The 288,358-nt window shown below is 45.2% G+C and overlaps 2 protein-coding genes and 4 long non-coding RNA genes across 7 annotated transcripts; 3 read left to right on the forward strand and 3 right to left on the reverse strand.

The window, feature by feature from the left end:
- Positions 1-5,125: 5,125 nt before the first annotated feature.
- LOC308586613 (uncharacterized protein C1orf21) lies at positions 5,126-185,499 on the forward strand. Of its 2 annotated transcripts, none has more exons than XM_081193359.1 (6): positions 5,126-5,260; positions 61,489-61,709; positions 85,543-85,637; positions 132,662-132,738; positions 138,993-139,053; positions 185,314-185,499. In XM_081193359.1, the coding sequence occupies exons 2-6, from the start codon at positions 61,616-61,618 to the stop codon at positions 185,347-185,349; spliced, it is 363 nt and encodes a 120-aa protein (XP_081049485.1). In that variant the 5' UTR covers positions 5,126-5,260; positions 61,489-61,615; the 3' UTR covers positions 185,350-185,499. The 2 variants fall into 2 exon arrangements, with proteins under 2 accessions (XP_081049485.1, XP_081049484.1); XM_081193358.1 differs by lacking the exon at positions 185,314-185,499 and adding an exon at positions 150,842-151,595 and having other exon boundaries at positions 5,133-5,260.
- Positions 146,162-150,835, reverse strand: LOC308586632. The gene is made up of 2 exons (XR_014007983.1): positions 146,314-150,835; positions 146,162-146,235 (listed from the first exon to the last, which is right to left on the reverse strand). It is a non-coding gene; the product is annotated as an uncharacterized lncRNA (long non-coding RNA).
- Positions 185,500-200,120: 14,621 nt separating the features above from the next.
- Positions 200,121-202,488, forward strand: LOC308586633. Its single transcript, XR_014007984.1, has 2 exons — positions 200,121-200,264; positions 201,564-202,488. It is a non-coding gene; the product is annotated as an uncharacterized lncRNA (long non-coding RNA).
- Positions 202,177-207,859, reverse strand: LOC308586617. The gene is made up of 2 exons (XR_014007962.1): positions 203,894-207,859; positions 202,177-203,593 (listed from the first exon to the last, which is right to left on the reverse strand). It is a non-coding gene; the product is annotated as an uncharacterized lncRNA (long non-coding RNA).
- Positions 207,860-214,783: 6,924 nt separating this feature from the next.
- Positions 214,784-240,502, forward strand: UHMK1 (U2AF homology motif kinase 1; the record flags this gene model as incomplete). Its single annotated transcript, XM_081195534.1, has 8 exons — positions 214,784-215,015; positions 217,145-217,437; positions 218,969-219,160; positions 221,005-221,099; positions 223,568-223,644; positions 224,123-224,221; positions 236,304-236,392; positions 237,085-240,502. 8 exons carry the CDS (start codon positions 214,784-214,786, stop codon positions 237,229-237,231), a joined length of 1,224 nt encoding a protein of 407 aa, XP_081051660.1. The 3' UTR covers positions 237,232-240,502.
- A 5,682-nt stretch (positions 240,503-246,184) lies between these two features.
- LOC308587591 lies at positions 246,185-248,268 on the reverse strand. Its single transcript, XR_014008480.1, has 2 exons — positions 247,271-248,268; positions 246,185-247,179 (listed from the first exon to the last, which is right to left on the reverse strand). It is a non-coding gene; the product is annotated as an uncharacterized lncRNA (long non-coding RNA).
- Between the last annotated feature and the right edge of the window lie 40,090 nt (positions 248,269-288,358).

The raw sequence follows: 288,358 nt of genomic DNA on the forward strand, positions 1-288,358 counted from the left end.
GCACTGTGTGTATTTCCTAGGAGCATAATGTGTGGGTAATTGGCTTTTTTAAAAACGCTCAAGTTGGCGTTTTCATGCCGAACAATGGCAAGGAAACCCCATTATCGCAGAGCTGCATTCGGAAGCGCAGTGTTCCAGGCTGATTAGTTTCAATGAGAGTCCAGAAGAGAATGTTCCTTTTCCCTGTTTGGTGCTGAGCTGGTGAAAGGCCTTCTGTGGCAGCCAGATTCTTTGTAACAACTAATCAAGTGTTGTTGCTTTTTTAACAGGTAGCTTCTCTGCAATCTCCTTATTGCAGAGAAGCCAAATTACTTCTTTGCAGAGTCTTAACAGCAGACTTTGTAGGGCAGATCCCAGTACCTTAAAAAAGAGCAAATTCCACACTAGGGATCATTAGAAAAGGAATTGAAAATGAAACTGCTGATATCATAATGCTGTTCTACAGATCTATAGTGCGAGGGATACAATCTATTTCGGAGAAACAGACCAGACAAGAAAGGAGGAGGAGTGGCTATCTAAAGAACTTTTAACTGAGTTAAGATTAAAAAAGGATGTGTACAAAAAATGGAAAATGGGGGAAACCACCAAAGAGGAATTCAAACAAATAGCCAGCACGTGTAGACACAAAGTCAGAAAAGCTAAAGCACAGAATAAACTCAGGCTTGCTAGAGAGGTTAAAAGCAACAAAAAAGGCTTTTATGGGTATGTTCGTAGCAAAAGGCAGAACAAAGAAACAGTGGGGTCACTCAGAGGAGAAGATGGTGAAATGCAAACAGGGGACACAGAAAGGGCTGAACTCCTCAATGCCTTCTTTGCCTCAGTCTTCTCCGATAAAGAAAACAATGCCCGACCTGAAGAATTTGGAGCAAATGATTCAGCAAAGGAAACACAGCCCAGAATAACTAAGGAGATAGTACAAGAATACTTGGCTAGTTTAGATGTATTCAAGTCTCCAGGGCCAGATGAACTGCATCCAAGAGTATTAAAAGAACTGGCAGATGTGATCTCAGAACCACTGGCAGTCATCTTTGAGAATTCCTGGAGAACAGGCGAAGTTCCGGCAGACTGGAGGAGGGCAAATGTTGTCCCTATTTTCAAAAAGGGGAAAAGAGAGGACCCAAATAATTACCGCCCAGTCAGTCTGACATCAATACCAGGGAAGATTCTGGAGCAGATCATTAAGAAAACAGTCTGTGAGCACCTAGAAAGGAATGCTGTGATCACCAATAGTCAGCATGGATTTCTGAAAAATAAGTCATGTCAGACTAACCTGATCTCGTTTTTTGACAGAATTACAAGCCTGGTAGATGAAGGGAACTCAGTGGATATAGCCTACCTTGATTTCAGTAAGGCATTTGACAAGGTGCCCCATGATATTCTTGTAAAGAAGCTGGTAAAATGCGGTCTTGACTATGCTACCACTCAGTGGATTTGTAACTGGCTGACTGACCGAACCCAAAGGGTGCTCATCAATGGTTCCTCTTCATCCTGGAGAAGAGTGACTAGTGGGGTGCCACAGGGTTCTGTCTTGGGCCCGGTCTTATTCAACATCTTTATCAACGACTTGGATGATGGACTCAAGGGCATCCTGATCAAATTTGCAGATGACACTAAACTGGGAGGGGTGGCTAACACCCCAGAGGACAGGAACACACTTCAAAACGACCTTGACAGATTAGAAAACTGGGCCAAAACAAACAAGATGAATTTTAACAGGGAGAAATGTAAAGTATTGCACTTGGGCAAAAAAAATGAGAGGCACAAATACAAGATGGGTGACACCTGCCTTGAGAGCAGTACATGTGAAAAGGATCTAGGAGTCTTGGTTGACCACAAACTTGACATGAGCCAACAGTGTGACGCGGCAGCTAAAAAAGCCAATGCAATTCTGGGCCTCATCAATAGTATAGCATCTAGATCAAGGGAAGTAATAGTGCCACTGTATTCTGCTCTGGTCAGACCTCACCTGGAGTACTGTGTCCAGTTCTGGGCACCACAATTCAAGAAGGACACTGACAAACTGGAACGTGTCCAGAAGAGGGCAACCAAAATGGTCAAAGGCCTGGAAACGATGCCTTATGAGGAACGGCTAAGGGAGCTGGGCATGTTTAGCCTGGAGAAGAGGAGGTTAAGGGGTGATATGATAGCCATGTTCCAATATATAAAAGGATGTCACATAGAGGAGGGAGAAAGGTTGTTTTCTGCTGCTCCAGAGAAGCGGACACGGAGCAATGGATCCAAACTACAAGAAAGAAGATTCCACCTAAACATTAGGAAGAACTTCCTGACAGTAAGAGCTGTTTGACAGTGGAATTTGCTGCCAAGGAGTGTGGTGGAGTCTCCTCCTTTGGAGGTCTTTAAGCAGAGGCTTGACAACCATATGTCAGGAGTGCTCTGATGGTGTTTCCTGCTTGGCAGGGGGTTGGACTCGATGGCCCTTGTGGTCTCTTCCAACTCTATGATTCTATGATTCTATTCTATGATTCTATGAAAAATAAAAGACTGCATTTGGAATACTATGTATTGTTCTGATTGCCTCACCTCAAAAATGTTATAGAGTTGGAAAAGGTTCAGTGACTCCCCTCTGAGGACAGGTTGCAGCATTAGGGACTTTTTGGTTTAGGCAAGGAAGAAGAGGTGACATGATAGAAGTTTACATCAGATACGCACCAGATAGTCTCCTGGTCTTGTGAATGACCCAGGCCTCTCCCTTCCATGCCTGGAGTGTTGTGGGTATTCGGAAGGGCTTGGACCATCCTTTGCCTTCTTTTCCTTTCCCCTCCGCTCTCCATCTCAGAGATCAATTAAAAGAGGTAGAGAGATCAGACTTCCCCCTCCAGTCTCCAGTCCACTTTAAATTCTTTTTAAGAATTTGCAGCCAGCAAATTTTGAGGAAACTCTTGGCGTGTTTATTCCTTTATTGTAAGTTGAGCCTTACACTGCAAGCCTTTATATGTCTACTCAGAAACAAGTCCCACTGAATTCAATGACACTTACTCCCAGGTAACTAGGTAAAGACTGCAGTATTATGCTTTTTAAAGTAAAGGTAAAGGGGCCCCTGACCATTAGGTCTAGTCGTGGCCGACGCTGGGGTTGCGGCACTCATCTTGCTTTATTGGCCGAGGGAGCCGTCGTACAGCTTCCGGGTCATGTGGTCAGCATGACCAGGCCGCTTCTGGCAAACCAGAGTAGCGCACGGAAACGCCGTTTACCTTCCCACCAGAGCGGTACCTATTTATCTACTTGCACTTCAACGTGCTTTTGAACTGCCAGGTTGGCAGGAGAAGGGATCGAGCAACGGGAGCTCACCCCGTTGCGGGGATTTGAACCGCCGACCTTCTGATAGGCAAGTCCTAGGCTCTGTGGTTTAATCCACAGCGCCACCCTTATTATGCTTTTTACTCAGAAGTAAAGTCCTGGTCTGGAAGGGTCGGGCAAAGCAGGTGGAAAAGTCACTGCCAGGTGAAGAACAGAAAGTCTCTCTTTTCAAAAGGACTTCCTCCCTGGTATGTGCCTAATGATTTTCACAATCTCTATTATTATTATTATATTTATATCTTGGTGCTGAGGAGAGCCTTTCCTGTGGGAAGTGCATGACATGCAGAGCTCCTGGATGTGGGAAGAAGTGGGGGCTGCTTTCCTTTGCAATATGTGAGGGGGGGGGGGAGAAATGGTGCTACAGAAAAATGTGAAGAAAAAGTCACTTCAGAGGCTCAGAGGAACTTGGCATGTTGGCCTGCTCTTTACTCCTTTTCTTTGGGGCGGAGGTGGACTGAAAGAAAACACAAGGAATGAATAAAAATATTACATAAAACTTTGCATTCAGATAACACATGCCTGTGTATGCAAACATGTGGGGGGGGGTGTGCCAAGCTGAGTCTTTGACTGGGCAGAAAAAATGCCTTGTTTTGCCTTTGGTTAATGAACCAAATAGAGCCAGGACTTCACCCAGCAGTGGATGCCAGGCTTCCTGATGTCTTGGTCGGGAGCAGGGGTATGGCACCACTTGTGAAGGTTGTCTGCAGAGCTGGCTCAAAAGGCAGCAAGGCTTCGACCAACAGCTTTAGAGTACCGTGGGTGGTGTGTTGAAACACTAGGCTCCATCTCCATGAAAACTGCCTCACGTCATGATCTTGCCGTTTAGCCTCTCCCTATGGCGGAGAAGGGGCACATCTCTCTGACAAGTGGGCAAGTGATACTGAGGCCCATGTGCTCAGAGAGGCCTGTCTGATGCCTCTGCAAGAGCAAGCCTTCCTGGCGACACCGACATCCCAGATGCAAGCAGGAAGCAGCAAGAGACCTGTTTCTGTCGAGAGGTTTGTTGCCACATGCAGCTGTGAATCATCCACGAGGCTATTGCCCATTAAGCCTTGCCAGACTGGTGAATCTAGAGAAGGCCTCTGAAGCCCCAGATTTTTAAAATATATATATATTATCAGTCATTGTAGTTTTAAAAGATCTCTAGAAGTAAGGAAACCGACTCTTTCTTTTCGAGAGGCGGTTCTGTGCCATTCCTGGTGTTGCCGCCTGGATCAGGTGTCGCCATTAAGGGCCCTGCCCGCCTCCCCTCCCCTTCCCCTCAGTTACATGTTTGTTGCGTCTGCGTCGAGCCTCCTTTGAAGAAAAGGATTCTCGGGCCGCGTTTTTCTAGGATGCCTGGAGCTCCGCCGAGGCTCCGGTGACCAAGAGCCCAGCCTTTCCTGGGCGGGGACCCGGCCTGGCGCGGGGAGAGCGCGCACTTGGCCGCCGCGCCCCGCTTCCCCGAGGACGGAGAGAGTCCCGGAGCAGCTTCGCAGAAGCCTCTTGCCCGGGATGCGGGACGCCGAAGAGCCTTCATTTCGCATTTCGGGAAGGGCCCGTCCCGCCCGCCGGCCGCGGGATCCCCAGCGCCGCCGCGCCTCGGCCTAGAGGCGGCGGAGTCGCGGCCCGGCTCCCGGGAGCCCGACGCAGCATCGGGGCGCCGTCCGTCCCCGGAGGGAGGCGGCCTCGTCTCTCCCAGGCCCGCCCCTTCCTCGCCGCCGCCGCCGCCGCCCCGCCTCTCGCTCCCCGGAGAGGCCGCCCAGCGCGGGGCTCTCGCCGTCTGGCTGCCTGGCTGCCTGCGAGCTCGGCGGGCAGCGCCTCCGTCCGCGTCGCGGCTCTCGAGGGGCGCTCGCCCGGGAGGACACGCCGGAGCCCGGGAGCTTCTTCCTCCGCCCCCCGGAGCCGGAGCGCCGCTTGGAGCGCCGCGGAAGGAGAGCGCGCCGGGGGGGGGGACTTCAAGGTGAGCCCCGGCGGGGGAGGGCGGGAGGCGCGCAATGGAGGCCGGCGAGGGCGGCAGGGGGGGGGTCGGGCTCCGCTGCAGCTGATGCCGGAGGGGGGGGGGCAGCTGCCGCTTCTGCCGCGGACGCCTCTTGCAGCCCGACAGGGGCCTTGGCTTGGGAGCCCAGCAAAGCCCCCCGCTCTCCCCTGCCCAGTTTCCAGGGCGGAGGGGGGGGCTGGGGGATTTGGCCGCCTCTTTCTCCTCTCCCCTCCTCCCCCTTCCCGGCCTCGCCAAGGCCTCCCTCGGGGCCAGGTAAGCCCGGCTGCCCGGCTGGGCTGGCGAGGGAGCGCTTAGCGAAGCGCTTCTCTTCACAGGGAACAGAGAGGAAGAACATTTCTATTCTGTTTTTGTTTTTGTTTTCTACTTTGGAATCCACATAGGAGGAATCTTCTAATCATGGTGACTAAATTAACTGAAATATTCCAGTCATGTAGCTTCTGGCGGTGGTGTAAGGGTTGTGTGGGGGGGAGTAACCAAAGGCAGAGTTAGAAATTAACGCAGGGCTGTCTTCTGCTAAGACAACAGGAATAATGGTCTGGGGCGGATTCTCATTGGGAATCTGGCTGGAGATGAGAACTTCCGTGGTGATCTTAGAAAAAGCCCCCCCCCCCCATCACATTTAATAGAAAACGCATTTCAACATGCGGCAGCTGTAAGACTGCCAGCAATTACACCATCGCTCACTTAACTGTAGATGTCAGACTCTGCTTGCCCTCTTGGCTGTATTTACACTACCGGGATGAATTTTTACTCTTCCAAAGAGGCCAGATGAGGCTTTCCTGTTTGTTTACAGAATGCATTTACTCCCGTCTTCCCCTCCACCTCTCAGATTTAATGGGATACACATTCTGTTCCTTTAGGGACTGCCAGTATTTTTGGTGGGTTGCTGTAGGCTGCAAAGAGTGTAGGCTTTTGTTTTTGTCTATGGCACTGGATGGAGAATTGAAGTATGTGAGTGTGTATCTGAGGTTGCTTCTCCTCCCTGATCCCCCACCCCAGGCTTTCTTCAGAGACTCAGGCTGCTGTGCTGACCCTTCCTCTTCAGAGGCCAGGGTCAAACCACCACACACAACTCCTGTATGGAATTTGTAGGTCTGGTTTGCAGAAATGTTTTTGTTGTTCAGTGACATGAATGTAAATGCGTGATTATGGACTACGCAGTGCAGACAGAACCTTCATATTGCTTGACACTGACGTGACCTCATAGGAGCTTAGAGTTATAGGGTTAGAAGGGTCATCTAGTCTCAACCTGCTTAAAAACCACCACCTCTCATGGGAGTCCATTCTACTATTGAAGAGCTGTCAGAAAGTTCTTCCTGAGATTTCGTTGGAATCTCCTTTCTTGTAACTTAAATCCATTGATTTGGGTCCTAGCCACTGGAGTAGGCGAAAGCAAGCTTGCTCCAACTTCCATGTGACAGCCCTTTAGATATTGGTAGATGGCTGTCATCTCTCCTTTTGGTTTCCTCTTCTCCAGGCTAAACATCCAACTGTTCCTCATAAGGCTTGGTTTCCAGACTTTTGAACATCTTCGTTTCCCTCTACACACATTCCAGCTTGCTAATATCCTTCATAAATTGTGATGTCCATGACTGGATACAGTACATTTTTGGGTACAATTCAAAGTGTTGGTGTTGACCTTGAAAGCCCTAAATGGCCTCGGTCCAGTATACCTAAAGGAGCATCTCCACCCCCATCGTTCAACCCGGACACTGAGGTTCAGCTCCGAGGGCCTTCTGGTGGTTTTCTCACTGCGAGAAACGAAGTTACAGGGAACCAGGCAGAGGGCCTTCTCAGTAGTAGCACCCGCCCTTGGAACGCCCTCCTGTCAGATGTCAAGGGAATAAACAACTCTCTGACTTTTAGAAGACATCTGAAGGCAGCCCTGTTTAGGGAAGTTTTTAATGTTTGAAGTTTTATGCTGTTTTTAGTGTTCTGTTGTAAGCTGCCCAGAGTGGCTAGAGAAACCCAGCCAGATGGGTGGGGTATAAATAAATTATTATTATTATCATCATTATTATTATACAGTACTCCAGGTGTTTTCTGATCAAGGTAGAATAGAGTGGGACTGTTACTTCCCCTGATTGGGACACTAGACTTCAGTTGATTCATCAAGGTCCTGGGGGGTGAAGCAGTGCTTGAAACTCCCATTGTTCTAGGCACATTTAGCGACAGGGAATTTCATTAGCATGAGCTGTTTCTGAGCTCTGGGCGTAGTACTGCACCTAAGATTTCAGATTAAAACTGCAGAAAGGAAGGAAAAGAGGACTTTTTCTGCCTTCCTACTTCCAACCACTCTCTGAAGAATGGAGAAGAGACCCTCTTCAGAATATTTGGGTGGGTGGGCAGGGGAAGGACTCGACCATGTGAAAAATGAACACTGTATTTTTCTGTGTATAACACCCCCCATGTATAATACGACCCCTATTTTTTTGTGGGGGGGTCACCAACGCCAATCGCTCTACAGCCTGCCCCCAGTACATCGCCGCGGCCACCAGTAGTCTGCACGCTAGCTGCCAAAAGCAAACTTGCCCACTCGACGAAATCATGGCCGGTTGCACGCACACCTCACCACTGCCGTAAATTGTCAGCCTAGTTACATCTAAATAATAGCCAGCACATGTTTGTGCACTCCCCCCCCCCCCCCGAGATTTTACAACCTCTGTTAGGTAACTTGTCCCAGTGGACTAAAATGGTAAACAAATCACACACACAATTTTTGGAAAGTTATCCTGCCTGCTTGCCTTGGGAAGAATCTTACCCACCACAGACAATCAGACAAGTAGCTATTTACAAGCCTGCTTTTGGAAGCAATAGCAATTTTTTTTTGCAGCTCTTCAAAGGTATAATTAATAGTATTTCCATGTAAAGAACACAAAAACACAGGCTTTAATAACATACGGAGTAAGTGGCCAGATGATTCTTTCATTATAAAAAGAAAGGTCTAACCATTAATTGAAGGATATACGTGCTCCAGACTCACCTACGCAAGTCAGTGTGGTCATATGTAGTCCTTGCCTTACTCTTTTCTCTTATGGCAGAGCTTGCATGTGGTCTGGCTTTCATCTTTTAAAAAGATTTAATTGTGATATATATTTAGTAGTAATATAAATAAAGTTGACACATTGTTTCCCTTGCACTCTGCATTCTGAGGGTGTGTACCTTTGGAAGGTGTGTTAATTATTGTGATTAGTTTTGGCAAAGGTTAAAGACCTGGGCAAGTTGTCTGAAATTGTATTGTGAGGATGGCAGGAAGGAAGATTTAAGCACTGATATTTTTTAAAGTTGTAATTTACAGGTATATTACCAAGTGTCTGAATAGCAGGCTGCTGGATGACATGACACAAAGATTATGATTTCTGTTTTTCTCCATGCAATTATTTGTTTTGAAAACTCATGTAATGCTTTTGGTTTAATAGTCCATGTTATGGTGGCAGCAAAGCACAGCAGGGTTTATGTTTTATTGTGCAATAATATTCAGTGACGGAAAGCTATTCCTTTTCCCTTTGTGCATTGCAACAGACTCTGTGGTTTGGTGCTAGGTGGCATCTGTGCATAGCCATCTTGCAACATCAGCACTGAAGCCGATGCTCTCAAACTTTGCTTTTTTCTATCTATTGCCTAGCAGATCTCTCCCACTGTGACCACTGCACTATTTTTTTGTGGGTGGGGGAGGGTATGTGTGAGGGCAGGAAAGGGTAACTTATGCTCACCTGCTGGGGTCAGAGCCACAACGCTTTCTTCTCAGCAGGTGTGCATTGCCTCTTATGGGGAGCCAGAGGAGCAAGATGGCGGGGAGGTCAATGCAGGAGCACCAACAGGACCAAACTGCTTCAGAATGGAGTCTGCAGCACCAGGTCATAAAACGCCTGTGTTATGGTCACCTATGCTGGCATTTAGGGTTGTGGTACAGGAACTTGGGGAGCAAGTAAGGTATGCTGGAGTCTTTGCTTCTGTGTTTAGCAAATAATGCTTTTCTATATGGGAGTGACCCGGAAGTGTCTCCGGACAGCGCTGGCCTCCGGCCTTTTAAGTGAGATGGGCGCACAACCCTAGAGTCGGACACGACTGGCCCATACGGGCAGGGGTACCTTTACCTTTTTATATGGGAGTGGAGGCCTCTGGTAAAAATAGTGCCATGATGGGCCTGTGGGTTGCTATGCCAGTGTAACTTTGCGATATAGTTGGATCGTTCAGTGTCTCAGGTCTCAGGAGGTTGGTGTTGAAAATGGATGGGATCACATCAGCTTGCAAAAAACCTAACTTGTGGTCTTTGACATGGCTGTGGATAGGGTCAAAGCAAGGCTGCCATTTGTGTGTGTGTGTGGGGAGGAATGGCCAGTTGCTCCTCCTGTGATTTCATAGAATCATAGAATCATTGAGTTGGAATAGACCACAAGGGCCATCGAGTCCAACCCCCTGCCAAGCAGGAAACACCATCAGAGCACTCCTGACATATGGTTGTCAAGCCTCTGCTTAAAGACCTCCAAAGAAGGAGACTCCACCACACTCCTTGGCAGCAAATTCCACTGTCGAACAGCTCTTACTGTCAGGAAGTTCTTCCTAATGTTTAGGTGGAATCTTCTTTCTTGTAGAAGAGTTTTTCTTAAGTCTTCATCATCATCACTATCATCTTCACCTTCCTTGCTGGCATCACAAGGGGGTTGGGGAGGGGCAGAGGGGGGAAATTTGGTTATGTCTGAGGAATTTACATATCTGTGGCATTTACATCTGTTGGTATAAATGCACTGGGCCTAATAAAAAAGTTTGTGTTGCTAAAATATAAAAAATTAGTAATAAACTATATAGTTGATATGTGTTTTCTATATAGAAAATAGTAATAAACATTTTCAAAATGTAGTGCATTTTCACATTTTAAGCTTAAAACCTATCCACGAAAAGGCTTAAAATGTTGGTGAATATTGCTCTGCCTTATATTCCACATCTAGTAAGTGTTTTTGTGTATATGGCTCTCGCTTTTGTGTATTTTGGTGCTCTCGCTTCTTTATTGTCCGTTGTACAAAGAATGAAGGGGCTTATCCCTGTGCCCGCCCAAATCTCATTAGCAAATAATCTGGAATTTACAGAGGCTGAGTAAACCTGTTACCTTTTTGCCAGCATAGATGCTTTCATAATTTGCAGGACAGCATTGTTTGCTAAGGCCACTGAAAAACTGGGAGATAAGCAGCTGACAGATACTGCTATTTCTTGTGCTGCGGGACAGCCTATAATGGCAGATGTATTTTGGCTGCCCAGTGCATCCAGTTGGCTACCCTTTGCTGATGGAGTTTGTGCTGACTTTGGTTAACACAGGTAAAAACTGAGGTGAGCTTCTGATACAGCTTGCTCCTTTCCCCTGCGGAAACCTTAAATGGCAGACCTTTGGGCTGCAGGATTATGTCTTCTCTGAAACTCATTCTGATTTCTTTAAGTACCAGTACCTCCACTTCCCAAGCAGGAGCAAAGGTCTCAACTTTTTATGTGTTTGGACTTCTCTGCAAGCCAGAGATGGGGAAGAAACCCCATGTATAATGCAAGCAATTTCTCATAATCCCATAAGCATTTTGTTAGTTGCTTTTGCCATTATATGCTTCTTCTTTTTTGCACACCTTCCCCTAATACAGGCATTTGTGTACTACCCAGATTTGGATTAAAGAAGTGCGCTGCAACATCTGGAGAAGTGTGAATTTCAAAGGGTTGCTGTAGTTTGGTTCTGACATTGTTTAGAGAAGTTTATATTAGACAGGCTTGCATTCAGATGTGAACAAAGCCAAATTTCCCTGCATTCCTTAGATAGGAGCATTTCATATGAATATTTCTAATTAGAGCCATGCAGGTACAAGGCAGAATACAGCTGTTCTCTCTCTCCCTTTCCACCCACTAGTAACCAAAACTGTTCAGGATTTACATAAATTTCTGTCACTTACGCATTCATAACGGTCAGTTCTGCCAAAAAAGTAAAACAGCTCCCCTTTAGAATACCTAGTGCAACACCTGGGGATGGAAAGAGGATTTAGGCACTGCATTAAGAAGCTTCATATATTACGGTAAACACCAGGAAATCAGTTGCTGAGAGAGCTTCCTTATCACAGACAACTGTACAGTGGTGCCCCGCAAGACGAATGCCCCGCAAGACGAATGCCTCGCAAGACGAAAAACTCGCTAGACGAAAGGTTTTTTCGGTTTTGCGTTGCTTCGCTAGACGAATTTCCCTATGGGCTTGCTTCGCAAGACGAAAACGTCTTGCGCTTTTTTCTTAAAGCCGCTTGAAGAGGCGCAGTTGCGACGGACCATGCTTCGCAAGACGAAAAACATCGCAAGACGAAAAGACTCGCGGAACGAATTATTTTCGTCTTGCGAGGCACCACTGTACAGTTCTTTAAAAATTGTGCTTCTGATTCAGGTTCAAATTGTTCTGCTAGAACAATTGTGGGTTTCATCGCATTTCCATTTTTGTTAGCAAATGCTTCCTTGTAATTTGTTTCTTTGTCAGGGATTGCAGAGCAGGAAGTAATGCACACTGACCTCCAATGCCATACTACAGATTTTGCCTGTAATTCTACTTTTAAACTGTGTCCTGTAGCAGAATGAATTTCATTGTACAGTTGGATATTGGGATGCAGTATATCCAGACCGTTTAATTCTTGGGAGCCAATGACCCTTTAATTATCAGCGATCAAGACAGACCTGTTGAGAGCTGAATAACGACATGGAAAGTAAACACTATTTCTGTACAAGAAGAAAACAAATTGCTCAGGAAGAGTATTTGCTTTAATAGTTATCTTTTTTGGGGGGGGGGTAATTTTATTTGCCAGCTTATTTGCTGCTTTTCCTCAGAAAAAAAGCCTTGTTTCATTGTTTGAGGGTGTCTAGTTTAATCTTTGGTCATGCCATTGTACAGATGGGTTTTATTTTCCCATGGTACTGTTTCTTGGGATAATGTAGTTATTCAGTGTATTGTTGAAATGGGTTCCTCATGCAAACCCACTTTTTGAAGTACTCTGTAGATATCTTGGAAACACCACAAGTTTGGAAGTAAGAAAAGTTGTTGTAGTGGGTATTACTTTTGGTGTTGGAAATACATGATCTCTTTTCTGAATTAGGTCTGTGCTTAAGAAGTTTTGGCAGCAGACCTGGGCTTGGAACCTGGATTGCCAATGAACAGCTGCAAAGCCGTGGAGGGAGACTTGAGTTTTGCAGTAGGGAAGGGGTGGCATGGAAGGAGGAAGGAAAGGGCTTGGCTTTCTCCTGCCTGTTGGTTTCCTGCTCAAGTCATCCCATATGCTTTCCTGATGTGTTTTGGTCATGCTGTGAGTGGAAAGAAGATATATGTTGTGGGTGAGGAAGCAGCAGGTGAAATAAAGTTTAAGCATTCTGAGAGGGAAAAGAAACCTTCACTTAGGAAAGAAGTATGCATTACTCTACCAGGAAACCCTTTCCACTGTTCCAGTCGACCCTTCCCCATCAATTTGCTAGTTTATAGAGCCATATATAAGAGCACTGAAGTATTCCAAGGCTGTATTGACAGTATAGCCAACCAGTCCTTCAGAGTACCTTCTGTTCCTTGGCATCTTACGATCTGTAGCAGGATTTACTGAAGGATGAGATTTCCGCAATTATTTTTACTTAAGGCCACTGTGAATACAACAAGGATGATGATGTGATGTGGCATCTAGTACATAGCCCTGTAGCTGAGTCATCGTGGATCTTTGAATGCATAGAAACTGACCGACCGCCAGACGACCTGAATGATAAAAAAATCTCTGCTTGGGTTTGGAGGGTGATGCTTAGGCTCATCTGCTCCTGGCTTGTGTCTACCACCAACATTGGTTGTAGAACCTGAAGATTTGAATGCCTTTCAATCAGTGTTCAAAATCCCCCAGATATCAGGTGTGTTCTGCGACTGGTTCTGGCCAGTTGTGACCACGTGGAGATCTGTGGATGCCAGGTTGGCAACTGACAACTCCACCTGGCTGCCCTACCCACCAGCTTTCTTAAGCAGGTAATCAGAAGAACTTATTTATTGCCAGTTATAGGTAGGTAGCCGTGTTGGTCTGCTGTAGTCAAAACAAAATTTAAAAAATCCTTCCAGTAGCACCATAGAGACCAACTAAGTTTGTTATTGCTAGCACGAAAGCTCATACCAGTAACAAACTTAGTTGGTCTATAAGGTGCTACTGGAAGGAATTTTTTAAATTTTATTTATTGCCTTTATATCTCACCTTTTAGGGATGCGGGTGGCGCTGTGGGTTAAACCACAGAGCCTAGGACTTGCTGATCGGTCGGTGGTTTGAATCCCCGCAACGTGGTGAGCTCCCGTTGCTCGGTCCCTTCTCCTGCCAACCTAGCAGTTCGAAAGCACGCGGTGCAAGTAGATAAATAGGTACCGCTCCGGCGGGAAGGTAAACGGCGTTCCCGTGCGCTGCTCTGGTTCGCCAGAAGCAGCTTAGTCATGCTGGCCCCATGACCCGGAAGCTGTACGCCGGCTCCCTTGGCCAGTAAAGCGAGCTGAGCGCCACAACCCCAGAGTTGGTCACGACTGGACCTAATGGTCAGGGGTCCCTTTACCTTTACCTTTATCCCACCTTTTCCTCGGAGGAGTACATGGTTCACCCCTGCTCAGTTAATCCCTATAACAACCCTGTGGTGTACGTTAAGAGGCTGTGACTGACTCCAAGGTCACCCAGTGAGCTTCATGACTGAGGGGGGATTTGAACGCTGGTCTCCCCGATCCTAGTTTGACACTCTGACCACTACACCACACTGGCCTCCTGGTGCACATCTGCTATGAGTAGGTAAATAAATATGGTGTAAGCAAAATGTCACTTAGAGGAGGATCTGAAATATTTTCCTTGCAGCTTGCATTTGTCTTATTCCGGATTGTTTTATTTGATGTTTCAATGTACTGTAAACCACTTTGAGATTTTTCTAAAAAAATAGAGAGTGGTATAGATATGAAGTAATAGTAATTGTAATAATTTCATGGCAAAAAGGCATCTAGACATTCTGTTGTGGCAGCTGTAACCTAGGGTTAAGGTGCCATTTAGTGATTAGCTTATATATTTGCGTTTCTAACACTGCTTTCAATAATGCAACACTTGACCATCTATGACTTAAAAGAATTTGCAGAGTCGAGTCTCGGGTGTGCAGAATGATAAATATCCCCCCCCCCCTTTATAAAGAAAAAGGTGGGGTTATTTTGAAGCGAATTGAGGTGAGACTATAAAACTCACTTTGCCTGAAACAGAAAAGGCGGCAGATTATTCTGGTGGTGTTTCCTTGGGCCACATGAGCTTGTCAATAGTTTAACTTGCCAGGGCAGAGGCACTTCAATAGCCTTGGACATGTCCTTCACTGCACAGTGAACTATTTGGTCAGATAATGTCTGTTTTTACTTCTTGCAGACAAGTGTTTAGCAAGGGGGGGAGGGAGGAATCAGTGTGATATTAATGCTATCAGTTATGTAGCTATCAATTACAGGTTTCAGGAAAATAAATACGAGAATTTGCGCTTTGAGCAGACACAAATTCTGCATTGCTTAATTTGTTTTTTTATTTGCAAATACCATATTGCTAAATTGAAATAAGATTTGACTCTAATACAGTCATACCTTGGTTGTTGAATGCCCTGGAACTCAGACGTTTTGGCTCCTGAATGCTGCAAACTTGGAAGTGATTGTTCTGGTTTGCGAACATTCTTTTTGAACCCGAACGTCCAATGGGGCTTTCGTGGCTTCTGATTGGCTGCAAGAGATTCCATTCGACTTCCAAGGTACGACTGTATATTGGTCTGGTTCTCTCTGGGTCTCGCTAAACTAGAGTTTGACTTGCAGTAGGAGTTGCGGCCCTACACCATTGCTTCGTGTAAGCCCCATTGCACTGGCTTATATTACTAAATTGTAACTGCAACAGAGAGAGTTCTGCACACAAACGGAAAGCTAAGCAATTTGGGAGTAGAGAAGGGCTTACTGGAAAACACTCTGTAAGCCATTGAGTTAATTTCTGATCTAGAGATGCTTTGCAAAAGTATCAAGGCTTTTAACCTGCTGATGAATGTAGCTTGATTTATTAAATGTTCAGTTTGTAAAAAAAAAAAAGTTGATGGAAAGATCTGCGCTGGTGATTTGTGGAATCCTTAATTCACATAACATGAATGCACATGTGTGTGTTGTTGTGCCTCTTTGGCTGTTGCAAATGACTACCTTGTATAAAGGTCAGAAAACATTACATCTTAGTTGGTGTGGTTGCATTGTGTAAACAAACTAATCTGTTAAATCAAATAGTCCAGGTGATACTTAAATTGTTGGCATAGCCTCATGCGCTGCTGTTTAAGGTGTCTGTATAATCTCCATTTATTGCAAAGAATGTGGTTGCATTTAAAACACCTCCAAGACAAACAGAGAAACTGGATAATTAAAACTATATGGGTGTGGATCATCTTTTGAGAAAGGCCTACTGTTCTGGGCTTTTTGGTATAGAAAAGAAGAGGCTAACTGTAGGCCCAAGATTATTGTAACACCACAAGCTTTGTGAAGAGAACAAAGAATTATTCTCTGTCCAAATATGAAAGTTGGGCTGCAGTTCTCTGCAAATTTACTTGGGATCAAACCGCGCTGAAATTGGTGGGATGTATTCGTGATGGGGTTGAGCTGTTATCCATACACTGAGAGGCAGCAAATATGAAACAAAAAGGATTTAATCATTACAAATTATATAAAACTTTTCAAGTGTTTAGAGCGTTTCAGAAGAGTCTGTTTCAGTAATCCTTATAAGAACCCTGCAAGTATCACCACCTGCTTTGCAGACAGGGAGATGGAGCTGATACTGAAGAGAAGTGTATTGCCTAAAAAGGCTTGACACACTAAGGGGCTGCCTCTGAAGATGGTAGTTTGGAAACTTCAGCTGGTGCAAAATTCAGCGGCCAGGTTGCTCACTGGGGCAGGACGGTTTGAGCATATTTCACCGATCCTGGTCAACTGCACTGGCTGCCAATCAGTTTCTGGGCTGAATTCATAGAATCATAGAATCATAGAGTTGGAAGAGACCACAAGGGCCATCGAGTCCAACCCCCTGCCAAGCAGGAAACACCATCAGAGCACTCCTGACATATGGTTGTCAAGCCTCTGCTTAAAGACCTCCAAAGGAGGAGACTCCACCACACTCCTTGGCAGCAAATTCCACTGTCAAACAGCTCTTACTGTCAGGAAGTTCTTCCTAATGTTTTGGTGGAATCTTCTTTCTTGTAGTTTGGCTCCATTGCTCCGTGTCCGCTTCTCTGGAGCAGCAGAAAACAACCTTTCTCCCTCCTCTATATGACATCCTTTTATATATTTGAACATGGCTATCATATCACCCCTTAACCTCCTCTTCTCCAGGCTAAACATGCCCAGCTCCCTTAGCCGTTCCTCATAAGGCATCGTTTCCAGGCCTTTGACCATTTTGGTTGCCCTCCTCTGGACACGTTCCAGTTTGTCAGTGTCCTTCTTGAATTGTGGTGCCCAGAACTGGACACAGTACTCCAGGTGAGGTCTGACCAGAGCAGAATACAGTGGCACTATTACTTCCCTTGATCTAGATGCTATACTCCTATTGATGCAGCCCAGAATTGCATTGGCTTTTTTAGCTGCCGCGTCACACTGTTGGCTCATGTCAAGTTTGTGGTCAACCAAGACTCCTAGATCCTTTTCACATGTACTGCTCTCAAGCCAGGTGTCACCCATCTTGTATTTGTGCCTTCATTTTTTTTGCCCAAGTGCAATACTTTACATTTCTCCCTGTTAAAATTCATTTTGTTTGTTTTTGCCCAGTTCTCTAATCTGTCAAGGTCGTTTTGAAGTGTGATCCTGTCCTCTGGGGTGTTAGCCACCCCTCCCAGTTTAGTGTCATCTGCAAATTTGATCAGGATGCCCTTGAGTCCATCATCCAAGTTGTTGATAAAGATGTTGAATAAGACGGGGCCCAAGACAGAACCCTGTGGCACCCCACTAGTCACTCTTCTCCAGGATGAAGAGGAACCATTGATGAGCACCCTTTGGGTTCGGTCAGTCAGCCAGTTAGAAATCCACTGAGTGGTAGCATAGTCAAGACCGCATTTTACCAGCTTCTTCTTCTTTTTTTTTTAAATAATTTTTATTGGTTTTTCACCTTTTATGAATACATAACACACACAGAAAAGACAAAAGACAAAAACATGTATAATTTCAGAAAATCCTACTTTCTTAACCTTGTTCCTTGACTTCCCCCCACCCCCCTTCATGCATCCCAATTCCCATAATTATGTCAGCAAATTGGTATTTCTCCTCTTAACCATCTTAATATTACCTCTTTTATTAAAGAAAATTTTTTTTTTCTAAGTTGGACTCAAATTCCCTTCCATCTATTTCCCATTTTGTCTTAGGTAAAAGTCAAATTAACTAAACCCAAAAGTCCTGAGTGTTTTTAACGTTCTATTCTTCCCTCCCTCCCATCGCCGGTTTTCGTCCCTTCTCCAGTACATGTCCAAAATAACAGTTCTTAGCCTGGATTCCTCACGTCCGAGGCTTTCAGGTCTCTTTCAGTCCCTCTCCGCCGGTCTTGTTGGTAGTCCTTTATATTGGTCGTCGAATCTCGAAGGAGTTCTGTCCCCATCAAACCAGGTTCTCTTCTCACAAGGACATTTGAAAACAGCTGCTGCAAAAGTTCCGCAGGCCATGCATCTTCAGAGTCAGAGTGAAGGCCCCAATCATATTTCTTCTTTATTTTGAGTTCTTGTATTCCATATACTCCCGGGGCCTCCTCCTTCGTCTTTTGCATCTTTCGCAGATTTGTAGTCAATGTAATCCAAAAGTCTCCTTGCTTATATTCCACTGGTGTAAGCTTCTGGTTGGTACATTCCATCTTTGCTTTCTCTTTTCCTTGTTTAGTCTCCTCCACTTCTTGAGTTATCATTTCCGATTCAGCTGCAGATTCTTTCTCATTCAGGTCCTCAATACATTCAGCAGAGCTGCTTGTTCCAGAGGTCAAGGTCATGAGTTGTTTATTCATAGCCAGACTCTGCTCTTGTAAGATTCCCACCAAATGAAACATTCTTTCGATTTCCACTAGTAACTTTCCATCCACAGCCATTGTAATGTCACAGAGTTCCCCCTAGAGGGAATCTGGTTACTTAATAATCTTTCTCCAATAATCCTCTGACTTGTTGTTGTTACTTTGTTTCCAACAGTTTTAGTTCAATTATAACTAATTTTAATCCAGAGGGGTCTTAGATGACAATTTTTCAACTTTAAACTGTCCGTTTGACAGCTTTGACAGCTGTCAAACTCCGCATTCCTCTTCCACAAGCTCAAATACAGGACGCTCCCGGGCCCGGGAGGGGGGGTTGTATACAACAGAAAAAAGGCTTCTAAAATTCCACTCTTTCACTTCAGCTCAAAATTTCTTTTTGCCAAATCTTGGAAGTTAATGTCTTTTTTAACTCACCCCACAAAGGGTAGGCTCTCCAGCTTAGTTCTTCTATTGTTGCTTTAGATCGTCTGCAAGAGGGGGGGTGCGGACTTCCTTTTAGCACCCCCCCGGTCGTCTCGAATTCACAGGAAAATGTTCTTAAAGTCCAATTTCATCTTACTCACGGGTTATTCTTTTTCAGTCCGAATTTCAAGGAAGGAAGTCAGCGCTCTCCAGTCATGGCTCGCGGCTCCGCTCAACCGAGGTAGCGATCGACTCTCAGCGCCACGCCACCCTCCGTACCCTCTCCGCAGCCTTTAAAAAGGCTCTTCGTGGGTCGGGGGGCGCTTAAGGCGCCCACCGAGTCTTCCAGTCCACAGGCTTCAGCGCCTGCGGTTTCTAAGGGTCCCCGCGTCGCCGGCGCGGCAAGACCCGTCCTCGGTTGAGCCGATTCCCTCCGCAGCTCGGAGGGAATCCGCCATTTCCAGATCGCGCCAACCCGGAAGTCCATTTTACCAGCTTCTTTACAAGAATATCATGGGGCACCTTGTCAAATGCCTTGCTGAAATCAAGGTAGGCTACATCCACTGCGTTCCCTTCATCTACCAGGCTTGTAATTCTGTCAAAAAACGAGATCAGGTTAGTCTGACATGACTTATTTTTCAGAAATCCATGCTGACTATTGGTGATCACAGCATTCCTTTCTAGGTGCTCACAGACTGTTTGCTTAATGATCTGCTCCAGAATCTTCAAATTCAAAGTGTTGGTTTTGACTTATAAAGCCTTGAACAGCTCAGGACCACAATACTCTCTCAGTATAAACCTACGCGGACCCTGTGACCATCATCTGAGTACCTTCTTTGTGTGCCTCCCCCGTAAGAGGTCCAGAGGGTGGCAACATGAGAACGGGCCTTTTCTGCAGTGGCCCCCATTTGTGGAATGCTTTCTCTAGGGAGGCTTGCTTGGCACCCTTGTTGCATATCTTTAGGCACCAGGAAAAAGTGCCCCATTTCTCCCAAACCTTTGGCTAATTAAACAGTGTATGGCCTTTTAAACTGTGGGGGGGGGTTTGTCTTTTTGTTTGTTATTATGGTATGTATTTTTGTGCTTTTATATTGTAAACTACCCTGTGATCTTTGAATGAAGGGCAGGGTAGAAATTTAATTAACAACCATACTAATCATAAACAGTGTCTTAGCATGAACACAGCTTCATGCTCCAGCACCGGGGGCGGAGAGCAGGCGGGGGCGTGGCTGGTGTGCATCCTGGGGGGGCGTGGCGTGCCACCCGCAGGGGCATGGTGTGCATCCTGGGGGCATGGTGCACCGCCTGCGGGGGCATGAGATCCAGCGCGGGGGGGCAGGCACGATGGCACCCCACTGGGATCGTGGTGCCGGGGCGGTGCACTCCCCCCTGCCCCCTCTACCTCCGCCTGTGCATCCTCATTGCTTCTCTTCGCCTCTTCAGTTGCACTTCACTAAGCTATATAATGGCTTCCAAACCTTGGCTTGTACTGTAGTGTGGCGCTCTCCAGACTGATTGTGAGTGCTAACCAAGGTTTGTCCTGTGGTTTACAGTTCATTTTTTGTCTAGGAGAGCTAAAGCACAAGACTGGGTTTGGATGGCATGCAAAGTTGAGCTATGACTTGGCTCAGTCCAGCACAGCAGCAGAGTGGCAGGGGAGGAGCAATGTGACTGTGATCTCGTTTCCCAGATATTGTGCATTTGCACTAAACTATGGTTTGGCTTAGTGTGACATGTGAACCAGGCTGCATTAAGTTCATAGCAGAGCCAGAAGCTTCTTGGTCCACAGCTCTTAAACTGCAGTCCTCTGGATATTGACTAAGACAGAAGGCCCACGGACTTTAGGGGATTGACAGCCACAAAAGTGTGTGTAGGATTGTGGCTTTCACCATTTTGCAGCACTGGCTCTCGCAGCACATGTTGAATCAGTAGAGTTTATTGGCACAGGGTGTTATGGTGCCTGCTACCTTAAACATATTTTTTATTGATTTAAAAGATTAGAAAGTCTTGTGGTTCAGTCATATAGTGAGAAATCCTATCTTTATATTCAAATAGAATGTACTTTATTAGGGAGATCAGCAATGTATCAATATTCACACATCTAGTAGGCAATGATGGGGTCACTGAATGCAGAATGATCAGCAAGTGTCCTCATGACCAAGCATAGTAATGGTTGGGTTTCAATGACTTGCCTGAAAAAAATGAGCTGCCTTGCAGTTCACCTATAACTTTCTTCTCATTTCTGTCAAGCAGAGGATTTTCTTCTTTGCTTAACTGAATCAGTAATATAGTATAATGTCAGAGTGACCGAAAAATTCCCCGGTGGGAGAACAGCGTGGATAATGCAGAATGCACCCAGATTTGTAGAACATTGTGTTTCAATCTACTTTTAGCTTATTGTCAACTCTTAATTATATTTTGAATGTTTTAAATAGTTGTTTTTAACTGATGATCTTATTGTTTTAGACTTCTTGTAAGCCACTTTGAGATTTGTTAGTTTTTACAATCAAATCATAGAATCATAGAATCCTAGAGTTGGAAGAGACCACAAGGGCCATCGAGTCCAACCCCCTGCCAAGCAGGAAACACCATCAGAGCACTCCTGACATATGGTTGTCAAGCCTCTGCTTAAAGACCTCCAAAGAAGGAGACTCCACCACACTCCTTGGCAGCAAATTACACTGTCGAACAGCTCTTACTGTCAGGAAGTTCTTCCTAATGTTTAGGTGGAATCTTCTTTCTTGTAGTTTGGATCCATTGCTCCGTGTCCGCTTCTCTGGAGCAGCAGAAAACAACCTTTCTCCCTCCTCTATGTGACATCCTTTTATATATTGGAACACGGCTATCATATCACCCCTTAACCTCCTCTTCTCCAGGCTAAACATGCCCAGCTCCCTTAGCCGTTCCTCATAAGGCATCGTTTCCAGGCCTTTGACCACTTTGGTTGCCCTCCTCTGGACACGTTCCAGTTTGTCAGTGTCCTTCTTGAATTGTGGTGCCCAGAACTGGACACAGTACTCCAGGTGAGGTCTGACCAGAGCAGAATACAGTGGCACTATTACTTCCCTTGATCTAGATGCTATACTCCTATTGATACAGCCCAGAATTGCATTGGCTTTTTTAGCTGCCGCGTCACACTGTTGGCTCATGTCAAGTTTGTGGTCAACCAAGACTCCTAGATCCTTTTCACATGTACTGCTCTCAAGCCAGGTGTCCCCCATCTTGTATTTGTGCCTCTCATTTTTTTTTTGCCCAAGTGCAATACTTTACATTTCTCCCTGTTAAAATTCATCTTGTTTGTTTTTGCCCAGTTCTCTAATCTGTCAAGGTCGTTTTGAAGTGTGATCCTGTCCTCTGGGGTGTTAGCCACCCCTCCCAGTTTGGTGTCATCTGCAAATTTGATCAGGATGCCCTTGAGTCCATCATCCAAGTCGTTGATAAAGATGTTGAATAAGACCGGGCCCAAGACAGAACCCTGTGGCACCCCACTAGTCACTCTTCTCCAGGATGAAGAGGAACCATTGATGAGCACCCTTTGGGTTCGGTCAGTCAGCCAGTTAGAAATCCACTGAGTGGTAGCATAGTCAAGACCGCATTTTACCAGCTTCTTTACAAGAATATCATGGGGCACCTTGTCAAATGCCTTGCTGAAATCAAGGTAGGCTACATCCACTGCGTTCCCTTCATCTACCAGGCTTGTAATTCTGTCAAAAAACGAGATCAGGTTAGTCTGACATGACTTATTTTTCAGAAATCCATGCTGACTATTGGTGTATGCCATCAAATGCCAACAGTGTCCTTCAGCTCTCTATATTGGACAAACAGGCCAAACCTTACGCCAAAGAATAAACGGACATAAATCTGACATCAAGAATCACAAAACAGAGAAACCAGTAGGAGAACACTTCAATCTCCCAGGACATTCTATACAAGATCTCAAAGTAGCTGTTTTACTACAAAGGAATTTCAGAAATAGACTGGAAAGAGAAGCTGCTGAATTGCAACTCATTACCAAACTTAAAACCATGGAGAGACCTGGTCTGAACAAAGACATTGGATTCTTATCTCATTATACATGACTAAGCCATTTCTCACCTTCTCACCCCTTGCCTTTTCCTGTAAGACCTATTACAGTCGTTAAGAGTCGTCAACAGGCTCATCTCAGCTATCTGCCAATCTCCCATTCCCACCATCCTTCTGAGTAATACCCCTCCCCACCTTCTCACTATATAGAAGGATCTGGCAACTTCTGTTTCAGTGTATCTGAAGAAGTGTGCATGCACACGAAAGCTCATACCAAGAACTACCGTATTTTTCGCCCCATAAGACGCACCGGCCCATAAGACGCACCTAGATTTTAGGGGGGGAAATAAAGGAAAAAAAATTTATTTCCCCCCCAGGTGCGCTGCGCTAATCCAGAAGCTTGGGGCAAGCTGAGGTCAGCGCGCCCCAAGCTTCTGCGTGCCGGCAAGCAGTCCGCTGCCGCCCCAAGCCTCCCGCACCCGGCAGGAGGTCCCGCTGGGTGCGCAAGGCTTGGGGCGGCAGCGGACTGCTTGCCGGCATGCAGAAGCTTGGGGCGTGCTGAGCTCAGCACGCCCCAAGCTTCTAGGTGCGCGCAAGCAGTCCGCTGCCGCCCCAAGCCTCGTGCACCCGGTGGGACCTCCTGCCGGGTGCGCGAGGCTTGCAGACACTCGCCCGAAGCAGGGGGAGCCCTCCAGAGGGCTCCCCGTGCTTCGGGCGACAGGCTGCCGCCCCAAGCCTCGCGCACCCGGTCGGACCTCCTGCCGGGCGCGCGAGGCTTGCAGGCATTCGCCCCATAAGACGCACCCCGATTTCCCCTTCATTTTTGGAGGGGAAAAAGTGCGTCTTATGGGGCGAAAAATACGGTAACTTAGTTGGTCTTTAAGGTGCTACTGGAAGGAATTCCTTTAAATATTGAGACCCTTCCTTTTTTATATGGAGGAAAGCTACCGGTATTTAGGTGGAACTAATAACATAAACACCACTAGAAAATAAAAATAAAAAACTCTTCCCCCTCTTTTTTGTGAGGAAAGAAAGAAGAGCTTTCCAGTTCTTTGTTTACCTCTTTGTTTACTTTGCTGCTACCCCCTGTGTTAAACCTATTTCACAATGTCTCCTGCTGCTCCTCTGCAGTTGCTTCATTGCAAAAATATCATAGAATGTTTCTTGAGTTTCTCAGTTTGGCACAGAGTGTGTTGGGCAGGACCTTCTCTTAAATGTCACCAAAGTGCAGGACCTGTCGCTGGGGAATGGCAGGATACAGGATACACTAAATTTATTTCCTATGCCTTTAGCCATCTTATTTTTGCGCAGTCCACCAAGAGTGTGTGCATATGAAAACATACGGAAAGCTAAGACTCAGTTGTGAAGCTTCATACTCTTGGTTGCTTGTGCAGTTTACGTAAATGTGTGCATGTGAGACTTTAATTTCCTTTTAAATAAGGTAAATGTTTCAGGACATCAAATTTAGGAATATTCATAGATGAAGGGTTGGTTTGTTGGTTTCCCCAGCCACTCTGGGTGGCTCCCAACAGAATATTAAAAACATGATAAAACATCAAACATTAAAAACTTCCCTAAACAGGGCTGCCTTCAGGTGTCTTCTAAAAGTCAGATAGTTGTTTATTTCCTTGGCATCTGATGGGAGGGTGTTCCTCAGGGCGGGTGCCACTACAGTGGTACCTCTGGATGCGAACGGGATCTGTTCCGGAGCCCCATTCACATCCTGAAGCGAATGCAACCTGCGTCTGCGCGTTTGCACGTGTGCGGGTCACGATTTGCCGCTTCCGTGCATGCGTGTGACGTCATTTTGAGCGTCTGTGGATGTGCGAGCAACAAAACCCAGAAGTAACACACTTCCTTACTTCCGGGTCACCGTGCAGCGCAACCCGAAAATGTCATACCCGAGGTATGACTGTACTGAGAAGGCCCTCTGGCTGGTTCCCTGTAACCTCACTTCTTGCAGTGAGGGAACCGCCAGAAGACCCTCAGAGCTGGACCTCAGTGTCTGGGCTGAACAGTGGGGGTGGAGATGCTCCTTCAGGGATACTGGACTGTTTAGGGCTTTAAAGGTCAGCACTAGCACTTTGAATTGTGCTTGGAAATGTATCGGGAGCCAATGAAGATCCTTCAGGACCGGTGTTATATGGTCCCGGTGGCCTCTCCCAGTTACCAGTCTAGCTGCCGCATTCTGGATTAGTTGTAGTTTCCGGGTCACCTTCAAAGGTAGCCCCATGGAGAGCGCATTGCAGTAGTCCAAGCGAGAGACAACCAGAGCATGCACCACTCTGGCGAGACAGTCTACGGACTGGGAGAGTCTGAGCCTGCGTACCAGATGGAGCTGATAAACAGCTGTCCTGGGCACAGAATTGAACTGCGCCTCCAAGGAAAGCTGTGAGTCCAAAATGACTCCCAGGCTGCACACCTGGACCAGGGAGTCCCCCACATCCGCCCGCCCCCTTTCCCCCCCAAAAAACAGTACTTCTGTCTTGTCAGGATTCATCCTTAATCTGTTAGCTGCCATCCATCCTCCAACCGCCTCCAGGCACTCACACAGGACCTTCACCGCCTTCACTGGTTCTGATTTAAAACAGAGGTAGAGCTGGGTATCATCCACATACTGATGAACACCCAGCCCAAACCTCCTGATGATCTCTCCCAGTGGCTGCATGTAGATGTTGAAAAACATGGGGGAGAGGACTGAGCTCTGAGGCACCCCACAAGTGATAGCCCAGGGGTCTGGACACTCATCCCCCAACACCACTTTCTGGACACAGCCCAGGAGGAAGGAGCGGAACCACTGTAGGACAGTGCACTGGCGGAGGAAGATGAGTGTAGGGGCAGCGCACCACCCCTGGCAGCACGATCTCGGTGAGGTGCCATTGCGGCTGCACCCCCGCCTGTGCTGAGCGCCACGCCCCCTCCAGAGGCACACCACACCCCCAGGACATACGCCCCGCCCCCAGAACGCACGCCAGCCCTGCCCCCCGGTGCTGGAGCATGAAGCTCTGCCACTGTAACAGTGCCCCCAGCTCCCAGCCCCTCTAGACGGTCCAGACCAGCCATCCCCAACCTGCGGCCCTCCAGATGTTTTGGCCTACAACTCCCATGATCCCTAGCTAACAGGACCAGTGGTCAGGGATGATGGGAATTGTAGTCCAAAACATCTGGAGGGCCAGAGGTTGGGGGTGCCTGGTCCAGACGGTTGTCTTAAGGTAACCAGTCTTCTAAACAACTGTACAAAAGTTCTCTACCCTCCGGCCTTCACATGCCTGTTATTAATCTTTTGAGTACGTCAGAGACCCACAAGAAAGGATTCACTCTCTGCCTGTTTATGAACTTTTCTATGTGTGGTTGACTGGGAGCAGTTCTCACTTGCCACAGGAACTAGGAGCGTGGCCATTTTGCAAGTTGTATGATAATCTTCTGTAGTACGGTGCTTCATTTCCCCCCTGGGGGGTTTGCCCTAGTGGCATGAGAGCCTTTGCTGCATTTTCCCTCCATCAGAGAGATGAGACGGGTAAAGGAGGAGCTGTATCATGAATACAACAGAACCCTGGACTTCTGATTAGTGATGGGCAAATTCAGTTCGATTAGGAATTGAGTAAGCAGTGACTATAATGTGAGAAAATTAATCTATCCTGCACCACCTGCGGATTCCCTTTTGAGCTGTTGGAGAACACCTCAGGAAAACTATATTCAATACTGTACAAGCCTGGCAGATTTTGTTTTTATCCCAAACCAGGAAATTATTAATTTAGGCAACATTGTTTCCTTCTAAGACGTTTGAATTGTTACTGGGTGTTTGTTTGTGTGCAGTTTTTCATGTGTGCTAAACTCAGTCTACGTGGGTTTTTTAAATTGTTTAACCATATCAGTTAACAAACATGGATGCATATGCTACAATGTTATTGTTTTGTTTAAATAAATTGTTTAAGTTGTTTTTAAGGAAATGATTATTTTTCTCCTTCCAATAAAGTATAACAGAAAAGTTGTCCAAATATAAACAGTTAACTTATTAAACCTCACAATAATTTCATAATTGTCTGTGTCTATTTCTAATAATATAACCAAATCTGTAATTTTTGATATACCTGTAAAAACTACTCTGAAAATTCATTATTCCAAAAATGAAACCTTCATCTGGTTGTAAATATTAAGATTATACCAGCAAGAATGTGTCTTTCTGTAAAAAAGAAAGATTTAAATCAAATTGATTTAAATAAAATCCTCCCTGTTTTTTTTTTTTTTTGTGTGTGTGTGTGTGTGTGTGTGTGTGTGTGAGAGAGAGAGAGAGAGAGAGAGAGAAATGCAGCCATGGCTCCCAAGCCAGGGAGGCTTATCTGCCAACTCTAGGGGGTATTAATTTGTTTTAGCTCAAGTACCATATTTTCTGTGTATAAGACGAGGCTTTTTGCAAAAAATAAATAAATTGGGGGTTGTCTTGTACATGGAACATGGGCATCTGGGGGAATTTTTAAAATATTTAATCATATGTCTGGGATTTTGGCTTGGGCGGGCTGAGGCGGTCCCTCCTGCTGCTGCCCCCCCTTTCTCCCTTCCCCCCTCTGGGCTGCATGCTGGCGACTGGCTTGCCTGAAGCCCCCGCGGGCTCAACCACCGGATTGAGAGCAGCTGCCGCCACCACAGCTGAGAGCTGCCTCAGCTGCCTCTCCTTTCACTGCCTTTACTCCATTTCTTGCCTATAGTTTGTAGTATCTGTTAAACAAACTAATCTGTGTGAGATGTGTGACTGGGAGGAATCTAAAGGTAAAGGTACCCCTGTTCGTTAGGTCCAGTCACGGATGACTCTGGGGTTGCGTGCTCATCTTTCTCTATAGGCCAAGGGAGCCAGCGTTTGTCCGCAGACAGCTTCCGGGTCATGTGGCCAGCATGACTAAGCCGCTTCTGGCGAACCAGAGCAGCACATGGAAAAGCTCTTTACCTTCCCGCCACAGTGGCACCTATTCATTTACTTGCAGTGGTATGCTTTCGAACTGCTAGGTTGGCAGGAGGAAGATGGAATTTTGGGTGCAGGGGAAACTGGGTGGGATGAAATGGAATATCTTGGAGGAGGAGATGTCTTTCTGGGGCCTTAGACAGAAAAACTGATCCCACTTCCCTTCATAATTGGGAGTGCTTGACCACCCATTGCTGCAGAGCAAGCGTGATGGAGTGCTGATGCAGAGAGCTGCTTTTGCCTGTGTCATCTATCGTCTGTATTCTAAACACTCTTTAATGTGTGTTTAGCCAGTGTTCTTTCCAGAGACTCAAAGTGGCTTAAGGAATATGGGACACTACAACGTTAAATGTTTCTGCTATACTTTGAATATCAGCAGACTTTAGTGGATGTTCAGCACATCTTCCCATCCAGGGTTGTTCAGCACAGCCTTGCTGCTATCACCTTTGTTTGCTGCTGTTTTGGTACCTTCAAGAGAGGCTTGTGTGGGTATTCCACCCACATGGCACCTGTTGTTGACACAAGATGGAGGTGGTTCTGCTTGCATTGGGGGATGTGGGTGGGGGCAGCTGCTGTTGAAGCTCTGGCAGAGGGACAGGGCTGGCTTGGTCCACCAGGCCTTGGCAGTTTAGATGGGCAGTTGTTGATGCTCTGTCTTAGTGATGTCTAGGGAATGAGCAGCCAAGATATGATTAGGGGGTTAAGGCCATCTTCTTCTCCCAACATTGAACTTTCTTCCCTGACTAGTAGATGGAAGAATGGTGTTCCTATGACATCAAGCTAGAAGTCTTGAAAGTGCAGACTTTTCTTTCTGGTGCTACCAGGGCTGATACAGTTGTGACACTGAGTCCTTTTTAAAATCAGAAGCCAGGTTGCAGGATCACATGTAATTACCCCACAAATTTAACATGAGCTCTGACATCCCTTAACCGTGGTTGAGGCATGAGATTGTCTGTGATCCTGCAGCTGGCTGGCTATCTTTTTAATGGTGGTTAAACAGGACACAGCATTATATCTGGATTCACCCTATCCCCAGAGATCTGCACTTTGTCACATTGGCCAAAGTTTTAGACCAGGGGCCGGCAAACTAAGGTCTGCGGGCCGGATCCAGCCCAATTGCCCTCTAGCTCCGGCCCATGAACAGTTCTGCAATCGCCATTTGGGGGGGGGGCGCCATTTCCCCTGATTCCCCCCCCTCCCTCTCTCACTGTGGCGGCGTCTCCCTCCTCCCTCCCTCTTCCTGGCTTCTCCCTGCCCTGCGGAGGAAGGGGGCTGGGCTTTGATAGGAAGCCTTGCCACCCACCCACCAGCCTCTCCCCATGGCCACCCTGTGGGCTGGAGCTTGACGCGTCTGCTGGCCTGGCACCTGGGAAAGCTGGCCTGAAAAGGAGAGGTGCTGCAGAGTGGCGGAGGAGCAGGGGGAGGGGCTGGGGGGGGAGAGTGTATCTTATTAATTGGCTCTTACAATCTCTAATGAGATGGCAGTTTCTCTTCCTGAGGGCTGGGAGTGGGATTAGTTGGGTTTCAGGCCATTGTTGTACTAGCATTGCAAAATAATCTCATAAGATTGATTAGTTCACACATTATTTTTAAGTGGTGTGCCTCCCCACCCCCAATACCATCTCTATTTTCTGTGGCAGATAGATAATCTAGAAGCTAAAAAAGCCAATGCAATTCTGGGCTGCATCAGTAGGAGTATAGCATCTAGATCAAGGGAAGTAATAGTGCCATTGTATTCTGCCCTGGTCAGACCACACCTGGAGTACTGTGTCCAGTTCTGGGCACCACAGTTCAAGAAGGACACTGACAAACTGGAACGTGTCCAGAGGAGGGCAACCAAAATGGTCAAAGGCCTGGAAACGATGCCTTATGAGGAACGGCTAAGGGAGCTGGGCATGTTTAGCCTGGAGAAGAGGAGGTTAAGGGGTGATATGATAGCCATGTTCAAATATATAAAAGGATGTCACATAGAGGAGGGAGAAAGGTTGTTTTCTGCTGCTCCAGAGAAGCGGACACGGAGCAATGGATCCAAACTACAAGAAAGAAGATTCCACCTAAACATTAGGAAGAACTTCCTGACAGTAAGAGCTGTTCGACAGTGGAATTTGCTGCCAAGGAGTGTGGTGGAGTCTCCTCCTTTGGAGGTCTTTAAGCAGAGGCTTGACAAGCATATGTCAGGAGTGCTCTGATGGTGTTTCCTGCTTGGCAGGGGGTTGGACTCGATGGCCCTTGTGGTCTTTTCCAACTCTATGATTCTATGATTCTATGATTCTAAGTAAGCTAGCATTAAAAAGAATCCTGTTCACATTCTAAAAGCCTTCCTGTTTGGTTGCCAGCCAAAAGTCCTTTCCTATTTGGCATCGAACTGACTAGATCATAAGCCTGTGATCTCAATTATTGCATTTGTTTTAATTTGTGATCCTAATTTGAAATGCTGAGTTATTGATTTCCTCAAATGTTTTCTGATCTCAGTTACTCTGGTGTTTTATTAGAGAATCCTAGATGGCAAATGGTGTGGTCGTTAAGTATGTTGTGTGCTTCCACTTGAAGAGGTGTGCCTGCAGTCCTGTAACCTATCTGTAACACAGTACTAGTTACAGATAAGTAGCCGTGTTGGTCTGCTGTAGTCGAATCAGAATAAAATATAATAATAATAATAATAATAATAATAATAATAATAATAATAATAATAATAATAATAAATTTTTATTTATACACTGCCCTCCCCGGCCAGAGCCGGGCTCAGGGCAGCTAACAGATACACTGAAACAGAAGTCACAAGACCGTTATATATGACCCATTCCCACCACCCTTCTGAGTAATACCCCTCCCCATCCTCTCTCTCTAGATAAGGGTCTGGTGACTTCTGTTTCAGTGTATCTGAATAAGTGTGCATGCACACAAAAGCTCATACCAGTAACTAACTTAGTTGGTCTCTAAGGTGCTACTGGAAGGATTTTTTAAATTTTGTAACACAGTAGTATTTTTTTTTAATGCATTGCTGCCCTGAACTAATTCATTCACATTTTCTCCAATTAAGGAATGCTATGCCCATCACAGTGGCCCTGCTATGACTGGAATTTCTTAGCTACTCAAAATTCATTTTCCTTGCTCGTTTTCTAGGCAGATTTGTCTACTTTTTCAGTTTGCCTGCCTCTTTAAAATGGGGAAAATCTGTAGACTAAACAAGCTTAAGTAGTTAGTGTGCCTTATATCAATTCTGTAATTCTAGGCAACATAGACCCCACATTGCAATATTTTTTGTAAATATTCAGGCACTGTTGTTTAGTCTAATCTTCTAGGAACATTTTAGGATTCACAGAGACTGAAGGGGAAAAAGCATTTACTTGTATGGTGGGCATCTCTGTGCAATAGCTTGGCTTTTCAGTGTTGCCTTTTTTGTTTCATAAGCCTGCAAGCTACATACCAAAATCTTCAGAGAACCAGGAACCTGAATAATGCCATATCGCAGGTGGAGCAACATCAGTGGTGATCGACTGTGGCGCTGTCTCCTTTCAATGGGATGTTGAAATTGCAGTATTGACTTGCACAACTCTGCTCTTTACCTTTCCCGTTGATTTATTGAGCTGCTGTCTCTTGAAAAGTCAAATCATAATTGTTGTATTACATGGAAGGCTTGTGTAGGAGCTCAGTGCTTCATTCTCTTGGAAAAATTAAATCTAGCCCAGTACTTTTGATACAGCTTCTACCTAATTCTGCACAGCTCCCCCAACTTCTTGATGCCATGTCAGTGCATTCTGCTTTCTTCATTCTGCAAACCTCTGTAATCCAGAGAATGTGGTCCATGGAGAGAGTTTGGTTTGCACTGGATATTCTGTACTATAACCTCCTAAAAATACTCTCTCTGAAATAGTTCTTGTTATGACATTTCTAGCTCACATTGCCTCCAAGGAGCTCAGGCTGGCATAAATTGGGGTTATCCCATTTTATCCTTACAACAGACCTAGGAAATAGGTTAGCGTTAGACTGTGTGGCCAATGTAGTGTCCCCCAGATGTTTGAATTATGACTCCCACTATCCCTGACCGTTTGGGGCTGACAGGAGCTAGAGTTCAATGCCTGGAGGGTATTTCCCTGGCTTAAGACAGTGTGGCTGACCCAGAGCCACCTAGACTACAATCTTTTCCAGTAGGGACACCCATCATCTCTCATAATTTGCCAGTTCTGGCTGGGACTGATAGAAGCTGAAGTTCAACAACATCTGGAGGGCCAAAGATTCCCCACCTTGTCCAAGTGCAGTACTCTTATTCACTGTATATTATATATAAAAAAGTAGTACCCAGTTCTTTTGCCCTAAAAATGACTATATGCAAATCTAGTTTCTTCATTAATGATCCCCACCTTTCTTCCTTTGCCCAGAAAAGTTGTTGTAACTAACTGTGGTGGTTTGGAATTGTCTTAACTACCGTATTTTTCGGACTATTGGACGCACCGGTCCATAGGACGCACCTAGATTTGGGGGGGGGGAAATAAAGGCAAAAAAAATTTATCCCCCCCCCCGCCAGGCGCGGGGCTGGGGCGGGGAAGCCCGAGCTTCCCCCTCCCCCAGAACGGGACCCAGAGCCATGCCGAAGCTGCGCGCAGCTTTGGCATCGCTCTGGGAGCTTGCGGGGCTGGGGGAGGAGGAAGCCTTCCGCCAGCCTCCAAACCATGTCGGGAGACAGCGGGATGGCGCGCTGCGCCTCTCCCACTGTCCCCCGAGTTTGCGGGGCTGGGCCAGCCTTCTAACCAAGTCGGGGGACAGCGGGAAGGGCGCGCTGCGCCCCTGCCGCTGTCTCCCGAGTTTGCGGGGCTGGCGACGGGGAGGAGCAGGCTTCTCCCCCCCACCAGCCTTCTAACCAAGTCAGGGGACAGCGGGAATGGCGCGCTGCGCCTCTCCTGCTGTCTCCCGAGTTTGCGGGGCTGGCGACGGGGAGGAGCAGGCTCCCCCCCCCAGCCTTCTAACCAAGTCGGGGGACAGCGGGAAGGGCGCGCTGCGCCTCTCCCGCTGTCCCCCGAGCTTGTGGGGCTGGCGGTGGGGCTCTCCTGAAGCCTGGAGGTTGTGGGGCTGGTGGGGGGGAGAAGCAGGCTTGCTTCTCCCTCCCCCAGCCTCCAGATCAGGTCGGGGAATAGCGGGATGGCGGAGCGCTGCCATCCCGCTATTCCCCGACCTGATCTGGAGGTTGTGGGGATGGTGGGGGGGGGGAGAAGCAGGCTTGCTTCTCCCACCCCCAGCCTCCAGATCAGGTCGTGGAATAGCGGGATGGCGGAGCGCTGCCATCCCGCTATTCCCCGACCTGATCTGGAGGTTGTGGGGATGGTGGGGGGGAGAAGCAGGCTTGCTTCTCCCACCCCCAGCCTCCAGATCAGGTCGGGGAATAGCGGGATGGCGGAGCGCTGCCATCCCGCTATTCCCCGACCTGATCTGGAGGTTGTGGGGATGGTGGGGGGGGGGGAGAAGCAGGCTTGCTTCTCCCACCCCCAGCCTCCAGATCAGGTCGGGGAATAGCGGGATGGCGGCGCTTCGCCATCCCCCTATCCCCCGAGCTTGTGGGGCTGGGGGGGAGAAGCAGGCTTGCTTCTCCCCCCGCCAGCCTCCAGATCAGGTCGGGGAATAGCGGGGTGGCGGCTCTGCGCCTCCCCGCTGTCCCCAGCTTTTGGGTGCAGGCTGCTGCCCGCAAGCCTTGCGAGCCCGCGGGACATCCCGCCGGGCTTGCAAGACTTGGGATAGCTTCCTGAAGCCTGGAGAGCGAGAGGGGTCGGTGCGCACGGACCCCTCTCGCTCTCCAGGCTTCAGCAAAAGCCTTCATTCGCACCATAGGACGCACACACATTTCCCCTTCATTTTTGGAGGGGAAAAAGTGCGTCCTATAGTGCGAAAAATACGGTACCTCTGTCCCCTTTCTGAATAGTGGACTATTTGGTGTGTTTTTTTGTTTTGGGCAAAGAAACAACAGCAAGCAGATTTTTTATTATCAAAATAGCTCACTTAAATGTTTTGCGATGGGAATAGAATAATTAAGGTACTTTGTTGCTGTGAAAACAAGGTTTTGTTTTTCTGTGCTCCCAAAAACCCCCAGGGTGGATTCCCCCCCAAGATGGACAGGAAAGCGTGTGTGTGTGTGTGTGTGTGTGTGTGTATGTAATTAGAGTAAGAGGGAAAGGATGAGTATATTTATGATGGTATTCATGAAGGGAAATGAAGGTTATCCTTTGATCAGTTGAACTGAGGTATTGGAGCTGCTATTTATAGATCTCACTCCCCACCCCATTGGCTTTTCTGGTGCAGAGTGTTGCCAGAGAAACATTTTGAAGAGCTAATAAATGGGTTATATTTCAGGGTTTTTTAATCCGGCTTCCTCTGTTTTTCCCCATAACCTTTGGCATTTCGTGAGAAATTTATTTCATTTGTGGACAGTAATGAGACTGACATTTTGCTGTGGGCACTTGGAACGAAAGAGACAGCTCACCAAAAGTGCTGTAATGATAACCAAGCCCAGAAGAACTTATTTTTGTCTGCTTAACTTCCCTCATCTTTCCTTCAGTGTCAGGGATTCTGGCTGTAGAGCAAGCAGTTTGTCTTAGTGGTTGTGTGTTGTTGAAGATGCATGAATGGAAGAAAGGTGTGGGGCCTGCAGTATAGACTGCTGCCTTTGATCAGGCTAGTAAATAGCCAGTTCCCTGGGTGCCTCCAGGCAGTCAGGCAAAGAAACTCCTGTAAAACTAGAAAGGAGTTAGTTCTATTCGGTTGATTGTGTCTTGGAGGATGCCTAATGTGTAAGAAACCAGAATAGTAAAAATAGGAATTAGAGGGCTGGTAACTTTGTGAACTTTCTTGCTTAGATCTTATTTTGGGACCTAAATTTAAATGTAGATGTTCTCAAGCATTAATCTGCTGTCTCTGAAATCACTCCCATGTCTTCATATTTCTGGATCAGTGCACCAGAGGTGAAGAAGGAGCAGGAAATGTTGCATGAGATGCTTCCTCCTCCTGTGTCATGGGGTTATGGTGCTCCTCTCATACAATAATGCTTCCTTAAAGGTAAAGGGACCCCTGACCATTAGGCCCAGTCGTGACTGACTCTGGGGTTGCGGCGCTCATCTCGCTTTATTGGCCGAGGGAGCCGGCGTACAGCTTTCGGGTCATGTGGCCAGAATGACTAAGCCGCTTCTGGCGAACCAGAGCAGTGCATGGAAATGCCACTTACCTTCCCGCTGGAGCAGTACCTATTTATCTACTTGCACTTTGTGCTTTTGAACTCCTAGTTTGGCAGGAGCTGGGACCGAACAACGGGAGTTCACCCCGTCGGGGGGATTCGAACCACCGACCTTCTGATCGGCAAGCCCTAGGCTCTGTGGTTTAACCCAGAGCACCACCCGCATCCCTTAATGCTTCCCTAGGTGGTCCAAATCTTGCTTTAGCCTGTGAAGTTGTTTTGGCCCTTAAGACCTTTATAAAGGTAGAAAGCATAGTCCTTGTAATTCAGAATGAATGAGCTCTATGAATTGTATTCCCTTTTTGGACTCATCTGAGTCTCAAATTATGTCTTGGCTACGCCATAGCAGTATTTTGATCCTCTACCACATGCTGCATATGTGATATATTGCTCAGGCTTGGGACTGAGAAACCAGAGCATTGAATACTGCCTTGACCAAGGATTTCCTGTTCAGTGGGAAGGTGTTTTTTTTTTAAGTAAAAAATGCACCCACAGGAAAGGGAGTGAGAGAGCCACAACAATTTTTCACACCCTCACTGGTGTCCCTGGCCAGCATTTTTCACAGCAGGATATTAGTCAGTGGCACAAAACAGACCCCAGATGCTAAAAACAAAACAAAACAGCCATCAAAAGTTTGGGAATGGCAATGCCGCTTGTCAAAAAGGAAGATGCTGGTTTATAGAGTACAGTTGATAAGGCTAAGATGGCAACTTTGGGAGCCCTTCCATACTTCAAGCACTTGGAAATATTTCTGAGAATTAAGAAAAAAAAGAAAAGACCCCTGAAACGTTTGAACTGCTTTTCTCTATTTGCAGAATGCTGTTCTCATTTTACAACAGGCAGTCTTGCATCCAGATAACTCTTTCTTTTCCTGAGCATTAATGTTGTTTTGTCGTATCTGTCAGACCTCATTGGGGTCAAGTGCTGAAGTTTCCTTTCCCTCTGTTGCTATACGGTGGAAGAGGGAGCTTATTCTAGTTTAACTTGCTGACATTAGCGACCTCTAATAACAAGTTGAAGCAGCCCTTCTTGAGAGTCAATGTAGCTTGAATATAAAAGTTGTTAAGGTGGCACAAGAAGTGAAGTTCTTGTGCATGTTCCTCTGGAAGCAGAGCTTGAAATCCATGATGCTTGGCTACTTGTGACCTTGGTGAAGTTGGGGACAGACAAAATTAGCTACTACCATATGTAGGGATGACTGTGAATATAAGTGAATGAGGCATCCCCCTATGAATGCATCTATGGATGAGCCTTGGCCAGGATGCCTAAGTGCAATGTTCAAAATTAGCCAGGCACTAGGCGCATTTAGAATCATAGAAGCATAGAATCATAGAGTTGGAAGAGACCACAAGGGCCATCGAGTCCAACCCCCTGCCAAGCAGGAAACACCATCAGAGCACTCCTGACATATGGTTGTCAAGCCTCTGCTTAAAGACCTCCAAAGAAGGAGACTCCACCACACTCCTTGGCAGCAAATTCCACTGTTGAACAGCTCTTACTGTCAGGAAGTTCTTCCTAATGTTTAGGTGGAATCTTCTTTCTTGTAGTTTTGATCCATTGCTCCGTTTTGATCCATTGCTTCTCTGGAGCAGCAGAAAACAACCTTTCTCCCTCCGTTATGTGACATCCTTTTATATGTGATCACTAATAGTCAGCATGGATTTCTGAAAAATAAGTCATGTCAGACTAACCTGATCTCGTTTTTTGACAGAATTACAAGCCTGGTAGATGAAGGGAACGCAGTGGATGTAGCCTACCTTGATTTCAGCAAGGCATTTGACAAGGTGCCCCATGATATTCTTGTAAAGAAGCTGGTAAAATGCGGTCTTGACTATGCTACCACTCAGTGGATTTCTAACTGGCTGACTAACCGAACCCAAAGGGTGCTCATCAATGGTTCCTCTTCATCCTGGAGAAGAGTGACTAGTGGGGTGCCACAGGGTTCTGTCTTGGGCCCAGTCTTATTCAACATCTTTATCAACGACTTGGATGATGGACTCAAGGGCATCCTGATCAAATTTGCAGATGACACCAAACTGGGAGGGGTGGCTAACACCCCAGAGGACAGGATCACACTTCAAAACGGCCTTGACAGATTAGAGAACTGGGCAAAAACAAACAAGATGAATTTTAACAGGGAGAAATGTAAAGTATTGCACTTGGGCAAAAAAAATGAGAGGCAGAAATACAAGATGGGGGACACCTGGCTTGAGAGCAGTACATGTGAAAAGGATCTAGGAGTCTTGGTTGACCATAAACTTGACATGAGCCAACAGTGTGACGCGGCAGCTAAAAAAGCCAATGCAATTCTGGGCTGCATTAATAGGAGTACAGCATCTAGATCAAGGGAAGTAATAGTGCCATAGTGCCACTGTATTCTGCTCTGGTCAGACCTCACCTGGAGTACTGTGTCCAGTTCTGGGCACCACAGTTCAAGAAGGACACTGACAAACTGGAACGTGTCCAGAGGAGGGCAACCAAAATGGTCAAAGGCCTGGAAACGATGCCTTATGAGGAACGGCTAAGGGAGCTGGGCATGTTTAGCCTGGAGAAGAGGAGGTTAAGGGGTGATATGATAGCCATGTTCAAATATATAAAAGGATGTCACATAGAGGAGGGAGAAAGGTTGTTTTCTGCTGCTCCAGAGAAGCGGACATGGAGCAATGGATCCAAACTACAAGAAAGAAGATTCCACCTAAACATTAGGAAGAACTTCCTGACAGTAAGAGCTGTTCGACAGTGGAATTTGCTGCCAAGGAGTGTGGTGGAGTCTCCTCCTTTGGAGGTCTTTAAGCAGAGGCTTGACAACCATATGTCAGGAGTGCTCTGATGGTGTTTCCTGCTTGGCAGGGGGTTGGACTCGATGGCCCTTGTGGTCTCTTCCAACTCTATGATTCTATGATATATTTGAACATGGCTATCATATCACCCCTTAACCTCCTCTTCTCCAGGCTAAACATGCCCAGCTCCCTTAGCCGTTCCTCATAAGGCATTGTTTCCAGGCCTTTGACCATTTTGGTTGCCCTCCTCTGGACACGTTCCAGTTTGTCAGTGTCCTTCTTGAACTGTGGTGCCCAGAACTGGACACAGTACTCCACCTGGCTTCCCTGGGCACCAAGATAGTGCCTGACATGTCCACCATCTCGGGATCATTGGATCTGGACTGTTTTCACACACCAACACCACACCCTGTGGTACTCTATCAGTTATATTTTATCTGCACAATTGGAATGAATTTCTGGAGCCAAATTGCTTTTTCTGGGCAGCCTGAGCAGGAGCAGTCACCATTAAGAAAAAGAAGTTGGAATAGGCAAATATATACGTAGTCTGTCCCAGGATCAAGGGACTTTTCTTCTTCAAGTTCTCAAAGCTCTTAACCCGGCTCAAGGTGGCCATCTGAACTAGTCAGATGTTTAACTGAGAATCAATCACAGTCAGTCCATCATTTGGAAAATAAGACCGTAGAGCTGTTTTGCCCCAAAATGGCAACTAAACATTCCATTTTGGGGACCGCAACCTTTGTTTAAGGAGCCATTTGGTACCCAGCTTATATATAAGAGTTTCTTGCACTGCCTAAGTGGAACCTGTAAGTACAGAGGATCTACAAGTCATGTGATAGTTGAGGTTTAACAGTTTGCATCACATTTTGCGGAGTTGTTACTGTAAATGAGTGGATTTCCTGCCCCCTTCCCAAGCCACTCCTTTCAAATCCAGATGCTGCTGAGCTTAACTTTTTGATGCTTTGGGATTGGTAAAATAGAATTGATTTTCACTGAGTGCCTGTTGCACTTCAGTGATTTTAAAGCATTTCACAATAATCAGTTGGTTACTAATGGCTGCTTTGTTGGCCGACATATTCCACAGTTATTGACTTTCAATAGAATTGCAACAGGCAGAGATAGGAAGAACCAATTTAGATTTTGCTTGACTCCCAACAGTCTGATGCATTAGTCAGCCCTAATGTGCATGGCCCATCCCAAACTGGGCGCCAAAGCTAGCATCATCTTGTGCATGAACCTGAAGAAGGAAAAGTCAAAGAAAGTGGTGTGTCTAGCGGCTGATGGAGACAGTGCCATCTGCTTAGAAAAATAGCTGCATATTTGTTTGCAAAGCAAGCATGGGACCATAGATATGGATGACTGACGGATCAGATTAAAGCCCTGAATGTGTAGATTGAACAGGATACCATCAGGCAAATGATTAAAACCTGAGAGAAATGCAAGTTGCTGTTTATGCAAGCCCCTTAGCTATTGGGTAAGATTTAAAAGCTCATTGACTGAAATTAGCACATTTTAGCCACTGGCTGTACCACTGTTACAATTTTTTTAAGACTAATATTCCAAATGCTAAGAAGTTTGTAAAAACTCAGCATGTAGATCTTGAGGATAGCAGGAAGGGCTGCTAAGAATGAAGGGACAAGGTAGCTCTAAGACTGTTGACCAACTACCAGAAGGGTGTTCCTCATCTCTGTCTAGAATGCTGAGGCCAGAATTATCTCCCTCTCTCATACTTCTGTCCATGGCAATGCTTTCTCCTTAAATTCCTCCACTTGCTTCCTGTCCACTTCTGGATCCAGAACACACTCCTTATTTGTACCTCCTGAGTCCACCATGGCCTTGTCCCCTCTTAGAACCCATCAAACGCAGGGAGGACGCAGCAGTCAGGAAGCTAGACAAGAGCTTTTATTGTGTCCATAAGAGGAACAGAACAGCAACTGGAAACGTCTGGCTCCTCCCAGATACAAGCAAGCTCAGTGTTGCCTCCTGTCTAAAATATATGATGGCACTAGCCAATCCTCCCTCCCAAAAAACCCAGTCAGGTTATTTTACACTCCATCTTTCACTCAATCATTCAATAGGTTTCTGCACCCTCAAAGGACCCCATCGTTTCTGCCTTGCTGCTGCTTATATGTAGAACTACCTCTTGGCATACCTGCATGATGCTACCTCTCACTTCCTTCAGATCTCTCCTTCTGCAAAGCCGTTGCCAATCCTCCAGATGTTTTGGACTACAACACCCATCAGCCCCAGCCAGCGTGGTCTGTGGTCAGCGATGATGGGAGCTATGGTCAGAAACATCTGGAGGAGTGCAAGCTTAGCAAAGGCTATCGTATTCTAACTAAGACTAAGCTGGAATAAAATTAGTATTTGTTCCTGCCTCTGTGTGGCTCCATTATCTTAAATTTAAGATTGCATTTATATATTTTTATTTTATTTAACAAGATATATATGCTAATTGATTGTAGCAGAACATCTAAGTGGTTTATAATTATAGGCAAAAACAGTTTAAAAAATTAAAAAGCATAAAATAATTAAGCAGTTGAAAAGATTTAAACACATATTGTAAGATAGAAAGACGGTATACAAATTAAAAACGATGACGATGATGATCAACATCTATGTGTCTGTACAGGCTTGTCTAAACAAAAATGCTTTAAGCAGGCGTTGAAAAGAGTATGGGGAAGATACTTGCTTGATCTCAGTAGACAGGGACTTCTAAAATGCAGATGTTGCCACACTAAAATACTGATTTTTCACAAGTGTAAAATGAGTGTTTTGCAGCCTCTGTAACTGTACAAGTTCTGTCAAGAGACCATATACAGTGGTACCTCGGGTTACATATGCTTCAGGTTACATACTCTTCAGGTTACAGACTCTGCTAACCCAGAAATAGTACCTCGGGTTAAGAACTTTGCTTCAGGATGAGAACAGAAATTGTGCTCCGGTGAGACGGCAGCAGCGGGAGGCCCCATTAGCTAAAGTGGTGCTTCAGGTTAAGAACAGTTTCAGGTTAAGTATGGACCTCCGGAACAAATTAAGTACTTAATCAGAGGTACCACTGTATGTGGTAAGACGATTGCACAATTCAGCTGTTCCCAAGCCATTAAGAAGGGTTTTAGTAACTCTTTAGCTTGGCAACCAGTGCAGATTTCTGAACAGAGTTCCCAGGTGCTGCCGTGATCCCACTGCTGTCAGCAACTATGCTGCAGCATTCTGTGCCAAGTGTAGTTTCTGGGTCAAATGCAAGGGAAGCCTTGCATAGAGTACATTGCAGTAATCTAGTCTTAAAGTCACCAATCTCTGAACTACTGTGGTCAAGCTCTCTCAGTCCACGAATGTTTCAAGCTGTTATACCAAGTGCATTTGGCAAAGGCCCTTGGGACAGGGACCTGTCACCTTGTACTTCTAAGTCCTGCGCATTTTAAGAATCAGGGTATATGTGGGATTTTTAATGTAAATTAGAGTGTGAGTTTAGAGTAGACAAAGAGAAAAGCAGTGTTAGGTTAGGTTGTTGAAGTTTGGACTGAAGGGACCTGAGTTTATTTCCTTCCTCATTTGCGAAATGTGCTGGGTGACCTTGGGCCAGTCACTCTGTCTCAACCTAACTTCCTTCACAGGGTTGTTGTGAGAAAAAGGGAGGAACTGCATATGCCATTCTGAGCTCTGATATGCATAGAAAGGGGTGTTTATCATTTCCTCCTTCCTTTAAAATAAAGGTGTCCTGCCAAACTGCTGCCAGTTGCATATAGTTGCTAGGCAACATGTCCCCTGCCTCTCTCGTTGTTGCCATGGTACTTCTTCCCATCCTTCTGTGTTGGTACTGGTGCAACCTGCTTTTGCCATCCTAAAAACTGTGAGGAACCTCTCTGCTTTTTGTATAGCTGCATTACAGTTGGTCACTGCTAATCTTCAATTGTATGAAGTTTGCTGGAAAGCTTATTCAAATCAAAACATTTCTCTCTCACGGAGAGAAGTCATTTTTAAGCAAGGTTTCCTCTCCTGCCTCCAGATCAGCAGTTAAAAGCAAAGAAGTGATGAGAAGTACATTGCTTATTTAATTTGGACCTTTTGGATTGTTGTCTATTCCAGTTGGTCATTTTATTAAACCACAGTGCACTGCATTGACAAATACGTTAAGCCACAGCCTGGAGTCTTCCCCAAACAAATTCTTCTAAGGGTATCCCTTTTCTCAGTAGGAAGACCACTTATTATATTGCTCTGAGTTTGGGGCAGGGGTGGGCTGTATGTCTGAGATCCCTTCTAATTCCTGGATTCAGCATGGATTCAATTCCTGGAATAGCCAAGTCAGATTCCTGGTGAGGTGATGGCCCTCTAAATATGAAACATTAAGGTAACAAAGGAAGTGGTTCTATATCAGATGGTAAATGGGCCCCCTCCTTCCTCGGCACACTGTTAGGTAGAATGAGAAAGGCAAGAGTGGAGAGTTAAGTGCTGGAAGCTGGCAGGCTGCTGGCTAGACAGCTGAGAGAGAGAGAGAGAGAGAGAGAGAGAGAGAGAGAGAGAGAGAGACGCCTGACTTCAGTGAATCCAAGGCTGTGGCTATAGGGCAGCGGTTCTCAACCTGTGGGGCCCCAGATGTTGTTGGACTACAACTCCCATCATCCCTTAGCTCTGGCCTTGCTAGCTAGGGGTGATGGGAGTTGTAGTTCAACAACATCTGGGGACTCACAGGTTGAGAAAGGCTGCTATAGGGGAAGCAAGACCCTCTTGGGGTGTTAATGCTGTGAACCTTTCCATCAGTGTTAGAAACTGGGATAGAAAAGCTAGGAGCCAAATGACTCCTGTGACCTCGGTTGTGGGCGCCAAAACAGAATGTCTAGTCGCCATCTGGGGGGGCGGCAACAATTTTTATTTTTTATATTGATAAACATGAACGAACACACAATTCACATAAGAGACACATTGTTAATATCACATTTTTGCCAGAAATTGCTAATCCATGTTTAATTTGGTCTTTACACTAAAAATACTGATACCATACTTCAGTTTTTGAAACACACTACTCATTATTGTTAAACTCCTTAACATATTGTCTGTCTTGAACACATACTTTGAGGCTTCAAAGCACATACATTTCAGTAGTCCTCCTTGCATGTCAGCCAGGTGCAAAAAAGGCACCCAGACTTTTTGAGGTGCTCGCAATTGGGGAATTTTTAGGCTCAGAATGCACCTGGTGCCCTGCTATTTTCAAACCCTGCTTTCCATCATACGTTGTATATATGTGTGTAAACAAACGCTATATGTCTCATTTCCAAAAGGAAATGTGAACCCTGGGTAAGTGCATGGAACCCGTGGAATCTTGCACCACTTGGAGATTGGGTAGTGTGCAACAGCATTATAGAAATTTCTATATTTCCCTTCACTAGAAATTCTCAGGGTGGTCCATAATGCTTCAAGAGGGTTCAAAGTCTTCCATGAAAGATCCATGACCTTCACAACAAACACTATAAAGTAAGTGAGTCTTAAATTGAAGCTGGGGTGCAGAGAGAGCTTGCCTAAGGCCACTATTTACATTTATGTATTCAGTGAAATTTTAAGGAATGAGACGTGCAAGCAGGTCTTAACTTCACCATGGTGAACTCGTTTTCTGAATTAATACTTTTATTTTTAATCTCTTTTCTTTGGTGTGTGTGTGTTTGCCTGGAGCAGTGAATAGTAATAGAATCATAGAATTGTGGAGCTGGAAGGGACACCGAGGGTCATCTAGTCCAAGCCAGGCAATGCAGGGATCTCAACACGCCGTCCTCCATCCAGTTTGAACCATACTGGACACTGCTTAGCTTGGCAGACGTGCTTGCAAATTTTATTGCTGCACTGCTAGGATTGTTTTGTCCCTTCTCCTTCAACCCCACTGCAAGTTTCTCATTTCTGCAACAAGGCTTACCCTCACACAAGTATAGCACTGAGGCGGAAGTAAAGGTTTAATATTCTGGGTTAACCCTTAGCTGAAGAATTGTGGGTGGAACTTGTTCTTCAACCTGGTTTTCATTAGGTTTTGTTTACCAGCCTGTCTGAAGTTGCATCATTCAGATACTGTAAATGGTACCATTGCTGACATTGTTATTAGCTCTTGTGGTTCTTAGCAAACATCTGATATAAAATGGAATTGCAATGAGGGTGGTGTCAGTGGTGTTTTGATTATTATCTGTCTGTAGGCAATACATACGTTGACTCCCCTGGCACTGCCTTTCTGCTACCCGTTGATATTTTTCCAGGGGCAGCCATGATCTAGGTGTGGTGTAGAATAAGGTCTTTGTCCAGAAGATCAGGCAATTTGGTTCAGTTTCAAATGTTAGTAAAAGTATCTGGAAAAGAATATCCCAGAATGTTAATGGAAGTGCAAATCTGGTGTTTGGCTTCGGTAGGGATTTCTGGGGTGGGGTGTGGAAGCCTCTCTGTTACATCTTTGTGCACACACCCAGACTGAGAAGGGAGTGGGGAACAAACACACTGCAAACACCAGCCACACCTTTTGAGGCAACCCTTGTATTAATTCAGATCGCCCCTCACCACTGTGAGTTAGTTCCTACAAATGCAGAGAGCATTCTCATCTTTAAAAGTTTTAACTCTGAATGTGAAAATTAGGAGTTCTGTGTGTGTGGTTGCATTCGGAGTATGTGTATCATGGAGCTGTATTCATTTTTATCGTTCTTGTGCCACCATCTCTGTACTTAATAGAATAGCATAAGGGGGGAAAGACAGCTTCCAACAGTGAAGGAAGCAACAAGGGGGAGGAGGAATGGACCCGAGAGAAGCAAAATAAAGAATAATTGTGCACAATGTATGTACATATACTTAGACTTCATTTCAGTTGGGGATGGGGATAAGATCTTTAACCAAAAGCTTCATGGCAAAGGTGGGTATTCGGGAAGAGGGTTCAGGTACAAAGAGCAACAAGAGGTTGGGGAGAGCAGGAGTGGTTTGTGCAACTGAAAGTAATAGATTTTATGCTGCAATTGTACTTCTTTCCATTATATGCAGTAGGCTTATTTCCAAAGAAACATGTGAAAAGACTGTTATTAGAACAGGGTGGGCGAATCACCAGGTGCTTTGATCAGCAGACCCAGAGACAAAATAAAGCAAGGACATTTATCAGTGTGTTGTGAGGCTGGTTTGTGTGTGTGAGTGCATGTGAAAGAGCCCTTCCGACAAGGTGGCTCGCAATTGCTAGTCTCTGTATTCTTCCAGCGCCATTTTAGCCCTAGGAGATGCATCGGCAGTGGGAGTGCTGACGTAGGCAATCTGCCAGTTCCCTTTCGCATCTGAACCGGCCCACTTGTGTTTATGACATCCTTGCAGATTGCAGCATCGAAAGCTGGCATCTCCTGCCTCTGGTGTTTTCGTTTTTGAGGGAACTCCTGCTTGACGTGTTCAGTGGCCTGGCCCGACATTTATGATCTGCTGTTCCTGCAGCCCCGCCTTAGATAAATGCTTTGATAGGTATTTCCTAGTCATTCTCAAGGCTGCAGACATTCAAAATGCAGCTCATTATAAACATTGTGGAAATCTACTTGGGCACGGAAGCCTGTCATTTTTCAGTTGCAGTAGCAGCAGCATGGCTGTAATAATTTTCTACACTAAAGGTTGCAGAATTTATATCTGAATCTGTATCTGAGGCTTAAACTTCTTTCTTTTTCAGTGCGAGATCTGAATATCTGATACCTTTACAATGCTGCATAGACCCTGTTGTTTTTTTTATTTTAAGAATCTGCTTCATGTAATTTTCATTTTCCTTGTCTGGTACTTGGTAGACCTTGCCAACATGTTTTAAGCATTAAAGCATTAAAGAATAGAAAACTTAACATCTGTTGAATCCAGAGGGGGACCTGCAATTTCAATCTTGGCACTTGGTTCATTTCTGTCAATGGGCTGCATTTGGCAATGGCAGGCTGGCCTGCTTTTTGTTTTGTGTTGTTGATAATGTGAAAGCCTTTAGCAGCATATGTTTAAATTTCTGTAAGTAGGAAAGGCCTGGTCCTACCTTGCCTCCAGTATGCTTGCCCTGAAAATGCTTTGTACTGAACTGAGTTATCTCTAAGAGTAATAGTGATTTGTGCCAACCTTGAAATTCTTCATTGCACCCCCCCCCCCAAAAAAAAAACATGCCTGCATTTAGCAGTTAGAACAGAGATCGGAATAATTGAAGAGCACACATAGTATGAGGGAAACAGCATATGGGAGGAGTCGCTGTATTTAGCCAGCCTGCTTCACTGCCCAGCTGAGGGATTCATTAATCAGTGCTGCTCCTCCAAATGCCATGTCTCTTTGATTGATGAGCAGAATTTGCAATGTTCAGACCTTGTGGCTAGGAGACATTTTGTTTCTCTTTAAATCTGAGGCAATCGGTCAGCCGATATTTGGGAGCTAAGCTCCTCTGGCCACCATCCTCTTATTGATTTGTTTATAGACATGCCGCATCTATTAAGTTGACCTATTTCAATAGGTTGTGCAAGCCCACACGGCCTTGAACTACTTTTAGGGGTGTCTCTCTCTCTCTCTCTCTGTATCTAGGCACTCCACTCCTGAGATAAATAAAGCTACTGGGGGTAGAATCCTGCCTACGCAGCTAATTGCAAGTTACTTTGAACATGGTAACGCAGGACAAACTGGCTTGCTGGAACAGAACCAATTTCTTATCTAATCCATTGCTTCTGTCTGAAGCAGCCGCTAGCCAGATGCCTGGAGAGGCTATCTAGTGCAGTAATAAAGGGTACAGTTGTTCTCAGTTCTGTTTTTCTAAAAAGAGGTACCAGAACTCATCAGGAACACCTCCTTTGTTCTCTTAAAATGGCAGTGGTGCCGGAACTGAGTTCTGGCGAGTTCCAGCTGAAAAAAAGCCTTGGTGGTTCCTTATTGTGTGCCTCTAGATTGTGGTGACTGGAAGTGTACTTCTTTTGCAAAGAGATTCTGTTTAGTTGCCATGGCTAATAGTCCTACATCCACCAACCTCTGATGAAGAGAGGGGGCAAATCAGGATGGGACCAGATTACAGTGGTACCTCTGGTTGCAGACGGGATCTGTTCTGGAGCTCTGGTCAGATCCCGAGGTTTCCGCAACCGGAGGTGCTTGTTCTGTGCATGCACGTGGCGCGATAGAGCACTTCTGCGCATGCGCGAGTGGCGAAACCCGGAAAAATACTTCCAGGTTTGCTGCTTTCGTAACCCAAAGTTTACGTTACCCAAGGGTAATATAAGCTGAGGTTCCACTGTATTTGGGGCTCTCTTAAGACCAGTGTCTGGGGTTGTAATGTTTGGCATCTGGCATGGCCAGGAGATTGGCAATTGTGTTTACTTTCAGATGCCCTGCTTGGATTTCTTCAATCTTCTACTGGATTTTAGTATCATTTGCTGAAGACGTCCCCATTGCCTCTATATCTTTATATAGGAAGGCAGTAGGGTTGGGCGATTTCTGGTTTTCAGCATCGTGATATCGCCAGCTAAATGTTGTGATATACCGATATAGAACAATGTCTGAAATAAGGATGGAGCTGTGTAGAGGCTCTGGTTGGCTTTATGGTTTTTCCTGCCTTGTGGTTTTTGCTGGTTCTTACTCTTGTGATTTCCAGCCTCCTACATGAGGCAGCAGAGAGCTGAGCCGGCAGAGTTAACAGGAGCTGCAGGAATCAAGAGAATCATTGGCTGGCTTCACTGTTTCCCCCACATGGTGATTTTTGCATAGCGTATACACATCATGATTCGTGAAATATTGCCAAGTAAAAAATTATGAAACTGATATGACGATATGGACCTCAAACGGGTTTTGGACAATATATCAATATAATATGTTCAATATATAGAAACCAGCTGCCAACTGAATTCATGATTCAGCCAGGATCTGAAGCCCCTGTTGCTTCCCTTGGTGGTCACCACCTGCTTAGCTCTCTTGCCCACTTGCTCTCCTGGCTGCTGCTGTTACTTTTCTTCCTCGACTGCTGCCAGATGCTCACCTCATTTGCCTGCCCACTCCTCTGGGAGAGAGCAGGTAAGCAAGCTGCAGTTGTTTCGGGGGGGGGGGCAGCTCTTTTGACCTTCTTTATCCTGGCAATTGGGGGGGGGGGCAGAAAGGGCACATTTGACAGATGGCATCTTCCTCTTCCCTGCTCGCCAAAAAATCTCTAGAAGGCCAGTACAGAGTTGTATGAGGGTTGGGTAACAGAAAACCAAAAAATTTAACTGTACTTTGTTTTTGAATTTTTTGGTATGACAAGGTGGGTTTCCTTGGTTTTAGCTTGGGTTAAAAAAAATTTAAAGAAAGATGCTCATTCAGTGTAAAGTGCCCAGTGACTGTCATGTGTATTAATAAAAAAACCTCAAATGGGGCAGCAGCAGAAACTGATGGGGAAACGAAGTTGGCTGAATATAAGTGCGTATTCTGTACACTTGCTTACTACTTCCTCTGCCAATCCCAGGCATCAGAGGTGAGGGATGGCTCCCTCTGTGGGGGCTTTGTGCATCTACTCACTTGCGTGGGTGTAGCCATCCATTTTAAGTTTGTGCCTCTTTTTTAAAACTAACGCTTCTCAGGTTAGTTGATTTTTATTGGGGGGGGGGGCAAGAGATGTGTAGCTGCATCAATATATGAAAAAAAGTTCAAAGTCAGGGGCAATAAGCAAAAAACTTTCCTAAAGCTGGAGACAAAGGCAATTTCAAATGCTTGTTTACTGCTTCTGCTTGATCAAGCTTTTGCTCAAGGTATTTTATTTGTTTTTTGCTGGTGGGATTTCTGTTTTTTTGACAATTTTAATGAAAATTATCCAATACTTTATTACAAAGTTGTAGAGATAGTACATGAATGGAAATTATTTTGATATTTCCAGTATGTAGTTGAGAGATTCTATTTTTAAAAAATTCTTCACAGACTCTTAAGCAAAACTGCAAACTTTCTCACAGCTGTTGTTAATGGTATTTTCTAAAACCCAGACTAGAACAGTTGAAACATTTCCTCAGTTAAGCTCCATTTAAAGGGGGCAGGGGGGGGGAGTGGCAATGGGATGATATTGAAAATGGGATGGCTGACAATGTTGTGAATTTGATGTTGACAGATAGCTGCAGCTGGTTTTTAATACGTACCAAAACTTCTTGAAAGCTTAGCGCTTAATCAATAAATGGGGATGGGGAACCTGTGGTCCTCTTAATCTCTTGTTGGACTTGCAACTCCCATGATCCATCGCAGTTGGCCACGCTGGCTGGGGCGAGTGGGAGACAAGAATCTAACAACATCTGGAAGGCCAGCCATTTCCCCTTCCTGATACATAGTGATTTATGAATTGGGGCTTGATGTTGTTCTTTTGCTCCTGGAAATGAGTTGTTTTTCCCTTGTTGCCTGAGGTGAGATGATTGCCCTTTGGAAACCCACTTGTTGGGGGAAAGTTAGCAAATTAATATAATGGCTTAAATTGCCTGCTTAGGATTCCCACCTGCCTTTAAGTTGACATGTTGACTTTTCTCTGGGGTTTGCATTGTTCGGCTGTCATAAGCAGGGTAGGCAAGGCAAGGAGCACAAACCCCTTATGCTTCCAAAGGTCACTTGAAAGGAAGTAAGAGCAACAGATTTTATCTTAAGACGTTGGGCCTTTCCCCCTCAAAGGCTTGTCCACGTATTAGCAATTTCACCAAATACCAAGTGACTGATCTTGGAAAGAAAAAGGATAACTCTCACAAACATTTATATGTTCAATCCAATCCCTACCTTTCAGATTCCAATATAATCCTTGGCACTTGCACAGGGTTACAATGGTCCTGCCATATGATTTGCTATTGATCTGATACTGATAAGTTTTGCTTTGTTGAAGCGCCCACTTAGGGAAGTGCTGGGTGAGATCCCATGGACAGCAATACTAAAAGGAAAGGGAGTTCATGATGGCTGGGAGTTTGTTAAGAGGGAGATAGTAAAAGCACAACGTCAGGCAATACCAATGAGACGGAAACATGGAAGGTGCCTAAAGAAGCCAGGGTGGCTATCTAAAGAACTTTTAACTGAATTAAGATTAAAAAAGGATGTGTACAAAAAATGGAAAAGGGGGGAAACCACCAAAGAGGAATTCAAACAAATAGCCAGCACGTGTAGACACAAAGTCAGAAAAGCTAAAGCACAGAATGAACTCAGGCTTGCTAGAGAGGTTAAAAGCAACAAAAAAGGCTTTTATGGGTATGTTCGTAGCAAAAGGAAGAACAAAGAAACAGTGGGGTCACTCAGAGGAGAAGATGGTGAAATGCAAACAGGGGACACAGAAAGGGCTGAACTCCTCAATGCCTTCTTTGCCTCAGTCTTCTCCGATAAAGAAAACAATGCCCGACCTGAAGAATTTGGAGCAAATGATTCAGCAAAGGAAACACAGCCCAGAATAACTAAGGAGACAGTACAAGAATATTTGGCTAGTTTAGATGTATTCAAGTCTCCAGGGCCAGATGAACTGCATCCAAGAGTATTAAAAGAACTGGCAGATGTGATCTCAGAACCACTGGCAGTCATCTTCGAGAAATCCTGGAGAACAGGCGAAGTCCCGGCAGACTGGAGGAGGGCAAATGTTGTCCCTATTTTCAAAAAGGGGAAAAGAGAGGACCCAAATAATTACCGCCCAGTCAGTCTGACATCAATAGCAGGGAAGATTCTGGAGCAGATCATTAAGCAAACAGTCTGTGAGCACCTAGAAAGGAATGCTGTGATCACCAATAGTCAGCATGGATTTCTGAAAAATAAGTCATGTCAGACTAACCTGATCTCATTTTTTGACAGAATTACAAGCCTGGTAGATGAAGGGAACTCAGTGGATATAGCCTACTTGATTTCAGTAAGGCATTTGACAAGGTGCCCCATGATATTCTTGTAAAGAAGCTGGTAAAATGCGGTCTTGACTCTGCTACCACTCAGTGGATTTGTAACTGGCTGACTGACCGAACCCAAAGGGTGCTCATCAATGGTTCCTCTTCATCCTGGAGAAGAGTGACTAGTGGGGTGCCACAGGGTTCTGTCTTGGGCCCGGTCTTATTTAACATCTTTATCAACGACTTGGATGATGGACTCAAGGGCATCCTGATCAAATTTGCAGATGACACCAAACTGGGAGGGGTGGCTAACACCCCAGAGGACAGGATCACACTTCAAAACGACCTTGACAGATTAGAGAACTGGGCAAAAACAAACAAAATGAATTTTAACAGGGAGAAATGTAAAGTATTGCACTTGGGCAAAAAAAATGAGAGGCACAAATACAAGATGGGTGACACCTGGCTTGAGAGCAGTACATGTGAAAAGGATCTAGGAGTCTTGGTTGACCACAAACTTGACATGAGCCAACAGTGTGACGTGGCAGCTAAAAAAGCCAATGCAATTCTGGGCTGCATCAATAGGAGTATAGCATCTAGATCAAGGGAAGTAATAGTGCCACTGTATTCTGCTCTGGTCAGACCACACCTGGAGAACTGTGTCCAGTTCTGGGCACCACAATTCAAGAAGGACACTGACAAACTGGAACGTGTCCAGAGGAGGGCAACCAAAATGGTCAAAGGCCTGGAAACGATGCCTTATGAGGAACGGCTAAGGGAGCTGGGCATGTTTAGCCTGGAGAAGAGGAGGTTAAGGGGTGATATGATAGCCATGTTCAAATATATAAAAGGATGTCACATAGAGGAGGGAGAAAGGTTGTTTTCTGCTGCTCCAGAGAAGCGGACACGGAGCAATGGATCCAAACTACAAGAAAGAAGATTCCACCTAAACATTAGGAAGAACTTCCTGACAATAAGAGCTGTTCGACAGTGGAATTTGCTGCCAAGGAGTGTGGTGGAGTCTCCTACTTTGGAGGTCTTTAAGCAGAGGCTTGACAACCATATGTCAGGAGTGCTCTGATGGTGTTTCCTGCTTGGCAGGGGGTTGGACTCGATGGCCCTTGTGGTCTCTTCCAACTCTATGATTCTATGATTCTATTCTATGATTCTATAATGCCTGGCCAACAGCATCTCATGTCAGCAACTGCTAAATTTTAGTAAGCTTTCAGTTTCCTCAACTTGAAGTTGACTGTGCCAGAGGTGTGGCTAGCCACTTACCTCCTCTCCTGGAACACGTAGCAGCCAGGCAGGTGGCAGGTTAGGGAGTGTCATTGCATTTGCACATGTCACCTTGTCCGGACATTGAACAACCTTCATGGCTGTTGCGGAAGTGTGATCCTTGTTTTCATGGCTTGCAAAGATCGCTGAATATTTCCCTGACCTGGACAAAAGAACACTACTAATATCTGGAAGAAAGGTGATGCTGACTGAAGAGAGTATCCTGTTTCATCAAGGCAATCTCTATAAACCTGCAGAAATTAAGCTAGATTTGATGGGTACAGATTTAGTAGCAGCTTCCAAGTAATAGGTCCAGAATAAAAATTCCCGTTGGCAAAAGTGGGACCAGCCTCTGCAGATCTATGGGAACTCCCAGGGAAGTCCTGATCCCTTGTAATGTTTCAAAGGTGTTTAGTGGAAAGAGTAATATAGGGTATTTTGTGCAGTCAGTTCTTGGTTTTTAATGTTACTTCATTATTTTATTCATTCGATTAATTTATGGACTTTTTTCCCTTCTACATTTTGCACTATTTGTAAATAAGTTTTAGACACAGTGAAAGCTGCATTGTGTAGAAGATTTATGAAAACATGGGTCCAAAATCCAGGTGTGTATGACTGTATCTGCTAGCAGCATCTGATGACTGCCAGAGCATGCGTCCCCATCCCCCCCCCCTTTCTGGCACTCTGACTTGGTCATGCACCACGGTGGTGAGTGCCTTCCCTCTGGGTCCTTTCCTCATGTGTCCGCGCACTGTAAAATATAATTGCCATCAACAGGTGTTCTCATAAGTATTAAAACAATGTTTAGGCCAGAGCAATGGATTGCATAATTGTTCTGCGACTTCTTCAAAACTCATCAGGGTTTGTCAATATGGGAGATCTGTGATGGTGGACAAGCTCCCATGAAACCTTCTACTGGGCCCACCACGACTAGACTTCCTTGCAGTGGGCAGCCACATACCACCCTCCCTGTTCACCCTGCTGTCACCCTGTGACCTCTGCAATATGCCCAAGAAACTTGTGCAATTTGTATGGAGTTACATCATCATCATCATTTTATTATTTATAACCCACCCATCTAGCTGGGTTTCCCCAGCCACTCTGAGCGGCTCACAGCATATATCAGAACATACTAAAACAGGCGTTGGCAACCTGCGGCCCATGGGCTGGAAGCGGCCTCGGGGGCCGTTTAACCGGCCCATGAGCCGCCCCAGAACCGAGCCGCCCGCTTGGCGAGTCCCCACTTCCGCAGCGTTGGAAATCACGTCTGTGTGTGTGCAGACACGTGCAGACACGAGAAATCGCTCGTGCGCGCTCGCTATCTGGCCCACGGAGGGGGCTCCGTGGGACTGATCTGGCCCAGGCAAGGTAAACCTTGCCGACCCCCGTACTAAAACATCAAACATTAAAAACTTCCTGATACAAGACTGCTTTCCTAAAAGTCTCCTAAAAGTCAAGATAGTTGCTTATTTCCTTGACATCTAAAGAGAGGGCATTCCATAGGGAGGGTGCCACTACCAAGAAGGCCCTCTGCCTGGTTCCCTATAACTTTGCTTCTCACAGTGAGGGAACTGCCAGAAGGCCCTCGGCGCTGGACCTCAGTGTCCGGGATGAACAATGGGGGTGGAGATGCTCCTTGAGGTATACTTGACCAAGGCCATTTAGGGCTTGAAAGGTCAGCACCAACACTTTGAATTGTGCACCGAAACATACTGGGAGCCAATGTAGGTCTTTCAGGTGACTCCCAGTCACCAGTCTAGCTGCCGCATTCTGGATTAGTTGCAGTTTCCAGATCACCTTCAAAGGTAGTCTCAAGTAGACAAAGACACTTCCTCAAGACAAGTTAAAAATGTTTCTTGAAGGCAAAAACTTTGAAAAGCACCAGTACAAGGCATGCTTAATATGCTGTTTCATACATGGTCTGAGACTGAATGGTACTGCTGTCATCTTTGACTCATTTCCTGTGAAGGAGCTAAAAATAGAGAAGGTGAGGTTTGTGCACAGGCCATGACAATGTATAATTTTGTGTACAGGGTTTTGCTTCATCTCTCTGACTCAGCTGCGTGTTGGTCCGCTTTCCATTCTGAGCATCCAGATTCTTTCTCAGCCACTCAGACGTTTGTGTGGCGCACATTGCAGTGACAAATGTTAGATTTTGACACTGAACAATTTGTTTGTAGCACCCCCTCGTTTTCTCCTTTCTCCTAACCTTTCTGTTAGCTATGCCCTATTTTGAACATAATGTAACCCCATTAGAAGAAAAGAAAACCAACAACATATAGCCTTTAATATACAAAATATGGGGTGCAGTATTATGATTATGATTATTACTATTACAGTCATACCTCATGTTATGTCCGCCTCATGTTACGTTTTTTCAGGTTGTGTCCCGCGGCAACCCGGAAGTACCAGAAAGGGCTACTTCCAGGTTTTGCGCTTCGCGCATGCGCAGATATGACGCTTCAAGTTGTGGGCTTTTCACGTTGCAAATGGGACTCCAGAATGGATCCCGTTTGCAACCGGAGGTACCACGGTACAGTCAAACCTCAGTTCTCAAATGGCTCCATTTTCGAACTTTTCAGCTCCCAAACGCCAAAAACCCAGAAGTAAATGCTCCAGTTTTCGAAGGTTTTTCAGAACCTGGGTATCCGCTGCAGTTTCTGCTGGAGTGCAAGAAGCTCTTGCAATCAATTGGAAGCCATGCCTCGGTTGTCGAACGTTTTGGAAGTTGAACAGGCTTCCAGAATGGATTATGTTCAACAACCGATGTTTGACTGTATTATAGTGTAGTCAGGCAAGGCCAAAATTGTTAATTTTTTTAAATTTCAAACCCCCACAACTCACAAACAGGATGAGATAAATAATTAACATTTTAGATTTAAGTTTAGCTTTGATCATTCAACAATTGTACAGAATACTAAAATGGGATGACATGAGGTAAAAAAGTTGGATCACTTGATATGGAATGACCCTGCTGGATTGTTGATTCTGTGAAGCTGTTGTGCTTCTATTGTAGGATGTGTTGCTCTGCAGTGGAGGAGGTGGTCACGACAAGTCTTGGTGGGAGTGCAGTGCAAATGGGCCCACAGAATACACAGTCACTGTTAGAAGTGTCCTGGTTGTCGGTATTAAATTAAGTCAGTCATCCTCTGCTAACACAGACAAGGCATGAGTAACATCTTTTAATACATTGTTATTATTATTAACTTTATTATGTTCTTGGAGGATGTTGTCAAACGAACCTCTAAAAGAACTAACTTTAGGGACACAATGAGCATGTGTCAATCAATTCTCTACCCTCCCCAAGGTTGTATGTTTGCAATAAGCTAATTGACGTGGGTGGCGCTGTGGTCTAAACCACTGAGCCTCTTGGGCTTGCCGATCAAAAGCTCGGCGGTTCGAATCCCTGCGACGGGGTGAGCTCCCGTTGCTTGGTCCCTGCTCCTGCCAACCTAGCAATTCGAAAGCACATCAGAGTGCAAGTAGATAAATACTTTTCAGCGGAAAGGTAAACGGCGTTTCCATGCGCTGTTCTGGTTCAGAAGCAGCTTAGTCATGCTGGCCACATGACCCGGAAGCTGTACATGACTGGTCCGCCAATAAAGCGAGATGAGCGCCGCAACCCCAGAGTCGGCCACGACTGGACCTAATGGTCAGGGGTTCCTTTACCTTTTATTGAAGAATTAGCACCCCAAATTGCCTCACAACATTTGAAAGACTAACTTGTATTGTGGCTTAAGCTTTTATGCACTGGAGTCTACTTTGAAAGGTGGAAGAAATGATGAAATAAACACACAATATATGTGAGCGTGAGTGTGTGTTAGTATGTAGAGTGAAAAAATGTAAGCGGTCATAGATCACTCACCATGACATAGCATTTGCGCTGTGAGATTGTTTTTGCTACTGCAGACTAGCATGTTTATTTCCTGGGAAATCATTTCCTGAAATGTGAATTTTCCTGCTATCTTCTACTACTAGTTTACGTGTTTCTCTAGTGGCACTCCTCCTATCCTTTATGATGATGTTATTACTCTACTTGATTATCTGCCTGGATTCATCAAGACAAGCCATAAAAAATGCAATATGGTGATAGGCACAGGAAATCAAAACTCATAATAAGGGCACCAGCTTCATAGAAGAGAGACTCCTCATTTCAGGGATATTAACATATATGTGAACATAAATCTTGTACAAACAATAGATGGAAAATCGGTGCACAATGCATATATTGATGTTCTTCTGCATTCTTGTTCTCAATGAGCTGCTGTCATAGATTGTGCACACAGGACACTTGCATATTGCTTTGTATTTTTTGTTACTTAGCACAGCAGGGAGGGTCAGCATTTGTTGTGGACCTATATAGGGAACCAGAAAACATACCTGCCTTTGCATTTGTTGTGTTGCATTATGTGGATTCATTTCACCTTTGGTGTAGTGTCTACATGAACTTGTTGGGGAGAAACAGGCAGTGGGACCCCAGATATTTGTGTTTAAATACCATATGATCCATTATTTCATTATAGAAACATGTTTGCATGTCTCAGAATGATTGTTTAGTCTGGAGTTTAAATGAATATTTCTTTATACAAAGGTTGTTAAGAGTGCTACTTGAAAAGGAAGAATTTCTTGTAAAAAATAAATAGATGCAGTCATTTTTTAAAAGCTGGTTTTCGTAATCCCTCATTGGCATAAAAACCAAAGATAAAATTATTTTTTTTCATTAAATAGATGAAGATGGGATTTCTTAGACTTTCACATTAAAAATGATTTTATTTCTAAATTTACTGTGGTAATGGGTATCTCATACTACTTATGCCAATAATCTTCAAATCTTGTTCTGAGGAACCCAGGAGTTCCTTCTAGTTTTTTCAGGGAATCTTTGGCGTGAATACTGGTGACAGCAGATAAAATTTGCTGAGAAACAGATTTCCCTCTGCTCTTAGCCTCCTTCAACATTCCGCTGCAGAGGGAGTTTTGGGGGACATGCTTGGTTTGTGTGGGGTGACCCTGAGGCCCCAAAGACCTGACCGTGTGATCTGAGTGTGGACTCTAGAGCTCACCCCAGAATCCTTGGCAATTGACAGGAATCCATAGTAGACAACAAGGCTGATCTCAGTCAAGGTGGAAGTATTTGCTGCAGGTGAAAAAATGGAAAGCTGTTTGCTTAGGCTTTCAAATTGGTCAAAATTGGACTTTCCCTTCCTTTCCTTTCACTTTGTAAGGGGAAATTAATTGCTCAGGAGACCAAAATTAAAATATTGCACAGATAAATAGTTTTTGTTTACATGTAAGTCTCACTTTTGTTGTAGTACGTAGTAGTACAGTGGTACCGCGGGTTACATACGCTTCAGGTTACAGACTCCGCTAACCCAGAAATAGTACCTCGGGTTAAGAACTTTGCTTCAGGATGAGAACAGAAATCATGCTCCGGCGGCGCGGCAGCAGCGGGAGGCCCCATTAGCTAAAGTGGTGCTTCAGGTTAAGAACAGTTTCAGGTTAAGAACGGACCTCCAGAACAAATTAAGTACTTAACCTGAGGTACCACTGTACAATGTTGAGTTACATGGTAGGGACTTTTAACAAGCAGCTCAATTGATTTTTCCATTTGTTATTTCACTGCAGCTTCTTCTTCTTAATTTAAGGTATGAGTGAAAACCCAGCGGAGAACTCAAACTGCCGTGCTATCACACAAAATTAAAATAAACTCAGAAGGTATTCTTTGCTGACTTTTTTACTCCCTGGATTCTTGTTAGGACATCGTGTTCTTTAAGTACCAGGTGCTGAGAGCAGATCAGGTTGGCAATCTCATCCTAACTCATAAGCAGAAAGAAGAGTTCTTTGTATTCTTCAGAGGAAGTGGTCTAACTGGGTAGGACAGTTTGCTGCATTTCTTATGTCAATATCTCTAAGCCTACCGGATCCAACAACGTCTGAAGACACCCCCTGCCCCCAAGAGGAGAACACTGGAGAATTCATTCAGATTAGATAATATTCAGAAGATTTAATTCTCTGAAAACCCCAAAGTGGAATATCTAATCCCCGTCTCGTTTATCATTCACAAGCACCCTTTGAAGTTGCTTTAGGGTGAGTGACAGTGATTGGCCAAACAACAATCTATCCAGTAGACTATAAGCCCAAGAACCTGCCCACACCACACGGCACATTACCCTTCCCTCTCTCACATGGTTGCAATTAACCCACTAAAAAGAAAGGAAAGCATTAGCTTCTCTCTAACACAGAGACCGGTACAAGTCACTTGTGACCCACTGACAGAAGCAAAAAAATACCAGTTAGAAACATCTGTAGACATCTGAAGGCAGCCCCGTATTGGGAAGCTTTCCATGTGTGATGTTCAGTTGTGTTTTTGTATATTCTGTTGGCAACCCAGTCGGATGGGCAGGGAAAACAGCAGCAGCAGCAGCAGCAACACTTCCCAATTTACTATTTCCTGTCTTTCTACCTTAAGGCAATGCTGCCTCAAAACAGATGACATTTACACCCCTCCAGGGTGGATTTGATTTAAATCAAATCGATTGAAATTACGATTGAAATCACTAGTCAATAAGACTTGATTTAAATCACTAGTCAGTAAGACTTGATTAAAATCATTTTTTTACAGAAAGACTCATTCTTGTTGGTATAATCTTAATATTTACAAGCAGATGAAAGTTTCATTTTTGGAACAATAAATTTTCAGAGTAGTTTTTACAGTTATATCAAAAATTACTGATGTGGTTATACTGTTAGAAATATATAGGCAGATAATTATGAAATTATTGTGATGTTTAATAAGTTAACTGTTTATATTTGGATGAGTTTTCTGCTGTACAGTGGTACCTTGGGTTAAGAATTTAATTTGTCCCAGAGGTCTGTTCTTAACCTGAAACGGTTCTTAACCTGAAGCGTGCTTTCGCTAATGGGGTCTCCCACTGCCGCTGCACTGCTGGCGCGCAATTTCTGTTCTTACCCTGTGGCAAAGTTCTTAACCTGGAGCAACCACTTCCTGGTTAGCGGAGTTTGTAACCCGAAGCGTATGTAACCCGAGGTACCACTGTATTCAATTTGTACATGTTTTGTGGCTTTTTCTGACTCCTTCCTAAAGAGTCCCTTGCTTCAAATGTGCAAATCGAGTGTCTAAGTAAGAGTGCATGTGAGGCTTTTTGTGTGTTAGTCTATTTAGATGTCCCATGTGGCATCCAATCAGCCATTTTTACATCAGAATAGTGGTTAGATGTGAACTAGGAGTCTGGAAAGTGGAGCTGATTATTGAAACAATGGCCTATTTAGCATTGCTTCTGTTTATTGCTGCTGGACTGTTTTCACTGAAAAGCTGTGCTGTTATCTGCCAGAGTTTATGCTTGGAAATTGTAGGCTTTTGTTGAATACCTGGGATTCATTCAGTCATCCAAACGCCAGGCATTCTTTCCCCCAGCGCCTCCATGTGTACCAATATTCTGGGGTGATCCACTGCATCACCACATTTCTAATTTTGCAAATTGATAAAATTCTTTTCACATTTATATCCATGGGCATAGCCAGGGGGGCAGGGAGGGACAGCTGCCCCCCAAATCAATAAAAATACATAGCAAACGGAAGTTCTGCCTCCCCCCCCCCAAATCCTGGCTATGCCCATGTTTATATTTACTACTAAGGAACCCCTGCACAGTTACTGCAGAGGATTCTGGGAGCTGTGGTACAGTATACAGTTTCACATAAGTAGTAGATAGGTAGCCGTGTTGGTCTGCCATAGTCAAAATAAAAAAATTCCTTCCAGTAGCACCTTAAAGACCAACTAAGTTAGTTCTTGGTATGAGCTTTCGTGTGCATGCACACTTCTTCAGATACACTGAAACAGAAGTTGCCAGATCCTTCTATATAGTGAGAAGGTGGGGAGGGGTGTTACTCAGAAGGGTGGTGGGAATGGGAAGTAGGCAGATAGCTGAGAGAGCCTGTTGACGACTCTTAACGACTGTAATAGGTCTTAAGGAAAAGGCAAGGGGTGAGAAGGTGAGAAATGGTTTAGTCATGTATAGTGAGATAAGAATCCAATGTCTTTGTTCAGCCCAGGTCTTTCCATGGTTTTAAGTTTGGTAATGAGTTGTAATTCAGCAGCTTCTCTTTCCAGTCTATTTCTGAAATTCCTTTGTAGTAAAACAGCTACTTTGAGATCTTGTATAGAATGTCCTGGGAGATTGAAGTGTTCTCCTGCTGGTTCTGAGTAATACCCCTCCCCACCTTCTCACTATATAGAAGGATCTGGCAACTTCTGTTTCAGTGTATCTGAAGAAGTGTGCATGCACACGAAAGCTTATACCAAGAACTAACTTAGTTGGTCTTTAAGGTGCTACTGGAAGGAATTTTTTTAGTTTCACACAAGACATTGACAAGGTCTCTTGGCCTTCCCCATCTCTGTGTGAACAGACAGAGCATGCTAGAACACACCTAACACGCCCCTGTAGCTGTGTGTAAAAGGAGTCGATAGATGGTGGTGGACATCAGCGGCAGACCTTGTGGCCTCAAATTTCAGCAGAACCCTTTGTGATACAAAACATTTGCACCCTCTCTCTCTCTCTCCATTCTAAAGCATCGTTGCAGCGTCCCCCAAGGCTTTGCACCCAGTGCAACTGAACCAGTTGTGCTTTCCTAAATTCCCCTCTGTGTACATTTGTATGGGGGCCATATCTGCACTCAAAGTTTTGGAGTTCATAGTTCAAACTAGACTCCTGGTTCTAGTATTAGGAGAGAGGGGAAATATCTTCTCTTTTTCCACTTTCTCCACATCATGCGTCATCTTGCACACTTCAGTTGTATTTGCACCTTACTTTTTCTCCAGACTAAAAAGAACCCAAATGATGAAACTTCCTCATAGGGAAGTTAACATGGAATCCACCTTTTTCATACCTGGCAAACATACCAGGTAAAAGGTGCAGTATTTTCTTCCATGTCAGCACTATAGTTGGTTAGTGTTCAGTCTGTGACCTAGATCCCATTAAATATATTTTGGTACGTAATGACTGCATTCAAGCATAACAATAAAATATGGTTAGTGTTATGGGAGCAATCTGCAGCAAGACTTGGGCGTCCCCACCTCCGTGAATTCAGAAGTCATGTTGAAAGTAATAATGGTTTGCCTGCTTTGTAGATTCAGAAATTAATGGGAGTTGTTTGCTGGTGGTTTGTTTGTTTGTGGTAGCCATCTCCTCCCCCCACCCCCCACTATAGCCAAGTGTGTTGTGACTGCCCAAGGGTGAAAGTTTGTAATTTGTACATGATACTTGTTTTTTGTAGGACTCAAGCCAACTCTATGAGCTGCTAAGAGCTTTTTAGAAGGTGTTCAAAATGTGCTCCTAGAAAGTACCATAAGTACCATGTATGAAAGTCGAAAAAGTCGAATTGAATTTACTGCTGGCTTTGTGATGACAAATTTTATTGATTTTTTTTTTTAAAAAAAACCTTTTATCCAAATGAAACTATCACCTTCCCTCTCATAATTCATGGATGCTCATGAGTAACAAGTGCTGTAGATGTCTGTGGTTTCCCAGGCATGACTTTTGGAGAGGAGATATATTTTATTATATAAAATGGGTCTTGGCTTCTTGCTTGTCCTCCTCTTTAGGCATTCCAACATGGAGAGCATCGGCAGTAGCTATTGGACTCATACAACCGCTGACTTTTTGTCCTGTTTCTCTTGTATTATGTCAACAGGTTAAAAAAAAGTGTCCTGACAACAAAGCTGGAAGGTGGATTACTCCCCAAAATAATAAAGGCCATGTGTGCACATCTGTAGAAATGGTTTGCGGCTCAGTCAAGCTGGAGCTAACTAAATGAAACTATGGGCTGTGCGTCAGCCAAGCATGTTTCTGCTGTACAAAATGAAGAGGAAGCTCAGAAGGGGAAAAACTACCAGAACGGAGATGTGTTTGGGGGTGAGTGTCATCATTTGTGGCTCTTGACCATTTTGTTGATAGTCCTTGCTTTACTGAACCCTTATTTCCCTGTCCAAACTCTGCTCTTTTTGTCATTTCCAAACAGTTCTCCTGTTCTTTAAGATTTGCTCAAGAACTTATTCTTGGGATGCGATATTTTGGGACACAAGTGTTCGTTTAATAGATGTTCCTGATATTCAAGTCAATGTACTTTGTGAAAAACGGGGGGGGGGGGAGTCAATGTACTTTGATTCCCCATGAGCACAGAAAAGCAACAGAGTGTGTTGCAAAATAAAGCTTCTTGAAAATCTCTGTTACTGTTGAATGATGGAGGCTGTTGAATGATGTTTGTTCAAGTTTCTGCTGTGTCTTAAATTCTTACCGAGAATAAATTATCAAGGTAATAAGCTGTGTGTTAGAAACACTGATACATTAGAAAAAGATAAACTTTGCAAAGGAGATCTCCACCTTACTTACTGGAAATTAAGGAAAAGATGTTAAATGTTATAAATCACAAAATGTGTGCTATCTTTTGGCAGCCTTTGCAGCAGCATTCATGTGTGGCATATTTAATTTCTTTTGGAATTGGGCTCTTTTAGTGTTACTGAAGTCAGTGGATTTAGGTGAACCCAAGTTATATGCAGCAGGCGAGCTGTGGAATTATTGTGGTCCAGCAGATTAGCTAAGAGTGTCAGTTGTGAAAGGCCAAATCTCTTTATTTGCAATGCTGCATTAGGCTAGTCATGATTTTTCTTGAAAGTTTTTAAAGAGGAGACTGGAGAAATATATGTTAAAGGTGATTTAAATTTGGAAGAGAATATAACCTGTGTCTCTGGCTCCTGGGAGGATAAAGAGACAGCTCTCAGTCTCTAGTACAGGAAAGCCTGTGGTCTGCAACTATGCGGTCTGAATATTGCAAAATCGAAATGTACGGATTGTATGGCTGGAACTATGTACATGCTCTCCTATTCAAATGCCACAGTCCAGCACATGCATAGATGACACATGGAAAACAAAATCCCAACAGGCATACCTCTAACACCTGTATGATACCTTAATCTCATATCATTTGTGGGGCAGTTTTTGCAGGATATCACCTTCCCAAAGCCCTCCTTCTGTATTCCTGTTAGTTTCAGTTGGCTTCTCACTAATGCAAGGCTTTGGAAAGCCTTGACACATTTGGGAAAGGTAAGGTACAAGAATTTTAAGAACATTGATGCCTTGTTGAAAAAGAGCCTGGCTTTGTCTGTCTTTTGTCATTCATTCTTGTGTCCTCACATAGATAATCTGAATAATAAGCAGACAGATCTATCGTGGATATTGAAATGGTGCTTATATTTAGAATAACGATGCACATATTGTCCTCACTTATATCCAACATTAAAAACCATAGTTTAAAATAAAGGATGGTTTAAGATGCACAGGTGCTTTGTTCCCTCCCCTCCCCTCTCCTGACTGTTCAGAGGGAGAAAAAAATTCAGAGTCTGGCTAGTCATCAAATGTCTACCTACTTCAGGATTGTGGCTTGGTTTTCTCCAGGCAAAGCACTGGCGGCTTACCACTCATGGTTTGTTTGGATGAAGCAGATGTCAAGCCCAGATTCACACATCATGATGAGCCAGACTCTGACTAGTTTTCTCATGTGGCACAGAGGAACAAATCACTTGTGCCTGTTAATCAGCAGCTTATTTTAGGGTACAGTTTAACCTGGCCACTCTCATTCTCCTTTCTTTGCTCTAAAATTGCTTGAACCACATTATGGAGGTACATTGCATGATGTGAATAAGATCTGTAACATTACAAGGTTCTTAAAAGTTGCTATTGAACTCCCAGAATGTTTAATGCTGAACAAAATAGTGTATTACACATTTGTAGAAATAATCAGGAAAGGTATTAAGGAAAACAGGAAGCCCTCTGCCCTGTTGGTGGGCAATGCTAGCTGGCATTTGTAAACGTTTTGTTGCCTGAGGCATAGCAACAAATAGCACCCCCCCCCAATCTTCCTGTCTGGTACCTTAAGGCCTTAATTCAGGATCATAGAATCATAGAATCATAGAGTTGGAAGAGACCACAAGGGCCATCGAGTCCAACCCCCTGCCAAGCAGGAAACACCATCAGAGCACTCCTGACATATGGTTGTCAAGCCTCTGCTTAAAGACCTCCAAAGTAGGAGACTCCACCACACTCCTTGGCAGCAAATTCCACTGTCAAACAGCTCTTACTGTCAGGAAGTTCTTCCTAATGATTAGGTGGAATCTTCTTTCTTGTAGTTTGGATCCATTGCTCCGTGTCCGCTTCTCTGGAGCAGCAGAAAACAACCTTTCTCCCTCCTCTATATGACATCCTTTTATATATTTGAACATGGCTATCATATCACCCCTTAACCTCCTCTTCTCCAGGCTAAACATGCCCAGCTCCCTTAGCCGTTCCTCATAAGGCATCGTTTCCAGGCCTTTGACCATTTTGGTTGCCCTCCTCTGGACACGTTCCAGTTTGTCAGTGTCCTTCTTGAATTGTGGTGCCCAGAACTGGACACAGTACTCTAGGTGAGGTCTGACCAGAGCAGAATACAGTGGCACTATTACTTCCCTTGATCTAGATGCTATACTCCTATTGATGCAGCCCAGAATTGCATTGGCTTTTTTAGCTGCCGCGTCACACTGTTGGCTCATGTCAAGTTTGTGGTCAACCAAGACTCCTAGATCCTTTTCACATGTACTGCTCTCAAGCCAGGTGTGACCCATCTTGTATTTGTGCCTTCATTTTTTTTTTTGCCCAAGTGCAATACTTTACATTTCTCCCTGTTAAAGTTCATCTTGTTTGTTTTTGCCCAGTTCTCTAATCTGTCAAGGTCGTTTTGAAGTGTGATCCTGCCCTCTGGGGTGTTAGCCACCCCTCCCAGTTTGGTGTCATCTGCAAATTTGATGCCCTTGAGTCCATCATCCAAGTCATTGATAAAGATGTTGAATAAGACCGGGCCCAAGACAGAACCCTGTGGCACCCCACTAGTCACTCTTCTCCAGGATGAAGAGGAACCATTGATGAGCACCCTTTGTTAGTTAGATGTTAGTTGCAAACTATAAGCAAATAAGGCTTAAGTCAAATGTGAGAGTTGTTGTTGTTGTTGTTTGGTCGTTTAGTCAACTCTTTGTGACCCCCCTGGACCAGATCACGCCAGGCACTCCTGTCTTCCACTGCCTCCTGCAGTTTGGTCAAACTCATGTTGGTAGCTTAGAGAACACTGAGCTTCGAGAACACTGAAATGTGAGAGTACCAACAACAATTGAAGCATATGCTGATTGCAAATTGTTGGTCTGCGGGATATAGAGCTCTCCTTCATCTGTCTAGAGGCACACCATCCAACGTGACATAGGAACACGCACACCTTGAATTAAGTGCTTCTGGTACTGGGATTAGGGCAGCTACCCACAGAGCAATCTGCTGCCTTTTAAGCAATATTAATAGACTACATTTCCATAAAATTGCATTTTACCAAACCTCAGTGTGGTCACATTTTCAGATGTTGAAGTACAGGGAACTTAAAATGCTATGGTTTTTTGCTAGACAGAGAGGGCATCTTAAATCTCTATTGCTGTTGTTGTTTTGCATTCTCTGTTACACACCAACATCAAAATGTGTACCATTGTTCCCTAGCACCACTCATTAGAATTTGCCCTTCAAAATTAAAATAACTCCCCCATCATTTACCAATTAGGTTTTAATTGATCTACAAATAATCAAAACTCAAGGCTCTAATTTTGGGCCCTTCGCTTTCTTTGTAGAATATACAGTGCCTCCTTGAAGCTGTTTCTTTTGAATTTATTTATTTTAGTGCTGCAATGGAGCACTGTGGAACTGCTTGTGTACTGGAATTCCTTTGTGTGCACAGTTCATTGTATTCACACCTTTAGTGGCCTAACCAAGCTGTTCACTTTCGATGGCATTTCAGTGGAGATGTTGCTGTGTGCCAAGCCAAGCGATTATTATCTTTTGTTTAACTTGACTGCTTGTTACTGAGCACCAGCCGTCCGTTTCTAGAGTTAGCTGCAAATGCAGACTTGATGGCCAGAACATGGGTCTTCATTGAACCTTGATGGCAGGAGACACTCTGCTTACTCAGAAGGAGACTCGAGAAAGTTTGAGTTCTGGTGTGGCAAAGGAAATAGGCGTCAGTTATGGAGATGGCTGGAAAAGGGAGACTTTGGGGTCTCCAGAATAATGCTTTGGAGTAGTGCTGCTGCTCCTGCTGCTCCTGCTCCTATATTAATAGTCTTCTGCACCTACATTCACTGTGCCCAGAGTAGCACCACCCTGTGTGGAGCATAACAAGCGGCCAACTTTCCTCTTGACTTTAGAGTTGGAAAGTTGTGCTCACCACCATTACACAAAGGTAGAGAACACAAATGGACTGAGGAGGAAAGAGTGGAGCAGAGAAATGGAGCAGGGTGGCGGTGCATTCTTTTCAAAAGAAAGTCAGTACAAAATCTCCAAAACCACATAACGCAGCACTTACTAGCCCTGAATTATAGGGAAAGTTAGCAATCCATGATGTGTTGGTGACTTCGTCTGCTTCTTATCCTGGCTTTCTCACACAGGATAGAGGGCAGCCATCTGTCCTGCATGAGCCGTGGAACAAGGGAGCTGATGGAGCGGATTGTTCCACGTCCAGTAGCAGTTTGGGGAATGTCATTTTTAGCATGGTACCAGTGAGCACAATGGAGAAAGAGAGGCGGTGGCCTTGCAGGCTCTCCCTGCTATGCTGGCTTTCTGCTTGCAGCAGGACGTTATGTAGTTCTCCTGCAGTCTGAAGGGGTTGTTTCAATTAAATTCCCATCATTTTTGTTTCTAGTGAATAGGGAGATTCACTAGAATTTTCCTCCTGAACTCACAGGCAGTCCATCTTTACACATTTCACACATTTCATTACACATTTAATGATGACCATCAACTATTTTTTAAAAGTTGTCACACTTTGGGTGTGTGACAACCAGTAAATAAATCCACAAATAAACAACTTATTTCTCTGGCTGACTTTGATTAAAATTATTTCTTTAGATAAAATAATATATACAATGACACAGACATTTCTGCCCTTTTCTTTTCAAAACATTGCTGCTTTGAAATGATGGGCTTTGTAGAGCCAGCTTTAGTTCTCTTGGTTTTATCTTTCATAGAGCTAGAATGAGATTCTGATTTTTTATTTTTTTATTTTTAAATTCATGTATATTTAAAATATATTATCTATATACGTTATAAGCTATGACGAGTGCAAACCAGGTTGCTGTCCTGGCCCCACCAAGACTTTGGTGACAGAGGCTCTTACTTGAGAGTAAGGAAGATACATTTATTGACAAAATAAAAAAATTCCTTCCAGTAGCACCTTAAAGACCAACTAAGTTAGTTCTTGGTATGAGCTTTCGTGTGCATGCACACTTCTTCAAATACCTGAAGGTGCTACTGGAAGGAATTTTTTTATTTTGACTATGGCAGACCAACACGGCTACCTATCTGTAACTGATACATTTATTGAGGCAGAGAAGAAATAAAGGCTGAGCAACAGGTAGTCTATTCCGCATATTACTAAGGGTGCATCCAGATTTCCATTTGTACCTGCTTTCCAGGCACAGGCCTGGGCTTTAAATTTCTGTGTCCAAGTTTTTCCCCTTTGCTACATAAATGTCACTGTTGATTCTCCTCCCATCCATAAACTTGGTTTCCTAATTTACTGTAAATGCATTGGGTTACAGAATGTACATATATTGGATCAGGCCTGGTTCATTTAATGTCTGTTGCTAAAAATACAAGAAAATTATTATCTGCTGTGATCCATGATAGAGGATTTGAACTGAAGGTCTCACATGCTTGGTGGCATGGAATAAAAATGTCAATATTTTTGGATTGCAGAACAAATCAGAATTTTAGCTTCAGAGTGTGTGAAATATCGGATGAATAATTGTCAGCCAGAGAAATTGTTTGTTGCCTGTTGGTTTTTATGAGCATTTTTGTTAAATATTGTCAACATAGAGTTCTAAAATTAAACTGTGTAAAGATATTGCATAAAGATAAATTTTAAAAAATACTGCAAGGACTTTTGAAAGGTGAAACTGTTTTATTTGGTAGAATATTAAATCTTAATCCTCCTGGGTTTTCATTACTAAGCAAGACAGGGAGGAGGGAATTTGCTTCAGTTTTACCCTCTCAAATTTTGTATCCACAAATATTAAGTGATTCATTTGTCCTACAGTATGTTTAACAAAGTGAGGCATTATTGAAAACAAATTTCTGTAAAGTGGAGAGTGTCTCCATAAATTGACTAGAACTTGGGTCTCAGCAGAGGTTGCCTTTATCCCAAGGCACCAACTGACCATCTTGCCTGCCTGGGGGCCCTGTATGTAGTTCAGGTATTATTTAGCTGAAAAGGGAATGGCATTCTGGTTTCTCAAAACCAATCCCCCACCCATTTTTAAATATAGTAAATAATTTTTGTTTTAAACCAAAAGTAGCTACGTTTGTTCCAGAGAATCTGAGACCCCAAACTGGTAAGATCAAACAACTTAGTTCGTATGTGAGCTTTTCTCTCTCTGTTGTTGTTTGTTGACTAGGTTGACAGTTCTTCTTTGGCAGCTAGTTCATAACCTTTAGTCCACCTCTTGGGCATTGCATGTGACTGTACTGCCTTCCTTCAGGACAGAGCAGGCATGGGGAACCTGTAGCCCTTCAGATGTTGGGCTGAAGCTCCCTCCTAGCATCCCAGACCATGGACCGCGCTGGCTGGGGCTCATGGGAGTTGGAGTCCCTCCAGATCTGGGCGGCCACAGGTTGGGCATCCCTGGGGCAGAAGTTCACAACTCCAAGCTTAGTGGAGCCAGACGGTCAGAGATCTACTGGCAAACAATTTGCAAGCGTAACTGTATCATTCCTTGATTGTTCACCAAAAAGACATGCTCATTTGAGAGGGAAAATACAGTTTGAAATTTGCCAAATTGATTTCCTTCTCATTGGCTTTCTGCATTGCACTCTGCATTTCCTGTCAGAAAAGATGTATGGCTTTATGGACTGTAGCTTCTGTTCAGCAAAAGCCCATGGTCTGCTCCCAATACTACAGGGGAACACATATGCAAGAGGCCTGTATGAAGTGCCTGTTCCTGTTTTTGTGACAAATCATTAACTGGGAAAATTCCTCAAAAAACCACTTGGAAGCTGCCTTCTGTTTAACATCGAATGTTATTGAATCGTTGGGGCCCAGAACCTTTTCAGCTCTGCCACTCTTTGCTATTAATCCATTTCCACACATCCTAAGGCCGGGGGGGGGGGGCAAGCCTTGTGCATAGCAAGGAATACAGCCACTTGTTGTTGTTGTTTAGTTGTTTAGTCATGTCCGACTCTTTGTAGATGTCTTTCTGGAACTCTCTAGCTTTCTCCGTAATCCAGCGCATGTTTGCAACTTGGTCTCTGGTTCCTCTGCCCCTTCTAAATCCAGCTTGCACTTCTGGGAGTTCTCGGTCCACATATTGCTTGAGCCTTCCTTGTAGAATTTTAAGCATAACCTTGCTAGCATGTGAAATGAGCTCAACTGTGTGGTAGTTGGAGCATTCTTTGACACTGCCCTTCTTTGGGATTGGGATGTAGACTGATCTTCTCCAATCCTCTGGCCACTGCTGAGTTTTCCAAACTTGCTGGCATATTGAGTGTAGCACCTTGACAGCATCATCTTTTAAAATTTTAAATAGTTCAGCTGGAATACCATCACTTCCACTGGCCTTGTTATTTGCCGTGCTTTCTAAGGCCCATTTGACTTCACTCTCCAGGATGTCTGCCTCAAGGTCAGCAACCACACTACCTGGGGTGTACAAGACATCCATATCTTTCTGGTACAATTCCTCTGTGTATTCTTGCCACCTCTTCTTGATGTCTTCTGCTTCTGTTAGGTCCTTACCACTTTTGTCCTTTATTATGGTAATCTTTGTACGAAATGTTCCTTTCATATCTCAAATTTTCTTGAACAGTTCTCTGGTTTTTCCCATTCAATTGTTTTCCTCTATTTCTTTGCATTGCTCGTTTAAGAAGGCCCTCTTGTCTCTCCTTGCTATTTTTTGGAAATCTGCATTCAATTTCCTGTATCTTTCACTATCTCCCTCGCATTTTGCTTGCCTTCTCTCCCCCGCTATTTGTAAGGCCTTGTTGGACAGCCACTTTGCTTTCTTGTATTTCCTTTTCATTGGGATGGTTTTCATTGCTGCCTCCTGTATAATGTTATGAGCCTCCATCCATAGTTCTTCAGGCACTCTGTCCACCAAATCTAAATCCTTAAACCTGTTCCTCACTTCCACTGTGTATTCATAAGGGATTTGATTTAGATTGTATCTTACCGGCCCAGTGGTTTTTCCTACTTTCTTCAGTTTAAGCTTGAATTTTGCTATAAGAAGCTGATGATCTGAGCCACAGTCAGCTCCAGGTCTTGTTTTTGCTGACTGTATAGAGCTTCTCCATCTTTGGCTGCAGAGAATATAATCAGTCTGATTTCGATGATGCCCATCTGGTGATGTCCATGTGTAGAGTCGTCTCTTGTGTTGTTGGAAAAGAGTGTTTGTGATGACCAGCTTGTTCTCTTGGCAGAACTCTATTAGCCTTTGCCCTGCTTCGTTTTGAATTCCAAGGCCAAACTTGCCAGTTGTTCCTTTTATCTCTTGATTCCCTACTTTAGCATTCCAATCCACTATAATGAGAAGAACATCCTTCTTTGGTGTCATTTCTATAAGGTGTTGTAAGTCTTCATAGAATTGGTCAATTTTAGTTTCTTGAGCACCAGTGGTTGGTGCATAAACTTGGATTACTGTGATGTTAAAAGGTCTGCCTTGGAATCGTATCGAGATCATTCTACCTATCGGCTGCGGCTCCAATCTGGTGGAATGCTCTGTCACAAGAGACTAGGGCCCTGCGGGACCTGACATCTTTCCGCAGGGCCTGCAAGACAGAGTTGTTCCGCCAGGCCTTTGGTCAGGGCGCAGCCTGACTCCCTCCTCTGGCAACCTGCACAGAATTTTGCTTAATTGGTTGCCATCAATTTGAATCTACTTGTACTTGTCCTCCGCTCTTCCTCAGTAGCATGTTGGACGCCTTCTGACCTGAGGAAGCTTATATATGCCTGTTGTCTTTGTCCATGGAGTTTTCTTGGCAGGGATACTGGAGTGGCTTGCTGGTTCCTGCTCCAGGTGGATCACATTTTGTCAAAACTCTCCACTATGACCTGTCCATCTTGGGTGGCCCTGCACGGCATAGCTCATAGCTTCTCTGAGTTATTCAAGCCCCTTCGCCACAGCAAGGCAGTGATCCATGAAGGGGATACAGCCACTATCCTCCTTTAAATTGGCCAGGTGTGGTTCTCTTCTTGTGGGATTCTTTAAGGAGTTGGGCTCACATAATCCAGGGGAGAGACATTTCTTGTGAGTGCAGAACTGATTTTTTCTTTAAATGAAAGGATGGAAGTCCATAATGTTGTCATAGGACAACCGTATCCGAGTGTTTGTGATGTAGAGAAACAGCTTTTTGAAAAGAGAACTCTAACCCACTTTCACTTCGTGCAGCTGAAACAACCCTTTCTACTCTGAATTGTTTTACTTGGCACTCTTGTATTTGGTACCAAAAATAGCTCTCAAAATAAGTTGTGGAAAAGGTGAGATGAAGGCAGCTATATAAGGCCCTGACTGTTATTTAGCTGCGTTGCCTGAGTTCATAGAAGAACTTAGCATAACATTTGAGACTGCTTTACAAGCATGGCTACCCTATTATTATTATTATTATTATTATTTCGGTTTTTAATGATTTAACCTTGGGAAATAGCTGTTCAGTTACAGCAAAATGTAGAATGTTAGATGCATAAAACTCTCCAAGAGAAAGCAGAGCTATGTCAAGATGAAATGAGATATTTGTAGCTTGCACCATTCGAGGAGCTCATGCCCAACACTGTACAGTGGTACCTTTGGTTACAAATGCTTCAGATTACGATCTCCACTAACCTGGAAGTAGCTGCTCCTGGTTGTGAACTTTGCCCCAGGATGTGAAAGGAAATTGCGCACCAGAGACACACGCACCGTGAGAGGCTCCATTAGCGAAAGTGTGCCTCAGGATAAAAATGGTTTCAGCTTAAGAATGGACCTCCAGAACGAATTAAGTTCGTAACCAGAGGTACCACTGTATGTAAAAGAAGGTTGGGGAACAGAGCAACTAGAACCAGGAAGGATGCAGTAGCAAGGAGCAGGTCACATAAGGACTGGTTTGGGAGTTCAGAAGTAGGTACTACAGGATCTGAAAGAGCACCCAGGGTGGCAGGAGTTCACCTAATAAAGCCCAAAGCTCACCTAAGTCCTGTTCTGGAAGCAGAGCCAGGTGTGGCAGCGCTCCTCCCCTTCAGGTGAAGTTCCAGGCATTTCAAAGGGAAGACACCCTGGGTTGGAGCATGTGCTTTATTGCACGATTCCTGGATCTCTGGTTGTGCCACCTGTCTTCTCCAGCAGAGACATCTTGGGATATAAACATCCCTCAGTTCCTCTGAAAGGTTTGAGCAGCCAGTCCTAGATTTAAAAGGTAATAACACCACCTCTTTGCCTTCCAGTGTTGTAGAGTTCATTCCCTGGGCAGATTCAGAGCCTGCAACACTCATACCTCTCAGGGATCTCAACCTAGCTGTTAGTTTATTATTTCAATTTCTATACCACCCTTCATTGAGTCTACGATACCAAAGTGGATTACAGCAGCGGGCACATTGAACCATAAAAAATGCATTAACAATTTAAAATTAAAACACCAGATTAAAAAAAAATCCAAAACAAAAATACTGGAGTTGTAGATAGTATAAATAATGTCACTCCAAGCAAAAAAAAAGTCCAAACTAAGGGATTGCCATGGTTGGCACCCCCCCCATTACTTTGGTATTCTTTGGATCAGCCAGATGTGGCCTTCTTATACCTTCTTTTTCTTTAGGCAGAGATGGGCAGTCTGGATCACTTCAGATCTCCTCTTTGTTGTTGATTTTCTGCTGTTGGCAGTGACCCAGTGGTGGTCATGCCTTTATAGGACTAGCCACCTTTTACAGTTATTCCTTGACGCAAGTGTAACTGGACCCAGAAAGCTTATCGTGTACATGATCTGTAAGATTCATTTGCACCTCAGTTACACAGAATAGCATGTGGGGTTTGGAAGGTCAGTTGCTATGTTTCCTCTTGGATTGACCAGATGTCACAACAGAAGGACACCATTTAAGAATTGCTTGTACTTTACACACAAACTAGGGGGACAAATTAATTTGTCCCTGACAATTGAGAACATTTGTTTGTGGAGACTTGTTGTCATACTTTTAGATTTTTTTGATTGATTTAAAATAATATATTTTGCCTTTAGACCCATTTGGGTCCACAAGGCTGCTTATAGTACATTACCAAAAAGTTTAATGCAAACTGCAGAAGTATATACGTATTTCTCAGAAGTTAGTCACTGTTTTGGCTTTCTAACAGGCATGGGCTCCCCTCCCCCTCAATGAGTTGCTATGTTTGGATGCTAACAGAATCTTCCTAATACTTGCTACTTAGACATGCACACATGCACCCCCCCCCCCAATTCAGGATTTGAGGAAAGAGCAGATAGGTTATTGTAGAAACACTCTTAGTGCTTACTTTCAGTGTAAAGAAGGAGCGCTCTCTGCTAAGGAAGGGGAAGGACTTATAAGAAGGGTTGCTATATTATGGCTACTACCACACCATATATATAGAGAGAGAGAGTGAATCATAGCCACAGAAACAGTCACAATTATAATACTTTAAAAAAAGATATTTTGGAAAGTAGGGCTGATGGTCGTTTCTAACTTCTTGATATATATTTTTTAAAGCCCACAGAGCATCTGTTAAGTGTGTGTATATTTCTCTGGCTCCACCTATTTGTGGTTTCCAGCTTCATTCTTTTCTAGGACTCATCAGTGGCTCACCGCAGAAATCAGCAGAGGCAGGTGAAAGGCAAGGCAGTCGTTCCTACTGGTCCTCTGGTATGAAAGGTGATCCCACACTGGCTAAGAGAGTCTCCCTTCTCTGCTGTAAATTAAGGAGCAGCTGTTCTTGTGCTCCACCATAGAAAGAATAACAGTGCAAGTTGTCTGGCCTGTACTTTACTGAGCTGACATGTGCGTCAGCAGGAAGAAGAGGGAGCATGGAATGGTAAACACCATAAATGTAGGTTGCCAAAATCATTGAAAGCTGCTTGCCAAGGCTTATTACTCTGTAATATGGTTTCCTTGCTCCTGGTAAATTCTGCAGTGCATGACTAAATGGGGAGAAACCCTTATTGCCTGCCAATATCTTTTTAACTATTCTGTACATGTCTAGAATGGAAATGCATCAGGACTTCCGGGTTAGCTCCACCGGCAATGGCGGGCTTCCTCTGATCTGGAGGAACCCGCTCCGTGAAAATCAGGGTCTGGACCGCCACGGCAAGGCGGAGACCCATCAAAAACCACAGGCGGGAGAAGCCTGTGGACCTGGGATTCGGCTGGCACCTTTAGTGCCTCCCCTACTCGTGGGGAAACCCGACTCCGGCGATCCGGAGCGACATGGGGTGAGTGGCGCAGTGCTTCGAATCGATTGCTCTTTTCACGGAGTGAAGCTGCATTGCTGTTGTCGGAGAGCGCTGACATTTTTCCTGTGGACAATTGGACTCTAAACAAGTACCCGTGAGTAGAACGGAAAATTGAATTATTAAACTTCGTAATTTGGCACCGGCGCGGGAAGGTCTAAACAGGAAGTCCGCCTTCCGCTTTTGTAAACAGCTTGAAGCAAAGACATCGCAAGCTAAAGTCTGGAAAGTCATCTGTAAAGGACTAAATTTCCATAGGTTAAAACTACAAACCCCCCTTGGAAGCAGGAGAAGAGGGGTGAAATCTTAAATTGTTCAAGCCTGCAGGAGAGGGAGTAAAGAAAGATAAATTTCTATCATCTTGAACCTGGGAAAGGGCTGTCAAAGATAGATGTTTGGGGAAAGTTCATTGACTGTGAATAATAACGCATGTTGACAGATAGTTAAATAAGAGAAACATATTGATTCCAATGTTTCCTTTTGCACTAAAAAGGAATAAAGATTTGAAAAACGAAAGCAATTTTGTTGCTGGATCTGCTTGTAAAAGGATGGATACAAATAGAAATTGTTTCCTCTAGAGGGAGCTTTTGAATTGTTGTTGTTGGAGTGGACCTGGGGAACTCTACAGCTGTAGAGATTAGAGAGCGTGAGAAACAGGCTCTGACCTTGGATAAGAATGTTGACACAGGAAACTTTAGTGTCTGCTTTGTGCAGGACAAGTGCTTTGTTGGAGCAGCTTCATGCGAAGATGGATTTGATGACTACTGCAATTGATAATTTCGGTCAAACAGTGACCACTGATATAGAACCTGCTCAACAACTGACCCAGGAATCTGCCCTGACAGGGCAAGTTGTGGAGAAGACAAAGGAGGAGGTTGTTGTTGAACCTCAAGTAATACAAGTTGAGAGAGATACGGCCCTGCAGGAGCATAAGCTGTCGTTTCTGAGGACTGAATCTGGAGTGAGGCAGACTTGGAGAGACGGAGTCCTGTCGGGACTGGAGATGGCAAGTTGGTCAGAGCCTCCTTTGCAGGGGTGCTCTGACCTTTGGGATTTGGTTTTGGGCCAGGAGGAGATTGGAGTGGTCGAGGCACTCAACTTTGGAGGGGCATTGAAGTATGTTTTTGTCAGGGGTTCAGGAGCAGAGGCAAGGGCAAGGGAGGAAACAGAGAGCGAGGGGGAGGAGGCAGAAGAAAAGATGAGTGATGACGACGACCCGAGATCTCCGAGTCTTTCCAGTGAATCAGAAGATTCACAGAAAGGAGCACCAGTGGTCAGGGCAAGGGGGGAGCCTAGGGGGACACCCCAGGAAGATAGAGCCAGAGGGGACTCAGAGGAGAGCAGTTGGAAATCGGGACCAGCGTCACAGCCAGAGAGCAGGGAAGAGGAGGAGCGCCAGAGATCAAGTGCTGGCAGCTCGCAACAGGGGGGAGGGCACGAGTCAGGAGTGGCCACACCTCCATCGGGGAGCGAAGAAACGGTCAGACGGAAAGTGGAAGGTTGGGCGCGCGCGCCAAGTCCAAATGCACAGGAAAGTGACGCAGTAGGCAGCCAGGAAAGGGAGCCAGGTCCTAAAGCCCGGCGCAAGGAGACAGGGAGTTCCGGGGGGTCGGCGTCAGAAGAATCCCGGAAGGAAGAGACCCCGGGGGGCAGAGGGACCCAGAGGAGAACAGTCAGGCGGAAAAGGTGGAGCAGGGCTAGGATATTAAGTTGGTGCACAAGGGGCGGAGACTCAGACGGAGCTTCGCCGATCTAGCCATTAGACGTAGAGTTGCACGCAGCAGCTTGAGAATGGAAACTGTAACTCAATAAAGACTTTTACTTAATGACCGCTGGCTAGCGTGATCCTCTGTGAGCTAGGATCTTGAAGCAGCTCTGACAGTTTTGGAATATTTTTTGGATTTTAGTGCTAACCATGGAGAATGGGCTGACCGGCCGAGAAGGGATAAAGACACTTTTAGGTTGTTCCCCCGAGATCTACTCCTCAGAGACAAAGGAAGGAAATTAAGAACAAGACCAGCAGAAGACAAAGTAAAGTGCAGGTACAATTATGAAGAAAATCTGCAGAAGGGACATGGAAAAGAGTTAAGAGCCTCGGACATAAGATCACCAGGTTGATGGACTAGATGGAACAGATAGAAAGGACTGACAGAACCCGAGACCAGGAAGAAGAGACGGTGGATGAAGATTGGCAGAAAGTTTAAAAATCCATTTAGAGAAATATTGCAAAATTAACGACTGTTAGGAAAATCTTGGAATGAAACTATTAGGCTTTAGTAGAAATGTTATAAGGAGTTATGTATAAATAAGTTTTTAAGTTTTAGGGTTTTTTATGGTAAGATAAGGCTAAAATAAATTAAGACAACTAAAGGACAGAATACAGTGAAAGATGGAAAGGATTTGCTGAGATAATTAATAATTAGAATACAAAAAAGGGAGGTGTGAGGAGGTCGAGGAAATAAGTTAATGAAGATAAGGGTATGGGAATATTGGATTTGTTTTTAAATTTATTTTTTTGTTCTTGTTTTTGATTTTGGTGTATGGTATGTTTGGTACTTTTATTTTCTTTTTATTGATTTGTATTGTTTAATCTCTTTTTTCTTTGCTTTTCTTTCTTTTCTCTTTTCTGTAACTTTAAATTCCCAATAAATATCATTAAAAAAAATAGAATGGAAATGCATCTTAATGTGTGCAGCAGCTTGTGCTGCTCTTTATTGGTGTTTAATAAATAATGAAATAGCCCCCAAAGTTGCATTCATTCAGCATTAATAAAGAGTAACACAAGCTGCTACACGTTTCATAATGTGTTTCCCATTCTTGATGTGCACAGAAAGGCAGACGTGCCCTGTAGGCTACTTAGAATATTAGATTGGTACCATGATTGTTTATTTTATATTTTCTGAGTTTGAAGTGTACTTGACACCCTGGAGAATGGATGCAATTATTAGAATTTCTGTGTGCCTTAACAAATCCTGGATTTTCATTTTATGACTAAGTAGTGTTGGATTGATCCTATCAAATATTGCCTATTAGCAGGTTGCATATCGTCAAATTTCCATAAGCTTCGTATCTTTTTATTGGAACATGTGACCGTATGATAACAGAGAAAAGATAAGAGAACTGCTTGTTTCCCAGACTTGCAGGAGTTCAGGATACACAAGTACACACCCCTTATTTAGGGGCACACACTTGCAACCTGTCCTCAGTTACACTGGCAGCACTGAGATGAAATAGCAAACTATGGTTTATTGTTGTGTGAATGGGGTTCAGGCTAGTGTAGTTCCTCCTCCAGCACAGCCACAAGGAGGAGATTCAATGTAGTTTTTGACTGCAGTTTAGCATTATGCTCATTGCCAGACAAACTGTGTTTATTTTTTCTTATTGTTTACTGAAACAAGCCGAACTTGGGTTATGAGGCTGCTTTGTTTCAATAAACCATCATTCAGATTAATCACAGTTTAGGGCATGGTCCTAGTGTTCAATGGTGGTTAATTGAAAATGGGAGTGAATGTTTCAGATATCTGTGCAGCTGTTCCAGTCCTCATACACACAAAGAGAAACCCTAGTTTATTGTTACCTAACTTCTCATATTGGTTGTGCTGTACCTGCAAGTGCCTTAGAAATAGAGAAACAGACAAACATAGAAAGCCACCACTGTGACATATTCCAAATGGGAAGAGGAATCAATACTATCATGTAGCCTAAGAGGACCCTAAGAAAACAGCAAAACTTCTGAGAGGGCCCAGACTCTGAAGTTCTCTCTGAAGACTGCAGTATTTGTGATTAGTACTAGTTCTAATAAAAAGAAAGTAATTATTTTTTTAAATGACCTTTCAGTTGATGAAGTCTGTCTGTCTAAAAATCCTCTTACATTCCAGGCACTTTCGATACGGTTCTTGAGACACGTGGTGGTTTTCATTGTCTTCTTTCTAATGTATCACTGTTGAAATCCACATTGTGTTGTAACCATTCCTTTCATTGCTTCCTTTGCCATTTTCCCCCTTCCCTCGTAATTGTTTCAGTAGTACATGCTGATATGCTCATTTATCACTGAGACCATTATTAATGAATGTCGTGCTTCTTCATTATGTTGCCATGGTAGCTTGGTGTGGGGGAATTACCTGTTTCCAGGTGGCAATCTTTATTTGCCATACTGGTGGCTGAGCGTTTCTCTAGCACATGTGCATGCACACATAGGTATCTATACGTGATGTTGGTAATGCATCTCTTTCCTCTATACTCTACCTGCCTAATCACTGTTTAAGGTTAGCATAGCCAGCTGTTCTATGCCACAGATTCAGAGAGGTGCATTGTATACTGTCATAATCATTTCTACCTTTTCCCAGCATCTTTATTCTATTCTGTGCTTTTATCTATTTGTGTCACCTTGTAACTTGCTTTGTGGTGGTGACAAAGCACATTCTTTCTACATAACTCTCCCTCTGATTCCTGTATTAAACACTATTATGGTATTTCTTTGCATGCAAAATCTAGAGTTATGGGAAATACTGGATGCTTTGCTCATCAATCGATTTTAAGTAGAGCAGAAAATAGTTTCTTTAAAAATCGATTTTAAGTAGAGCAGAAAATAGTTGCTTGTTTTAAAACCAAGAACATTTGCACAAAGTGAAGAAATACTAAAAAAACATTTGTGTAGCACTTTTGAGTGTTCAAAGGACTCACAGATTAGCACTGTAAGTCTTACAGAAACTTCATCAAATAGATAGGCCATTATACGTATTCCCCTTATTTTGGCAGAAAGGAGCTAAGAGTATATAGAACGACCTAGTAGGTCTCAGCTGAAGAGAGATTGGAACCAGGGACTTCTAACTCCAACCCCCCTTTTTTGGCTCAGTTTCATTAGCTTACATGAAGATCTTGGGTTTTTATAATAAATACAGGAAGGGGGTTGGCACATATCAATGTTTTACAGCAAATCCTGTTCTTTATGCTGCACTGCCTGGCTCCCAGTTGCGGTATCTTCAGAATTAACAGTTTTACTTGTGTAGTGCACACAGATTTATACACTGAAGCTCCAATAACTGAGCTTCATGACACATTCTCCATTATCTTTACATTTGGCCTTTTAAAGGTAGGTCAGTATTACCAGCTTACATATTGCAAGTGGAGAATTGAAGGCCAGTTGCTTGTCCAAGGAGAGAACCAGATGATGTGGAGAGCACATGGCAAGAGCAGCAGGCTGTGTGTTCACCCCAGCCAGTGTGTTGCAAAAGAAGCCATCTGATGTGATGACATCAAAACAAGAGTTTTCCTGCCTCTGTTCCATTCAATAGCTGCCACTTAACAGGAGTGGAGAAATTATCAAGTGTTCTTTTCCTAGACAGAGCCTACTATGAGAGAGGAGAGGAGGAGATGAAAAGCTGCTGCTCTTGCTCTAAGAATACAGTGGTTCCTCGCAAGACGAAAAGAATCCGTTCTGTGATTCTCTTCGTCTAGCGGTTTTTTCGTCTTGCGAAGCAAACCCATTGAAGGATTAGCGCTTTTAGCGGCTTTTAGCGGCTTATCTGCTGATCTGATCAGTTGATAAGCGGCTTAGCGGCTTAGAAAAAGGGGGGGGGGAGGAAAAAAAAACCAGCAGGAACTCGCAAGACATTGTCGTCTTGCAAAGCAAGCCCATAGGAAATTCATTTTGCGAAGCACCTCCAAAACGGAAAACTCTTTCGTCTAGCGAGTTTTCCGTCTTGTGAGGCATTCGTCTTGTGGGGCACCACTGTATCAGAAAAGTCTGCTGGATCAGGCCAGTGACCCATCTAACCCAGCATCCTGTTCTCATGGTGGTCAGGCAGATGTGAAGCCCAAAGCAGCCCTGAGCATAACAGCACTCCTCCACTTCACAGCTTCCAGCAACTGGGATGCAGCAGCAACTCCAAGGAAAAATCTGTACTTGCTGCCTTGTGGGACACCTTCGGGAGAAGAAAAGGCTAAGGAGTGGAGTCCCTAAGGCAGTTGGATGGTGTCTTGTATATCTTCTTCCGCAAGTCTTGCTGCCAAGCTGGTGCCAAGCGTCTTGTTCTGCTTTCCTTTGGACCACATCAGCGATGACAAGAGGGGCATCTTGACGTCTGGGCAGCCCAGGACCTCCATACACGCTGCCCAGACTTGCGCCCTGGGAGATCACTTCAGCGCTGCAAACGCAGCAAAAACAATGCGGGAGACAGCAGTTAAAAGTTACCTGTGTCTGTAGCCACAGCAGGCACTGTGATTCTCCAGCGGTTTGCTTCAGCCTTGGAGGCACACTCCGTTGTCTCTCAAGATAGACGGATGCCAATAACAAACTTCTTTGAACATAACCATCAGGATTAGTAGTCACTGATAGCCTTATCCTCCATGAAATTGTCAGATCCTTGTTTAAAGCAGCCATCGCTACTTATTGTGTGAGTGAATCCCATAGTTTTGCTATGCGCTGTATGAAGAAAAATTTCTTTTATCTATCCTGAATCATCAAACGTTCAGCTTCTTTGGATGTCTGCAAGTTCTAGTGTTAGGAGAAAGTTTTCCTCCACCCACTTTCTCCATGCCAGGGATAGTTTTATACACTTTTATCATGTTGTCTCTTACTCGCTTTTTTGCTAAACTAAGGAGCAGTTCTGCCCCAAGGCTGCCCAGTGAGTTTGTGTCAGAACTGAGATTTTAACTGGGGATTGTTCAGCGTATAACTTCAAACATAACCACGCCATGTGCTCCCTGTGAGTTGCCTAAGGCTAGCCATTGTAGGGGGGAGTATAGGAACTAAAATGACATTTGGTCTGATCTAGCAAGGAACCCCTTACCCAACATCTCGTTTTCCCTTGATAATGCCACTTGGAAAACAGATGTAGCTGTTCCATGTTGCCTTGCAGACGCGGAGAATTTTGCATTTGAAATTGCCCCCAATACTCTACATTCTACAGCTGCTCTAAATCCCAATTATTATATGATATGATTATGAAGATGGATGGTGAACATTTGTTATGGTTTCAATATTTTCAAATTAGTTAATGTCGGAATACAAGTAGTAAGACTTTTTGCAGATTCAGCAAGATTTTTGACAACATTTGAATAATTGGTTATAAGATGAGCACTAAGTGTGATATATAGGGTACTCCTTGAATTAAATGACAATATTTTATTTCTAAATGGAAGAGATGGGGGAAATTTCATTCCAGAGATGTAATTTGTTTGACGCTAGGAGAAAACTTGTTTAAAAATGCAAATATCTCCTTAATAACAATTTTGTTAATAACAATTAATAACCGTAGTTAACTAACAATTGTTAACCACTAGTAATAACTTAATTTTTCTGCACTTAATTTCCTTCTGGCCACTGTTTACAATCCGCTCCCCCAAGTATATTATTTTATATATAACAGGATAAAACTTCATTCATCTGGTTAAAGTTGCCTCTAGTCCATGGAAACTTAGGTTATCATGAATTGGTTGGTCTTTTAAAGGTGCCACTAATTCTCTTTTGTACTCAATAACCATGTACAGTGGTACCTCGGGTTAAGTACTTAATTCGTTCCGGAGGTCTGTTCCTAACCTGAAACTGTTCTTAACCTGAGGCACCACTTTAGCTAATGGGGCCTCCTGCTGCCGCTGCGCCGCTGGAGCACGATTTCTGTTCTCAACCTGAAGCAAAGTTCTTAACCTGAAGCACTATTTCTGGGTTAGCGGAGTCTGCAAGCTGAAGCGTATGTAACCTGAGGCACCACTGTACCTTGTAAGAAGGCCTTGTACATCACATCTTGCTTGTAACATAGATATTGGGGCACTCTCAAGCTGGCGAGAGGGAGAAACCCACAAAGAGACCTGCCTGAGGTGGCATGAGAAGGTGTCAGTTTCCTAAGGGATGTGCCACGTCAGCTAATACCTTGGACTGGTGCTAAGGCTACATTGCTTGGTGAACACGGACCTTTCATTACTTGATGTTGAGCTCACTGACATTTAGTTGAATTACAAGAGCAGGCAGTGATGGTGAATGTCAACATTTAAGCTAAAACCATAGTTCTTGGGCTTCGAAAGGCCTAGCGCTTGCATCTAAAGGGTAGTGGGCCGATTCCAAGATGGATATTTTAGCCTTGCTATGATTCATCTTGCGCTGCTCTAGGGTCATAATTAGTCCAATATTTCTCTTAACACTGACAGTCAAATTACCTAGAAGACACTTCTCAGGAGGAAACTCAAATATTTTCAACCTACCTCTGGCAAGTGATTTTTCATCTTGACAACACATGTTTTCAACGTCTTCTTTTTCATAGAATGACAAACAGAAATCCTTTCAGTGTGACAGAACTCATGAGAGGATAGGTGCCATTAATGTTCAGCATTGCGGGGAGAAAAAGGGGAGTGTAATATAATGCTGGTTAAGGGACCAAGTTGTGGGAGTAGATGCTTTCCCTCCCTCCCTTTCTTGCACAAATTCCACCTGATCCTCTTGGAATCATGTCTGTCCTATCTTAGCCCTGCTAAACACAATTATCTGTAGGCATTTGAAACTTAGCATTTCTGAACAACGCGGTTAAGAACCAGAGGCCTGAAACTAACACAGGGGTTATGTTCCGGGGATTGCGCCTAAAGCCAAAATAGTGTATACTGTGTTACCTCTGGTTATGAACTTACCGTATATACTCGAGTATAAGCTGACTTTTCCAGCACATTTTTTATGCTGAAAAAGCCCCCCTCGGCTTATACTCGAGTGAGGCGGGCGACGGTGGCAGAGGGACAAGCGGCCCGAAAGGAGCCCTTTCTTGCCACTGGTTCCACCGCCCGCCCGCCTCTCGCAAGGGCAGGCACAGGAGCCATGGGGAGGCGCTGTGCTGCTTGCCTCTCCCAGCCGTGGCTCCCATGCCTGCTTTTGTGAGCGGCAGAGGCAGCAGTGGCGGGGCGAGCGGCCCGATAGGAGCCCTCTCAGGCTGCTTGTTCTTCCTCTGCTGCTACCGCCACCACCAGGTTTGTGGCGTGGTGATCCGGCTTATACTCGAGTCAATACATTTTCCCAGTTTTTTGTGCTAAAACTAGGTGCCTCAGCTTATATTCGGGTTGGCTTATACTCGAGTATATATGGTAATTCATTCCAGAGGTCCGTTCTTAACCTGAGGTACCACTTTAGCTAATGGGGCCTGCTGCCATGCTGCCGCCACCCGATTTCTGTTCTCATCCTGGGTCACAGCTCTTAACTTGAGGTACTACTTCTGGGTTAGTGGAGTCTGTGACCCAAAGTGTGTGTAACCCGAGGTACCACTGTAGTTAAAACACATGGGGTTCAATGATGGGTGGGATTGCCAAGGTCATTTGCCCTGGAATCCTCCTCCCTTTCTATTTTAAAAGAAATAGTTTTCCACATACATAAAGCTGAATGAGCACAAATTAAATGTGTATAAGTTGTATAAGCTTACTGTATTGCGTGGACAGCAAGGTGTAGAAAGTGTGATGCCTGTTTAGCCAACTATTAGGGAAGGACTCCTTTCCCTCTGGGTAAACTGTTGGAGCAGGGACATCCAAATCCCAAGAGACTGTGATCTACTCCGGGGGGGGGGGCGGGGGGACGACTGGCAGTGATCTACCCATTGGGGGGGGGCAGGCCAAAGTTATTCAGCTTTTTTAGGGGAGCAGGTCAAAGTTGTTGTCTTTTTTTTAGGGGGGCTTCCCAAAGCTGTTGACCTTTTTTAAACAGTAAATGTGCAGAATTAATTTAAATCACTCACCAAAAGTGCAGCCACTCACAGACGAACGCAGCGCTACAGCAGACGACAAAGGAACACACACTAAACGTGACGCAGGAAAGGACTGAGGGGTGGAGACATGATTCTAAACAATGCGAGCAATATGGATCCGGGGATCAACCTGTTGGTCGCGGTCAACCGGTTGGCCACCCCTGTGTTAGAGGATGGGTGCCCATTGTTGGCAGTGCCAGAGGGCGCCGTGGCTGGAGCCAAAAGTGGAGAAAACCTCTCCCATCTCCCTCCCTCTCTCTTCCCTGCTTCTCTCCCCTCCCTTCCTGCCAAAGGTCTAAACAAATTGTTTGCAGAGGGCTTTTGAAACTAGGCCCTGTGGATAGAACCAGATCATTCTGTGCCAGTGTAGGAATTATATTAAGTGGGAAAGCAGTGCTCACATCTTAAAAAAATAAGGAAATAATAAATAAAGATGGGGAAAGAGTGACCTTGCATCCAAATTCCAAAGCACATGAGTCGTTGTTGAGACTGAGGAACATCTGTGCTCCTCCTCTTCTCCCAAATTCCCTTTGGAGGCCACGGCTTCCTTCCTATCTCTTGTCCTTGCTGTGGTCCGCCAAGAGCATTCTCTTCACTGCACATCCTCTCAATTTCCTGAGGACTGTCTGGAGGAAGTCTAAGCCTGGAAGATATTTGAACTGTGCATCTGTTGTGGAATGTATATTCCTAGTACAAACATTGAAGGGCAGTATGGTTTTTTTAAATCCCACCAAGCAATGTGTAAAGGAGTATGCCTTGCATCTCTCTGTTTTCCCCGCTGCACCTATAATATGGGAATCTTCCTGTTCTACCTTACATGGTTGTTGTAAGGATTATTGAGCTATATATGTCAAAGCACATGGAAGATTAAAAATTTAAGTGCCAAGTATTTTTAATCAGCATTGCAGTAATACTGTAATCTCATGTTATGCTAGTAATATATCCCGACACTCTCACATTAATATTGTTCTAGTTTGCTTGATTTCCAATTCCACCTTCTCCCTCTAAGCAACAGTTGAGTTTGATAGCTATTTCAGTTCCCTAATTCATGCTGCAGGTTGCTTTCTTAACCACTCTGGTTGCTTTCCTAAGCTGATTGTTCATAATAATGTGGACAGATTCTGGTGAGAATGTCCACCAGAGTTGCTACACATATTGCCGCAGGAATAGATGTGCTGTACACCTGCATTGTCAGTTGCAGCTTGTACATGTTTGAAGCACACTGGTTTGGAGCCATAAGGTACCTGTTCCATTATAATCTGCAAAGCGGTCCTTAGAGGCATCTCGCAGTGCTCTTCACAGACTTGTTTTGGGTTATTTGCAGTAAGTCCATAAAGTAAGTCCATTAAGAAGACCCGAGAGGAGCCTTCTTCATTAGACAGCTATTTGGAGTTATGAAGTGTTCACAGGGTCATTGCTTGTGAAAACCATCTGCTGAGCTGCACAGGTTCTATAACTGTTCTTACATGTGTGTGTTTTCTCCTCTTCCTCTTGCTCCTCAGATGAGTATAGGATCAAACCTGTGGAAGAAGTCAAATACATGAAAAATGGAGGAGAAGATGACCAGAAAATAGCTGCCAGAAACCAGGAAAACTTGGTAAGGGTTGAACATTATTACTTATTAAAAGGGTTTGACACAGGCTCTAGCTCTGTAATGAAATATAGAGTATGTAGAACACTTAGTGTACTGAAGGGGAGAGCTTTCTTGAAAATGCCACAACTATTTATAGCTCAGAGGAAAGCTGCAAAATGCTACCTTCCTCTGCTTGTCTTTATGAAATATCTTGCCCTTTAATTCGGTGAAGTGCAGAATGGGCATTTGTATTCAGCCGCTTTGCAAGTGTTATACTGTTTGGCTCGTGATGAATGTGTTTGTGTGCAAAGGAGCTGTTACCAACACAGGAATTTACTGCCTTTTGAGAAGGAAACCACCTACTTTTAAGAAGATGTCTGTCATTATTTACTCTCTGCATTCCCACCCTGAATTTTAAAGAGTGCCAACTCAGACACTTAAAAGATATATAATGTGCTTACAGCCAGAGAACTTGCAAGGATCAGTGTTTAGTAATTTGCTGCAGATAAGAGTTAATTTCTTGTTTCCAGCTTTGCATTATGTGTTATCCACTTGTTTTATCCTCAGTGGCATACCTCTGGGGCTGGGGTGTATGCTACAGTTCTGTAGAAGTAGAGAAAGAGTGCATAATTCAGCTTCCTGAGCATCACTGCATTCACATTTATACGTTTGTTTATTTTAACATCACTAGTCCTTATAGCCACTAAGAGGTGTGTGTGTGTGACATTTTCTGAAATCTCAGAAGCCAGAGAGGTGGTTGAAACAGATTTCCCATAGTTGGGAGTGGAAATTCAAGTGCCCACTGTAGTTTCTTGCCCCTTACTCAGTGGCTCAGTGAAAAACAGAATAAATTATGCAGCATTAGGGAAGACATGCCAGTTTGCATGAGTCATACAAGCCACAGAGTTCATGTTTCATTGGTACAGAATTTGGGTTGCCTAGGCACAGAACCTTTTAAAAAAAGGCATGAAGTGCAAACACCTTTACATGTGTATTCAGCATGGTTTCCTTCTGTTTTTCCCAGGTGATGTTTCTTGGGACATAGCTTTGCTATAAATTTATACTGGTTTTATGCCAGTCTGTCCTTGCAACCCCCAAAGAACCCTGGGAATTATAGTTTAGTGAGTATGCTAGGAATTCTTGGTTAGAGGTCCCACAAAATAACTGCAGTTCTCCATGATCCTCTGGTTTAAACTGTTAAACCAGTTGAAAGCTGTAGACATCTTATACATTTGAAACACATTATCTTATATTGAAAAACACATCTTATACTTTTGAAACACTAAGGAAAAAATAAGGAAAAAATAAATAAAAAGGAGCTGAGTGTCTGGGAAGGAATTTAAGGAGAATATTTATATGTTGAGAAGGAGGAAGTAAAATAAAGATGAAATATAAGAAGTTGGAAGGAAAGAGGACAACTACAACAAACCCCCCCCCCCCGCTTTTGGGGGGGTGGATAGTGTGTTTTAAGTAATATATTGATGTACTTTTAAAATGGTAGTAATAGAAATTTTGAAGTCTTAGGAAAAGGGGGGGAGGGGTTGTTGATTTTTTTTAAAAAAAGAGTGTTAAAATATATGAAAGGGGAAATGTATGTATTATAAAATAGAAGATGGAGATGATAATAGTAATATAAAAATAATAATATTTTTTTAAAAACTTTTTAAAAAACAATAAAAAACAATAAAATTTTAAAAATCCTCTACTTTTTTAAAAATATCCATATATATAGAGCCCTCCTTTCCTTCGGTGGCGGCTTCTCCTTTCCCCCTCCAGGCTCCGGATGGTCGGGCATCTCTCTCTTCCGCAACAGCAGTGGCGGGGGCCGTGAGATCGGGGCTCTCCCCCCCCCCCCGAAGGTCCTTCTCTGCTTCTCCTCTCCCTCGGTGGCAGCGAGGTCGGGGCTCCTTCCTTCCTCCTTTGGATAACCAGCGTGCCGCAAGGCGGGTTGTCCCAGGCCTCCAGGCCTCGGAACTCCGCTTGGCCTTTGGCCGGATGCCCTTGGCTTCGGCCTGGGGGCATTGCGGGGGGGGGGGTATGGTGGCTCCCTGGTTGATACACTGGGCGGCGGCAGCAGTCCCGGAGGCTCAGAAGCTGGTCAGGCAGCACAAGCAACGCTGGCCGCCCTCAGGAGTCCCACGCGCCGTGCCGTGCGCCATGTTGCCTCGCTAGAAGTCTCATAGTGCCCCAAATCTGGAACAGCCCCCCTGTTTGGTGTGTGTGTGTGTGTGTGTGTGTGTGTGTGTGTGTGTGTGAAGCCTTGTCCCACTGCTGCTCACTTTTAGACAGAAAGAAATGATTTCATTTCATCTGCTTTTTTTAGGATACTGATTTTAAGAAAGCCTTTCCTACTGCTCCTAAATTATGGCTGTTGAGGGTTTGGGTTGTTGCTGCCTCATTGTTCTGATGCCATGTATAAGCCACTTTTATTTGATTTTAGTAAGGCAGGGCAAAACTTCCAGTGATAGATATATATATAAATATATATATATAAGACATATATATAATAGATATATATATAAAAGACAAACAAACATGCATGTATGAGATTGGTGTAAATAAAATAATACTCCAGTTATAAAGATCCATCAATCTTCACTTCTGAAATAACTCGTTGTTTTGGCTTGACATCCATGTATTTAGTTTACGAAAAGGCCACCATAACATCCTATTTAACATTCAAAATACTAGTGGCTTAATTGGAGCATTAATGGCACTTCTGTGTAAAGTGTTTTCTCTGAGAAAGGCAAGATGAGGTGGATGTATAGTCCTGTCATTTGGCATTTGCCTTTCCCACGGAAGCCATATTGGTGGGTGGTGTGCTGTTTGTATTACCATATGGATTCTAATACCTCAAAACTGTGTATATATTCCAGGCTTTTGTTTTTCCAGTAATTGTGCTTCGTTCAGGATAGGGGTTATGCATTTGATTTAGTGTCTCACGCGCAAACCAGCACAAACGGTTAGAGGAGGATGTGTCTCAACTCTGAACCAACAACTCCCATCATCTCTTGCATTGGTCATGCTGGTTTTGGCTGTTGGGATTTATGGAGGGTCACACGTTTCCACAATCCTACTCTAAACAGTTAGGATCACAAAAGTGTGCACTTGTTAGTGAGATGTCAGCTTGATTCAGGCATTTGGTTTCTAAGGTATTTGCTTTAAGTGGTTAATGTTGTTTCCTGCGATTTTTGGATTCTTCCAAGCATCTCAGGACTGCTGAGGGGAAAGAGCCCTCTCATGGGCAGGAATGTGTGCGGGATTGAACGTGGCACTTCAAGGTGGATTGATGGTATCAAGAAGGATGTTCTCCTGGCCCTCTCTTTGGTGTTGCTTTTGCTTGCCATAGGGAATGGTGCAATGGAGCAATAACCCAAAGAAGCTTCTGTTTTTAGCAATTTAATCCCCTTTTTCTGATAAGCTATCAGTGAATGGGAAACATATAGAAGAGAAATGTTCTAGTGAAGGGAAAGTAGGAGCAAAGAGGGCAAGGTAGTGAAGAGTGACTAGAGCTCCTAATTCTCCCCAATTTAAGCATCTTTGTTTAAAAGAATAAAATGTGTGATGGGCATCTGTTTATGAGTTGAGGCGTCTGTTGCTTTTGACATTCCCTGACGTCCATATGCCTATATTTCTCATAGTTTGGTTTTTTTTCTGTGATGTTTGATTGTCACAAACTGAGAGTGTTACTAATTATACTTTTCCGTTCAGTAGCAGAAGGAATCGCTCAGGGCTCAGTACTGGGCTTGGGGGTAAGAGAGAGGTTTCCTTTACACCAGCTGCTGTACCTCTTGCTAGACAACATCCTGGCACCCTTTCCGAGCTGCATGCATCCAGGACTGGGCAGAACGGCAGGTGGATCTTAAGGGCATTGCAGAATGTCCTGTGCAGCTGCCTAGCCTACAGCTAAGTGCTTGTGCATGGAACTCCGTCTCTCTTAAGGCTCGATGGGTTCAGAGCTAGCCAGTTCTTCACATGGCTGCACATGGGCAATGCTGCAATTTCTAGTGCTGGGCCAAGCCTTCACAAAGCATGTTCTTGACCATTCATTTGAGGGGATGTGGGGACAAAGTGAAGAATGCACTGAAAAGGGCAGGCACAGTTTATCAGGGAAAAGCTTTATTTTGAAGGATCTGATGGGGAAGGGCTACATTTACCTTGGACCAAGGTGTGGGTTGGTGTGGGGGAGTCCTTCTTCAACTTCAAAGCCTTTTGGAAAGCTCCACCATAGAGCGCTTTACAACTGGCCTGCAGCTGGGCAGCTCTTCTCCTTCCTGGGATGACCATGCAACCACACCATGTCGCTTTTCCTTTTGTGTACTGAGTGGGCTTGCGTGGTGATGGTGGCGGCTGAGGGCAGTTAGGCAATAGGAAGGTGAAGCCATTAACAGTGAAAAGGGCTGATCCGTGGTGCTCTGATGTCCAGTGTCTGTGGGCAATGGCTGCTGGCCTGAGGCACCAATTTTGTGGTGTTTTCAAGGGAGGGAAGGGTCATGAGCCATGCAGATGAGAGACAACTGCATGCCTTTCTGGAGAGACTCCCCTGACTTCTTTGGAGAAGTGAAAATGAGGGGGAGGGAAGACAAAAAGAATTGAGTTCAGGGACATGGCCTTGCATGTATGAAGGACGGGCCTCTGAGAGGCATGAAGGACTTGATATCTGGTTTGTAAGTTTCATTGCAATGTTGTTCCCTTTCAGTCCATTGGGATTTTCGACTTGATAATGTTGTGCTGCTTTGCAGCTGTACCACTTCCTATTTTCTTCACTTTGGATAAAACTTAGGGTTGTTTCCAGTTTGTGCTTGGCCCAACACATGGCCCTTCTGTTCTTGCTATAGTTCTTGTTTCTTTTTCTTTTGATGTATTTTGATTAAAGATTTTCTTAGTTTACAAAAGTATGTGCAATCTCTCTCTCTCTCTCTCTCTCTCTCTCTCTCTCTCTCTCTCTCTCTCTCTTTTTCTCCAAGTAACATTTTTTTCAGATCAGTTTCATTTGTTGAGACATTAGGAAGAAGAAGGGGAAAGGGTGGGGGAAGATGGGTGGGGGTGGGGTCGGGCGGCAATGTTTCTATTATACTTAATATATGTGGGGTTTTGTGTCAGCGTCGCTTGTGCAGGTTCTGTGTATAGTTCTTGTTTCTGAGAAGGTAAAATGTGACATTTCTTACCTGATCAGGTGAAGCCCCACTTACCTTTCTTGCTTGTGAAGCTGTAGAGTCTTGTGCTTTGGTCAGTCTTGATGGTCAGATCTGTGCATTCTCTCGATTGTGCTGTATTTGCCTCTCAGCGTCAAATATGCTTGATTCTCCCCTTGCCAGCTTAGCGTATTCTCCAAGTGGGATGGGGGCTTGCCTTGCCTGGGGGTTGGGCTACAACAGGGACTCCTTCTCAAGCACTCTTCCCCATGCCCTGTTTGTAAACCAGAGAAAATTTCTGCAGCATGTTGCAGTGATGCAGTGTTATTTTCCATCTGCAACCTCGGGAGTTGAACTTAGCTCCCACCAGCTGCAACTGCATCATAGAATCATAGAATCATAGAATCATAGAGTTGGAAGAGACCACAAGGGCCATCGAGTCCAACCCCCTGCCAAGCAGGAAACACCATCAGAGCACTCCTGACATATGGTTGTCAAGCCTCTGCTTAAAGACCTCCAAAGAAGGAGACTCCACCACACTCCTTGGCAGCATATTCCACTGTCGAACAGCTCTTACTGTCAGGAAGTTCTTCCTAATGTTTAGGTGGAATCTTCTTTCTTGTAGTTTGGATCCATTGCTCCGTGTCCGCTTCTCTGGAGCAGCAGAAAACAACCTTTCTCCCTCCTCTATGTGACATCCTTTTATATATTTGAACATGGCTATCATATCACCCCTTAACCTCCTCTTCTCCAGGCTAAACATGCCCAGCTCCCTTAGCCGTTCCTCATAAGGCATCGTTTCCAGGCCTTTGACCATTTTGGTTGCCCTCCTCTGGACACGTTCCAGTTTGTCATTGTCCTTCTTGTACTGTGGTGCCCAGAACTGGACACAGTACTCCAGGTGAGGTCTGACCAGAGCAGAATACAGTGGCACTATTACTTCCCTTGATCTAGATGCTATACTCCTATTGATGCAGCCCAGAATTGCATTGGCTTTTTTAGCTGCCGCGTCACACTGTTGGCTCATGTCAAGTTTGTGGTCAACCAAGACTCCTAGATCCTTTCCCCATGTACTGCTCTCAAGCCAGGTGTCACCCATCTTGTATTTGTGCCTCTCATTTTTTTTGCCCAAGTGCAATACTTTACATTTCTCCCTGTTAAAATTCATCTTGTTTGTTTTTGCCCAGTTCTCTAATCTGTCAAGGTCGTTTTGAAGTGTGATCCTGTCCTCTGGGGTGTTAGCCACCCCTCCCAGTTTGGTGTCATCTGCAAATTTGATCACGATGCCCTTGAGTCCATCATCCAAGTCGTTGATAAAGATGTTGAATAAGACCGGGCCCAAGACAGAACCCTGTGGCACCCCACTAGTCACTCTTCTCCAGGATGAAGAGGAACCATTGATGAGCACTCTTTGGGTTCGGTCAGTCAGCCAGTTACAAATCCACTGAGTGGTAGCATAGTCAAGACCACATTTTACCAGTTTCTTTACAAGAATATCATGGGGCACCTTGTCAAATGCCTTGCTGAAATCAAGGTAGGCTACATCCACTGCGTTCCCTTCATCTACCAGGCTTGTAATTCTGTCAAAAAATGAGATCAGGTTAGTCTGACATGACTTATTTTTCAGAAATCCATGCTGACTATTGGTGATCACAGCATTCCTTTCTAGGTGCGCACAGACTGTTTGCTTAATGATCTGCTCCAGAATCTTCCCTGGTATTGATGTCAGACTGACTGGGCGGTAATTATTTGGGTCCTCTCTTTTCCCCTTTTTGAAAATAGGGACAACATTTGCCCTCCTCCAGTCTGCCGGGACTTCGCCTGTTCTCCAGGAATTCTCAAAGATGACTGCCAGTGGTTCTGAGATCACATCTGCCAGTTCTTTTAATACTCTTGGATGCAGTTCATCTGGCCCTGGAGACTTGAATACATCTAAACTGGCCAAGTATTCTTGTACTATCTCCTTAGTTATTCTGGGCTGTGTTTCCTTTGCTGAATCATTTGCTCCAAATTCTTCAGGTCGGGCATTGTTTTCCTTATCGGAGAAGACTGAGGCAAAGAAGGCATTGAGGAGTTCAGCCCTTTCTGTGTCCCCTGTTTGCATTTCACCATCTTCTCCTCTGAGTGACCCCACTGTTTCTTTGCTCTTCCTTTTGCTACGAACATACCCATAGAAGCCTTTTTTGTTGCTTTTAACCTCTCTAGCAAGCCTGAGTTCATTCTGTGCTTTAGCTTTTCTGACTTTGTGTCTACACGTGCTGGCTATTTGTTTGAATTCCTCTTTGGTGGTTTCCCCCCTTTTCCATTTTTTGTACACATCCTTTTTTAATCTTAACTCAGTTAAAAGTTCTTTAGATAGCCACCCTGGCTTCTTTAGGCACCTTCCATGTTTCCCTCTCATTGGTATTGCCTGACGTTGTGCTTTTAGTATCTCCCTCTTAACAAACTCCCAGCCATCATGAACTCCCTTTCCTTTTAGTATTACTGTCCATGGGATCTCACCCAGCACTTCCCTAAGTTTTATGAAGTCGGCTTTCTTAAAGTCAAGAAATTGAGTCCTAGTATGCTTGGCTGCTCCTTTCCGCTGTATAGTAAACTTCAGAAGAGCATGATCACTCGCGCCTAATGATCCTTCCACTTCTACCCCACTAACCAGGTCATCAACATTGGTTAGGACCAGATCTAAAATGGCTGTTCCTCTTGTTGCTTCTCCCACTTTCTGGACAATGAAGTTGTCTGCAAGGCCAGTGAGGAATCTGTTTGACCTTATGCTCTTGGCTGAGTTTGACATCCAACAAATATCCGGGTAATTGAAGTCCCCCATTACTACTATCTCCCTTCCTTTTGCATGCTTGGCCATCTGTTCCAGGAAGGCATCATCTATGTCCTCCGTTTGGCTTGGGGATCTATAGTAAACTCCCACAATGAGGTCCCTGTTATTCTTCTCTCCCTTAATTTTGACCCAAATGCTCTCACTTTGGCTTTGATGTTCTAAATCTTGGATCTCTTCACAGGTATACACATCCCTGACATATAACGCCACTCCTCCTCCTTTCTTGTCTGGTCTGTTTCTCTGAAATAGATTGTATCCCCCCATTATTACATTCCAATCGTGGGACTTATCCCACCAGGTTTCAGTGATGCCTATTATGTCATATTTAGTTTGCTGTACCAAGAGCTCAAGCTCATCTTGTTTATTTCCCATGCTTTGCGCATTAGTGTACAGACATTGAAGTCCATTAATCATTCCCCCGTGTCTCTTATTTAAGGATTTTTTCCTCCCACCACTAGGTCTGCGTGCTGTTTGCTCCATTTGGTCTATGACATTTGGATGATCATCTTCATCAATTGATAGGCTCCTACCTTCAGGAGCACTGTCTCCCTCCCCCACATTAGTCAGTTCAAAGCCCTCCTGATGAGGTTTCTGAGATTTTTGGCAAAAACATTTCTCCCAACTGTTGTGAGGTGCAGCCCATCGCTTGCCAGAAGTCCATCTTCAAGAAACTGCAGTCCGTGATCTAAGAATCCAAACCGTTCCTGTTTACACCATCTGCGAAGCCAGCTGTTCACTTCCACTATTTTCCCCTCTCTCCCTGGGCCACGTCGTTCAACTGGGAGGAGAGATGAGATGACAATTTGTGCATTTAGTTGCTTCAATTTCCTGCCGAGAGCCTTGTAGTCTCTTTTGATCTTCTGGAGGCTATTGCTTGCAGTGTCATTGGTTCCCACATGAACCAAGAGGAAGGGGTATTTGTCAGTGGGTTTTATGATTCCTTGCAGTTGTTCAGTTACATCTTGGATCTTAGCCCCGGGGAGACAGCACACTTCCCGAGACATCTTGTCAGGCCCACAGATCACTGCTTCTGTTCCCCTCAGTAGGGAATCCCCTATCACCACTACACGCCTCCTCTTAGGTTTGGTCGGGGTTCTTCCATGAGCTGTCCGTTCCAAGGTCGCCTGCACATTCCCTGAGGACTGACTTTCGGACCAGCCGAAAAGGCCACGGACACAAAATGCTCAGCTGGTGGAATTTTGCTCAGCATTTGTGTGCTAGTCCCCTTTCCTAAGGAGGATGCAACCCAACTGTAGTACTTCTGTCCAATACTATTTTTAGTGCATCCGATGGCATAAGATGCCACAGGGTTCCTTTGGTCTGGCTCACACTGCATAATTTCTCAGTAAGATTGCTCAGGTGGGTACAGGACAGTGTGAAGTGGACTGTACTCAAAGTGAGCCAAGAGTTTCCTCCATGATTGCAGTTGTGCTCTCTCCTCCTCTTTCTGTGGTCCATCTGCTGAACTGTAAAGCACTGAACTATTGGAATACTCCAAAGTTCAACTGCCAGAGAGGAGATTGAGTTGGAAGAAGAGAACAGAAGAGGAGAAGGTTTGAAGGCATTTCTTCTCTGCCTTGTCAGAATGTGGCGTATTGGACTTGAGGGCTTACTCTTGTAACCTCTTTCTCTTACATCAGGTGTTCTGGCAGGTTTTTTAAAACCTCAAGTGAGGAAACCTCTTATTCTTCACTCTATAGTCCTTTGTCCCTCCCACCACAGAATTAGCCCCCAAACCATTAGCATTAGCCACTTCAGTTTGTTGATCACCTACTGCAAAGGTACATGTCTTACCTGGAACTTTTTCAAAGTTAGGAAAGATACTGAAGTGAAATCACGATGGCCTGTCCCCAGTGGTCCCATTCCCTGCTCTGTTCAGAAAGGACTTCAAGGCATCTTCAGGATGATGTGAGGGGTATTCATACTTCAGGTGGGATAGATGAACATGAACAAATGTTTTGTTACTCTCTAAATAACAAATCTATTTATTAACCCCTTTAATTTGATCCGAACAATGTACAGTATGTGGTTCCCTCACTGCAAGAAGCGAAGTTACAGGGAACCAGGCAGAGAGGCTTCTCGGTGGTGGCGCCTGCCCTCCCATCAGATATCAAGGAAATAAACAACTATCTGACTTTTAGAAGACGTCTGAAGGCAGCCCTGTTTAGGGAAGTTTTTAAAGTCTGGTGTTTTATTCTGTTTTTAATATTTTGTTGGAAGCTGCCCAGAGTGGCTGGGGAAACCCGGCCAGATGGGCGGGGTGTAAATTATTATTATTATTGTTATTATTATTATTATTATTAGGTCAAGTATCTTATCAGTTCTGATTAAAAACCTTATGTAATGTCAATTAATATTTAAATAGTTATTTCAAAACCCCATAGAAAATAGAGTGCTGCTATAGAGTTCCCCAAAAATTTGCAGCATTTCCATAATGGCCGGTCATTATTGTTTCACTCTTCCTAGGAAACAGCAGTGAGGTCATGGCTGTGATGTCACTGGACTGTGAGACTGTGGTCAGTGGACAGTAAGCGAAAGTGCCGCAGGAGGGATTGGGTGTGGTTTTTGCAGTCAGTGCTTTTCGCCTAAGGAACTCAAGGAGCATGGCCCTCCCCATTTTATCCTGGCAGCCCCTCGTGTGTTAAGGCTAGCCTGAGATATGGTGGCTGGCTCAAGGCCGCCCAGGAAGCCTCATGGCTCAGTGGGGATCTCCTCACTCTTAGTCCAACCCTCTGACTGTGTTGATGGCCACAATTGGGTCCAACAGATGGATCTCATAGTAGAAATTCCTCATGAGAATTTTTTTAGTAAAATGTTTGGTAATTGTATTAAAAAAAAACCCCAACACATTAGGGAATTTGCTATTTTTATTCTAGTCTTGCAAACACATCCACATAAGTTATTAGCTCACATTGGCACACATCTAGTCCACCTACCTACACAAACCGTTATAGGTCATTTACAGCTCATCGGCATCCTGAAAAATAAATTATCCATTTTACTAAACTGTCCCTACTTTGTTTATCTGGAAGCAGCTCTTACTTACCTAAGGGAGTGTAAAGTTACTAGCCTGCTTTATTCTGAATTGCATATTTCAGCGACAGAGACAATACTATGTGATCCTGGATGCATTGTATATAATTTTTGTGTATTTGATATTCACTATGGGGTCTAATGTGATTTTAAAAAAATACTGCTATGCAATAAAGATGGATTTTGCCTTGGGGATTGTTATCCCAGAATAATATTGTTGCATGCCACCCTAATCTACGAGTGCTGCAAGATTCTAAGTCTCCTTTTGGAAATGAGGCACAGTGGAGACTGTGGTGTCTTTAGGTTATACGGTTTATTAACACACATACACAACCTGAGCCTATGATGGAGGGGTTCAGCTCATTAACACCCCAAAAGGGTCTTGTTTCTTCCATAGCTGCAGCCTTGGATTTAAGCAGAAATCAAACATTGTGTTCTGCCTCTCTGGCTTTCTAGCCTCTAGGTCACATTACACACACTTTCAACATGAGGGAAGCGGCCCACCCATTTGCTGTCTCACACAGAGCACCCCCTCCTTTGCTTTCTAATGGCTCATCACCTTTTCTTTGTTCTCTTAATGGCTCATCACTCAGGCGATTGACTCAACATCGGCAGCTAGCCTGTCTTACATTTTAACATTATAGGATTATAGGTGCCTGGAACCCACAAACTCATAACCATGTACTGTAAACTGACACTGACCCCCCCCCCCTCTTTCTCAAGCAATGTATTTTGCTTCTTTCCCCCTCCCCACTTTGGTAGAAGTGTTTGCAGAAGCCAGGAATGGGGGAAGAGAGATTATATGGTGAATAAAATACTGTGTTTATAACTAGAGTTGATTTTTTCCCCAGGATGCTGACAGATACCTTTTGATATACTATGGATCAAAAAGTTCATTGAATTAGCAAATTTCTTTTTCTGTTACTTGTTGCTGAAGGGCACATATTTTCTATGCAAAGTGTAGCCTCTTGGACTCGACAGTATTTTTTGTCACAACTTGTTGAATTGAATTGGCCTCTTTTCCCCTTCTGAGTTGTAGAAGTTGTTTGCCTCAATGATTTACATGAATCAGGGGTTCCCCAAGTGAAATGTGAAGAAAGGGTCTTTAACGATCGGTCATGTCAAGAGCTGGCGTTATGTAAACAGAGTCCCCAGTCTTTGAATTTCATGCTGATATAAGCAAGCTATATTTCCAAGTGTTATAAACATATTTTACCACCTCCATATATCACAGCACCTTTCCCAAACAGGCCTAGTAATGGAAAAAGTCTCTCTGTGCTGCGAAATTGCGGGTGGCAATCCCTAACAGAGAACCATTTGTGCTGCAAAGCAATAGTAGGAATTCAGCAGGGTGAATTTTGTATAGATTCCTTATACAAGCAGGTTTATTTCAAGGTAAATATTTTAACATGTTCACCTTGTTTAAAGCAAAATCAATGAAGAGTAATTTCTATTCCTTTACACTTACAAAGCAAACATTAACCCTGTCCAGCTAGCTGATGAGATTTCTAATGTTTAATCAGGACTTGCAAATCAGATTGATAGTAGAGAAGATAATGGGCTTTTATTACCCTGACAGAACCAATTTCTGTGTGCCCTCTCTGGGTCCTCAAATTTAGTCACAGATGAGAATGTTCAGTGGTGATAAAAGACTTTTAACATCATCACTCCTTTTCGGATGTTCCCAAAATGGGAGAGAAGGGGATGAATAAGCCACTCTTTCTCTTTTTCTCTCTTCTTTCTCATTCTCTCTCTGTGTGTCTCTCTCTCTCTCTCTCTCTCTCTCTCTGTGTGTGTGTGTGTGTGTGTGTGAGAGAGAGAGAGAGAGAGAGAGAGAGAGAGAGAGAGAGAGAGAGAGAGATAGATGCTGCAAGGGCCATTGCTCAGTGGAAGAGCATCTGCCTTGCATGCAAAAGATCCCAGCTTCAATCCCTGGCATCTCCAGGTCGGACCCCGTCTGAAACCCTGCAGAGCTGCTGCTAGTCTAAGCTGGATGGACCTGTGTCTGACTCACTATAAAGCAGCTTCCTCTGCCCACATGCTGAGGAGTGATTAGTTCCTGGCTTCCTCATCCTCTGTATCAGTGTTAGAAATTAGCCAGGCGTGTTTTGCTACTGGTGCAGGTCCAGTTGTGACCACGTGGAGATCTGTGGATGCCAGGTTGGCCACCAACATCTCCATCTGGCTGCCCCACCCAACAGCTTTATTCTGCAGGTTATCAGAAGAACTTATTTATTGCATCTGTATCCCACTTTTTCCTCCGAGGAGTACGTGGTTCACCCCTGCTCAGTTAATCCCTATAACAACCCTGTCGTGTAAGTTAAGAGGCTGTGATTGGCCCAAGGTCACCCAGTGAGCTTCATGGTGGAGTGGGGATTTGAACGCTGGTCTCCCAGATCCTAGTTTGACACTCTGACCACTACACCAGACTGGCTTCCTAACTTACTTGAGGCAGCTACAGTCATACCTCAGGTTAAAGTCACTTCAGGTTGAGCGTTTTCAGGTTACGCTCCGTGGCCACTGTATATATACCACTGTATATATTGAGTAGGTAAATAAATATGTAAGGATAAAGCAAAATTTCACTTAGAGAAGGATCTGAAATATTTTTCCTTGTAGCCTGAATTTGTTGTATTCTGGATTGTTTTATTTGATGTTTTAATGTTTTGTAAACCACTTTGTGATTTCCCCCCTTAAAATATAAAGTGGTACAGAAGTGAAATGAATAATAATGATAATGATAAACCTCACTGGGGGGGGGGGGATGGTGCCTAGATATTCCATCATGGTGACCACGAGCATAGGTTTAAAGTGCAATTTGGGGATTAGCATATATATCTGAGTTTCTAACACTGCCTTGCATCATCTTACCATCAAAACATCAAAGTCTAGCTCAGAAAACCACTTTCAATGCAGACATGTCTTAAGCCATATTTTAAGAGGTCATGGCTGGACTGCTGGTTCCTGCATCTCCTTCCCCAACCCCTTGTTTCTCAGGAGAAAATTCCCTTCCTTAACCACAATAAAGCATGGAGTCAGAGCCAATATTTATTTTCTTTATTCATAGCATTTTGCTCTGCAGCTAAGCTGAAAAAGCTCCCAGAGGAGCTTGCATATGATTAGTAAAAACAAGGCCGCTTCTGCCCCATATGCTTACAGCCTAAAAGTTATAATCTGAAAGGGAAAAGGGATGGAAAGGAAGACCGTGACCTCACCAGCCTCTCAGTAGAGAATATCTTCAGTGTGGCCCCGTTGCACGCATACTGACCCCCTCCTTGGAAGCATCAGGGGAGCAGTGAAGACGATTTAGAGAATATGATACAGGAATCAGAATTAGGCTGAATGTATGCACCGGTATATGGGTGGTTGGCTGAATCCTGAGAATGAACCCTTGTTCATGCTACCTAGCCTTGTTAACAAGACTTGTGGTTGGGGTGCCTGGGAAACCTTTTGTATCTCTCATAGTTTTCATCAAGCTGTAAATATAAAGACTAGTGAAATTCCAGCTTGGGAGTTCAGGGCTATGATACTGAAGTGTAAACATTATGAAGAGGAGAATAATACACTGATCTTACATCTTTTCACAGAGAAAGATTTGCAAGTCTAGTGACTGTCCATATGGTTCTTTGTACTTCCTTGCAGCAGGAAAAAATATTTAATAATATCTGTTTATTTAATAATATCTGTTTAATATCTGCAAGGAGATCAAACCTCTCCATTCTGAAGGAAATCAGCCCTGAGCGCTCACTGGAAGGACAGATCGTGAAGCTGAGGCTCCAATACTTTGGCCACCTCATGAGAAGAGAAGACTCCCTGGAAAAGACCCTGATGTTGGGAAAGATGGAGGGCACAAGGAGAAGGGGACGACAGAGAATGAGATGGTTGGATGGTGTTCTTGAAGCTATAAACATGAGTTTGACCAAACTGCGGGAGGCAGTGGAAGACAGGAGGGCCTGGCGTTCTCTGGTCCAGGGGGTACCGAAGAGTCGGACACGACTAAACGACTAAACAACAAACAATATCTGTTTTCTATGGCATTAAAGAAAGCCAGCCGCAATTGAGAACTTCATAATGATGGTGATAAAAGTGTAGAAAAAATGTGTTAATTCATTATCAGAATCCTTAGGGTTAGGGTGACTTGCTGTCTTAGTTGCATACTACAGATTTTCTTCTTGTCCTGAAAAACTGGCATCTTAAATGGGGCTAATGCAGGCCTACGTTGCAGGGTGGTTATCAGTTCCTTGTACAGGGCAGGAAGACACATGCAGACAGGCAACTTTGTTAGGAAATGTTTGGAATAGTGCTAGAGATGAAGTAATAATTTGATATATGTAGGCAGAAGTATTCCTCCTGGCTTGATTGCCTTGATGTTTCCCAATACAGAATGCTTATTAGTAAACCACACACCTGCCTCCCCGGATGCCAAGATCTTCAGATTAAGCCTTGCTCTGGGTGCTGCCACAGTCAGGCAAGACAAGTGGGGACAAGGAGCAAGGATCTCTGGATTGTGGCACCCTTTGGGGGGGGGGGCGGGAATCCCTGCCTACAGAAGTTTTGTTCGGCAGACTTTCTTTTTAAAAAAATAGAATGGAATTCCTATTGTCTGGTGGCTGCTGATAATTTTGGAGTTTACCTATCACTGTTAGGCTTTTTATTGTCCATTGTTTTATACATGATTTATTGCACCTATGTTTTATTGTGCTAAGCCACCCTGAGAGTCTATGTTTGGGCCAGCTGATAAGTTTTGGTATGTAGGGCGTGGGGGCTGGAATATGGCAGAGGCTGAGACTGAGCTGCAAATTGGATGGTTTAGATTTCTGTCTGAGGTACCAACTTTAGGCAGAGCTCCCTCCTCAATCTCAGCCCCCACCCATCTGCAAAATGAGGATATGACTAACCTACCTTGCCATGATCACTGTCAGGATTGCAACAAGTTTAGGAGTGTATGTATTTGTATAGAGCAGAACACATAGAATCATAGAGGTGGAAGAGACCCTGGGTCATCTAGTCTAACCTCCTGCAATGCAGGAATTGGAACACACTGCCCCCCAACCCATTTGAAACCATACTGGGCCCTGCTTAACTTTCAGCTAGCAGTTTTATTGGGATTTTGTTGGAACTAATTTTTAGGTGAGTTTAGAACAAATATACTAACTTTGGCCTTGTTTAATCATGTCTTGCATAAGCCATCTACTTAATCCATATCTGGATAGGCATGGTGGAAGTCACTAGCGTTATTGACAGAATGTGCACATCAGCTTTGTGTCACTTTTCCCTTACTACCCACCTAAACAGTGCTATTTTTCTAGAAAAAGGTGCCGGAACTCACCATGAATCCCTCCCTTGTTTTCTTACAATGGGAATGGCGCCCACCTAAGAGGTGCCGGAGCTGAGTTCTGGTGAGTTCTGGCTGAAAAAAAGCCCTGCCCCTAAAATATAATTAATAAAAGGTGTCCATTCTAACATAATGATGTTGCATGTTGTCTTTCTTTAGCTGCGCATTAAAGGAGGAAAATGTGACGTGCACATTGCACGGTATTGCAGGTTTTGGTTTCAACCCTATCATGATTTCTCTTGATTATTTTCTTAAGTGGTCCGGTTAAAATTAGAACTCTTGTGTAGCTGTGAGTTCTTTTGTGAAGGCCAGGCAATTAAAAGGTGTGTGTGTGTGTGTGTGTGTGTGTGTGTGTGTGTGAACAGTGATGCCAATGTATGGATCTTCAGTTCTTTTAGTTTGCCATCTACACACACAAACACAGGGTGTATACTTTTTTTCTACGTTAGAGAAATGCTTAAAAATAAACAGCAAATATTGATTTGAGGCAAGTCGGCACTATCATACTATATGATGATGTTGCAGCCATAAACTTGCAGATAATCAATTGGGTGAATCCAAAATAAAGTTGATGAGCCGTGTGAAAGTAGAGTGCTATTGGGTGGCAAGCTGACAATGGGGTGGGGGAAATCATTGCACCATTTTTTTAATGTATATTTCAAATTCTCTGCCATTAAATGGAATGCAAAGCAGCCTGCAGAAAGTACCAGACAGCCCCAACAAACAAATCCATTAAGCATATCTCAGTAAAAACAATGGCAAATACACAATAAAACAGCTGTGAACCAGCCATTTGTTTATTAAAGCAAAGAAGCCTTTTAAAATTGAACAAAGCCTGCAGTAAAGGTTTTATGAAAACAGTTTTTTTAAATTAAAACAGTCAATGGAAGGGGCTGCTGTGACACCAATTTGTGTGGGTGCCAATCTGCCCCACATTTCTGCGGTCCTCACTTTTGTAAAATAGACCTTCATTTTCCCTGCTGATCTAAAGGTCTGGAGATAGAAGAGTCACATGACCATTGCATGCCCCCTATTAAATCTTGGCAAATATCAAATATTGAAATAAAATGTCACAGGGTGTCCAGTATCAGATATTGAATGAACAGCTGGCGATTGAATAGACATCACAATTCGTTATTTTTGGGACAGATTTCCGCCCCCTTCTATTGTTATGTCTTCCCTCCTATATAGTATATGTGGTTTTTTTATTATTTTCATTGCCTTATTTTTCTAGATTAGTAAACAGCTTCTTATTTTCTTGGAATCATAAGTCTTGAGGCATAACACTTTTCCTCTTCAACAAGACTTCTTTCTTTATTGAAATTTGATGGGCTTTTTGGCAAGCCTTTGTTTAGCTAAGGATTAGATGATAATCATTTGTTTTTGTAATAACAAAAAAAAGTTTGTTTATTTTTTAAAAATGCCAAATCCATCTTACCTGGAACTGTGAAATAAAGCTTGGTTTTTCTTTTCCTCTTTTGTTCTAAAGTTAAACTAGGAAATCAAAAGTCTGCCAACATTCCCTAAGCAGCTTAACATTCCTCACTTGAGATCAGCAGTGCAAGAGAAGGATTTTGGTAGCAATTCCTGCCCTGCCTCTGAGACTGGCAGATATTCCTGTGTTGGATGTAACATTTGCATAGAACTTTGTGCCTCTAGAACCAAAAAAATCAATGTATCACAAAATTCCTTTTCTCTCTCGTCCCCATCCCGGCCCCCCCAAAATGTGTAGGTCATCTCTGTATAGGAATTCGTAAAGACCTTGGAAATTTAGAACTTGTAAATGTCATTGTTGGTTCAGTGAAACTTATATGAGATAGGCAATTTTATCCCTTTTTTGAACACTTCTAGGGGAAACATATGTGTAACTTGAGGCTTGGTTCCACCATTAATTGGTCCTGTGGAGTTCTCTCTACTTTCTCCACATTGCATTGACATAGCTACTAATAATGCATTGTGTGGGTAAACATGGCAGCCAACATCCTGGCACCTGCCTTGATCAACATGAAGTTTAGAGCAATTCTCTTCCCCAAAAGGGCAGGAGTTGTGTGCCTTAAAAAAAATAAATCCAAGGCAGGGCACCACTGAGCAGGTGCAGATTTTTCTAACATCACAACAGTGCTCTCTTTTGGTTCTGCTCAAGGGTTGGAAACTCTTCCCCTTCTGCATAAAGTCATCCTAAGAAGTAATTTGTGCTGATCTTCATGAATGGGAAACACAGTGAAGATTGATAGTACCTCCAAGGATCAAACTTTCAAGTTCTGGTTAACAGAAGATTGCCTTAGCCAGTGAGAAGCCATATTCCCAGGTTTATAGTGAGAAACAAGAGATGTGTGGCTTGTTGTCCATGAAGGAAAGAGACTTCTCGCAGTGAGCCCCATGTGTGTGGTTTTCCTTGGGCCCAGTGTATCTGTAAGTAAGGGGGCACCTAGAATAAAGAAGAAAAATATTCTTTGAGAAGGAGAACGCCATGGGAGAGTTAAAAATAGATGTTACCTCAGATTGCTGTGTAGCTATAAACACAGTATGACAAATCTAGTCCTGCCAGTTCATCTAGGACAGGGATAGCCAACCCTTTTATACCTACCGCCCACTAAGGCATCTTTCTTGATGGTAAAATTTCCTTACTGCCCCCCAGTGCTTGATGGAAGGAGGATTCAGCTTTGCCATAGAACCCCACACCACCCACCTAGAATCCTGAAACGCCCACTAGTGGGCAGTAGGGACCAGGTGGACAACCCCTGATCAAGGAAATAGTGAGGAGAAGGTTATACTTGCTAAGAATGGCTATTCATGATCATCATTTAGATTGAATCATTCAGTCTTCCTGGGATGTATTTTAGCACCATGAGACTTGCTTGCTGTACTTCCCTGTTGAGTCTCTTTCCTGCAGTTGTTTTAGGCTGCCTACAGACAAGAGGTGTTTCTGTGGCTCTCTCCTATTGATACAATAGAAGCACCTTCTATTCACTTCACTCCTGCCCTAGTCTCTGATCAAGTCAGTTTCATTAGTTTCTGAAATGGTGGGAAAGCAGGAACTTGTATCCTGACATAGGCTGGTTAGGTGGATCCTGGCCTCAATTTTTAGTCTTCAAAGTTAGTCTCAATCCTAGCCTTATATAAGTTTCCAAATCAGTGTACGAGGAAAAACAAAACATGGTTAAAGCATCATATCAAAGTCATAACAGCTAAGAAGCAAAACAACATTTAAGAGCAAGAAGAGCAATAAAAAGTTGAATAAACAGTGAGTAGTAAACCCTGTATAGAAGTTCTCACCCAATTAAAATTAAAATCACATGTTCATAAAAAAGCTAAGGCAAACAGGTTTTGACCTAGCTCCTGAAAGTGAAGGGCTTCCTCCATTCTGGACTGAGCAGATTTTAGTTTATCAGTCTTGTTCCCTTCCCACATCAGACGATCAGAGGGAACTGTTCCTCGTAGGCAGAGGCTAAAGGGCAACACCAGAGAAGACACTTAGAAGCATAAAATTGTTGGAAGGGACCTGGTCCAACCCCCTGCAGTGCCCAGATCTCAGCTGACTGGGGGTGGTGACTTGAGCAGAAGTTGCTTGTGAGCCTGTTTAGTCAGTTTCCCCACTGACTTGCAATGAATTATGAGACTGCAATTAGCAAAAAAGAGCAAACGGGTTCTTTCCACCATCACAGCAAGTCTTAGCCCTCTCTCCTTCCAATTTCCAACACTTTTCAAGCTCCCAGTTCTAGTCTTCATTGGCGATAAAAGGAAAATATAATCTGTGGTGTTCCATAGAAAAATTGTCTATAAGCCCTCTAAAAAACAGCTTGTCCCAAGACCTCTACCTGTATTTAAATGCTTACAAGGCAGCACAAAGCAGCTGCTGTGTCACTATCCCATCACAAACCACGATACTATGCCAAAATCCATGTGTATGTATTAGGGCAGGTGTCTGCATAAATACAGTCATGCAGTCCTAAATAGTTGTGCTCCTTTTGTGTACCCTGGCATTATATGGCATGAGAGGATCTCATCCACCCCACCCTGCCTTTTGCCTTTCAAATATGTAAAAATATTTGGAATTACAGAAATGTTTTTTGTGCCTGGCCTTTAATTGCAACTAGAATGAGTGGCTGCAGTTTGCAACAACAGTAGCAAGAAATTGTGAAAGATTTTGGTTGGATTTCTTCCTTTCGCAGCCTTAATGTACCGTATTTTTCGCACCATAGGACGCACTTTTCCCGTCTTAAAAACTAAGGGGAAAAGTCTGTGCGTCCTATAGAGCGAATGCAGGGAGGAGGCAGGCAGGAAAAGCCCTCAAGAGCCCCACACAAGCTTCGCGCGGCTCTTGCGGGCTTTTCCCCAAGAGGGAGAAGGGACTGACGCCGCCAGTCAGTCCCTTCTCCCTCCTCTAGAAAAGCCTTGCACAACCTCTCCAGCCGGGGGGAGGCTTCGCAAGGCTAAAGAGGAAGCCAGGGCAGCGAGCGCGATGCATCCCGTTCGCTGCCCTGGCTTCCTCTTTAGACTTGCGCGCCTCTCCAGCGGGGGTGGTGGGGGTGGGAGGCTTCGCAAGGCTAAAGGGGAAGCCAGGGCAGCGAGCGCGATCCATCCCGTTCGCTGCCTGGCTTCCCCTTTAGACTTGCGCGCCTCTCCGGGGGTGGGGGGTGGGTGGGAGGAAGCCAGGCAGCGAACGGGATGGATCGCGCTCGCTGCCTGGCTTCCCCTTTAGACTTGCGCGCCTCTCCGGGGGTGGGGGGGGGTGGGAGGCTTCGCATGTCTAAAGGGGAAGCCAGGGCAGCGAGCGCGATCCATCCCGTTCGCTGCCTGGCTTCCCCTTTAGACTTGCGCGCCTCTCCGGGGGTGGGGGGTGGGTGGGAGGAAGCCAGGCAGCGAACGGGATGGATCGCGCTCGCTGCCTGGCTTCCCCTTTAGACTTGCGCGCCTCTCCGGGGGTGGGGGGGGTGGGAGGCTTCGCATGTCTAAAGGGGAAGCCAGGGCAGCGAGCGCGATCCATCCCGTTCGCTGCCTGGCTTCCCCTTTAGACTTGCGCGCCTCTCCGGGGGTGGGGGGGGTGGGAGGAAGCCAGGCAGCGAACGGGATGGATCGCGCTCGCTGCCTGGCTTCCCCTTTAGACTTGCGCGCCTCTCCGGGGGTGGGGGGGGGTGGGAGGCTTCGCATGTCTAAAGGGGAAGCCAGGGCAGCGAGCGCGATCCATCCCGTTCGCTGCCTGGCTTCCCCTTTGGACTTGCGCGCCTCTCCGGGGGTGGGGGGTGGTGGGAGGAAGCCAGGGCAGCGAGCGCGATCCATCCCGTTCACTGCCCTGGCTTCCTCTTTAGCCTTGCGTGCCTCTCCAGCCGCAAGAGATCTACCAGAGGTAGATCTTAACCCTTGCCTCACCTGGGAGCTTCTCTGGGCAGGAATTCCCTCAGCTTAAGTGAGGTGGGGGAAGTGTGGCAAGTAGGGGGGTACCTACCTAGACACTGAAGCCACATGTCTCTCAGATGAAAATTGGGAGTGGGCATTGTGTGAAGTGCTCTGATGGTGTTTCCTGCTTGGCAGGGGGTTGGACTCGATGGCCCTTGTGGTCTATTCCAATTCTATGATTCTATGATTCTAAGTGGCTGTGGATCTCCTGCTGCAGAACTGTAGGACTGTATAGAGTTGGGAGGGCCACCTGAGGGTCATCTAGCCCAGCCCCCTCACAATGTAGGAATCACAGCTAAAGAACGCCAGGCAGATGGTCCCCCAACCGCTGCTTAAAAGCCTCCAGTGGTGGAGACCCCAAACACCTTCCGAGGTCATAGAATTGCAAGGTTGGAAGGGAACCCCAGGAGTCATCTAGTCCAGCCCCGGTGGACAGCGGGCGCAATCCATCCCGTTGCACAAGACTAAAGATGCTGTGCAAGGCTAAAGAGGAAGCCAGGGCAGTGGGTGCCTGCCCTGGACTGCCTTGTCTTCTTCTTTAGCCGCGCTGGAGAGGTTTAGCTCCTGGCTGGAGAGGTTGCGCGGCTATGGATCCCGTGCGCTGTCTTGGCTTCTTTGCTCTTTGGGGCTGGTGGGGGAACCCGGGCTTCCCCCGCAGCCCCAAGAAGCTCTGGGAGAAGCAGACAGGCTGCGCACAGCCTGTCCGTTGCTCTTTGTGGCTGGGGGGAGGGATAATATTTTTTTCCTTGATTTCCCCCTCTAAAAACTAGGTGCGTCCTGTGGTCCGGTGCGTCCAATAGAGCGAAAAATACGGTACTGCTTTCCTCTGAATCATTAATTATGGTTTATTAGAAATATATAATACATCTTGCTCCTGAATTCTTGTCAGGATAGCTAAAATGCATCTAAGCAATTCACAGCTGTCATTTTTGCAGGTGGGAAGCTGAGGCAAAGTGAAAGTGGCATGTCCAAACTCACCCAGTGAGTTTCTGGATGAACTAACATTTGAACAAGAGAGTCACTTTGACTCTGATATGCACAGAAGTGCTCTTTGCTCTGATAGATAAAGGTAAAGGACCCCTGGACGGTAAAGTCCAGTCAAAGACCGCTATGGGGTTGTGGTGCTCATCTCACTTTCAGGCCGAGGGAGACAGCGTTTGTCCACAGACAGCTTTTCAGGTCATGTGACCAACCATTGCTCTGACTCTCTCCAGCTTGCTGCTTTACCTCAAGGTCACACCGCTGCCAGACTCTGCTCCTAACCAACCTGGAGCTGGGAGAGGGGCCCTGTCCATTTTACATCTCACGCAGAGCCCTTTCCTTTGTTGTCTTAATGGCCTATCACCCAGGCTATCACCTCATCAGGAAGCTAGCCAGGCTTATAGGTTAACACTTGCTGGAGCCAGAGGTTAGAAGGGTCTCATACACAGCCACCACCACCCCCCAAAAAAACCCCTCATAACACATGTGTCTAAACATTTTGTGTGGTTTTTCCCCCCATAGTTTTTTTCATACTTGTATATTTCTAAGCACTGACTTAACATGTTAATTAACCAGAAAATAAAATGAGAATACAATTTCTCCCCCTACCCCAATATGACTCTTCCATCCACCCAACATTTGGGGTGCCTGGAGGATGATTGCTACAGTCTCTAGATCAGACCTGATTTCTCCATCCTAGCCATACTTAGAAGACCCAGAGCGCCCTGCAGGCATATGTGCACCTTCTCACATGCAAATCCCCTGCTCCCTTTCATTTTCAAAGCGGACCACATCTGCACTGATGCTTTCAGTAACAATCATTGGCCCTAAACCACAGTTTGCAGCTGCCATTAGCAGCAGGCTTGCAAAGTGTGGTTTGGAGCTTACCTTGGTTAGCAGGGCCAGTGTGGACATAATGCTAAATATGGTTTACTCCATAAAGGAAAGGAAAGGAGGCTGTTGAATGTGATGGGGTGAAATGTCTTAACCTCTGAGTTATTCTTGATTTCCTTAACTTTCTTTTCTCTTGGAGAATGGTTTTGATTCGTTTTTCTTAAAGTGCATAGTCTTGGACATGGTTTCGGAAAATAAGAATGCATCCACGCACAGTACTATGTGAAATGTTTAAGTTTGGCTCATAGCTAAAGCCCGTGGCAGCTGCTGAGATCTGAACCCAGATTGCCCCAGTCCAGCATTCTCTCCACTCCTCCACATGTGCAATCTGGATACTTTCTTGATCCTGGTATTCCCACTCCAAACTGCTTTATGCCATAAAAAAGTTTCAATTCCGTATTTTTAGAGTTCTTCTTGCTTCAGCAATGTGGAAGGCATTCCCCCTTTCCCATAGCCTTGGCTGCTAACAGTGCTTCATGGTATGCAACCAGTACAGGCAGTCACTTTCCACAGAGGAAAAAGTTTCTCCCTGGAAGACAGGAACATGAACGGGCAAGAGCTGGATGGTCCAAACGGTGGGCCTTTGCTGGTCTTGAGTGTGCCTGATTTAATCTGGTTCTTCACATCTGACACAAATCCCATCCTTGTGCTCCTCTTGGAAGGGAAAACTGCGCAGGGAGGCGAGCGGGAGAATTGGATCCAGAAGAGACTTGGAGTTTCTGATATTTAGTTATAAGCCTCAGGGTAGCTTTAACTCTTCAGATAATCCCCTAATCTTTTTGGATTCATTCACATGTTGATCCATGTGTAAATTGGATTCCCCTCCAATAGAGACAGCCCTTTATTTTTTGTAAGGTACTTTCTGTTTTCTGCTTTAGTTCCATTTGTCATTCTGCAGCAAAATGTTTATTTTGTTGTGTGTGTGTTTGCATTTGGAGTCTGTCTTGCAAAAAAGCAGCATTATGCCATAGAAGATTAAAGGGGGGGGGGTGTTCCAATGAAGATTACTGAGACAGGTGTGCACCCACTCACCCCCCTATAAAACACTCCTTCCCTTTCAAGGTTCCTGGTGTCTGTCCCACTTTGAAAAATCTTGGCCTTGGTATGCCAAAAATAATAAAATAGCTTTCTTCAATATCACTAGGTCACCAGGCATGACCACAACAAGAACTTGGGCATGCTGGTGGGGATGGTTACTTTTGACCTTGGAATCTGTCAGATCTCCTGTGCACTAAGATAGAAAATAGTTTTTGCACATCCCAGATCTTGACCTTCAATCTAGTATAAAGAAATATAAGCACCATTTGGCAAATGCTGTTTTAGGCCAATAACATGTTTATACCCATAGTCATTGCCTCAGTTCTCTCCTCCCCACACCTTGCACTCTCATGAGTGGGACCAAGAGAAGAACAGGAGGTATCGGGGTGCCCAGTAGGGGCAGGACCAGCCTTCAGTGGCACAAGGCGTCCAAGTCCCTTCTGGGGTGCAGTCAGAGAGAGGACAGAAGCATTTCCTGGCTACTGAGCCAGATGTGGGTGCCAGGGGCCCTGCGCTATACTCTTGTGCCTATTGCCATGCCGGGAATTTAGCTAGCACAAACAACTTGTTGTCTGAGGAAAGGACTGTGTGACAGGAGCTGCTCTCCCCCTTGGCCTGGAGACTCATCAGTTGTGCTCCTGAATCTGATGCGGGGAGACTGCCATTTATCAAGGGCAAGGCAGCCAGAACTGCCGCTGATATTGGCTGCCACTTCAAGTAACTTTAAAAACTTGAGTTTGAGCTGGCTCTCCCCTCCTCCCTCCCATTCTTTGTTTCCTCGCATGTCATGTACGCCTCCGCCTGGCAAGTCCTGCTGCCAGGCGGGTGCCAGATGTGCGTTGCTCTACTTTCCTTTGGACCAAAGCTGGGGGGGGGTCGTTGTCTGGACTGCCCCAGACCTCCATACGCACTGCCCAGGCTTGCGCCCTGGGGAGGTCACTTCAGCGCTGCAAACGCAGCAAAAACAACGCGGGAGGCAGCACTTATGAGTTACTGGTTTCTGCAGCCACAGCAGGCGCTGTGATTCTCTAGCGCTTTGACTTCACTCCCAGAGATGCACTCCATTATCTTTCAAGATGGCAGCACATTTCTTTTTAAATTGTAGGCCTGGAGGCAGGGGTTTTCTTAGTAAGAAAGATTTGTAAAGGGTAGGCATAAACAGTGTGACTAAATAAATTAATGCAATAAAGGTGGGAAAGAAGCCAGATTATCTTTAAACCAAGTTATATTCTGTAACGCTCAGGGACGCGGGTGGCGCTGTGGGTAAAACCACAGTGCCTAGGACTTGCCGATCGTATGGTCGGCGGTTTGAATCCCCGCGGCGGGGTGCGCTCCCGTCGTTCGGTCCCAGCTCCTGCCCACCTAGCAGTTCGAAAGCACCCTTAAAGTGCAAGTAGATAAATAGGTACCGCTTTATAGTGGGAAGGTAAACGGCGTTTCCGTGTGCTGCACTGGTGCCGGCTCGCCAGATGCAGCTTGTCATGCTGGCCACGTGACCCGGAAGTGTCTTCGGACGGCCCCGGCTCCTGGCCTCTAGAGTGAGATGAGCGCACAGCCCCAGAGTCTGTCAAGACTGGCCCGTACGGGCAGGGGTACCTTTACCTTTACCTTATATTCTGTAACTGCAGTGGCAACTCCTTTGGATAATGGGTATACAGAATAGAATTTAGATAAATTGAGTTAAAAGCTTTAATCTAAAATAGAATTGTTCTTGAATGGCCGGTCTGGTGCTTGACAAAAAATTGATTGATTTTCTTGCATCCATTTAGCTGCTAGCAGAGAGATTTGAGAGATCAAAACCCTCATAAGGAAGCAACTATTAAAACCGTTGCATCCTCCATATTGAACAATCCCTATGAAGAAAACACTTTAGAACCGTGAGCACATTGTTCAGGCAGTTCCCAATAGCAAGAAAGCACATCCCATTATCTGCTTCAGATCTTCCCACAATCACTTTTGCCATTTTGTCGCTGTCATTGTTTTTACACATTTGATGTTTATGCCCTTGGGCAATTAAGGACCCAAGCTTCCCAGAGCATGATGGGATGCATGCTGATACATAAAATACTGCCAGCTTCTTCTGACTCCTCACCGCCCCTTTCGCGGCTGTTTATGATTTTCCTGAGCAAAAAATGTCTTGGCAGCTTTGCTTTGCTTTTATATTCTGCTTGGCTATTCAAAGAGATGTTTCCAAAATTGCGTGGTGCATTTTCTGATTCATGCAGTTTCTGCCTTCTTCCTGGGCACTGTCTGAGTTGAAAGTCATATTCAGCCAGGTTATATGAGGAGATTGATCAGGATCCAAAGAGCCAAAACAGGAGGGTTCATATTGCAAGATGGAGCCAGTAAACATGCTGGCAGTCTGAGTGATAATTTCTTGTGTACTGATCAAAGATGGGAAAGGATCTGCTATGCATTAAGTGCTACTATAAGTAGATTAGCCCATTTTTTAAAAAAAAGATTCTAACATCAGTGTCTGAAGACTGAATTTCCTTCAGGCGTGTGTGTTAGGGGAAGAAATAAGAGTTCTTTAAATTGGCCTTTAAAGGGGGAAGAGATCAGAGTTTTTAAAATTGAAATTCAACAACTTTCTGACTAATTTACTGTGGTGAATCAATATTTCTGAACATGCTGTTTGTCAAGGTTTAGTGTACCATCATTGAACTGTACATCTAGGGCAAGTTTTCCGATGTCTGCCCATGTCCATATGGGCAGCAGCAAGTAAGAGGCAGCACAAGGTCCTTATGGGCAAATTCCCAGAATCAAAACTCTGTAATACTGAGAGGTGAGCCAATAACAACGGCCATTTTTTAAAAGAGATGAACAACATTGCACCCATCCCCACTGCCCTTGGCAAGTCATTTTTGTCCTGTATGGGGCCAGAAGGGAAAGTATAAGATATTTTAAATTGATATTTGTGATGTTTGGTAATTTGTTGTAGGAGGGCAACATCCAAGTCTTCAGTCTGTCTTGGAGGTTTTGTTCAAACAGGTTACTAGATTTTTGTGTGAGGCTGATTTTTGTTTTACGAGGCATTCAAAAGTAATCTAAGTATTATATTTGCCAGTTTGGTCTGGAAGACGGGGTGTGGGGTGGAGAGAAGAGATCAAATCTAGCATGAAAGGCAAACACAGTAATTATTTTCAAATGTGCAAAGAATGAAAAGTCGAAGTGATTCATTAGAAATAAGATGTTAAGTTTTGAGTTCATCAGCTTCCTTCTAAGGGTTTTGCAGAAATAACATTTACTCCAAGAATCAGTCTAGCATTTATAGACCTGCGGGTGATGCAGTCTTCCATCTTTGCCCATCCAAATGTGTATATAATTTGCCAGATAAATCATTTGAGTGTGTTGACATTCATAGACCATATAGAGTCTGGTATATTGATGTGATAAATGTTTGCTCATATTTTCCTTTCTACTTTTTCTGGTTCTCAACTTAAAACATTTGCGCTAATGAATCCATCATGTTCCCATAGCACATACATAAAATAGAAACTGAATTCCTGGATCGGAGCAAGGTTCATCTAGTTTAGTCTTTTCTTTCTTTCCAATAGCAGCTAAGCAGATAGCTCTTAAAGGAAGCTCACAGTCAGGGCACCTTGGTAGCAGCAGCAGCTCCCCTGTTGACTTTCACTCTCCTCTAGTCACCAGAGATGCTCTGGTTCTGAACATGGGGCTTCCATTTAGCTATCATGCTTGACAGTTTAGGTTAAATCTATTCCCCATGAATTTGTAAAATCTTTTATTTTTTAAAGAAAAAAAGGAACTTCTTGTTGCATCTTATTGTGAATTCCGCTTACTGTTCACAGAGTGGTTAGATGCAAAGAAATGGTGGGAGGAATGAGCTGGGAAACAGCCACGGGAAGAAGGCTCAGAGCCCCGGAAGTAGTGATGGGATGACAATGACTGGTCACAGGGAGAAGAGGGAGAAGAATGGGAAGAGGAGGTGTTGGAAGCTGAAGGGGCAACAGCTTAGTGAGCTGGGAGAGTCTGTGGCAGAAAGAAGTCCAGAATCAGAAGCTGAAGCGGGAGAGGCGGGTGAGGGAGGCCAAGAGGTGGAGAGGAGTCCGGCTGGTGAAGAGTCATTGGGTGTCCCCCTTCTGCTCCCTGCCTGTCTCCCAGAGCCAGAGGAGGCATGAAAAGGGCAGAGGAGAGATTGGCTGTGCAGAGATGCAGTCTCTGATTGCTTGGGGGAGAGGAGGGGACTTAGGCAGCTGTGAAGAGGGGAGGACCTTCAGTCTCAGTAGCCGCCTCTACCAGGGATGTTAGGCCTGACACTCCAACACGTCTGTGCAGATCGTGTTTTTGCTAATAGAGAGTTAACTCCAATTTGCACGGGGAGGCGTGGCTTCAGCGGCTGGCTCCTCCTCCTCCTGTTGCAGAGGGGAAGGAGGGGGGAACAGTCCCCAGCCAATGGCAGCAGCAGAGGGAGGAAGAGGAGGCCGGTCGTGATGTGGCCAGTGGTTTCTGCTGCAGCATAAGGGAAAGGGAAGTAGCTGGAGGGAATGCCCAGGGCAGTGACTCCATATGCAGAGGGTGGGCCCTGTAGGTGGGAAGCTCTCAAATACAGTAAAAGAGAAATAGGTGCTGCCCATTTTAATTGGGCTTGGGGGGGGGGGTTGTTCAAAGAGCCGTGGGGAGTGGGGCTCAGATGTGAAGTGCTTCATTTTCTCCAAATTGCGTGAGAGCTGGGAAGAGGAGGGAGCTTTGTATACTTGGCCACCATCTGATCAGTGCAGCTGGTGCCTGGTAAAACCAAAGAAAACAAGATTTGGAATGGATAGCATGAAATGTGAATATGCATATGATTGTAGTTCAGATATTCATAGGTGTGCTATAACTCCTAATACTAGAGAGCTAAGGCTGTTGAGAGTTAGTAGCCCAACTGCTGCAGAAGTTCCAGTTCTCCCTGTTTTGCAAAGGCTCTCCCTGTCGCCACCCCAGGCCATTCTCTCTATTTTGCCTTTTACAGAGGCTGAGGGTGCAAATACATTATTGTATTTTAATATTTTGTTGGAAGCCGCCCAGAGTGGTTGGGGAAACCCAGCCAGATGGGCAGGGTATAAATAAATTATTATTATTATTATTATTATTATTATTATTATTATTATTATTAAAATGATCATAGGGCAGATGACTGGAACAGTTTGTGGGCAGAAAAGCCTTTAAGAAAGAGACCTGTGAAAGAGAAAATTCTTTTATTTATAGATTGCCTTTAACACCTTTACAATATAGTTACATAGACAAAACAATGTGCTGCAGAGGATGCAGGCGGCAGTTGGTACAATGTTCCACATGTGGTGGTCAAGAGAACTTGTGCAACCATTCTGGGAAAGAGCATTTATGGAAATAAGCAGTATTACATATCAGCATGTACAATGTAATCCAAATCTGGGTTTGTTAACAATATTTCATAGAATCATAGAATCATAGAGTTGGAAGAGACCACAAGGGCCATCGAGTCCAACCCCCTGCCAAGCAGGAAACACCATCAGAGCACTCCTGACATATGGTTGTCAAGCCTCTGCTTAAAGACCTCCAAAGTAGGAGACTCCACCACACTCCTTGGCAGCATATTCCACTGTCGAACAGCTCTTACTGTCAGGAAGTTCTTCCTAATGTTTAGGTGGAATCTTCTTTCTTGTAGTTTGGATCCATTGCTCCGTGTCCGCTTCTCTGGAGCAGCAGAAAACAACCTTTCTCCCTCCTCTATGTGACATCCTTTTATATATTTGAACATGGCTATCATATCACCCCTTAACCTCCTCTTCTCCAGGCTAAACATGCCCAGCTCCCTTAGCCGTTCCTCATAAGGCATCGTTTCCAGGCCTTTGACCATTTTGGTTGCCCTCCTCTGGACACGTTCCAGTTTGTCATTGTCCTTCTTGTACTGTGGTGCCCAGAACTGGACACAGTACTCCAGGTGAGGTCTGACCAGAGCAGAATACAGTGGCACTATTACTTCCCTTGATCTAGATGCTATACTCCTATTGATGCAGCCCAGAATTGCATTGGCTTTTTTAGCTGCCGCGTCACACTGTTGGCTCATGTCAAGTTTGTGGTCAACCAAGACTCCTAGATCCTTTCCCCATGTACTGCTCTCAAGCCAGGTGTCACCCATCTTGTATTTGTGCCTCTCATTTTTTTTGCCCAAGTGCAATACTTTACATTTCTCCCTGTTAAAATTCATCTTGTTTGTTTTTGCCCAGTTCTCTAATCTGTCAAGGTCGTTTTGAAGTGTGATCCTGTCCTCCGGGGTGTTAGCCACCCCTCCCAGTTTGGTGTCATCTGCAAATTTGATCAGGATGCCCTTGAGTCCATCATCCAAGTCGTTGATAAAGATGTTGAATAAGACCGGGCCCAAGACAGAACCCTGTGGCACCCCACTAGTCACTCTTCTCCAGGATGAAGAGGAACCATTGATGAGCACCCTTTGGGTTCGGTCAGTCAGCCAGTTAGAAATCCACTGAGTGGTAGCATAGTCAAGACCACATTTTACCAGCTTCTTTAAAGAAGATGTGCTCCAATACAGCAGAAGGAGCTTCCCACTTTTCTCCTGGTGCCCCCACAGAACTGAACACATCACACGTTGGCAACAGAAGGTATAGTGGGGGTTGCCATACGCCTGGAAATTGCTGAAATGTCCAGGGAAATCCAGACATATGTCGGAAGTGTAAATTTTAGCTCAAAAACTTTATTTATTTATTTTGTAAAATCTCAAGTAAGGTCCAGATTTTCACTTTTTGAAATATGGCAACCCTAATGTTTAGACAATTGCCTTATCTATATTTATTTATTTCATTTATTAAATTTGTATCCTGCCCTCTATCAATCTCAGGGGGGTTCACAGCATAAAAATGCAAAATAAAATCACAAAATGCATACTAAAAACAAGAACGAAACAACCCTTCAAAAGATGCCTGCTTTGATCTGTACAAGTGATACTCAAGATCCATTGTGATATTAAATATTCTTCTGTTGTTCTTTGTTTGTTTGTTTTAAGTACATTGTTTTGGAAAGTTTTTCAGTGCCCCAACTGCAGAAGCCTGTGCAGATCAGGCTGTTGCTCATTAAGTGAATGCAATACAGTGGTACCTCAGGTTAAGTACTTAATTCGTTCTGGAGGTCCGTTCTTAACCTGAAGCACCACTTTAGCTAATGGGGCCTCCTCCTGCTGCTGCGCCGCCAGAGCACAATTTCTGTTCTCATCCTGAAGCAAAGTTCTTAACCCGAGGTATTATTTTTGGGTTAGCGGAGTCTGTAACCTGAAGCGTCTGTAACCTGAGGTACCACTGTATGTGGCAGGCAGGAGAGCCTTCTGCACTGTAATGAACTTTGGTGTGACAATAAGTGTTACCAATTTATAGGTGCCTTTTTCATCTGTGAAATACTTAGAGGGGCGCTAAAGAAGCCGCAGAGCTGTCGGTGAAGCGCTTCCTTGAGATTTGCTGAGGTGGCAGCTTGCCATATGAAAGCTGTAAATAACAAACAAGGTATTAAATGTAAACTGCAATTCTGAAAGTGAAGGGAAGGCTTTATGGGACAACCTGTTAATTGGAAAATGCACCAGGTTAATTTGAGGGGCCTCGCCTGGTAGGCCAAGGGCAGGACTCTTGCCTCAGCATTTTACATATTGCCTGCTGCGAAGTCGAGGACAATTGGTTGAACCTGCCTTTTCCTGTGTGTATTTCTGGTGTGGCTAGAAGTTTAAAGCTGCAGTCTTAAGTATGTTCAAATGTCACTCTCAGGAAATCAACCTAGGACCTCCTGCCAGGAGCAAAACCACAATATGAACTCCTAACAGGGGTGTGTTGCAACTCTTCCTACAGCCCCCCCCCCATCTCCATTAGGTCATGCTTTGGGAGGGTTTGGGGCAGATGCATGAAGGTAGCATGTTCGCATCTAGAGGTACCATTGTACTTGTAGACTCGCAGCTTACATGGGGGTTACATTCTGGGGATCATGCCTAAAGCCAAAATTGTGTATTGTCAAAACACAATGGGTTCAATGGCGGGTGGCATAAAGCTGAGTTAAATGTGCGTAAGTTGTGGAGCCTGGTGTATATGTCCTCCTTAAGCTCATCCTTGCAATGGTTGTAGACAGTGTTGAAATAGGAAATGCATCTCCATCTCTGCTTTGTGACCCCAGAAATTGCCCCAGTTGCCAGATTGTGCTATTCCAGAAAGTTGGCCACCAACCTATTAACAGCTCTGGACTGCCGTCAGTGCCAGCCATAGCTGATGAACAATTATAACGTAAAACTTTCTGCAACTAAGAGGCTGGATTCATTACTGTTTTGGAATTCATTGGAGAGACCACTGGGAGAAAATGTGCTAATGAAGTGTAAAGTGTTGTGAAACACACATTGTGCACTCCCTGCTCTGGGAAATTCCCTGTGGGACCCCGCTATCTCTTGACTTCCCCCCACTGAAGATAAAATGATTCTTCAAGGACACAAATGATTTGGCCTCTCCTCATCATCTGTTATTCTCCCAAAGGATCTGATAAATATTAAGTAGCTTTAAAGATTAATTTGGAAGATGGGGTTTGAGTAATGCTTTGCAATCTGCAAATAACAACAGATATTCCCATTCTTCTTCTTAAAATAGGGATTTTCTGACTTCTTGACTCAGAAGTGCTTCTATTTTTGTTATGTTTTCCCTTTCAGGCATTTTGATATTTTAGGTTCATAAAAGACGCACAAGGCCTCAGTCTCACAAACATTACCAATCTGTTTCCTGTTTTTGAAATCTGAAAGCGGTTCTTTGTTTTGCTTGTAATGGAAACCCTGGTCTAGCAAAAGTGGAAAGGGGAGTTGTTTGTTTCTCCAGTATACAGAATGCAACCATAAACCATATTTTAAAGTGCTTTTTGTGTTTTGCAGGGCTGAGATGCTCCAGGCAATAGCTGAGCAACATCTAGTAAAATGAACGGGCGAGCCTCCATTATTGCCTGAAGTGCCTCAATTACGAGGTATTGTGTTTTTTTTTATAAAAAAAAGCACCTCACGCCAGTGGCAGATCATGAAATGTATTTTCTAGGAGCCCAGGGCAAAATGTGCATCAATAATGGAGCAGTGCCAGAATCTATTGACTCATGTCACGGTTGTGTTTGTACAGGCGTCTACATGACGCTGTCCAAACTGTAAAATAATCATTACTTATCACAATTGTGTTGAAAGGGTGCTTGGACTCCTTGTTGCTGTGCCATGCTTTTCCAGTGGCTTTGTCTGTGTTGATCGAAGGACATGTGAATATTTTAATTGTGGCCCTGGGTATGTGCGCATGTATCTATGCGCCTGCCAATTTGGGAGACTGTGCAGTTCCGGCATTAGATTGTAGTGAATAACATGATAACCTGAATTTATTCTCCCACCACCCAATGCCTCTAAATACCACTTTGTTGTAAGTTTACAGCATAATCGATGGTCTCCAGCTGTTTTGTGCTGCTGGTGATTGTAGGAAATGAAGGATGTGGCCCGCATAACATGAATATGTTTCTGGCAGGCTGACAACTTAATTACTAGAACAAAATAATTGCCTGCGTAAACACTAAGAGAAGGAAGTGTGAATGGAATCTAATAAGACCAGAAATCTATATTTAGATCATCCTGTTGTCACTAGTTTTTATGTAATGCGAAAGCTGCAAAGAAAATGACTTAGGGTCTGTTAGGAGTTTGTCTGATAACATTTTTTTTCGTTTGTGATTGAGGGGTCAGAGATTGGCCAAAGAGCAGGTGCTTTGTGTTTAGGCTCTTATCTCCGGCATTTCCAGTAAAAAGAATTTGGGGAAGCAGGTCTAGGAAAGATCTGTGCTTGAGAGTTAGGGAGAACTGCTGCCACTCAATGGAGAACAGCACTCTGCAAGATGAGCTAATGATCTGAGCTGCTATAAGACAAATTTATATGTTCTTTACATTGATCAGTGCTGGTTAATGTGAGGGGAGCTAATTTTCTACACGAAACAGTGGCTGTATTTTCAGAGTCAACAAAATTCCCTGGTGTAATGTGTGAAGGGTACCATCACAACAATACTGTTGTAGCTGTTGGAATATTTATAAGTTACACTTAAGGGGCAGGTGGGGCTTGTCAACCTGGAAAGGGAGCCCATCTAGGAGATGGAACACTCTGATCCTAAACCTCTCCTACTTTGGGGGATATCTCTGGGAGAAGAAAAGGCTAAGGAGTAAACCCTACACAAATCCAGAGTGGAGTCCCTAAGACAGTTGGATGGCACCTTGTACGCCTCCTTCCGGCAACTCCTGCAGCTCAGCTGGTGCCAGTGAGAGGGAAGCCCTTTCGACTGGGCAACCCATGACCTTCATACACACTGCCCAGGCTTGCAGCCCAGGGAGGTCACTTTGATGCTGCTAACACAGCGCTTTCACTTCACCCCCAGAAGCATGCTCCATTGCCTCTCAGGACAGACAGATGTCAACAACAACACTTGATAGACCATCACTCTTCTGGCAAGACAGTTGCAGTCACAATAGGTCTAATGCTATAGCTGCCATCCAAGATTGTCAGTATGGTTCCATCATCTCCATCCAGCATAGCCAGGGATCAGGAATTACGGGCATTGCAGAGTCACACAAAAGCTGGGACACGAGAAAGGGCTCTGTAGGAAATAGCTGTGCTTTCTTGGGAGCGAGAGCCTTGAATACCATACAGAGAATCCTAGGATTCCTTTGCAGGTCAAGGAATTCCTACAATTAACACAAAACCTCTCCATGCATAATACCAAATGTTAGAGTCTTGCTCTCAGGTCGCTCACTGCATGCATTTGGAAGACATAGCAATTGGCAGCTTTCCCAGATGCCTTCAAGCAGCAGATAAACCTCATGTAGGACCATTGAATGTGGTGATCTATAGTGAAGTTTCCTGCATAAAGACCTTTCTTGTGGGAAATCAGTGATGAGAGCAAGGTTTGGTTTATACTATAGCAAAGATACTTATGTCTGGGCTGGCCCATTATGTGTGAGCTGATAGCAAAGAAGGAACGGAAGACAGCATCTCATGGCCTGAAATCCTCCAAAGTAACTCTAGGGAGAGAATTATTTTAAATGGAGTTCCTAAGCTTCTTTGAAATTGGTTTGTAGTGAAAACAGTGACAGGCACTTCATTATTGTGAGGCTAGTGATTTCTACCCTACTAATGGCACCTAGTTGCGCAGTTGCTGCTGCCTGTTAATACCCTGAAATTCCTGTAGAGTAAAGCTTACCCTAGTGCAGTGAAAAGATAATTAACCCATGTAGCAAATATAATCACTTTGGCTTTGATGTCGGATTGAGCCTATACACTAATAATCTTCAAATAACTGAGGCGCATGTGTGGTAAAGTGATCAGAAATGATCGTAGGAACTATTTATTTCATCAAACAGGCAAATGGAATATCCAAATATTAAGCTCAGAATTCTATCTTCTCTGGAACAGCATGTATCAGAACTTAACTAAGTCTCTTTAAGCTGCACTGTAACATGTTTAAAGCGAAAAATCATCCGTGTGGGAGGTGGTGGTAGTTGCTATGAAGGATCTTGAGTCATTCACTGGAGCTGATTGGCAGTGCATTCAGGGCAAGTGAAAGAAAGTACTTCACGCAATGCATACTTAGCTATGGAATTCACTGCCAAGATAGGGTGGTGGTTTCAAAATCCACTGAAGAATTAAACAAATTCAAGATGTATCAGTTAGCCTGCGGTGGGATGAAGCAAAAAATATGCACTTCTCTTCATGAACATTTTCAGCAATGTCAAAAGGAACCGGCAGTTTTTCAAGAATTGTTTTGAAAGTGCTTTGCAGGAAGCATTGCCGTCACTCCCAAATGACTTCATTTACCCATCATGATGTATGAAAGACAACTAAATCCGATTGGATGCGTGGTGTTGTGTCGTCAGCTCGTTCACTATGTGATCACTGTGTTGGGATCACCATGGTGGCAGCTAGAAAGCACAGGTGGTGCTTTCGTTGATCTTTGTGCTTAACAATGTCACATGGAAAATCTAATTTGTACATGTAGCTCTATGATACCTTCTTTTTTACTCTATGATCCCCGATTTGTCTACAACTGCTGAAGTCAGAGGGGGAAAGGACTTAAATTCAAGGGGGTAGGTAATTAGCAAATTAAGATGGCGCAGAAGGAGCAGCAGAGAGGGAAAATGATGACAGACGGATTTTTATTTTTAAAAAGGAAAATGTGCTCATGAGGATTTTTAGGGAAATATATCTATCCAGAATCTTTACTTTCAACCTGAATACAGTGGTCCCTCAGGTTACATACGCTTCAGGTTACAGACTCCGCTAACCCAGAAATAGTGCTTCAGGATGAGAACAGAAATGATGCTCCGGTGGTGCTTCAGGTTAAGAACAGTTTCAGGTTAAGAACGGACCTCTGGAACGAATTAAGTACTTAACGTGAGGTACCACTGTATTGCAATATGAGAACATTTAGTGCAGTTCTAAGGAAAGGCTATTAGAGGTAATATATCTCTAATTGTCTGATGCTTGTCTAATTGTCTGATGCTGGAAAGAAGCAGGGACCCATAACTTTTATGTATTCATAGAATCATAGAATCATAGAGTTGGAAGAGACCACAAGGGCCATCGAGTCCAACCCCCTGCCAAGCAGGAAACACCATCAGAGCACTCCTGACATATGGTTGTCAAGCCTCTGCTTAAAGACCTCCAAAGAAGGAGACTCCACCACACTCCTTGGCAGCAAATTCCACTGTCAAACAGCTCTTACTGTCAGGAAGTTCTTCCTAATGTTTAGGTGGAATCTTCTTTCTTGTAGTTTGGATCCAGTGCTCCGTGTCCGCTTCTCTGGAGCAGCAGAAAACAACCTTTCTCCCTCCTCTATGTGACATCCTTTTATATATTTGAACATGGCTATCATATCACCCCTTAACCTCCTCTTCTCCAGGCTAAACATGCCCAGCTCCCTTAGCCGTTCCTCATAAGGCATCGTTTCCAGGCCTTTGACCCATTTTGGTTGCCCTCCTCTGGACACGTTCCAGTTTGTCAGTGTCCTTCTTGAACTGTGGTGCCCAGAACTGGACACAGTACTCTAGGTGAGGTCTGAACAGAGCAGAATACAGTGGCACTATTACTTGATCTAGATGCTGTACTCCTATTGATGAGGCCCAGAATTGCATTGGCTTTTTTAGCTGCCGCGTCACACTGTTGGCTCATGTCAAGTTTGTGGTCAACCAAGACTCCTAGATCCTTTTCCCATGTACTGTTCTCAAGCCAGGTGTCACCCATCTTGTATTTGTGCCTCTCATTTTTTTTGCCCAAGTGCAATACTTTACATTTCTCCCTGTTAAAATTCATCTTGTTTGTTTTGGCCCTGTTCTCTAATCTGTCAAGGTCGTTTTGAAGTGTGATCCTGTCCTCTGGGGCGTTAGCCACCCCTCCCAGTTTGGTGTCATCTGCAAATTTGATCAGGATGCCCTTGAGTCCATCATCCAAGTCGTTGATAAAGATGTTGAATAAGACCGGGCCCAAGACAGAACCCTGTGGCACCCCACTAGTCACTCTTCGCATTGTTTGTGATGTTTTAGTGGCATCTGACTGGTAACTGTTGGAAGCAGAATTCTGGACTAGATGAACATTGTTCCAAATCTACAAGGAAACACGTGTTCTTAAGAGGCCAGAATTCATCTCTAGGGAACTTTTCTAGAACTTTTCTCCTCCCTAAAAAGTCAGCAAAGCTGCTGCTGCTGTTTTCATTGTTCTGAGAATAAAAGTTACATTGAGAACATACTATCTTCCGTGTACTGTGTTACCTTTTATGGCTGTGCCTGCAACCCTTGCCATGTTCGCTAGGAATTTGGTGCCCTAGAATGCACTGCATCTTGTTTCTGAGTAAACCTGGTTAGGATTGGAATACTAATGGCTGCAATCACACATACCGTATTTTTTGCACCATAACACTCACTTTTTTCCTCCTAGAAAGTAAGGGGAAATGTCTGTGCGTGTTATGGAGGCAATGCCTATGGGTGGCATGCCTACGGATTTTCCTCCTCTAAAAACTACGTGTGTGTTATGGTCGGGTGCGTGTTATAGAGCGAAAAATACGGTAACACTAAAATATACCACTACGTGTTTGAATAGCAGTGAGTCTCAGACTCAGGCACTCCTCCCACTTCATCCACTGTGACCACAAGGAGGAGATCGGGTACTTTCTTTTCTAAACGGTGGTTAGTTATCCTAGTTTGTTTCCCTAAATCAGAGATTGATAAACTCAAGCCGGGGCGGGGGGCAAATATAGCCTCCAGACCTCTATAGCCAGCCCTTGGAATTTGATTCCAGTCCTTAACTCCCTCTGCTCTGCACCCCACTCAGGTGCCTTTGCCTGGCTGGAATGCGTCCTTCAGCAGTGATGATGCCTCTTGCTTTCCTGGGTGGATATGTCTCTTGATCTGCTTAGGAATTGGTGTGGCTGCAATCTAGCCTGATATAGTAAGGTCAAAGTTGCATCCTTTGTTCCACTCATTACCTGTCTCGTCCCCCCAGAACAGTGGCTCTCCAAGGGTCTGGTGTGCCAGGAAGATTCAAAGAAACAGTTGAAATTACAGTACAGTACGTGTTTGTGTGTGTGTGGATATGCAACCAGAAAAAGTATGCATGCCTCTCTTCAACAGCATTGGCTATCCTTCTACAGTTCCCCACAACATATTGTTGTGAACAGGGATTTTCAATATGGAAGATCAGAAAAGGGAAGGCTTCGTTGAGATTATGAGATTATCTGGCAAAAGCAAGTTCACACCTTTCACTGAGTTTGTATACATGCTTAAGGTGCATACGTAAGAGGCCCATTTATAATTATATTTTGGGAATCATTTACGTTCTTCTTGAACTGTGTTGTTTTGTGTTTTCTGGATGTGCTATGATCATATTATAAGGTAGTTGTGTTCTGTGCTATAAATCAAGCTCTGCTGTATCAAGAGTAGTTCCCAGGACTGATTTATGATGTGTAAAGCCAGCAAAATATGAAGCATGATGGTATCTAGAGTGCCTGTTTTAACCGCTGGTTATATTTTGATTTTATTTGTTTACTTTTTTTTGAATTCTAGCTTTGTATTGACCATTTTAATGTCTGTTGTATGTAAACCACGTAGAGGTTCTTTTACAATTAAGTGGCACACAAATTCTGTTAAATAAAGTGAGCTTGAGAGCAGAAATTCAAAAGGCATCATATCACAGTTAAACAGAAATGACTTTATTGTAGAGAAGGTCAGAGATCACACAGCATATACCAAAAGAAGTTGTAGCAAATCTCCCTAGAATACATAAAAATATAAAAATGCAACATTACGTGGGCAAATGCATTTCAGCGTTGCCTGGTAAGTGCAGGATTTTGGGCAGGTCCCCCAAACAATGAGATTGTTCAGAGAGTCTTTTGTTTTCTAGCCTTTTCAAAATAGAATCTGCTGGATTCCAGGCAACCCCCACCCATTTTTACCTGAGTATCAAGAATAGACCTCCAACTTGGTGGAATTTAATTTGCCTGGAGGCTTGAATCCCACCTTTCCTCCGAGGGGAACTGTCCCTCCTGGCCAAAGGTGCCCCCTCCCCTGACAGTGCAAGCCAGTGGGTAGCCAGCAAGTCCTCAGAAAGGCAACAACAACCATTTATTTCTTGAGCTGCTGCCCATCTGACCGGGTTACCCCAGCCACTCTGGGCAGCTTCCAATGAAAGGAAATGGTTGTGAAGACCTCGCTGCAGGAAAGGAGAACACAGGAATGATGTCATTTGCCAGAGTTCCAGTGGAATCTGTGTAGCAACCGGGGTTTTATTTTCAGCTGGAACTCAATTCTAGCACCTCTCAGGTGGGTGCCATTGCTGTTATAAGAGAACAAGGCACCTCTTTTTTATTATAGAAAAATAGCACTGGTAGCAACCATCAGTACATAGATGCTGACAAGAGCTCACAAGGATTTTTTTTTTTTTGTAAATAAATGCTATTGGTTTTACAATTTCAACTTCAACAAAGTATTTTCCATCAAGTAGAATTAAAGAGACAAAATATCCAACATAAAAAATAAAAAGTGAAATAAAAGTAAAGAGAAGCAAAGAAAAAGAAAGAAGAAAAAGAAAGGAAAAGAAAGAAAATATCTTTTCAGAAGTTCTCTTTAACCTCCAGACTTTCCTCCATTTCCTTTCCTGGTTCATTTAATATATACCTTTTCTGCATAATTTACTTAAACCTCTTTTTTCTTATCCTTATTGTTTTATCCCAATTGCATGCCATCACATTTTACTGTTTTAATTCAAATTTCCTTCCATAAAGTTTTTAGAGACCCATATCACGTCTGTTCTTGCACTACTTTCATATACCGTATTTTTCGCTCTATAGGGCGCACTTTTTCCCTTCTAAAAAGTAAGGGGAAATGTGTGTGCATCCTATGGAGTGAATGCAGGCTGCGCAGCTAAGCCCAAAGCCAGGAACAGGGAGAAGGAGCGCTGCGCAGCGCTCCGTCTCGCTGTTCTAGCTTGGGGTTAGCTGCGCAAAGCCTCCGCAGGGCAGCAGGGTGAAGGCACCCCGCTGCCCTGCGGAGGCTTCAAAGGATGTCCCCGAAGCCAGAACAGCGAGAGGCTATCCCACAAGCCAGATCCCTCTTGCTGTTCTGGCTTCTGGGGTTCAATTTTTTTTTTCTTGTTTCCTCCCCCCCCAAACTAGGTGCGTCTTATCATCCGGTGCATCCTATAGAGCGAAAAATACGGCATGTGAGAAAAATGTATATTCCCTATCCAAAATATGTTTTGATCTCCAAGCATCAATTAAATTTAATTTTCCACCAAATTGAAAAATGTTATTGGGAGTCTCCCTTTCTTTGTATCTGTTTTCCTAATTGTTCTGTCCATTCCTAAGGATACAACCCCATTCAAATCCCCCATTAATATCATTTTTTGGTCTGCATATTCTAAAAGGTCTGTCTCTTTTTATAAAATTCTGCTTTCTTTTCATTAGGGGCATAGATCCCAGTTATTAACACTTTTTCACTTTCCGAGATGATCTGTACTGCTCTCACTCTTCCTTGTTTGTCTTTAAATAATTGTTTGGGCTCAAGCTTTGAGTTAATATACAGCAAAACTCCTCTTTTCTTCTTTTTATCCACAGTTATAAATTCCATTCCAATCTTTTTATTAATCAGGACTCTCGTGTTTTTTTTGCCACGTGTGTCTCCTGCAAACAAATTATATCTGCTTTTTGTTTTAAAATTACATGTTCAATAAATTGCCAGCCCATGGGACAGATGTGGCCCTTGGGATTTCCCCACCTGGCCCCATGTCTCATTCCTCCCCCTTCCTTTGCATGGATATTAGTCTTGAAAATAGCCCCCCCCCCCGGGAGTCAAGGGAAGGCTGTTTTTCTAATCTAATTGTGGCTGGGGGAGCACTTTCAAGGGTGTCACAGCTGGGTAGGGAAGCATTAACTTTTTCCTCCCCAATTGCAAAATCTGTGAAGATCATCCCTGCATCTCCCTACCTCAGATAGGCTTCGTAAAAGGTAAACTGGGAAGTAAGTCAAAGTCTCTGAAGTTATGTTTATCAAACGTAAAAGTCAGGCCAGCAAAGGTCACAGTTGTCACTGAAGTCCAGCATCAGTGAAAAGAGTTGAATAAATTCAACAATTTGTCTTTTTATTTTTATTTTTGGAATGTAAGCATTATGCTCTCCCTCTCCCCACCCCCACCCCCCACCCCAATTTGTATGATAGAGCTATCAAGAGTGAGATTACATTGTCATGGTTTTTAATCTGTTTTGTTTTATCGCTAAGCATTTTAATTTTAACCATTGCAGAAATCTCTTATACCACAAGACTTGAAATCTTGAAAGTCAGCAGCCCTGGGAATAGCTCTTGGTTGCGTTTTCCAAATCACTAATAACATTTTAAGCAGAGTATAAATACCATTTTGGACCAGAAGCCAGATAGAACAAGGGTAGCCTTGTGGGTTTTGTGGACTCCAATTCCATCAGCCCTAACCACAATGGCCAGTGATGGGAGTTGTAGTCCTTATGTCTGGAGAGCACCACTGTGGCTACTGCTGAGAGAGCATTTGTAATTAATCTGCCCTTAATTTGTTGATACTTAAGAATAATACTTTCTGGGGGTGAGAAATCTGGGATTTCTGTGAATAGACATTTTAAATAAAGCGTGACCTGCCAAGTTAAAAATGAGTGGCCCAAGTCTGAATTGGGCTCAGTTTTATTTGTGCTGTTAAATTCCTTCTGCCTATTAATCTTGCTGAGCAACAGATGGCAAATAAATGAGAAGGTTGGCTGTTTCCCCACTAGACAACAAATTTAAGTTACTAGATAAATTTAGATGCTCTTAGCTACTAATGTGTTTTCTTTCAGTCTGCCCACGGCAAGCCTCTAGATAGGAACATCAGAAACATAGGAACTGCCTTGTACTGCCGTGATAGACACACTGGGCAGAACCATGGCTTAGCGGGAATGTGTGTGCCTCTTGGCTCCTCTTCGTTCATTCTGGCCGTTTGCAAGGGAGATCTGGATTAAAACATAGGGGGAAGCTTCGAGTAACTCATTGACCTCTTTCGGTTTAACCCCACAGGGTTGTTGTGAAGATAAAATGAGAGAGTGCCTTGTAAGCCATCTCAAATTCCTTGGTGCAGTGTTTCCATTATAGAATCATGAGAATCTCTTCTTGCATGTAAATCCCCCCTCCTTGCTGGGTCTAATCATGGTTAATTGGTCCATCTGCAGTGGTGTTAATTCTGTAACCCAGGATCTGAAACAAGGAGTAAACCATGGTTTCAAATCCTGTCTTAAACGGAAACCACAGTTGGCTCTTAACCGTGGCTCCAGTTACTTGCTGTTACAGCCAGCGAAGGAGATTCACAATCCAGAAAGTAGCATGCTGACTCTCAATTGTGTAACCATACAATCAAATGCAAATTTACATCAAATTTTCTATTACCATTATAGGGCTGGGTGATATATCAATATATTATCCAAAATTGGTTTGAAGTCCATATTGTGATAATCATTTTCATAATTTTTTACCTGGCAATATCTCACGAATCCTGGTGTGTGTGTGTGTGTGTGTGTGCGCGCGCGCGCGCACGCAAAAATCATATTGTGGGGAAAAACATGAAGCCAGCCAATGCCTCTGCATAGCTCCATCCTTATTTTAGATATTGTGATATATCAGTATATCACAATGTTTAGCTGGTGATATATCACAATGTTGAAAACCATTTATAGTCCAGCCTGTAGCAGGAACCCCCCACCCCAATCATTCAGTTTGTACAAACTTCACACACTCACACTCACACTCACACACTACATATGCCACACTTCTGTTATAAATTCATAGAAAAATCAACCATACATCGGATTTGCACTGTTCCATTTTTGTTTTACTCCATATGACAAGGACTATCAAAGGGGGGTGGCTTGGTTCTTGTCAGCCATAATCCCTTCACCATCCCAGCACATCCACAGGAGCCCTGCCCAGTTGCTATGCCAACCCTGATGGTCCTAGACAGAAGACCATCGAGATCACAAAGAACTTGCATATGGGAGTGGATTCAGCATGGACTGAAACAAAGGACAATGATCAGATCTTCCCTCTGGGGGCAGGAAACTGCCAACTCCCCTTTGTCTCCTGGAAGTGACTCAGGGGGAGGGGGAAAGGAGGAACCAGCCAGGTGACAAGATACTCAGGTTACCTCCACAACTCCTCCCTCAACTCCTCCTTTCTGTAATGTATGCATGATGTTTCTGGGGGTGGGCTTGACCTAGAGGATGGGAATTTCAAAAGTTTTTATAAGGTCTTGCACACCATCTTTCTGGGTCTTTCCTCTCTCTTGCAAGTGAGGGGAACACCCTGTTGCAACAGTTCAATAAAGGCCAAGCCTACAGGCTGCTGTTTTGCTCCAAGTTATCCTGGTTGGTGTCTTTGTTTTTGTCCAAGGGAGCCCTCGGATTTTTCCGGTAACAAGCCATAGAATCATAGAATCATAGAGTTGGAAGAGACCACAAGGGCCATCGAGTCCAACCCCCTGCCAAGCAGGAAACACCATGAGAGCACTCCTGACATATGGTTGTCAAGCCTCTGCTTAAAGACCTCCAAAGAAGGAGACTCCACCACACTCCTTGGCAGCAAATTCCACTGTCAAACAGCTCTTGCTGTCAGCCCTAACCATGTATTTTTTCTAGCATTTGTAAGCCAGCTTGAGAACGGTGGGAAGTTAATTTCAAATCATTGTTATAGTAAGTTTTTTAAAAAACACATGATCAGTCTGTGACAATAGTACCATATGCCTACATGTGTCTGGATGCTGACTTTGTTCCTCTGGCTTTCCCCATTCCCCATGTAGCTTCTTCCCCCTAGTTCTGATCTCAGTAGCACACTCTTCTCACCTCCCTTCTCCCTCCCTTCAGTCTGACAGCAGTCTCTGTTTTCCATGCATGCAGGCAAATAATATCTCTTGAAATAGCTATGACAAGGCAAGATTAAAAGTTATCCCATGGGATCGAGGGAACTCAGCAGATGGGCCGTGCTCTTTATTCTGAGGCTCTATATTGTACTACCAAAGAATGGGTGGAAAGGTCTGGCAAGACTGATAGCTTTGAGCAAAAGCCAGGCCATAGAACATTGCTTATCTGAATCTTAGTCTCTTATTTTCAGCCTGTAATTTTGCATCCCTAGAAGGTGTCAGGCACCAGCAAGAATCTTATAGTGATAGCTGTTGTTGCAAAATCATCCATTAGCTGCACGGAGCTTCTAAATTCACAAATTCAAAAGCTCTTCTTCTTTTTAAGTGAAAAGCACTAAGCTCTTAAGTGGTCTGAACAGATGAGAGGATGGCCTAGTTATCGTTGAGGTGGCAAATCTATGTCGGGACTTTAGCAAGCAGGCTGCAGATAAGGGCTGGCAAAAGCTGAATGTCCACCCATGCAAAAACAGTTCCTAGCACTTTAGAAAATAAAATATCAGAAAGAAGCTTTCCGGTTTCTCCCAGATGCTGCTGTTTTTCTGTGTTGGGGTACAGTGATACCTCGGGTTGCATATGCTTCAGGTTACAGACTCCGCTAACCCAGAAATATTACCTCAGGTTAATAACTTTGTTTCAGGATGAGAACAGAAATCGTGCTCCGGCGGCGCAGCGGCAGCAGGAGGCCCCATTAGCTAAAGTGGTGCTTCAGGTTAAGAACAGTTTCAGGTTAAGAACGGACCTCTGGAACGAATTAAGTACTTAACCTGAGGTACCACTGTATTCGTTTTCATGAAGAAGCATCCCATCATTCAAGCACCCACATTGCCAGCTGCAGAGTTAAAACTGAGAAACAGATCTGTTGCCTCAGTGAGAACTGGGCCGGCCTGAGGAGGGTCCCAGCTTCATTCTAGAGCAGGTGTGGGGGGGAGCCTTTGGCCCTCTGGATGTTGCTGAACCCCAACTCTCATCCCCCCTGGCCAATGGCTGGGCTTGCTTGGGACTAATGGGAGTTGTAGTTCAGAAACCTGTGGAGAGCCAGAGGTTCCCCACCCCTGTCATGGGGTTTGGCCTTTTTGCCACTGCTTCCATGGAAGGTCATTGAGATGCTCCTAAGGCTGGAGAAGACAGTGAGCGAGTCATAAACTGCACCGGGAATACACGGAGGTTCCTGTTTCCTAGAGAAAATCCTGAGGGTTTAATTACCTCATTTGGAGTGTTTTCACTGTGGTATTTGGCTTTTCAGGGTAACCCAAAATGAGTATATGACTGTATCCTAGTGAATCCTATCTTCTCTGTGTTCTAAGAAATGGCCTGTAACACTTACAGCCATGTTTTCTCACTACCCTAGCCACCTTGTTGCTTTTTCTCATCAGCTCCTTGGCTCATCCTCCAAATTCGCTCCATAGACTCTATAGGCTGATTTTATGCCTAAAGTTGCTTTTCCATTGCGACACCCCAAACTTTTCATAGCTCTGAGTCCCTCCCCCACCCATCTCTCTCTCTCTCTCTCTCTCTCTCTCTCTCTCTCTCTCTCTCTCTCTCTGCTTCCATTATCCACCCACCCGCCTTGTGAGTTCTAGAATATATTCCCTGTGTGTCCATATGTGATCATGTAAGAAAATGAGATTGGCATCTGCTGCAAGACCGGGGGATATAACACTTTTAGGCCCTGTGGAGGAGAGAGAACAAGCTTAACGTAACACGTAGAACAGGGTGTTCAAACAATATTTTCGAACAGGGTGTTGATCTGTGAGCTGGTTTCTCATAGCTCAGCATTGTAACATTTGGCCTCTCCGCCTGTATTTTTTGCACCGCTGTGTTTATTATATGTGGCCTCTTTTATCATTCAGTTGCAATCTGATGGCAAATAACTGTTGCTTATTTTTAACCCTAACAGGTTGGTCTGTCTCTCTTCTTTCTCTCTTTCAGGAAAAAAGTGCCACTTCACATGTAAGGCTTAAGCCTAACAAAGAGCTTCCAGGATTAGTACACCAACCTAGAGCAAAGTAAGTCTTACGTTGAGCGTTTCTTCCACTGATGAATTAAAGTGAAATTTCTATTAAACGTTTTACCCAAGGGAGATATTTCTGTCCCCACTTTCCTTTTCCCTCCCCAGAAGAGCCTCATGGCTTATCTGATTCCATCTGTCTATTTGACGTGCTGAAACATTGTCTTCCTATTTTATTTCATTCTGGATTGGCTGCTTAATATTTTAAATAGTTGGCTTGTTACTTTATATTATTTATTATTATTATTATTATTATTATTATTATTATTATTATTATTATTATTATTATTATTATATCTGGGAAAGCTAACATGGTGCCCTCCAGATAGATGTCCTTTGGACTTCAATTTCCATCAGCCTTGCTTACTGGGGTGGATGGGAATTGGAGCCCATCAACTTCTGGAGGGAACCACATTGACTACTCCAGCTTTGTACTGTGATCAAGGTGTTGCCATTTTAACTATTTTTTAAAAAATAAAAAGCAGGACACTGTATTTTGAGAGAGGGGAGAAAACAGCAAATCCAAGCTGGTAGCCTTTGTTTAAGCAGACTTGACGACCTTGGATTGTGCGAACTAGCTACTGCACTGGAGTGCTGAGCAGATGGGAAACAAAGCAGAGAATCAGCTCTCAGTTCTGGTTTGTCAATGGCTCAGGCTGTAGTTTGGATTTTGAACTGTGGTTAGTTCAAGCCACACAATATCTAAATCTGAGCTGTAGCATTGGGTCCTGAAATCTGGCTTAAAATATAGTTTCAGGCCCCAGAATCAGAATATCTTGTACAGAGGTTGAAAATCTGCGTTGGTACATCCATAGAACTAGAGGAAAGTTGGATGTCTCCCTAGGGGCTGCCACAGCCAGCCTCTGTACCTAGCAGTAGGTGGCATGGTATCTGCACAAAGACAAGGGAATGCCCATGAGAATTTGGGTAGTCTTGCTTTTCCGCTTTCAGATATAAACACTGCCAATTAAAAACAGCTTTGTTGCTGAACTCCTGTGACTTGTACCTGAAGCTCTTTGCAGTGGTTTCATACTTGAACACCGAGTTCTCTTCGGGTGCCGTGAGAAATCAAGTTGGGTTGCTGGAATAAGCAAACGGATCTTCTGGCTTTTGGTGAGCAGAACTAGGATGGGAAGCGTGACACACCTTGAGCATCTCATCCCAGCTGTGCTTCTTTGTCTATGTACTTTCTCACTTATGCTACCTACCTTTTGCTTTCTGCCAACTTGCATGGAGGAGAAGGTTCTTTCTTCTGAGCAGAGTAATGGCAGTGGGGAGAATGCCAAAAGAAATGGAGCCAAAGCAGAGCCAGCGAGAAACAAGAGGGAGATATTTGTATGCTTGAAGGAAACCTGAGGTTAGCAGAAGTAAATGAATACTTTAAAAACACCCTAATGAAACACCCCTTCCACCAACCCCAGTACCAAAAAGATCCCCAGCCAGATGAGGACTGAGCATGTTCTATAGCTATAGCATTTTGAGTGTCAGATAGAAAATAAAAACTGAAACCAGGGGAGGGCAGATGGAACAGAAGGGCAGGCCTGGCAGAAGGGCAGGCTGGCATGTCTAGGTGAGCCTTCCTCAACCTGGTGCCTGCCAGATGGCTTGAATTATGCTGCCTGGGGCTGATGGATATGGACGTCCAAAGCATTTGTGGGGTGCTAGGTTGGGAAATGCTAGCGCAGATACATGGCAACATTGCTGTTTTCACAGTCCACCTGTTCAGATTGTTGTAAAAATGAAATTTCTTACATAATGGGCTGCAGTAGCAGTGCTTGTGGGATATTTAGTGTTACAAGCAAATCATTTAACTTTTTCCAACATACATCCCTTGTTAGTAATTACAAGTGCCATCCCCGTAATCATTCTAAAAATAAAACCTTTGTTTTGTGAACAAACAAAACTTAACTGTGTTGGCACCTAGAGAGTTACAGAAGCAAGGCTTGGATTTCAAATGATCTACTATTGTTATTTTGGATGGCATTGTAGAGTAAACAGGCTGTGTCTGTCATGCTCTGCATGTCAAGCAGGTCATCAGCTGCCCTGACATTTCCTTGTCACCTTTTATAAATGACATAGCAGAACTATGTCTCTGCACATGACTTGATCCTGAGAGGGAGACGTTGGGGTATATGTGGCTTCATGGCTGGGGTTTGCTCACCCCGGCATTCTGCTCTTTGCTAAAAAGGGCTTACTTTTTAAAAGGGGTAAGCTGCATGAGGACTAGTTGAAAGTACTGCTGAATTTTTCTGCATCGGTCCGTCTTGGACAGAGGCTAACTACAGCAAATGATGAAAGTGTGGCTGTTACCACGGAGAGAGCTTTCTGGTTCAAGGCATGAATAATCTCATTCATTCATACTAACCATTCTCCCTTCTTGAGTAGGTAAGTGGTTGGATTTTGGAAGAGAGAGCCTAAGAATATACAACTTCAGTTACTCACATTCAACTGATGTTACTGTTTTGCCCCCCACCCTTTCCCTTACTGCCCCTTTTATCTCATTGAAGCAAGGGTCTGCCTTTGCTTTGTTACAACTTAAGCAGAGTATACACTGTCAAATGAGCTTGTTAACCTGATTCACTTCCAAGAGTGAATCCAAGATTTGCAGAAGCGCCAAAAGAAGTAATAAGGGGATAAAGCTCCCTCCTGAATAAAATAAACTTATAAAGTTGCGGCATATGCCAGCCCTGGTAACACAAATGTGTGCTTGTTTAATAAATGAAAAATTTAGAGGGATGGTGATGTTATGTCTAAATGATGGTTTGGAGGGGGGAGTGTGATCCCGTAAATTGATCCTGTGCCATTTAACGTTTTCCTACACCCTCAACCTAAATCTTTCTGTGAATTTCATAACTGGAACTGGGCCACCTCTTCTACTGAAGGTGCACAAAAGGCTCCCAGCTCATCCCCTGAGCAGCCCCTACCCCGTGTCCTCTGGCTTTGTGAGAGCATCTGACCTTACTCTGTGTGTTCATCTTTTATTCTCCCTTGGGGCAGGGTCTGTCGGCTTCTGTCCTGTACCACACAAATGCACTGGCAGCACTTTGCTGGCAACTAATAATAGTATTTTTCCAATCCTGCACACTGCTGTGAAACATGGTCCCGCTGACCTGGGCCTCATGGTTCTGCGAGGTTAATGGAAGTAAATTATCTGACCTTCTGCCTGGAGAGAAGTGATTTTGGGGGGTGGGGAGAGAGAGAGAACCTGGCCTGGGAAATGTCAATGTGTACTAGAGATTTTCAGTGAGTTTAGTGTTAAAGAGTGACTGTGCTACATCTGAATTTTACAGAAAGACCTTTCAGGGGAAAGCTATAAATCATGACTGATTGGTTCTATGGGCAGCCCTGCAAAACCCTCGCTTTCAACGTTGGTGCTTGTAATGCTCACATTATTTGGTGAGAGGGCTCAATGGAATCAACAAGCTCCCGCCCCCCAGCTCAACCAAAGTTTATCCACACCATGCCTTCAGTAGCCTTTGCAAAAATAAATAAGGAGGCCAGGCACCGTCTGTCTCCCCTGTGATTCAAGTCCTCAGTAGTGATCTGTCTTCTGAATTTGCTCCCTCTCATCCAAGGCAGTGATATACGCAGGGCTCTTTTACGTCGTACTCAGATCTGCCAGGCTGCAGCTCTCGGTGTGTGCTTTAATGACCCTTGTGCAACAGGGACAGTTGGCTAGAAGCCACGGGTAGCCTTATTGACATGACTGACCTTACTTCCACTGTCCGTCATTATGCCCCTGTAGGCCAGTTTGGGGGACTCAAAATCTGGGTCCTGCATGCAAGCTTCCCATAGGCGCCCCTGTGAGACTCAGATGCTAAACTAGATAGGCATTTGGTTGGATCCAGGATGCTGTTTTCCTGGTACCCATCTTTAGTGAATCACGTTTTCCCTGCCATTCCGCATGCTGCAGCTGGCACCGTTGAATTTGAAGAATTACAGGATTGCTGTTTTTCTAATGTACTTTTAACTGAAAGGACAGACACCATGTTTGCTTTCAAATCCGCACAGGACAGTTAACCTCAAGGTAGATAAATACAACGTACAGCCTGCCTTCAGCAATGTGTATGAATGGATGGGGACGTCACAGGCAGTAATGCGAGAATGCAGCTGCTTTAAAGAACACAGAAGTCCTTATTTCCATCTAGAATATGTTGGTGAGTGTGAGTGACAGGGGTGGCACAGTTCAGTATACAACAGGAGAGAGTGCCATTTTACAGTGTATATTTGCATCCTGCCTGTGCCTCAGGGTGGATTTGCCTTTAATCTTCTCAGCTGGAGTAAATCGGCAGTGGGCATCTGATGCTCTCATAGGCAAGTCCAAAGGCAGAAGTGGAAGCAGGAGAGTGGGATGAGGGAGGCCCAGAGGCAGAGATGAGCCAGGCTGGTGAAGAAGCAAGGGTGTCTCCCCTTCCTGCTGTGACAGGAGAGGCATGAAGCGGGAGGAGTAAAGGTAGGCATGCTGTCATAGTCTCAGATTGCTTGGGAGAGGAGAAGAGGAGACTTAGGCAGCTGTGGGAAGGAGGGGCAAGACCAGGGCCGGATTTAGGTTTGATGAGGCACTAAGCTTCTGAAGGTAATGGGGCCCTTTGTATGTGATAATTTAGGGAATAGCAGGCTAGCAGGCGGGGCCCATGACTTACATCATAGGAGTCTACACAACACAAAACACTATTGCTGTATGTAGGTTTTATTTTATTTGTTTTTTATCTTATATTTTGGAAATGTACATCCAGGTTTTTTCTTCTTTTAAATTTTTTGGGGACCCCCAAGAGAGTGGGGCCCTAAACTATAGCTTGTTTAGCTTATACATAAATCTGGCACTGGGCAAGACTTACCAAAGAAAAGTTGTGGTGCTCACTAGGCCAGAGTGAGCAAATCCAGTTTCTTCTAATAAAGAGTAAAATTCACTTATTCCATGTGATTTTATTGCTGGCTGACTTCTGACAGAGGCCCACACACAGTGTGCCCTGTGGACAGGAAGGGCCGAGGTGGTAACAGGTAAAAAATTGACACAACAATGTTCTGGAATTGAAAATGGCCACAACTTTATTGATTACAGATAAGAGTAGGCTTCGGCTTATGCCCCTGGGTGTGTATCCTGAATCAGCCTCCTGCCTGAAGGCTGACGTTTAGATAGGATCATGCCTGGGTTACAGGCCACCCCAAGATGCAGGTCAACTAAAATGGCCCCCAAGGCCACCATTGGAAGTTCTATGGTCCTTCCGCTCCCCTCTTGACTTCTGGACAGAATCTTACACCCAGACCCCTTTACGAGGGTCCCCTGAGATACTGCACCTGCTAGAGGAAGAGGGTAATGCACCAATTCATCCTCTACCAGGAAATAGACTAAGGATTCAACCTAATGCCTTATTTCTCACATTGGTCAGCCAGCGGAACGGAAATGGCAGTGGATTGGGGCCAGTGCTTTCCTCTCTAGTTTGAATGTGGCAGCCTTAAGAGTGACACAGTACTGTACACAGTGTCTGTGTACAGCAGATTGGGTCCATTTATTGATCTCACTGGGCCTCTCAAATATTTTATTTTGAAAATTGATATCCTCAGTGGTGTTTAACTACGGCAAGTAGAGTAATACCCACTGAAATGAATAGACTTAACATAGTTGTGTTCATTAATTTCAGTGGGTCTACTTCAAGGAAATCTATGTTCCAGCATACAAGACGACTTTTTATCGCTGGAAAATCACCCCAAAAGTCGGGGTCGTCTTATATGTTGGGTATACGCGTTGGGAAGGAGGAGCCTGTGAGCAGAGGTGCCCCTTCGGCCGTCACTCCTCCTCCCTCCCCACAGAAGGGGACGTGGAAAGTCCTTCTGAGCGTGGCGCCCGCCCGCCTGCCCGCCAAATGCCCGCTCTGCCCCTGGCGACGCTCAAACTCTATAACTCTAAAACTCTAAAATTGAACAGCAAAAGTTGGGGGTCACCTTATACGCCCAGTCACCTAATACGCTGGAATCTACGGTACTTGAATCCTACCCCCTGCTTTCCCCCTCCACCAAAGGAGTTGCTCAAGGTGACTCACAGACAGAAATGCAAACAGCAGTCATTCAACAATTAGAGCACAAGTTATCAGACCAAAGGCAGCAGCAAAAACTAAGCACAAAGAACAGCACTTGTGTTCAATTCCTTAAGCAGCAGGAGAATCAAAATTTTTATTTAAAAAGGAGTGCTCTCAATTGCTGACTGAATACAAACAAAAAGGGAAATGAATCTGTTCTTTTTGTGTGTTTCAGCATGCACATCTCTGAAAGCCAACAAGAATTCTTCAGAATGCTGGATGAGAAAATTGAAAAGGTAAGCATAACTTAGAATATGTTTCTGCATGGCAATTATGGAATTTGACCTAGACACAAGAATCTATTAGGGGACTTAATCTAGGGCGGTTTCTCATGTTGATGATGTTTCCATTCTAAATAATTGCAGTTACATCCATTCAGGTTGTCATGATGTCAGTCTTCAAATATTTATTGCAAAAGTGACAACAAACTTGTGAATACTAAACCAACCTTTTGTTGGATGGCCATTATTTTGAATGGGATGTGAAATCTCATGCATGTTACCACCTTGTACGTGGGAACAGACAAGGGCTAAGGTGAGTATTTAGCAGTGAAGCAGCTCAAGGGGGGAGGATTTACTGTGGAGGAAGGGAGCATTCTGTTCTAGTCAGAGCAGCCTTTGATGTCCCTGCATTGGATGCCTCCTGGTCTCAAATGCCAGGTCAGGACACTGGCCAGCTTATCACCAGTGAGATCAGTTATTCAAGTTCATGGGTAGGCAAACTAAGGCTCGGGGGCCGGATCCGGCCCAATCGCCTTCTAGATCTGGCCCATGGACAGTTCAGGAATTAACATGCTTTTACATGAGTAGAATGTGTCCTTTTATTTAAAATGCATCTTTGGGTTATTTGTGGGGCATAGGAATTCATTCATCCCCCCCCCCTCCAAAATATAGTCTGGCCCTCCACAAGGTCTGAGGGACAGTGGATCAGCCCCCTGCTGAAAAAGTTTGCTGACCCCTGTCCTAGTTGCTCAGGGCAGCAATCAGCTCTGACCTAGATAGTAGTTAAGGGAATATCATCTGACTTGACATGGCATATTTGTGTAAGGAGGCTTCTCAGTCACTCTTGATTCTCCTTGTCCATACAGTGGTGCCCCGCAAGACGAATGCCTCGCAAGACGGAAAACTCGCTAGACGAAAGAGTTTTCCATTTTGGAGGTGCTTCGCAAAACGAATCTCCTATGGGCTTGCTTCGCAAGACGACAATGTCTTGCGAGTTCCTGCGGGGTTTTTCCCCTCTCCCCCCCTTTTTCTAAGCCGCTTATCAGCTGATCCGATAAGCCGCTAATAGCGCTAATCCTCTAATCCATCAATGGGCTTGCTTCGCAAGACGAAAAAACCGCTAGACAAAGAGAATCACAGAACGGATTCTTTTCGTCTTGCGAGGCACCACTGTAGTTTTTAAAAAATCACATTGTGGTTTTAAAAAAATGTTCTGAGCACATCCCATGTTCATCCTAGGTGAGAAGTATTGTTATTATCCCAAATAACAAAATCACTTCTACCCTTTAGTGGAGCACAGTAATAATGTCAAATAAGTCATTCTGTGATATCAAAAAATGCAAGAGAGTGGTTGTCAGGGGGGCTAAATTAAGCATTATGAAAGAAAGAGTATTGTGTACGTACCCTTTCATCCAAGTGTTTCATCTCAGTGACTGTACCGATCTAGAGAATGAGCCCAGCCTACTAACCAGGGGCTCCTTCCAGGCCTGCCCACTCCCTTCTCCTCCCTTGGCATGGGATCAGAAGCTTCATCTTCCATTTTAGGTTAACTACAGTTTAGTGTGTCATCTCAACCCTGAATTGTGGTTGATCTTAATGATAGGTAGTGAAAACAAGCTACCGTGTTTTTTGCCCCATAGGATGCACCTCGTTTTTTTGGGGGGGAAATAAAGGGGGGAAATTATATTTTTTTTTCCAGGTGCGGGGCTGGGGTGGGGGAAGCCCGAGCTTCCCCCGACCCCAGCCCCCAGAACAGGCTGCTATCCGCTAGCCGTGGGAGAGCCGCGCGACTTCGCGCGGCTCTCCCACGGCTAGCGGAGCGCTGCGCGAAGCCCGAAGCTTGGGGCATTCTGAGCTCAGCGCACCCCAAGCTTCTGGGTGCCGGCAAGGTCTCCATTAGCCGTGGGAGAGCCGCGCAACGTTGCGCGGCTCTCCCATGGCTAGCGGAGCGCTGCGCGAAGCCCAAAGCTTGGGGCGTGCTGAGCTCAGCACGCCCAAAGCTTCTGGGTGCCAGCAAGGTCTCCGCTAGACGTGGGAGAGCTGCGTCTCCCACAGCTAGCGGATAGCTTCCTGAAGCCTGGAGAGCGAGATGGGTCAGTGCGCACCGACCCCCCTCACTCTCCAGGCTTCAGCGAAAGCCTGCATTCGCCCCATAGGACGCACACACATTTCCCCTTCATTTTTGGAGGGGGAAAAGTGTGTCCTATAGGGCGAAAAATACGGTAACATCATAAACCATGATTTGAAGTTGGCTTGTTCCCATTAACCTTAGTTAAGATTGACCACAGTTTGTCTGGGTTCAGATGACACAGAGAGCTGTAGCTCGTGTAAAAGAGACGCAGGAGCTTCCACACACCTCCTCATGACACACGGCAGGAAGAGCAGGACGGGTGCAAACCTGGGGGAAGATTAGGCTCATTCTCTTAATGCTTAACTACGGTTTGGTTAGAATTACATTTAAACCAACCCAGTGTCTGCCTGCCTTGGTTTGGAAAGCCTTTTAATGCAGTGCATTAAAACTGGCTGTTTTTCTGCTTTGGTTCTTGAATAACAACCAGCATTTGAGAAAAAATTCCTAATGGATAAGTACTTTTTGCACCGATAATTCATGAAGGACTCTACTTTTATGTTCACCTTTGATATCTAGTCACAGATTTCAGTGGGCGTTTCAGATCATTCAGACAGCTGATATTTCAGGTGCCTGTACTGAAAATAATCACAGTAGCTAAATAAAACATCTGAGCACACTTGTTTTTATTTCATAGAATCATAGAATCATAGAGTTGGAAGAGACCACAAGGGCCATCAAGTCCAACCCCCTGCCAAGCAGGAAACACCATCAGAGCACTCCTGACATATGGTTGTCAAGCCTCTGTTTAAAGACCTCCAAAGGAGGAGACTCCACCACACTCCTTGGCAGCAAATTCCACTGTCAAACAGCTCTTACTGTCAGGAAGTTCTTCCCAATGTTTAGGTGGAATCTTCTTTCTTGGAGTTTGGATCCATTGCTCCGTGTCCGCTTCTCTGGAGCAGCAGAAAACAACCTTTCTCCCTCCTCTATGTGACATCCTTTTATATATTGGAACATGGCTATCATATCACCCCTTAACCTCCTCTTCTCCAGGCTAAACATGCCCAGCTCCCTTAGCCGTTCCTCATAAGGCATCGTTTCCAGGCCTTTGACCATTTTGGTTGCCCTCCTCTGGACACGTTCCAGTTTGTCATTGTCCTTCTTGTACTGTGGTGCCCAGAACTGGACACAGTACTCCAGGTGAGGTCTGACCAGAGCAGAATACAGTGGCACTATTACTTCCCTTGATCTAGATGCTATACTCCTATTGATGAGGCCCAGAATTGCATTGGCTTTTTTAGCTGCCGCGTCACACTGTTGGCTCATGTCAAGTTTGTGGTCAACCAAGACTCCTAGATCCTTTTCACATGTACTGCTCTCAAGCCAGGTGTCCCCCATCTTGTATTTGTGCCTCTCATTTTTTTTTGCCCAAGTGCAATACTTTACATTTCTCCCTGTTAAAATTCATCTTGTTTGTTTTTGCCCAGTTTTCTAATCTGTCAAGGTCGTTTTGAAGTGTGATCCTGTCCTCTGGGGTGTTAGCCACCCCTCCCAGTTTGGTGTCATCTGCAAATTTGATCAGGATGCCCTTGAGTCCATCATCCAAGTCGTTGATAAAGATGTTGAATAAGACCGGGCCCAAGACAGAACCCTGTGGCACCCCACTAGTCACTCTTCTCCAGGATGAAGAGGAACCATTGATGAGCACCCTTTGGGTTCGGTCAGTCAGCCAGTTACAAATCCACTGAGTGGTAGCATAGTCAAGACCGCATTTTACCAGCTTCTTTACAAGAATATCATGGGGCACCTTGTCAAATGCCTTACTGAAATCAAGGTAGGCTATATCCACTGAGTTCCCTTCATCTACCAGGCTTGTAATTCTGTCAAAAAACGAGATCAGGTTAGTCTGACATGACTTATTTTTCAGAAATCCATGCTGACTATTGGTGATCACAGCATTCCTTTCTAGGTGCTCACAGACTGTTTTCTTAATGATCTGCTCCAGAATCTTCCCTGGTATTGATGTCAGACTGACTGGGCGGTAATTATTTGGGTCCTCTCTTTTCCCCTTTTTGAAAATAGGGACAACATTTGCCCTCCTCCAGTCTGCCGGGACTTCGCCTGTTCTCCAGGAATTCTCAAAGATGACTGCCAGTGGTTCTGAGATCACATCTGCCAGTTCTTTTAATACTCTTGGATGCAGTTCATCATTCATATCTCTGCAGTGGTGCAAAGTTGATTACAGTACATTTAAGTATTTTGTCATGGTAATAAAGCTCCAGGCAATGATTGGCTATTTTACTGTCACAGAAATGTGGAGTAAGCAGTAGTGTCTCCCGCTGCCATTGGCTGAGCTGCTCAGATACAAGGAGGACATACCTAATTCCTACCATTGGCCTTGCTGGCAGTGGCTGAATCAGGTCAGTCCACTGCAGAAAACAAACCAAAGCACACCATAACCACATGGGGGGAGAGGAAGTGTGCCCTTAGCTTTCAACCTTGCCAACTAAAATTTGCCCTTGCAAATTGAAGTTGCCCTCTACCAAACAAATAAGAAGGAAGTGTGCTTTGAAACTTTTATGTGATATGGTTATGTGGCAGAGATTTTTGCCCATAACTCTCCACAGTGTAAGTGTAAAGGTAAAGGGACCCCTGACCATTAAGTCCAGTCGTGACCAACTCTGGGGTTGCGGTGCTCATCTCGCTTTATTGGCCAAGGGAGCCAGCGTACAGCTCATGTGGCGAACAAGAGCAGCACACGGAAACGCCTTTTACCTTCCCGCCAGAGCGGTACCTATTTATCTACCGTATTTTTCGCCCCATAGGGCGCACATAGTTTTTTTTGGGGGGGGAATAAAGAAAAAAAAATATTTCCCACCCAGGCGTGGGGCTGGGGTGGGGGAGCTTCCCCCGACCCCAGCCCCCAGAACAGGCTGCTCAGCGCGCCCCGGGCTTCAGGCAGCAGGCTGCTATCCGCAAGCCTAGGGAGTCCTGCGGGAACTCCCACGGGGTCCCCTGGCTTGCGGATATCATCCTGAAGCCTGGAGAGCGAGAGGGCTCTCCAGGCTTCAGTGAAATCCTGCATTCGCCCCATAGGACGCACACATATTTTCCCTTCATTTTTGGAGGGGAAAAGTGCATCCTATAGGGCGAAAAATAAATACGGTACCTGCACTTTGACGTTCTTTCGAACTGCTAGGTTGGCAGGAGGGACCGAGCAATGGGAGCTCACCCCGTCGCGGGGATTTGAACCGCCGACTTTCTGATCGGCAAGTCCTCTGTGGTTTAACCCACAGCGCCACCCGCGTCCCACAGTGTACCTGTATGGAATAACAATATTTCCGTGACAAAATATGTGACATGTTCGTTGACAAAGTAAATATAAGGGCTCTCTGTTTCCTTATTAGAAAAGGAATCTTTTGTTCTCTCTTGGCTGCATATAACCTTTTTGGTGGTTGTGCACACATTTCCTCCCCAAAGTCAGAAATAGTTTAGCAAGGTTAACATTTCCATTTTATCTGCCATAAGCTTGGGATACCCATTTCTATATTTAAAGCCAGTGATTGGCAGATGATAATTTGCAGGTAGGACTGGAAACACCACAAAGCACTGCAGCCAACTCAGCCAGCCATTCCCAAAGGATACCATGGAAGATAGTATCAAAGATCACTCAGATATCAAGAAGAGTTAAGAGGGTCATTCTGTCTCTCTCTGACTCCTGGTTGAAATTATCAACTCCCAATTTAGCTTCTCAAACAATCAGCCTTTCCTGTGCCACCATTGGCTATTGCCAGATGCCACTTGCACTCCCATTTCCCTCTCCTCCTCCTCTTTGTGGGACACTGGAAGTTGGACCCAATATCCTGCTACAGTTATTGGAGTCCTGGGCTTCACATGCAAGTGTAATCCTGCTGTTAATATATAGTCCAGAATAAGCAACAGGGCTGCACAAATGAGAAGCCAAGCTAATGGAGGAGGTAGATATTTAGGGAAAGTTTAATAAGCTTAAAGATTTATTTTAAATAGGACTTACCAAAGCGTAGCCAAAATCACAAGGGAAGCTTCGCAGCACAGCAGAGAATGGAGAATTTATGATAGAATCAATTAGGCCTGAAGAATGAGTCCCAGGCGTCAATTAGAGGGGATTGGGTCAGTAGGACAAGTAATTAGCTTGACCTTAGAAATCAAGACATGAATATTATCTTCAGAAGCCATGAGTATGAGTTGCAACAAAACAGTGAGAATCAAATACTGATGATTCTTAGGAGATTCACTACAGGCGACACTTCTCTCAAACAAATTAATTAGCCTCAGAAGCAACGTTGCTGAATTGAGGCAGCGCCTGAAACTTGCTCTTTGATATTGGACAACCGAGGCAGCCCTGACCACAAGGTCAGATTTTTGCTGTCACTCAAGGTGGCAAGATTGGAGAGAGGCTTAACAAAATAGGGTACAGCCCACAGGGAAGTTTTCCATGCAAGCCCTGTTGAAATTCATTGGAGCCTAGCGCTTGTTCATTTCAACGAGGCTAGCATAGGAAATCCCCAGGATGGGCTGTGTCTCACATTAAACTATGGGTGTGCCGTGTGGATTTTCTGCCTCTGGCACCAAAATGTCTTGGGCCACTTCTATAAAAGAACCTTTCAGAAAAGATTTAAGTTGAACAGTGGAAATGGAGCAATACCAACTTACAGACAAATTCTAAATTCCTGACTGACAGCTAATTTTCAGGTGAATTGAAGGGGTAATGCATGGATTAAGGCTGCGTTACTGTTTTGACCCAGTGGACCAAATCCTTATTGGTTCCTACCCCTACTTGCCAAATTTGAAAGGTAGATGGGACAGCCCACCTGTCAATCACCTCCAGCCATCAGATGATTGGCAAGTAGCTTGTCCCACCCACTTGTCACAGTCCTTTTCACAGTGCTTAGGAACTGCCAAGCATAGGGCTGACAGAGCTGCTTTCTGAATTGATTGCTTGCGTACCGGTAATTGAGTTCCCCACATAACTGGATAAAGTGATTTTTTGTAATGTGGGGGGGGGGGAGAGAGAGAGGGTGCCCTAACAACACTGACGACATGATGGGAAAGATTTGGGGCCCATTTGGCTCCACAGTTGCTAATCTCTAAGAGTGTGACTATTAGATGTGATAGCAGCGTGATTCAATTTGGATTGTAGAGGTTTTTTGTAAAGCACGGAGTACTGGAGTTTGATCTTGAGCATCAGGGGAGAGTGAGATCTTTACTTCACCAGTGCTTTCCCCCAGAGTCATTGCTGTGCCCCTGTATGTGTTCCCTGCCTGCACCACAGTCACATAGTTCTAATAGGTAGGTAGGAGGTCAGAGAACTTGCACAGGAGCAAATTGGGGGCAGCAGAGGGAGGAGATACTGTGACTGGAAGAAGAGTACAGCTCTCTTCTCCTTCTTGCCCAAGCTGTGCTGCACATCTCACGCCACCCTCTGGGCTGCTCTCTTGCCCAGTTTGGCGCTAAGTAAAATGGTAGGTTGTGGCAATATCTGGTATGCCGTGCACTTGTTAAACTTCAGTTCTCTATATTTTTTACAGTCACCAATACTTTATTTTGGCAGAATGAAAAATGTTTCCCCTCTCCCCAGAGTTTCACAACAAAATACAGGAATTGATTCAGACATTGAACCTGTTTCTGGTAGCTGTAAGTCATACTGACGACCAGCTGGACATGTCTGCACTCATGAGCTCTGTGAATCCAGCATTTGGATATATTTTTATTTTCATGCCAATGCAAGGGAGCAGCCCTTTGATGAACAAAAGTCTGACCAGCACAGCCCCATCTCAGACTCCCCATTTCCTTTGTGGCAGCTGCCTTGGAGCTGGTGGCTGTAAGTCTGGAGGAAAGAAAAGAGCAGTTGCCATTAGTGCTGCCCTGCTCTGGCTCAGCCCTGACAACAGCCAGACTCTCCCAGCCTTCTGGGAGGAAGCAGAAGGCCCCAGCTTAAAGGCTGCTTCTTTTGAATGCAGAGGGCTTCCTTTCAGACTTGGCTGCAGGGAAATCCAGGAGAGACCATGAAAGTGCACTGAATTTAGCTCTTTCCAAAGGGTAGTGAGACATCACTTTAAAATTGAGGATCAAAACAAGGACATCTATTACGGGAGGTGTGTGTGTACATCTTGTAGGCTGGATTGCCATTCATAATGTACTTAATAAATTATTTTTTCCTACATACACACACATCTGACACCATAAGCCATTTCATGGCAGTGCCACAGTAAACCACTTTATTTGTGAAATCATGAATGGGGTGTGTTATTGGGATGTACAATGGAGCTTTTTTGCGCAATATACAAGTGGTTCTGTGATACGTGGTTTTTACTGCCAGGGCAGGCTCTTACGCTACAAAAGTTATTGGTTAAAATGGGAGTGCTGTGGACGCATCCATTCATTTATTTGCAAAAAGTAAATGCCATGTACATGTGTGCATGCAAACGCGCAGGCCTTTTTTGTTCCATCCTTTCTGAGAAGGCAGTTTTTGAAAAATGGGAGTTCCTGTAGCAGTGAGCCGTTTCTTTATTGCTTTGGGGTGCTAGTCATGAAAAGGCCTCTGTGCCTTGCCAGCTTTCTTAGCAACAGCTAAAGGAGAGGCTGTTTGGCACAGTTTCTTTCACCACAGCAGCGGCAGCCCACCCAACCTCTTCCTTTGCTTGCTTTGTATGCCAGCTAGAGAAGCAGCTTCGCATAGTTAAATGCAGGAGCAAGAGGAGAGGCTGTGTTGCCTTCACACAGACTGCTCTCCCCAACCCCACACTGTGGAAGATTTAGGTTAGAGGAATTCTGAGATCCTGCGATGCCAGCCTGTTGTTTTAAAACAAGAAAGCAACTAATAAACGGATATGGGGGGGGGGGACGGGGGACGCAGTATCCCAATAAGAACATGAGACTGATTGTACTTTTTAAAACTGTTGGAACTGGGAGGAGCCTGCTGTTTTTCAATTCAAATTGATCCTGGGGTCTGTGCTTCTTCTGTTGAGGAGAAAACATGCCACAATTGTGCAACAAAGTGCATGCATAGTTTCTTTCTGTGAGAGGGGATTTTTCTGAACTTGCAAAATACAGTATTTAGAATTAGGAACAGTTAATAGGGTTGCCATACATCCGGAATTTCCTGGACATATCCAGAATATTGCAGTCGGAAGCGGTGTCTAGGTGAAAATTGCTAAAATGTCCGGGAAAATCCGGATGTATGGCAACCCATGTTGGCAGTGTCGTTTTTGGCAATTTACCTTAAAAATAGCTCAACAACTTTCCTGTCTGGATTTTTACTGCTTGAAATTTGGCAATCCCATTTTTAAGGACTACAGAGTTGGAAATTTTTGTATTAGAAATTATCTGCATGCTTTCTTCTTTGGGTAAATTTTAAAAATGCATGTGTATTTTCAGAATGGGTAGGAGAATGTGGACTGTTTGGCCTCAGAGTAGCTTACCAGGTTCTTCCCAGAAACCCTGCGAAGCAGTTTAGGCTGAGGGATACTGACTCGCCCAAGGTCATCCCAAGAGCTTCATGGATGAGTAGGGCTTTGAACTTGGGTGTCTCTCATCACAGTCCAGCACTCCGGCCACATCGCCACACTGGCTGCTCCATGTCATTCATGACGAAGTTAGCAATTATTAGAGCGGGAGGCAGCAAGCAGGAAAATAACTTTATTGAAAGTTGGACTTTGTTGTAATGGAATGGCAAATTAGAAGACACTTCTGATGCATGTGCTCACAAAATATTTTTTAAGATATAGATGGGGAAGATGCGCAAATAGTACTCTAAAAAGTGCTTGTCTGATACTGCCTGAAATGTATGTCATTCCTTTGTATTATTCATATGCTGCTTAGGATCAGTGCTATTTTTCTAGAAAAAGAGGTGCCAGAACTCACCATGAACCCCTCCCTCGTTCTCTTATGATGGCAATGGGGCCCACCTGGGAGCTGCCAGAACTGGGTTCCAGCTGAAAGAAAGCCCTGCTTAGGATTACTTAGGAAAAACATCATGACTTGCTTGAGGTTGCCCAGCTCAAATCTTATTTGCAATTCAGTCTTATGTAACTGACTTAATGTGGGCATCACTTTCATGGACTAGGCCAGAGCTAAACTACAGTTGATGACTTGTCTTTCACTGGTTTACAATGTTCCTATCCTGAAATGATTTGCATTAAATGCTTTGGCTCCATCTGGAAGCTTTTGGTTCCATCCTGGTTTCTGCAGGGTTTGGGTGCATGACAGAGTTCCCCTGGGGAGCTTGCTTGCACACTTCACCAAGCAGGGTTGAACTCTCTGTGCATCAGTTGATGCGTGAGAAGGTGAAAAGTCTTGCTTGCTGCAGGGTATGAGGCATCCATCCCATCCCATAGGACACCAGATGTGGGGCTGGTGGGTGTGCTTTGGTGGAAGGACCTTGCAGATCAAATGGAGAAGCTGGTGGGCCAGATTTGGCCTACAGACCAGAAAATCCCCACCCCTGAGCTAGACCTTCTCATCCATAACCTCCTCTCACTTCAAGCCCCCTCATCCACAGCCAACTTCTCTTTTACAGCCTCCTCTACTGGCGTTTCAAACATGTAATGCAAAGGGAGGTTTTACTCCCTTCCCTCAAGATGTTGGAAATCATTATTGATAAACCCACATGCATAAATCTTCTTGAGTTACCCTCCTTACCCTTTCTGGTGATTTGGGTTAAGTGTGATAGTGTTGCCCGTTTTGTGACGTGAAAGTAAGAAAAATGAATCCATATTGCAGCTTGGAAAACTTCAAAGTGAAACTGATCAGTATGAAGCTTGCATGCTATATTCAAAGGAGCTGTTTTCAAATGTGACATGATACTGGCTTCTTAATTTGATTAATACTTTTAGCCATGATCCCCTTTCTCCTCTTTACATGGTAGTCGCTTTCAGAGATTGACTATGCTGAAGAACTACATGTCACACTTCAGGAAGACGTGGGCTGTATCCCTCATTTCTTAACCAGTGTGTATGTTCTTGTTCTCGCCTCTCCCTTTTTTCAAGTGCTGCTGCTGCTGCCTACGCAAAGTAATCAGAAAGCTTGACAAGATGCTTAAAAAATAGAGCAAGTGCTTCAGCTAAATTCCAAACCGAGGAATAATAATTGCCAGAGGCGCAAAAGTCCCCTGGTGCCAGGGTTGCTGAAGAAGATGGGAAGCAGGTTTCTCCTCCTCTCATAGGTTCTGCCATCTATGGGACCTGTCTGTTGCCTCTTCCTACTTCCTAGAGGAAGTGGCTCAGGGAAGTAGTAATTATTACATTTCTAAGGAAGGCTCTTCTGGACCCCCAGGATTGTGCAAATCTTAGCTGGTTGCAAACACACACCCCTTCAGGAGTTGAACTAGTGATTCATGTGCAACTCTGGGTATTCTTGGATGACACCCATTATCTAGATCTGTTTCATTCTGGGTTCAAGCCTGGGTTGGCACTAAGGTGGTCTTGGTGGTCCTGTTTGATGCTCACAGAACAATAGGAGGGCAGTACATTTGCTATTTTATGATTGCTCCCTTGTGACATCCAGTAATGCCTAGGGTAACACTCTGCCCTAACCACATATGACAAAGAGGTTTCCTACTGAAAACACTATAGGACCAAACACAGAAGGATTCAGTGTAGCTGCCAAAGAGCTGGAATCAACGTAGCTAGTTCTGTTTTTCCTGTGTTAAATGTGTATATACTTCTCTCTCTCTCTCTGTTTTTCCCTTTGAAGGGTCGTGATTACTGTTCAGAAGAGGAGGATATCACATAGTGCCATTTCTGCTGATCAAAACGGGAATACTACTGTGTAAATAGATTACGGTCAAGATCCTTTTTGGAAGTCTTCTCAAGTGAACAGCACTACATAACAAAAGATCATTTCCACATTGTATGCTCCATTCAGTTGCAGTGTTTCTTAATGACCATACAATGAACGTTACGAAAGGAACGAAGAACTCCCTTGGCTGATGCTGGCTGAAACATGTTGCAGATTTTTCACTTATCTGTGTCCAGGAACACAGCAAATATTTCAGCATAAAATCTTAAGTGACACTGTAGATTTCACTTGGGCTGTTGGCCTATTTTCTATTGGCTGAACTAGTATTATACAACACCTACCATAACGGAGCAGCTGAACCTTCAAGTTCACTCTGTTTGTCAACCCCCCCTCTCCCCCCCCCCCGGGTTGCAGAGTTCTTATTAATATGGACAATTTAGAGCTTTGGAGGTGGGATGCTTTGCCATGACCGTCCTCGTTTCTCTGCTAGGAAGAAGTTACCAATTTAAAAGCATGTTGTCACACAAATACTGGATATGGTGATGCAGGAGCAGAAATCTGTATTTTAAAAAAAGTTTCTTTAAGTATTTCAATCGAGGAATAAGCTTGCAGTATTGGCTTTGCTGACCACAGATGGAAGTTGTGACCACAATCAGTTTGAATCCCTCTTTTTTTTCTAAGAAAATAAACATTTTACTGTTTTTAGGTATTCTCGTCTTATACCCATTTATGCAGTCCAGTGTGTTTAAAGAATAATTGGGTAAACAGGGTGGGAGCAAAGCACCCCTTTGGAATTATCCTGTGAGAGGATGTTATTTTAAAGCACCTGTGTGCCAATTTGGGATGTCTGTAGAGTTTATTTTTCCACATTATAAAAATATGATACTCTCTCTTCTCAAAGGCAGATGTAATATTTTTAACAAATATTGTCATGAGTAAAAATAAGCCTAAGGTTTAAAAAACAAAAATACTTTTGCATTTATTCTTTAAAGAAGTTCAGCATTTTTCTTCTATGTCTTTGAGGGGGTATGCTTCTTGCAGCAATAGACGCTGGGGGTTATATCCCTCCTTTGCCCTATCAGGGTTTCAAGATGGCCGTCCGCCAAGAAAAGTGTACAAATTGAAAAAGCACATTTTAGATTCGTCTGTGGAAATTGTAATACAGTTGAAGTGAAGATTTTACCCTGGATCAAGATAGATATTGCACATAGGATTTTACCCGCCCCCAAGTCCAACTAGTTGAATTGCGTCCTTGCTTAGCTAGTATCAGTATAATGGACCATGAGCACCATCCAGCCTCTCTAGCTGGGATGTCTTTTGTCTCCATCTTGATGAGATATGTCACAGTGACTAGGTATGGAGATCCCATCCCTCTGGTTGCCCTCGGATGAACTGCTATGACTGGCTTGATGTCACAGAGGGGCCTTGGGCATTTGATTCTGAAGTAGGTGCCCAGCCTTTATAAAACGGAAGCCACTTTTTCCACCCTGGTGCTCTCTAGATGTTTTGGACCAGAACCCCCCTCAGCCCCAGCCAGAAGGTGGAGCTAAGCATGGCAACATGGTCTACATACCGTGGGCTTTTGTGTGGTGGTAACTGGGTGCAAATCAGTTGAGTGGCTCCAGATTTTTCACAGGAAAGGGCAACAACAGTTTCTGCTTAAGATAAGAGATAACTGTGTTCTTAAGCATAAATGTTTACAATGAGATTGATTTACCAATTGCCCTTTTGTGAACTGTCTTAATTTTTTCCATATTCACCGTCAGCTCATTGGTCTAACTTTTAAATGTTCTCGCTGGTGTCCTCTGTCTCAGCATTCCTTCCTGCTCTCCTGATTCCACTGTTTCTAGTCATCTTCTTCCAAGGCATATTCTTCCGGTTCATTTCCATGCCTCTCCTTTTCCTGTTGCTTCTTTCTAGAAGAATCCTGTCCCCTTTGATACTCACATTATTGCTTCACCTCTATACAACATTTTAAACTGCTTAAAATTTACCTTTTCTCTTTTTCTGATTTCCCCCTTTCCTTGGTACCTTGTTTTTAATTTCCCTTACCCATTCCTCTCTTTACTTTCCCCTGTCTATCATGTCTACCTCAGATTGTAAACCTACAGGTATAATTTCCCCCCTGAGACTCTGTGACATAGGCATTGGTTACAATTTATAAGGGGTGGTGTGGATCCAAAACCCTTTTTCCCTTCTGTTTTAGCATTTCCAGAAAAAGGGTGTCAGAATATGGGACTAGGTAAAGGGTAGATTTGTGCTAGACGGTGTCTTCAGCCCCTGCTATCTGCAATGGTGCCCAATGGAGGAGACCATACCTTGTTCAGAGCCAAATACTTTGGGGGACTTGATCATGATGTGAAGTAATTCCCTGCAATAAGAAGCCAGTATGCATATAGAGGGAAGCAAAATTTACCCTTGGAAGTCACATTCTAGCTGCAGAAATGTTGAATGCCATAACCAACTTGTTCAGACTTCTTTCAGCTCCTATTTTCTCCAGTTTTTGTGGGGAGGGGGGGTGCCCTAAAGAGGAAAGATGTGTGAAATAAATTCACATGGAATATACTATACATTACTGAATATTTGTATAGTCTCATATCAGTACTACTTTCTCCAAGTTTACTGGAAGTTGCTTTTCCGGGTTCCCTCTGTCTTGTTTGATCAAAGTCTAATTTATCCTGATTTTTCTCTAGAATTAAAAGAGAGGCTTCTGTTCTCCTATCTGGTGTTGATTTTATTTCACAAGTGATGCCATTTTTTAAAAAATGAATCAGCTTTCCATTAGAAGGGGTATTTTTTTTTCCCTTTGAAAAAATAATGTGTGACAGATTCTGCATTCCAGGGAATCTTAAGCCTGGTGAGTCAAACCCCCTTAACCCGAAGAACTGTAGGATTCCACGTGTGAGTATAGTATTTATCTGCATCATTTAAGAGTTGAGTAACATACATCAGAGTAAGTGGTGACACATACCAAAGAGTTGCAGTGTGTTCCCCAACCTGAAAGAGGGTTCTTGCAGTGCTATTCAAGGTTCGCAAAAGGAGACATTCTCCTTCCCCATTTTTTCTTTCTCGTCCTCCTGAAAGTTCCCCTCCAAGGCCCACGTCTGGTGCTCTCTGCCAGCCCTCATCATGATCACTTATTGCAATATAGCACCACATGCCAGCAGTGGGTGTAGCTGGAGGAAAAAGTGGACTGAGCAACCCATGTAAATGTTAACTGGGGACACTCACTCCCACCCCTCTCTCCATCCTGCATCCAGATAAAGAAGCATTATCCAGGTTCAGGGAAGCATTCTAGCCAGATGAAAAGCACTTGGGGAACAGAAGAGGGCCAGGCCTGGGCAGAGTCCTGAGTGCCAGAGACAGAGGCACATCAACAGCTGCTGCTGAATGCAGAAACATGTGTTCCATTGACTTCCATGCAGCCAAGTTGCATTTTTCAGTGTTCAAAAAAACCAAAGCAAAAATCATTTTTCATATTGAAAAATCCAGCGTCCACCATTTGCTCTTTCTGGACAGACATGCTGCTTCTCATTACAGCAGCACTAAATTTCTCCTTCTTTGGGCAATTCTCACTTCTGCCCTAAGGGAGGAAAAAATTCGAGAACCCTGTTGCATCAAGCCAGTGACCCAGCTTCCTGTTCTCACAGCGACCAACCAGATGGCAGTGGGAAGCCTGCGAGAAGGACCTGGGCACAAGAGCAGCCTCCCCCCAGCCCCGGTGAATCTTAGCAACTGGTCTTGAGAGTCTGCCCTAGGACCATGGAGGTTGAACATGGCCATTGCTCATTGCTAGGAACCAGGAGGTTCCACCTCTGGACAATAGACTGAGCTACTTTATCATTCTTATGTCTATAGACTCAATGGCCACATTTCAGTCCTGGACAGTCATAGGAATTTAGGTGATAATATTTCATCCCGTAAGTAGATAAAAACTACAACCTTATTTTTCAGGATGGGGCTGTTTCACTTCCAAACTGGTAAGCTGTTTTTTAATAGGAGGAGTGAGTATACTGCTGAGACTAGAGACATATTTTTTAAAAAAGACTTGAAGGTGTTTTGAAAAGAGGCTTTATTTATTTATATTAATTGGTTTATCTCCCACCTTTCAACAGTGTGGTTTACAATTCTTTTTAAAATTATAGTAAAATTGAAACATGGTGTACATAGGTGTGGGATTATTTTATTTAAAAAGTGGACTTTTTATTTAAAACAAAGTCTTTATAGCAGATGTAAGCAATTAATAAAAAAAAAGAACCCCTACATGTGTGACAATGTGGTCATACCAATCTTTTACCTTCTGTCTCCTCTGGTCAAACACAAAAAACATACAAAACTTATTTACCACAAGGTGGGCTGAGTGTATACACACTGTCAGCAATGACCTCACTTTCAAATTGCTTTCAGCTCGGTGGAAATGTCTCCAGCTGTTATTTTTCTCTGGAGTTAAACAGGCAAGAAATATAAAGAAGCTTGAGTGGTGGTTGGGTATACTGAAATAGCATGGGGAATTTTTCTATTATAGTTCTCCTTAACCGTGCCAGTAAGGAATAGAATTTCCTAAATTTTGTGGACATTATAATCCAGCTTGCATGTTTGTATCTTTACTTGCAAGCACATGGAGAAATATCTGAGCGTAGAAATATCGAGAAAGCGACAGTAGGGGAAGGGAGAGACTAGAATGACAAGAGAGCAACGGACAACAAAGACAGAAGGAGAAGAACGGATTGGGAGCGGACTTGAGAAGCAGCGATTGGGAGCGGAGGGGTTTGAAGGGAGAAAAGAAGCGCCGATATTTGGACTAGTCTCTAGACTAATAATAATAGTAGTAGTAGTAATAATAAAAATAATAATAATAATTTATTTATATCCCGCCCGTCTGACTGAGTTTCCCCAGCCACTCTGGGCGGCTCCTAATCAAGTGTTAAAAACAGTACAGCATTAAATATTAAAAACTTCCCTGAACAGGGCTGCCTTCAGATGTCTTTTAAAGATAGGATAGCTGCTTATTTCTTTCACATCTGGTGGGAGGGTGTTCCACAGGGTGGGCGCCACTACCGAGAAGGCCCTCTGTCTGGTTCCCTGTAACCTTACTTCTCGCAATGAGGGAACCACCAGAAGGCCCTCGGCGCTGGATCTCAGTGTCCAGGCTGAACGATGGGGGTGGAGACGCTCCTTCAGGTATACCGGACCGAGGCGATTTAGGGAAATATACTGGGAGCCAATGCAGATCTCTCAGGACTGGTGTTATGTGGTCCCGGCGGCCACTCCCTAGTCACCAGTCTAGCTGCCGCATTCTGGATTAATTGCAGTTTCCAGGTCACCTTCAAAAGTAGCCCCACGTAGAGCACGTTGCAGTAGTCCAAGCGGGAGATAACTAGAGCATGCACCACTCTGACGAGACAGTCCACGGGCAGGTAGGGTCTTAGCCTGCATACCAGGTGGAGCTGGTAGACAGCTGCCCTGGACACAGAATTAACCTGCGTCTCCATGGACAGCTGTGAGTCCAAAATGACTCCCAGGCTGCACACCTGGTCCTTCAGGGGCACAGTTACCCCATTCAGGACCAGGGAATCCCCCACACCCACCCGCCCCCTGTCCCCCAAAAACAGTACTTCTGTCTTGTCAGGATTCAACCTCAATCTGTTAGCTGCCATCCATCCTCCAACAGCCTCCAGGCACTCACACAGGACCTTCACCACCTTCACTGGTTCTGATTTAAAGGAGAGGTAGAGCTGGGTGTCATCTGCATACTGATGAACACTCAGTCCAAACCCCCTGATGATCTCTCCCAGCTGCTTCATATAGATATTAAAAAGCATGGGGGAGAGGACAACCCTGAGGACAGAACAAGTGAGAGCCCAGGGGTCTGAACACTCATCCCCCACCACCACTTTCTGGACACGGCCCAGGAGGAAGGAGCGGAACCACTGTATGACAGTGCCCCCAGCTCCCAGCCCCTCTAGACGGTCCAGAAGGATGTTATGGTCGATGGTGTCAAAGGCCGCTGAGAGATCCAGCAGAACTAGGAAACAGCTCTCACCTTTGTCCCTAGCCCGCCGGAGATCATCATCCAGTGCGACCAAGGCAGTTTCAGTCCCATGGTGAGGCCTGAATCCCGATTGGAAGGGATCCAAATGGTCCGCATCCTCCAGGCCTGCTTGGAGTTGTTCGACAATCACCCGCTCAATCACCTTGCCCAAGAATGGTAGATTTTAAACTGGGCGATAGTTGGCCAAATTGGCCGGGTCTAAAGATGTTTTTTTAAGAAGCGGTTTAATGACCGCCTCTTTCAGCGGGTCTGGGAAGGCTCCCTCACAGAGGGAAGCATTCACCACCCCACGAAGCCCATTGCCCAGCCCTTCCCGGCTCGCTTTTATCAGCCAGGATAGGCAAGGATCAAGGAGACAGGTGGTCGGTTTCACTTGTCCAAGCAGCCTGTCCACATCCTCGGAGGTAACAGATTGGAATTGATCCCATGTAACAGGACCAGACAGAACTCTAGCACTCTCCCGCCCTGGCCCTGCTCCCACGGTGGAGTCTACCTCCTTCTGAATCTGAGTGACTTTGTCTGCAAAAAACTTTGCAAAAGCATTGCAGGAGATCTTGGGGTCCCTACCAGGCCCCGGTGGTGCAGATGGTTCTGATAGATTGCGAACCGCCTGAAAAAGTCTCCTGCTGCTGTTTTCTGCAGATGCAATGGAGGCAGTGAAGACCCTCTTCGCCGTCACCATTGCCACTTGGTAGGCTCGACGTTGAGCTCTAGCCCGTGTCCGGTCTGATTCAGAATGAGTTTTCCGCCACCGGCTCTCTATCTGTCTCAACGATTGTTTCATCGCCCTCAGCTCCGGGGGAAACCATGGGGCTGTCCGGGCTCCATGCAATCGGAGAGGGCGCTTTGGAGCCAGACAGTCAATAGCCCTGGTTAACTCAGTATTCCAGCGGGCCACCAGGGAATCAGCTGAAAGGCCATCAACATGGGATAAAACATCCCCTACCACTCTCTGGAAGCCAATTGGATCCATTAAGTAGCGATCCATTAAGTAACGATGATTCTGTTAAGGTGCTACACTCAATATGACAGCAAATTTGGAAAACTCAGCAGTGGCCAGAGGATTGGAGAAGACCAGTCTACATCCCAATCCCAAAGAAGGGCAGTGCCAAAGAATGCTCCAACTACCGCACAATTGCACTCATTTCACACGCTACCAAGGTTATGCTTAAAATTCTACAAGGCAGGCTTAAGCAGTATGTGGACCGAGAACTCCCAGAAGTGCAAGCTGGATTTCGAAGGGGCAGAGGAACCAGAGACCAAATTGCAAACATGCGATGGATTATGGAGAAAGAGAGTTCCAGAAAGACATCTACTTCTGCTTCATTGACTATGCAAAAGCCTTTGACTGTGTCGACCACAGCAAACTATGGCAAGTTCTTAAAGAAATGGGAGTGCCTGATCACCTCATCTGTCTCCTGAAAAATCTCTATGTGGGACAAGAAGCTACAGTTAGAACTGGATATGGAAGAACTGATTGGTTCAAAATTGGGAAAGGAGTACGACAAGGCTGTATATTGTCTCCCTGCTTATTTAACTTATTTGCAGAATTCATCATGCGAAAGGCTGGGCTGGATGAATCCCAAGCCGGAACTAAGATTGCCGGAAGAAATATCAACAACCTCAGATATGCAGATGATACAACCTTGATGGCAGAAAGTGAGGAGGAATTAAAGAACGTGAGGAGGAATTAAAGGAATTAATGAGGGTGAAAGAGGAGAGCGCAAAATATGGTCTGAAGCTCAACATCAAAAAAATGAAGATCATGGCCACTGGGCCCATCACCTCCTGGCAAATAGAAGGGGAAGAAATGGAGGCAGTGAGAGATTTTACTTTCTTGGGCTCCATGATCACTGCAGATGGTGACAGCAGCCACGAAATTAAGACTCCTGCTCCTTGGGAGAATGGCGATGGCAAACCTAGACAGCATCTTAAAAAGCAGAGACCTCATCTTGCCAACAAAGGTCCGTATAGTTAAAGCCATGGTTTTCCCAGTAGTGATGTATGGAAGTGAGAGCTGGACCATAAAGAAGGCTGATCGCCGAAGAATTGATGCTCTTGAATTATGGTGCTAGAGGAGACTCTTGAGAGTCCCATGGACTGCAAGAAGATCAAACCTATCCATTCTTAAGGAAATCAGCCCTGAGTGCTCACTGGAAGGACAGATCATGAAGATGAGGCTCCAGTAATTTGGCCACCTCATGAGAAGAGAAGACTCCCTGGAAAAGACCCTGATGCTGGGAAAGATGAAGGGCACAAGGAGAAGGGGACGACAGAGGATGAGATGGTTGGACAGTGTTCTTGAAGCTACAAACATGAGTCTGACCAAACTGCAGGAGGCAGTGGAAGACAGGAGTGCCTGGCGTGCTGTGGTCCATGGAGTCACGAAGAGTCAGACACGACTAAACGACTAAACAACAACAACAACCACTCTCTGGAAGCCAATTGGATCCATTAAGTAGCGGGGGCGGGCCATCCGAATCAGTCCCACCTCCCTGCAGAGGGGAAGGGTCGCGGAGAAGTCCAGTTGCACCAGGAAGTGATCTGCCCATGGCACTTCTTTTGTTTCGCTTTTAGTTAGTGTCAGATCACCAACAACCATAGAGATAAACACCAAATCTAAGGCATGTCCACGGCTATGGGTTGGGCCAAACTTATTCAGGGACAGCTCCATGGAGGCCATGCTTTCCACAAAGTCTCGGGCGGCCCCTTGTAAGGTCGTGTCGGCATGGATGTTAAAATCCCCTAGGACGACCAAGCTAGGTGTCTCCAGGAGAACATCCGCCATGACCTGAAGCAGCTCGGGCAGGGAATCCTTGGTGCAGCAGGGAGGTCGGTACACCAAAAGGAATCCTGTACTGCCCCTATTGCCCAACTTCCAGGACATGCACTCAGAGAACTTGGTCTTCCCAATAGGACGCCTGGTGCAAACTAATGACTTCCTAAAAATCACTGCAACCCCCCTTCCCCGCCCACAAGGCCTGGGTTGCTGTGCGTAAGAGAAACCTGGTGGGCAAGCAGCGGCAAGGACAGGCCCATCTGCTTCATCCAACCAGGTCTCTGTCACACATGCCAGGTCAAATCCTCCATCCACAATCACGTCATGGATGGCAGTGGTTTTATTCGTCATTGACTTGGCATTGCACAGCAACACTTTCAGGTCATGTGGGTTTCCCTTGCTGATTCCAGTATCCTTCCGGTCAGGACCAGACCTGGAGGCTGGGATAGTCCTCAAACAACAACTAAACCTGCCTCCTCGGTAATGACATGGTCTGGTCTTAGCGTAACTCCTCCTCCTACCCGTGATCACTGAGATCAGGTGTCCCAATACATCCCCCTCTGTGGAACCTGCCCCCAGTGGCGTAGCGTGGGTTGTCAGCACCCGGGGCAAGGCAAGTAATTTGCGCCCCCTAACCCGTGGATTTTAGCACTCGAGTCTCTTCCACTAGATTTCTCCCAGGCCTCTGGTTAAGTGGGAGGGTTACTGTTTTGGTTTGATACTATGTTATGTATTTTTGTGTTCTTATATTGTAAGCTGCCCCTGTGATCCTCAGAGGAAGGGCAGCATAAAAATTAAATAAATTTTAAAATTGAGACAAACACTACAGAGCAATTTCATAGTAACACAGCAAGAATTTCATGACATAGTGTATGTTATAGTAAAACAGTAACATAGTCTTCTTCACAGATACTTTGTGTCTTAAGACAGGAGTGGTAGTACAGTACAGTGGTACTTCGGGATGCGAACGGGATCCATTCTGGAGCCCCGTTCGCATCCTGAACAGAACGTAAGATGCGACAGTGCATCTGCGCGTGTCGCGTTTTGCCGCTTCCATGCATGCACGTGACGTCATTTTGATCGTCTGTGCATGCGTAAACGGCAAAACCCAGAAGTAACACGCTCCATTACTTCCAGGTCACCACAGAGCGCAACCCGAAAATACTTATCCTGAAGCGTATTTATCCCGAGGTACGACTGTACGAACCTAATCCGTTCCGGAAGTTCGTTGTTAAACCAAAGCATTCTTAAACCAAGGCGTGCTTTCCCATAGCAGCGGGGGACTCAATTTACAAATGGAACACGCTCAAGAAGAAGAGGAGTTTGGATTTAATATCCCGCTTTATCACTACCCGAAGGAGTCTCAAGCGGCTAACAATCTCCTTTTCCCTTCCTCCCCTACAACAAACACTCTGTGAGGTGAGTGAGGCTGAGAGACTTCAGAGAAGTGTGACTGGCCCAAGGTCACCCAGCAGCTGCATGTGGAGGAGCGGGGAAGTGAACCCGGTTCCCCAGATTACGAATCTACCGCTCTTAACCACTTCACCACACTGGCTCAACAGGAAGCGAAACATGTTCTGCTTCCAAGGCAAAGTTCACAAACCAAAACACCTACTTCTGGGTTTGCAGTGTTCTTAATCCAAGTTGCTCATAAACTAAGCTGTTCTAAGCTGTTGTAGCATAGCAGCTAGGAGACTAGGTTATGGATCTGTTCAAATCTCCCTAGGTGAACTCTCTCCCCGCCACCAACCTCCAGCTTTACTTACCTTTGCTGGGCTGTGTGCAAGCCACACATTAAAAGGGCATGACTTCCCCCAAAGTATCCTCAGAGCTGCAGTTTTCTAAGGATGTTATGAATTACCAGGATACTTTAAGGAAGTCAGGTGCTTTTACTATCCCTTCAGGATTGGCATGAGATTAGTGGTTGGGGCCGAAATTGCGTGCGACCAACCTCACAACCTTGCATGCACACACACTGGCAAATATCCCTCCTCAACTGATCCAGGCAGACCAGCTGTAATCTGCTTATTAGCCCCACTGCACACACCAAAAGAGGAATCAGATGAAGGAAAGAAAGCTATTTGTATCCCAATCTAGGCATTTCATATCATTTTTATTTGTTGCCCTCGTTGCCAAAATGAACGAGGTCTTGGGCTGCAGAACAATGTGCTAATTAGTCTTCCAAGGTTGCTTAAAGATAACAACTAAACAATGTGAATGAATGCAGGAAAGCACTATACAAAGTTCAGTACAGTGGTACCTCGGGTTACAGACGCTTCAGGTTACATACACTTCAGGTTACAGACTCCGCTAACCCAGAAATAGTACCTCAGGTTGAGAACTTTGCTTCAGGATGAGAACAGAAATCGTGCAGCAGCAGCACAGCAGCAGCGGGACGCCCCATTAGCTAAAGTGGTGCTTCAGGTTAAGAATGGACCTCCAGAACGAATTAAGTATGTAACCAGAGGTACCACTGTATTATTATTATGCATTGAAATTTCAAGTCACAGGGAGGCCACCTGTGGCAAAACTTTGATTGGTAATACATTTGGGACAGACCTAAGAAAATGTTTCTTCACATAGGGTGTAATCAAGGAACCACATGTACACCACCCTGTGTTCCATTATGGAAGAAAGGTGCTTAATACAGTGGTACCTCTGGTTGCGAACGGGATCCATTCTGGAGCCCCGTTCGCAACATGAGCAGAACGCATACCACATTTGCACGTCTGTGTGTGCCGCGATTCGCTGCTTCTGTGCATGACGTCATTTTGAGTGTCTGCGCATGCGTGAGCAGCAAAACCTGAAAGTAACCCTTTCCAGTACTTCCGGGTCTCCGCAGGACGCAACCTGAAAAGATGTAACCTGAACCGATCGTAACAAGAGGTATGACTATAGAATAAAAAATACATATGTGGTTATGATGACCACAGGCTAAGATGTCTTTAAAAGCTGATTAGGGCTAAATGGGATCCTCAAGATTTCATGCCACTAAATAGTTACGAGGGGAGGCTGGCAACAGCCAGGGAGCGTGATCACCTTCATAGACCTGCCTGTAGGCCTATTAGATGCACCTGTCTGCAGGAAAGCTGGCCTAGATAGGCCTTTCGTCTGATCCAACAGGTTTCTTCTTACCTCCTTAATTTCTACTGAAATTCTCCAAGTCACTGTCTTTCAACCTAATGTGCCTCAGAAGGTTGTTTTGCGGATAAAATGGGGAATGGAGAACCCTGTACACCAGCTTTGAGTTCCTTGGGAGGAAAAAGTTGGAGGGGAAAGAAAGAGAGAGAGAGAGAGAGAGAGAGAGAGAGAGAGAGAGAAAGAAAGAAAGAGAAAGAACATTTTACCAGTGGCGCAGTGACAAAATTCATTCTACATCTACTTCCTTTGAAACCGTTGCTCCGTGTATTATGAAATATAATACACAGAAGAAAGAGATTGCTGTATAAATACGATTTAATAAAGAGAAAATAACCCCCTTTTTTAAAATATATTTTTTAAAAGGTGGGGGGGGGATGGAGAGAAACCTACAGCTGTTTAGAATAGGACCTATAATTCAGAAAAGGAAATCTTTTTACAGTTATCATGACTGCAGCTAAAGAGGAAGTGCAACCCAAATACAGAATTACTACTATGATTTATCATTATCATTATTTATACCCCGCCCATCTGGCTAGGTTTCCCCAGCCAGGGCCAAGGAAAGTATGTTTGTGGGAAGGGGCTAGGCAAGATTTGAATGCAAAAAAAGATATTCCCAAACAACAAGATGAGATTGTCGTCATTCGAGGGGGGGTGGGGCAGGGGGTTGAGATTCCTGTGTCCTTAAACACACCAGAAAATCAACAGGTACAAATTTCACCTGGGGCAGGTGGGTGGGAGGGGCCGGAATAGGGTGCAAAACACTTCCAGCAGTTGGATTCCTGCCCTGTTCGGAAACTCCCACCCAACCTTGTAAGCAAGCGGATGGCCAGCCAGGGAAAGTACGTGGAGAGGCTGCAAAGTGGAGCAGAAGCAGGAGCAGAAAGGAAGAAAAATTTGCCGAGCAAGGCGGAAAGAGACGAAAAGGGGCGACGACCGAGAACGCGGCGGGTCACGTGTGTGGAGCATTGCGCAAGCAAGGGAGCCACAGCGTCGCGCAAGAGCGGCCCTCCTCAGCCCGGACACTACCTCCCCGCCCGCCCGCCCGCCCGCCCGCCCGCGAACGCGCGCCCCTACCCTTCAGCTGGCCGACAACGGCCCAGGCAAAGGCCCGGTTCTGTCACGGGCGGAGTGGCCCACCCCGGCGTTCAATCACAGCAGCGGCACGAGCCCCGCCCACAAAAGTCGCTCGAAGCTCCCCGATCCCTCCCCATCACGTGCCGCAACTTACCCAATAGGAACGAGATTTCCGCTTTGGAACGCTCTTCATTCAAGCCCCGCCCCTCTCATGGCAACTGCTTCTGCTCCGGGTTGGTGGTGGGCGGAGCTTGAGGGGGCTGGGCTTTGCGCCCGGCTCTGAGAGAGAGTGAGCCAGGTAGGGGCAGAGAGCTGCGAGTGATAGTGCGCCCCCCAGATGTTGCGCCCGGTGCGGCCGGCCCCCCTGCACCCCCCACACTACGCCACTGGGCAGCCTGCCCCAGCCATTCTATTAGCTGAGGCCCACTCCCAGGCAGCCCTGACCCTTCCCCTTAAAAAGCAAAATACAAACTATATAATAACTTAACAGAATAATAAAGGGGGTTGAAGAAGATAGAAGATGGCGAGAAGAATTTAAGGTAGACTAAAAACTGACTCTTTGGACTTTTATGGTGCGTTGACTTTGTATATTTTGTACTGCATGGTATGCTCTCAGGTTACAAATTTGGGGAGGAAAGTAATAGGAGAGGAGTACTCTGCAGTCTCCCCTTCATGGATCACTGCCTTGCCGTGGCGAAGGGGCTTGAAGAACTCAGAGAAGCTATGAACTACGTCAAGCAGGGCACACAAGATGAACAGGTCATAGTGGAGAGTTTGGACCAAACGTGATCCACCTGGAGGAGGAACCGGCAAACCACTCCAGTATCCTTGCCAAGAAAACAACATGGACAAATACAACAGGCATATAAAAGTTATGACGCTGGAAGATGAGCCCCTCAGGTCGGAAGGCGTCCAACATGCTACTGGGGAAGAGCGGAGGGCAAGTACAAGTAGATCCAGAGCTGATGAAGCGGCTGGGCCAAAGCCGAAAGGACGCTCAGTTGCGGATATGCCTGGAAGCGAAAGGAAAGTCCAATGCTGTAAAGAAAAATATTGCATAGGAACCTGGAATGTAAGAACCATGAACCTGGGTAAGTTGGAGGTGGTCAAAAATGAGATGACAAGAATCAATATTGACATCCTGGGCATCAGTGAACTAAAATGGACGGGAATGGGTGAATTCAGTTCGGATGACCATCACATCTACTACTGTGGGCAAGAAACCTGTAAAAGAAATGGAGTGGCCCTCATAGTCAACAAAAGAGTGGCGAAAGCTGTACTGGGATGCAATCTCAAAAATGATAGAATGATCTCGATACGAATCCAAGGCAGACCTTTTAACATCACAGTAATCCAAGTGTATGCACCAACCACTGGTGCTGAAGAAACTGAAATTGACCAATTCTATGAAGACTTACAACACCTTATAGAAGTGACACCAAAGAAGGATGTTCTTCTCATTATAGGGGATTGGAATGCTAAAGTAGGGAGGCAAGAGATAAAAGGAACAACTGGCAAGTTTGGCCTTGGAAATCAAAACGAAGCAGGGCAAAGGCTAATAGAGTTCTGTCAAGAGAACAAGCTGGTCATCACAAACACGCTTTTCCAACAACACAAGAGACGACTCTACACATGGACATCACCAGATGGGCAGCATCGAAATCAGATTGATTATATTCTCTGCAGCCAAAGATGGAGAAGCTCTATACAGTCAGCAAAAACAAGACCTGGAGCTGACTGTGGCTCAGATCATCAGCTTCTTATAGCAAAATTCAAGCTTAAACTGAAGAAAGTAGGAAAAACCACTGGGCCGGTAAGATACAATCTAAGTCAAATCCCTTATGAATACACAGTGGAAGTGAGGAACAGGTTTAAGGATTTAGATTTGGTAGACAGAGTGCCTGAAGAACTATGGATGGAGGCTCGTAACATTGTACAGGAGGCAGCAACGAAAACCATCCCAATGAAAAGGAAATGCAAGAAAGCAAAGTGGCTGTCCAACGAGGCCTTACAAATAGCGGAGGAGAGAAGGCAAGCAAAATGCGAGGGAGATAGTGAAAGATACAGGAAATTGAATGCAGATTTCCAAAGAATAGCAAGGAGAGACAAGAAGGCCTTCTTAAACGAGCAATGCAAAGAAATAGAGGAAAACAACAGAATGGGAAGAACCAGAGATCTGTTCAAGAAAATTGGAGATATGAAAAGAACATTTCGTACAAAGATTACCATAATAAAGGACAAAAGTGGTAAGGACCTAACAGAAGCAGAAGACATCAAGAAGAGGTGGCAAGAATACACAGAGGAATTATACCAGGAAGATATGGATGTCTCGTACACCCCAGGTAGTGTGGCTGCTGACCTTGAGCCAGACATCCTGGAAAGTGAAGTCAAATGGGCCTTAGAAAGCACTGCAAATAACAAGGCCAGTGGAAGTGATGGTATTCCAGCTGAACTATTTAAAATTTTAAAAGATGATGCTGTTAAGGTGCTACACTCAATATGCCAGCAAATTTGGAAAACTCAGCAGTGGCCAGAAGATTGGAGAAGATCAGTCTACATCCCAATCCCAAAGAAGGGCAGTGCCAAAGAATGCTCCAACTACCGCACAATTGCACTCATTTCACACGCTAGCAAGGTTATGCTTAAAATTCTACAAGGAAGGCTCAAGCAGTATGTGGATCGAGAACTCCCAGAAGTGCAAGCTGGATTTAGAAGAGGCAGAGGAACCAGAGACCAAATTGCAAACATGCGCTGGATTATGGAGAAAGCTAGAGAGTTCCAGAAAGACATCTACTTCTGCTTCATTGACTATGCAAAAGCCTTTGACTGTGTCGACCACAGCAAACTATGGCAAGTTCTTAAAGAATTGGGAGTGCCTGATCACCTCATCTGTCTCCTGAGAAATCTCTATGTGGGACAAGAAGCTACAGTTAGAACTGGATATGGAACAACTGATTGGTTCAAAATTGGGAAAGGAGTACGACAAGGCTGTATTTTGTCTCCCTGCTTATTTAATTTATATGCAGAATACATAATGCGAAAGGCTGGGCTGGATGCATCCCAAGCTGGAATTAAGATTGCTGGAAGAAATATCAACAACCTCAGATATGCAGATGACACAACCTTGATGGCAGAAAGTGAGGAGGAATTAAAGAACCTTTTAATGAGGGTGAAAGAGGAGAGCGCAAAATATGGTCTGAAGCTCAACATCAAAAAAACGAAGATCATGGCCACTGGTCCCATCACCTCCTGGCAAATAGAAGGGGAAGAAATGGAGGTAGTGAGAGATTTTACTTTCTTGGGCTCCATGATCACTGCAGATGGTGACAGCAGCCACGAAATTAAAAGACGCCTGCTTCTTGGGAGAAGGGCAATGACAGGCCTAGACAGCATCTTGAGAAGTAGAGATGTCACCTTGCCAACAAAGGTCCGTATAGTTAAAGCCATGGTTTTCCCAGTAGTGATGTATGGAAGTGAGAGCTGGACCATAAAGAAGGCTGATCGCCGAAGAATTGATGCTTTTGAATTATGGTGCTGGAGAAGACTCTTGAGAGTCCCATGGACTGCAAGAAGATCAAACGCATCCATTCTTAAGGAAATCAGCCCTGAGTGCTCACTGGAAGGACAGATCATGAAGCTGAGGCTCCAGTACTTTGGCCACCTCATGAGAAGAGAAGACTCCCTGGAGAAGACACTGATGATGGGAAAGATGGAGGGCACAAGGAGAAGGGGGCGACAGAGGACAAGATGGTTGGATAGTGTTTTCGAGGTTACCAGCATGGGTTTGACCAAACTGCGGGAGGTAGTGGAGGACAGGGGTGCCTGGCGTGTTCTGGTCCATGGGGTCACGAAGAGTCGGACACGACTAAACGACTAAACAACAACAACAACTCTGCAGTCTCTGAGATACGGAAGTGGATGGTAGATGATTCAGCAGAGTATACATCCCAGAATCCCACAGTAACTGGGGAAGCTGAACAGGAAATAGGAGGAGGTGCCTAAAAGGGGGGAAGGGAGGGAGGGAGAAGAGCGAAGTCTTAAAAGACCTGGGAGGTTTGAGAGAGATTGAGAAAGTTTGAGAAAAGGGTGCACCTGTCACAGTTGAAAGTAATTGAAAGCAACACACAACTAGAGATGACTACTAAGAAGCAGTAACGCTTATAACATCATCAGTGGCAGGAGCAAATTTAGGAAGAAGGCAATCAGTAGTGGAGGAAGATCTAGGAATACACATCAGAGATGCGATACTGGGCCTGAAAAAAGATATGAATGAAAATACTAAAATGATAGGGACCAAACTAGATGAGATGGAGAAAACAATAGATCAAAACTCTAGCTTACCGTATTTTTCGCTCCATAGGACGCACTTTTTCCCCTCCAAAAATGAAGGGAAAATGTGTGTGCGTCCTATGGAGCGAATGCAGGATCCTTGGCTTCGCCGCGAGGCGCCTGACCTGGAAGCCGGAGGAGGAACAGAAGGGACTCCTTCTGTTCCTTCTCCAGCTTCACTGAAGGGCGCCACGCCTTCTCCCTCTCTGCGCAGCACCTCTCCTGTGAAGGAGAGGCGCTGCGCAGAGAGAGAGAGAGAAGGCGCAGCGCCCCTTGAGCAACGAGCCTATCAAGCGAAGCCCGAGGAGGAACAGAAGGGTCTCCTTCTGTTCCTCCTCCCACTTCGCAGTGACGCGCCTTTCCAGCGAAGCCGGAGGAGGAACAGAAGGGTCTCCTTCTATTCCTCCTCCAGCTTCGCTGAAGGGTGCTGTGCCTTCTCCCTCTCTGCACAGCACCTTTCCTGTGAAGGAGGGGCGCTGCACAGAGAGGGAGAAGGCGCAGAGCCCCTTGAGCGGCGCGCCTGCCATGCGAAGCCGGAGGAGGAACAGAAGGGACTCCTTCTGTTCCTCCTCCCGCTTCGCAGCGACGCGCCTGTCCAGCGAAGCCCGAGGAGGAACAGAAGGGTCTCCTTCTGTTCCTTCTCCAGCTTCGCTGAAGGGCGCTGTGCCTTCTCCCTCTCTGCGCAGCGCCTCTCCTTCACAGGAGAGGCGCTGCGCAGAGAGAGAGAGAGAGAGAGAAGGCACAGCGCCCCTTCGGCGACGCGCCTGTCATGCGAAGCCGGAGGAGGAACAGAAGGGTCTCCTTCTGTTCCTTCTCCCGCTTCGCAGTGACGCGCCTTTCCAGCGAAGCCCGAGGAGGAACAGAAGGGTCTCCTTCTGTTCCTTCTCCAGCTTCGCTGAAGGGCGCTGTGCCTTCTCCCTCTCTGCGCAGCGCCTCTCCTGTGAAGGAGAGGCGCTGAGCAGAGAGAGAGAGAGAGAGAGAGAAGGCACACCGCCCCTTCAGCGACGCGCCTGTCATGCGAAGCCGGAGGAGGAACAGAAGGGTCTCCTTCTGTTCCTTCTCCAGCTTCGCTGATGGGCGCTGCACCTTCTCCCTCTCTGCGCAGCACCTCTCCTGTGAAGGAGAGGCGCTGAGCAGAGAGAGAGAGAGAGAAGGCGCAGCGCCCTTCAGCCGCGCACCTGTCATGCGAAGCCGGAGGGGACACAGAAGGGTCTCCTGTTCCTTCTCCTGCTTCGCAGCGACGCGCCTTTCCAGCGAAGCCGGAGGAGGAATAGAAGGGTCTCCTTCTGTTCCTTCTCCAGCTTCGCTGAAGGGCGCTGCGCCTTCTCCCTCTCTGCGCAGAGAGAGAAGGCGCAGCGCCCCTTCAGCGACGCGCCTGTCCTGGCTTCTGCTTTAGCCCTGCGCAGCCTCTTCGGGCAGGGGGAACCTTCATCCCGCTGCCCTGAAGAGGCTTGGCGCGGTTATCCCAGAAGCCAGAACAGCCACAAGGTATCCCAGAAGCCAGATCCCTCTTGCTGTTCTGGCTTCTGGGGTTCAGAATAAGTTTTTCTTGTTTTCCGCTTCCCAAAACTAGGTGCGCCCTATGGACCGGTGCGCCCTATGGAGTGAAAAATACGGTAATTGTTGCACTAACCGGACAAATTAAGAAACTGACATTCAAGAACCAGGAACTTGAGAAAGCAGTACAGAATCTCTCAAAAAAAATCATTGAAGCTTGAGGAAGGGGTTAAAAAACCACAAAATCATTGTAAGGAATTAAGGAAGCAAGAAAAAATTAAGGAAGAAAGTGGGGAACAAAGAGAGATACAGGAAGCAATTCTAGATTCGGTAGCAATCCTGGAATTCCAGCAAAGACAGATGACCTTACGTTTTAGAGGGATACCGGTGGAGCAGAATGAGAACATAACAGAGAAATTGATAAGGGAATTGACAAAGTGATTAGAGCTTGAGGAAGAAGATATAATTTGTGTGGTTGATAAAAAATTTAAGGCAAAGGCAAACAAATGGCCAGGTGATTGTTTAGTGTGTTTTAACTCTTAGCTCTCAGGGATAGAATATTACAAACAAACTTTTAAAAAAGACTCATTATTGAGGAGAAAAATATAATTATCTTGAGAGGTCCCAAGTAAAGAAAAAACAAAATTATAAATTTCTGATAGGTAAAGGTAAAGGTAAAGGTACCCCTGACAGTTAAGTGCAGTCGCAAACGACTTTGGGTTGTGGCGCTCATCTCACTCTACAGGCCAAGGGAGCCAGCGTTTGTCTGCTTTCGCAGACAGTTTTTCTGGGTCACGTGGCCAACATGACTAAGCCGCTTCTGGCGAAACCAGAGCAGCACATGGAAATGCTGTTTACCTTCCTGCTGGAGAGGTACCTGTTTATCTACTTGCACTGCGTGCTTTCACACTGTTAGGTTGGCAGGAGCTGGGACCAAACAATGGGAGCTTGCCCTGTCGTGGGGCCTCGAACCGCGACCTTCCAATCAGCAAAAACAAGTGGCACAGTGATTTAAACCACAGTGCCTACATTTATGATAGACCCACTCAAAAAGAAAAAACATCCCATATAGGTGGGAGTTCTCAGAGGGAATCACTTTCACATGTAAAGAGAAAAGATGGAGATTCAAGTCAGTGGAAAAAGCAGAAATATTTGTGAGAAGTTACAGAAAGAATTTAGGAATAAAAGGGCAGTTGACTGGGGAGGAGGGAGATGAGGAACTGGAGGAAACTAGAGAGAATAACCAGGAAGAAGAAGAGAACAACAACCAGGAAGAAGACCAAGAGTAACACCTTTAGGGCAACACACTATGTTTTCTTTATTTTCTTTGTCTTTACTTTTTATCGTAGTATTTAAGTTGAAAGAAAGAATGGACTTAGGAATAACAACATGGAATGTGAATGGTTTGAAGAATAAATTAAAAAGTAATAGAGTGGGACATATTTTAATGAAACACAAATTGGACATAATATGCCTCCAAGGGACACATGTATCCAGGAAACATAGGAGGGTGTTGACTAATAAGAAGTTAGGAACAGAATTCATCTCCTCAGACAAGTGTAAGAAAAGAGGGGTGGTTATTTATGTAAAACCTAGATTAGAACCAAAGATGCTTTTTAAAGATGAAGAGGGAAGGATTGTAATAATTCAAGTAATGGAACAAGGAGAGAAATTGGTGGTGATAGGAATATACACACCAAACGATAATAAAGCAGAATTCTACCAAAAAAAAAAAAAAATGGAGGAAAAAATGCTAGAGTATATGGAGGAAAAAATAATCCTTTTAGGAGATTTTAATGGAGTTTTCTCCTTAGAAAATGATAGAACACAAAGAAGTGTACCGTATTTTTCGCCCTATAAGACGCACTTTTCCCCCTCCAAAAATGAAGGGGAAATGTGGGTGCGTCTTATGGGGTGAATGCAGGCTTTCGCTGAAGCCTGGAGAGCAAGAGCGGTAGGTGCGCACCGACCCCTCTCGCTCTCCAGGCTTCGCGGACCTCTCCCCAAGCAGCGGGAATGCTCCCGCTGCTTGGGGAGAGTTGCCGGCATCCCGAAGCCTGCGCGCGCTGATCCCAGCGCCTGCAGGCTTAGCGGATCTCTCCGCAAGCAGCGGGAACGTTCCCGCTGCTTGGGGAGAGTTGCAGGCATCCCGAAGCCTGCCCGCGCTGATCCCAGCGCCTGCAGGCTTCGCGGATCTCTCCACAAGCAGCGGGAACGTTCCCGCTGCTTGGGGAGAGTTGCAGGCATCCCGAAGCCTGCCCGCGCTGATCCCAGCGCCTGCAGGCTTCGCGGATCTCTCCGCAAGTAGCGGGAACGTTCCCGCTGCTTGGGGAGAGTTGCAGGCATCCCGAAGCCTGCCCGCGCTGATCCCAGCGCCTGCAGGCTTCGCGGATCTCTCCGCAAGCAGCGGGAACGGTCCCGCTGCTTGGGGAGAGTTGCAGGCATCCCGAAGCCTGCCCGCGCTGATCCCAGCACGTGCAGGCTTCGCGGATCTCTCCGCAAGCAGCGGGAACCACCGCTGGGCTCCCACGGCTTGCAGAGAGCTGCCTGTTTGCGGGCCGGGGTCGGGGGGAGCTCGGGCTGCCCCAGCCCCGCGCCTGGGGGGGAAATAATTTTTTTCCTTTATTTCCCCCCCAAAAAACTAGGTGCGTCTTATGGGCCGGAGCGTCTTATGGGGCGCAAAATACGGTAGATAATAAAACAGGGAAATTACCACAATCACTCTTCCATTTAATAGAAACCTTCAAGTTGGATGCTTGGAGAAGTAAACATCCAAGGGAGGTCACTTATTTTTCGGAGCCAAATCAGTCAGCCAGTAGCCTAGAATGGACTTTGGATCACAAAAGATTTAACATTAAGAGTAGTAAAAATAGAAATCCAACCAAAGTTGCTATCAGATCATATCCCAGTGTTTTTATCTCTGAAGGAAAAAGAAAGAGGACATCGTAGATGGAGGCTAAATGAAGCATTATTTAACAATGAAGAAATAATAATAAAAGCTAAGAAATCTTTAAAAGAATACTTTGAATTTAATCTGAATAAGGGAACTGACATCAAGATAATATGGAAGGCAGGAAAAGCGGTAATGAGAAGTTTCTTCATGCAGTAGAACGGGATCCAGAGAAAACGGAAAGAAAAAGAAACAATGGAAATATTAGGTAAAGCTAAAGGGACCCCTGACCATTAGGTCCAGTCATGGCCAACTCTGGGGTTGCGGCGCTCATCTCGCTTTATTGGCCGAGGGAGCCGGCGTACAGCTTCCGGATCATGGGGCCAGCAGGACTAAGCCACTTCTGGTGAACCAGAGCAGCGCACAGAAACGCCGTTTACCTTCCCGCCAGAGCGGTACTGTGGCGTTTGCCTCCTAGGATTTGTCAAGGAAAGGGTTAAAATGGGGGTGATGTGATTGGCCAGTGAGAATGCAAGGGGGGAATAGACGTTAGAGGGGAGGTTTTGAAAAAGACAGTTGAGGTTTGGGAGTTGAGGCTTGGGTGTTGGAGAAGGAAGAGGGTGGAATAGGCAGTGGGTTGGTTGAGTTGTATTGTGAGAAAGTGAGAGGAATTGTTAGGGAGTTAGATAGATAGTTGGGAATAATTCAGTTTGAAGTTGTTAGGAACTAAGGTTAGGAAACTGACAAGAGAAAAATAAACCGAAACCATATGCTTATTCCTGCACTTAAAAATAAACTTAATTATTTGTTTATGTTAACTGTCTGGACTCTGTGTGTCCCCGTGAGAAGCGGGGTGGTGGCAGCGAAGAAAGCAACCGCAGTGGTGGCACGGGGTCAATAGACCGTGAAATGTCCGGGGGCCCTGTGTGATCGCCACAGGTACCTATTTATCTACTTGAACTTTGGCATGCTTTCGAACTGCTAGGTTGGCAGGAGCAGGGACCGAGCAACGGGAGCTCACCCCATCGCGGGGATTTGAACCGCCGACCTTCTGATCGGCACGCCCTTGGCTCTGTCGTTTAACCCACAGCGCCACCCACGTCCCTAATGGAAATATTAGAGGAGATTAAACAGAATGAAAAAGAATTAGCAAAGAATCCAAAAAATGAGAAGCTAAATCAAAATATTAAAATGCTGCAAGTACAACTATCAATGATTTTGAATCAAGAAATAGAATCAAAGATAAAAATGTTAAAACAAAAAAACTTTGAATTGGCAAATAAACCTGGAAAGCTGTTGGCTTGGCAATTAAGGAAGAAAGAAAGCGAAAAGCTGCTAAACAGATTGATTGTGGATAGTAAAACAATTGAGGACCCAAAAAAGAGAAGTAATAGTTTCTTAGACTATTGTAGAGAAGTCCAAGAAAAACAAGAAAGAATAGATGAGTTTTTGAACCAGAATAAATTATGGAAGATTACAAATGAAGAGACAACCCAATTGAATGCCCCAATTAGTATGATGGAAATTCAACAAGCCATCAAAAGGATGAAAGTAGGAAAGACTCCAGGGCCAGATGGATTACCGGCCAAATACTATTAAAAAATTAGAAGATCTACTGTCACTACCATATAAAGAGTAGTGAGCAACATCTTAAATACAGGGAAACTACCAGCATCATTTGTTCCCCTAAGGGAACAGATCCAACATCAGTTAAGAATTACCGACCTATATCTCTCCTTAATAAGGATTACAAAATATTCGCAGACATACTAGCAAATAGATTGAAATGCATATTAAAAGATTATATCCATGAGGATCAAGCAGGATTTTCCCCAGGGCACCACATGAAAAATAATATAAGATATGTGATAGATACTCTAGAGCAGGCATGTCCAAAGTCCAGCCTGATGCCTGGCTTAAAATGCCCCCCCCACCCAATTTTGAAAAATTGCTGTGTTGCGGCCCCCGGGCGCCTGCCTGCTGCTCTGCTTGAAGGAAGGTTAGAGGGAGGCGGGCCGGGCTGTGATTGGTGCATCTCTGGTGGCGGCTCTGCATGATTGGTCGTGGGATTCGCAGCCAGAACAACAAGAGGGATCGCTGTGCAGCAAAAGCAGCAATCCCTTTTGCTGTTCTGGCTTCTGGGATAGCTGCACAGCCTGCATTCACCCCATAAGACGCACACATGTTCCCCCTTACTTTTTAGGAGGGAAAAAGTGAGTCTTATAGAGCAAAAAATACGGTATTTTGGATTATCACTTTCATTGGCATTAAAATACTGCCACACTGTGGCTGCAGCTGGGAATAAGGAATATGAATATAGCAGGGCTTGTGTGCTGCAAGTCTATGACTAATTGGATGTAATTATAAGATGTTTACAGTGTGTATGAATAGAAACATTTATAAATTGTAATTGAGTTGCTTTTGCAATACCCATTTAGACTGCACAAGGGTAGGGAAGCAGACACAAATTACATTTTTGTGTTCAATAGTGTATTTCCTATGAGACCCAGTCTAAAAATCATACCAGAGCTCAGATTAGATTGCCTGTGGGTGCAGTGCGGGGACACACACTGTATTGACTCCACATCTTGTGTCGTGTGATAAGGTTTCGTGTTTTTAAAACACCTTTTTGACATGGAAAAGGTAACAAATGTGTTAATAGTCAATTATGTACGTACCCTTTAAAAAAAATTTGAAGAAATGGTGAGACTTGAGTACCAAGAAAAGAACTAAGTATTTTTCTTTCTTTTTTGCAAATAATTTTTATTAATTTTCTAATACAAATTTATATAAGTTTTAACATCCAATTTTCACCAACTTTTTCTTTTGAACTTCCATCAGCATGTCTCACAACTCTCCGTAGTATCACCTTTTCTCACATTTCACAATTTAATATTGCACTATAACATTCCTTACCCTATCATATTATTTATACACTATTTCTACCATTACTTCTCACAAACTTTCTTGAAAGCTTACAAACGTTAACTGTTCATCACAAATATGTTTAATATATTCTGTAAATTTATTCCAGTCCTCAGTGAATCTCTGATCTCGTCTAGCCCGAATCCTCCCTGTTAATTTGTCCATTTCTGCGTATTCCATCAGTTTCATTCTCCATTCTTCAATCGTAGGCAATTCTTCTTGCTTTCACTTCTGGGCCATCAGAATTCTAGCTGCTGTTACTGCATAAAAAAATATTTTCTCATCCTTCTTTTTAATCCTAACATTCCTAGTAAAAATGCTTCTGGCTTCTTAGCAAAATGTATATTTCAACATTTTCTTTAACTCATTATAAATCATTTCCCAGAAGGGTTTTACTTTTTTACATTCCCACCACATATGATAAAATGTTCCTTCTTTTTCCTTACATTTCCAACATTTATTACTCATTTTATACATCTTACCAAGTTTTACCGGTGTTACGTACCATCTATATATCATTTTCATAACATTTTCTTTTATTGTAGTACATGCAGTAAACTTCATTCCTTCCTTCCTCAACTTTATCCAATCATCAAATTGAATATTATGTCCAAAATCTTTGGCCCAGTGTATCATAGCTGATTTAACCTCTTCATCCTTTGTATACCACTCTAATAATAGTTTGTACATTTTGGATAAAATTTTAACCTCATTATTCAATATTTCTTGTAGAAACCTAGATTCCTTTTCAGAAAAACCTCTTTCCAATAGCTCTTTTTTAAACATTTCATTCAACTGAAAATAATGCAACCAATCATTCACACATACTTTCACTTCTTCATATGGTTTCAACTTCCATTTATTTCCTTCTTTACTTATTAAATTTCCATATGTTATCCATTTCCCTGTCATATTGATATTTTTAACACTCATTACTTCCAGTGGCGATACCCAGTATGGAGTTTTGGGCTCCAGTAGGTTTTTGTACCTACTCCATACCTCAATACCTCATCCCCTGATGATGTGGTTTTCAAAACCTTTATGTACTCTTTTTTTATCATGCCATAAATATGCGTGTCACCCGAATCTATTATCATAACCTTCTAAATCCAACAATTCTGTATGTTCTAACTTCATCCATTCTTTCAACCAACAAATACATGATGCCTCATAGTATAATCTTAAATCTGGCAGAGCGAAGCCTCCTCTATCTCTTGCATCTATTAATATCTTAAATTTAATTCTCGGCTTCTTCCCCTGCCAAATGTATCTTGATATTATTCTTTGCCATTCTTTATATATTGCCACTCCCTTAATTATTGGAATTGTTTGGAATAGAAACAACATTTTCGGTAACACGCTCATCTTCATCGTTGCAATTCTTCCCCAAAATGATAATTTCATTCTCCCACACACCTCCAGATCTCTCTTAATCTTATTCCATATTGGTACATAATTATTCTGAAATAGATCAATACTCCTGGGGGTTAATATAATTCCTAAATATTTCACTTTCTTAACCACCTCGATCTCTGTCTGTTGTTGTATTTTTTCAGTTGTGTCATAATCAATATTCTTTACAATTATCTTAGTTTTTTTCTTATTTAACTTAAAACCAGCCACCTGTCCAAATTGTTCTATCTCATCCAGCACCTCTTTAACACTTTTTATGGGATCTTCTATCGTTATGGGACATGGGTGGCATTGTGGGTAAAAGCCTCAGCGCCTAGGACTTGCCGATCGAAAGGTCGGCGGTTCGAATCCCTGCGGCGGGGTGCGCTCCTGTCGTTCGGTCCCAGCACCTGCCAACCTAGCAGTTTGAAAGCACCCCCGGGTGCAAGTAGATAAATAGGGACTGCTTACCAGCGGGACGGTAAACGGTGTTCTGTGTGCTGCGCTGGCTCGCCAGATGCAGCTTGTCACGCTGGCCACGTGACCCAGAAATGTCTGCGGACAGCGCTGGCTCCCAGCTTCTAGAGTGAGATGAGCGCACAACCCAAGAGTCTGGCAAGACTGGCCCATATGGGCAGGGGTACCTTTACCTTTACCTATCGTTATAACCAAGTCATCGGCAAATGCTTTTACTTTATATTCATTACATCCAACTGTCACACCTTTTATACCTTCGTTATTTCTTACTGATCTTAGGAAGACTTCTAGGAAGAACTAAGTATTTTTCATTGTGTGGGTAGGTGATGAATTCAGGAATGTATGAAGATGCCCAACACAAATCCACATCTTTGGTCCATCTAGCCTGATATTGGTGGTGGTGGTGGCAGCCAACAACTCTCCAAGGCACCTGGAGCCTTCTGCTTGGGTACCACACAGCTATGGACCCTTCTTGACGGGTTGGCATTACGTTGCTTTGCAACTATTTACACCAATTACCACAGAACCAATATTGCTGCTCCATCATCCCTCAGCTGCCTCCTGAGGATGGGGTCCTGGCCTTTAAGCCAGCCAATCCTGGGCAGAACTGCAGGGTGTTAAGAACAGCAGTGTGCACAGGTTGGAACTTTCTAGATCTCTGACAGGAATGGAAGGCATTCCTTCCATTCAACAGACAGAATTCTGGCTATTTGCTAAGCAAAGAGGAAACTGTCTTTCCATAAACTGCTTTCCTAGCCACTGTGGAGAAGACATGGAGACAGAGAACCTTGTTGGTTAATTCCATGGCTACTTCTTTTTCAGAGTTTTTAATTCCATCTTCTTTCATGTGCATGTTTGAGGCCTTTTCACTAGTGTGGGTGGCCATGCCACTGTTACCTATCCCTTTATACATACCCTGTTAGATACTCCTAGCAGAACCCAGAGCAACATGGAGACCCCTGAAGGAGGATGAGAGTTCTCTGGGACAACACAAGGTGCAGCTCTGCTGCAAAGCCTTATTGCATGCAGAAGTTCCTGGGTGCAATTCTTGGCACAGCCAGACGGGGCCAGCAAAGACCAAAGGGTGCAGACATTGACAGAGCAGCCGTCGGAGTTGATATAGGACTGCTTCCTATGTTCCTCCAAACTCCAGCCGCCTTCCTAGCACCCAGCTCAGCTTGCTCCTGCCATTTCGCCCGTTTCCCGCAGTTTTATCTTACGTGGAACCATTCTGAAAATGCATTTTTTGTGTTTTAAAAAACATTTAATTTTCCATAAGGCTCACCATCGTCATCTAGTGTCACATTGTATATTGCACTTAAAACGTTTTATTTGCAGCTGCACAGCTGAGTCCTTAGTCCTCATAGAATCATAGAGTTGGAAGAGACCACAAGGGCCATCGAGTCCAACCCCCTGCCAAGCAGGAAACACCATCAGAGCACTCCTGACATATGGTTGTCAAGCCTCTGCTTAAAGACCTCCAAAGTAGGAGACTCCACCACACTCCTTGGCAGCAAATTCCACTGTCGAACAGCTCTTACTGTCAGGAAGTTCTTCCTAATGTTTAGGTGGAATCTTCTTTCTTGGAGTTTGGATCCATTGCTCCGTGTCCGCTTCTCTGGAGCAGCAGAAAACAACCTTTCTCCCTCCTCTATGTGACATCCTTTTATATATTTGAACATGGCTATCATATCACCCCTTAACCTCCTCTTCTCCAGGCTAAACATGCCCAGCTCCCTTAGCCGTTCCTCATAAGGCATCGTTTCCAGGCCTTTGACCATTTTGGTTGCCCTCCTCTGGACACGTTCCAGTTTGTCAGTGTCCTTCTTGAATTGTGGTGCCCAGAACTGGACACAGTACTCTAGGTGAGGTCTGACCAGAGCAGAATACAGTGGCACTATTACTTCCCTTGATCTAGATGCTATACTCCTATTGATGCAGCCCAGAATTGCATTGGCTTTTTTAGCTGCCGCGTCACACTGTTGGCTCATGTCAAGTTTGTGGTCAACCAAGACTCCTAGATCCTTTTCACATGTACTGTTCTCAAGCCAGGTGTCCCCCATCTTGTATTTGTGCCTCTCATTTCCCCCCCCCCCAAGTGCAATACTTTACATTTCTCCCTGTTAAAATTCATCTTGTTTGTTTTTGCCCAGTTCTCTAATTTGTCAAGGTCGTTTTGAAGTGTGATCCTGTCCTCTGGGGTGTTAGCCACCCCTCCCAGTTTGGTGTCATCTGCAAATTTGATCAGGATGCCCTTGAGTCCATCATCCAAGTCGTTGATAAAGATGTTGAATAAGACCGGGCCCAAGACAGAACCCTGTGGCACCCCACTAGTCACTCTTCTCCAGGATGAAGAGGAACCATTGATGAGCACCCTTTGGGTTCGGTCAGTCAGCCAGTTACAAATCCACTGAGTGGTAGCATAGTCAAGACCGCATTTTACCAGCTTCTTTACAAGAATATCAAGGGGCACCTTGTCAAATGCCTTGCTGAAATCAAGGTAGGCTACGTCCACTGCGTTCCCTTCATCTACCAGGCTTGTAATTCTGTCAAAAAACAAGATCAGGTTAGTCTGACATGACTTATTTTTCAGAAATCCATGCTGACTATTGGTAATCACAGCATTCCTTTCTAGGTGCTCACAGACTGTTTGCTTAATGATCTGCTCCAGAATCTTCCCTGGTATTGATGTCAGACTGACTGGGCGGTAATTATTTGGGTCCTCTCTTTTCCCCTTTTTGAAAATAGGGACAACATTTGCCCTCCTCCAGTCTGCCGGGACTTCGCCTGTTCTCCAGGAATTCTCAAAGATGACTGCCAGTGGTTCTGAGATCACATCTGCCAGTTCTTTTAATACTCTTGGATGCAGTTCATCTGGCCCTGGAGACTTGAATACATCTAAACTAGCCAAGTATTCTTGTACTATCTCCTTAGTTATTCTGGGCTGTGTTTCCTTTGCTGAATCATTTGCTCCAAATTCTTCAGGTCGGGCATTGTTTTCTTTATAGGGGAAGACTGAGGCAAAGACGGCATTGAGGAGTTCAGCCCTTTCTGTGTCCCCTGTTTGCATCTCACCATCTTCTCCTCTGAGTGACCCCACTGTTTCTTTGTTCTTCCTTTTGCTACGAACATACCCATAAAAGCCTTTTTTGTTGCTTTTAACCTCTCTAGCCAGCCTGAGTTCATTCTGTGCTTTAGCTTTTCTGACTTTGTGTCTACATGTGCTGGCTATTTGTTTGAATTCCTCTTTGGTGGTTTCCCCCCTTTTCCATTTTTTGTACACATCCTTTTTTAATCTTAACTCAGTTAAAAGTTCTTTAGATAGCCACCCTGGCTTCTTTAGGCACCTTCCATGTTTCCGTCTCATTGGTATTGCCTGACGTTGTGCTTTTACTATCTCCCTCTTAACAAACTCCCAGCCATCATGAACTCCCTGTCCTTTTAGTATTACTGTCCATGGGATCTCACCCAGCACTTCCCTAAGTTTTATGAAGTCAGCTTTCTTAAAGTCAAGAAATTGAGTCCTAGTATGCTTGGCTGCTCCTTTCCGCTGTATAGTAAACTTCAGAAGAGCATGATCACTCGCGCCTAATGATCCTTCCACTTCTACCCCACTAACCAGGTCATCAACATTGGTTAGGACCAGATCTAAAATGGCTGTTCCTCTTGTTGCTTCTCCCACTTTCTGGACAATGAAGTTGTCTGCAAGGCCAGTGAGGAATCTGTTTGACCTTATGCTCTTGGCTGAGTTTGACATCCAACAAATATTGTTCAACAATTGTTCAACAATGTCCTTGCAACTCTTCCAAGGACATGATGTTTGGTTTTTAAAATATTGTCCCACCTTTGGGGATTAGTAAAGAGTAGGATTGTGGGGGTCAGTTCCCAGCTTGTTCCCATTCAGTGGCAGGTTTTCCCAGGGAAAAGCAAATCCTCTCAGAGCCATGCCTGGAAAGCACGGGCCAAGCAAACCAGCGTGTCCGTGAGCCCAGTGGCTTCTAGCTGCATTGAAGAACCTTCTCCAGCAGACTGGACTTCCTTGCAGCCAGGTGGAAGCAGCACCTCTTCAGACATGGGGCTGGCCTGCTCCACATGTGTTTGTGTCTGTGTGTTTTAATAACTACAAATGTTTTTCTAAAGCGGGAGATATTATTTGCAGCTGACCAGGTAGATCTTATTGTTCTAGAAACCACCCCCACCCCCTGCATCTCCGTGGGCAGAGTACCTGCCTTGAATGCAGAAGGTCCTGAGTTCAATTCCCACTCCTTCCTGAAACCCTGCAGAATGGCTGCCTGTCATGTAGCCCAGCCTTTCTCTAACTTGGGTCTCCAGATGATGTTGGGACTGTGGGAGTGTGTGTGTGTGTGTGTGTGTGTGTGTGTGTGTGTACACACACACACACACACACACACACAATCTGTTTTATTTGATTTTCAAAAATATAAGCAAAGCATAAAACAGTACAAAATCCAGATATCAAGATTACTCTGAATCTCCTGACTTCCCTCCTTCCATGGGCCCTTTTGGTTCTATTTTCAACTGCATATCAGTACTTCTCCAATTTTTCAGCTTCCTAAGTTATCTATGGCGTGCTCTGGTCCAGGGGGTCACAAAGAGTCGGACACGACTAAACGACTAAACAACAACAACATTGTCTATATTTTCTGTTACAAGTGTATGGCGGTGGGGGCAGATGTTATAGGCGAAGGGGATCGAGATACGGATATGCTCGTACCCCTTCCAATCTGCGCCCTATCCCGAGAGACGAGGGTAGGGTGAGCAAGGATTACTCACCTCCTTCACTGGTGTTGTGCAATGCCAGGTCTATAGGCAACAAAACCGCTACCCTGCGAGATTTCTTTACCTCGCAGGGGGTCGACCTGGCTTGTGTGACGGAGACCTGGGTGTGCGAAGGGGTAACTGTTACCTTACGAGAGATGGCGCCCCCGGGTTTCTCCGTCCTCCACCAGTCACGGACTGTGGGCCGGGGGGAGGGGTGGCAGTATTAATCCGGGAAGATTGTTCTTTCAGGGCTCTACCATCGCCATCGATCCCCGGCATTGAATGTGTTGGCCTAGTGTGGGGCTCCGAGGAGAGCTTGGCTGTCTGGCTGGTGTACCGGCCACCTAGCGCACCAGCAGCCACCCTGTCAGGCCTGCTGGAGGCAGTGGCCGGCTGGGCCTTGGAGTTCCCTAACCTATTGGTATTGGGAGACTTCAACTTCCACGCTGATGCCACTCCCTCCTCACAGGCTCTGGACCTGGTGTCTTCCATGGCGACACTAGGGCTCTCCCAGTTTGTTTCGGGCCCCACACATCAAGCAGGCCACACGCTGGATTTGATCTTTGGCGCCGGTATAGATGTGATCATGTCTCCTTCGATGAAGGTGCCATGGTCTGATCACTACGCTCTGAAAGCCAGGATTGACTTTCCACCCCCACCCTGCTTAGGTGGCGAGCCGATTTGGGCTCGCCCGCAGAGGCTGATGGACCCTGATAGATTCCGTCAAGCCTTGCGGGACCTTGCTCCCCTTGGCGACTCATTGACTGAGCTTGTTGAGGGCTGGAATACCCAGCTCCTGGCAGCCATCGATGAGATCGCACCTAAGCGCCCTCTGCGACCCCGCAGAAACCGGGCTCCCTGGTTTACCGAGGAGCTTCGGAAAATGAAGCGGGACCTCAGACGGCTAGAGCGAGTATGGCGGGGTGCCCGTGACGGAGCCTCAAGAACATCTTATAGGGTTTTTATGAAAACCTATGAGATGGCAGTGAAGGCCGCTAAGAAGTCTTACTTCTCGGCCTCCATTGCATCCGCTAGCTCTCGCTCGGCGCAATTATTTAGTATAATTCGGTCTTTAATGTCCTTTGAAAGACAGCCAAATTTAAATAACAATCTGACACACAGCTGTGAGGCATTTGCGAGCTTTTTTGCAGAGAAGGTCCTGTTGCTCCGCCATGACCTCCCTGCCAATTTGGATACAATAAAGGAACTGGAGGCCCCTCGACTGTCCTCGGGTCCAGTATTGGACCACTTTGACCGGATATCTCCAGCCGATGTGGACAGATTCCTCCAAGCTGGGAAGCCCACCACCTGTCCTCTTAACCCGTGCCCGTCATGGCTGATTAGAGCGTGTCCAGACGAGGTGCGGGCCCCCCTGGGGGATATCATCAATTTGTCCCTTGGCACCGGGATATTCCCAGGGGAACTGAAGGAGGCGGTGGTGCGCCCGCTCTTAAAGAAAACATCATTAGATCCCTCAGATCTATCCAATTACCGCCCGGTCTCGAATCTTCCATTCCTGGGTAAGATGATTGAGAGAGCGGTTGCTGAACAGCTTGGTAGGTTTCTGGATGAAACATCTGCTTTGGATCCATTCCAGTCCGGCTTCCGCGCTAGTCATGGGACCGAGACGGCTCTGGCCGCCCTAACAGATGATCTCCGCAGGCAGCTGGATCGAGGCGGGTCGGGGCTGCTGATTCTTCTAGATCTGTCAGCAGCCTTTGACATGGTCGATCATGAACTCCTGGACCACCGCCTTGCCGACGTGGGGATCCAGGGCACAGTCCTTCAATGGCTGCGCTCGTTTCTCTCTGGTCGGGGACAGAGGGTGGCGCTTGGGGAGGAATTGTCATCGCGCCACTCCTTGGTGTGTGGAGTGCCTCAGGGTGCGATTCTCTCCCCGATGCTTTTTAACATCTTTATGCGCCCCCTCGCCCAGCTTGTCCGGAGTTTTGGGCTGGGTTGCCATCAGTATGCCAATGACACCCAACTCTATCTGTTGATGGATGGCCATCCTGACTCGGCCCCAGACACACTGACCAGATGTCTGGAAGCTGTGGCTGGATGGTTACGTGGGAGCCGGTTGAAGTTAAATCCTTTGAAGACAGAGGTCCTCTGGCTGGGACGGGATGATATGGGATCGAGGGGGCAACTCCCATCTCTTGCGGGGTGCAATTAGTGCCAGCACCGTCCGTTAAGAGTTTGGGTGTAATCTTCGATACCTCCCTCTCTATGGAGGCGCAGATTACAGCTATAACAAAGGCGGCATTTTTTCATCTCCGCCAAGCTAAGCAGTTGGCCCCTTATCTCTCTCGCCCTGACCTAGCCACTGTGATCCATGCGACGGTCACCTCCAGACTGGATTGTTGTAACTCGCTCTACGTGGGGCTGCCCTTGAGACTGACCCAGAAACTCCAGCTGGTACTATACCAGCTGCACTGGCTCCCGGTGGAGTACAGGATCAGGTTTAAGGTGCTGGTTTTAACCTTTAAAGCCCTATACGGCCTAGGACCCTCGTACCTACGGGACCGCCTCTCCTGGTATGCCCCACAGAGAAACCTACGGTCTGCAAATAATAACATCCTCAAGGTCCCAGGCCTCAGAGAGGTTAGGCTGGCCTCAACTAGAGCCAGGGCCTTCTCGGCTGCGGCTCCAATCTGGTGGAATGCTCTGTCACAAGAGACTAGGGCCCTGCGGGACCTGACATCTTTCCGCAGGGCCTGCAAGACAGAGTTGTTCCGCCAGGCCTTTGGTCAGGGCGCAGCCTGACTCCCTCCTCTGGCAACCTGCACAGAATTTTGCTTAATTGGTTGCCATCAATTTGATTTAATTAATTTTTATAATGAAATATTTTTAGATTGTGTGACTATTTGACTGTTTGATTATTTGATTGTTGTTAGCCGCCCTGAGCCCGGCTTCGGCTGGGGAGGGCGGGATATAAAAAATTATTATTATTATTATTATTATTATTATTATTATTATTATTATTATTTAAAATCCTGCTAATGTTTTGACCTGTTTACAGTGATTTTGTATATACATTATAAACACTTCTCATTCTTTTTAAAATTTCTTGTCTTCTTGATTCCCAGATAATTTTGCCATTTTGGCATAGTCCATCAGCTTGATTTGCCATTCTTCTCTGGACGGGACTGTCTCTTCCTTCCATCTCTGGGCTAGTAACATCCAGGTGGCTGTTGTAGCATACATGAACAATTTCCTCTGGTCCTTTGGGATTTGGTACCTATAATTCCTAATAAAAAGGCTTCTGGTTTTTTTAACAAGAGTTATTTTGAACATTTTTTTCATTTCATTATATATCATTTTCCATAATTTTTTAGTTATATTACAGGTCCACCACATACGATAAAAGGTACCTTCTTTTTCTTTACATTTCCAGCATATATTGGGTACTTGTTCTGTACATTTTTGCTAGTTTTACTGGGGTCAAATACCACTGGTACATCATTTTCATATAATTTCCTTTCAATAAAGAACATGCCGTAAATTTCAGAACTATTTTCCATAGCCTCTCCCAGTCTGTCATTTGTATATTATGTCCCACATCTTTCGCTCATTGTATCATCACAGATTTGACCTATTCATCTTTTGTTTCCCATTCCAGGAGCAAATTATATATTTTTGACAATTTAATATTATCTCCTAAAATCTCTCTTTGAAATCTTGATAACTCATAATTAAAACCTTTCTTTTTATCATTTTTTTTTTAAAAATCGTTTAATTGATGGTATTGTAGCCAAACTGTTACCACCCCTTCAAAATCTTTTAATTTTACCTGGTTTTCTACCTCAGTTAACAACTCTCAATATGTTGGCCAATTGGTCCTCATATTCACTTCCTTGAAAGATATTGTTTCTAACAGGGAAAGCTACCATGGTGTTTTTTGTTCTAATAAGTCTTTATACTTCTCCCATACTTTAAAAATTGATTTTCTTATTATATTATTCTGAAAGCCTTTGTGTAAAAAGGTAAAGGTAAAGGTACCCCTGCCCGTACGGGCCAGTCGTGTCCGACTCTAGGGTTGTGCGCCCATCTCACTTAAGAGGCCGGGGGCCAGCGCTGTCCGGAGACACTTCCGGGTCACGTGGCCAGTGTGACGAAGCTGCTCTGGCGATCCAGAACAAGTGCAGCACACGGAAACGCCGTTTACCTTCCCGCTCTAAAGCGGTACCTATTTATCCACTTGCACTTAAGAGTGCTTTCGAACTGCTAGGTGGGCAGGAGCTGGGACCAAGCAACGGGAGCGCACCCCGCCGCGGGGATTCGAACCGCCGACCATACGATCGGCAAGTCCTAGGCGCTGAGGTTTTACCCACAGTGCCACCCGCGTCCCTAAGCCTTTGTGTACTTTCACCTTAAAGGTAAATGTAAAGGGGTCCAACCGTGACCGACTCTGGGGTTGCGGTGCTCATCTTGCTTTATTGGCTGAGGGAGCTGGCGTACAGCTTCCGGGTCATGTGGCCAGCATGACTAAACTGCTTCTGGTGAACCAGAGCAGCGCACGGAAACGCCGTTTACCTTCCCGCCGGAGCGGTACCTATTTATCTACTTGCACTTTGATGTGCTTTTCAGCTGCTAGGTTGGCAGGAGCAGGGATCGAACAACAGGAGCTCACCCCGTTGCGGGGGTTCGAACTGCCGACCTTCTGATCGGCAAGCCCTAGGCTCTGTGATTTAACCCACAGCGCCACCTGCATCCCTAACTTTCACCTTATCATACCATAAATATGCATGCCATTCAAATCTATTATCATGTCCTTCTAAGTCTAACACATCTCCATTTTTCAATATTATCCATTCCTGAATCCAGCAGATGCAAGATTCCTCATAATATAATCTCAAATCCGGCAGGATGAAACCTCCTTTCTGTTTAGTATCTGATCACTGGTCAACAACAAATTTGTTGTCTGCATTTTTTCAGTTGATATAGGACGAATCTGATGCGCTGAATCCAAAAATCACATTGGTTTTGCTCAATTAGGTCAAGTTTTTGAGCTATGGCCACATGTCGCATTTTTACGTTTTTGTTCACATCTACGCTTGTGTGGAGCATTTTAGGAGAAGTTGGTGGGGGTAAAATGCCATGTCGAATAATTGTTTTGATTGGAAATGATTATTTTAATGACAAGAAGTATTCAGGTCTGATAGTTCTGGGGGATTATGTCGAAAAGGAATCAGTTTGAAGTCATAAAACCTCGAAATCTTCCATAAATTGGTGCGGCAAAGCATAAAGTTATTTTGGTATTAAACTTGGTGACTAGGATAAAGCTTGGGTGCCACACATGGTGTGCAAGGCATGCACCGAGACTCTACGTGGGTGGACCAATGGCAAGAGGAGTCTGAACTTTGGAATTCCCATGGTTTGGAGGGAGCCGACAAACCATGTCATTGACTGCTACTTCTGCGCTGTTGATGTGTGTGATGGCCTGGGAATCCGATTCAGAGGCTGAACCAGAGGTATCCCAGCCTGCACAGGAGTCCCCGCCTCCAGGGCCAGCTGAATTGGGGCAGGGCCTTGATTCTGAAGCGCCTGCATCTGTGCCGGATCCTCAGGAGCAGGCACCAGGTGAATCCACTCTGGCTCCGGAGGCGATTGAGGACGGATTGCCTACAGGTGCGCCTCTCACAGCCCTGTCAGGGGAAAGTGAGTCTCCCCCTGGGTCCAGTAACCCACCGGCCTCTCCTGAGCTGCAGAGGCTCAGGGCAGAGAGGCGGAGAGAACTGGTTTCTCCCAGGAGGAGTGCTCGCCTTAAGGCCAGGAGAGCCGGGTCACCTGGGGGCCGGGACCGCCCCTGGCCTCAGATAAGATAAAGGCCAGTCAGCCAGGTCCCAGGTTGCGGGAGCAACGTCGTTGAAGAGCTGTTTTGGCCAGCATCCAGTCCTGTTCCCCCAGAGTTCCTGTCCTTGCCCGGCTCCTTGCTGTGGACCCCGCTTTGCCCGTGGAGGACTGTCTGCTAACCCTCGACTCAGGTCCTGGACCTCGCCCCATGGTAACCTCCCCGCCTGGATCAGCACAATGTGACTGGGATCAACAGAAAGAACCGGAGCAGCCTCAAGTATCCTGATCTTCAATCAGCACGTCGTCCTGTAGCTCATTGTGATGAAATTCCAGTGCCTATTGTAATGAGTATGGGTTGCTCGTGCGTAAGTTGCCGCCTCTCCTGGCTATGTTGCCTTGTTGGACTTTTCTGTCTGGACAGCCCTTCACTTCGTGGCTGCCTCAGTCGCTAGCAGAATCCGTCAGTGGGCGTTTCTTAAACCTTTTCCAACATAAAAGTTGTTTGACGCCCAGTCTCCTCCTACTCTCTCTGCGCGGAAGTCTTCTGCGCAGTGTGGGCGTCGGTAGTGGAGGACCCGTGCTCTCCCCGCTGGTGTCCGGTGAAGAGTCCTGGAGCCCTCTCGCCGATTCCCCCATCTGCCCCCCCTTTATCCCTGGTGTAGCGCTGATTTATTTCCCCATCTGCTGAGCTGCCTCTCTCCCTGCTGGGCCCTTCTCCAGCATCATTTGAGAGCCTTCCCTCCGCCTCTAGCTCCGATGTCAGTTCCCTGACATCCACCTCCCCCCCCAAGGCCCCCTCCACCCCCGGCCCAACCTGTTGACCCAACTTCGTCCCTTTATTTGGCCGACGATGCGGGGAACCCCTGGAAGGAGCTGTCGCCATCCTCTGAGGATTCAAAACCCGCTTCCCACCCGCTCTGATCCCTTCCCCGCGGGGTGGGCCTCCCAGTCTGATTCTTCTTCCTCCGAAGCCTCTCCTCCCTCCTCCTCGGAGGCAGAAAAACCCACAAAATCCTCTTCATCGTCTGTGGTTCCAAATTCCTCCTCCCAGAATCTCGCTAGTGGTTTGGGTTTGTCCGGGAACAGGCGGTGGAATTCCTCCACCAGATACCCGTCAGTGATTGCCTCCGCGGGAACCCACGTGTTTTCCGACCCGGGTTCTCCCTCCCAAGCCACCAAGTACTCCACCTGGCGTCCTCGCCACCTTGAATCAAGTATTTCCGTGGTCAAGTTGTGGTGCTCCCTCTCTTCTACCTGCGGGTGTGTGTTAACTTCTCCCTCTCGCCCCGGGAATCCCCTTCCTTCCCTGTACAGAGAGAGTAGGGACCTATGGAACACCGGGTGTATCTTCATGCTGTCTGGCAATTTGAGCTTGAATGCCACGGGGTTCACCTGCTGTGTCACCTCAAACGGTCCCAGCCGCCTGGGCTGCAACTTCTTGCACCCCCCCTTAAAAGGCAACCCTTGGGTTGACAACCACACCCGATCTCCCACCCGTATGGTCTCCCCTTCCCTACGGCGCTTGTCTGCCTGCCTCTTGTAAAATTCCTTTGCCCGCTCCAAGTTCATCTTAAGTTGCTGGTGTAGGGCTTCCATTTCTTCCACAAACTGCTCTGCCGCCGGTACGCTCCAACCTTCCTCCCCACTCCCCGGGAAGGCCCTGGGGTGACACCCATAATTGGCCATAAACGGGCTCATTCCCGTGGACACATGTTCAGCGTTATTGTATGCAAATTCAGCCAGTGCTAGTTTCTCTACCCAATCGTTCTGCCTCTCGCTGACATAGCAGCGTAGGTATTGCTGGAGTATACTGTTCGCTCTTTCTGCTTGCCCGTTGGTTTCCGGGTGTCTCGCCATTGAGAAGCCCACTTCGACCTGCAGGAAGCCCATGAGCTTCCTCCAGAAATGGGAAGTAAATTGTTTCCCGCGGTCGGAGATAACCCTCGAAGGAGCCCCATGCAACCTGAAGATGTGATCTACAAACAACCTGGCTGTTTCCTCTGCCGTGACCGCATGTGAGCAAGCTATAAAATGGCACATTTTTGTTAGTAGATCGACCACAACCATGACCGCTGTCTTCCCCCGGGACTTGGGCAAATCGGTCATAAAATCAATGGACACCACCTCCCAAGGTTTCCCCGGCGTGGGTAAGGGTTCCAGTAATCCTGCGGGGGCAGCCTGCTCCCCCTTTGCCCTTTGGCAGCGGTCGCAACCCCGTACATATTCCCGTACATCCTCCCTCACCCTGGGCCACCAGAACTGCCTGGTGACGAGCATCATGGTTTTATGCTGTCCAAAGTGTCCAGCTGTGGGGTTGTCATGGAGTTGTTTGAGTACCTTTCCCTGTAGGGTCTCCCCCGGTACATACAGTGCCCCCTTATAGTGCAGTACCCCTTCCTTCTCCTCAAACCCTCCTTGGGTTTCTCTTCCGTCTTGGAGTTCCCGGATTTTAGTTTGTGCGAACACGTCATTTCTAGTAAGTCCGGCCAGTTCTCGTTTCCCCACCAAGGTTCCCCCACACACCCATCGGTCCTCGGGGATCACGTGTCGTATCTCCAGCGGCCCCTCTCCTTCCCAGTACTCCGGCTTCCGGGAGAGAGCATCTGCTCTCACGTTTTCCTCTCCTGGCACGTATCGGATTTCGAAGGAAAACTTGGGGAACTCCTGTGCCCATCGAATCTGTCTCTGGTTGAGCACTCGTGCGGTCCTCCAGTATTCCAAGTTCTTGTGATCTGTACAAACCTGGATCTTGTGCTGCGCCCCTATTAGTAGGTGTCGCCATCGACGAAGCACCGCATAGATCACAAGCAGTTCGCGGTCATACACAGTATAGTTTTGCTCCGACTTGTTCAGCTTTCTTGAAAAAAAGGCACACGGTCTCCATTCCTGCTTGCTCCTCCCTGGCTGCAAAAGAACCACCCCAATGGCTCTGTCGGACGCGTCGGTCTCTAGCCTCATGGGTTTCTCCAGATCCACGTGCAGGAGCTGCTCTTCCGATGCGAACGCCTTCTTCAGGTTTTCAAAGGATTGCTGGGCCTCCTCTGTCCAGACGAACTTCCTTTTGCTACTGAGACAATCTTTGATGGGTGCTGTCAAGTGGGCGAAGTTCTTGATGAACTTCCTGTAGAAGTTGCTGAACCCTAGGAACCTCTGCACGTCCTTCCGGGTTTTGGGAGCCTTCCACTCCAGCACTGCCTGCACTTTGCTTGGGTCCATCGCTAAGCCTTTGTCTGACAACTTGTACCCCAGAAACTCGACTTCTCTGGCATGAAATTGACATTTTTCCAGCTTGACCCACAACTGGTGATTCTGCAGTCGTTTTAGCACTTCCCTGACATCTCTGACATATTGCTCCTCATTGTCCGAATAGATTAAGACATCGTCCAAGAAGGCTATGCAGTTCTTGTACAGCAGGGACCCCAACATGTGGTGCATGAAAGCTTGAAAACAGGCGGAGCCCGACTGTAATCCAAAAGGCATAATTAGGTACTCAAAGGCCCCCAGGGGTGTGAACATTGTGGTCTTCCATTCGTCCCCCTCCCTCATCCTAATCAAGTTGTATGCTCCCCTGAGATCAAGCTTGGTAAAAATTTTCCCCTGCCTCACCCGTGTTAAAATGTCGTCAATCCTGGGCATTGGGAAGGTCACTGGTTCCGACACCAAATTGACGGCCCTATAGTCCACAACGAGCCTGGGTTGATTAGTGTCCTTTTTTGTCCACAAAGAACACCGGACTGCCCCCTACCGCTTTGATTCTCTTATGAAGCCCCTTTTCAGGTTCTTGTCAATAAATTCCCACAACTCCTTCATCTCCCTGTCCGACATGGCATACAGTTTACCCACCGGTAGCTGCGCCCCAGGGAGCAAGTTGATTTGGCAGTCAAAGGGCCTATGGGGGGGTAGTCTATCTGCCTCCTTCTCACTGAAGACCTCCTGCAGGTCAGCATATTGTGGTGGCACCTCCCCTTTCGGCTCCACAGCTATCCCAGCCACCCTGGCCACTGTCATTCTTGGGGGTTTCTCCCCCTAGACAGTGTTGCAAGCAGTAAGCGGACCCAAAGGTGACCGTTCTCTGATGCCATGCCACCACTGGATCATGTTGTGCTAGACAGCTCATCCCTAATATTATTGGGGGCCCTGCCAGTGAGGCTACGTGAAAGGCGATAGTCTCTGTGTGCCTGGAAACCCTCATTCTCATTGGTGGGGTCTGGTGCGTCACTTCCCCTCCCAGAAGCTCCCTGCCATCAATGGTGGTTACTTGCAAGGGGAAATCCAGGGGCAGCAGGTGGAGCTGGTGCTCTAGTGCAAAGTCCTTGCTGAAGAAATTGCAGGAACTGCCTGAATCCAACAGCCCTTTCACCTTGACTGGGTGCCCATTTGGGAGTTCTAGCACCACTTCTATGGCTATAGCCGCCCTGGGGGGGGGGGTCTGGTTGGGGCACTTCTATTGGCTGCTGGCTTGGCTGCTGTGCCCGCTGAGTGGCAGCCAAGTGTTGGCGTTTCCCTGCTCCCGCCCCTTGACCACCTCCTCCTCAGCCCCTGCAGCTCCCACCATCCCTTGCCAGGCCTTTGTTTGCGGGCAGACCCTGGAAAAATGTCCTGGCTGCTGGCAGAGAAAACACTTCTTGGTGGTTTTCCCATCCTTTCCCTCCCTCTTGCGACCTTCACTGGAGTTTGAAACCTCCCGCGCGCGCGCCCCATCTATTTCCATTGGCTCCGCCGGCGGGGAAGGCTGCCTTGGTATTTCAGGAATGCGGTAGTCATGGTAACGTTGCTCTCTCCCTTCCCGCTTCTCCTGGGCCCGCGCTTCCTGCCTTACACCAATCGCACTGAAAAGGATATATCAAGAACTCTGGCCAAAAGTTTCAATATAAGGAATAATTCCTACTCAAGAGTTGAAATGAAAAACGTGTATATTCTGCTAAGAATAACAGTTTGAAGCTAGTAGTAAATTTAAACACAACGTGTAAGTACAATAGTTTTAAAGTAATGGTAAGTTTGGATACAACGTTTAAGTACAGAAATAATGTAGTTTCAAATATACAGTGATATAGTACAAAGGTACATGAAATACCAGTGCACAACAATTGTTTTATACAAGTCTCAATAGTAGTCAAAAAGAGTCCACATTATATAAAATCAGAAAGGGTTACTTCCGTGTTTCGCCACTCGCGCATGCGTAGAAGCGCTAAATCGTGTCAACATGATTCATGGTGTCAACATGACTGTGATGTGTTACAAGTCATTAACTCCAAGCCTCATAGCCATGCCTCAGAAAACACAAACCACCCCAGCTTTTCAGAGCTGGCTATCGTGGCTTTAATCTTTGTGCATTGCTACACCGTATAAAGCACTGACTTTTATATATCTATTTTCACTGCCAAATGTTGCAGGGGGCCATTTTCCGCAGTTTGGCGCTGCTTTAGAGTTAATTGGATGACGTCAGGTTTTCGGTTAGAGCGCCAAAGGCTCATTTTGTGGGGCGCTGTGAAACGTGCGGTTTTCACTGCTAAACACTGCACAGGCCATTTTGCCAGCGCTCGACGCAGGAATCCCTTTCCCATAATATCTTATACATTTTAGACAGCACTTTTACGTTATGCAACAGGTATCTCTCCAGTTGTGATATTTGGCAAAATCTTGATCCTGAGAGTTAGGGTTCCGAGGGCTTGTTTTGTGGGGTGCAGGAAAACATAGTGTTTTCACTGCCAAATGTTGCATGGGGCCTTGTTACAGCATATGGCTCTGCTTTGGAGTTAGTCGGACAACCCCTGATTTTTGGCGAAATCTTGAAACTACTGTTTAGTGTGCTGATGGCTCATTTTTTGGGGGGGGGGAGGAGCTGTGAAACGTATTTTTACAGGGGCTCTTCCTGGAGTTTGGCACCTCTTTGGAGTTAATCGGATAATGTCATATTTTTGGCGAAATCTTTACGCTGCAGGTAAGGGTGTTGAGGGCTCATATTGTGGGGCACCATGAAACGTAGTTTTTTCACTGCCAAATGTCACATGGGGCCTTCTCCAAGCATTTGGTGAAACATAGTGTTTCTCGACAAACGTTGCAGAGGCTTTCCCCCGCAGCTTAGCACCCTTTGTAATGATTCGGCTGACCTTGGATTTTTGGCGATATCTTAACCCAGCAGGTTAGGGCGCTGAGGGCTCATTTTGTGGGGTGCTGGGAAATGTAGTGTTTTCTTTTTTCCCCCCCAAGAAATTGTTGTTTTTTCACAAAAATTTAAACACACAGACAAATAGACAAACAAACATAAATCATAACCTTATTAAGACTAATCTAATTAACATTGTTAAGTGACTTCCTCGTATCCCCCTGGTTGGATTTCAGTGCATATCATTTTAACGGTTTTCCAAATCAATATTCTTATAAAATTAACTTAATCACTTAACATCTTTCTTACTTCCCAGTTCAGTATTAAACATATTAATTCATCACATATTACATATTTAAATCCTAAGCCTATCCGCTATATGCAAGCTTTTTCCAATTAATTTAACTTAACATATTTAACTAAATAGTCATTAAATTTCACCCATTCTTCCTGATACTCCTCCTCCTTCTGGTCAGGGACTCTTCCAGTCCGGTCGGCTAGCTCCGAAAAATCCATCATCTTCATCTGCCATTCCTCCACTGTAGGGACTTCTTGCGTTTTCCAATTCTTAGCTAACAAAATTCTTGCTGCAGTTGTGGCATACAAAAATTGATATTTTATTCTTGGTTTCTTCCCTTGTCAGATGAATCTGGAAATATATTTTTGCCATTCTTTGAAGCATCCAGCACGGCTTGTCTCTTGATTGAAATAAAAAAAGCATTCTTGGCCATACATTCATCTTAATCACTGACATTCTCCCCATGGGGTTAGAGAGGGCCGTGTTCTGAGGAGAAGGCTTGGCCTGGGCCGACTCCTCACCTGCTCTCTCTCTGGCCAGGGGCGCAGAGGGGCCTTCTGGGGGGAGAAGGGGGGCAGGTGGCGCTGGCCGCGTCTGCCCCGACACCTGTGTACAACCTGACGGTGTCGAGAATCCAGCTCGACATCAGTAAGAAAATCAGTCAGAAATCAGTCTCACACCAAGATGACTTGAAGAAAAAGCTTTGGCTTCAGCCGCAATGTTTATTGTGTGCAGTAAGAAATAAATCATCCTCTCTCCTCCAGCACTGCGCTTGCTCTGCCTGGTACTCAAAGGTACCAAATCAAAGGAATGTAACCTTGCTTTTGCCCACAGACAAAGAGAGTGTTATGCTACGTGAGCCAATCATTAGTCTAGCATGAGGTGTTCACGTGCTCATCATGCTCTTAGCAATATCTCGTGCTGTAAAATCACTCTGCAATAATAAGAACTCTGCTCATGCTCTTATGTACAAGCAATCATTTTCCCACATGCCCTCTTTTCTTGTTTATATTATAAGAGGAAATCTTAATCAGAATCGCATTCCCATTACCTAAGCGTTTATATTTTGCAACAGAAATTCCCCTTGTAACCCCTATGGTGGGCCTTGGTCGAAACCACCATGCAGTACATTGGGAAATCAAAAAAAAGCAAGCATTGAATACAACAGCACACCATAATAAAACCAACAATACATGCAATTACAATCAATAACATTTTTCTTAACCATAATCGATTAAGTAACCAAAAAAATAACCAATCCCATGGATCAAAACCTTCAGGTGGATTCAAAGGATTATGGGTTATCATTTGTTCCATATAATCAATAATAGCAGAAATATTGGTTGATTGATCAGTTATATACATACAATAATGAGAATGAATTAAGGCACAAATTCCACCTTTAGAGGCAAAGATTACATTTAAAGCATAAAAAGTTTATAAAGCAACTTCTCTCATTTCTGACTTTTTTTTGTTTTTTTGTTTTGTTTTTGTTAATTATTTTTAAAACAAAGATGATAGAATTAAAAACAAAGCTTCGGTCCAATTTGCCACAGAATAACCATAAATCAGATTGAAGCAAACATGTAGATTTACTGCTCTTTCTCATCCAGTCCAACCAAACATAAAAATCTCTACACGCAGCCTGTTGTTCATAAGTCATGTAAGTTGTGACATTATTAACTGAGACTTTTGGCCTATCACTCATAGTGGTAATAAAAAAAATAAGAAGATCCATTAACATACTCATAGGTCCAATTACAATATGGATAATGACCTAAAATTTTTTTGCTATTATGATTAAAACGAAAACAATAAGGCACTATTTTTACAAGCGATAAAAAAAAAAAACACAGGGAATAAACTTATGCGATTATCCTTCATATTATTGCTAATCTTATATGAAGCATTTACTGGAATGCTAGAATACCACCACCAAAAAAGGCTCAAAGCTTTTTAAAGTTTTTTTTTTAAAATCATTTTTCTCAGCAGCTAAAAAGCACTAGCCAAGCATATTTCGCTTCAAGCATATTCCGCTTGCTGTAACTAAAAAGATTGCAACAAGGTCGAGAACAGAGCCCATTGTCTTCTCAGGCCCTGTTAAAGAACCATATTACAACTTGCTTTCTGTCCGGGAACCATGCCAAAGCACAAAAATGAAACAACTGGAACACACTGAAACCTCACCCCCTCCCTTGCCAAGAGTCCACAATAGTTCCAAGACAGCCCTCTGTACATGCTCAGGGGAACACATCATAAGGCAGGACTCCTGAGGGAGGAGGAAAAAAAATATGGGGGGTAAAATCCAAGTGATGCCAATAAGGATGAGAATGGTAAATTAGTCCAAAGGCTGTTTCCGAGCAACCTGCGTGGTATTTCGTGGCTCGATTATTGGCATGTAAAAACCATAATCCAGAAGAAGTCACACAACCATTTCTGCAGATACAGGAGCCCATTTGCTGTAAATAAGTCTGATGTATTGCTCCTTGTACTGCTGAGTCAAAAATCCAAGCCCAATGAAACGTGGTGACACAGAGGCAGTGTCCACAGTGAGATGTACCTTAGAAAATGGAGCCAAAGAAGGCGTGTGGGTGACATCCATTTGCCAAATTGCCAGGGGATGCAGGCCTCTAGGGTTGACTGCATCAAAAGAAATGACTGTGATCTTGTCTGCTGGATCCTTATGTCCTTTAAGGGCAGAAAATAGTGGAGACAAAGTGGAGGTGGGCAGGTCCAAATAACTCTTTATCCAATTCAGCTGTCCAAGAATTTGTTGTAAATCCACCAATTTAAGATGATCAGGGAACTGTAGTTGAGGCGTGACTGGAATGGCAGCAGATGCTGTCAGCTTGTGTCCCAGGTACGTAATGGGTAAAGTCCGCTGGATTTTTTCTTTAGCCACTGTCAAGCCAACAGGTTTTATCCTTTGCAGGATTTTGGGACACGGCGGAAGACAAGGCCGTGGCTAAAAGATGAGCTTTGTGCATCTCAGTGCCCACTGACTGGCAGGCTGTAAGGATATCAGCAATGGCTATATTTGATGTTGTCATCAAAGGGCACAGTGCTTGCTTATGGTTCTCATTTACATTAGTGAACGCAAGCTGGCGTACAGTCAGGTCTTGTGCTGCCAGGTCCTGAACTTGCCGCTTGAAGGTATTATACAAGCGATCAACAAATTGTCCATAGGGCTCTGCAGGGCCCTGTCTGACGCTTCCCAATAGGCCACCGTGCTCATTCCTGTCATCAGGGACAGAGGCCAGAGCCTCTTGAGCGGCAGCGGTGGTGGCTGCCCAATACATAGGATCAAGGGCCAACTGTTGGGCAATAGGAAGAAAATTGCCTCCTCCCGTCAGCCCATCGAGGACATCGGTTTGGGTAAGCATGACGGGGGCTGGGAGTGCAGGAGCAATCACAGGAAAGAGATTTGGAGTATCAGAATCAAAAGGCAGCAACGGAGCAGCAGTACAAAGAGTCTCTTCTTGGAGAGGAGTGGAAATGGGGGGTGCTGAATGCGAAGAATGCAGGGGAGGGAGGACAGGAGCCTTTGGTAGGGCATATACAGCAGAAGAAGGCAATGCTGGATATAGCAATGGAAAGTCGGCAGGCAAAGAAACAGATGCAGCAGCCAAAAGAAGATTGGCTGGAGTCAAACTGGACATTGCTGTGTAAACTTCAGTCCAGGCATGTAAAACTCTGACATCAATCTGAGGATGGTTTTGGAAAAATTGTCCTATCTTTTCCCAGTCTTTTAAACTATAATTCCCATGCTGAGGAAACCAGGGACAGTGAATATCCAATGCTTCTATAAGAGACACGATATCAGCATCTGAGACAAGAAGGCTGTTGCTGGCCAAAAGAGATTTAAGGTCTTCAAAAAACTTTTTCTGTGGTGGAGAGAGAGACTGCCCCATAATGGCAAAAATAAGGGAGGGGTTGGGAGCACTCACCAGGGATCCACTAGGTGGATGAACGACGCGTCTGCAGCCCTTGCCGGGCGAGATAAGTGCTGATAAGTCCTTAACGTAGTCCAGAATCACATACACGGGGTACCAAGGGAGCACTCACCAGGGATCCACTAGGTGGATGAAAGACGTGTGGTGAGCGCTGAACGATGAGAAACAACGTGGAGTCCAAAGGTAGTCACACGGGGCACCAAATGTCGAGAATCCAGCTCGACATCAGTAAGAAAATCAGTCAGAAATCAGTCTCACACCAAGATGACTTGAAGAAAAAGCTTTGGCTTCAGCCGCAATGTTTATTGTGTGCAGTAAGAAATAAATCATCCTCTCTCCTCCAGCACTGCGCTTGCTCTGCCTGGTACTCAAAGGTACCAAATCAAAGGAATGTAACCTTGCTTTTGCCCACAGACAAAGAGAGTGTTATGCTACGTGAGCCAATCATTAGTCTAGCATGAGGTGTTCACGTGCTCATCATGCTCTTAGCAATATCTCGTGCTGTAAAATCACTCTGCAATAATAAGAACTCTGCTCATGCTCTTATGTACAAGCAATCATTTTCCCACATGACGGGGCGCAGAGGTGTCCGCAGTCTCACCTGGCGGGGGGGGGCAGCTCTTGGCTCCGCCTTCTCCCTCCACAGCCCCCCCCCCGCAGTTCCGCCCAGAACTCATGGGCCAGAAAGCTCCGATTCAGTGCATCCCATTTTGCAAGGGAGCAGCCCCCCTGCTAAAGTTAAGCAGATCTGAATCTGACCCTCGTCCCAGGGGAGACACCCCCCCCCCACATCACCTTGAGATGCATTGTGGAAGAAATGCAGGATATAAATCGGTTCACTAAATAAAATGGGTACATGTGCACAGCATGAGGAATCACTTGGCCAGCAGAGAGGGTGCAATCTGGGAGGGGAACAGATGTCCCAAATACAACATGGTACTTGTTCATCCTTTGTATGCCACTCTAACAATGGGAAATGTAGTGTTTTCACCACCAACCAAATGTTGCAGGGGCATTCTCTGGGTGTTTGGTGCTGCTTTGGAGTGAATCAGATGACATTGGACCTTTTGGAGAAATTGTGACCCTGTGGGTTAGGGCCTGAAGCCTCATTTGGGGGGGGGGCGCCATAAAACGTGGGGTTTTCACTGCCATGGATCACAAAACGGCTGCTGTTTTGTGCAAAGCTGGTAGATTGAGAAACTTGTATTTTATTTTTATTTTTAAAAAGATAAACTAAAGGTGTGTGCTTACAGGTAAACAGATACCAGTGTGCATGCCCATTCAGGCAAGAATCAAGAAAATACAGGTGGTCCCTCTTAACTGACATTCTTAACTGAACAGAACTGAAGGGAGGGGCTGGTTCTGGAGCAAAGCTGTTTAGATTGGGTTTGGGTGGATGCAAAGAGGATGCCTCCAACTTCTTGGGCTTTGCTTCTCAACTTATTCTGCCTTCTGGGACCCCCCAGCCCAAGACCAACCACCTCTTGGATAGGGGAGCATGCAGATATTTTGGGATGTGAGTGTGGGGCAGGATGACCGCGTATGAAAGCTCATTTGATCACAAGTGCCGGCCCCCCTTTTCTCTGCCATGGAGGCCCTGAACTGGCCAGCTCCTTGTTCAGCGCCTCCAAGGGAGAGAAAAGGGAACCTCAGTTACTCTTTGCCTTCTGAGGACAATGTCTCACTCCCAGAGCCCCAAGACTTATGGCTGCTGCTCTAACAGCCTCAGGATACCCAAGGGATCATGAGCAAAGCACACAAGCCCTGCCCGCCGGATATGAAGCACTCTCCTGAGAGAATTGGGGTTTTTTAATTGGCTGAACAGAGTTTCAGCCCTTGGGGAATTTGATTTCTTAAGCATACACCTTCCCCTTCCTTGTGTCCCTGGTGAGAAAAGCCAATCCTGCTCTCTTCCTTTGGTAATTTAATCAGAGGAAAGAACTCTTTCCATGGTCTAATAGATTTGCTGAATCATGAATTCTGTACATGCACAGAGGCTATACCTCTTGAAACCCCAAAGATGGGCAAGATGGGGCATTGCTCTCCACCTGGCTCCACCGGATATTGCTGATGGCCAATGAAAGCCCAAGCAGGGATTCCTAGTGGGGAGTGTTGCTGTGGTATATTGGAGGAGCAGGGCCAGGGGGCTAACTTGGACACCTGAGAACACAAAAAAGCAGCAGCAAAACAACGACATGTTTCCTTTTAAATGGACCTTCCTGCTGAGTGTAAAGCACAGATCCTCATTTTTAAAGGGAAAAGGGAGAGAAGGCTTCTCCCAAAGTGTTAGAAGGCCACAAATAATGTAACAATAGAACAAAACAAATGTGCCATTTCATGTGATACAGAATCCTATGTGCAAATCTGTTAGATTGAGAAATGTGTATTAAATAAGGGGGGGGGGAATTAAAAGTGTGTGCTTGCAGGTAAACAGATTGGAGATTTCCTGCAAGATCTTGTGAGATCTCATTGAAGTCTTGCAAGATGTCTAGGAGAGCAAAATATGTATTGAGATTTGGGAGAGATCTTGCATGCTCTTTCAGGGACCAAAGCCATCACTGCTGCAGCACCAAAGGCAGGTGGCTAAGGGGTGGTGAGTGTCCCACGGGGCGAAATGGGATGTACCCCCCCTCAAGCTCAGGATTCCAGAACTAACAACTGTCAGTTGGGAGGGCCGGAAGGCAAGGACCCACAGCCCAGGTGGGGCTCGCTAGCTTGGGGAGGAGGTGTGTGATTCCTCAGCTGGAGTAGATGCAGGACAGTTGAGGCTCACATGCCTCATCACCGCAGAAGCTATAACTGGAAAGCTGTCCTGGCCAGGCCTGTGTCCTTTGGCTCCAGTTGGGAGTGAAACGGATGACCTCTGATTTTTGGCGAAATATTTTTTTTAAAAAAAAATTTATGATTTTCAAGTTTATACATTTCAATAATTTTGCAGTCATTTTAACATTTCAAAACTTGACTTCCTTCCCCCTCTTTCTGCAGTTCCTTAAATTGAATCTTCATATCTTATGCATATCCAAATTACCTTAATTTCTTCATTTATGCATCTGCTTTAAATATATAATCTTATTAAACTGCAGGTTATTCCAATAATCCTGCCAATGTTCTTATCTGTTTACAGTTTGTAACTATTAATTAAACCATTTCCATTCTTTAATAAAAAGTTTGTTCTCTTGCTCCTAGAAACGGTCAGCATGCGACAGAGGCCACATCCTGGGAACGGCTTTGACTGGCCACCTAAACCAGGTGAGGGCAGCCAAGGAGTCTCAAATGCTCAGGAACTTCCCCCGTGTGCAAAGACAGGCTCCAGCAGATTGAGCGGACAAGACCAAGCGTGGGCCCAGTGGTCAAGAAGGTGGTTTCTGCAATGCTGTGGAGGGAAGTGAGGGGCAGATGGGGCTCATCCACCTAGAAAGAAAGCCCATCGAGGAGAAGGAAAACTCTGATCCTAATTTGCCTTGTGGGATATCTTTGGGAGCTGAAAAGGCTAAGGAGTAAACCCTACACAAATCTGGAGTGGAGTCCCTCAGGCGGTTGGATGGCGCCGTTTACAACCCCTTCTGACAACTCCTGCAGCCCAACTGGTGCCTAACTCTGCTTTCCTTGGAGACACATCTGCAAGGCCAAGAGAGGGAGTCTTGTCATCTGGGAAGCCCAGGACCTCCAGACACACTGCCCACACTTGCTCCCTGGAGAGGTCACTTTGGGACTGCTGACACCCTTGCTTGACTTTGGACCTCACCCCCGGAGGCACCTCCATTGCTTCTCAAGACAGACAAATGCCAACATTAAAAAGCTATTTGAAAGAATTTTATTTCATTCACAAAAGACAATCTGGCATGTGATTAGGACAGTGGTTTTCAGACAATGGGTGACACGTTTATTGATCCAGTTTGGAAGTCTCTGTCTTGTCTTCGCTCATGCACAGTTCCATCTAGGAGCAACAACAATGGAAGGAGCCAAACTGTCGGCTCCTGCAGCGAGACTCAGGATTTCCACTCATGCTCACAAACGTAGGAAAAGGCACCGCCTAGGATAAAAGGATGATCACAGAGTAGCATGTTTGTAAAGGAACTTGATTAGAATAATAATAATGATTTTTATTTTATTTTTCTATTTGGGCTTGTGGGGAAGGGGGGGACTGGGTCTTGGTGGGGAAGGAGATCTGTGCTGGAGCTGCTGGCCTCACTGCTGTCGCTGCCCGGAAGAGAAAAGATTTTTAATCTTTCCATTTATTATTATGTTGACAACCCGTCTTTCCTTCAAGGATCTTAAGGTGGCTTACGCTATTCTCCCTTTCTTTAATTATATTTACTTCCTCATTCCATTTCTCTTCCAATATCTCTTCCTCCTCCTCCTCCTCGCAGACCAGAGGGTGGATTTTAGGGGCACGACAGCAGGAGGCCAGCATCTCGCACAGCCTGCCACACTGGCCATTCTCTCTTTCAACAGCCTTTGAGAACAACTGAGTAGGCATCTAGAGTGTCAACTGAACAGGCATGTGGATCAGCTAGTCACTGGGCACAGTCTATTCTTTTGGAGGGGGCTTTCCCCAGTTTCCATTTATAAGAAGTTTGAAAGGTTGCCTCTTTATAAAGTCTGTTTCCTTGTGACGAGAGACCACACTGGAGACTCATAGTGTTTTTGAAATATATAAAGGTAAAGGGACCCCTGACCATTAGGTCCAATCGTGGCCGACTCTGGGGTTGCGGCGCTCATCTCGCTTTATTGGCAGACCGGTCATGTACAGCTTCCGGGTCATGTGGCCAGCATGACTAAGCTGCTTCTGAACCAGAGCAGCGCACGGAAACGCCCTTTACCTTCCCGCCGGAGCAGTACCTATTTATCTACTTGCACTTTGACGTGCTTTCGAACTGCTAGGTTGGCAGGAGCAGGGACTGAGCAACAGGAGTTCACTCCGTCGTGGGGATTTGAACCGCCGACCTTCTGATAGGCAAGTCCTAGGCTCTGTGGTTTAACCCACAGTGCCACCCGCATCCCTATTATTAATTTATTTAGATACTTGGGTTTTGGGCGAAGGGAGAACTGGGTCTTGGAGCGGGGTAGAGCTGTACTGGAGCTGCTGCCCTCACTGCTATCGCTGCCTGGAAGAGAAATGAAGAGAAAAAATTCTTAATTGATGACCCATCTTTCCTGCAAGGATCTCCAGGTGGCTTGCGTTATTCTCCCTTCCTCTCTTCCTCATCCCATCCCTGAACTCTTCTTGAATCAGGGAGCTGCCTCCCCCCATCCCAGTGATCCAGATTCTCTCTGGCCTCCCTGTTCCTCAAGAACAAAGATCACCATCTCTCACCATCTATATTGGCATCGGTGGCATCCATCCCCTGGTCGCTTGGTCTTACATAAATTGTTTTCACCTTCACTAAAGATTCCTTCTGATCTTCATAACCATCACTTCATTCTCCCATTTCTCTTCCAATATCTCTTCCTCCTCCTCGCAGACCAGGGGATGGATCTTTGGCACGTGACAGCAGGAGACCAGCAGCCCACACAGCCAATCTTTATAAACTAATCTAACCATGACTTGGTTCCCTACGTTTCTGAATCTTGAGGGATAGTAAAAGAAACAGAATACAGAAGGAATTAGGAATCCTACTTATACTTCATATGAAGAAAGTCTCTTCATTACACCAGAAAACGTATTTCCTTTCTCACAAACTACCTCCTCAAACTAAATATGCTCATCTTTAGTTTTATAGTCCCTCTCCTCTTTTGTCCAGTTCTGCCCCTCCTTTCGCCACTTTTCTTGATTCTCCAATTAGTCCAGCCGTTTCTCCCAGACCACGCTACGCCATCTTTGCCATCTTTATAGGTTCGTGTTTAATATAAGTTCAATATTAAAAGTGTTGCCTTCTCTTTTACCTTTGTTTTCCAGTAACTTCCACTCTTTTACCACAAACAGCACTGACAATCCAAGTCTTTTAACTCAGTCTCTTTCGCTGGGCTCACGCCACTTCAAAGTAAAAAACAAGTTAAGTCCTTGAATTCCGCTTCTTTTAATGGGCTGCTGCTGCTGCTGCAGAGTGAAATTTGAATCTGTCTTCCTTTTCTTACTGGTACTTGTTAGAGAAATCTTCGCTTATGGTTAAGTATAATGATTTCCAATATATTTAAGATAAAATCTCCCATTCTTTACTCTTTATGTGCTAGTCTTTTGGGTCTGTTTCTGAGCAGTTCACTTTGTATAAATAAGTCTCACAGACCCTCTTCTCCTCAAGCTCTCCTTGTTAGCTTAGTCCAGTAATTAAGGGGATGGAGAAAGTGAGAGATTTTGCTGCCGTTCTTACCGTTGGGGACTTGGAAGCTTGCTGCTGAGGATTGCTCATGTCCTTACGTCTAGGTACTCTTTGTTGACTCACCTCCTGGTTAGGACGTGGGCTTTGAAGGGTTCCTTTTTTGATGCTGCCGGACAATGTCAGCCCTGGGCCACGCCCAGAGCTTTTGGGGGGTCGTGTAGCCTCTGCGATGCCCCCAAAGTTCCCTCTAACAGCTGCTAGGCGCGGAGAACCCGCGAAGCACATCCACAACGGAGGGTGGAAAAACCGGTTTGGGAGGGGGATTTGGTCTGCGATCGGCTTTTTCTGTAGGGACACGGGTGGCCACAGAGCCTAGGGCTTGCTGATCAGAAGGTCAGCAGTTCGAATCCCCGCGATGGGGTGAACTCCCGCTGCTCGGTCCCAGCTCCTGCCAACCTAGCAGTTCGAAAGCACAAAGTGGAAGTAGATAAATACCGTATTTTTCGCTCTATAGGACGCACGTTTTCCCCTCCAAAAATTAAGGGGAAATGATCAAAGCAGCAGAAATAAGAGGTGATTGGATCCCTTTCTGAGCTCAAAGCATGGGTACCCCCAACAAAAATTTAAAATTCGGTTTTGTAATTTGGAACTAATGTGATTTGATTGGTTTGCTAATAAAAATTATTTTATTAAAAAACAAAAAAACAAAAATTAAGGGGAAATGTGTGTGCGTCCTATGGAGTGAATGCAGGCTGCGCAGCTAAGCCCAAAGCCAGAACAGGGAGAAGGAGTGCTGCACAGCGCTCCGTCTCACTGTTCTAGCTTGGGGATGGCTGCGCAAAGCCTCCGCAGGGCAGCGGGGTGAAGGCACCCTGCTGCCCTGCGGAGGCTTCAAAGGCCGCCCCCGAAGCCAGAACAGCGAGGCGGAGCACTGCGCAGAGCTCCGTCTCACTGTTCTAGCTTGGGGATGGCTGCGCAAAGCCTCCGCAGGGCAGCGGGGTGCCTTCACCCCTCTGCTCTGCGGAGGCTTCAAAGGCTGCACTCCGTTGGCTTCAGGCAGCTATCCGCAAGCTTTCGGAGCCTAGCAGGAGTTCCTGCTGCGCTCCGAAGGCTTCCGGATAGCCGCCTGAAGCCTGGAGAGCGAGAGGGGTCAGTGCACACCGATCCCTCTTGCTCTCCAGGCTCCGCTTCGCTGGAGAGGCGCTGCACAGTTTTCCCTCTCTGTGCAGCGCTCCTTCAGCGAAGCAGGAGGAGAAATGGAAGGGGCTCCGTTTCTACTGCCGCTTCGCTGAAGGGTCACTGAGCAGAGGGGGGAGAATTCCCCCCCCTGTTCTCCCCCTCCTATGGTCTGGTGCGTCTTATGGTCCGGTGCGTCCTATAAAGCGAAAATACGGTAGGTGCCGTTCTGGCGGGAAGGTAGCCAGCCTTTCCGTGCGCTGCTCTGGTTTCGCCAGAAGCGGCTTAGTCATCCTGGCCCCATGATCCGGAAGCTGTACGCCGGCTCCCTCAGCCTATAGAGCGAGATGAGCGCGCAACCCTGGAGTCGTCCGCGACTGGACCTAACGGTCAGGGGTACCTGTACCTTTACCTAGGCTTTTTCCAGATCTGCCTTACTGCCCTGTGTTTCTAAATCTTGAGGGAGAGCAAAAGAAGCAGAATGCAGCAAGAATTAGACATCCTACTTACACTCAAGAAGAAGAAATCCTCATTTTGCCAGAAAACATCATTACTTCTCACAAACCACCTCCTTTCTCCTGAACTATCCTCAGATAGTTGCTCTTCCCAAAGTCCTCAGCCAAGTCACTCAGCAGGGGGACGTGTCACAATGGAGGCCCTGACCCCGTTGCTTTAGCAACCTTGCTTAACAATGTGAATTGTTCCCCTTAACATTATTTTTTCAAATATATCTTCCAGTGGGTTTTTATTTTATTTATTTCGGAAAGATCTAGAGCTACCTTCATCCAGCACGGTGCATTTCTGGACAGGACAGGAAACCCCTTGCAAACACACACTTTTCAACATGGCGGTGTCACCAAGGAAAAACACTCCTGGCCTAGACTATGGCTGCTGTTTCTCAATTAATAGTAAAAAATGACCCTTCTCAACATCCTGCAATAATCTGTCCAGTATTAGGATGGACAGGAGCAGGACTTCACCCTTAGACCTCCTCATCCCCCTGTTTGTTTCTGTTTCTGCCCAGTGTCGTCTGCCAATCAACAGCTTTCCTTAGCTTGCAAGGAAGTGAAATGTTATGAGTTTCTTGGTGCCAGACTCCCCTTTGCCACGAGTTTCTGGGTGCCAGGCGCTGAACCCCTGGACACTGAACATCTGGGGAATTGATCTAAGCCATGTTTAAATGTACCCCAAGCTCTACATTTGATTGTTGGTTATTAAAAACTGATTGAAACCATTTTATTTCATTCACAAAAGAAATTTTGACATGTGATTATGATGACAGTTTATATAATAAAGGTGACACGTTTATTGATCCTTTTTGTAAGTTATTATTTGTCTAATGTATTTTTATATATATTAATCAGTAAGGGGGTGGGGTGGGAAGCAGTGTTGCATATGAAACTGGTGGATGGCTGTCATTAATCCAGATCCATTTCATAGAATCATAGAAACTTATAGCTAGAAGGGACACCAAGGGTCATCTAGTCCAACCCCCTGGGATGCAGGAATCTCAGCAAAAGCATCCATGGCAGACGGCCACCCAGCCTCTGCTTAGTAACCTCCAAGGAAGGAGAGTCCACCACCTCTCGTGGGAATCTGTTCCAGCGCCAAACAGCCCTTACTGTCAGAAAGTTTTTATGAATGTTTAGTTGGAATCTCCTTTCTTATAACTTGAATCCTTGGGTTCGAGGCCTACCGTCTAGAGCAGGAGAAGACAAGCTTGTTCCCTCTTCCATGTGACAGCCCTTCAGATATTTGAAGATGGCTGTCAGATCTCCTCTCAGTTTCCTCTTTTCCAGGCCAAACCTACCCAGCTCCTTCAAGGGTTTCTCTTCAATCTTAGTTTCCAGACCCTTGGTTGTCTTGGTTGCCCTCCTCTGCACACATCCCAGCTTGTCAACACCCTTCTTAAATGATGGTGCCCAGAACTGGACACAGGACTCCAGGTGTGGCCTGACCAAGGTAGGAGAGAGTAGGACTTGGACTTCGTTTCATCAGGACCCTGGACTTCCATAGATGCAACCGAGAACAGCGTGACCATTTTCTGCTGCTGCAAGATGCAACCTAGAACAGCGTGACCATTTTCTGCTGCTGCACATTCCTTGTGGCTGAGGCTCAGGGTAACGCCCCCGGGACCTTTCAGTTCATGGTGTCCATGGAGGCGCAGGTCAATTCTGTGTCCAGGGCAGCTGTTGACCAGCTTCATCTAGTACGCAGGCTGAGACCCTACCTGCCCACAGACTGTCTCACCAGAGTGGTGCATGCTCTAGTTATCTCTTGCTTGGACTACTGCAATGCGCTCTATGTGGGGCTACCTTTGAAGGTGACCCACAAACTACAAATAATCCAGAATGCGGCAGCTAGACTGGTGACTGGGAGTGGCCCCCGAGACCTACATTGGCTCCCAGTATGTTTCCGGGCACAATTCCAAGTGTTGGTGCTGATCTTTAAAGCCCTAAACGGCCTCAACCCAGTATACCTGAAGGAGCATCTCCACCCCCATTGTTCTGCCCGGGCACTGAGGTCCAGCACTGAGGGCCTTTTGGCGGTTCCCTCCCTGCGAGAAGCCAAGTTACAGGGTAGTGGTGCCTGCCCTGTGGAACCCCCTCCCACCAGATGTCAAAGAGATCAACAGCTACCTGACATTTAGAAGACATCTGAAGGCAGCCCTGTTCTGGGAAGCTTTTAATGTTTGACAGACTATTTTATTTTAATATTTTGTTGGAAGCCGCCCAGAGTGGCTGGGTATAAATCATAAATTATTATTATTATTATATTATGATGATGACTGTGAGGTGTTACAAGTCATTAACTTCAAGCCACACTGCCATGCCTTTGAAGACACAAACCATCCCAGCTTTTCAGAGCCGGCTATCATGGCTTCTTTAATCTTTGTTTATTGCTCCACCATGTGGCTGAATCATATAAAGCACTGACTTTTACATATCTCTTGACCTCTAATTGCAAGAAGATCTTGTTAACTTGGAGTATAATCTTTATAAATTGGAGTTGTGGAGCAGGTCCTTGAGAGTGGGGGGGGGGCCTCCCACTATTCCTCCTCAGTCCAGCCCCTGACAACCATGTGGGTTACGGCGTCGAGGGCTCATTTTGTGGGGCGATGTGAAACGTAGTGTTTTCATCCCCAAACCTTGCAAGGGGCATTCTCTGGGTGTTTGGCGCCGCTTTGGAGTGAATCAGACAACGTCTGACTTTTGGAGAAATTGGGTTCCCGTGAGTTAGGGCGCCAAAGGCTCATTTTTTGTGGTGCCATGAAATTTGGGGTTTTCACTGCCAAACATTTCAGGGGGTCTTTATTTTTATTTTTTTTAAAAAAATAATTTTTATTAACAGGCCAATCAGATCACATTAATTCCAAATCACATTAGTTCCAAATTATACAGCCAAATTTTTAAAATTTTGTTGGGGGTACCCATAATTTGAGCTCCGAAAGGGATCCAAACATCACTCTTGCTGCTGCTTTAATTACACAGTTCTGTCCAGATAGTCTCTTTGTTATTTTCCTCGTCTTCTTGTTGTTATCATATATTCCTTTCTTTGTGATCTCTGATAATCTTCACAAGCGGGTTGAAAACAAACATATCCTGTGTGGATTTTACACTCTCCAAGAGCCATATCACATAAAGGACAGACGCCATTTCCACACCTCCGTAGAGAACATTCCCACAGTCTGTCCGTTGATTTCCACAGGCCTGCCAATCTGTATCTCAGGGGACCCTGCCAGGTCAAATTCACATTCCGATAACCATACATTCACATTCCAATGACCATGGTCCTCCTCCCCCTCGTCCTCCTGTGGGCAGGCCTGTCTTAACGAATCTCCATTTGTAACTGCGTCACAAAGCTTTCTTTCCATTCCCGACGTTCCCACCAGTCCTCTCTTTGATTAGTAATTCATTTCCACACAGTTCTTAATCTCCTGCTTGTGATTAGTAATTTGCAACGATTCTTTCTCTCTGCATAAGACAAAAAAAGAAAAGTTTTTTCCTCCCCCTCCTTTCCGTTTCGCTCCGACATACCAATCTTTTAATGATGAGTCTTCTCTTGATTTATTGTCCAGCCCGTCGCTCCGCGTCACAGAGATCCCATTAATTAGCCGTCTTTACTCCCGATCTTCACTTGAAGTATGTGCATTTGCTTCTTATCCAATTATTTATTTTGACCTGATGCAACCCAGTGCGCGATCAGAGACAGCGTCCGGGAGAACCGACCCCACCCGAGGGCTTCGTGCCTAGTGCCCTCACCCCCTTCTTTCGAATCCGGGGGTGAATTATGGACACAGCAGGCAAGGCAGTGCCCCCCCATTCCCTTGGGGGGCAAGGGAGGCTGCATACTCCCATATCAGCCTCTTAATTACCTCGTGTGGGTCGGAGAGATGTTATTGTCGGCCATCTTCCAATGCGCCCCCTGGTGGCCTCCCCATTTCAGGGGGCCTTTAGCAGGTGTTTGCCGTTGCTTTGTTGTGAATCCTAAGACATCGGGTTTTCAGTGAAATCGTGGCCACCATAGCTTTCCTGACAGATGATTTGGCCTGTCACCCTTGTGTGGAAGTAAAGGATGAGATTCCCCTACTACTCCGCCTGGGGTCTCCAATGTGGTGCACCCAGCCTCCACTGACACTATTCCTATGTTGGGAAATTTGGGGATGGTTTGTGGGGATGTTATGTACTGAGTTGAATAGGATCCAAAATGCAACAGTCTGATTGGTCCTAGAAGAATAGGATCCAACATGCAGCAGTCTGATTGGTTCTAGAACAATGCAGTAGTCTGATTGCTCCGCAGGAGCCACCCAATCCAGCTCCAGGTGCAAGTGAATCCACAACCTGATTGGCCTACAGGAGAATCCCAGAATTAGCCAATCACGTGCAGCCCATTGTGTAAATAATGTATATAAAGCAGATATTGTGGGGGAACTTTCATTCCTCGCTACTATGAGCTGAATATAGAGCATGAAATCCACTCTCGACTCCGAGTATATTTCAGGGGAAGAGCTGTTTGGGATCTTTCCTGCTTGTGAATTATTGGTGTCTGTGTGTGTGTGTGTGTGTGTGTGTGTGTGTTTGTAACACATGCCTAAAGCTTTCAATCTGGGATGGGCATGGAAGTTCTGAGGTGGGCCACCAGGGGGCACTGCAGGCCACGCTCCAGCTGCTGCTGCTCCAGGTGCCAGTAAGTCTCCCATTTTCAACCTCTTCCTCCTCCATTGCACTGGATAAATGTACCTTTACAGAGCAAAATATCCTTTCGAATTCTACACCCAGCACATGGAACCTGACAAAGGGGCAATACGAGTGGACTCCCTGTGCCCTTACCACAGCAAAAAGACTGATACTGGTGAGTTGGAAAAATAAAAATGCGTCTCCCTTCTATGATTGGACTGAAGACTTCTACAAACTCACCACATATGAACAACCTGCAGATAAACGCAGACTTGCCATGGACAAATTCAATGATACAGTGGTACCTCGGCTTAACATACACTTCAGGTTACAGACTCTGCTTGTAGCCTTTTTAGCCTCGGGTGAGAAGAGCTTTGCGCCCGGGATGGGGAAATGGGAGTCAACAGACACTCAAGGAATAGTTCCAGAGAAAAAGCTTTATTCTGCCATCCGGGGTGGCAGAAGGAGCAAGTGTGATAGATTCACAAAACAAGCACGAGTTCACAGCCATTTGCGCAGAGTATATATTCCCCTTCCAGTTCCCTCCCCTTTCTCCTCCTCCTCAAGAGTCCTGCCCCATGACGAGTTTCCTGAGCATGAACAGAAAGCTCCTGTCTTGGGACTCTTTTGGACTCTTGGCGCCCTTCCCAGGAAGGGGATGAGAAGCCTTGCTTTCAGCATGTCCAAGATAGGTTTCTTTTCTCTTGCTCTATTGGCACAGTTCTCGGAAAGTGGCAAGTTGAATGTACCTTTTGGCAAGGTCAGCTAGCCTGAGAAGCGACCTTTGTTACAGCAGAGCGAATGTTTCTGATGCTTAGCTAATGCCTTTTAGCTGCTGAGAAAATGATTTTGAAAAGCTTTGAGCCTGCTTTGAGGGGGGGGGTGACTTCGGGCCTAGGTGGGGTCACCTGTCCTCACCTCCTTCATGTTAACCCAGAAATATTACCTCGGGTTAAGAACGTTGTTCAGGATGAGAACAGAATCGTGCTCCGGCGGCGTGGCAGCAGCGGGAGGCCCTATTTGCTCAAGTGGGGCTTCAGGTTAAGAACAGACCTCCAGAACGAATTCAGTTCTTAACCTGAGGTACCACTGTATATGGAATCCATTCTTTCAAATACTGTTCTTCTTTGGTGATCATTTGTAGCCGAGTAATACTGTCTTCTGCAAACACGGTCTTAACAGTGAGTCTGTAAGTGACTGTGGAGGCCAATTCTGGATCCACACGTCCTTCCACAGTGCGGACATTGGTTTCTGGGTGGGAGTTGATCACTGTGAGGGTTTGCCAAGCGTGCCTTTCTCTTAGCACATGTCCTCCTTTTGTCCTGAGTTCGAGCATCTTCAAAGCACATGACACCTTTGGTAAAAGCTGTTCTCCAATTGGGGCACTGGCAAACCAGTGTTTCCCAGTTGTCGGTGTTTATACTACATTTTTAAAGATTTGCCTTGAGAGAGTCTTTAAACCTCTTTTGTTGACCACTAGCATTACGCTTTCCATTTTAAAGTTTGGAATAGAGTGCGGTAGTTTCTTTGGAAGACGATAATCAGGCATCTGAACATGACCAGTCCAATGAAGTTGATGTTGAAGAATCATTGCTTCGACACGGGTGATCTTTGCTTCTTCCAGTACAGTCATTCCTCATGTTACGTTTGCTTCATGTTTCCTTATTTCAGGTTGGGTCCCGCGACGACCCGGAAGTACCGGAAAGGGTTACTTCCGTGTTTCGCCACTCGCGCATGCGTAGAAGCGCTAAATCGTGTCAACATGATTCATGGTGTCAACATGACTGTGATGTGTTACAAGTCATTAACTCCAAGCCTCATAGCCATGCCTCAGAAAACACAAACCACCCCAGCTTTTCAGAGCTGGCTATCGTGGCTTTAATCTTTGTGCATTGGCTACACCGTATAAAGCACTGACTTTTATATATCTATTTTCACTGCCAAATGTTGCAGGGGGCCATTTTCCGCAGTTTGGCGCTGCTTTAGAGTTAATTGGATGACGTCAGGTTTTCGGTTAGAGCGCCAAAGGCTCATTTTGTGGGGCGCTGTGAAACGTGCGGTTTTCACTGCTAAACACTGCACGGGCCATTTTGCCAGCGCTCGACGCAGGAATCCCTTTCCCATAATATCTTATACATTTTAGACAGCACTTTTACGTTATGCAACAGGTATCTCTCCAGTTGTGATATTTGGCAAAATCTTGAGCCTGAGAGTTAGGGTTCTGAGGGCTTGTTTTGTGGGGTGCAGGAAAACATAGTGTTTTCACTGCCAAATGTTGCATGGGGCCTTGTTACAGCATATGGCTCTGCTTTGGAGTTAGTCGGACAACCCCCGATTTTGGGCGAAATCTTGAAACTACTGTTTAGTGTGCTGATGGCTCATTTTTTTGGGGGGGAGGAGCTGTGAAACGTATTTTTACAGGGGCTCTTCCTGGAGTTTGGCACCTCTTTGGAGTTAATCGGATAATGTCATATTTTTGGCGAAATCTTTACGCTGCAGGTAAGGGTGTTGAGGGCTCATATTGTGGGGCACCATGAAACGTAGTTTTTTCACTGCCAAATGTCACATGGGGCCTTCTCCAAGCATTTGGTGAAACATAGTGTTTTCTCGACAAACGTTGCAGAGGCTTTCCCCCGCAGCTTAGCACCCTTTGTAATGATTCGGCTGACCTTGGATTTTTGGCGATATCTTAACCCAGCAGGTTAGGGCGCTGAGGGCTCATTTTGTGGGGTGCTGGGAAATGTAGTGTTTTCTTTTTTCCCCCCCAAGAAATTGTTGTTTTTTCACAAAAATTTAAACACACAGACAAATAGACAAACAAACATAAATCATAACCTTATTAAGACTAATCTAATTAACATTGTTAAGTGACTTCCTCGTATCCCCCTGGTTGGATTTCAGTGCATATCATTTTAACGGTTTTCCAAATCAATATTCTTATAAAATTAACTTAATCACTTAACATCTTTCTTACTTCCCAGTTCAGTATTAAACATATTAATTCATCACATATTACATATTTAAATCCTAAGCCTATCCGCTATATGCAAGCTTTTTCCAATTAATTTAACTTAACATATTTAACTAAATAGTCATTAAATTTCGCCCATTCTTCCTGATACTCCTCCTCCTTCTGGTCAGGGACTCTTCCAGTCCGGTCGGCTAGCTCCGAAAAATCCATCATCTTCATCTGCCATTCCTCCACTGTAGGGACTTCTTGCGTTTTCCAATTCTTAGCTAACAAAATTCTTGCTGCAGTTGTGGCATACAAAAATTGATATTTTATTCTTGGTTTCTTCCCTTGTCAGATGAATCTGGAAATATATTTTTGCCATTCTTTGAAGCATCCAGCACGGCTTGTCTCTTGATTGAAATAAAAAAAGCATTCTTGGCCATACATTCATCTTAATCACTGACATTCTCCCCATGGGGTTAGAGAGGGCCGTGTTCTGAGGAGAAGGCTTGGCCTGGGCCGACTCCTCACCTGCTCTCTCTCTGGCCAGGGGCGCAGAGGGGCCTTCTGGGGGGAGAAGGGGGGCAGGTGGCGCTGGCCGCGTCTGCCCCGACACCTGTGTACAACCTGACGGGGCGCAGAGGTGACCGCAGTCTCACCTGGCGGGGGGGGGCAGCTCTTGGCTCCGCCTTCTCCCTCCACAGCCCCCCCCGCAGTCCCGCCCACTTCCAAAAGGGCCTTTTTCCTCTGCCCCCCCGTCCTCCTGTCTCCGCCCCCCCCGGCGCCGGGCCCGCCTCCTCCTCCTCCTCCTCCTCCTCCTCCCTTCCGGGCGGGCGCGCTATGGCGGCGGCGGCGGGGCTGTGGCGGGCCGAGGCTCCGCTGGGCCGGGGCTCGTCGGCCGCCGTGTACCGGGCGCGCTGCCTGGGAGACCCTGGCGCCCCGCCGGCCGCCCTCAAGGCGTTCCTGCCGCCCGCCCGCGGGGAGGAGGCGGAGGAGGCGGAGGGGGGCGGCGGCTACGGCTTCCGCAAGGAGCGCGCGGCGCTGGAGGAGCTGCGCGGCCACCGCAGCATCGGTGAGAGAGCGCGGGGGGGGGGCAGCGGGTTCCGGGACTTGTGCAGAGAGCAGGAGCGGAGGCGAAAAGGGGCTTCCCTGGCTTCCTTGGCGGACGCTCCCCGTCTGGGCTGGCCGGGGGTGGACCAAATGACCCCTGGGATTCCCCCCCCCCCGCAGCCCGGCGCGCTCTCCGGCCCCTTTCCGGGCACATCCTCCCCCGGGAGCAACCTGGTCTCCGGCATCGCCGCCCGCCATGGGCTGGGACCAAACTCCAGAGCCCCTATGGGGAGAAGCAGGGAGCCGCAGGGCGGTTGTTTAGTGATTCAGCCGTCCCACCCTGGGGAAGCAGCCAGGGGGGCTTAATCCAGTGCCTGGTGATGGTATTAGTGATTGATCCTTTGCCCTGCCCATCTCCAGGACCAGAAGTGGCAAAGCCACTCATGGGCGAGAAAGCTCCGATTCAGTGCATCCCTTTTTGCAAGGGAGCAGCCCCCCCTGCTAAAGTTAAGCAGATCTGAATCTGACCCTCGTCCTAGGGGAGACCCACCCCCCCCCACATCAACTTGAGATGCATTGTGGAAGAAATGCAGGATATAAATTGGTTCACTAAATAAAATGGGTACATGTGCACAGCATGAGGAATCACTTGGCCAGCAGAGAGGGTGCAATCTGGGAGGGGAACAGATGTCCCAAATACAACATGGTACTGAGGGTGATGTCTGTAAGCATTCCCCAACCTGTTGCCCTTCATCATCCCTGACCATTGGCCTGTGAGAGTTGCAGTCCAAGCCAAGAGGTCAAGAGGCTGGGGAAGGCTGGCGCAAGTCTTGTTGAGTGTGTTCATTTTGTCTGAAGCCTGAGTGGGAAACAGACAAGCTCAGTGCCTTAGAGCATGGTGTGCTAAGACGCCAAGGTGGCAGGTTCAATCCCCGTCTGGGACAGCTGCATATTCCTGCCTTGCAGGGGGTTGGACTAGATGACCCTCAGGCTCCCTTCCAGCACTGCGAGTCTGTGATTCTAAGACTCTTTTGTGTAACACACCTTGTTGCTTTGCTGAAGAGTGATACTTAAAACTTCCCAACAAATAATAAATGTGAGACTTACCACTGCATCTCAAGGCAACAGTGCTTTCATCTGATTTGGCTTCTCACAGCTGCTGCCAGAGGTCAGCTGCAGATTACCATCACTTTACGGTAACTGCTTCTTAACCTCTTGCAATGAGCATGCAACCCTATGGCTGTCTTTGTTGAGAGACATAGATGCTTACTACCAGGCCAGCCCCAGCCCCTCTTGCCCCCACACCGCCAGACATACTGATGGGAACTATGTGACGGATGGTTGGCTCTGCGCATAACAGCATAAATCTACACCAAATGGTCAAGTGTAGCCCCCGTACAGCACAGAGCATGGCTGGTGGTAACTTACAATGGGGCTTGGAGCAGAAGGAAACTGACTTGTTTCTGGGAACTGGTCCTGAGGAACAACCAGTGTTTCCCTCTAAAAATTCCAAAGGCAAGAAGAATCACAGCTAGGCAATCCATGAAGTGCATTCAGGCATCCACTGGAAATGCTGCAGCTTGGCATATCATGCTTTGGCCAACAACCGCAATGAGTGAACCAAGTCTTGTTGCTGTGCTACAGGGGGAAAGATCCGGAAAATTGGGCCGCTGACAGGAGTTCAGCCAGACGGATTTCCTTCTCAAATGATGCCATATTGGACCCATGCAGAGTATCCAAGGTGTTTGAATTCATTTCTGTACCCATATTGCCAACCATGTTGGCAGTGACTTCCATTGCAGTAGAACTCTGCATGGATCCAGACTAGAATTTTATTTGGTGCTACCTAAAGACTGTTTCGTTGTTGACCTTATTTGTGCTGCATCCATTTTTCTTTGATGGCCACAGAGTTGGGGTAAGGATTCTCTTGAAGGTTAGAAGGTTCATCCCCCAAAAGAAACAAGCGGCACTTGCCTAGCTCTGGATTAAAATTATACCCAGGCCCAGATGCTCTAGGAAAAGTGCTGGAAACAACTGAATCTTGTATGTTCCAAATGTGACTTTTTGTGGGAATCACTGCCATAGCGCAGAACAGTGGTGCCCCACCAAGTAACCCCTGCTGATCCTTTTGGGGTGTTTTTCTACCTGCAGTGACTCTGTATGGTGTGTTCACCGACTACCCTTCTGCCCAAGGCCCGTCGTGCTGCCTCTTGTTGGAGTTGCTGGACATCAGCGTGTCAGATCTGCTGGCACACTCCAGTCAGCATGGCTGCTCCATGTGGCTCACCCAGCACTGTGCGCGAGACGTCCTGGAAGGCCTTGCCTTCCTCCACCACAGAGGCTATGTGCATGCAGACCTGAAGCCGCGCAACATCCTGTGGAGTGCGGAGAAGGAGGGCTTCAAGCTCATTGACTTTGGACTCAGCTTCAAGGAGGGAATTCAGGTTGGTCAAGCGTCATTGGAACCTTTTAGGCAAAAAGGTAATCAGAGAGGTGAGATGACTGCAGAAAATGCTGAATGGCTTTGGGGCCCTTGCGCTGTGCACACTCGCCCCGCTTTTGCCTTTTCTAAAGGAGGTGACACACTTTCAGAAACCGGCAAAAAATGCCAGACAAAAGGCGTGTGTGCACTGTAGCAAAAGAAAACACTTTCAGCTGTAAAGATATCTTTGTCTATGACCAGGAAATGGTTCCAAATTCTCTTTGGTTAAAACTTCACCCTGTGTATGTGCCCGTGGGGGTGTGTGGAGGGGGGTACATGCAGTGCTTTTATTAAAATGTATCCTGAAATCTTTACGGAAGGGATTGCTACTATTCTGCTCTGTGAGCATTGTTGCAGAATTGCTTGAGTACTTTGTACACATTGAAAAGAATGCTCTAGGCTGCTTATTGCTCGAAGGCACTGCTTCCCAAACTTTGGTCTCCAGTTGCTTATGGACTATAATTCTCATCATCCCTGACTACTGGTCTTGCTAGCTAGCGATGATGGGAGTTCTAGTCCAAAAACAGCTGGAGATCCAAGTTTGGGAAACACTGCTCTAAGCGGTGTGGCCCTGAGGTTTCCTGTTTCACACAGAATCATAGAATGGTAGAGTTGGAAGGGACCCTGAGGGTCATCCAGTCCATCCCTTGCAGTTCCTACGCATGTGTAGGAAGACACGGGTTTGCCGCGCATGAGGTGAATTCCTTTCTCCCAAGCAGTCTCAGATGCACATGGGACTTGTCCACACTTCTGATTGTCCCATGCTTTCTAGGCAGGGGTCTGAGCCTGTTGCTTTCCCCCACAAAAATCTGCTCTTGGCGCTACATCAGAACAAACAGCAGTCCACGGAAAACCTAATGGCTGTTTGTTCTGGTTCAGCATTTGTGAGTTTTCCCGGGGGAAAGCATCAGGGCAAATGGAAGACTGAGCCCTCGGGGCCGCAAGGGGGGGGGGGGGCAAGCTCTTGCTGCTTTCAGAAATCTGCAGGAGGAGTGCAGGAGGAGTGCTCCAGAGGTTTGGATGAGCCCCCAGTTAGCGTGGGTAGAACAAATTGCTCCACCCCCTGAGTGTGTGAACAGTGCCTACCAATTCCTCTGGTAGTGGAAGAGCAAAACTTCTGTAGTGCTCGGATATTTCCGCCTGGAAATGGCACAAATCAACATTTAAACATACACTGAGGTGGTTTTCCAGTGAGTTTCTTTTCAGAACCCCTTGAAACATTTTAAACTTAAATCACAAAACAGATTTCCTATGCAGCTGCTGAATTTTTGCTTGTGAATTTTTATATTTTGCTTCTATAAAAAAGTTTCTTGACCAATTCTTGGACTAGCAAAAGCTAAGCATTTCCTTGTGGTCTCCTTTGGCTCTGCATGAAGCAGCCTAAGGGGCGATTTCTCTGGACCACCATAAAACAAACTAGTATAAGGTTTCAAATCCACTGCAGTGCTTTGTTATGATTTTAGACTTCTAAGCAAACTCTTTGTTCTCCCCAGGATGTGAAGTACATTCAGACGGACGGCTACCGCGCTCCTGAGGCTGAGCTGCAGAACTGCCTCTCCAAGGCGGGAGTGCAAGGCGGGGCGGAATGCACTTCTGCTATCGATCTCTGGAGTCTTGGAATAGTATTACTGGAAATGTTTTCAGGAATGAAGCTAAAACATACTGTCCAGTCTCAGGAATGGAGGGTGAGGAGCTTTGCAGTAATTTTGCAGAGATATCAGTTAGCTTTTGAGATTTGCAGGCTTGGTGGATCAGAGGAATGCTTAATAACTTCAGTAAGGCTTCTGACAAAGTCCCCCAGGATATTCTTGCAAGGAAGCTGGTAAAACGTGAGTTGAACGAGGTAACTGTCAGGTGGATTTGTAGCTGGTTGAGCCAACCCAAAGAGTACACATTAGTGGTTCCTTGTCATCCTGGAAATAAGGGATAAGCAGAGTGCTGCAGAGTTCTGTCCTGGGCCCATTGTTGTTCAACACCTTTATAAATGAGTTGGATGAAAGAATGGAAGGCGTGTGTCAAATTTGAAAAGGACACCAAACTGAAAGGGGTGCAGAAGACAGAATCAGAATTCAAAATGACCATAACAGATTGGAAAACTGGACCTAAACTAACAGAATGATTTTCAAAAGGGACAAATGGTTCTGCACTTAGGCAGGAAGAACCAGATGCACAAATATAGGATGGGGGACACCTGCCTTACTAGCAGTACGTGTGAAAGGAATCTAGGGGTCCTCTATAAAAATAATTTATTATTTATACCTCACCCATCTGGCTGGTTTCCCCAGCCCCTCTTAGTAAACCATAAGCTTAACATGAGTCAACAGTGTGATGCAGCAGCAAAGAAAGCTAACACTATTCTAGGCTGCATCAACAGAAGTCGAGTGCCCAGATCAAGGGAAATAATAGTACCACTCAATTCTGCCTTGATCAGATCACACCTCATCTTTGATGGCAATTTCTCTTTGGGAGTTTTGAAACTCCTCTTTGAGAAAGACAGCACCTTACAAGGCTTGAATTTGCCTTGCTGGATAGATAAAATACTGAATGTTGCAGCTTTCCTGATGGGAGCCAATACCTTAACAGTCTGTGAAATAAGCAATCATTTGCTGGGGGAGGAGCGGAGGTGACATGAGCTGACATCAGCGCATGTCATAGGAATGTAATAAGCTGCCAGCTGAGGCCACAGATCCTTCAGATTCAATATTCTCGTCACGGACAGGCAGCTGCTTTCTGGGATTTAAGGCAGCCAGAGCTGGAACGCGGCATGCAGAGCGGGAGCCGCACCTCCGAGTCATGAGCTATTCCTGTAATGTAGGGTTTATATAATTGCATTGCTATAAAGCTACAGTTTGCACAACCCTTCGTCCCTTCCATGGGTACCTTTGCAGTCTCCCAACACGGCGACTGCAGCTTCTCACAGTCCTCAGCTAGGTGTGTTGTACCTTCTTTCAGGGGAGAGATAGGATATCCCTACCCACTAGCACAATCATAGGTCTGGAGCAGCCTCCGGCCTCCATCCCCACAGCGCAGATCCCAGCGCATCTCTCCCAGAGAGCCGGAGTGAAGAATGGGAGCCATCTCAAAGGCACCTGGGTGGTATTAGCAAGCGATGTGAGCTTTAGTGGAAGAAAGGAAGAAAAGTCCAACCCTCTAAAGTCAGCAGATGAAACATACTTCTACACTCTCCCAACTTGGAGCAGCCCAGGGCATGTGGTGTTGGTGGCCGAGTACAAGCACAACTGGGGGCTCCAATCCCTGGTGCAGATGGCTGAAGAGAAGGGAGGAGCATCAACTCATCTTAGGAATGGGTAGAGTTGCCTGGCTTGCTTTGTGTCAATACTGAACCCACCATGGAATAGGTGTTATGGAGCAATTACTGCGGCAGGCTTAATGGGGGGGGGGGCTTACAGCAGTAGCTGGCTCTGCTACAACCTCAGGGAACTCTGTTCAGATTGTTCAGAGTAAATACAAGGTGGGTTGGGGGTTTTTTTTCCTTCTAAGAGATTTTCTTCCCACCTCTTCTTCCTAGGCAAATAGTTCTGCCATTATTGAGCACATTTTCGCCAGCAAAAGTGTAGTGAATTCTGCCATCCCTGCCTATCACCTCAGAGACCTCCTCAAAAGGTATGCTGCCTGTTAGCTTCTGCAATGTTTTCTTCCTCTGGGGTTTTGCCCTGCCGCTCTAGCTCAGCCTCTGGATTTAGTCAAACAAAGGGGGAGTTCCATTGTTATCTACAAAGGCTTTTGAACAAGAGGGACTTTCTGCCTCTGGTGACTTTCCCTTAACCTCAGCAATGCTTCACATAATAAATAGGATTGTTAGGTCCCAGCCCCAGCTTTCCCTCTCTTGGGCTTCCTTAATATGGCAGATACAAAACCAGCATTTGCCTCCCATAAGGGCCCTTAAGTGTTTCATCACTTAATGCAGGGGTGTCAAACTCAAATTCATCGGGGGCCGCACCAGCAGTTTGGTCACCCTCAAAGGGCCGGTTGTATCTGTAGGACTATGTGTCCACTCTTTATTATCACTTTCCCATCCCTCCTGAAATTGCCTTCCCTCTGCATCAGCTCCGCCTCCGCCACTTCCACTGGCCGCTCTTCTTGCGCTTGTCCTTGTACATCTTGTCTCTTGCACATCCAGGGCTTGCGCTGCTTGGCCACTTGCGTGGTGGTCTTGCTGCAGCCTTTGTAGGTGCAGCTCTTGCAGCCGCCGCCTCCTCCTCCTCCCCCAACTGGGTGCTGCCCTCCTCCTCCTCGTCCAGATCCTCCAGGCCTCCGCCGGGGCTGGCGGCACTGTCGCCTCCGTCGCCGTCCGCGTCGCCCCCCGCCGCCGGGCCCAGCTCGTTGAAGACCATGAGGCCCGAGGGCGCCTCCGAGGCCCCCCGCGATGGTGGCTGTGGCTGCCGCACCACCTGGGGCTGCAGCAAGGCGCCCACTGCCTCCCCGCCCCCGCCGCAGGGCTGCATCACCAGCAGCGTGAGCGGCTGCGGCGGGGATGGGAAAGGCGACGATGAGGAGAAAGTGGCCGAGCTGCCGCTCGTGTTCCTGGAAGGCTCCGTCCCTCCGGCAGGCCTCGCAGCCAGGGCCTCCCGCAGGGCCCCTCGGCTGCCACAGCAACGGCAAACGGGCGCCATGGGCCAGGCACTGACAGGTTGCCGGCTATTACGCATGCGCGGGGAAGGAGGCGCACATGCGACCTCCGCCTCCTTTCCCCGGAAGCTCACTTAAGCGCGCAAGCGCAGAGGCGGCGCCGGCGGGGCTTTCCCCCCAATCCTTCCCCGCCTGCGCCTGCGCATTGCACGCCCGACGTCGCACATGTTCAAAAAAGGCCGCTAGGGTAAGCGATCTCCTTTATGATATTGGAGTTAGCGGGAGGATTCGTCGCGTGCATGCGCCGTCGCGTTGGCAGCCTGTTCGATGGGCGGGTGGGAAGCGACTGGGCTTCTAATAGCGGGCTGGGGCTACACGGCTACACAGGCCACATGACGAGGTCTGGCGGGCCGGATTCGGCCCGCGGGCCTTGTGTTTGACACCCGTGACTTAATGGATGCTAAAATCACTACGGCTTATGTGAATGGAAAATGGTTGTTAAAAGGCAGCGGCTGGGCAAAGTCTTGCTTGGGATGTGGGAGAGATAGTAGATAGTAACCAGGCTAAGGTATGCCAAAATACCATATGATTTATTTTGTATCAGATCATCCCTCATTTTTTGTCATTCACCTACTGTTTACTTAACTCTTTTCAGTTGCTGTGGAGAGCAGTAAATAATTGCTAGCTCAGGCAATGTGTATTTGCAACTTTCCCCTTTCAGTCAAGTCTTTTAAATAAGTAAGATGAAGGTTTAAAAAAAGTAACCGGGGGTCAAAGCCCCACACAAATCAGGAAATTGTGCAATAGATTCATGAAACAGTCATCCTTGTGTAAATAGGACTAGTTAGAAGGTTTCACCAGTAGATTGATTAATGAGACCAAATTGTGTTTGGTGGAGCTGTGAATTTGCAGTCTGCTTGTTTGGTTTTTTGAGACTATTTTGGTAATAATATTTATGGGAAATAAAATACTAAAGATGAGCTTTCTTTCCAGCAACATGTAGTAAGTTACCTAATTTGCAGGTGGGGGAGAGCATGATTATTCATTCTCCTTGGCATAACTCAGTCTGGAGAATCTACGTCCTGGGGAGAACCAGTGGCATGGCATTATGAAAGGAAAGTGAAAGTGAAAGGAAAGTGAACTGGGGAGAACCAGTGGCATGGCCATTCATCTTTAAAAGAGAAAGGCAGGAGAAATGTATATGTTGCTTTGTGTTCCAGTAGCACACTTCCACAGAATGGCACTCAAGGGAACCTGCAGTGCAGCCAAAATAAAATTACTAGCAAATGACCACTGAAATACATAATAAAGTTTATAAAATCAGCATCACCATAAAGCCATAGAATTGGAACAATGAAAGCTGTGGTGTCATGCTTTCTCCAGAACCTGGTGGGCTTTTTCTATTCTTCTAGAAATCAGCTTGGATGCAGCTTGAATGGTCTCCCTGTGGGGAGCATCTCTGGAACTTGCTTGTACAACAAAGACTCCTTTTTGCTTTCCAGCATGCTTCGCGAGGACCCACAGGAAAGAGCCACTGCAGCAAAGGCCTTGTGCAGCCCCTTCTTCAGCATTCCTTTTGGTAGGGTGTATAACGTATTTCATTTCTCTGGCCACAAATAACGCTTGCCTTACTGGCCCTGACTCTGTTCATTTCATTTTGAGATTTTCTATCCATTCTCTGCATCAAGTTTAAGCTGGTTAACATCTTAAAAACAACATTTGTCCTTAAGAGGGTCTGGACTCTCTGGGCATCTTGTGGACTCCCGTGTGCCTTTTTAAATGTCTGAATCGGGCTAAGCCCCATTTCACGGATGTCTGAACCCAACATTACAAGGAGAGTTTTTTTAATCATTTTTATTTATTAGATTTATATGCTGCCCTTCAGGATCTCAGGGTAAAAATACAAGGTAAAGAGGCATTGTATGTGATAAGGCAAGGTAAAGAAGATAAACTTTTTAACTCTCTTTGAGAATAGGATTGAGTAGGTTGTAGCAACTTGCATCCAACCATTTCTAATTTCTCTTTGATATAATGATCACCTTACATTGCTTTAACAGCCCCCCATGTTGAAGATCTGGTGATGCTTCCAACTCCAGTGCTAAGACTGCTAAATATTTTGAGCGATACCTCTCTCCAAAATGAAGAAGAATTTGAAGGTTGGTACATCTTGATGTAGCTCCTTATCCTTCAGCACGCTACAGGATGGATTGAGATGCACTGGAAGTGGGAAAGGCAACTATTTCCCAGAGCTGCCCTGGGCAGAGAGAGGAAGAAAATTATCCTGCTTCAAGCTAGGTGTGATTCAAATTTAGGCAGAGCCAGTAACCTCCAAGCAAAAATGTTTAAAGAATTATTGCATAACAAAAGTAAATATGCATGCAATATTTTGAATAAAATGGTCTCTAGAAGAGCAGCGCTTGCAGGTTGATGTTACAGATTCCCACCCCACCTTGGTATTATTATTATTATTATTATTATTATTATTATTATTATTATTTATTTACTTATACCCTGCCTGTCTGACATGGTTGCCCCAGCCACTCTGGGTGGCTTCCAACATAATAACAACACAGAAAAACATTCCACGTTAAAAACTTCCTGATACTTCTCTGTTTGACATCTGATGGGAAGGCGTTCCACAGGGCGGGTACTACTACCGAGAAGGCCCTCTGCCTGGTTTCCTGCAGTTGCACGGAAGAGAGGGAGGCCTGTGTGTACTGACATCCTCCCCACCTGCAGATTCTCCCCTCTGTAGCTCTGGCGCCTGAGGAAGCGGGTGAAGGATGAATTACCTTGAAGGGGGCTTGTAAGGGAGAGTCAGTAGATGCGGGAAGGCTAAGCGCCTTCCTACTCCCACCCAAAGCACTGTTGTGCTTGGAAAAATTGTGGCTCCTTTTGTGTCAGTTGCAGAAAATACGGAGTACAAGAGACGAACTGAAAGAGAGATAACTATCGTTGGTTCCCATAACCCCTCTGTGTTGTCTACATTTGGGGGGGGGGGGATGATCCGCTCTACATATTACTGACTTCTGTTACAGAAAGAGCGGAGAAGCTCTGCGTGTGGGACAGTCTTGGAGTTCCAGTTTGACCTGCGAGGTCCTTTCCCCCACCCAACCAGCTGATGTCACTGGCCTGACTATGTGATCCTGTTCCCGGCAGTGCACACGATCATGCAGCCAAGGCAGCAGGATTTAATCCCTGTGTATCAGCAGAGCAGGGACTGAAGCCCTGTGCAAAAGCAGGCCGTGCAATAGCTTGCACCTGCAGGCTGCTTCAGAGAGGCTTTTGCAAAGGCTTTCAAACGGTTCCTGTGATCTTGATATTGGAAGCTTAAAGGGGAAGCATGGGGAGATTTGGAAGCGCTTTCTCCTTTTGCTCCCTTTTTAAAACCTTCAAGGTTGGGGACTTAAAAGCCAGCGCAGGGAGACTTGCAAAATGCAAGGGATTTTGACAGGCAGGTGGCCCCATGCGCATGTCAGTCATGTGGCGTCATAATTTGGCCCTGATAAGGACCTGGTGCACAGAGTCCAGAAGGTTCCCCACCCCTCCCCTAAACCATTTTGAAGACTGAACCAACTGCTGTTTGTGGGGTTTTTTTAAAAGTCTCCACATCTATTCATTTTCAGTAGAATAAGGGAAGGGGACGTGTGGTGCTTGTGGCAGCGTCTAGGCCCCACACAGTGACTCTGTTTGTTTTGTTTAACTTCTAAGACCACCATTATGTTCCGGTCACTTGAGCAACTGAGCAAAAATGCATAGGAGGGAGCTGCTCATCTGAGTTTCATCCTGAAGTGGCAAACCTGAGAATGCTCAAAAGCAAACCTAGGCACAATTCTTGGCCTTGAAAAAGTGTATTCCTTGGTGTCTCAGTGTTCCCTAGCTCTAAAATGGGACCAGGATGTTGATCAGGAATGCTGACACAGCATGCTGCCCCTCCCTTAAAAATTGCCACTGAACCCAGAACTAACTGTGATTGACCCAGTGACTAACTTGGAGCTTCTCTCTGTGGCGCCATGGACCTCGCTTGGGAAATAAGAGTATTTTTCAATAATAATTTTTATTAGTTTTCAGTTTCAACAGTCCAATAATAGCCTCATTCTAACAATGCCAAATTATAATACAATTAATAATACCAGTCTTTGACATGCCAAATTATACAATTTGGGTTCCCCCTGCCTCCTGCATACTAGAATTGATGGTGTGATGATTTAGAATCATAGAATCATAGAATCATAGAGTTGGAAGAGACCACAAGAGCCATCGAGTCCAACCCCCTGCCAAGCAGGAAACCCCATCAGAGCACTCCTGACATATGGTTGTCAAGCCTCTGCTTAAAGACCTCCAAAGGAGGAGACTCCACCACACTCCTTGGCAGCAAATTCCACTGTTGAACAGCTCTTACTGTCAGGAAGTTCTTCCTAATGTTTAGGTGGAATCTTCTTTCTTGGAGTTTGGATCCATTGCTCCGTGTCCGCTTCTCTGGAGCAGCAGAAAACAACCTTTCTCCCTCCTCTATGTGACATCCTTTTATATATTTGAACATGGCTATCATATCACCCCTTAACCTCCTCTTCTCCAGGCTAAACATGCCCAGCTCCCTTAGCCGTTCCTCATAAGGCATCGTTTCCAGGCCTTTGACCATTTTGGTTGCCCTCCTCTGGACACATTCCAGTTTGTCATTGTCCTTCTTGTACTGTGGTGCCCAGAACTGGACACAGTACTCCAGGTGAGGTCTGACCAGAGCAGAATACAGTGGCACTATTACTTCCCTTGATCTAGATGCTATACTCCTATTGATGCAGCCCAGAATTGCATTGGCTTTTTTAGCTGCTGCGTCACACTGTTGGCTCATGTCAAGTTTGTGGTCAACCAAGACTCCTAGATCCTTTTCACATGTACTGTTCTCAAGCCAGGTGTCAGCCATCTTGTATTTGTGCCTCTCATTTTTTTTGCCCAAGTGCAATACTTTACATTTCTCCCTGTTAAAATTCATCTTGTTTGTTTTTGCCCAGTTCTCTAATCTGTCAAGGTCGTTTTGAAGTGTGATCCTGTCCTCTGGGGTGTTAGCCACCCCTCCCAGTTTGGTGTCATCTGCAAATTTGATCAGGATGCCCTTGAGTCCATCATCCAAGTCGTTGATAAAGATGTTGAATAAGACCGGGCCCAAGACAGAACCCTGTGGCACCCCACTAGTCACTCTTCTCCAGGATGAAGAGGAACCATTGATGAGAACCCTTTGGGTTCGGTCAGTCAGCCAGTTACAAATCCACTGAGTGGTAGCATAGTCAAGACCGCATTTTACCAGCTTCTTTACAAGAATATCATGGGGCACCTTGTCAAATGCCTTGCTGAAATCAAGGTAGGCTACATTCACTGCGTTCCCTTCATCTACCAGGCTTGTAATTCTGTCAAAAAACAAGATAAGGTTAGTCTGACATGACTTATTTTTCAGAAATCCATGCTGACTATTGGTGATCACAGCATTCCTTTCTAGGTGCTCACAGACTGTTTGCTTAATGATCTGCTCCAGAATCTTCCCTGGTATTGATGTCAGACTGACTGGGCGATAATTATTTGGGTCCTCTCTTTTCCCCTTTTTGAAAATAGGGACAACATTTGCCCTCCTCCAGTCTGCCGGGACTTCGCCTGTTCTCCAGGAATTCTCAAAGATGACTGCCAGTGGTTCTGAGATCACATCTGCCAGTTCTTTTAATACTCTTGGATGCAGTTCATCTGGCCCTGGAGACTTGAATACATCTAAACTAGCCAAGTATTCTTGTACTATCTCCTTAGTTATTCTGGGCTGTGTTTCCTTTGCTGAATCATTTGCTCCAAATTCTTCAGGTCGGGCATTGTTTTCTTTATCAGAGAAGACTGAGGCAAAGAAGGCATTGAGGAGTTCAGCCCTTTCTGTGTCCCCTGTTTGCATTTCACCATCTTCTCCTCTGAGTGACCCCACTGTTTCTTTGTTCTTCCTTTTGCTACGAACATACCCATAAAAGCCTTTTTTGTTGCTTTTAACCTCTCTAGCAAGCCTGAGTTCATTCTGTGCTTTAGCTTTTCTGACTTTGTGTCTACACGTGCTGGCTATTTGTTTGAATTCCTCTTTTGTGGTTTCCCCCCTTTTCCATTTTTTGTACACATCCTTTTTTAATCTTAACTCAGTTAAAAGTTCTTTAGATAGCCACCCTGGCTTCTTTAAGCACCTTCCATGTTTCCGTCTCATTGGTATTGCCTGACGTTGTGCTTTTACTATCTCCCTCTTAACAAACTCCCAGCCATCATGAACTCCCTTTCCTTTTAGTATTACTGTCCATGGGATCTCACCCAGCACTTCCCTAAGTTTTAGGAAGTCGGCTTTCTTAAAGTCAAGAAATTGAGTCTTAGTATGCTTGGCTGCTTCTTTCCACTGTATAGTAAACTTCAGAAGAGCATGATCACTCGCGCCTAATGATCCTTCCACTTCTACCCCACTAACCAGGTCATCAACATTGGTTAGGACCAGATCTAAAATGGCTGTTCCTCTTGTTGCTTCTCCCACTTTCTGGACAATGAAGTTGTCTGCAAGGCCAGTGAGGAATCTGTTTGACCTTATGCTCTTGGCTGAGTTTGACATCCAACAAATATCCGGGTAATTGAAGTCCCCCATTACTACTATCTCCCTTCCTTTTGCATGCTTGGCCATCTGTTCCAGGAAGGCATCATCTATGTCCTCCGTTTGGCTTGGAGATCTATAGTAAACTCCCACAATGAGGTCTCTGTTATTCTTCTCTCCCTTAATTTTGACCCAAATGCTCTCACTTTGGCTTTGAGGTTCTAAATCTTGGATCTCTTCACAGGTATACATATCCCTGACATATCCCTGACATATAACGCCACTCCTCCTCCTTTCTTGTCTGGTCTGTTTCTCTGAAATAGATTGTATCCCCCCATTATTACATTCCAATCGTGGGACTTATCCCACCAGGTTTCAGTGATGCCTATTATGTCATATTTAGTTTGCTGTACCAAGAGCTCAAGCTCATCTTGTTTATTTCCCATGCTTTGCGCATTAGTGTACAGACATTGAAGTCCATTAATCATTCCCCCGTGTCTCTTATTTAAGGATTTTTTCCTCCCACCACTAGGTCTGCGTGCTGTTTGCCAATTTGGTCTATGACATTTGGATGATCATCTTCATCAATTGATAGACTCCTACCTTCAGGAGCACTGTCTCCCTCCCCCACATTAGTCAGTTTAAAGCCCTCCTGATGAGGTTTCTGAGATTTTTGGCAAAAACATTTCTCCCAACCGTTGTGAGGTGCATCCCATCGCTTGCCAGAAGTCCATCTTCAAGAAACTGCAGTCCGTGATCTAAGAATCCAAACCGTTCCTGTTTACACCATTTGCGAAGCCAGCTGTTCACTTCCACTATTTTTCCCTCTCTCCCTGGGCCACGTCGTTCAACTGGGAGGACAGATGAGATGACAATTTGTGCATTTAGTTGCTTCAATTTCCTGCCGAGAGCCTCGTAGTCTCTTTTGATCTTCTGGAGGCTATTGCTTGCAGTGTCATTGGTTCCCACATGAACCAAGAGGAAGGGGTATTCGTCAGTGGGTTTTATGATTCCTTGCAGTCGTTCAGTTACATCTTGGATCTTAGCCCCGGGGAGACAGCACACTTCCCGAGACATCTTGTCAGGCCCACAGATCACTGCTTCTGTTCCCCTCAGTAGGGAATCCCCTATCACCACTACACGCCTCCTCTTAGGTTTGGTCGGGGTTCTTCCGTGAGCTGTCCGTTCCAAGGTCGCCTGCACATTCCCTGAGGACTGACTTTGCTGCTCGTCTTCATATACCTGATCGACTGTAATGAGGGAGAGATCCTCAAATGGAGTCTGCTCTTCGTCTTCCATGCTAGGGGAGAGGACCTCAAAGTGATTGTGTATTTCTAAACAATCAGAGCGAACCCTGGGCCTCCTACTTCTTTGAGTCACGTTTCTCCATATATCTGGCACCTGTGTTGGTGAACTAGCCTTCTCAGGGGTGTCCCCTGTCTCCTCCTTGGTGGAGACGGTGTGCTCTGTTGCTTCCAAGAAGAGCTCCAGCTCTCTAATTCTTTGGAGCGTAGCTACACGTTCCTCCAGTTGCTGGACCTTGTCCTTTAAGAGGGCAATCAACATGCAATTGCTGCAGGTAAAGCTGCCTGCAACCTTTGGCAAGATGGCAAACATTGCGCAGGAACTGCAGGCGACTGCAGCTGTTCCCTCCCCCTCCATCCTGAGAACGTGTCGTTGGGGGTGGCTACAGCGGTCCTCCATCATAAAAAGCGTGAAGACAGGACAAATAACTCCCCCCACAAGAAAAAAACCTAGGTCTCCCCCAACAAACGTTTGAGACTAGCTCCCCTTAATCTAAAAGATGGATCAAACTGCACGTGCCGCTGCCCTGCTAGGTCTGATAAGCTCCTCCCACAGCTAATCCCCTGCCTCAACAGAAACCCTGCCCCCTCTGACCTTTGCACAGGGAGAACAGCTAATCAGCCACAAAGAAACACACACAAGCAAACCTTTTTTGCTCCTTCTTCAACTGCTGCCCTGCTAGGTCTTCATTCCATTCTATTTTGTTTCTTCATTCCAAAATTTTATAAATTTCAGTTACACTCCAGTCAAAATACCAATCCTTTATATCGCAACTGCAGTTTTAACAATTTCCATTCGTATTGACACATTAAATGATTTCTACACCTACAGGTGAAGCATCCTTCCTGTGTGTGGCAATTATTCTGTCCATAGTGCTTCTTCTGGTCCTTGTAATATATTAGGTCAATCTTTTGTCAATTGTTGCTGTTCTCCAGCATGCCTTGGGTGGCGCTAATGTCCCATTGTTGTTTCAGAAGTTCTCCATTGTTCTGTCCTGGTTCATTGTTTTGCAGCTACAAAAGTCACACTTTCCCAATAAATTTCTCTAAGCCTGGGAAGGAGAGCAAGCTGTCAAACTTCAAATAACTCAGTAATGAACCTTTTCAACCCTTGGCAAGCTTGCAGCTTTCTCTCATCCCTCCGTCCAGTGGAAGATAAGCGATTACGCTTCCAATTAAATTAAATTCCAATCCCCTTTAGTACAACTTTGACCGGGGACTTCCGGGTTAGCGCCATCGGCAATGGCGGAATTCTTCTGACTGAGAGGAACCCGCTCCGTGAGAATCGGGTCTTGCCGCCGCAGCAAAGGCGGGGACCCCTTAAAAATCCCAGGCGGAGGAAGCCTGGGAACGTGGGATTCGGCGGGCACCAAGAGCGCCTCCCCTACTCGCGGGGAAACCCATTTTGGGGCTCCGGAGCGAAGTGGGGTGAGTGGCACGGTGCTTCGAACTGATTGCTACTTTAATGGAGTGAAGCCGCACAGCTGTTGCTGGAGAGCGCTGACTTTTTCCTGTGGACAATTGGATTTAAAAGTAACTACCCGTGAGTAAAGTGAAGAATTGGAGTTTAAAAATTGAATTAATTTGGCACTGAAGCGGGAAGGTCTAAACAGGAAGTCCGCCTTCCGCTTTTGTAAATAGATTGAAGCAGACATTGCAAGCTAAAGTCTGGAAAGTCGTTTGTAAAGGACTAAATTTTCATCAGCTAAAAACACCAAACCCCCCTTGGAAGCAGGAGAAGAGGGGGGAAATCTTAGATTGTTTAAACCTGCAGGAGAGAGAGTAAAGAAAGATAAATTTCCACCGTCTTGAACCTGGGAACGGGGTGTCAGAGACAGACGCTTTGGGGAAGTTCATTGACTGTGAATAAAACGTTTTTTGACAGATAGTTAAAAAAGAGAAACATATTGATTCCAATGTTTCCTTCTGCATATAAAAAGGAATAAAATATCTGGAAAACGAAAGTAATTTTGTTGCTGGAGCTGCTTTCAAAAAGACGGATACAAACAGAAATTGTTTCCTCTAGAGGGAGCTTGTGATACTGTTGCTGGAGTCCATCTGGGGAATTTTACAGCTGCAGAGATTAAAGATCGTGGGAACCAGACTTTGACCTTGAGCAAGAATATGTCTAGAAAAAGTTTTAGTGCTTGCTCTTTGTAAGACAAGTGCTTTACTGGAACAGCTACATGAAAAGATGGATTTGATGACTGTTGCAGTTAGCAATTTTGGACAAACGATGAATACCTACATAGAAACTACTCAGGAACCATCTCAGGAATTTGCTTTGACAGGGCAAATTGTGCAGAAGACAAAGGAGGAGGTTGTTGCTGAACCTCAAGTAATAGAAATGGAGAGAGCTGCAGCCTTGCAGGAAAATAAGTTGTTGTTTCTGACGACTGAACCTGGAGAAAGTCAGACTGGGAGAGATGGAGTACTGTTTGGTTTGGAGATGGGAAGCTGGATGGATCCCCCTATGCAGGGATGTTCTGACTTTTGGGATCTGGTTGTGGGCCAGGGGGAGCTTGGAGTTGTGGGGGCCCTTAATTTTGGAGGGACTTTGAAACATGCCTTCAAATATCTTTTGGATTTCAGTGCTGACTGTGGAGAGTGGGCTGACCTGTCGAGAAGGGATAAAGACATTGTCAAGTTGGAGTCTCCCCAAGATCTACCCCTCAGTGAGGAAGGAAGGAAATTAAGAATAAGATCAGCAGAAGATAAAGTAAAGTGCAGGTATAAACATGAAGAAGACCTGCAGAAGGGACATGGAAAAGACTTAAGAGCCTCGGATAGAAGGTCACCAGGTTAATGGACTAGATGGAAGGGATAGAAAGGACTGACAAAACCTGAGACCAGGAAGAAGAGACGATGGATGAAGATTGGAAGAAAGTTTAAAAATTCATTTAGAGAATTATTGTAAAATTAACGAGTGTTAGAAAAATGCTGGAATGAAACTATTTGGCTTTAGTAGAAATACTATAAGGAATTATGTATAAATAACTTTTAAGTTTTAAGCTCTAGGGCTTTTTATGGTAAGATAAGGTTAAAATAAATTAAGGTAATTTAATGATAGAATATAGTGAACGATGGAAAGGATTTGCTGAGATAATTAATAATTAGAATACAAAAAAGGGAGGTGTGAGGAGGTCGATGAAACAAGTTAACGAAAGATAAAGATTTGGGAATACTGGATTTGTTTTTAAATTTTTTGTTTTTCCTTTTTTGTTGTTGGTGGTGGTTTTGATGTATTGTGTGTTTTGTATTTTTCTTTTTTTCTTTTTATTGACTTGTATTGCTTAATTCCTTGTTTTTCTGATATTATATATATATATATATATATATATATATATATATATATATATATATTCTTTTCCTTCTTTTTTTCCTTCTTCTTCTCCTTCTCTCTTTTTTTATTCTCTGTAATTTTAAACTTTCAATAAATATCATTTTAAAAAAAGCATTATTCAGTACAGTCTAAGGATAATAGGGAGTTGGGAAGAATCCGCTCTGAGTTTCCATCATAAACCTTTTGCAAAATAGAACTCTCCCTTTTCCCAATTTTTCGTTTTTGTTTTACACACACAATTCCATTTGATGTAGCGTTTACGACAGATGTCCAGGCACTCAGGCTTACCCCACTAGTGCCATAAGCCCTTCTCCTCCATGCTGCATGGAAGAGCAGGTTGTACTTGCTTAGAATATGGACTCGGGCAGTTTAATTATATTCTGGCTGACTCACATAGATAGTTCAATCGATCAATCTTTATTACGGTCCAGATACCCAACAAATCGTTACAAAGCAATGCACAATTCAGACAGCCTACCTCCAGGTTAAACAAGCATTTTGCTCAGACTTAAAGATAGGGATCATTGGTTCTTGCAACCACCGATAAAAACTTTGCCACTGCTAATGTTCTAGCATTTGTCCGGTCTTCCAATAGGAACCTGGCATAATGAGCCTCTGATTTTCCTGGGAAAGGTACCAGCGAGGGTAATATCAGTTCAGCCCTGCCTTGCTCATATTTCGCACAGTGCAGCAAAATATGTTTTATAGAATCGATGTCTTGGGCACATGAGCAAAGTCTGTCTTGGTAGGGAGCTCCTCTCCACCTGCCATCCAACACTGCAGAAGGAAAGACGTTTAGTTTGGCTTTGGTGAATAACCTTCGATAATTTGGTACTATCAGGTTTTTAATGTAAGGCGTTAACTTAAAGACATGCCCATATTGTACTCCTACTGCCAGCAGACTACAGACTACGTGTGATCGAGATCGCAAGTCACTATGTGCATTATCCCATAATCTTTGCTTTAGCATCTTTACACTACAGTGGTGCCCTGCAAGACGAATGCCTCGCAAGACGGAAAACTCGCTAGACGAAAGAGTTTTCCGTTTTGGAGGTGCTTCACAAAACGAATTTCCTATGGGCTTGCTTTGCAAGACGACAATGTCTTGCGAGTTCCTGCTGGTTTTTTCCCCTCCCCCCCCCCTCCGCCTTCTGAAGGGAGGTTTGCCAGTGGTGCTTCCAAGATCCTGTATGATGAGCCCTAGATAACTGAAGTATTTAATCTGTTCAAGGTTATGGCCATCCAGCACCCATTTAAACCGGAAGAAGCTTCTTTTGAATACTAAAATTTTAGATTTTTCATAATTAATGGATAAACCATTTCCAGAACAGTAATAAGAAAACTTCCTCAGCAGATATTTCAAACCTGGTCTGGAACGTGAGATGATGGCTGTGTCATCCGCATATAACAACAAGGGGGTCCTTCTCATTTCTATTTTTGGAAGGTGTCCATCTGGGTCCATTAAGCCCTCTTCTAGTGTGGGGGCCAAAATGCATCCCTGTCTCAAACCCCCCCCCCCAATGTCATCTCAATACTGTTTGATAACTGTCCCTGCCGACCACATCGGACCTGCAGTTTGGTTCCATTGTACAGGGCTTTTATAAGAAAGAGGAATCATTTGTCCTGCAAAATCAGATTTAATTTGGACCATAGCTGGGATCTGGGGATGGAATCAAATGCTGATTTCAGATCTATGAAGGCCACAAAGAGCTTACCCTGTAGAGGCCTGGTATACTTCTCGGCTAGGAAGGACAGCATTAGACAGTGGTCTGATGTTGAATGGTTCTCACGAAAGGCTGCCTGGGCTTCAGATAGTATATTATGCTCATTTAGAAAAGTTGTCAGTTTGTTACTGAGAAATTGGGCATACAGCTTCCCAATTATTGAAAGCAGGCTAATTGGCCTATAATTGGAGGGTACGTTTGGGTGGCCTCTCTTAAAGATTGGGACTACTATAGCATGTTTCTGGCTATATGGTACTTTGCCCAAGTTATTTACTACCGTAAAAAGTGCTGCCAGAAGTGGAGCCCACCAGTACTGGTTTGATGTGATCAATTCCGGGGATAAAGACTTTCCCTGGAGTCTTTCTGCTCTTCAGATTCCCAATTAATGTATAGACTTCCTCCACAGTGACAGTTCTGCCCTGTCATCATCCTGGAAGCTGGAAGGGAGGTTTGGATTTTCCATAAATATATTTCTGAAGTGGTTCTCCCAAACCTGAGCTGGAATGGCACAGCTGGGGGCTGAAGAGCTATTTTTCATTGAGTCGGAGACCAGTTGCCAAAAGAGTTTAGTTTCATTGTTTAGTGAGGCATTCAATAGCAGGGACCAGGAATTTTGTTCGGATTGCCTTTTTTTTTTTAGGTCAAAAGTGCTTTATACTCTTTTTAAATTTTGAAATAAGATGGAGGTAAGTAATTTAGTCCAGCATTTCTATAGGCCAAATAAGTGTTCCTTAAGGCTTCCTTCTTTGTACGGCACTCTTGGTCAAACCAACAGCGCCCTTTAGCAGTGCGGGGCTTGCCGGCTGAGTTTATGTAGACAGAGACCACATCCTTCGTAAGCCGTCAGGGAGGAATCTATTGATAAATTGTTTAATTGATCTTAATTGCAGTTTCTGAATTCAATCTATTCTCAACTGCAATTGCTATCTCAGGTGTCCATTTTTTTCTGCACAATGCTGGATCATTTGCTTTATCTATTTCCTCGTGTTCTATGTCAAGCCTGGACATAACTTGTTGACCCCTATATGTTATGAAACATGCAATTTGTGGCAAAAAAATATGTTATTGATTATGTTTGTTTGTTTGTTTATTGCCCTTCCTTCAAGCAGCTTAGGTAAGTGGCTTAGTCTTGCAAGAACCTTGTGCAGCAGTTGCTCTGGAGGCAAGCAGGCATTCTGCAAACAGGATTCCTGGGTCCTTCTGTGCCAGTCTATCCAATATGCTACGCTGGGTCTTTGCTATTTATTTTCAGTTGTCTTCTCAATTCCACAGATATCGTGGATGACATAAGAGAAGAATGTTGCAAATATGGACGGGTCATGTCCCTGTTTGTTCCGAAGGAAAATCCAGGCAAAGGCCATGTAAGTACTTGGGCAGTCAAGATTTGTGTGTATGTTTCATCTTTGAGGTTTTGGTCTAAGGCTGCACTGACCTCTCCTTTTACAATGACAGCTGAGTGAGGCACATCCTGAGGCTTCCTGATACGACTCCTGTCTTCTATCTTGCATAGAGAGAGTGATTCTTTTATAAATGGAAGCAGATTTAAAAATAATAATAATCAGATTTTGTGTGTGTGTTTGCATTTGTCTCTCTGGGAATCTTGGAATACTTTACTGCTTGTATATATCTCTAAAATAAAATTGTATACTATTGCATTTCAGACTTGGAGACAGGATTTTAATAGCGTTATCTATTAATGCAGTATGCCTCTGAAATGCCACACTATTAAGACTATAAAACAGTAGAAATGCACCTCCATTTAAGTTTTTCAATATTACCTTCTGTACTTTATCCAGAGATTCTGGTAACATCTTCTAGTGTTATATTTTGTCTTTTAAAAATCACACTACTGTAGTGTACCACACTTACATTTTGCAGAACTAAATCATTTTACAATCTTTCCTTATCAAATAAATGTATACCATTTTAATGTATTTTTCTCCTTAGTATTTAACAAAGGTAATCTACCAGTTTCTGGGAGGTGTCTTGCCTGTCCTGGAAAGCAAGAGGGCAAGGGGCAAAGGAGACTGACATTCCTCCTGCTTCTTTTCAGGTCTTTGTTGAGTATGCAAATGCTGCGGATTCAAAAGCTGCCCAACGATCCCTGACCGGGAAGAGTTTTGACGGCAAGTTTGTTGTGGCGACATTTTACCCACTGAGTGCCTATAAGCGAGGGTATCTTTACCAAACCATGCTTTAGTCTGCGGCAGTGGTCAGGAGAGACGCACGTATCCAAAGCTGCCTTGCTTTGCCAAAGTATTTTCCAGAGGCGAACTCCATCTGTACTCCTCCTTTCTCATTCTGTGGTTGGCAAGAGAAAGGCCCAGGTGTTTCTGTTTTGTTGCAATGAAATCAGCCTCCTTCTTGCCTTTGATTTACTCTACAGTAACCAAAATGCTGTGAAATGGATGTTGGAGATTGAAGGTGAAGAAGAATTCAGTGGGAAAGAAATAGAGGCTCAAGGCAGTGTTGGGAGTTATGGCACCGAACTTAGAGATGCCAAGCATTGAATGGTGGCATGGAGGGTTGCTGGTGTCTGAAAGAGTCCGTGAAGCAACTCCGGAGTTCCTTGTGCCACAAGCAGAGAAGCAGCAGAATGTGCCATGGAGGACATGCATCTGGATGAGGCTTTTAATCTGCCTTCAAACAATTTTATGGGAAGAACAGATAACATTGTCAGCCCATTGTACTCCTCCCATGTTTCCCCAGCACTTCCTCCTCCTTCTCTTCTTACCTCAGAAAGTCTGTTAAGGAGGGGAAAGTGGAACAAGAGTGGAGGGGGCAATGGGTGCCATTTTGAGGCATTCCTCCTTTCTCTATTGTTTCCAGTTTCAGAGACTTTCCAAGTCCCTTCCCTTGATCTGAGGGCTCTCCACCTTAATTAATTGCTTCTTGGAAAGAGGTTTCCCCAACCCACACCCTTCAGTTGACTATTTAATCAATAAGTTACACTGGAAACAGTAGCACTTGCTTTAAAGTAGAAATGTTTCTAGCTATAGTCCTGTAAGGCTGCCGCCTTCTAGCTGTCTGCTGCAAGCGCTGCTCTTCTTTTCACAATTTTACTATGGCCAAATAGCGAAGGTAACAAGCAGGAGAAATCAAGCTGGCAAGCTCTCTAGCCTTGTTGTGAAACTGGCTGTTTGATAAAGATCAAATTGTGAAACTGGTTAGTCTGCAGAGGGGGCATTTTCAAGCAAAGTCCACAGGACTTGCAGCCCAATCTGTAGCTGTGTTTATTCAGAAGAAAGCTTAGCTGCAAACCTCTTGCCCTGTGCTACAGGAACTCTTTAAAAGCAACTACTTTTTCAAAAACTTTGCAATTGTGCTATTTAGAAAATGGTAGAAAAAACCCACAGAAAGTGATGTGCTAAAATGGCACAGAGATGCAAGCACCTCAGAATGTTAGGAGAAGGGTTGGTGGCCACTGGTGAGGACAGGGAAAAGCAAAGGAACAACACAGCCCACCCTAGGGATGGAACATAACAAGATGTACACACCCAAAAGAGCACAAAACCTGACACATCTAGTGGGTGGCCAGTTCCAGTGTCACTTGTATCTTATAATGGAAGAACCACAATGGGAGCACCCAAAGCACAAAATGCCAGCCAGCTTCCAAAGCCTTCACACCCTGGGACTGAACATGTTAGGCTGTATCTGCAGAGACTTGAAGGAACATCCTCAGCCACAGAACAGGATGGCTGCCCTAAAAATAGAGGATCTGAGGCAAGGTAGGGTCACCCAGATGATTTGGCTATATAGAAGTTGAAGCTAGACAATAGACAGGAAGGTTGCACTTGTCGCATCTAGCCATTCCTTTGTAATACAACGAAGCCTTTCTCCCAGGAAGAAGGCGAGAACCAGTGAAGGCACCTTTTGGCTCCCTATGTGTAAGCCCAAATAGAAAAGTAGACATTATCTCTAAAAGGCTGCATTAGAAAGAGCCTCGTTTTCAAGTAAATCCTGGTTTGTGTGCACTCCAGTGGATATTTCAGGTCCTGATCAAGTGCAGCTCCTGTGATAGGGCTCGTTGAGCTATGAGCCTTCTCTCTATCGAGTAAGAGACTTGTGGGGAGGTGGTTTTCTTTGTTTTACAGTCTCTGAGAAATTGCCTGTTTGTGTCTTCCCAGCATCATCTGCTAATAGTTAGGCAGGTGCCTACAGAAAGGATTTAATTCTGCTCGCATAATGATATTATGGGGTGTTGTCCAACCAGATTCTTCCTGGGAGGCTTTCTGTAGAGTTACTTTCCTGAGCCAGTTTTAAACATGTTTTTAAGAGAAGAGTCTTTGTTCTTCTAGAAATGCCTGAAATTTGACTACTGGTCCTGCCCTCTCGAGGCTTCCCAGTTACCTGCATCTTATGCATGCTTCCCCTCAGCTTTCACTGCTGCTACCGAGAATGGAAGGCACCCCAGTTTGTGGCAGCAGTTTGCCTTGCTCTTAATCCACCTTGACCCTGGCAGCCTCTCTTCCCTGCATGAGGATCCTTCACTTCTTGGTTTCTCAAAAGTTATGCAGCATTTCTGACAGAGTTGACTTGGGCAATGGTAGGAAAACAAGAAAGAGACGTTTTAAACGTCTCACCCACTCCTTTTAGAAAATACTTGAATTTTTTTGTAATGTCTTCAGAAGCTAGCATTTTAGAAGGGGGTGGGGGTGTATGCATAAATAATTAGGATTCTCTCGTGGCAAATTTATTCCTGGGTTTTGCCTCCTTGCCTTTCTGAGCTATGGATTATTTAAGACGGGATATTGTCTGCACTGACAATTATACTGATGTTGTTGAGTTTGTTTCTCCTACGTAGCGTATCTGATATAGATTTTGGGAGAGTGACATTCCTGATTCTGGATGGGGAAGCGAACTGCATCTACAGCCTCCAAGTACCTCAAGTCTTCTATGAAGAGTTTGTGCAGTCTTGTCCTCTCACCTCCATAATTCACCTGGGTTTCAGTGGTCCTGCCCCTTTCAGTCTTCATGACTTGGTTAAGTAGAATGAATGTCCAAAATGTCTACTGTCACCCCCCCCCCCCATGCTTTACTGCCTGAGCTTGGGCTTGGCAGGGAAATGTTGCTGAGCTGCTCCTCTCTTAGCTGAGGGGGCATTTATTTTGAGCACATTTTAAGCCAGAACTGCACGAGAACTTGAAGGTCATGGGGCTTGTGGGCAAGGACAGGGGCTCTGTCCAAAGTCCCGTTCGTAGCTTTGCACACATCTGACCTGGAGTCCATTTTTGGTTCTGGCCTGCCTCCATCTCTCTGCCCCAAGAAAGACAATAGCACTGCCTGTCTGGCTGGACTTGACTGTTCAAGAGCGTTGACATGATTCCTTTGCAAACTGTTCTGTAAACATACGTCTTCTACTCAGATTATTTAAGGAGATCATGTGCTCTATGCACCATTGCTCAGCAGCTCAAAAGATGAATGTACAATTTTAATTGAAAAATAAAGTAGATTTGTTCTGATGTTAACAAGCTACCTTTTATTACGGGCTGATTTGTGAGAGGGAAATTGGACTTCCAAACTGCATTGGAGATGAGTGGTAGAGGGAACCCAGACCCTAATCTGTGCCCCACAGTTTTTCAGAAATGATCCTAGCATGTATGTTGTGCTTTTAAGTATTCAAATCACTTCACATATGTGAACATGCAGCGGAAACCAGAGTCTTGCTGTCCAGCATCTGTTGGTGACAGAACCTGTGAGTTCATTCCCCCGACTTGGATGCTCTGGATAAAGCTTCATTGGGGGCAAAACTATAGTGCTGTTAAATTTGTCACTTGCAGTTTCTGGTTTTTCCCCTCATTTCTTTAGCATTAAATAGCAACCACTTGGATATCTGATCAGAATTGTGAGACATGGGCATTAGCTCTTCCTTGTGTTCCCACATCCACTGTGGGAAACACAGAAGGGAAGAGCTGCTCTTTCATGTTTTGTTTGGCCTTTGAGCTTCCCCACTGATCTCCATCAGGGAATCACACACCTGCTAAAAATAAAGATTGATTCAAGTGATGTATTCAGCACTGCATGTAGGTGACTAGATCAACCAGCACAGTGAAGTTCCATCAAACTGGGGGGTGGAATGTATTTTTTTGGGGGGGGATGCCTTTAACTGGCAATGGAGCTTCCAGAAAAGTTTAGAATTTGCACCTAAGAATGGCTTTTTCTAAAGAATTCAGCCCCCTCCCCATATTGCTTTCTGGAAACAGTGTGAATATTGTCTTGACCGGGGTGGGGTGCACTGCTCACACAGCCTCTGATGTTCAGATTTCAAGCTACAGGCAGCCTGGGTGGGTAAGACCTGGTACCCCTTTCAGCTTCTATCGCACTCTTGGCAGCCCTGGGACTGACTGACACCCACTGGTTTCAGTGGGTCTGCTAGAATATTTTAACGGGAGTTATGGTGTCTGGTCTGGCATTGGTTTCAAGGTTGTTCTTTTAATCATAAAATATACAAAATCAAATCAAATACTCCAGAGTTTTCAGTAAAATTGCAAGCCACTATTTCATAAGTTAAACATATACATTTTCTAGTTCCATGAATATCTCAGCAAGTCCCTCCCTGCTGCTAGGCAAATATCAGATTACACACTTAAGATGTTGGGATAAAGGAGCAACAACCTGCAATCTCTGCCGCCTTGGAGCTGAGTGTGCGCAAGAGGCCAGCATAAGCTAGATTCTCCCTCTTCTATCCCCCGCCCCCCGAGCGATGTAGCCTCCTGTGTGATTAGGACTTCTGGACAAACTTGCCACATTTGAGTGATGGTCTGGCTGGCCCTTATAAGTGTATTGCCCAGTGGTGGGTTTGGGAGGTTTGCCCCTAAAGGACTATCATGACTATCTTTGCTTTGTATGCTTATGAAACAATACTGAATCTAGTTATTTGGAGCAGGATCTACAACCAGAGAAAGATGCTTTCTCACCAGCTGAAGGTAGACTTTGCATTTAGACGGTTGATTCTTCTCCAACCATTAGGTAATAGTGTACCATTTGGGTTTCACTGACTTTATTTACCTAGGACGCTCTAGACCATTCTATAGATGATCACTAGATGGAAATCTAATGCGGCAGAGCCAAAGCTGGTGGGTCGGTAGTCGCTTGCTGTCCAGGCCTGAAGCTAATTTCAGAAGTTAAGGAAGTCCTTCGTGGCTCTCTCTTTCAACAAACTCTCAGGCTAGCACTCTCTCTCTTTGCCTTTTGCTTCTGATTCCAAACTTGCTTTCTGACAGAGTTGCTGCAGCTAAAAAACAAACAAACTCGTTCTTTACAAAAGGACAGATTTTTCCAAGCACATTCCAGAGGATGCTCCGGTTGGCCTCCTCCATCAGATGAGCAAAACAGGGTGCTGCCTCTCAATGTCATGAGCCGGGGGCACAAACTCCCCCCCCCCCAGCCTGGAACTTCCTCTTCATGCCCTGCAGCTGAGATGCTTCTAAAGTGAGCAAGTTCTGCGGGTTCCTCCTCTGTGGTCACGAGGCTGCTCACTATTGTCAAAAAGCAAGGCAGCCATGTTGCTCCCTTGGGAGCAGGGAGATCCACAAGAGAGCCAGGTGGTATGTCAGGAAATAATGAGCAAGGTGTTGAGTTCTTCAGAGTTCCTGAACTTAAGAATTTAGAAACGAGTTTACTATTTTGTGACATTTTTGTTGGTTTTCATAAAGCTATTGCCTTTCTGTGGTGTTTCAGGTGATGGTTCTCCTACCTTGCCCGAAATAATATGTTAAGATTTAAATATTGATCAATGTTTATTTGTCCATTTTTATGGCACAGCCAAAGAACAATACAATAATGGAGTTTTGGAAAATATGGTACTGTGTACCATGGATCTGTGGGGAAGCCATTTGTGGGTCCTCGCTATGACAGTAAAGACTGAGTAGGTGTCAGATTGAAACCCATCATATAGACTTGCTGAAATATATATATATATATATTATATATATATATATATATATATATATATATATATATATATATATATATATATTTGCTTTCGTAGATTTTCACGGGTACAGGAATGTAGGTTTTGGTGTCTTCGGGTGTCTTCCCGTGTAAGAGTTGGGGTGTCTATATATATATATATATATATATATATATAAAATTTACCAATTTGCCAAAACTTTAAAAAGATAAAACCGCAGGGAAAGATCTTCTGCCAAGTTCAAGATGAGTTGGGGGAGGGAGACTGGAAGCATTCAAAGGATTATCCTGGTCATCATGAGGATGAGACCAAAAGGATCTGACCTAAGAGGAGTGTAGGAAACAGAGGAGGGAAGGCGGTGGGCGCCCCAGAGAAAAGAACTGCTGGGAGCAGAAGGCCCAAGGAAGGCTTGCATACCAGGGGAGAGAAACCAAAGAGGGATGAGGTGGGAGAGAACAGAAAAGCAATGGCGGGGGGGGGGGGGTGTTTGGAGGCGGAACAAAACAGCCTTCAAAGTCAGGTGAGTGTGGCTCTGCCCTTTGTAGTTGTTTATGAGCCCCTCTTGTAGCCCTGCCAAGATTCTGAAGCCCCCAAATATCCCAAGCCACACTCCATTTTCTCCTGTCACCCACAAGGACACATTTCCAATGACAGACCCTCCAAGTGCCACTGTTTTCCAGGAACTGTCCCGGATTTACAGAAGCCCTCCTGGTTTCTGATTTGATCCTGGAACATCCTGCTTTTCCTTAGGACATCCCTATTTTCATTGGAGAAATGTTGGAGGGTATGGAGTTATGAGAACCCCCAAGCCGTCTGAAGGCAGCTCTGTATAGGGAAGTTTTTTAATGTTTCATGTTTATGAAAAAGATTATTATTATTATTATTATTATTATTATTATTATTATTATTATTATTACTACTACTACTACTACTACTACTACCACCACCACCACCACCACCACTGCTACTACTACTATCATTATTGAATAGGACATCCCTATTTTCATCTGAAAAATGTTGTAGGGTATGCAATGCCTGAGAAACCTCAGTCCATCTTTTCTTCTTAGCCAGTCATAAAATCCGCTGGCAGTAGATCCCAGCCCTGTCTGTCAAGGAGAGGAGGAAACACTAAAGTTTTGTTTTGTTTTTTTAAAAAACCAACCACCAAGGAACTTTCTCTGGAGGGCAGGCGGAAAGATCCTTTGGGGCTTCTTCCCTGCTGCTTCCTCTCTGGCCACAGCAGTGTGCGCCACCAAGTGGCTCTGTGCTCCTTTGCGCCTGCTGCTGCGAGCATGGCTCCCTTGCAAGAGCATAGGAGGGAAAGGGCTTGCTGCTGTGGTGACCTCTGGGAGTGCAGAGCAGAGAGCAGGAAGAGGCTCCATGCAAGAGCTGCAGGGAAAGGATGCAAGCAAACGAGAGGGAGAGGGAAGGAAGGAAGGAAGGAAGGAAGGAAGGAAGGAAGGAAAGTGAGCTGACCCTGGTGTGAGGGAGTGGAGCTCAAAGAGAGACAGAGAAACCTGGAGGGTGGCACGGGGGGTGGGGGGGTACATTTTGTTTAACTCTTCAGGGGGCAGCAGAAGAGAGGACCCCCCCACGGAGAGGCTGCTCCCCAGGTCCCCTTGTGGTGCTCTTGGTGCTCCTGCCAGGGGGACCTTTCTCTTCAAAACAGCTTCCTGGGCATCTCCGCTGCTAATCTTGCGTGTTAAATTTAAGGGGTGAGATTTTGATAGCTGTTTTTGTTCTGTTCAGTTTTGGTGTGGGGGCCTTAAGCTTTATTTCACCAGAAGTTTTTTGTTTAATTCTAAGCCTCCCAGAGAACTCTGCATTGTGGGCAGCAGACACATATATAACATAAAATTGTGTGTGTGTTTTGGATGGAGATCGTAGGGAAGAGAGAGGTGCAAGGGGCTTTCCCCCTTCCCCTCTTTTTTTGCTATTTCTTCCATTTCCTGCCTGACTGATGCGATGGCTCTGTGACAAGAAATATTGGGGGGTTGCGGAGGGGAAACGAGTGGCCTGAGAGTTAATTGGACACGATAGATATGGGTGATGAATGTGGGGTAAATTGATTTGGAGTGATTTCTCAACTAATTTGGAGAAATAATAGTAGAGGGATTTAATTCAAGGTGATTTGGAGGGAATTAATTAGCCGCCAGCTTAAATGGGCATTCTGTTGTAGTTCAAAGAAGTGGTTTTGTGCCCTGAGAATCAGACCCCACCTTTTGCCTCAAATGCAGATTCTTTGGCAAGTTGCTCATCTTTTAATCTCACCATTTTGCTTTTTGTGAAATGGATGTCAAATTGCAGTAGTAAATTTTGAAATGGCTGCACCCTAAGGCCACCATTTTGTGGCTGTCCACACTCCCATGGCAGCCATTCTGGGATGGTGTCCACAAAACCTCCTCAGATTTCCAAATATGCCGGTGAGGCCCCTGACAGAACACCTCCTGAGGGGCGGCCACTGGAGAACAAACAGCTAAAGAGGGACAACTATTTTCTGTGGTGGACTGAATCCAAGTCTCATTACGTCCATAGCTTCCTCTTGGACTCTCCTTTTAAATTTTTTAATCTCCTCCCTTGACTCAACACGGCAGCTTTAAGGTATACTAGAGCTTTTCAGAGGATTCTGCACACCAGTTTCTTTTTAATGTTGGACCTGTGTCTATTTAGACTCTTGCATAAAAGCTTACTAGTTTGCCCTATATAAAACTCTATGCAGTTGGAATTGGTACGTCAACTTTTTGCACCCTAAAGTGCAATTGGGAATCATTTTAATCCTAACAATAGGAGAAATAATGGCATTTTATCTAGGTAAATCCTGTTTAAGCTGCATTCCCAGATTATTTTTGTGTGTTCCACAAATGAGAAAACAGGCAAGCTAGTCAACTGCATTCTCCCTACTTAAAGGCAGCTTAAAAGACAGCTACTCTGTGCTCACTTACGTGGGACATAAGTCCCTTTGAACTCCATGTGACTTACTTCAGAGCTGACGCAGATAGGATTGCAATTTGCAAATATTTTGCAGCTCAACTTGCATGTTGTGCCCACTAAATTTGTACCTCAAATGGTGAAAAGAAACAACAGAGTACTGTTGGTGTTGCACTGCTACAGTTCCAATAATGGGAGGAGACAGTCCTAAAAATGACAGCCATCCCCTTCTGCCGTGTGTGCTGCATTTCAGAGTGAGCTAGTCAGAATCAGTAGGAAAAGAGGACTATAAAAAGCACAGTAAAAAAAAAAATTTCAGCAGTGGGTTTTATTGCATTTTGTAGGTACTGTTAATCGCTGGCTTCCTTCAAAAGTTTTGTACAAACTGGCAATAAACTGTATACATGATTTTAGTTCTTGAACCAACAGAATGAGATCCAGAAGTGACGTGGTGAAGATGCTCTCGTCAGAGAGGCTCTCTCATTGGCTGGTTGTCTTTCAGGCTGGGTTGTCATGTGACTGCCTGTCTGTGCCTGCTGTACAGGTGAGTGCATGTTCTGCACAGCAAGTGTAGACAGGCAGACACATGGCAACTCTGGCCGGCCAGCCCATTGCTCCCGCAGGGATGCTCTGCTCTGGGCTTAGCAGCCTGGCTTCACGGCAGAAGGAGGGGGAAGGCACGAACTTTACACATTGGGGAGCTCTCAAAGAAAGAAGACGTTTACTTTATTTAGAAAACTTGCGCTGTTCTTTACATTATTGTTTTTTTCTTGACATGCACAAGACGGAGATTGCAGCAAGACATGCGCCCAGAACAAATCTTAATTCATTTCAAAAAGTCTGCATTCATGGTGGGTGGGTGGATGTAAAAATATGTGCAAAGAAAGCATTACTGGGTTTTAAAATTAAGGATATATTTACCCAATATGTGTTTGGGTTTTCAAAATATGCATAAAACATTGTCCTGTTGGTGGAAGTTGCCAGTTCCAAAATGGTCCAGCTGCCGGCTGTTGGCCTAAAAGCTCACAGTGTGTAAGAACTTTTATACACAATTCACATTTGATTTGCCACATGAATTATATTGCACCCAATTTTTTTTAAAAAAGCAATGTTATAAACGCCAGTATAAAGTCAGTTCTCAAAAGTGTGATTTGTGCATCAAAAATGCAGAAACAGAACACGTGTCGGATCCTTATGAACTTGATACTTCAGAATAGCAATTTGTCCTCCTGCCCCCCAGCAGTGTTACATGGAAACAGAATACATCACCATATTCATAGAATCACAGAATCTTAGAGTTGGAAGAGACTCCAGGGGTCACCCAGTCAAACTTCCTGCAGTGCAGGAATCTCAATTTAAGCAGCCATGACAGATGACCATCCAACCTCTCTTTAAAAACCTCCAAGGAAGGAGAGTTTAATTAGTATTTCATTTTGGTGGCTGGGGGGGGGGGGAGAGAATCTTATTATGATATGCATATAATATTTTTTTTTAGAAAACTCCATTAAAAGTTCATGATATACTTTGCTCTTTTAATTTGGTGTGAAGTATGTTGTGGTTTGCCAAAATTCAATCTTCAAAGAACAGTAAGTGTGCAATAAAGGAATATTGACAACTAACAATAAAGCACTGGCTGAACTGAAAGCTTGAAGGCTGCGGGGGCTGTTACAAGATGTGTCACGCTATTTAAATGCTTTCTAGTCATATGTTTTACATTCACTCTATAACTGTGTCTCTCACATGCTGCTGCTATAGGTTAGTAATATTCAAGACATGTATTTTAAAATGTTGAAGACTCTACTTTCAGCACATTATTAGAATTCCATTGTCCCGATTGCATTGATTTTGAAAAAGATACAACTAATAGCCAAAACATACTCAGATACAGCATTCACAGCTAGTTCTCCCCAAGCTTTAAGATTTTATAGAAAATGCAGAGTTGTGTTGAAATGTTGTTTCTTAATTTTTGCAAATGCAAATTTACCTTCTGCAAATGCTGCTTTGTTTTTTGGGGAGGTGCTGTTAGATGCTATGTAAAAATACTTCTCTTATCTCCTTCGTTTGGTCTAAACCGCTTTGAGCCCCCCCCCCTCAAAATAAAGTGGTATAGAAATGAAGATGGATGATGATGATAGACGACTATTTCACCCATTTCCTGTTTGACCCCATCCCTTGCCAGCCTTTTGGTACTGAGTTTTTATTTTAGTTTTGTGAAAGTAAAAGCAAACATAGAAATATGGGGATGTGCAAGTATGAGAAACTATTTTAGATACTGCAGGTAATGTAAAGTTTTATTGCACCTATACTCCTGCATAAACCTGATTGGTCAATTTTTATTTCTTTTATCATTGTTAAAAATGCTTGGCTAATGGAGTTTAATTTTGTTTACAGAATTTCCTCAGGACAAGGATCCTTGGGTGGTCTGCAGACATTTCTTTGTTAGAGAGGAAGAGATTCTCGAAATGCAAGGGTTGCCTAACATGGGGGTGGAAAGAAGCAGAAATGTAGGGAGTAAATCTTGTCATCAGCTGCACTGTCTCAATTGGAAATCATTCTGTAGATAACTGAAATCATCCTTCACCTCGGCTGTATTTTCTGCCTCACTAAAGGAAATGGTGGCTGACTTAAACTTTTTCTTTCTAATCTCAAACTGCAACTACTTAATTTGGAGAGCTTTTTCCTTGGGTTTTGCTCTATGTGGTAAAATGGAAAAACAGAGCATGCTGCAAGCACAGCATAAAAAAAATGGGATTGCTTAATACTATAAGGATTTTAAAGAGTTTCATATGCTGGCTCTGCAACACTGCTATCTTCCTCATTCACCACAACATGTAGTGACCATGTAGCAATGAACTACGGGACCTAATTCTGCTTTGCATTTTCCACTAAACAAACTTTCTCATTTCAGCCTCATTCTTGAATAAGCTTTATAAATTAAGAATAACATGTTGAACTGCATCTTCAAACCCTTGGTGTTATCACCAAATTCCTACAAATCTCAAATCAAGAGACACACAAAAACATTATTGGATCTTTGTGTTTGTTGACTTCCTACAAATCAGTGTTCCCCAAGGACAGTTTTTAAGATCCTTGCCTAGCCATGTAGATTTTTTCTTTCTCTGGCCTTTGCTGGTTCTCCCTCTCTTTGTCTGCACTTTTGCCGTCTGGCAAATGAAAATGAGAGATACACGTGAGAGGAAATGCAGACAATTTCTACCCACGGCTAGTTCCTAGACAGCAGAATGTGAATTCCAGGGGGATTTCACTCCAGTTGTTGTAGTTGTACAGTAAGAAGACATTTAGAACTAGAATATTTCCTTTTTTGTCTTGATTCTTATTAATAAAATACGGGAAACAAATTAATATTTTTTAAACGTACTGACCCCAAATCTGTATTGCTACTTGCATGATAGCCAGCCTGTTCACCCATGCTTTGAAAATATTTTTGGTCCCCCCCCACCTGAATTGACCCCTCCTTATATGCCACAAAAGTTTGCCACTGTGCTGTCTAGTTATAAAATCAAGTGAAAGATCAAAGCAATAATTTAAAAATTGTTAACATTTTACGTTTCTCTTTTCATGACATTCGGCTCCTTTGAATTTGCAACTGCAACTTTGTGCTTGCTATTTGTTAAAACAACAGCAACAAATGACAGGCTTTAACATGATAAAAGTCTGGTACAAACATAGATACGATGGCTTGAAACAAGTCTAAGACTGCAGTTCTGTTAACCTGAGAGTAAGTCCATAAAAGCAGAGTAACTATGTGTAGAATGAGGCAGCAGCAGAGGGGATGACTGACACCTAGCCCTATGTCCCCGGCACGAGGATTGCAAGACCTACGGACACTTGGAGCATTTTGGGGACCAGAGAGAGGGTCATGTGAGACCACTTACTATGTGCATGTATCCATTTAATACATCCACTTTTTAATTTAAAAATAAGAGTTGGTCTATGCCCACTTGGGAACCTGGCATGTGGTGGGGGAGGGGGTTGTTTTTCTACCCTAAATTTGTTGCATTGCTCTCCTGGCAAAAAAAATGCCCACCCTTTCTCCAAGCACAAAGGTTGCTCTTTGCCCCAGGAGGGAAGCTCTCCTTGGCACGATGGCAGCTTCTCTCCTGAGAGGGGTATCAGCTTCTTGGTTTTTTGGGGGGGTGGGGGTGGCGGGTATTTTTTTTTTACCAGGATGGCAGCACAGAGTGAAATAATTGGTGCCCCCACACCATCCTGATTCCCTCCCCTCCTGTGTCTGCCATTTGTAAAGTAAAAATAAGACATTTTAAAGATATATGCACATTTAATATACTGTCTAGTTTAGCCCACAATGAAACTTGTAGTGAATTCTTTGAGACTACAAGAGGGGTGGGGTGAGGAGAGGGGGTGCAGGAATGTAAATTATAATAATGTGCATATATAATTTTGTTTGCAATTATAACACAAGTATCTGTGCTTGCAGTGTATTTAACTTAAAATCTTCATTCAAAGCTTGAGAATATTCTTTTTTAACCAATACCAAGCTTAAAGCTTAAAGAAATGTCCTTTGAAGTGAAGAGGGTATCGAATTACAGCACAGATTTCCATCCACCCCCCCACCCCACCCCCCACCGTTCCTTCCATGAAGACTTTCATTCAGTACCAAGTTCTACCCCTTCCCCACCACCGTAACAGGATAGTTGAAAATGCACCAAAGGAAACATTTCCATCTTTTTACAAATTCCACTTTTATCAGTGGGATTCATGGTCCAGGAACTTAGTCTGTAGGCTCCGTGGCCTCGAAGTCTTAATGAATCCTGGGCTTCCATCAGCAAGGCATAGACGTTTAGAGGAACAAAAGTTATCTTCAGAATAAAACTTCCTGCACCTGGTGAAAACTTATGGCATGATACCTGTGCCACAAGATCTTTATTGATTTTGATGAAGAGGCCTGCCTTGGCTACCTGTTGCAAATCATCTGTGATTGCACCTAGTTTTGATTGCTCTTTTTTGTGATAATGAATTGCACAGGTCCACTATTTTAACAGATGTCTTTAAAGATGTTTCTGATTTGGCATTCTGATCCTAAACACATTAACTTGAATGCAAGTGATTCCTTATTCCACGTGGAGAGGCCGCTGGGTGGCCCATGCAGGGGTGGGAGCAAATCCCAGGGAGAAATGGGCTGCAAGGGGAAAGGCAGAGCACTGTGTGGGGAGATGGGGAGAAACAACTGGCTGCTGTGCCTCAAAATGCACAGGGAATGGAAGACAGTTCAGGCAAGCAGTTAGCTCTGACCTCCGCAATGTGTGGGTCTTTGCTTCAGCACTAGGGCATGATCTGTGTTGCTGCCTCTCGCAGCTCCTACACACAAAATACTCAGACACTCCAGCACTTTTGTGTAGATGAGCGTCGCTTGACTGGGGGAAGGGGGCTATTAGGTGGGAATAGGCTCCATTGATTTCGGAGGAATATTTGTCCACATATTGTGTACAGGATCAGGAAAGAAGTGTATCGGGCTCTTTGTAAACAAGTATTTTTCAGATTTGGGATTAAGATAATCAATAATTTTCATTTGTATAAATAGAAATAATATTCTTAAACTGAATTTAAAATCTGAAATGTATAAATATTAAATAATACCAGTAGTGCTGAAGACACCTACTCAATTTTTTTCCACACTTCTACAATTTAATTATTATTAGTATTCTGCAGGTAATGCATAAATAGTATTAGTAATTTTTTTAAAAAAATATGGCATTTTAAAATTGCCGTACTTTTGCCAGTGGCAATGGCAGCATTTCATTCTCCTATGCCCCCTATGGGTCCAAGCTATACCTTTTGTTTTTCTTGCTTGTGTACTAGCTCACCAGGAGAGGTCCAGTTTTCTTGCCTGACACAGCAGGGTAAGGAGTGTCCCCTATTTCCAGATTGTAGGTCAGACGCTCTTCTGAAGTGGCCTTACCGGAATGTCTTCCGTGCATTACTCAGAGAAGTCCTCTTCCCGTGTGCCTGGACAGTGTCCCTATTTCCTAGCATGCAAAACCTGTGAAGAAAAAGACTCTAGGTCAGTTCTGAAAGGAGCCGTCCTGCTCTTCTGTGCGCGATGTTCTCGGGAGTCCAGGCCGCTGCGTTCCCTTGCCCAGTCTAACCAATGTGCAGACTACTGTACAACAGCATTGTCCTGAACAGGTAGTCTGAACACTGGGGCGACGGAGCAGGATAGGGTGAGATTAACAATAATCCTCCTTTAGTCTGTGGGGGGGAAATCCCCTTCCCGCATCAGGCTCTGTTCTCCTCTTTGCTTCAAGCCCTGCAACACTCCTTGAAATGCGCTGAAGTGCTGCGATTTCTAGCCTTGACGTGGCACATTTGCAGTAGACTCTGGATCTGGCAATGAATTTAGGGCCAGGAGAAGGGGGAGGGCCGGGTCTGAGCATCCATATATGGGATGATGTCACCCTAGGGAGGTTTGGGTATGCACTGTGCCGATGGTGAGACCGCTGGAATTGCCTGCTCTCAGACATGGGTCTGTGTATAAAATGGTACCAGATGTTTTAGTGTAATGTTAAGCAGTCATTTCATCTTGAGGCCAGGTTTTTTTCTTCAACTGGGCAGGAAATGGGCCCCACTATGGAAAAGCTGTAAAAACTCGAGAAGTACAGTTTTGCTGCAGCAAGTTCAGTTCAGAGTGAATTAAAATAAATCTAAAAAACAAAACAAAACTCACTTTCATGAACTGGTCATTAAGGGAAATAATAATCTAAACTTTCTGATTCTTTCAGCTGAGCTTCCTTTTATTTTACTTGTTGGTCTTTTGGACTCAGAAAAGGGCCTGGTTTTCTCTCTCTCTCTTGGAACAGTCGAGTCACAAACAGGCTGCTTTGGACTAGCGCAGTAATTACAGCCACTTCCTGAAAGTGAAGCCCCCATGAAAAGTCTGCAGAAATGTTCTTTGTCAGAGAGTCTACATAAGTAATTAGTTCCACATGTGCTCTTCATATTTTCCTCCAGCTATTTGGGCTGACTTGAGACATTGCTGGAGCTCAAGCCTAGCTCTAAGCTTTTCACTCCAAGCATTTGCCCTGCAACAATTCATGGTGCCAAAATTAATTTTCTTGGTGCTATCAGTGCCATCAGCCTGGGTATCAGTTTTTTACCAGCCGCCCTTCAGAACCCATTTTGTTTTTATTGGTGCTTCTTGGAGTTGTCCTTTTCATCCCCCCCCTCCCCCGTGAACTTCCCCTTGCTTTCTCTTTCCTGTTCTTCTCTGCCCTTGTGGGCACCAGGCAATTCTCCTTGCTCATGGGAAGAGGCTGGAGGGCCCGGTGTGTGTGTGTGTGTGTGTTGGTTCTTGTACTGCTTTGGGACAGCAATTGTCTTTAAATGCAATTACTAACTTATTTTATTCATACATACCTTTAAGTCATTCTGTTTATATCCTGCCCTTCTTCCTGAAAGTTTTGAACAAACTTAAAAACAAACAAATCACACCCAGACTCCAAACTGATTTTAGGTGAATCCCACGTTCTGCAAAATACAACACCAACATAACCCCCCCCCCAAAAAAAAACCCCACCTCTTTAACAAACAAGTGGACTGCATCTGATAAGATTTCACAGGCATTTGGTTAGAACATTTAAATAATGTCAAGAAATTACAAACATTTAGTGGGCTGCCTGTTTAGCAACAGGAACACAAAAAAGAAAATAGGGCAGGGAGGAGACCAATTACAAAAATAATGTAAAAATTAAAAAAAGTCACAGCGATAAAACGATCTCAAAATAAATAACAATGCCTTTATTAATAATAATAATAATTTTAATTTATATCCTGCCCTCCCCAGCCGAAGCTGGGCTCAGGGCGGCTAACAACAATAAAATAATCAAACAATCAAATAATCCAACATGCTAAAAATATTTCATTATAAAAATTAATTAAAATCAAATTGATGGCAACCATTAAGCAAAATTCTGTGCAGGTTGCCAGAGGAGGGAGTCAGGCTGCGCCCTGACCAAAGGCCTGGTGGAACAACTCTGTCTTGCAGGCCCTGTGGAAAGATGTCAGGTCCCGCAGGGCCCTAGTCTCTTGTGACAGAGCATTCCACCAGATTGGAGCCGCAGCCGAGAAGGCCCTGGCTCTAGTTGAGGCCAGCCTAACCTCTCTGAGGCCTGGGACCTTGAGGATGTTATTATTTGCAGACCATAGGTTTCTCTGTGGGGCATACCAGGAGAGGCGGTCCCGTAGGTACGAGGGTCCTAGGCCGTATAGGGCTTTAAAGGTTAAAACCAGCACCTTAAACCTGATCCTGTACTCCACCGGGAGCCAGTGCAGCTGGTATAGTACTGGATGAATGTGATCTCACAGCGAAGACCCCATAAGGAGTCTCGCCGCGGCATTCTGCACCCGCTGGAGTTTCTGGGTCAGTCTCAAGGGCAGCCCCACATAGAGCGAGTTACAATAATCCAGTCTGGAGGTGACCGTCGCGTGGATCACAGTGGCTAGGTCAGGGCGAGAGAGATAAGGGGCCAACTGCTTAGCTTGGCGGAGATGAAAAAATGCCGCCTTTGTTATAGCTGTAATCTGCGCCACCATAGAGAGGGAGGTATCGAAGATTACACCCAAACTCTTAACGGACGGTGCTGGCACTAATTGCACCCCCGCAAGAGATGGGAGTTGCCCCCCCCCAATCCCATATCGTCCTGTCCCAGCCAGAGGAACTCTGTCTTCGAAGGATTTAACTTCAACCAGCTCCCAAGTAACCATCCAGCCACAGCTTCCAAACACCTGGTCAGTGTGTCTGGGTGATGTAAAACACAACAATAATTAATCAGTGTTGCAATCAGTATCGCAAATAAACATTATTGATGCTATAATTACATTCATAACAGCTAAAAATGATAATACATAATTATAAACTTACATTATTAGCTGCATAATTAATTAAAAGACCTTTGCATCATAAATATAGTTGATAGACAGACGGCAAAAAAATCAGTTTGAATTTTCATCCTGAACCATCCAGTGACAAAGGTAGGTATTCCGTTTTGAGGTTAACAAAATTATCACTGAGTCACCATATCTGTCAATGTGTGCATCAATAAAAGCAACTACGGAATGACAGCAACATTTTTTAAAAAAGAAAAGAGGGTAACTATAACCATATAACAAATCAACATGCTCAGCAAAAATGTCAACCCAGAGTTTAGCAAGAGAGGAAGTACTCTTCCCTGGTCCTTGTATAGAGGCCCCCGTGCACTCTGGGTAAAACGGAGAGTTTTCTCCCCATGTGGCGTTTGGACTGGTCATTCAAGAGTCAACCTTCTCTGTTTTGCTTTTAGCACACCGGAGGTTCTAAGCCGGCTTGGAAGATGCCTTGCCATGGATCATGTCCTTGTTTGCCTCACTATGTGATCCACACAGAATACCGGGAGGTCAGAGTGACACTCATAATTCAATTGGTACTTGGTTAAGGGTTGCCATATGTCTGGAATTTCCCAGATATAGCTGGTATTTGCCCCTGGTAAACCGCGTCCGGGTGCAAAATTGCTGAATGTCTGGGATTGCCGAATAAAGCTCAACAACTTTGGTGTTCTGAAATATGGCAACCCTAACTTAGTTTGGAGCTGCCTGAGTACAGGCAGAAGTTCAGTTTGGTTCTGATTTTAATGATAATGTACAATAGGCAAACTGAAACACAGCTATTCTTCCAAATTCACACTTTTCTGAATTTTGTGATTCAGTCCCCTAACCCCAAAAGGTGGATAATAATGCATATGTTAGTGAAAATAAGATACAAAATGTATTATGGGGGGGGTGATTGCAAAAATGTGTGTATTAGGCAAAATTACATGCACATTTTTGTATATTAGGGGAAATGCATAATAAAATGCTGATGAATTTTCACGATGACGTATACACAGAAACACACACAAACACAATTAAGCATTAGTAGAATTAAAATGTATACATACAAAAGATCACACAGAGATCATTACCATAAAAGCATCACAGCACCAACCCTAATGGAGTAGAAAGTTCCAAAGGGTTGATTGTGGCAAGAGGTTTATTCTGTAGGTTCATCCTCTCTGTACTAAATACAGTCATAAACATTGGAAGAATAAAATTACAAGATAATAAAATCATCATCATCATCATCATAGAAAGCTTTTTAAAAATGGGGTAAATATACATTACAAGGTTGAATACAAGGCTCACATTTGCCCAAACATACCAAATCTTCATGATTGTTGCCAAATAATGTCATCTTTAGAGAATGTGCCAGCATTCTCCAAGGTGTCCAAGGTGACCTGCCTACAGTAATGCCAACCTCCATTGCAACCTGCTTCCAGTATGTTCCTCACACCTTATGACCCCCGCCAGCGGCAGGGGAAGCCAAATATGAGCTAGTCCAACTGGGGTTAAAAACCAACAGTGGCATTGGGGAGAGTTCTTTTAAGGTGGTCCACCACGGGTTTTTTAAATGATTTTTTAAATGATTTTTTAAATGTCAAACTAATGCAAAAATGTGGAGAACTGAACATAAGACTGGGGGAAATGAGAATCCAAGAGGAACCACAATGGTCAGATCCATCCATCCCTCCACTAGTTTAGGCTGGAAAATCCTGGGGCCCATTGCCTGCCATATTGCTGGCATCACAGAGGAGGGTTGCCTGACTAACTCATCAAAACAAAACCTTGAATGTGTCCGTCCAGGTAGAATGTGATAAAGTCAATTAATATGGCGTTACTTAACATGTTGCAATTTCCCAATACCATCAAGTTCACTTAATCTGAACAGCTCATGTCCAGAGTACCTTCATTTAGAAACAGTTTTTCCCTCCTCTTCCAGAAAGTTGCTGTTTATGAAGCCAACAAAAAGCAAAGAAGCGTTGGGATGGAGTGGGGTAACAATAACTCATGGAAAGCCAACTCTGTACCTCGAGAAGATGCTGGACTACAACTCGCATAATCCCTAACCATTGCCCCTGCTGCCCACAGTGAGGCTGATGGGAGCTGCAGCTCAACAACATGGGAAGGCCCAGTGGCGGAGCTTCATGCTCTGGCACTGGGGGGTGGAGAGCAGGCGGGGGCGGGGCTGGCACGCATCCCAGGGGCATGGCACGCCACCTGCAGGGGCGTGGTGCCCAGCACGGGCGGGGGGGCAGCCGCGATGACCCCCCCACCAGGATCACGCTGTCGGGGGCAGTGCACTCCCCCTGCACTCCTCTTCCTCCGCCAGTGGGAAGGCTCAATGTTGGCTTTCCATCTGCAAAGATAGACTTACCTCTGTCAAAGCCTGATTCCGCTCCAGTTGCTCGGCCTTTCCAGGGGGGAATTCATACCAAGAGTGGATCTACACACAGGAAAAAACACGCTACAAATAAGTCAGAAATTAAATCATTATAACAAAAGAAAACCTTAGTTTGCCACCTTATGAAGCTAGGAGGGGGACTGAATGAAGACTCGTCTCGGAACTGCAAGCCTAAGCTTTGGAGCCGCTGAGTCACAGTGACCTTAAGGGGGTTATTATCCCCAGCCCAGGAGAAAGCAGGGGAGGCAAACTCATATCCAGCACTGAGCCCCTCAACAATTTGGCTGCTGTGTGGGGTTTTGCTTTGTTTTGTTAAAGAAATTGTAATTTCTAAGCAGTAGCTGATGCTGTTGGCTCCCCTTGTCATGCTGGTGTAAGTGGAGTAAGCAGAGAGGTGTCCACCTCTCTGTCAGACCAGCAGGATGATGGGGAGCTGACTTCCCGCTCCCCCTGCTCATCTGACAAGGGTCTGCCTGCTTGCCTGTGCATCCCACTTCTGCTGAATGTGTCCCATGCCTGTCCGTCTGTGCATGTGTGCCATAGGCGTGGTATTTCTGTGGGCATCTGCAAGCGCATGTTGGCCATGAGGTCTTGGAGGTGCAGCCAATCATCAACTTAGCCCTTGGGCTGAAAAGGGTTAGCCACCCCTGCTATTAGGATACTGTGCTTCCCCTACCCCACATGGCCTGTGCTCATCCAGAAGCCATGGTTTCTTCAACAAACCACAACCCATGTTTGTTTTGCTTTCCGACTGGTCTTGCCTTTGTAGCTTAGCAAATGTCTGGGGTGGGGTGGACAAAGAAACCATGGTTCAGCAAGACTGTTGGTTTTGGAAACAATGTCAAATCATAGTTAGAACAAACCATGGTTTGTAAGCCAGCAACCAACCATGTCTTCCCATTGTGGTTTGTTGGGAGATAACAATGCATGGTAAATCTCCTGGGCTGGGTTTGCACATTCAGACCATAGTTAAGCTTAACAAACCATGGCTTGGCATTAGGTGCAAACCAGGCCATTCCCTTCTGAACTCTCCACTGCCCTTGTGTTCTTCTTTAGCATTTGGGTGAATCACCGTTCCCATTCTTCTCGCTGCCTCTGCCATGAGCACCCACTCTGTGTGAGAAGTACCTGCATGCATGTCTTTGCCATGCCAGAGGAGTTTTGGGAGCATCACCTCCCTGGCTGGGTCCAGCTTAGCTGTTGCTAAGAAAGCAGATGCCTTTCACAGAAGGTTGTTCTTGGCAGTGCCTCCAAGTGTGTGAAAGGTTTTTCCAATTAAATACTGACAACCTACACACTGCTTTCATTATATCAGCTGCCTTCCATATATTTTATTCTGCAAGCTTTCCCATAATGGCAAGGCAGCATTTCATTCTGTGTGGCTCATGAGTTTGGTCCAATAACAGTAACCTCCATGTGCACATTTATACTTCCCTAGTTGAATGCATTCTTCAAGGTGCACACAAAAGGAGACTGAAGTCAGTGCTACAAAAAATAGCAAGTAGCCTGGCACAGAGCTTATTCTGCAGACTCAAACTGGGGCAAGTCCAACCCTCTGCACTACAGGAATCTTTTGCCCAGGACCCTGAGATTAAGAGTCTAATGCTTTACCAACTGAGCTAATCATGTTTTATTTACCACTGCCGCACCTCTTCTTCTTCATCACCTTCGTCTTCTTTGCTAGATGACCCTCGGGGTCCCTTCCAACTCTACAATTCCATGTTTCTATGTTTAATGGAGGACCTTGTGGGAGTTAAACCAGCTCAAAACTTTGTTGCATTTCCAGGGCGGGGGCTGCCCCACCTGTGGCTCTCTGCTCAGTCTTTGTCTTCCTTGATCTCTCTGCTGCTCAGTTCCCTTTATGCCCTATGCCATGGGTAGGCAAACTAAGGCCTAGGGGCCGGATCTGGCCCAGTCGCCTTCTCAGTCCAGCCCGCCAAGAGTCCGGGAATAAGCGTGTTTTTACATGAGTGGAATGTGTGCTTTTATTTAAAATGTATCTCTGGGTTATTTGTGGGGCATTTCCCCCTTCAAAATATAGTCTGGCCCCCCACAAGGTCTGAGGGCAGCGGACCGGTCCCCTGCTGAAAAGGTTTGCTGACCCCCTGCCCTATGGCTTTGTGAGTCTGTCCTCTGCTGCTGCTGCTGCCGAGTGTCTCGAGAGGGGGACACTCCATCTTGCCACCTCTGCTTTCCGTCCCTGAGGGTCTCCTCCAAGCTCTGTCCTAGGACTCTTTCCTCTGCTCCTGGGTTGCCTCATCACCTCCTTTAGCTTTCAGTACCTTCTGCGTGCTGGTGGCACCCAGCTCTCCCTCTGAAGCCCAGTCCTTTCACTCTCATGCCCCCCCCCTCAGATATCCCTGCCTTGATGCTTCAACTTGGTCTCGTGTTCCATATGTCCAAGATGAATTTCACCTGACATCTCTTCTGCACTCTCAAGCCACCCAAGGAACAACTGCTAAGGAAAGGGAGATCAAAGGCCAAGCCCTGGGTGGGAGGATGGAGACTCCATAGGATGCCAGCCTATTAGCACAGGGTGGGATGAGGACGAGGCTATTTTGTAGATTATTCTTTGAGGATTCTTGCGCAGTCTTACTGCCCTGTATCTTGAGGGATTGCCCAGCTCTTGCAAGATTTGCTGGAGCAAATCGGAAGCAGTACTATACAGTGGTACCTCGGGTTAAGAACTTAATTTGTTCCGGAGGTCCGTTCTTAACCTGAAACTGTTCTTAACCTGAAGCACTACTTTAGCTAATGGGACCTCCCGCTGCCACAGCGCTGCTGCAGCACGATTTCTGTTCTCATCATGAAGCAAAGTTCTTAACCCAAGGTACTATTTCTGGGTTAGCGGAGTCTGTAACCTGAAGTGTCTGTAACCTGAAGCATATATAACCTGAAGCATCTGTAACCTGAAGCGTCTGTAACCTGAGGTACCACTGTAACAGAAGCAGCAAGTGACATATCGTCCCTGGAACAGGATTCTCTTATCTTGCTGCAGACTCCCAATGCGGACACACCTGCAGCAGTGTTTCAAACCTCTTGCCAAGCTCACCAGCAGCTGGGGAGGCACTGGGCCAGCCTGCAGAAGTGGCTGGAGCTGATTCAGTGGAGCAGAGTGAGGCCGACTGCCCACCTCCCCTGGCATTCAGCTGATCTCTAGGCCTGGGCTCGGATTCCTGGTTGCCCCTGGTTGCGCGGAGGCAGCTGTGCTTAGTCTGTCCTCCTAAGGCCCTAAGCATGTGACCCACCAGCAATGTAGCATGAAGAAGAGTTTGGATTTGATATCCCGCCTTTCACTCCCTTTAAGGAGTCTCAAAGCGGCTAACATTCTCCTTTCCCTTCCTCCCCCACAACAAACACTCTGTGAGGTGAGTGGGGCTGAGAGACTTAAAGGAAGTGTGACTGGCCCAAGGTCACCCAGCAGCTGCATGTGGAGGAACGGAGACGCGAACCCGGTTCCCCAGATTACGTGACTACCGCTCTTAACCACTACACCACACGGGCCCGCAAGGTCCTCTAGTCCAACCCCCTGCAGTGCAGAAACGTCTTCCTTGGATCCACACACCTTGGGCCATGCCTTTGCTGTGGATTGGGCAGGGAGACGGCTTCCCACATCCTGTGTGAATCAACCTTTAAGCAGCGTTTGCAGCTCAGCTTGAAAAAGTCAACCTGTTGCTAATCTCATCCTCAAGTATTGAGCTTGGGGGAAAGTTTTGTGTAACTTGGAAGTTCACTCCCAACCCTTAGCAGTCCCAGTAAGGGGAGCGCCTTTCTTGTTCTGAATATGTCATGTCGAATCACAATAAACCTCTTCCGATGTATTAGCATGCGGGGCTGGGGGTGGGGGGTGGGGAGTGGACAGGTTAGTGGTGATTCAGCAACATGTGACCTCTTGTCAACACATTTTCTTTTCTTTTCTATCCAACAAGGCTGGGATTTGTAATTCCCAGATGCATTTTTTGAAAACTTCATAAAGACAGAGGGGAATTTGTACAAGAAAGATGATCATGAATGGCTACAGAGCAATTTCTTCCACCATTTCATGTATAGTACAATTAGTAGTTGCTGAAAGAATATGGATTATTAAAATAAGCTGGGAAGTTTAAGGGCCTAGAAGCCCCCAAAAAGATTCAAAATAACCTTCACTCATTTAAAATATTTAATAATGTCATCATTAATTTTTATTTATAGGCCACCTTAAAAGTAAAACCCTCTCAAAAACAGCTTACAAGATAAAAACTTTTCCATGGTGATGTTCAAAGTAGCTTATAATATTTAAAATAAAGCATGAAAACAAAATTAGGCAAAACCATTTTAATTACAAATACTAAAAGCAGCAGCAGAAAACATAGGTGAGCAAAAATGAAATAAACACCCAAGAGCATGAAATAGTTTTCATGTGGCACCTAGGCTACAGCTATATGGGTGCTAAGCCAAGATCTCCGAAGAGGCTGTTCCAAAGGTGCAGCCCCACCGACAGAAAGAGTCTTGTCTCTGGCTGCCACCCACCCAAGGCGCAGAGCAAAGTGAGGACCCAAGTTGGGGAGCAGGAGACCTCTGGCCTGTGGGCTGAATCTGGTGCAGCACAAGTCCCAGTTTGGATTGTGAAGCTGTTTCCCCCAAAGAATGCCCCCCTGCCCCACACCTGGAGCAGCTGGGCTGCTGCCTTCCCTGCGGGGAACTCGGTCATGCAGCTGAGCCCTGCAGAAAGCAGGGCTGGAGTCGCTGCCCATCGCCAGCCGGCCTTGAGCGTAGTCCTGCCAGTTCAGCTGTGTAGCCAAGTTCCCCATGGGGAACTGCAGACAGCCGCTTTGCCAGTCCTGTGCTTGACAGTTTGAGCAGCAGGGGCTGTCAAGGTCCCTTGAGCTGTGGTTTCCAAGGGTCCCACAACCAGCTTGCTGTGGGACCCTTGGGAAGGGCTGGGCAACTGACATGGGCAAGCCACATGTCAATCATCCCATTGCCTGCCAGGCCCCCAATTCCCCCCACCCCCAATCTAAGTGAAGGTGCAGCTTTGCATTGGCCAAGGAGTGCCCTGCAGTTCCCCAGGGCCCAGATCATGCCAGGCAGGGCCCTCCAGATGCTGCCAGAGGACAGCTCCCACCACCTCTGTCCCTCGGCCTGGAGCTAAGGGGACTTGAAGGCCGCAGGTTATCTGCTCCTGGTTTAAGGGCTTAAGTCAAATGCAGCCCTTAGGAGGGGGGGGGGCGGGGGGGGACAAAAAGGAGAAGAAACCAGCATAGTCCATTCCACTCAGTGACAATGTGCCTGGTAGGAACTGCTCCCATATTCTGAACCAGCTAAAGTTCCCAACACTCTTCAGCAAGGGCAGCCTTCCTTCCTTCCTTCCTTCTGTAAGGCTGTTATACAAAGATAGGTGATAAAAGTGTGTAAATGGACACATGAACATGGGTTATTTTTGGAACAATGTTTGAAATAGTGTGATTTTGTTGAAAAAAATCATTATCTATACCAATAAGTGTTCATAAATAAATTCCCATAAGTTCATGCAAGAAGTAAATTACCATTTGGTTCCATGCTTATTATTACTGCCCAGGGATACCTGGGGCATTATATTTGCATGCACTGTATGCTACAAACTGGCATGTAGAAGTTCCATGAATTCTGAACTGGTGCCAAGAGTTCTGCTGTTGCCATGAAGGTTTGACAAGATTTAGTTCCTCTTGGAGATGGTATTTCCTGCCAGGCAGTAATGAATATTTTTAAGTTAGAGAAATTCTTTGTAAACTTCAATAAGTCGATCAGAAAAGATTTTGCTTTCAGGATTTGGTTTTCCCCAAAGCCTAAGTATTTGAAATAGTTTGAACATACATTTGCATTTATTTGCACAATCTGTTTTTAGTTTTGATATTTCTCTTAACAAGCACACAGGAATTCCACCAGAAGGGAAAGGCCCATGCTTCCTTCTCTTCCTTAGCACTGAAAGGACTTTGGGCAGCTCTAGAGCAAACTGGAAGGTTGCAGCAAGTAATGAAGAAGCATCAGGAAGCCTGTAAGGTCTGCAGCTGGGCGACCAGCTCCTCTTTCCCTCTCGAGAGCCTGCAAAAGGAGATGACAATACTGGGACTCTTCATCTAGTCAGAGAAGACTGCAACACAACAAAACCAAGGAGGAGAGCATTGAGAATAGGGACTGGCTGAGCTTTTTAGACCAACCCCTGATCTGCCTAAAGTTCCCAAGATACTTTGGGAGAAATCCAGCAAGCCTGCAACTGATGCACATTTAACTTGTGCACATTCAGCCTTATGCGCTTGGCTAGATAGATAGATAGATAGATAGATAGATAGATAGATAGCAGGTGGATGTCCAGAAAAAAGATTTTGGCAATCCTACCCACCATTGAACTCAGTGTGTTTTGACTATAGGCCATTTTGGCTTTAGCAAGTGGCCAGCTTACTGTGTTGTTGTTTAGTCGTTTAGTCGTGTCCGACTCTTTGTGACCCCCTGGACCAGAGCACGCCAGGCCCTCCTGTCTTCCACTGCCTCCCGCAGTTTGGTCAGATTCATTGCTGGCAGCTTCGAGAACACTGTCCAGCCATCTCATCCTCTGTCGTCCCCTTCTCCTTGTGCCCTCCATCTTTCCCAGCATCAGGGTCTTTTCCAGGGAGTCTTCTCTTCTCATGAGGTGGCCAAAGTATTGGAGCCTCAGCTTCACGATCTGTCCTTCCAGTGAGCACTCAGAGCTGATTTCCTGAAGAATGGATACGTTTGATCTTCTTGCAGTCCATGGGACTCTCAAGAGTCTCCTCCAGCACCATAATTCAAAAGCATCAATTCTTCAGTGATCAGCCTTCTTATTGTCCAGCTCTCACTTCCATACATCACTACTGGGAACACCATAGCTTTAACTATACGGACCTTTGTTGGCAAGGTGATGTCTCTGCTTTTTAAGATGCTGTCTAGGTTTGCCATCGCCTTTCTCCCAAGGAGCGTCGTCTTTTAATTTCGTGACTGCTGTCACCATCTGCAGTGATCATGGAGCCCGAGAAAGTAAAATCTCTCACTGCCTCCATTTCTTCCCCTTCTATTTGCCAGGAGGTGATGGGCCCAGTGGCCACGACCTTCTTTTTTTGATGTTGAGCTTCAGACCACATTTTGCGCTCTCCTCTTTCACCCTTATTAAAAGGTTCTTTAATTCCTCCTCACTTTCTGCCATCAAGGTTGTGTCATCTGCATATCTGAGGTTGTTGATATTTCTTCCGGCAATCTTAATTCCGTCTTGGGATTCATCCAGCCCAGCCTTTCACATGATGAATTCTGCATATAAATTAAATAAGCAGGGAGGCAATATACAGCCTTGCCTTACTCCTTTCCCAATTTTGAACCAATCAGTTCTTCCATATCCAGTTCTAACTGTAGCTTCTTGTCCCACATAGAGATTTCTCAGGAGACAGATGAGGTGATCAGGCACTCCCATTTCTTTAAGAACTTGCCATAGTTTGCTGTGGTCGACACAGTCAAAGGCTTCTGCATAGTCAATGAAGCAGAAGTAGATGTCTTTCTGGAACTCTCTAGCTTTCTCCATAATCCATCGCATGTTTGCAATTTGGTCTCTGGTTCCTCTGCCCCTTCGAAATCCAGCTTGCACTTCTGGGAGTTCTTGGTCCACATACTGCTTGAGCCTTCCTTGTAGAATTTTAAGCATAACCTTGCTAGCGTGTGAAATGAGTGCAATTGTGCGGTAGTTGGAGCATTCTTTGGCACTGCCCTTTTTGGGATTGGAATGTAGACTGATCTTCTCCAATCCTCCGGCCACTGCTGAGTTTTCCAAATTTGCTGGCATATTGAGTGTAGCACCTTAACAGCATCATCGTTTAAAATTTTAAATAGTTCAGCTGGAATATCATCACTTCCACTGGCCTTGTTATTTGCAGTGCTTTTCTAAGGCCCATTTGACTTCACTCTCCAGGATGTCTGGCTCAAGGTCAGCAACCACACTACCTGGGGTGTACGAGACATCCATATCTTTCTGGTATAATTCCTCTGTGTATTCTTGCCACCTCTTCTTGATGTCTTCTGCTTCTGTTAGGTCCTTTCCACTCTTGCCTTTTATTGTGGTAATCTTTGTGTGAAATGTTCCTTTCATAGCTCCAATTTCTTGAACAGATCTCTGGTTCTTCCCATTCTGTTGTTTTCCTCTATTTCTTCGCATTGCTCGTTTAAGAAGACCTTCTTGTCTCTCCTTGCTATTTTTTGGAAATCTGCATTCAATTTCCTGTATCTTTGACTATCACCCTTGCATTTTGCTTGCCTTCTCTCCCCCGCTATTTGTAAGGCCTTGTTGGACAGCCACTTTGCTTTCTTGCATTTCCTTTTCATTGGGATGGTTTTAGTTGCTGCCTCCTGTATAATGTTATGAACCTCCATCCATAGTTCTTCAGGCACTCTGTCCACCAAATCTAAATCCTTAAACCTGTTCCTCACTTCCACTGTGTATTCATAAGGGATTTGACTTAGATTGTATCTTACCAGCCCAGTGGTTTTTCCTACTTCCTTCAGTTTAAGCTTGAATTTTGCTATAAGAAGATCTGGGCCACAGTCAGCTCCAGGTCTTGTTTTTGCTGACTGTATAGAGCTTCTCCATCTTTGGCTGCAGAGAATATAATCAATCTGATTTCGATGCTGCCCATCTGGTGATGTCCATGTGTAGAGTCGTCTCTTGTGTTGTTGGAAAAGAGTATTTGTGATGACCAGCTTGTTCTCTTGGCAGAACTCTATTAGCCTTTGCCCTGCTTCATTTTGAATTCCAAGGCCAAACTTGCCAGTTGTTCCTTTTATCTCTTGATTCCCTACTTTAGCATTCCAATCCCCTATAATGAGAAGAACACCCTTCTTTGGTGTCACTTCTATAAGGTGTTGTAAGTCTTCATAGAATTGGTCAATTTCAGTTTCTTGAGCACCAGTGGTTGGTGCATAAACTTGGATTACTGTGATGTTAAAAGGTCTGCCTTGGAATCGTATCGAGATCATTCTATCATTTTTGAGGTTGCATCCCAGTACTGCTCTCGCCACTCTTTTGTTGACTATGAGGGCCACTCCATTTCTTTTATGGGATTCTTGCCCACAGTAATAGATATGATGGTCATCTGAATTGAATTCGCCCATTCCCATCCATTTTAGTTTACTGATGCCCAGGATGTCAATATTTATTCTTGCCATCTCATTTTTTACCACATCCAACTTACCAAGGTTCATGGTTCTTACATTCCAGGTTCCTATGCAATATTTTTCTTTAAAGCATTGGACTTTCCTTTCGCTTCCAGGCATATCTGCAACTGAGCGTCCTTTCGGCTTTGGCCCAGCCGCTTTATCAGCTCTGAATCTACTTGTACTTGTCCTCTGCTCTTCCCCAGTAGCATGTTGGACGCCTTCCGACCTGAGGGGCTCATCTTCCAGCGTCATAACTTTTATATGCCTGTTGTCTTTGTCCATGGAGTTTTCTTGGCAGGGATACTGGAGTGGCTTGCCGGTTCCTCCTCCAGGGGATCACGTTTGGTCAAAACTCTCCACTATGACCTGTCCATCTTGGGTGTCCCTGCACGGCATAGCTCATAGCTTCTCTGAGTTATTCAAGCCCCTTCGCCGCGGCAAGGCAGTGATCCATGAAGGGGCAGCTTACTGTAGTGTGCTTTAAATGTACCTTGAATATGTTTTAAGGGAATAGTGTGGGTCTGCCGTTTCTGCAGCTACACAACTGGCTGGAATACACCGTTCCTGCTGCCTCTAGTTGCATGAAATATTCACAATGCACTCAAATTAGCCACCTGCTGGAGAGTTTATATAGCAACAGATTCATGTTTGTGCATTTTTGTGGGACATTCAAAGGGTTCTGGAAGAATGTTGCAGAATTGTCACAGGATAGGTGGTACAAAAAATGGGATGCCACAACTATGGAATGCATAACTCAGTGTAGAATCATTGAGCTGTAGGGACCCCCAGGGTCATCTAGTCCAACCCCTGTAATCACAGCTAAAGTATCCATGACCGATGGCCATCCAAACTCTGCTTAAAAGCCTCCATCTGCCAATTTGATGAGCCTCCCCTCAGTTCATTCATCCAAGTCATTTAAAAAGACGTTGAAGAGCAACGGGCCCAGGACAGAACCCTGCAGCACCCCTCTTGTCACTTTCCCCAGGATGATGAGGAACCAAGGTAGTCACCTCAAAGTAGTAAGATGCAAGCCAAACTAGATTATTTTTTGGCTGCTTGGTTTGATTTATTGATTTTTACAGACTATCTACATTAAGAGCCAGTGTGGTGTAGTGGTTAAGAGCGGTAGACTCGTAATCTGGGGAACCGGGTTCGCGTCTCCGCTCCTCCACATGCAGCTGCTGGGTGACCTTGGGCCAGTCACACTTCTTTGAAGTCTCTCAGCCTCACTCACCTCACAGGGTGTTTGTTGTGGGGGAGGAAGGGAAAGGAGAATGTGAGCCACTTTGAGACTCCTTCGGGTAGTGATAAAGTGGGATATCAAATCCAAACTCTTCTTCTCTTCTCTAATTTGGCAAAAGCTTTAATAATGGTAGTGTTTACCTGTAAGATAAAGTAAAACAAAACATTTGAGACTCAATAATGATAACTAAGGCAGGACCGTTTCAGAATATTTTGTTGTCCTGTTTATTTGTTAAGGTTTGTATTTCCTAAATTCAGAAAACACACAGAGAGACAGGACCCTGAACGAAGGAGGTTCATGAGGCAGCAGCTGGCCACTTTTCAGACAGGTGCAGCTTTAAGTCAAAGCATCTCCATAATCTTTGCCCAATTCCCCTGCTCTTATGGCTACAAGGAGGGTATGGAAGAATCCAGAATCCTTTCTGGGCTTTGACCCTGATTCACACAGGGATCCCACTGGTAGGGGAACCCAGGTACTGGAACTGGTAATTAGTCATTTCATTGGAATTCTTGGAGTAGAGCAGGGATCGCAAAACAATTTCAGTTCTCAGTATACCATTGGGGAATTTCCCACACCAGCTTTCTGGCAATATTTCCAATCCTGACATTGCCCTGATGCTTTGGAAATAGAGTTGCGCATGCAGCCACATAGCTTTTATGCTCCCAGTTTTGCACAGCTTTATGTCTCGCAACTGGTGAGCTACAGCAGAATAATTGTTCAGTAGAATTGGGTCTGTAGTTGCGAGACATAAACTTTGCAGCCCTTTGTCTGACGCTGGGGCAATCTTGGGAGACTGACTTTGGCTTCTGAGGGCAGCCACACAGTTCTTAACTGGAAGGTGCCAGTCTCATGACACATTGAGGCTCGGTCTGCGGTGCACTCTGTCACAGACTGGCTGAGCAAGTGATTCACCCACCCTCGCCCCCTTTTTATTTTCTTCTCTATCTTTTGACTTGTCTCCTATTGTCTCCTTGTTTGGGATTGCAGGGGTTCAGGGATTGGCTACTCAGGGAGTTGACTGGGCAGAGGGGGAAATGTTTTAACTATTTCAGGAAAATTCAATAGATGTTAATAAAAAATAAGCATTTTTCCAAGGCATTCTCTTGATAAAACTCTGAAAATTAAACCTTGCCCTTACTCATGATTTGTGTTAAGAGATTTTTAGTGGCTTGCTATGAAATATTGCATAAATAAGGAAAACACTTGCAGACCCTGCCCCATCCATTTTGCTATGCAACATCTGTTTTTCATTCTGCTTTTCCTGTATTATATTGTGAGCTGCTGCAAAGGAGGAAGACAAATTATTTATGGAGATTGAACATAAGAATACAGTGGATTTTAATTATTCCAGCAAACGTATTCATGATAATGACTCTCAAAATTGTATTCCAGAGAAAGATTCATTCTTTCAGACCCTCAAGTGCCTGTGCTGAACACTGGGCTCCTCTGGGCTCCTCTGGGCTCTCCTGGGCTCAAGCCAGCAGGATGGAAGCCGAGCGGAGGAACACTCTGCATTCCTCAGTCTGTTCTGAGGCTGGTTTGGAAACAGTGGGAGGGGAAAGGGATGGAGATATGGCTGTGCTCAAGAGTGCAGTTTGAGCCGTGCGTCTGGGGACCTGGACAACTATCCAAGCCACTTCCCCGAATGCCCCTGACAGCCACCTTCCCCGGCCGGCCATTTTCGGCCAGGGCATCAGAGGAGCTGGTAACATTGGAGAGGAAGACCCTGAGAGAGGGTTTTGCTCTTGCCTTGCAGCCCCGTCTCTGACAGCAGAAGCGGCAAGGGAAGAGCCATGCCAGGGGGCCCTCCCAGGGGCACACCACCCACAAAAAACCCTGTAATCACTTATCTGGCTGAAATCATCACTGACCTCGTCGGGACTCACTTCATGTCAGGGACTGTATTGCAAACTGAAGGTAAAATGGCATGAAATAATCCTCACATCCCTTTAGTCAAGAGCAAGAGAATAAATAATGCAATTGGTTTTTTAATAATAATAATAATAATAATAATAATAATAATAATAATGATGATGATGATGATTTCCAGCAGAAATACAGCACACTTGCCTTCTCAGTTTTTTCTATTGCATTTTTATAGAAAAGTGGTATAGACATTTTAAATAATTATTAAAAATAATATTTTAAATGCATAAAACCACTGAGTTTGATCTCTTTTAAAGCACATTTAGTGATAGAAATTTCATTCTTATCAGGGGTAAGATTAAAGAGGAACCGCACCCGCACCTGCTCAAGGAGAGCAACAAAGGACCCTCTTTTTGTGTGTGCCCCCCCTCTCCAGCCATTGCTTACTAAGGGAGGGTGAACAGAGGGCCTCGCGTATCTCTTTCTACTTCTCTTCCCAAAGCACCAGCCTATAGGTTATTCCCACCCATCAAGCTTACCTGTGTACTGGAAGCACTGGAGGAATTTGATTTAGCAGATAAAAACGCCCCCAAAATGAGAAGAATCCAGCTGGGCCCTAGTCTTCAGGCTGTTCTATTCCTCTGCTGGTTTATCTAGTTGATAGGGGCCACTGCAGATCAGTGATGGAGGGGAGAGGAGAGAGGTGATCTGGCAGGTTGCGTTTGTATTTGGGAAGATCCAGTGGGGAAAGTGACTTCTATCTTAGGGATGTTTTCAGTGCTCCCAGTTGGGCATAAGAATGTACAGTCATACCTTGGATCCCGAATGCCCTGGAACGCAGATGTTTTGGCTCCCGAACGGCAGAAACCTGGGAGTGGTTGTTCTGGTCTGTGAACGTTCTTTTGGAACCTGAACGTTCGATGGGGCTTCCGCGACTTCTGATTGGCTGCAGGAGCTTCCTACAAGCAGAACCTGTTATGTGGATGCACATTTACAAACTTAAATTTGTTTGATACAGTGGTACCTTGGTTCTCGGATGGCTTCGCTCCCAAACAAATCGGCTCCTGAACACTGCAAACCTGGAAGTGAGTGTTCTGGTTTGCGAACGTTGTTTGGAAGCCGAACGTCCGACATGGCTTCCGCGGCTTCCGATTGAATACAGGAAGCTCCTGCAGCCAATCGGAAGCCATGCATTGGTTTTTGAATGGTTCCAGGAGTTGAAAGGACTTCCGAAATGGATTAAGTTCGACAACCAAGGTACCACTGTACATGTGCCATTTTCAAAAGTTCTAGCTCACTCTCAACATCTGTAGCTCTTATGCTACAACAAGCAATGAAAACCACGATGGAGTGACCCAACAGGGACTTGTTCACTTCTCAGTACCAGATAAGCTATGCAAAGCCCCCTCTGTGGTCTGAAATGGTTTAGTCCAGACATACAGTAGGTTGTCCACTCAGGGGAGCCAATTTCACAGCACTTCAGGAAGGCCACGAGCAGCCTTTGGCAAGTCTTCAAGAGAAGCAAATTCCTTCACTGAGAAACAATGTCAAGCATGGTTGACCCACCTCAGACCCACCTCAGTTGTCGTAAATGCATTTATTTATTTTAATGTACACAGACATGTGCACATCCAGCTAGTCAGCAAGAGGTTTAAAGAGATCTCCAAGTCTTCTCCTATCGAGAATGGCTGCCAGATTCCGACTCTCTGAGCTTTTTTGGAGGCAGCTCAGATGAATGCTGCTTCCTGTGATCAAATGCTGCTTCTGCAAATGTAAGAAGATTTGGACGTGCTAGAAGTGCAATGATAATATAAGGAAAGGACTTGTGGTGCCTTCTGTGGTCAGATGAGAAGCCTGGGAATGCTCCTGGACCTGGATGTCCTTTTGAGGACCAGGTAGGGGCAGTGACCAAGAATGGAAACCAAACTAACCCAGCAGAATAGAAACCAGAAATGCTGACATGGTTCTCAGTGAAAATCATTTTCTTGGTAAACAGAAACTTAGTCCTACTGCTTTGATTGCATGAGGGTTGAAGAAACTCAGGGCAGGGGGAATTGGGAGAGAAGGTTTGCTGTATATGTAAGGGCTTTTTGAAATTGCGAGAGAGGAGGGAGGAGAAGTGCTGGGGCCAGGCACCTTTGGCTTGTTCTGGTGGCCTAGTTGAGCAGGCAGTGGGCAGCTGGTCTGGCCATGGATGAGTGTTTGGGAAATGCAGTGGGAAGAAGAAGTGCAGGGAATCAACTGGTGTGTTGATGTATTTGTTTTGCTGCCTGCTGGCCACATCAAGCATCCCCTTGAAAAGCAAGCTCAGGGGCTCTTGAATTTGCATTGCTGCCTGCCAGCCATGTGAAGCAGCAGGCAGCTGCTTGAAGGACATCTTGAATATGCTTATGTGGTGGCAGGCCTTTTTGGAAGGGAAGAAACAGCTGCTTGAGGTGCGCCTCAGTCGAATGTGTGTTCCTGTGGAAAAGAAGGAGGTGCTTTCCTGTTCTTGCTCCCTGGCCTACAGCAGGTACTGTTGCCCCACAGCAGGGTCCAGGGACTGATCCCAAGTTGTTGAGGTGCAGGCTTAAACCCTCATTATTTATGTTAAGTTGTGGGTGAACATATCAGACGACACAGCAATTCTTCAAACAGCTCTTGTTTATTCACAGGCCAGGACAGAACTGAACTGAAGGGTTCAGTCAGCCTGCTTATATAGAGCTCCAGTACAATGTAAATGTAACAATTTTCTAAAACTATCCAATCACTGAACGTCACTTTTGATCCCTTATTTGCATAACTATCTACAGTATCCCCCTGCTGGCTCAGGGTGAGAACTTCATAGAATCATAGAGTTGGAAGAGACCACAAGGGCCATCGAGTCCAACCCCCTGCCAAGCAGGAAACACCATCAGAGCGCTCCTGACATATGGTTGTCAAGCCTCTGCTTAAAGACCTCCAAAGCAGGAGACTCCACCACACTCCTTGGCAGCAAATTCCACTGTCAAACAGCTCTTACTGTCAGGAAGTTCTTCCTAATGTTTAGGTGGAATCTTCTTTCTTGTAGTTTGGATCCATTGCTCCGTGTCCGCTTCTCTGGAGCAGCAGAAAACAACCTTTCTCCCTCCTCTATGTGACATCCTTTTATAGATTTGAACATGGCTATCATATCACCCCTTAACCTCCTCTTCTCCAGGCTAAACATGCCCAGCTCCCTTAGCCGTTCCTCATAAGGCATCGTTTCCAGGCCTTTGACCATTTTGGTTGCCCTCCTCTGGACACGTTCCAGTTTGTCATTGTCCTTCTTGTACTGTGGTGCCCAGAACTGGACACAGTACTCCAGGTGAGGTCTGACCAGAGCAGAATACAGTGGCACTATTACTTCCCTTGATCTAGATGCTATACTCCTATTGATGAGGCCCAGAATTGCATTGGCTTTTTTAGCTGGCGCGTCACACTGTTGGCTCATGTCAAGTTTGTGGTCAACCAAGACTCCTAGATCCTTTTCACATGTACTGCTCTCAAGCCAGGTGTCTCCCATCTTGTATTTGTGCCTCTCATTTTTTTTGCCCAAGTGCAATACTTTACATTTCTCCCTGTTAAAATTCATCTTGTTTGTTTTTGCTTCAGTACATAACAATTTACATCCTCATTACTGTTGCTAATGATACCATGGGGGTGGAATGTCATTATTTGTACCATTTCATATACTGGCCTCTTTTCTTTTCCAGCTCTTTTGGAGGTGACAGTCATTCTATGTTGGACCATGATTTCTTTCAGTGGTGTAACCAGGGCTTGTTTCACAAACTGTTGTAGTCTCTGTGTGTACTAAGAAGGGTGTGAGCAGAGACACATTGTACAATATTTGAGCTTCTGTGGCAGCTGCTGCTGCTTCTTCTTCTTCTTCTTCTTCTTCTTCTTCTTCTTCTTCTTCTTCTTCTTCTTCTTCTTCCCAAGTTCCCTTGCAAATATAGTTAGCCTATTTCAGGAGATGCCTCTTACTTGAAGCTTGACTATAGCACTGCTGTGCATTAGCTCTGTTAAAAGTCCTGGTCCTAAGGATTGTATCTCACTCTGCGTAGGATTCTAAATGTCATGACATGTGGTTTTAAGCAAGACAGCATGGATGCATGTACAAGAAAAATGCAGAGGTGTGTTAGAGAAGTGTGTACTTTGCATGTGAATTATTATTACATACAGGTAGGTAGTTGTATTACCTTTAGTTTTCCTTTTAAATAAAAGCCCTGCCTCCAAAAACCATACTTTAAAAATACAATTTGCACAGCAGTTTGCAGTGCAAGCCTAACCATGTCTGTTCAGACATACGCTCTATTGAATTCACATTCAGAGCTTACTTCCAGATAAGTGTGATTACAATTGCAGCCTAAATCTCTGAGAATCCAAGGAGTTTCCACTGTGCACATTTCTCCTCTTCCATAGGTGTGCTTAGTTTTCATGTGGATCATTTTTACTTCTTGCTCTAAGTGTGAAGCAAGCAAGGAAGCAATCTTGGATTGTTGAATGGGGGGAGGTCTGCCTTCTGTGGGGGCCTCAAAAGCGGGAAGTGGCCTCTGTTTTCCTAAGACATTTTGTTTTCTTCAGCAATACTCTTTCCAGATTGTCCTATAAATGGCTTAAGAATGGCTGTCATAGATAATCACAAGGCAGTGGATAATATATGTCTGTATTCTACTGCTACAGTGTTAGAAATTATTTCTAGAGTGCCAAAGAATGTGGGCTGCCTGTACTTGCTTGCACTTCTGTTTGCTTCTGTTTTTTTCAGCTGAACAAGATTTAGCATCTTACATGCTTTGTACAATTCTCCTGTGAGCACTCTTGCTCTGTTTATTATAGATTGCATTAGTCTCAGTGACAATAGCTGTGCTTATTCTTTCTAACGTCAAAAGAGAAGCATATTTGCAAACTATCTGATAACTTCTACAATGTTCTTTTTGGTGCTGCGCTGAGGCAGAGATTTGTTCCAGGGCTGCAAATGCACACAATTAATTTCACAAACATATGAACATGTGGAACAAATGAAAACAACTAGAGGAATATGTAAAGGGGAAAACGGGACCAGATCCAAATATGCATGTGTAAAACATCACCCCAAGGCTCCTCCTCTGTATCATTTTTTAAAGAAATCATTTTCTGTGCAAAAAATAAACTAGGCTGAACTGGCAGAGAATAGGCAGGAATTTTCTTTGTCTTGTCAACCTTTTCCTTGGTTCTCAGTTTGGGAACTGCTGGAATAGACTACCTGTCCCATGATCTGTTTTCCATGAGCCCTTGCTTGTTGTCTGTGTTGTTCATGAGCCTTATGCTCCACTCAGTTAGTCTTGGACCGTGTATTCTGATAGCAGAAGTCTGGTGCTGGATTTGGATGCTTTGCACAAGAAGTGAGCAGTCAGTTAACTGAGCCTGTCCATTAAGCAGGCTAAGGTGACCCGCCTCATTGAAGGGCAGCAAATGGTCAGTTATTGAAATTATTATTGCATGTTTAACACCATGGGTAAAACAATATGGATTCCTTGCTTCAAGCAAAATGCATTGGGCTGTTGCTGTGAGCTAGTGTGTTACATTGTTATGCTGTGGGATCCTGGTAATTTTCCTTGAGGTAACACGTTGCATACAAACTGCACACCCCAAGCAGTCCAACTGCAATATTTGTCCATTAGGAGTGCCCCAAGTTCTTTCTAGATAGTGCTTGTGGCATCACAGATGACAAGCAGTGGCACTCACCAGTGCCATTCCTTCCGTTTTCAGAACATTTTATTTTTAAAATGGTACCTTTATTACTACCACTAGACAGCCCTCCTGAAACACACTAACTCCAGCAGATTAAGCATAGAAGGTGACCAGGTGAAGTGGCAGGACTCTTCCCTTCCGACAAGGTCAGGGCATCCTGGAGTAACACAGGACCAAGGCAGGCTCACAGCTCACGGCCAGAGAAGTTCGGAGGGAGATCTGGTTCTGCTCCTTCAGTGTCAGAGCAACGGGTCTCGCAGCCACATCCAGTCCATGTGCTTAGTGTATACGTGGCAAAAGTGCTTGGCATGGCACACAAAGGGGACTGACTATTGGGATGTACACCGCTGTGCGTGTGTCTGAGACAGGGAATCAAACATGGTAGTACTATGGAATAATGGGACTTCGCAATGTATTTTTGTGCGTTTCTGAATAACACAGTTTGAGACTGTTGGTTTAATAGAAATAGCTGTGAAAACGGTAAGGACATAGGAAGCGGAGCTTCAAGGATTGAATAAGATTCCGAAAGCCATGCCAAGGATTTGAGTTTGCAAGTAGTTATTTGGAAAAAGAAAAGACAAAGAGACTCTGCAAGTCATATATCTGGTGGTGGTGCTGGGGAATTGAGAATGTGAATGAGATATAAAAGGAAAATGAAGGCCTTGCAAGGACATTTGAAGAAAGAGGCTCCCTGAGCGCCAGGCCTTGAACTGATTAAACATTTCAAACTGGGATTTATTGCGTGCTTGAGAAGGAGACTTGAAATGATGTGATCCATGGACGTATTTGATCCTTGCTTTTCATTTAATTGATCTACATAATAATAGATTGTTGATTAACTGAAAAAAATGAATGTGAATGCTAGAAGGATAAAAATAACGACAGTTAACCAGAAAATGGTAGACTGCAACCCTGTACACTCTTCCCTGGAGTAAGCTCATGAATTCAGGAGGATTTTTTCAGAGTAAATGTGCACAGGAATACATTTTCATGTGTAACAAATGAGATGGAAACTCAAAGGACCAAAAAGGGAGGTTTAGAAAGTGTGGAAGCAAAAGTATTTTCCTCCTTCCTCAAGCTCCTGCAGGTGGAGCTACAGCAATGATTTCAGCCTTGGTCCTGCCATTTAGCCAGAGGGAGGGAGCTGCCTCAGGCGGCTGCTTTTATGTGTCATGAAAGGGTAGAAAATTGTAATTTCTTTTGGTGGTGCTGTTGTGCTCTTAATGGCAGAGAGGAAAGGTGCCTGTGGGATTTTCTGCCTCGGCTGTCACGGTAACTTTTGGCCGCTCTTGCGTGCTGTGCATCCTGGCTTGAGGAAGGGAGCACAGTTTGCTGCCCTGCTTCAGACAGGAAAATGTTGTTATGGGTTTGCAGGGGGCAAGGGTCCCCTGAAATTCCTGGGTTCCAGGTTCTCCCCGCAATTTCTGAAATTGCAGGGTTACAGGACTGTCATGAGGGGGGGGGGGGCAGAGGAAGATGCCCCTTTTACATGCAGGGCTGGCTGGGAGAGGCTGCACCCAGAGACCGGGAAGCAGCGGCGTAGCGTGGGTTGTCAGCACCCGGGGCAAGGCAAGTAATTTGCGCCCCCTAACCCCTAACCTGCCGCGTCAGGTGATCTGAGGCGAGTTTCCGCTGGCGCTGCTGCCCAAACGACGCCGCTTGCCCGGAGGAGGAGGAGGGCAGAGAGGCGAGGAAAATGCAACATGGCCCAGCCACTACAGCAGCAGCAGCGGCAGCGGGGCTGTGAGGAGGGGCTGCCTGGCGCGCCCTCCTGACGCGCGGGGACCGCGGCGAGCGCTGAGAGCCGCTGCCAGCTCGTCGGTTCTGCGACACATGGGGCTCTGCTACAGCCTGCGCCCGAGGCTCTTCGGCGACTCCAGAGGCGGCGAGCCCCCCCCAGATGTTGCGCCCGGTGCAGCCGACCCCCCTTGCACCCCCCACGCTACTCCACTGCCGGGAAGCATGGCTGGATTCTGTTCTCGACCCAAGCTTGCTGAAGCTATGAGCAGCAAGAGGCAGCCTGCCCATCAAAGCCAGGAGGAAAGATGTGTGACTAAATCCTATTTCTTAGAGGCACTGCCATCTCCACTGGGCCTCACGCCAAAGGAGCACAAGCCCCTGGAATCTTGCTTCATCTTGGCATTGGGGCAGCGTGTAACAATACCTTGAGCTGCTCCTGGTTGACCTGCCCACAAGCCAGTTTCAGGCCCCATCTATCGTCCTGCGTTCTCCTTTAAGAGCTCTTGGACAGCAGTCAGTTCCAGTGTGACAGACATTGCTGCAAAAAGTATTATGAATTGGATTACTGTGGCAGTGGTCAAAAGCAGCTCAGAAGTATAAGCCCTTTTTCAGATGTGCAGGAGAAACTGCTGTGATCAACCTCTTTTTAATTCTTCTTTTTAATTGTAGGACTGTCTGAAGGCTCTTTTCCTCCTTGGACCACCAGAATGACTCGCTGCCTCACGCAAGGTGTCTACACAAGTCAGGAACACACAATAATCTCATCTCCATAAGGTGCTCTGATCATTTACAGAGGGGTGCATTCAAAATATGCGTGCATCATGAGGATTTGGGGTTTTATGCACAAATGTTATTCAGTAGTAACGGCTAGGACTGGGCCAAATGTGAAGGGAAGAACATGTTTTTCATGAACATATCTGACTCCTAGGAAATGTATTTGAAAAAGGGTGAAAGTATTGGTAGTGCAGCAGATCGTCCAGGCTTATGTCGCCTTTTCCATCGCCGCTGCTCAGGCAGCGCCATAGCAGAGCCTCTTTAGAGTCCTGGGGAGATGCTTAGAATCATAGAATCCAAGAGTTGGAAGAGACCACAAGGGCCATCGAGTCCAACCCCTTGCCAAGCAGGAAACACCATCAGAGCACTCCTGACATATGGTTGTCAAGCCTCTGCTTAAAGACCTCCAAAGGAGGAGACTCCACCACACTCCTTGGCAGCAAATTCCACTGTCAAACTGCTCTTACTGTCAGGAAGTTCTTCCTAATGTTTAGGTGGAAACTTCTTTCTTGTAGTTTGGATCCATTGCTCCGTGTCCGCTTCTCTGGAGCAGCAGAAAACAACCTTTCTCCCTCCTCTATGTGACATCCTTTTACATATTTGAACATGGCTATCATATCACCCCTTAACCTCCTCTTCTCCAGGCTAAACATGCCCAGCTCCCTTAGCCGTTCCTCATAAGGCATCGTTTCCAGGCCTTTGGTTGCCCTCCTCTGGACACGTTCCAGTTTGTCAGTGTCCTTCTTGAACTGTGATGCCCAGAACTGGACACAGTACTCCAGGTGGGGTCTGACCAGAGCAGAATACAGTGGCACTATTACTTCCCTTGATCTAGATGCTATACTCCTATTGATGCAGCCCAGAATTGCATTGGCTTTTTTAGCTGCCGCGTCACACTGTTGGCTCATGTCAAGTTTGTGGTCAACCAAGACTCCTAGATCCTTTTCACATGTACTGCTCTCAAGCCAGGTGTCACCCATCTTGTATTTGTGCCTCTCATTTTTTTTGCCCAAGTGAAATACTTTACATTTCTCCCTGTTAAAATTCATCTTGTTTGTTTTGGCCCAGTTCTCTAATCTGTCAAGGTCGTTTTGAAGTGTGATCCTGTCCTCTGGGGTGTTAGCCACCCCTCCCAGTTTGGTGTCATCTGCAAATTTGATCAGGATGCCCTTGAGTCCATCATCCAAGTCGTTGATAAAGATGTTGAATAAGACCGGGCCCAAGACAGAACCCTGTGGCACCCCACTAGTCACTCTTCTCCAGGATGAAGAGGAACCATTGATGAGCACCCTTTGGGTTCGGTCAGTCAGCCAGTTACAAATCCACTGAGTGGTAGCATAGTCAAGACCACATTTTTCCAGCTTCTTTACAAGAATATCATGGGGCACCTTGTCAAATGCCTTGCTGAAATCAAGGTAGGCTATATCCACTGCGTTCCCTTCATCTACCAGGCTTGTAATTCTGTCAAAAAACGAGATCAGGTTAGTCTGACATGACTTATTTTTCAGAAATCCATGCTGACTATTGGTGATCACAGCATTCCTTTCTAGGTGCTCACAGACTGTTTGCTTAATGATCTGCTCCAGAATCTTCCCTGGTATTGATGTCAGACTGACTGGGCGGTAATTATTTGGGTCCTCTCTTTTCCCCTTTTTGAAAATAGGGACAACAGTCTGCCGGGACTTCGCCTATTCTCCAGGAATTCTCAAAGATGACTGCCAGTGGTTCTGAGATCACATCTGCCAGTTCTTTTAATATTCTTGGATGCAGTTCATCTGGCCCTAGAGACTTGAATACATCTAAACTAGCCAAGTATTCTTGTACTATCTCCTTAGTTATTCTGGGCTGTTTCCTTTGCTGAATCATTTGCTGCAAATTCTTCAGGTCGGGCATTGTTTTCTTTATTGGAGAAGACTGAGGCAAAGAAGGCATTGAGGAGTTCAGCCCTTTCTGTGTCCCCTGTTTGCATTTCACCATCTTCTCCTCTGAGTGACCCCACTGTTTCTTTGTTCTTCCTTTTGCTACGAACATACCCATAAAGCCTTTTTTGTTGCTGTTAACCTCTCTAGCAAGCCTGAATTCATTCTGTGCTTTAGCTTTTCTGACTTTGTGTCTACACGTGCTGGCTATTTGTTTGAATTCCTCTTTGGTGGTTTCCCCCCTTTTCCATTTTTTGTACACATCCTTTTTTAATCTTAACTCAGTTAAAAGTTCTTTAGATAGCCACCCTGGCTTCTTTAGGCACCTTCCATGTTTCCGTCTCATTGGTATTGCCTGACGTTGTGCTTTTACTATCTCCCTCTTAACAAACTCCCAGCCACCATGAACTCCCTTTCCTTTTAGTATTACTGTCCATGGGATCTCACCCAGCACTTCCCTAAGTTTTATGAAGTCAGCTTTCTTAAAGTCAAGAAATTGAGTCCTAGTATGCTTGGCTGCTCCTTTCCGCTGTATAGTAAACTTCAGGAGAGCATGATCACTCGCGCCTAATGATCCTTCCACTTCTACCCCACTAACCAGGTCATCAACATTGGTTAGGACCAGATCTAAAATGGCTGTTCCTCTTGTTGCTTCTCCCACTTTCTGGACAATGAAGTTGTCTGCAAGGCCAGTGAGGAATCTGTTTGACCTTATGCTCTTGGCTGAGTTTGACATCCAACAAATATCCGGGTAATTGAAGTCCCCCATTACTACTATCTCCCTTCCTTTTGCATGCTTGGCCATCTGTTCCAGGAAGGCATCATCTATGTCCTCCGTTTGGCTTGGGGATCTATAGTAAACTCCCACAATGAGGTCCCTGTTATTCTTCTCTCCCTTAATTTTGACCCAAATGCTCTCACTTTGGCTTTGAGGTTCTAAATCTTGGATCTCTTCACAGGTATACACATCCCTGACATATAATGCCACTCCTCCTCCTTTCTTGTCTGGTCTGTTTCTCTGAAATAGATTGTATCCCCCCATTATTACATTCCAATCGTGGGACTTATCCCACCAGATTTCAGTGATGCCTATTATGTCATATTTAGCTTGCTGTACCAAGAGCTCAAGCTCATCTTGTTTATTTCCCATGCTTTGCGCATTAGTGTACAGACATTGAAGTCCATTAATCATTCCCCCGTGTCTCTTATTTAAGGATTTTTTCCTCCCACCACTAGGTCTGCGTGCTGTTTGCTCCATTTGGTCTATGACATTTGGATGATCATCTTCGTCAATTGATAGACTCCTACCTTCAGGAGCACTGTCTCCCTCCCCCACATTAGTCAGTTTAAAGCCCTCCTGATGAGGTTTCTGAGATTTTTGGCAAAAACATTTCTCCCAACCATTGTGAGGTGCAGCCCATCGCTTGCCAGAAGTCCATCTTCAAGAAACTGCAGTCCGTGATCTAAGAATCCAAACCGTTCCTGTTTACACCATTTGCGAAGCCAGCTGTTCACTTCCACTATTTTTCCTCTCTCCCTGGGCCACGTCGTTCAACTGGGAGGACAGATGAGATGACAATTTGTGCATTTAGTTGCTTCAATTTCCTGCCCAGAGCCTCGTAGTCTCTTTTGATCTCCTGGAGGCTATTGCTTGCAGTGTCATTGGTTCCCACATGAACCAAGAGGAAGGGGTATTTGTCAGTGGGTTTTATGATTCCTTGCAGTCGTTCAGTTACATCTTGGATCTTAGCCCCGGGGAGACAGCACACTTCCCGAGACATCTTGTCAGGCCCACAGATCACTGCTTCTGTTCCCCTCAGTAGGGAATCCCCTATCTTAGGTTTGGTCGGGGTTCTTCCGTGAGCTGTCCGTTCCAAGGTCGCCTGCACATTCCCTGGGGACTGACTTTGCTGCTCGTCTTCATATACCTGATCGACTGTAATGAGGGAGAGATCCTCAAATGGAGTCTGCTCTTCATCTTCCATGCTAGGGGAGAGGACCTCAAAGCGATTGTATATTTCTAAACAATCAGAACGAACCCTGGGCCTCCTACTTCTTTGAGTCACGTTTCTCCATATATCTGGCACCTGTGTTGGTGAACTAGCCTCCTTCTCAGGGGAGTCCCCTGTCTCCTCTTTGGTGGAGACGGTGTGCTCTGTTGCTTCCAAGAAGAGCTCCAGCTCTCTAATTATTTGGAGCGTAGCTACACGTTCCTCCAGTTGCTGGACTTTGTCTTTTAAGAGGGCAATCAACATGCAATTGCTGCAGGTAAAGCTGCCTGCAACCTTTGGCAAGATGGCAAACATTGCGCAGGAACCGCAGACGACTGCATCTGTTCCCTCCCCCTCCATCTTGAGAACGTGTCGTTGGGGGTGGCTTCAGTGGTCCTCCATCTTAAAAAGCGTGAAGACAGGACAAATACCCCCCCCCCAAAAAAACCCTCGGTCTCCCCCAACAAACGTTTGAGACTAGCTCCCCTAAATCTAAAAGATGGATCAAACTGCACGTGCCGCTGCCCTGCTAGCTCTGATAAGCTCCTCCCACAGCTAATCCCCTGCCTCAACAGAAACCCTGCCCCCTCTGACCTTTGCACAGGGAGAACAGCTAATCAGCCACAAAGAAACACACACACACACAAGAAAACCCTTTTTGCTCCTTCTTCAACTGCTGCCCTGCTACCTCTGATAAGCTCCTCCCACAGCTAATCACCTTCCTCAACAGAAACCCTGCCCCCTCTGACCTTTGCACAGGGAGAACAGCTAATCAGCCGCAAAGAAACACACAAGAAAACCCTTTTTGCTCCTTCTTCAACTGCTGCCCTGCAAGCTCTTTAGCCTTCCGCCACATTTCTTTTCTAAAATGGGTGTGCTGCTTCTTAAGGTACTGTAGTGTTGTCATAAAGCTAATCAGATTTGGCTATGCGGTGATATCATTGAGAGAAAACAAAGCCAAACAAGAGATGCCCTCATTCATGCTGGCATACAGCCCGGCGGGGTGCAGCCTTTTCCCCCAATTGAAGGCCACATTCCCTTGTGGACATAATTCTGAGTACTGTGCATGGCCAGGGACTACAACAGGCTGAGCCACGAATGTGAATTTTACCTTTGTGTACTAGGCTTGTTTCTGCCCCCCCCCCCCTGTGCTCCGTCTGGGGAAGGGAGAGACCTTGTCCGCGTTCAAGGGCACGTTCCAGGTGGGGAAGGGGTGTTTGCACCAGTAGAGCAGGTGAGACGGGTGCAGCCCAGGGAGAGAGGCTGGCTGAGATGGAGCTGTACCTCCGCACTCGTCCCATAGGAGCCTGGAGGGCTGTGATTGGGCGCCAGGCCTGACACTTCCCACACCAGCCATGGACTATGAGGCAAGGGCGCTATTCCTAGGAACAGCCTGAAAAGAAAAAGAGAGAAGTCAGTGTGCAAATGGGGAAAACTTGGTTGCACCAAAGAGGTTCATTAAGCGCAGCCCTAGTAATGAGGATTGCAATTAGAAATTGTTGCTTTACAACAAATAGGATGAAATAAAATCATCATACACAGAGATTAATTTCCCATGAAATCATGAGAGCTGCCAAGGAGTGTGGTGGAGTCTCCTTCTCTGGAGGTCTTTAAGCAGAGGCTTGACAACCATATGTCAGGAGTGCTCTGATGGTGTTTCCTGCTTGGCAGGGGGTTGGACTCGATGGCCCTTGGGGTCTCTTCCAACTCTAGGATTCTATGATTCTATGAGAGCTGAAATTAAAATGTAGCAAAAGAGGATTGAATGGTGATAATTGGATACCAAGTGCCGGTCAGGGGCCTGCGGCTATTTTATGGTTAAGCTGGGAAATGGGGTGCTTTGAATATACACACATTCACATATATATACTGCTGCTGTGAAACGCACCACACCAATTTTGGCATGCTTGACAAATTTCTTTTTTTTTTTTATTAAAAAAAAAGATATTTATTGCAGTTTTTAAACAACAAACAAACCACCAAACATATAAAGTACCATCACCATACAACAAACAGAAAGAGTCAAAGCAAAGTTATAAGATAAACAAAGAATGAAAAAAAAATACAAATAAAATAGAGTTATTCATAGATCATATTTTCATAATCTTTAGACTTCCTCACATCACCCTTCCCTGCATTCTCAGTCATGTAGTTATAGGCAGCAATTTGTTACCTTATTTCCGTTCTTATTTTGTAAATCTCAAATATTATGTTCCAACTTTTAAATGATTTTATCATAAATTAAACTACTCAGCTTGAACATAATATTACTTCGAATTTCATCATTTTCTTAAACATCACTTATTTTCAAATATCATACAACAAAGTTACTGATGCCGTGTTATTTTCAATCGTGCATTCTTAGCATTCATACAGCTTATAGTGTTTTTGTAAGTAGTCTTTGAATTTTTTCCAGTCCTCTTCCACCGTCTCTTCTCCCAGGTCTCGAATTCTGCCAGTCATTTCAGCCAGCTCCATGTAGTCTATCAGTTGCGTCTGCCATTCTTCCAGAGTGGGCAAATCCTGTGTCTTCCAATACTTTGCGATGAGTATTCTTGCTGCTGTTGTTGCATACATAAAAAAAGTTCTATCCTTCTTTAACACCCCTTGACCAACAATGCCCTAAAGGAAGGCCTCTGGTTTCTTAGGGAAGGTATATTTAAATACCTTTTTTAGTTCATTATATATCATTTCCCAGAAAGCCTTAACCCTTGGGCACGTCCACCAGAGGTGGAAGAATGTTCCTTCAGTTCCTTTACATTTCCAACATTTATTATCGGGCAGGTGGTATATTTTTGCAAGCTTGACTGGGGTCATGTACCACCTATATATCATTTTCATAATGTTTTCTTTCAAGGCATTGCATGTCGTGAACCTCACTCCGGTGGTCCATAACTTTTCCCAGCATGCTTGACAAATTTCATGTAACAGCAGCAGAAATACATGGCAGCTACTATGTGATATACTTCTCAGTGTGAAATAATCAATGACAGCAATGATAGTGAATTTCTACACACCTAATTACATGGGGGTGCAGTTAAAGGAAGTTAGATTGCTAAATTCTTCTGTTTTTCATGTTATTGTCTTCAGCTGTCTAATGAACCATTACAATAACTTTAAAAAACCAGGAATTGATCATACTGGAGCTTGTTCAACAGCAGTAAAACACATTCCTTTTGTTTTACAAAAAAAGTGACTGAGTGATTAATAATTGGGGCCCTTTAGTCCCCCACCATCATTCAAGGCAGGAGGCTTAACCCTCCTTGCCAATATTTTCTTAGATAGGAAATTTAAGATATTGGGCAACAGCTAACTCCCATGGTGCTGAGAGCTGATTCTTTCCCTGAAAATTGGGGTTTAATCACATCTTATCAACTGAGTGTTACCTCTGAGCTTTGCTAACATCTTTATAAACATTGATAAGGCAGAAGTTGCAATGCTCAACCACCTGAGCTCATGAGGGATAGCAGAGTAAGCAAATTAAATATTGCAGCCAAATGTAAGTGTAATTAAATGCAGCCTACCTTCTTGGGAGGGACAATTGCTTGCTGTGTGCTTGGTAGGTCCACACTTGTCAGTGATGGTACTTTCCTGAACAGATTGCAAAACTTCCACAGAGACAAGCCCTAGGAGGAATGGGGGACGCCAGCTGTCCTGATGTCCACTGAAAGTCTAATTCTGCCAAGACTGGAAGTGACCAATATTGCCTCACCTTGAAAACACCTTCATCGCATGGAAGGGTGAGGGGGAATGAGAGGATCTGGTGTCAGGGATTCATCCTGACCAGCAGGGAAGAGTCCTCACCCCCACCCCCTCTATCCATTCTGCCTCACCCCACCAACCCCCAGGGTGTTGTGGGGTCTGGAAACCAAGTACTGTGCAGAGCAGCTGAAAGAGCTGGGATGAGGATGGAGGAGGAGCTGCCTGGAGAGCCATCCTTGGGTGTACTTAATGCGGGACTTTGATTTATTGTGTTTGCCCTCAAGCAAATGTGTTGTAAAAAGTGGGATGATACAAATACATATATCACACTATTCTGCTCCCAAAGGAGCTGATTGAGACGCCAACTCCTGCCAGAGAGCTCTCCCATCCATCTCCTTCTGCCGTGTCTTGGGGTCCTCCACATTTTGAGAAAATATAGTGGAAGTGGACGGCGAAACATCAAATGTACATGACAGTGTTTAGGCACTAGGTTGAAAAAAGCCCAGCGGAAGTTCTTCTGTTGGGGTACCTGAGGAAGCGTTTGCGGCCTGACTCCTAGAACTCACCAACTTCCCGTTTATCAAGCTCCACACTTGTAAGAGTCCTCTTTTGGAGATTGCTCATGAGTTCCCTCCGCTTCCAATGTGTGTTTCAGTTCTCCCCCTCTTCAGCCCACACCCTTCTTCTGCAGTCCAGCTGGAACACAGAGCGGATGCAGAAGCCAAGGCAAATGTTGGCCCCACCCTCCACCATCTAATTGAATGCACCTTCAAAGCCAGCAGGCTGATCTAATTCAACTTAGTGCCTGCAAGGTTGGCAATTCTTATTTAAAACTTCAGTGCTGGGTTTTTATAACTCTTCATTTATATTAGCTTTGATGTACAGTAAAAAAACAAAACCCTACCATAGTAAGTTTCATTGCATTGTAGTTAAAGTTTTCTGTGAAGTATCCTTCCTTTTAGACCATTATAATATCCAATCCCAAAACATTGTATTTATTTCTAATATCACTCAGACTAAATATGAGCAAATGCTCTGTCATGATTTCAATTTTTTTTAAAAAGCTGATGTGTTAAAGGATGATCTGTTTGGAGAATGTTTTCTGCATTGCAGTTTATAGATGTCGGATAGTCAAACAAACTACTGCAAAACTAATACTTGGTTGAACTAATGCAAAAATGTTTCATGAAACACTTTGGGATGGGTGACAAGCATTTTTTTTTAAAGCACCAATAAGTCCCTCTGATGTTTTCTGGTGCAGGGGCAAAACACTGAGTGAAGCACAATCTGTTCACATCCCAAAGCGGCGTTTTTGCTTGCCATCTTAATTCGAAATAGTAGCTGGCACCCCAATGTCTACAAATGACAAGCTGTGGGCTTATTTACATGAACTGTTAATTGTTTAGCCTTGTGTTGCAGTGATATTATATGTATTCTTTATTGCAATATTGTATTGAGATTTTGAACTTGGGAAGATGGAGCAAGGCTTGTTTTCGGCTCCATAGGGTAGGACTTGAACCAGTGGCTTCAAGTTACAAGAAAGGAGATTCCAACTAAAATCAGGAAGAACTTTCTGACAGTAAGGGCTGTTCAGCAGTGGAAGAGTTTCCCTGGAGAGGTGGTGGACTCTCCTTCCTTGGAGGTTTCTAAGCAGAGGTTAAATGGCCCTCCGTCATGGATGCTTTTGCTATAATCTCTGCATTGCAGGGGTTTGACTAGATGACCCTTGGGGTCCCTTCCAACTCTAGAATTCTGTAATTCTATGAACTGCTTAACTACATATTAAATGCAAGGGTGTATTTTTTAAAAAAGGAAAGGTTTGAAAGAACATAATGTAGATCACAGAAGCATATGTATATCATTTTGCCTTCCCATTTTTCTCTGTTGAGACTCGGGGTGTGGTTTGAGCAGAGAAACAGCAGGTAGAGAGTTAATGTCTCCTTCCCCAAGCTATTTTTTTCCAAGGCACTGGGGCTCTGTTACACATATTTGCATGTAACAAGCAGCTAGTTCCTGGCTTATTTATTGACCTGAACTTTTGGGCTACAGCTAGCTTTTATCAGGCATATTATGTATATATTTTAAGATGAAATTGCTGTCAAATTTAACTTGTGGCCAGTTAGACAAGATCAATCCTCTTATTAGTCATGTTATTTCCAAGGGCTTCCCTTAAGAAAAAGGATAAATTCTTTCCTCATGAGTCACTAACCAAGTGGTTGTTTTTATATAAACTTTCCTTTAGTTGGTTAGAATTGGAACAGGGCCATCTTATCTCCCACTCTTTCTGAAACTGCTTTTTCCTTCGTTTTTTAAACGTTTCTGCAGCACTCTGTTTGGGTTTGGTGGCGTGTTTTCCTTCTGACACCTATTTTTTATTGTTTTTTTCCACGTACTTTCAGAAGCCACACAGGGAGAACATAATTTCTCATTGCTGGAATGAGAAAAGTCCTATGATTGCATAGGATCCTACTAAAGACCCGTTTCTCTAGCTGGGGCAGCTTCTTCAGCTGTTTCCGGAATGGCCATATCTCGACAGCATGGCTGTTTCACAGAACAGGGGCAGCCACACAAAAAGCCCTGCTCTGGGCTAGGCTTCCGAGGTCGCTGGGCTCTTCCACAGGCTGTGGCCCCTCCTGGGCGTACAGGTGCTGCTTGTGACCCCAGAGCATGAGTGAAGCATGCGCGTTCCCCTTGGCCAAATAGCCCTGCTTGGAGAGAGGGATGGCAAATCTGTCCAGTTCCATTTCTCCCTTCATAGAGTTGGAAGGGACCACCCTGCTGCAGGGAAGGAATCCTGCCCAAAGCCATCCCTCACTGGACTCGAACCAACATTCTGGTCCACAACAAGGCGCACTGACCGATGGTGCCACAGGGTCCCTGCCTTATGTTCAGTTCTCCACATTGCCACATCTGTTTGGGGTCCTGTCATGCTGCCCTCGCAGCCCAGGGAGTGAGAACAGAGGCACAAAATATGGGCAGGCAGCAGCCAGGCTCCCAAGTTACCCTGCTTCTGCTCACAGGGGGTGCCACTCACCTGGGGAGGGCCTCCCCTCGCCATCTG

This window comes from Podarcis bocagei (assembly GCF_964188305.1).
Source record: "Podarcis bocagei genome assembly, chromosome: 5".
In the NCBI taxonomy this organism is placed as follows: Eukaryota; Metazoa; Chordata; class Lepidosauria; order Squamata; family Lacertidae; genus Podarcis; species Podarcis bocagei.

Coding starts and splice junctions, on each gene's coding strand:
- LOC308586613 (XM_081193358.1), top strand. CDS start 61,616: ATGGGCTGTGCGTCAGCCAAGCATGTTTCTGCTGTACAAAATGAAGAG. Junction 61,710..85,542: donor GAACGGAGATGTGTTTGGGG/GTGAGTGTCATC, acceptor CTTGCTCCTCAG/ATGAGTATAGGATCAAACCT. Junction 85,638..132,661: donor CCAGAAACCAGGAAAACTTG/GTAAGGGTTGAA, acceptor TCTCTCTTTCAG/GAAAAAAGTGCCACTTCACA.